This window comes from Typopeltis vanoorti, chromosome 13 (genome assembly GCF_054136105.1).
Source record: "Typopeltis vanoorti isolate ZY-2024b chromosome 13, IOZ_Tvanoo_1.0, whole genome shotgun sequence".
In the NCBI taxonomy this organism is placed as follows: Eukaryota; Metazoa; Arthropoda; class Arachnida; order Uropygi; family Thelyphonidae; genus Typopeltis; species Typopeltis vanoorti.
Window position 1 is genome coordinate 87329178 of NC_143561.1, and position 264881 is coordinate 87594058.

A 264881-nucleotide genomic window follows, 5' to 3' on the forward strand; every position below is an offset into this window, starting at 1 on the left:
AAAAGTACTTAGATGTGAAATAAAGGTTTATATTACTGACTTGCGGATTAGAAGAAATTGCTCTGTCTTAGAACCTTAGTTAGCTAATGTTTTCACAAGTTTGTGATTTTCCCCCCTTCAAGTTTCTGTCTGCAGAACTGAAGGTTCGAGTTTAATCACTATAGTGTTCTGACTTTTATTATTATTATTATTTAGCTAATCCCAGAATCAATCGATCTTCGGTGTATGTAAAATTTTTCCGCCGCAGAAAGTCTCGGTTAAATTTGTAACTAAGTCGATCATATAGTCCATTGGAGTATATAGAAATAAATGCTAGTTAGGATCAGCATCGTTTCTTTATATTTAAATTGTCCTAAAATACACTGTAACTACACACCGAAAGGTAGTAGGGAACTTCCTGTTCCTTATAGGAAATGAAGCATTGGCGATTTTTTTTAAATTTTATTTATTTATTTATTTTTATTTTCATGGAAAATCAAAGAATTTAAGTTTTGTGATGGGCATTTAATTCTTCAAACCCGGGACTGAAAAGCGTTCAAGTTGTGTATTTTTGTGTGTGTGTGTGTGTGATGCTGATATCAGTAGTGTAGAAACTGCCATCATGGCAGTTCATTGCCTCAGTATAGGCGTGATTGCTATTTGAATATGAAATTCTCTACAGAAAGTAGTCTCCAGATCTGTTTATTTGTTGACTCATTACCTCCTTTTAGTTTATGCATAGGTGGTGTTATCATCAGTTTCTGAGAAGTATACATCTTCCACGCATGTGTAGTATAAACTTCCGGTAATTGGCATACGAAATAGCTATTGTTAGTCTAAAATAAGCATTTCTTAGCAGTGAAATTCTGTTCCTGGTTGTTGTAGTAGTGTAGCGTGCCATTTTTTCACATATCCTGAAGTATGAATTTATGTTTGATGAAATATTTAAGGAGGTGTTTCTGGCTGTCTTGATTTTTAAGTATTTTTGCCCATTATGGGTAAGTTAAAGGCATTTGAAATTGTTTTCGATGGCAATAAAACTGTGTATTATCCCGGTCAGCAGGTTATTGGGAAGTGTGTTGTGGATTTACGTGGAGATATGAAGATGAAAACTCTGCGAATATATATGCGTGGTGTTGCCAAAGTTCACTGGACGGAATCACGGAGTACTGGTAACAGATTGGGAGCATACACAGAACATTATAATGCTGAAATTGAGTATTTTTTTAAACGTCAAGTTCTTTTCGGATCAGGTGAGAAGAGCTAATCAGATAATGTAATCTTAAATCTTACTGGGTAAGAAATTTGAAAAAGCTACAATATTCAGGTTCTGTAATTCGCACGTATTAATAGCAGTTTTGAATGAATAAATAGATAATTTGACATATTTCCTTTATTTTTCAGAATTAAGAAATCGGATTTTCTTTGGCAGATGCAGCAAAGAATGAATTTTTAATTGTAGCATTTTTAATTGTCAAAATCACGTTTTGCAGTCCATGAATTAATTATAAAAGTCAAGTTTTCCATTTTTGCCAGTCATAAAAGTCTGCTTTCGCATCAGTTTTAAAAATCAGTTTATCATTTTGTGCTCATTTCCCATATAACAAGCGTAAACTTAGACTCATTATTTCCGATATAGATTTAAGCAAAACGCAAGAAGATTCCAAGTATCATTTCATTCATGTATTCTGATATTTCTTAGGAAAATATTTCCATAATATAAACGAAAATATTTCCAATTGTATTATGATAAGTTTTTCATATGATTGCCACGTGATATATATATGCATTTCCCGTCTGTTATGGGTAATTAAAGAAAATCTAAAAAAAAAAGTTCTTCACTTTATGGAACAAATGTATTATTTTTCGTTGCTAATGCAAGTTGCATTTTAAATCCTGCATAGGATCATATATTATTATACGGGAATTAAGTAGCCTCAACATCTTACTGACACACCAGAAATCCCACATGCAAACTAAACCTAAGCTGGCAAAGAAAGTGAATTTTAGTTAACAGAGATTTCTTACATGTTATAATACAAAGCATTAAAAAATTAAATGCTATATAAGAAAACTGATGTAAATCATATTAAATAAATTAATTAAATATTTGCATTCCATTAATATTTCTCATTTGTTATATTTTTATTATAGAATATTCAAAAATAAAAATATAAAATTGTGAGTGGGTTGTATTAATCTTAAATTCCTGCTCACACCAAACATTTTTTTCCCTTCCTTTTCGTAGATACTACAGGCTTCCAGTAAGTAGTGGGCGTAGTTGGCAGTGAAAATCATCTATTACTTAAAGATATTCAATAGTGAAACTTGAACCACAGTATGTAAATTGGAAAGTGAAGTTATCTACTTGGCTAAACAGACTAGTATTTGTCCTTCCCCAAAGTAATTTTTGGTTTACTAAATTAGAACCCATGCCATATTTTTCTACTTGTGGCTTGGGAAATATATATATATATATTTTTTTTCCATTTTTGACTTACAACTGAAACTGTCTTACTTATAGAAATGTCCTTTGTTGAAATGCAGGTTGCTTTAGATTGGTTTTAATTATATGCAGGATCAGTGTCATTTCATATATATATCATCATCATTAGTTTCCTGATATGCACCCTCAAGGGGTGTTAAGGTTACTATAGCAGCATTATATGATTCACATTACAATTTACATTATTAATCTCCTATCAACAATTTCCCTTTAAATCATTCTATTACTTGATAGCACTCCAATATTGTGGTTAATATTTTGTGTTTATAAGGCACTTCTGACTGAATCAATCCACCTAGACTTTGGTCTTCCTGTGGATCTCTTTCCTGCCATCTTGGCATCAAACACCTGTTTTGCAAACTTTTCCTCATCCATTCTATTTAAGTGGCCATACCATCTTAGATTAGCTCTCCTGACATATACATAAATGCTAATGATGCCAAGTTCTTTTCTAATATCTTCATTTTTAACATCATTCTACCAATGATGGTATCGGTTCACTCTCCTAATTTTTCCAGTGATAATGGATTCCAGTACTTATCTCAGATTCCCTTGGAAAAGCTCTAAAAACTTGTGAGAACATGTCATATGATGCTCCTTTTGAATTGAAGAGAGAAGTCAGAGAGCACCCACCCTGCACTGTCTGGAAGCTTCTCTGAATGATGTGAAAGACAGTTGCTATAGAAAGACCCAACCTTGCTGAGATTTCTTTAAACTTTAGCCATCTGTCATTGAGCAGTTTCTCTTCAACAAGTGAGAGACATTTTCCTCAGTCATCACTTCCACAGGCCGACCATCATGAGTATTATCTTTGATACTCCCTCTTCCTAGGTGAAACTGTTTAGCCCATTCATTCATGGTGGAATATGAAGGAGAAAATTTCCCCATAAATAACATCCAATTTGCTATTTAATAGCATTTGGAGAAAGCCTTTCTTTGGTAAAAAAAAAACTTTATCACTGGATGTACTCAATTTTAACATTATAGCCATTTAGCATGTCACATGTTAGTCAAACGAGTGCCTCCAACTGAATGATGTAGGTAGAGAGTTGAAACTGATACACTAAACCCCCCATAGATGGTCTGTCATGCACAGTGTTTTAAAATTGGTGCAAATTTTGTATGTTAAGCCAGAAACCTTTGGAACCTACCTCGTATATTCCAAACTATGATCTTTCATAATTTTCATAAGAACTTATTGCCTTAAACATTGATCTCCTTGCCAAATTTTAATGAGGTGATGACAGCCTTTTCAGTTTCAGTGACACCAGAATGCAATACTTCATTATTTCATACAAAAAAAAAAAAAAAAAGATTACACTTCTGCTTTCCTTCTGATAATCCTTTGATCTCCGTACGAGATTGGACCTGATTTACCCGAGGTAGCCTCCTCCACCTCTAAAACTTGGTGTCCTTTTCTGCTTGAGATATTCTCACCTATTCAGTTCTTAGCACTAAATTCCAAATCTGTCATATATGAGATGGTGCACCAAAAACTTCTAAAAATGCTTGATGCTAAGCCAGAAAAGGGAGACCTGGTTAAGTGAGACCCTTCTCTCACAGAGTAATCCAGTCATTCTCTCATAGAAATGTTGTTTCTGTTTTTTGCCTCTTTTCTGTCCTGTAAACATATGAACAACTACTGGTCAGCATCTGTTTAACTCAAAATTCTTTTACTTCTTCCCTGCTAGAACCTTCTATGGGACCATAGGTATAAGTAGTCTCACTATCACATTTCCCATTTTGACATTTACTCATATCATTTCACTTGGTATTGCTTATCATTGAAGAAACTTATGTTAATGTTTAGTGTTGAATACTATAATAATCAGAGAAAGGGAAGAGTAACTATTGCCTATAACATCCCCCCCCCTCCCCAAATAAAATCAAGTACTGTCTCATTTCTCAAAAAAAAAAAAGAAAAAAAAAGAACCATTTTCTTCCAGTATTATTTTTGACAACACCCAAATTTCCAGATGAGATTTCTCTTCTTGGAATTACCATGACATCAAGGTTCTCCTGGCATAAAAACATAACAACATTGCATCCTCAGCCTCTAAAAAACTAGGATTTCTCTTTTGCTCAAGACATGGCTTCACCCCTGAACAGCTGTTAACCTTATACAAATCTGCCCAACCATTGAATACTGCTCCCACATATGGGGTGGGGGCCCCCAAAAGTTCCCTTAAAATGCTCAACTCATATAGAGGAGAGCAATCAGACTTATTAATGACCTATCTCTTACCAACTCACTTCTCCCACTTTCACACAGACAATCAGTCTCTGCACTATGTGCTTTCTACAAATATTTCCATGGAAAATGTTCATCTGAAATAGCATCGATAATTCCTGTACTTAGTACTAAGCTCGTTGGAACGTGTAGCTGCTGCTCAAGATCCCAACACTGTGCACCTTGAAATCCACAGAACAAGTTTCTTTTCCTCCTCCTTCATCCCTGCAATTGCTATACTTTGGAACAGTCTTCCCCTTGATGTGTTCCCTAAGGAATACAATATACAGTCATGCAAATCCAATGTGAACAAGTACCCTTTTTCTCAACCTGGGATCAGCATAAAAAAAACATATTTTAAAAAATATCTTGCTTGTTTTTGTCTTCATCTCATTAATACAATTATGTCAACATGATAATTTATTTCTCCTGTTTCCACAAGGTTCTATATTAAGTGTCACATTATTTGTTGTTCAAGTGTGCACTTTTTGCTGCAAATGTAGTTTCATTCAACCCTAGAACTGACAATCTCAGTTGTAACAGAGGCAAAGTTCTCATATTCAATAAAAAAAAATTCAATTCCAACACTTCTCTCAAATTCAATATGAGAGCTGTGTTGGAGAGTAAAGAGCATCCTTCAGAACTTGTCTTCTGTCTCTTGGGATGCAGATAGGTATCTCTGTTCCACCTGTATCAAGCACTTGTCAGAGCAAGTCCTGATTATAGGTCTCAAGTTTCAGTGGTTGGATCCTATCCACAATCAGTGAGAACTACTACTAGTGCATTTCAACCATCTCTAGTCCCTTTTACATTGAAGCAAATTCAGAAACTTTTTCATTTCAACACCAATAGATGTCTTTGCAATATTCAAGTAAAATCCCTGCCAGGTCACATTTCACATAAGGATTTTTACTTTTTTTTTTTTTACATGTTGGGAAAAAACATCTGACTGCTATACCCCTTTCCCTTTGGATTGCATATAAAATAATTAACATACAACTTCTAGACATTGTGTTAGACAACACTGCACAAATTCTATAATATATAGCACTTCCAAATATATACCACAAATAGACAACAGAATCAACAAAACTCATATGGAAGGAAGTCAACTAAATAAATTTACATAGCATAAGAGAGAAATTAGTCAAAACACTAAATTAGCTGTATACAAGATAGTGTTCAAACCAATTTTAACTTATGGATGAGAGCTGGATTAGAAGTAAAACACTTGACCAAAGGCTGGAGACTGCAGATATGAGAGTCCTGAGAAAGATTAGGGGTGTCAACAGTGGCATCATATTAAGAACGAGGAAATTAGGAAAGAACTTGACATTGTGAGCATCCAGGAATGTGTTAGCAGATCTAATCTCAGGTGGTATGGTCACTTAAACAGAATGGGTGAGGAAAGATTAGCAAAACAATTATTCTCTGCCAGGTTGGCAGGAAAAAGACCCAGAGGAAGACCAAGATATAGGTGGATTGATATGGTAAAAAGTGCCTTAGAAGATAGAAATATAAGATCTGACAATGTTGGAGGCTTGACATGTAACAAATTGATTTGGAGGAAAATTGTAGATAGGATGTTAGTAAAGATGTAAATTTTTCATGTAGTACTATCATATCCTATACACCCCTTGAGCGTACATATCAGGAATTTGATGATGATATACCATTTCCCTGGCAAGGGTATATTCAGTCATGCAGCTTCTTCCTGTACAGGTCAGGAAAATACCCCCACCCCCCTTATTATTATTTTTTAATATCTTACCCATATACAAAAGGTCAAGACCTATAGCATATCAGTGGTACGTTTGCTAGTAAGAAGGAAAGCAGAATCTGTTTTTTTGGATAGCTAGAGACTGTATTCTTTGGAGAGAGCAGAGTGGGAGAGTCTGTTCCAAAAAAACAGAAATAGATGGAATGAAAAAGGGAAACATAGAAGTTGGTTTGGCAAGCTTCAAGCTGGAATGTAAATAGGAGGTGGGGGGGGATGGATGTTGGTTAGCAGCAGTTCTTGTTCTTATGATTTTGGAGGAATGATGGTGGCAGATCAGCAGAGCACTATCCATAGAACAGGCATATGATGGAAACTTGAACATTCATGGGAGAGGACCTTTTTGTTGTTGTTGTTGTTGCTCCCGCTTACAAAGGGCTTTATGCAAACCTAGTACATTCTGTACCATGGGTGGGCTAAGGATTTGTTTCTATGTTTTTATAAATTTAAACATATATATATTTTTTGTATTTATGATTTATTTATTATTACATAGCCTGGAAACCCTGCTCTATAGAGAGACCAAGCACTGAACTTTTTCAAGCCACTTCAGGCCTCCAATAAGTGAGGAAGTGGTCTCACATTGGGCAGTGAAATTCATCTCCCACTTAAAGACAATCACAAATATCCATCAGAATTTGAACCTGCAGCTTGTTGGTTGGAGAGCAGATATGTTAACTCAGCCGAGCTTTAGCTGACCTGGCCAACCAGGTTAGCTAAAGTGGATCCCTGAGAGAGGGATCATTAATCGACTGGATTGACTTCTTATTCAAAAGAGGATTTTGTTGCACCATCCCAAATATGTGAGCAATATTCCATGGTTGGGCAGATTTGGGATTTGTTTAGAGTTAGCTTAGCAGCTGCAAATGTGTGAAATAGTATCTTGAGTAGAAAAGTATGCTGAATTTTTTGGCCTCTGCAGAAGCTTGAGATGTGTTTGTGCTACGATAGTTTGGATGTGTAGGTTAATCTTTGAAGGAAAATCTGATCATAGATATCAGGATATTACTTGAAGTTAGAGGAAGGAATGTGAGCCCTTTCTTGCAGAAATCAGATAGGACTGAGTTTTGGTGGCATTGGAGTCTGAGGTTGTCCTTGCCCCATTGAGACATAGCTAGAAGATTGGAATTTAGGATATTGATCAAGGTGGATCTTAAGGACTCTAAAAATTGGGCATTACAAGCTTTGTCAAATGAAAAGGAAGAATGGAGTGTTCTGTCATCTGAAAACTATGGATGGGATTTTGAATTCAGGTATTTTGGTAGTGGGTTGACAGTCTGTATGAAATAGTTGCTAATGCAAATACTTTGGCATCTTTGCCTGCTTAATTGGTGAAACTGGAGAAGGAAAGCCAGTTTGAATTGTGGACAGTAATGTCCCCAAAAAGGATGACCTCACTCTTTGGGTGTTTCGATCGCAGAAAATAGAGCTAGTAGAGAGAGAGAGAATTTATTATACTTTGGAGAGTGATAGAGACAGCAAATGAATGCTACAGTTTGATTTGTTAGAGAAATTTTGAACCAAAGCAGATGAAATGTGTGTGGGGGGGGCAGAATTCAAAGTTTTGCAATCTCTGATATGGATTGCACTTGTGCATTCATGAGAACTGAATGCACAAGTGCCATCCTTGTGGCAGAAGAAACTGTGTAATGTATAGTTTGGGCAGTTGAGGTGGGGATTCTGTTAGGAATAGTAATGTTGGTTTAGATGACTGTAGGGATGGTGCACATAATTTATCTTGTTGTTTATGCCACAAATACTGGTGAAGTGGATACAAATTATTTTTATTTTTATTTTTTGTTTGGTAAGAATTGACATTGATTTATTTTTGGATTGGATTTTTGTTTTTTATGGGTTTTTTGGTTCGATTTTTGTTTTGTTTTTTATGAGTTTTTTGGTTCGATTTTTGTTTTGTTTTTTAATGATTTTTTTAAAACAGTTTTTGTGGGAGAATTTTTCCCATCTACAGTAAAATTGCATTTCTTTGAGTTGCAATTCATTATATGTGGGGAGGAAGAGTTAATAAGGAATAGGAGGAAAAGGCAATGCGATGTGACAGACTACTCCCAAACATACTTCCCCCACAGAGGGAACACAGTGTCCTCTCTACACCTGGCCTTGACAGTCTCCCTGCAACCATTATACTTCTTCTCCTTCCAGTCAACTGGCAGAGTAAGTAGTAGCAATATTTAGGGCTAGCTGATCAGGAAGCCTCTGGATTTATTACTAGAATAGAGCATCTGTTTAAAACACAGAGCACAATACTCTGATTTATATATGTGATTTTTAAGAGTTGTAGTAACAGACCTTTATAGCATATGGCTGAGCAGTATAGTTAATGAATTCCAGTTGATTTGATTAGATATTATGTTATCTGGGAAGACAGCATAATATCTAACCAAATCCACTGGAATTCAGTAACTATACTGCTCATTTGTATTCTATAGAGCTTGAATTATATTATAACATAAAATTCCACCAAAAGTGAATTATATATAGGTTCACTAAGTTATCTACAGGCACTAAGAAGTGATATATCACCCACAACTGATGCTCTCAAATCCAAAATTTATTCTATCAGATGAACATTCACCTTTATTGGATCCCAAGCTACATAAAGATCTAGGGAAAGATAGCTGTAAATGCTGCAGCTAGGGCTCATTCTTTACCAATTGCTTGCTCACTTCACTGACTTAGGGCAGATCATAAGAAAAGTAACATTCCTTCCTGTGACGAACATCATGGAATAGACCAACAATAAACTATAGCTGATGAAGACTGAAATTTAATTGTAGCAGTCCATTCTACTGAAGTTGAAGTCTCACATTCTACTCAGTGATTATAGAGGAAGTTGTTCTTGCTTGCATCTGTGATACTCATTTCTCTCACTCCTTTCTTATGAGAGGTGATGATATCCTTTTGTGGTGAGGAAGTTTGGATTGGACATTAAGTGAGAATCTTCACTTGGTTCTCTATATTTCCTTAACAACCTATGTGGAAGTTGTCTCTTAATTATGCCTTTGATCCCTCTGCAACCTCTGTGCCTTACCTGGATATAAAAATTGCCACCCATAATTCGTTCAGGTTTTGTGCAGTTGTCCATTTTACTTACAATCTTGAAAATACAAATCTAAACTTAGACTCGCCAACATCTCCGTCTTTTATCTTTCTTTATTTGAAACTGCCTGTTGAGTACTGTTACATTTTCTGAGATATGGAATTGCTATAAAATTTCAGTAATGTGCTGTGCTGTATTAGTATAAATAGATATTTTATTGCCTCTTAAAAGCACTTAAAATTAAATGTCTGGTTGAGATGATTAGATTTTTTTCTTACACAAAACAGATAAAGTCAAGTGCTGAACTAAATGTACATAACAGACAATGCAATATAGTACACTTACTTCATGTTGAAAGTTTTTTTCCCACTCAGTTATACTATAAATCAAAGATGCCAAGAAATTATATTTTTGGTTTCATCATTTATCCAAGTGTAAGTGAAGTAACTTCACGACTAGGCTACTTGTATATAAAAGCTAATGACTTCGCATCAACTGCCTTTAATATCCCATAATGCAATGCACATATTCTTACGGACATGTATAATGCTATGCATTATGGGAAGGGCCACTACCCACTTTTTGACTTTTCTTGAGGTCTCATCAGTAGGAGCCAGAAATGATACCAAGTTCTTATAGTTCTTATAAGAACTGGGCGATGGACTGAGTCCTTGACTCTTTATCCCGTCATCTGAATGAAGTAAATCTGTGTGGATGGAGTGTTATTGAGCTAAAAAGCTCTAGTCATGGCTGGGTAACGGCAATAGCCGAGCCTCAGTTAAAACTTCATTGGCTACAGCATTGCCATTTGTTACCCTGGAAGTCCTGAAATTTTGAAGTAATGCAGAAGTCATATTTCCATATACAAGTAGTCAAAAGGTGTCACATCTTATTACTAAAATACCCTGCATTAGAGATAGATGGTGAAAGTTTTTTCATTTAGTTATACTATAAATTAAAAATTCCAAGAAATTATATTCTTGGTTTCATCCTTTATCATTACTATTATTATTTATGGCAACTCCATTGAGTCTAGAGACTCATTGCAGGAGAGCTAAATCAACTATCATACACACAAATCCTATCATACCTCTCCTTGAATCCATTCACCATCACAGAACTTGCAACCAATTCTGGCAATCCATTTCACTCACTCACCACTCTCCATGCAAAAAATCTGGTCCACACTCTTACACAAACTTCCAAGGATTGTGTCTAGTTTTCTGACTATTTGTCATATATCAAACTTTCACTTGCATAAATTTTATAAAACCCCTTTAATATCTTAAAAGTTTCTATCATGCCTGCTCATTTCCACTTATCAACTAATCTTTGTAACCCACAAATCTTCAAATTATCCTTGTAGAGTATTCCACAGACCTGTCACAATCTTGGTCAATCAACTCTGAATCTTTTTGACCACCTCTTGGTCCCCAAGAAACCCAGATGACTAAACCTATCCACAATAGTCAAGATATGGCTGATTCATAGCCTTATAAAGAGGGATAACTTCCTTATCTTTACTTGTCAGTGTGTTTTTCAACATCCACGTAATTCATTGAGCTATTTTACGAACTTTTGCAATACGCCTTCTGAACTTTTAATTGTTTGTCCACCATTATCCTCAAGTCCTTAGCATCATAAATTTCCTGCAAACCAATACCATCAATATGATACACCATATGCAACCTTTTCAACCTGAAGTGCAAAACCTTGCATTTTGCAACATTAAATTGACAATCATTATTCTTTGACCACAATGCCAATTTATTTAAATTATCCTGCAGGATATGTACATCATCTTTATCAACGGTTGCTCTCCCCAGTTTTACATCACCAGCAAACAGCTGAATATCCCATCTTAAATATTTTCCTATGTCATTGATATACAAATTAAAGAGTAGTGGCTCTGGTAGTGAACCCTGATGTACTCCACTCTACCATATACTGGTGTATCTGTAAGCCACCCTCCTCCTTCTACCCATGTTACTAGCCTCATATCTATTCCCATTTGTTCCAGTTATTGTAATAGTTTTCCATGGTATTCCGTCAAATGCCTTGGCAAATTTGAGAAGTATCATGGTGTAGCCTTTACCTTTATCCAATTCTGCTGTGACTTTATTTTAAAATATGAAGATGTTGCTAAGACAGGATCTACCCTTTGCAAAGCATGCTACCCACCATAAAGAATCACATCCATATCCACCTACTGTTGTATTTTACCTTTCGCCAATTTTTCTAAGACTTTAACAACCACTCCCAATATATTGATTTGTCGGGGGTGGACGGGAGCGGAAAGGTTTAAGTTTTTTCGTGACATCAGGAGGTTCAACTCCCTCCTCTCTCGCTGCTTGGAGTTTACAAAGTACCCTGTTCCTCTAAGCTGGCGTACTTTGGACAGACAGGCAGATCAGCATCCATCCGCCTGGAGGAACACAAGTCTTAATTATGTAAACATAACTATGGCTATTCAGGCTTGGCTGACCATGTTTTGGACACCACCCACAGAGTATCATGGAAGAAAACCACCATGCTCCACCACAGCAAATTCAAGAAAGAGAGACTTTTCTTAGAAGCAGCAGCAGCAGCACTCAGAAACCAACCAAATCTTAATACATACGGTTGCATTAAGCTTCTGAAGATTTGGGAAACACTCATCACCAGAGGTCCCACCTTACATTCCAGGCCACCTCGTGGTTGGGCTTAGTATTGTAAGATTTGTGTGTGCATGTTACATTAATTGTTTTTGTAATCCCCGTAGATGTCCTAGTGACTAGGATGAAATATAGGAAGTATTAAATTCTATTTTAATTCTTTTTGAGTCATCATACGTATCAAGGATTTAGGCCTAGCATGGCCTGTTCGCCTTAGAAGTCATCGTTTAAGAGGACGTCCTGGTTTTCTTTTTCCCAATGGCTTGTACTTTAAGGCTTGTTTTGGTAATCTTTCTGTTTTCATTCTTTGAACGTGTTCCATCCATTTATGTTTATATTTTTTAATTTTTTCTATTACTGGTTCTTGGTTTAATTCTTTCATAATATCTTCGTTGCTTTTGTGATCAAATAGGGTATACTTTGCAGTTTTTCTCATAAACTTCATTTCTGCTGTTGTTAATCTTTGTTTGTCTTTTTGTTTTATTGTCCAGATTTCGCTTCCATACGTTAAGACCGGTAAGGCTAATGTATTGTATACTTTTAGCCTGGTTTGTTTTTGAACTATGTTTGGTTTAAATATAGAGTTAATTACACCTGTTATTTTTAAATATTTTGCAATTTTTACGTTTATATCTTTTTCATTTTCATATGTGATCATACATCCTAGGTAGTTAAATGAATTCACCTGTTCTAAGATCTTGTTATCTATTACTATTTTAGTTCTTGCTGGATCTTGTCCTTTAAAGGCCATAGTTTTTGATTTTTCTGTTGATATTATCATACCATAATCTTTGGATATCTCATTTAGATTTAAAATAGCTTTATGCAAGTTATCTTCAGAATTTGTAATTATTATTACAACCTGGTATTATTATTACAACCTTGTAATTATTATTACAATTATTACAATTATTATTACAACAAACTATTACAATTATTATTACAGCCTGGCCAAAAATTATTGCGATCACTGAGACGTCGTTGACAGAAGGGGATATAACAACAGGAATAGAAGTCGCTGGGTATAGCATTTTTCGTCAGGATAGGAGGGGAAAGCGTGGTGGTGGGGTACTGCTTATGATAAGTGATGACCTATGTCCTCTAAGAGTGGAGAATTTGGAAGGAAGTGAGACAAATGATTTTGAGAGCGTATGGTGTGAGGTAGAGGTAGGCAAGACAGGATATTTAGTGGGGTGTTGCTACAGACCCAGGAGCACAGAGGATGGGGACCAGGAGATGTTTAGACAGCTAAGTTTGGCAAGTGCAAGAAGAATGATTGTTATGGGAGATTTTAACTTCAGTAGTATAAATTGGAGAGAGGAAGATGCATGTAGCAATAGGGGAATGGAATTTCTAGAATTCTTGAGGGACAAATGTCTTAGGCAACATGTAACAGAGGGAACAAGAGGTTAAAAAATTTTGGATTTGGTTATAGCATCAGAAGAGTTGATAATAACTGAGTTGACGTCTCTCTCACCAGTTGGAGAGAGTGACCATATGGTGTTGACTTGGAAAATGAATAGACATGCAGGAGTATCAAAGAGACAGGAACTTATGTGGAATTATAAGGCAGGTGATTATAATAGTCTTAGACGTCAACTTTGGGAAGTTTCATGGAGGGAGGAATTGGAAGGCCGGGATATCACCAGTGCGTGGGAAATTGTGAAAGAATATTTGTTATCAGCAATGGTAAGTTGTATACCACGAGTGAAGAAGAGGACGCAATTTGGAGTAAAGTGGATGACAAACAATATTAAACAGGAATTGCATGCGAAAAAGAGGCTATGGAAGAGATATAAGGAGATAGGTGAAGAGATGCATGAGGAATATAAGACACAGGCCAGAAGAGTGACTAGTGTGGTAAGGAAAGCGAAACTGGAATATGAGAGGAGATTGGCCCTAAGATCCAAAGAAAATCCTAGGGAATTTTTTAGCTATGTGGCCAGTAGGAGGAGAAATGACTGTGGAAGAATGATATTGTGGGATAAAAATGGGAATAGAGTGACTGATGCAGAGGACATAGTGGAATTGTTCAATGAACACTTTATTGGAGTATTTCATCCTAGAGGAGTCAGTTTTAATGCTAGAGGGATAGGACTGGTACGAGGTTTGGAGGTACAGGAGGAGAGTGTGTTTCAGATACTGAGTACTCTGGATGTCAGTAAAGCTATGGGACTGGATGGTATTTCGCCACGAGTTTTGAGAGAATGTGCTAGGGAATTGACAGTACCTTTAACGTGGCTTTTCAATGAAAGTCTGGCTTTGGCAAAGGTGCCCAGGGAATGGAAGGAAGGTAAGATAGTGCCATTGCATAAGGGTGGTAACAGACTGGAAGTGTCTAATTATAGGCCAGTCTGTGTGTCATCAGTAGTTGTTAAGATCTTGGAGAAAGTAGTGAGGGACCGTGTACAGCATTGGGCAGATGAGGGTAATGTTATCTGTGAGAATCAACATGGATTTGTGAAAGGACGCTCTTGTTTTAGCAATATGCTAGCCTTTTATAATAAAGTTACAAGAATATTAGATGAGGGAAAGGCATATACTGCAATTTTCTTAGACTTGGCGAAGGCATTTGACAGGGTGCCACATGATAAGCCGATATTTAAGTTGCAGCACATGGGTCTGGATGTTAGATTGGTCAACTGGATTCAGGATTGGCTGTCTGATAGGTATCAGAGAGTTGTGTATGGTGGAGCAGTTTCCAGGAGGCAGAGGGTTACAAGTGGGGTCCCACAGGGCTCAGTACTAGGACCTATATTGTTTAACCTTTATATCAATGACATAGCCAGTGGATTGCAAGGGGATATTCACTTGTTTGCAGATGATGCGAAGCTGGGAAGGATTATTAGTAATAGTGCAGATGTGGTAGCCCTGCAAGAGGATTTAAATAAGCTAGATAGATGGGCAAATGAATGGGGGTGTCAGTTTAATGCAGCAAAATGTAAGGTCTTGAGGTTTGGGAAACATCGATGGGATGCTGCATACTCTATGGGAGGAGTTATACTGGAGGAAGTAGGGGAGACAAGAGATCTGGGGTTGATGATTGATAGAAACCTGAAGTTTAGGGGACATATTGCAAAGGTGGTGAAGGTAACACAGAGGATTGCTGCTATTATGAGAAGGACACTGACCTGCAGAGATAAGAGGGTTATCATTCCATTGTATAAGCCTCTGATCAGACCACACTTGGACTATTGTTCTCAGATTTGGTCCCCAGGATTTGAAGGGGATAAATTAACTGTGGAAAGGATACAAAGACGGATGACAAAGATGGTTTCAGGACTGTACAAGGATAGTTATGAGGATCGGCTGAGAGAATGTGGACTGCAGAGTTTGGTGGATAGAAGAAGGAGAGGTGATATGATTGAGACTTTTAAACTGTTGAGAGGTGGTTACAGGGTTGACACTGGGGAGTTCTTTCGCTTGGTTGATCAGCGGGAAGGAGTGATGACAAGAGGCCATCCCTGGAAGTTATGAAAGGAAACTGTGAGCAAGAGGGTAAGGAGTGGTTTCTTTGTGTGGAGGGTGGTTGAGCCGTGGAATGCATTGCCTGATGGAGTGGTGGGAGCGAGAACGGTCAGTGAGTTTAAAGAGTGGTATGATAGACTTTGTGTTTCTCAGGGGGGGACCTCCCCTCAGTGAGTCTTGACAGACTTTGTCTTAGGAAGGACCTCCCTCGATGAGTTTTTTGACTCCTTGGAGGCCTGAACAATAATAATAATAATAATAATTATTTGGTCGTCTGCAAAAAAGGAGAGTGTTTAAGTTAACTGTAGGTGAAAGTTTAATTCCTTGGTGTAAATTTTTACTCCATTTTATTATTATTTCATTTAAGTAGATATTAAAAAGAGTTGCTGAGAGGGGACATCCCTGTCGGACCCCTTGGTTTATCTCTCTGGTATATGATAGCTCGTGATTTAATCTTATTTGTATTTGATTATTTTCATATATACTTGATAGCTTTTAGGATATTATTTGGTATTTGTCTTTCTTTTAATATGTTAAATAATGTTTCTTTTAACTTTGTCAAATGCTTTTTCAAAGTCAATAAATGCAATATGTGTTTCCAAATTATATTCTCTTCTTTTCTCTACTATTAATTTTAGGCAAAAGGCTGGGTCTATACATGATCGTCCTTTTCTAAATCCATTCTGTACCTCTAGAATAAAGTTTTCGGAATATTTCATTAGTTTGTTATTTAAGATTCTGCTATATATTTTGTAACAGGAATTTAGTATACTCATACCTCTATAGTTTTTAGGGTCATCTCTATTACCTTTCTTAAAGATAGGAATCATAATTGCTTTTTTCCATTCTATTAGGGGGATACCAGTTGAGTAAATTTTATTTAAAAATAGTAAGTCTTTTTTTGAATCTTGTTCCTCCGTATTTATATAGTTCTGAACCTAGCTTATCTTCTCCAGGTGATATTCCGTTTCTTGTTTCTTTCAGGCTGATTTCTAATTCTTCTTCAGTTATTTCCTTTTCATTTTCGTTAATTGTTTGCCAGTCGTCTTTTTTAAAATATTTGTCTGTCCACAGTTCTGTGTAGTAATTTAGAAATTCTTCTAATTTTAATTCAGTGTTTAATTTTATGTTTTCTTTGGTATCTGCATTTAGGTGTTTCAAAATCTTATATACATTGGGTCTTATTTTATATAAATCATGTTCTAAATTAGAAACAAATTTATTCCATGATTCTCTGTCTTTTTCTGACTTCTCTTTTAGCTATGGCTCTTATTCTTTTATATTCTATTTCATCTTCTAATCTTTTACTGCTTAACCATTTGTGATAGGCTTCTTTTTTCTTTTTAATTATTTCTTTGATTGTATCATCCCAGATCTTCAGTTTTTTCCTTTTATTGAATTTTTTGGTCTTTCCTAAGCTTTCATTTGCTGCTGCATTTAGTATCGTTTTTATATTAAGCCATTCAATTTCTATTTCTTCATTTTGTTTTATTTTATCTAGATATTGGTTAATTCTTTTGTTCATATAGCCATTGTACATTTGTGTCATTCAATAGTCTAGTTTTATACACAAATGTTTCAATTTTTCTTTCTGTTCTTGTTACTTGTAGCCATTTAGGTGGTAATCTTAATTTTATTTTAACAAGGAAGTGGTCACTGCTTATTTCATATCCTCTGTGAACTCTAACATCTAGTGAAAATTTTGATGTCTTTTCATTTAATATGAAGTAATCTAATATTGATTTCCATTCTCTTGCTTCCCAAGTATATTTATGTATGTCTTTATGTTTATAGAAGGAATTCATTATTTTTAGGTTATTATAAACTACAAAGTCAATCAATTTTTTACCATTTCTGTTTAGAGTGTGTTCTCCATGTATTCCTATATTATTATTAATTTTCATGTTTCCAATTCTTGCATTTAAGTCTCCTGCTAAAATTATGTAGTCATTTTTATTTATTTTATTATATATGTTTTGTAGCTGATTATAAAAATCAATATTATCCTGTTCTCTTCCTTCTTCTGGGGCATATAAACCAATTATTGTTAAATAGCCTGTATCTATTTTTATTCTAGCTTCTATTATTCTTTCATTCCATAATTTATAATGTTATAACTTTTTGAAAGGTAGTTATGTATCCAAATCATGACTCCTGCTTGTGCTCTTTGGTCTCTGTCGACTCCACTGTATATCACATTAAAATTTTCAGTTCTCATAGTTCCTTTTAATTTCTTTTTTGTTTCGGTGATTACTGCTATTTTAAAATTTCTTTCATTTAGTAATTGGTCTAATTCTATTTCTTTATATGTTATTCCTCCTACATTCCAGTTTGCTATGTGTATTATATTTTGTCGTTTCCATTTTCATTTTCCCTTTTCCATTCCAGGGTCGTTTCCCATAGATTCAATCCGATTATCTTTTTCTGTCAGCTTACAAGTAGAATTATGTTCTCCATGTCAGGGGACTAGTCTGACGATGGAATAGTTCAGTGGTAGGGCTTCTACCTTAAGGCTTCTGAACTAGCCTTCTTCTGAATTTAAACCCCTAGGAGGAATAGGGTATAATAAAGGGGAAAGAGTAGATTATAGAAGAAATATAGTAAGATTTATAGAGGGCATAGTTGTAAGGCCAGAAATGAAAAGACCCCATGGCCCTTGAGTACTCTAATAGCATAAGGGTCATAAAGTAAGAAGAGTTGGCTGATAAGGCCTTATAGGAAAGATTAAAGTAAGTGGATCTTCCTCAAAGTAGAAGGAGAGGATAGATCCAGCTAGGGGTCCATGGGAGTTCCGCTTCCCTTACAATCAAGATGATTGCCCCTTATGGCCCTGTTGGTCCACGAGTCCTTATTCAGTATATTCGGACCACCCCACCATATATATATATATATATATATATATATATACGCACACGCATGTACACACACACATGGTGGGCTCACCTATCTGCCACCCAGGGGACGTGCTCTCTGCGGGTTACAGGGTCCTCTGAGAGTTCTTTTTGAGTGTTGTAAAAAATCCATTAAGCCTCCAACATGATAGCCTCTATATAAAAGTAGCCTAGTTCTGAAGTTACTTCACTTCTAAACTTAGTTTGCTTCCACTTGGATAAAGGATTAAACCAAGAATATAATTTCTTGGTATCTTTAATTTATAGTATAACCAAGTGAAAAACTTTCAATGCCCATCCTGATCCAGAGTATTTTAATAATAAAGTGATAACAATTTTTGTTATTACTCGTATGAGAAATATTATTATTATTATGTGACACCTCCAAGGTGCCCTTCCTTGATGAGTCCAAAGACTCATCAAGGGAGGGAGCCACTCTACAGCTCTACATCTCCACCACTCAATCCATCAACTACAATGAACTGCAATTACCATCATCATTTACACCAACGGCATGTACTACCCTTCAGCACCAGTAGTATTTTCACAGACAATCACAAACATCTATGCCCACGGCGGGATTCGAATCCACAGCCTTTCGGCTAGAGAGCGGATATGCCAACCAGGCCAGCAGTAATATGATTTCTGCATTAATTCAAATTTATCTTTGTAGATCTGGCTCCCACTGATGAGATCTCAAAGGTTGAAACTGGATTGGGTAGTGATGTTTAATGCAGTAAAATATAATAAATGTAATAATAAAACAACTACAAAACTATGTTCATCTTTGCATGTTGGTTATAATAATTAAGCAGAAATCAACTTGAGTTAATTCGTTCATAGAACTGTAAAGCGGAAACTTGTAAAACAGGACTTTAAAACTGTTGACTGTAGTTTAAACTATTGTTAATAGTATATTATTTCCCATAGACTTAATGTTAAAAACAGGGGTTACATTCTCGACAATGAAATTTGACCACAATAAAAATATTGTGGTCAAAAATAAATAAAGTCATATTCATGTGGTAAAAGAAACATTTTAAATGTATGCAATCACACACATACACACGCGCTCGCGAAGTGCTTATGTAATGTTTCACACCATCTGTTCTGGTCTCATTTTTAATCGAAGATTTTTTTCTATAGATTTTTATTTTTAGTTCTTATCTTCATTTCAAAATATCTTCATTTTTTTATTTATTTATTTTTATTGTCTAATGTGTATTTTGTAATTCTTCTCATGAATCTCATTTCACTTGTTTTTATTCTTTGTTAATTTATTTCACTGCCATATATTCTATATTTTTAAGCACGTATCTTTTTGTGCAAGATTCAAATTGAGAGTTCTATTTATTAGGCCTATAACCTTAAAAATTTAATTTGTTGTTCACAATGATGTTTTTCTCCATGTGATATTTCATATACAAGATAATAAAATATTTATCTGTTCTGTTATTTTAACTATTTTACTCTTAACAGGAGTTTGTCCACAAAATGCCATTATTGTAGTCTTATCTATAAATATTTTCATTCCAAACTGCTCTCCTGTAATGTTTAAATTATATATTGCTCTTTGTAAATTGTTTTTCTTTGTTTCAATGACAGAATACTGTGAGTTGTAAAAAAAAAAATCAGCTAACGCCTTTTTTATTCCCGTATACGGGGAGTAGGCGAGGCCATTTAGCCCTATCTAACTTTTTTTGGAGACTGAGTGGGCAGTTCAATCTCCACTGGTACCAATCAGAGATAGATGGCCCAAGGCTATCACTAATTAAGCGGTACTCAGTGAAGAGAGACGGCTCAAATGTGCCGCCATCTCGTGGTCCCTAACACAATATATTTAATGTCTGAAATAATGTGGGTTCTACGGTCGATTTTCTTGAGTTTACAGGACGAAAAACCCAAGTTTCTGGGAGGAAAAACCTGCTTGCCCGTGCCAGAGATAGACTAACTCAGGAACCGGTCGAAAAAAGGCTTAGAAAAATTTCCTCTAGTCGCCGACTAGACTCGAAACCAAGTCTTCCTTCGTGCGGCCATGCGCCGTGGTTGGCAAACGTCACATCCACTGAGCTACACAGGTACTGTGAGTTTGTTTTCATAATTTGTGTTCCTTATCTGAATCATCTGATCATCTGCAAATAATAACATATTTATTTTATTCTGGGAAATTTTTATACCTGGATTATTTAAAGAGCTCCATTGTATTAATATTTCATTAATATAAATTTTAAAGTGTTGGAGACAGAGAACATCCCTGTCTTACATCTTGGATTATAGATTGTTTTTTGGACATTTATTTTTATTATATTTATATACACTTGTTTTCATAAATTAAGGAACAAAGAGAAAAATCATGATAGCTAAAACTATGATGAATTTTTATGCAATTTGGTAAAAAGCAGTATGATGTGAAAATAACATATATAAATAAATCATAAATAAATAGTTTAATTCAGTAACAAATGGGTACATGGAGACAACGGATAAAAACAAGAGGTCAAATTAAGAATGTCAAAGTGCCTCAGTAAGGAATGCGGTCACCCCTCACAGCAATACAGCGCTCACAATGATGTTTCATACTGTGTCTAAGAGGTATAATGGTGTCTGAGAGTTTAGTTGGTAATAACCATTACTACAAAGTTCTAAGTCCCTCAAGGTTTTGGGGAGGAGGGAAGGGAGTTGAGAGCAGCAACACATCAACCTAGAGCATCCCAGACATGCTCAATCAGATTAAAGTCAGGAGACCTGGCTGGCCAGCCAATATGTACATAATCTCTTCTTGAAAATATTGGTTCACGAGCTTTGCTCTTTGAGGACAAGCATTATTTGGTAGGTAAGTCTCCTCTATCGAAACCCACATTTGGATGAACATGAGGATCTAGGACCCCCTCTCTAAATGTTGCATCATTCATGGTTCTTTCTCTAGGAAGCACATACAGATTGGTGTGTGTCTGCCCACTGAGATACCAGATACCTCCTCAGACCATAGCAATACAAGGTGTGCTCTGATCTTAATTTATGGAGACCAGTGTATATTCATTATTGTCCGTAATCCAACAGTAGGTATATATTTATTCTTTGAAAATATATCAAACAGTGTCTTTCTACTTTATGAAATGCTTTTTCATTATCTGTAAACAAAAGTGAGTTATTAAATTAAATTCTTTTTTTTCTCTATAAGTGGTTTTCAAAAAGTGCATCCATTGTAGTGTCCTTTTCTCAATCCATTTTGATATTTTAATATTTTTTCCCTGTATATTTTCAATTTTTTATTAATTATTCTACTATATATTTCATAGCATATGAACTAATTTATCATAAAATATTATTACCGGAATCACTTAAGTTTAATTTTTATGTCCTTATTTGTAAAATTTTCAGCTGTTTCATAGCCATTGACAATACAGTTATAGGAAAGCACTTTAAAGAACAATTCAATAGAAAGCACGTGATATGTGCACTATCGGCTGCAAGAGAATAGCTCGTCTGTATTAATAGATATTCAAAATAAATTGCAATAAATTAGTTTAGTTAATAAATTTTTTTAAATATAAAGAATTTCTTTATTACAAATTATGGAACACATGAATGGTGAGCAGTGCCGTAACGAGGGTATGAAGCGCCTGTGGCAAGTGTCTAACTTGCTCCCCCCCCCCAACCCAAAAAATGACAAAAATTTAAATGTAGCAAGTTAAATTTTACTAAATGCAATATGTTAAATACTTGCTATTAACCCCATCAAAATGACATGTATTTGTATAAATAAATAATCTATTAAATAAGAACAAATTTTTATTCATATTCAGTGACCAATAAATTAAAGAAATACACGACATAGGTATAATATAATAAAAACATAAATAAGTTCAGCATATTTTATAAAGAAATTTTTCTAGCTTTTTCATTTGCAAACACATCTACTATATCGTCATAATTTAATGTTTTTGCAATATCTTTTTCAATTGATATTATAGACATGTTTGTCAATTGCTATTGTCCAAGAGAAGAACGAAGGTACGATTTTACAATTTTCATTTTGCTAAGCGAACGTTCGCAGGAAGCTGTTGTTACAGGCAATGTTATCTTCTTCTTTCACTACGCGTTATTCCCGCTTCTCTCTAGATTTGGATACGTGTTTTGTAATGAGAGTTCGTAATTTTTTTGCAAGATTTGAAAAGCGTCCATATCGCCTAAATTTTCAAAAACTCCCATGGCTTGATATTTCAAACTCTCGATTTCAGATACAAATTCTGGAGCATCTAAGTCGCTATTATATTTCAATGCCAGGTTGGCTACGCATCGTTTGAGATCATCTAGCTTCATAATTTTTAAAGCATGTCCATTTAAAAAACTGAAGTCGTTTGCGACCTCTTGTAAAGCAGTAAATCTATCATTGAGTTGTATGAGTATTAGATCTAAAACTTCACCATTTCTTTTTTTTAGTAATGCAGAATCATCAGTAGCTTTCTCACCAGGCATATTTTTTATTTTGCACCGTCTCTTTTCTGGAATGCAAGTTTCAATATTTATTGTTTTGGCTAAACTTTTTGCCGAATTGTGAAGCGAATCGAAAAAATCATTTCGGTACTGTTGAATTTCATTTTTTAGAGCTTTTATCATTTTCGCAGCATTTTCGACTGTTTTTTTTTTTTTTCTTGTAAAAGTGAATTTACTTTATTTATCTTTCCTAATATTGTATCCCAAAATATTAATAGTGCAACGAAATTAAATTTTGTTAATAATTTTAGCAACATTCGCGCAATTGTTACAGAGTCTACTGTAACTTGTCTTTGTCCATCACGCATTTCATTAAGAAGTTGTATTATTAAAGGCATTTGATTTCGTAAGGCCGCGTTAGCTTTCGCGGACTACCTCGTGTCACTTAAACCTTTAAGACGAACAGATAATTTTTCTTTTAAAAGATCCCATCTACTAGTAGAATTTACAAAAAAAGTTAAACAATTGTTGATTTGTTCCAAAACATGATTTCATTTGAACAGATGTTTGTGCAGCATGAACGCCTATTAAATTAAGGCTGAGCAGTGCATGGAACAAATCTCGCCATATTGTTTAAACGTAATATCCTGGCTTGTACCCCTTTGTATTTACCCGCCATATTCGCTTCATTATCATATGACTGTCTTCTTATATTTCTAATATTTAATCCGTCTGATATTAACTTTTTTTTTTTTCGATGTCATTCACAAGTGCTATGCCAGTTTTTGCATGTGTCACAATAAAATCTACGAAGGTTTCGTCAATGCTACATTTATTTGTGTTAGGATCAATGTTAACATAGCGCAAAATTTGGGTTATCTGTTCCTGGTGAGAAGTGTAAGGTGTGCTATCAAATAAAATAGAAAAATATTTTGCTTTTTGAATATTTAAAATAATATGCTGTCTAATTTTAGAAGCAATTATATTAATTATATCATTTTGTATTCTAGGAGAGAAATAATTAACTTGATTTTTCTTATGACTTTCAATATGTTGCGCAGTAATAGGATCGTAATGACTAATTAATTCTATCGTGTTCAAAAATTTTCCACATTCGGGATGACCAATTTTTCACAAGTTCCTCTCAAAGCGTCATTATTTTTTACGCAGTGCAGAATGGCATCCAAAATAACTTTTAAAATATGCCTCCACTTTTCTTTTTCTTTTAAAATTGCTTCTTGTAATTGATCGTCTATAAAACCACCTTTCTTAATTTTTGATTCGAAAGTTTTCCATTCGACGTAATTTTTTTATGATATAATGAATTTTCATGACGTGGTAACATAGGATTCAAATACTGCCAGTCTCGAAACCATGCAGTGGTCCATACATTCTGATTTTTTCCAAAAAGAATACATGGAAAACAGAACAGTGCATCTTTTCGCTTGCAATATATCAACCAATTTCTGAGTACTTGTTCTCCGTTTGACATGGTTTTTACAAACCATTTTTTATCAAAATGCCGATTTTCTGTATCAGGATAAACACTTATATTATCGCACAACTCGGGTCCATGTTGAACAAATATTTGTGTTACTATTGGTTATGTGCCATGTTGTGGGATCATTAAATTCTATTATTTTTGCATTATCAATATTTTCTAATTTAACATCCACTATATAATTATCATTATTACATTGGGTCTCGATTTCCTGGTTTTAATGTTCAATTGTACTTTTCTCTTCTGTTTCAATTTCACATGAAACAACTACTTGTAGAAGGCAGATTTAATTCAGTTGTTAAACTTGAATGAACTAGAGTTGGATCATCTGTTAGTAATTCCTGTTTGTCGCTATCATCATTTTTGGAATCACCACAAATAGTTGCTACGTCAGTATCAATGGCTGATGCGGGAGAATCGTTGGTGTGGACGAGGATGTAGAAGCTGCTCCAACGGCTGGTGCTGAAATTTTTAGAACTTTTGGTGCTGTTGAAAACTTGTTCTCTTTGGTGTCTTTCGTTAAAATTCCAAATCTCCTTATATCGCTTGTTGCTTTCTTTACTTGCTCTTTCTTTTCTCTTTTCCTTTTGAGAAAAGCAGCTCCCAATAACTTTTTCTCTTTCAAATGACTCATCTAAATGACAATAAATTTCGTATTGATAAATTATTCTTTTTTCTATTAATGATTGATTTTGAGTTAATTTATTTATTATTTTTAAGAGTTTTAAAACAATCTTATTTAAAAAATCGATTTTAAACAGTTGCCTTCTACGGATTTTTACTATAAATAATTAATTTATACAATAATTTGAAAAAAGTATGCTGCCCAATGAGCGATTTTGGCATTTTAGCAAAATGCACCTCTGATTAATATGTTTATTATTTATAAACTACTTACCTTTTAAAATTTTATTTGTCTATCAAAAATCCAAAACTAAGTACACAATTAAAATCAAAGTCACTTAAACACAGAATACACAATACACTCAATATGTTTCGCATTTAAATTTGAAATGACGCTGAAAAAAAATGTAAGAAGTGCATATCACGCTGTTTCGTCTATCCAAATTCGAAGCAGAATTTAATAAAACGAACAGATGTAATATACACCTATGTTTCAGACTAAATATTTGGACAGTGTTTCTGAAACTTCAGATATCTGTGTACCTCTTCTTTAATTTTCATTATTACCAAGTACCTTATCAAAATAATAATAATAAATAAATAAATAAATATTTCATTGTAAATGTGTGTTTTATTTGAATTTAGATGTACATTTAAACAAAAAATATGATTTATTTTTAATAGAACAAAATTTATAAAGATACTATACATTTTTACTTAATATAAATAATTTATCATCAATAAGAGGAGTGAAATTGCTTATTTCTATATCTGCTATATTGCTCTCGTTTGTGCCTTTTATAAATCCAGTCTTTAACCAATGATCTACACTTAAGAATTTGAAAGCTAAAAAAATTACCGTATTTACTAGAATATAACTCTCACTTTTTTCCCAAAAGTAAAGCTAAAAAATCGATCGTGGTGCGAGATATATGCGAGGATTTTCGGAAACTAAAGTTTTCAGGAAAAAAAAAAACTGAAAATGGGTATGACTTACCAAGAAGCTTCTATTCTCCATCACTTCTTCTGTCCTCGAGAGTTTCCTTGTGTGCAATCAAAGTTATCTACCCAAATAGAGTCATCTTCTTTCCCATTAGATCAAGCAAAAATTACCAGTAATTTAAGACTTGAGATACATAACGAACAATCCTTGACAAATTACTGATGAGAAGTGAAAGATGTGCATGATTGTAGGCCAGTAGAGAAAGAGCAACTAATAAAGAAGTGCATATGATTGGTGCGGTATTAACAAAAGATCGCATGACCCAAACAAAACAAGCTGACAATTGAATTGAAATGCTAATGCTCTTAAACTGATTTCCATAATATCTGAAATGCATTCACTATATATTTCTTAGTTTTAATATGTTCATGATGGAGTAGTAGTGTCAAGCAAAACCATATGTTGCACCTGCAACATGTGATTTGCTCCAGTCTATACAGCAGTTTCTGTTGGAGGGGAGATGTGATTATTAGTTAGTGCTTTTATATTTCCATTTGTCTCTAATTGCACTGTTTGTTGAGAAATATATTACACCTTATTCAGTGACATGATAAAACTAATTTCTGCAGTCTGGTTGCTGTTGTGGAGGGTGTATTGTTTACTGCAAGGAGCGAGTTATCCCTCCAATGTGAAAGTCACAGGCGATAGTTATTCGCAATTTGAGTAGGAGAATTCATGCATAATATAATTTAATATATATATATATATATATATATATATATATATAGACCTATAAAAGTTTATGAAATTCACATCGTATGATACTTTATGGGTTGTTTCCTTAAGTATCTAATAAGTGGATTCTAAATTGTTTAGTTTTAGTATGTATGACTATAATTTATTTATTAATAAAATATAATAAGCACATATTTAACTGTCAATGGGAAATGCCGCACTTTTTTATTTGGTAAAATAAACTCTGTATTTTTGTAAAATATTGTTGTTGCCGTAATACTGCTGAACAAGCGCCCTTATTAAGCAGCGGCGTGAGGCAGGCTGTCTCTATGCTACAACCTGTCGACGGTACTGATTACTACACAGCAACAACACAACTGATCTTATGAATGACAACAAGACTAATAATAATTACATGATTTTGGAAATTCTTTAATCTACAAAAAGTAGAGCGAATGGAAATATTCAGGGTGGGAAGATTGTGATTTTCATTGGATCCTGGGTTTGATGGGTGTAAATAAGGGCTGGCGAATAATTTTTGTGAGTGGATCATGAAATGAGGGATTCGGGTAGATGGAATGATATCGAAGGAGGTCATAAAGGGATTAAAATTATAATATGGAAGGTAATAAACTTAGGATGGGCAGATAGACACATTAGGAGGATAACAGAAGAATGCATTAGATTATCTATGCAAATGTTTAGGATTAGACGAGAATTTGGAAATACAAAATTCTACAAAATCATAAAATGCGAAAATTCTTCTTCTACTACGCATTATTTCCCGCTTCCCATGCAGGGTCCGCATGTTACTTTAGATGCGACTTCTTGTTAGTACTACTCCCAACCGACCTGTTGCCTGGTCTGCCGCTGGGGGGGGATATATTTTTGACTGTATAGGCGTATGTTCATGGGGCCGGTTTGCCTGTTTGCGGGATGAAAAATGCCAGATAAACTGGCGGAAAAAACCCTACTGACCGTGCCCAAGACCGGCTAACTTGGCTATGCCTGAGGAAGATCCTCAAATTCCTCACGTCTACAACGGGAATCGAACCTGGGACACTCCTTCCCCAGGCATATGGTTGCGAAGCGCAAAGCCACTAGGCTAGCCGCGCGGGTATAAAATGCGAAAATACATTCATTAATAGTTAATGGTGCAACGGAACAATTTACTTGAGACAAAAACGAGAACAATTGCAAAGAAATGTTATGTTCAAGTCGTGATATTAGGCACTGTCGTTGCCATCTAACTTGAGACGAATTGGAACTCACCAGTGTTACCAAATGTAGCGGAATTCCGTTGTGTTGCAGAATTTGTATGTCTAAAGTGGCATATTGCCGAAATTTAAAACTACAATATAAAATAGCAAACTTTTATATCTATTTATTTATTTTTATTTTTTTACATTTTGCGCCCCCAAACCTATTTGCGCCCATGGTGAGTGCCTCTTTTATCATGCCCTCGTTATGGCACTGATGGTGAGTATTAGTTCAATATAACTTCCCAGAATTGAGAAAGTTTTAGGCGATGCATTTGTTCTGGTTTGGGCTGTGAATATATGCATCACAGCTTTCTTTGTAGAGTCTTTCCAGAAAAAAGTAACTTTTGTCACATTTTGGTTTTGTTCCACTGAATTATGTGGTTTGTAGATAATGTGTGGCTTGCTAAACTGGATTTGTTGGGTTCTTTAAGTGAAATGTATTCCTGATGTTCTTCAAGACAGATTTGTACAGATCAACTACGTTGTCCATAATAACATAAGCCACAAGAGCAAGGGATTCTGTAAACTCTAGGATAAGAAAGAGGAGGATATTTGTCTTTAGGTGAGATAAGGAAGGTATTAAGTTTGTGAACTGGATGGAAAGCAACTTGTTAATCTGTTGAAGTAATCTTGCTATTTTTTTTCTTAAAGTCCTTTAACATATGGAATACAAATTCTGGTAATTTCTTCTTGAGGTGGGTAAGGATGATGGCCATAATTATTATTTTTCCAATAGTTTTGCATTATAACCATTAGCGATAAAGGTAGTTATGATAATAAACAGAGAAGAAAATCTGTAGAACAAATTTTATTAGCTCTGTCAACTAAAGATTTGATTATGCCATATTTCTTAATGAACTTAAAGGAATCCAACAAATCCAGTTTAGCAAGCCACGTTATCTACAAACACAGGATTCAGTGGAACAAAACCAAAATGTTACACAAAAGTTACTTTCTTCTGGAAAGACTACAAAGAAAGCTGTGAAGCACACATTCACAATCTAAACCTGAACAAAAGTGTTCGCCTAATAAAACTGTCTCAATTTTGGGAAGTTATATTGACTAATACTCACCATTCATGCATTTCTTAATTTGTAATAAAAAAAAATTATTCAAATCAACTGGTTAGACTGATTTGAATAATGTTTATATCACCAAAATGAAGCCTATTGGCTCTTTATATTTAAAAAAAAAAAATTGTTTACATTTAAAAATCATTTATTAACTAAATTAATTTATTTTGGATATCTGTTAATGAAGATGGAGCTGTTCTCTTGCAGCCAATAGTGTGTACATAATATCACGTGCTTTCAGATGAATTGCTGTTCTTTTTAGTGTTTTCCTATAACTGTACTGACAATGGCTATGAAACTTAGCTGAAAATTTTACATATAAAGACATTAAAATAAATCAAAGATGCCAAGAAATTATATTCTTAGTTTAATCCTTTATCCAAATGTAAGCAAAGTTTGCATGCAAAACTGGACAACTTGCATATAGGGGCTAATGACTTCACATCCCTTGCCTTAGTATCCCATAATGCAAAGCACATCCTTACAGACACGTAAATTGCCAAGCATTATGGGAAGGGTCACTACATAGACTGGTTTGACCTTCATTGAGGTCTCATCAGTAAGAGTCAGACCCAGAAGTGATACCAAGGTTGAAGTAATGCAGAAGTCATGTTTCCATATACAAGTAGCCAAAAGGTGTCACACCTTATTACTAAAATACTCTGGATTAGAAATAGATGTTGAAAGTTTTTCCACTTGGTTATAGTATAAATTAAAGTGCCAAGAAATTATATTTTTGGTTTAATCCTTTATCCAAAGACAAAGTGACTTCACAACTTGCTCTTGGATAAAGGATCAAACCAAGAATATAAAATTTAGAGGGAATTTAATCTGAAGGGAATTACAATTAACATCAGCTCTGCAGATGTTAATTCCTTTCAGGAAGATGGGAGTCCTTTTAACTTGAAGAAATGAGTAAGGTTGTGCTTTGAATAAGTTCAAGGTGATACCTACACCCCAAAATGCTTTGAATAAGCATTTTGGAGTGTAGAGATATCAGATTGCAAAACTGTCCTTCAGGAAATAGAGATATTAGAGATCTGGAGGGGGGGGGGATGATGGTTGACAGCACACTGAAGTTTAGAAGGCACATTGCATATGTTGAAAAGAATGCACATCGAAGTGCCAGTATGATGAGAAGTACACTGACATGTAAGGATAAAGGAGATGGTTGTGCCATTGTATAAAGCACTGGTTACACTGCTGTGTTCAGATTTAGTCACCTAGTTTTCATTGTGATGTGGAAACAGTGGAGAAAGTATGGCAGTATCAGGACTGGAATGTTTGTTATGGAGATGTTAAAGGAATGTAAATTACAGTTTACTGGATAGGAAGAAAAGAGGTGATGTGATAGAGCTGTTTAAATTAGTGAGGGAATTTTATTGGAGTGTTACAGAGGGTTTAAAAAAAAATAAATTTAAAAAAAGTGAAAGATGGCAGGGAAAGAACTAGGGGCTATCACTGTAGGTCGTGTGGGAGGGTGGGAGGAGTGGATTTTTACGTGGAGAATTGGGGCGAATGGAGCACATTATAAGAATATGTTGTTGGTTGAGTGAACCTCTCATGATGAGTGATGCATGGAGGGTGATAATATTTACAGTTTTGTTAACATTTCATTGAAAAAATAATTTACAAAGTCAGAGACTTATGTGCATAATGTGGTTTTATCAAAAGAAATACAGTATGTGTCGGAATTATTTGTTGCAGGGTTTGTTTTACATTCAATAAAGATTTACTTAACATTCAGGATTTTGAATGTTAAAAAAAAAGTAAAGAGAATAATCTCGCATCTTTATTTAGCATTAGATTTCATAACGAATTTTTGTACATACTACAACGAAAAAAGTGTTCATTACTGTGTATTATACACTACGTTATATTTAATTCTTCACATTATTAACAAATCCGAACGCAAAGGAAAATGTTAATTAAAATTATAGCATGATTTATATATCATAGCACTGATTCTTACTCCTTAAATGAACATTGCAAATTTTTATATCGATCCAAATTTTATATCGCAAATTGACCATAGAATACACACAGTTGAATCCTTGACTCTAGGGTGCCATGGCACGTAATAAATAATAATATTCATTGAAGATCATAGGATATAAAATGTCAGTATATTGTTAATGTGACTAATTTTAATGCACGCTAAATTCGGAAATATTTTTCGAATCCATTGTATATAAATGTAATTATGGTTAACAATCAAAGCCTATATGTATTTATAAATCTAATATAGAATCATTTTTCACTAAGCACTAAAATTATCACTGAATTTATTTTATTTTGGTTTCGTTTAGTTTATACTCCTCCCACTGTGAGCGTTCGCTGACTTCATTTTGGCAGCATCTCATTGAATACTCCCATGGTCCGTTACCGAACTTTTTACGTGGAACACTTAATAAAGTATAATCATATTTACGTCATCTTAGATGACACGATTTTTATCAGACTAAAATTTCAGCGGCTAATAAATCTTCTTATACACAAAAAAAAAGGTTTTCAACATTTAGTGGTACATTATAAACAGTGGCATCATTTATATTACAAAAGAGCAGTGGGGGTACAGGCCTGTGGTTTCTCAGGAATGACAGAAATGCGGTCTAAAAATATCTCACTGAGGTTGTAAAACACTAGTTCAGTTTCTCTGGAAAACATATAGCTAGTTATCGTTTGTGCGCGAAAAATCGTTTCATTCTAAAATGTTTCGTCGTTATTCATAAACGTCTCGGCTGCATTCACGTTCCCCCCCCCCACCCCAAGAATTTTAACTTTAAATATTCGTTGTACCGCCAAACTCCAAAAACTATTATTATTTTACTTGATACTTCCAAAAAAATAAGTAAATTCATTTCCCGGGTGGGGGGGGGGGGGATGAGATTTAATTATGTCGAAGCTATATACAGGGGTGTAGTCGGGCCAGGGCGACGCCCTGGTACTTTTTTAAAACTATCAAAATTTTTAAATTCATTATAATAAATTATAAGAATTATAATAATGAGACTTATAATGCATTTCCAGCTTTCAGTCAAAAAACAGCAGCTTGTCATTTTCGTTTCAGAAAACAAGGCAATCTCTCTGCCATATGGCAGTCGCAATAATAATAATAATGCACTTCGTGCTCAGGATTTTTGTTTCCAATGTAGAACCCTGGCACTATTTCATTTAGGACTACACCCCTGTGTATATAGATTTCTTTTATTACTAAGTAAAACGTAAATGTTTTTGCAAGAAAATTGAACCAGTGAAATTTATTTTTAGCATTTAGTGTTATGTCATGTTAAATATAAATAAATCTGTAACGCATTTAATCCACACTAGGGATTTGACGGCAAGTTTTAGCTACATATATATATATATATATATATATATATATATATATATATATACATACATACAGGGTGTTCGGGATAAATTTGACAGTTTCGTAAGGAAAAAGAAAATCTTCTTTGTATCTATTAAATTTAATGAATTGACAAAAAACATTACAGGCAGAGTTAATTACAATACTATCAACAAGATTTACTCAAAATAACCACCATTAGCATCGATCACAGCTTCAATTCTGCTTCGGAACCTCGAACAAGCTGATGCTACAGTCTCCCTGGGAAGGGCCGCAAAAACTGTTTTAATTTTATCCATTAACTGGGCTTTTGTATTACTGGAAGTGCGATTGGTGTCTTTTTCAACTGCGCCCCATACAAAATAATCCATGGGGTTAAGGTCTGGGGAGTTTGGAGGCCAAACATTTGGACTGGTGAAGTCGTAGAAATTTTCAGACAACCATTTTTGACTTTTCCCAGAGGTGTGGCAAGGGGCCGAATCCTGCTGCCATACATACGGCCTACCATTGGCTACCCTTGTTATCCAGGGCTTGACTACAGTTAGCAACTCCACGAACAAAGCCCGAATTCCAATGCCAGGGTTCTTCAACACCTGTTCCTGCAGATTTGCGAGGAATTCTGCTGTACGAACGCAATCAGATCGTCTGCTAGGGATCTTTCTTCTTGCTACATCCTCGTAGTCACCATTGCAAGTCTCTAGTTCATGCCTGATTGTTTTTACTGTATTCAGGGAGCATTGGGCAGCAGTCGTAATATCCTTATTTTGATGGCGGGCACGAATCATCATGATACAAGTTATTCTCTTCCATGATTCAGGTGGGTTCCAGCTATCCATCCTTTCTGACATCTTGTATATGAATGAAGAAGGGTCCAAACTTTTAAATGAAGAGAAGTGTGTGTTAATACATGTAACTTACGGAAAAATATAATTAATTATAAATATGTCAAATTTATCCCGAACACCCTGTATATATATACAGGGTGTTCGGGATAAATTTGACAGTTTCGTAAGGAAAAAGAAAATCTTCTTTGTATCTATTAAATTTAATGAATTGACAAAAAAACATTACAGGCAGAGTTAATTACAATACTATCAACAAGATTTACTCAAAATAACCACCATTAGCATCGATCACAGCTTCAATTCTGCTTCGGAACCTCGAACAAGCTGATGCTACAGTCTCCCTGGGAAGGGCCGCAAAAACTGTTTTAATTTTATCCATTAACTGGGCTTTTGTATTACTGGAAGTGCGATTGGTGTCTTTTTCAACTGCGCCCCATACAAAATAATCCATGGGGTTAAGGTCTGGGGAGTTTGGAGGCCAAACATTTGGACTGGTGAAGTCGTAGAAATTTTCAGACAACCATTTTTGACTTTTCCCAGAGGTGTGGCAAGGGGCCGAATCCTGCTGCCATACATACGGCCTACCATTGGCTACCCTTGTTATCCAGGGCTTGACTACAGTTAGCAACTCCACGAACAAAGCCCGAATTCCAATGCCAGGGTTCTTCAACACCTGTTCCTGCAGATTTGCGAGGAATTCTGCTGTACGAACGCAATCAGATCGTCTGCTAGGGATCTTTCTTCTTGCTACATCCTCGTAGTCACCATTGCAAGTCTCTAGTTCATGCCTGATTGTTTTTACTGTATTCAGGGAGCATTGGGCAGCAGTCGAAATATCCTTATTTTGATGGCGGGCACGAATCATCATGATACAAGTTATTCTCTTCCATGATTCAGGTGGGTTCCAGCTATCCATCCTTTCTGACATCTTGTATATGAATGAAGAAGGGTCCAAACTTTTAAATGAAGAGAAGTGTGTGTTAATACATGTAACTTACGGAAAAATATAATTAATTATAAATATGTCAAATTTATCCCGAACACCCTGTATATATATACAGGGTGTTCGGGATAAATTTGACAGTTTCGTAAGGAAAAAGAAAATCTTCTTTGTATCTATTAAATTTAATGAATTGACAAAAAAACATTACAGGCAGAGTTAATTACAATACTATCAACAAGATTTACTCAAAATAACCACCATTAGCATCGATCACAGCTTCAATTCTGCTTCGGAACCTCGAACAAGCTGATGCTACAGTCTCCCTGGGAAGGGCCGCAAAAACTGTTTTAATTTTATCCATTAACTGGGCTTTTGTATTACTGGAAGTGCGATTGGTGTCTTTTTCAACTGCGCCCCATACAAAATAATCCATGGGGTTAAGGTCTGGGGAGTTTGGAGGCCAAACATTTGGACTGGTGAAGTCGTAGAAATTTTCAGACAACCATTTTTGACTTTTCCCAGAGGTGTGGCAAGGGGCCGAATCCTGCTGCCATACATACGGCCTACCATTGGCTACCCTTGTTATCCAGGGCTTGACTACAGTTAGCAACTCCACGAACAAAGCCCGAATTCCAATGCCAGGGTTCTTCAACACCTGTTCCTGCAGATTTGCGAGGAATTCTGCTGTACGAACGCAATCAGATCGTCTGCTAGGGATCTTTCTTCTTGCTACATCCTCGTAGTCACCATTGCAAGTCTCTAGTTCATGCCTGATTGTTTTTACTGTATTCAGGGAGCATTGGGCAGCAGTCGTAATATCCTTATTTTGATGGCGGGCACGAATCATCATGATACAAGTTATTCTCTTCCATGATTCAGGTGGGTTCCAGCTATCCATCCTTTCTGACATCTTGTATATGAATGAAGAAGGGTCCAAACTTTTAAATGAAGAGAAGTGTGTGTTAATACATGTAACTTACGGAAAAATATAATTAATTATAAATATGTCAAATTTATCCCGAACACCCTGTATATATATATATATATATATATATATATATATATATATATATATATATATATATATATTTTTTTTTTTAGTAAATCGGGGCGGGGACTTGTTCTATTCTTAGCAGAGTCCATGATTACTGTTTTAGAAAAAATATTGATAGCTCATGATCCTAAATCGAAATACTCATGTTGCCGACAGTAGTAATGTCAGTTCAATGGTCGATTTTTCTGAGTTTCCTTGGAGTTGATGAGAGAGAGAAAGGGGAACGGACTTACGTGCCTCCACCAAAGATCGACTAACTGGGAATTGCTGTAATATAATTTTGTAATAGGAAAAAAAAATATATAAAAGACTATATAAAAAAAAAAACGCGCATGATAACATAAGGTAGGCGTTAGATTGATGAGTAGTATTATGAGTGATCTGCAAAAAAAAGAAAATGTTATGGAGGATTTGCAAGGAGAAAGGTGATCAGCACACTCATGAGCAGTATGAAAGTCAGGCTACCAGTATAGTAAGCAGGACCATCGACAGATTAGATCGTGCCCTGAGGCAAACAATTAAATATTGCCCCTGATGGATTATAAGACAAAAATATAAGTAAATCTCCAACTACTATTTTGTTGTTTATTACAAGAGAAACATTAATGCAAAATGATTGCATAAATAACATTAAATGTTTACTCTGTGGGGATCTCGCACAATAAAACTGTTTATAAGCTCTTCTAAATTTAAATATTAAGCTGTGTCCGCTTTTATCGATATAGTTGCTAGACCAACCAATCTTTCTTGGGTCATTGCTGTTCGCAAATAATTTTTAATCAGTTTAAGCTTGGAAAAACTTCTTTCCGCATTTGCTACGCTAACAGGAATTGTTAGCATAGCGACGGCACCTACCACAACATGGCTGAACAGCGCCCTTATTAAGCTGCGCCGTGAGGCAGACTGCCTCTATGCCACACCCTGTCGACAGTACTGATACTAAGGAAGGCTGAATCAGATTATGGGAATACCTTAGCCAAGCAGGTCAAAGGACATTTCAAAGAATTCTTTTACTATGCGGCAAGTAAAAGGAAGAATGACTTTGGAAAGATAACTTTAGTGCTGCTAATGGTATTGAGGTGAGTGAGTCAAATGTAATAGTAGAGTTACTGACCACTTTTCAAAAGTCTATCACTTGAGTGAGGATATTTCTGTCTTATGTAGCAATAAATGATGATAGAATTGAAGTTAATGAATCAGAGGTACTTAGGATATTGCAGAATTTAAATGCAAATACTGCTGTAGGTTTGGATGGGATATCAGCTCAAATATTATGCGAATGTGCAAAGGAATTGTTAATGCCTCTTACTTGGCTATTTAACTTAAGTTTGTGCTCTGGTTCCTAAGGAAGATAAAATAGTTCCTTTGCATAAAGGAGGTTCTAAGACTGCAGTACAAAATTACAGACCAATCACCATCTCGGAACTGGTGGTAAAAGTATTGAAAAGTTAGTTAATGACAGAATTCGGGAATGGGTGAATAAGAATATGATACTCTATGGGAGCCAACATGGTTTTGTTCAAGGTCAGTCTTGCCTTAGTAATTTATTAACTTTTTATAATAATGACAGCTGAGTTGGACAAGGGGAATCGCTACACAGTGATACTGCTGGATTTTGCTAAGGCTTTTGATAGGATACCCCCATGGAATACTGTTATGCATATCAGAACAAATGGGGGACAGATATTAAACTGGTGATGTGGATAAGAGAATGGGTCGTGGACAGATACCAAAAAGTAGTGTATGGAGGAGCAGAGTCCAGGATGAAGCAGGTGACCAGTGGTGTGTGCCACAAGTCTCTGTGCTTGGACGATTGTTTAATTTGTACATAATATAGGAAATGACTCAAAGGAAATTCAGTTGTTTGCTGATGATGCAAAGTTGGGTAGCACAATAATTAACCTCCCAACTGGCCAGGACGTATATATATGCGTCAAGGTTACCATGGATGTGAAGTGCATATAAAATTGTAATACAGTTGATATTACGGTGAAATATATGATGGATACGAAGTGACAAGGAGTGATTTATTATATCCATATTGACAGTGATGGGGTTAATCAATCTGATGTAGAGAGCTTGCAAGAGGATTTAAATAAGCTGGCAGTATAGGCAAAAGATAATGGATGTCAGTTCAATGTGGAAAAAGTGTAAAGTTATGCATTTTGGGATTAAAAGATTACAAACTGCATACCACATTCTTGGAACTGTACTCCAAGAGTTTGATGAGGCAAGGACTTGGTAGTGTTAGTGGATAGAGTTGAAGTTCAGAGGTACTTAAGATATTGCAGAATTTAAATGCAAATACTGCTGTAGGTTTTGATGGGATATCAGCTCAGGTATTATGTGAATGTGCAAAGGAATTGTCATTGCCTCTTACTTGGCTATTTAACTTTTGGCTAAGGTGTTCAAAATAGCTCAAGTCTGTTCTTCAAGATTACTTGAAGAACAGACTAACATGCAGGAATTAAGAAGTCATTCCTCCTTTTTATAAGGTTGTTGGAAGTTTTTTCGCTTGGTTATACTATAAATTAAAGATACCAAGAAATTATATACTTGATTTAATCTTTTATCCAAGTGTAAGCAAACAGCTTGCACCTGAAGTATTTTCAGGACTTGGGCAACTCGTGGTAAAGGTGGTCTAAGTTCTCATCCCTTGCCTTAGTATCTCCCATAATGCAAAGCACATCTCCTTGCAGTCGTGTATAATGCTATGCATTATGGGAAGGATCACTACCCAGACCAGTTTCAACCTTTATTGAGGTCTCTTCAGTGTGAGCCAGACCCAGAGGTGATACCAAGGTTGAAGTAATGCAGAAGTCATATTTTCCTATACTAGTTGCCAAAAGGTGTCACAGCTTATTATTAAATTACTCTGGATTAGAGAAAGGTTGGAAGTTTTTTCACTTGTTATACTGTAAATTAAAGATACCAAAAAATTATTTTATAATTTCTTGGTATCTTTAATTTAATTTAATTTAACAAAAAAAAAATAATTTCTTTCATTATGGGAATTAAATTAAATTAAAAAAAATAAAAATTATTTTATGATTTCTTGGTATCTTTAATTTTAAAAAAAGAAATAAAATAATTTCTTGGTATCTTTAATTTATAGTATAACCAAGTGAAAAAACTTCCTTTCTCTAATCCAGAGTAATTTAATAATAAGGTGTGACACCTTTTGGCAACTGGTATAGGAATATATGACTTCTGCATTACTTCAACCTTGGTATCACCCCTGGGTCTGCCTCCCACTGAAGAAACCTCAATAAAAGTCGAAACGGGTCTGGGTGGTGATCCCATAATGCATATTATTATACATGTCCATGAGAGATGTGCTTTGCATTATGGGATACTAAGGCAAGCGATGTGAAGTTATACCACCTTTACCACGAGTTTCCCCAGTCCTGAAAATACTCAGGTGCAAACTTTTGTTTGCTTACACGCTTGGATAAAGGATTAAACCAAGTACAGTGGTACCTCGACTTACGAACTGTTCGACATACAAACTTTTTGAGATATGAACTTTTTTCATATCCCATTTTGACCTCTAGATATGAACCTAGACTTGAGATACAAACCTTGATACTTTTCTTTTCAAATGAATTAAAGCCTGTTTTACATTATACTTTTTTTAAACTTTTTTATGCACGTTTAGCTAAGCACGCGCTGAACCGTCTCTTGTGTAACAATTGTTGTTACTACGTCGTATTTATCTGAAATACAACGAATCCTGCAAGTATTTGCTCTTTTGTGTATCTATTTCGGTATTTGTGTAAACAAACAATACACTTTGTGAAGATTTTTTTTAGGTGTGTATTATATGTATTTCTTTTTATAAGTGACGTGTTTTGTTGTAGCTTCATGTTTATTTTCTGAATAATCTACCAGATAAGCGTCATTTCACTGATCAGCATATTATTTTCAGCAGGGGGCCAAAGAAAACTCAGAAAGAAGAGAAGAAGAAAACCACAATAGAAATTAAGAAAGAGATTGTGGAAAAATATGAGAAAGGAGTCAGGCAAAGTGATCTGTGCAAACAGTATCACTTGTCCAAATCCACCATAACTACAGCTGTCAAGAAAGCAGATTTTTATAAGGAACTAGATGTGGCCAAAGGAGTATCTATCGTATCATCTCAAAGAAATAGTTATGGAAGAAATGGAAACTTTACTACTCGTCTGGATTAATGACATGCAACTGAAAGGAGATAGTGCATCTCAAAACATGATCTGTTTACAAGCTCAAACTATTTTCAAAGATCTTTTGCAGAACTTGCCATCCACTAGCTGGCAAAGAGTTTAAAGCTAGCAAAGGATGGTTTGAGAAATTCAAGAATAGAACTGGTATCCATAGTGCTGTTAGACATGGAGAAGATGCTGGTGCTGAGAAAGAAGCTGCTGAAAGGTTCGTGAAGTAATTTCAGAAACTGATGGAGTCAGAAGGTTACAGACCAGAACAAGTTTTCAACTGCGATGAAACTGGGCATTTTCTGGAAGAAAATGCCTAAGAGAACATTCATCACTAAGGAGGAAATGGCATTGCCAGGACACAAGCCAATGAAAGACAGACTAACTTTGCTTTTTTGTGCCAATGCCAGTGGCGACCTGAAGATAAAATCTCTGTCGGTTTACCACTCTGAAATTTCTAGAGTCTTTAAAAAGCAGAAAGTTAACAGGCACAAACTCAGTGTTATGTGGAGAGGTAACAGCAGAGCCTGGGTAACTAGGCAATTCTTCTGTTAGTGGATGACAGAGGTCTTTGCCCCCACAGTGAAACGGTATCTACAAGAAAAGGGTCTGCCTGAGAAAGTTCTTATAATGGACAGTGCTCCAGCACATCTACCACAGTTGGGAGAAGATTTGGATGAAGAGTTCTTAATTTCATCAAAATTAAGTTTTTGCCTCCTAATACCACACCACTCCTACAAACAATGGATCAATGTTATTTCCAACTTCAAAAAGCTTTATACCAAAGCTCTTTTCCAAAGATGTTTCGAAGTTATCACCGACACAGAATTAACCCTCAGGGAATTCTGGAAGAATCACTTCAATATTCTTCACTGTTTGCGTTTTATTAGTCAGGCATGGGAAGATGTTTCTGTGAGAACTCTAAAATCAGCCTGGAAAAAGTTATGGCCCGACTGTGTCCGAGGAACTGCATTGGAAGGACCTGAAAGCGAAATTGACATTGTAGATACAGTCGTCTCCCTGGGCAAGACCATGCATTTGGAAGTTGATGAATGAGAGACATACAGGAGCACAACATTGAGCTGACCACTGAAGAGCTACAGGAGTTAAGAAGAGAGCAGGAAAAAGAAAAGGATGAGGAGGAAAAGCAAATGTCTTCAGAGGATGAAGAAGACAGCAACAAAAAGGGAGCAATTCTAACAAGTGACGTAAAAAAAATCTTGCAGCACTGGGGCGAATTGCAAGAATTGGTTAACAAGTGGCATACAAATCAAGGTGTTGTTTCTAGAGCCATCAGTATCTTCAATGCCAGTGTCATTAATCACTTTAGAAGGGTGTTAAGGAAATGACAGATTCAGTCAACGTTGGATAGGTTTTTTTCAACCCCTCTCACCTAAAAGACAAAAAGAATCAACTGATGACAACAAATCAAATTCCTGAACCACAAAACCAGCCACAAGGGAATTGATTTTTTTTTACAATTTAATGGAAGATGATTTTCATACTAATCATGTAAAACCAAAGATTTCATAAATAAAAATTAATATGTAATGGTATACAAAATGCATATTTATAGCGTAAAAATGCCCCTTCTCACTCCTCCATTTCATTGCATTTTCTTCATTTAGTTGAATAGTTTTTTATTTTTATTTTTTTAATTTTTGAATAAGATATAATGGAAAATTGGGTTTTGAGATATGAGCCGCAGTCAGGAACGAATTAAGTTTGTAAGTCGAGGTACCACTGCATATAATTTCTTGTTATCTTTAATTTATAAAACTCTTTATAAGGTTTGATACATCCACATTTGGATGGATTACTCTGCTCAGGTCTGGCTGCCTGGATTCCTTGCAGATGAGGAAGTGGTAGAAAAGATTCAGAGGCAAGTGACCAAGTTGGTGAGTGGTGTTAAGTAATGTTCCCTATTTTGATAGATTGAGAGTTTATGGATTACAGAGGTTGGTTAATAGGTTGAAAAGAGGGAGATATGAGAGAAATATTTAAGTTACTAAAAGGTTTTTGAGATTGATGCAGGGGAAATATTTCAAACTGATGGGATAATGGTGGGAGAACCAGAGATCATCCCTGGAAATTAAGAGTGTGGTTAACAAGGGGTATGAAGACTAGATTTTTTGCTTGGAGAGTGGTGAATGAATGGAATGCATTGCCTGACAGTTGAGTGTTTCGTCTGTCAGGTCTCCAAACGAGTTTTCGGACTCCATGGAGGCTCCCATACAATAATAATAACATTTTGGATATTGGCATTTTATATTTTAATTGGGATCTTGGATATAAAGGCCTTGCCTATCCTTTGCAACTATATATTTTTGCAGTAATTCTATTGTTTCAGATTAGTTATGTTATTAATGGCCATAACAATTTTATGATCAAGTTTGAAAATGGAAACTTCATATTACTGAATTTTGGAGAATAACAGTACTTGCTAGGGGATGGGGGATAATAAATGTAAATAAATAAAATTCATGTGAATCCCAGTCATGAAAGGCTATAAAACCTGTAGTGCATAACTACCATATTTGGGGAAATTTTAGATAATCTGGTTTTCCTACCCTAGAAACCAAACATGTACATTTTTAAGTCACTTTGACCTCTAATAAGTAGGATTGCAAAAATAGCTTCATCACATTTAATTTCATCACTCATATCAGTAACATATTTAGGAGTTAATGGTAATCTCAACATGCCATTGTAGACGCTTGGCAGTTTGTGATGCTAGATTGAGAGCTGAAAGGCTGTAATAGTTTGATTTTAGTCACTAGCTAGATGAATGTTTTTCAGCCTCCATGACCTGGTCAGCTAATGTTTGATGTATGCAAGTAGTTTTTTTTTAATTCCCAAACTGGTTTTAAACCCAGAACTCAGAACAATGATTGCATTAAACATTGCAAATAAAGAAATTCCACCTTTTCCTTTATGATATAAAAAGCATTAGAAAGATTTATTTTGGTAAAATCAAATAAAATATTAACTATTTGCTTTTTTATTTTACATGATCTCTGGATAGTAACCTTTTATATTTGAGTTCAGTAATGGTTAAAAGAAGGCATGACTGCATGGATCTGGGTTTATTGAGATGCCATCAAAGTTTGGTCGATTGGTAGAGCCTCTGCTACTAATGGCTTACGAAAAAAGTTAAGCAAGTTTGAGTGCACTTAGTAGTTGGATGGGGTTCAATCGCTCGATGCTGTTGGCACACTCTCTCAATGAGTTTTTGGAATCCCTGGAGGTGTCACATAATAATAATATTGGGGCCCAAAATGAGAAATAATTCATTATAATTTATTGTTACAAATGAATGTTGTTGGTTCTGCTTGTCTTATTTGAAAGTTAGTTGTAGAATGTTTTTTAGTTCATTGCAAAGTAAATTATATTACATAAATTGTATACTTTTGCTTTAATCCTTTACCCAAGTGTGATCAAACAATTTCCACATAACATATCTTCATGACTTGACCACTTATAAATGAAGGCAGATGTCTTCACATATTGTACTCGTATCCCATAATGCAAAGCATACTACCCTTTGGATGTACAAGGCATCCAAAGTCTCCCTCTACTGGCGATACACCGTTCCCAACATTTCTTTCATTGTTGGAACTTCCTAGAATGCACTTTCTGTGATGGCATACAGTTCTCTTACTGCATTTTCCTGAATCTCCTCTATGGTTTGGAAACGACATCCTTTCAAAATAATTTTAAAGTGTGGGAAACAGGAAAATATCTGCTGGGGCTAAGTCCAGAGAATAGGGTGGATGGGACACAACAGGTGTCTGATGTTGTGCCAAATAACTGTGGATGAGGAGCAATGTGTGAGCCTGTGCATTGTTGTGGTGCAACATCCAAGTGTAGTTTTTTTTTTCACAATTCAGCCTCTTCTTGCACACAGCATCCCTCACATGTACTAAAACTTCCTGGTACAACTCTTTGTTTACCATCTGACCACATGGTACAAATTCATAATACCTTTTCAATCAAAAAACACAACCAAACATAATCACTGCTCTGCCCTTTTTTAAAATGCTTAAACTGCTCATAGCACTGCATTCACCTCATAGTCCTCCCTGTATACTTGGTTAAGCAATCGAAACGTATCTGTAAAATTTTTACGAAGTTTGCTGCAAAATTTCACACACACACGTTGTTCTTCAAGCTCTTTCATTGTCACTTTGTCACTAATCTGATGAACAGCTTGTGCACCTGTTCACTTCAGCAGATGTAACTTGATGACTAATGCTCATAGAAGAACGAGGCAAATGGTACTTAGTTGTTAAAACCTGTTGCTAGGTGCGCTCAGTAGCTGCAGCATGCTCTCTGTGCCAGTTGGTGTGCTATTTAAAAAGTTTGGTCTTTTTTGGAACATACCTCGTATATATTGGGGGGGGGGACCAATGCCTAGACTAGTTGTTGACATTTATTAAAGTCTCATCAGTGGGAGCTAGGGTCTTGCCTTCGTAATTAATTTTTTTATTATAATTAATAATAGTAGTAGTAGTAATAATAAAGTAACAGTTGAGTTGAACAAAGGAATGGCTGTGCAGTTAATACTTCTGGACTTAGTTGAAGCATTTGACAAGATGCTGTATAGAACAATAGTACCAGTGGTGGCCGTACATAAGCACTGCAACACTGCAGCACCCCAAAGAAAAAAGAAAAAATTAATATTTTGTTTGTGTTTATAAATAATAACAATGCTTACAACATTATATAAATGCAACACAACATGATAAAGTCTACAGCTTATGTTTTGACATTGATTGAACAGTTAATAATTGGAATTGTTCGATTAACACTTAAGATTACAAAACAAATGCACTGTGATCTAACACCGATATTCGTTTGCGCTTGTCATTGCACGTTATGTCATTCAGACACTGCTCAAACGGCAGTGTATTTTTAGTATCCTTACGCACGTTATTTCTGTGAGATATGAAATGTTTATTATTGGTGCGTGTGCGTGGTGAACTATTTTTTGTCAATATTATTTTATTTTGTTAAAATAACATATAATTATTTATTTATTATAGATACAAGGCTGAATTATGACAAGTGTCACTTTTGAAAATATGAAAAGAATTATATTTTTTCAATTATCGTTACACGAAAAAAATGCACTGTGATCTAATGCTGATATTCGTTTGCGCTTGTCATTGCTATTGATACAAAACTTTTATTATTGGTGTTTGTTCGTGGTGAGGATGAAATATTTTTAATAAAGCAATTTTTAATATGTAAATTTATTTATTAATAAATTCATTACTAATTAGAATTTTTTATTTTTATATGCAGCACCCCCACTTAAAATTTTCACCAGCCGCCACTGCCTAGTACATAAATTGGAACACCTGTGGATGGATATGAAGCTGATGGTGGAGGAGTTGAATCCAGAAGCAAGTGGGTTACTAAAGTGCAACAGGGCTCTTTATTTGTGCTGCTGCTGTACAATTTGTTCATCGATATGGAGAATAGCCATTTTGCTGATGATGCAAAACAGTAGAGCAGTAATTAATAAAGACGATACTGAGATCCTGTAGGATGATTGAAATAGATTGGCAGTATTATTAATATTTTATGGCATCTCTATGGAATCCAGAGACTCTAATCAATCATCATACACATAAATCCTATCATACCTTTCCTTGAATCCATTCACCTTCAGGGAACTCGCAACTAATTCTGGCAATCCATTCCACTCACACATCACTCTCCATGCAAAAGATCTGGTCTGCACATCCCTACAAATCGCACTCTTACACAACTTCCACGAATGGCTCCTAGTTCTCTATTTTTCATATACTGAAAATTTTCACTTGCATCAATTTTCTAAAACCCATTTTAATATCTTAAAACTTTATCATGTTCCTTCTTTTCCACCCATCAAAAGTTCATTTGATTGGGTGGAAAACCCACAAACCTTCAACCTATCATCGTAGGGAGTATTCCATAGACCTGTCACCAGGAGCATGCCAAGAGTATTTGCTGCCCAGGTGCAAACTTTTATCGGCCGCCCGCCCGACTACATCTAAAAGTGAGGGTTATTAATATTATATTAGTTAATGTCGTGTAAAAGTCAATGTTGCCGCCCGGGTGTGGTGTACCCCTTGCACCCTCGGGTTGGTGCGGCCCTGACTGTCACCATCTTGGTTACTCGTCTCTGAATCTACTCAATCATCTCCTGGTGACCAAATCTCTATGCAGTAGTCAAGATGTGGCTGGATCATAGCCTTATAAAGAAGGATAATAACTTTCTTGTCTTTATTTGTTAGCACATTTTTTAACATTGAAGTACTTCTTTGAGCTCTTCTACCCACTTTTGCAATATGCCCTCTGAACTTCAACTTTGAAGTTCAGAGGGCTTGGGGATAATTCACTATTATCCCCAAGTCCCTAGCCTCATCAATTTCCTGCAATCTAATGCCGTCAATATGATTACCATATGCAACCTTTTCGATCCAAAGTGCATATAACATTAAATTGCCAATCATTATCCTTTGCCCACAATGCCAATTTATTTAAATCATCCTGCAGAATATGTATATCACCTTTATTAACTATTGCTCTCCCCAGTTTTGCATCATCAGCAAACAACTGAATATCCCATCTTATATCTTTCTCTATGTCATTGATATACAAATTTAAGAGTAGTGGCCCTAGTACCGAACCCTGAAGTACTCCACTAGTTACCATCATTTTCCTAGATTCCACTCCACCATATACTACTCTCAGTTATGTATCTGTCAGCTACTCTTCTCCTACCCATGCTACTAGCCTCATATCCATTCCTATTTGTTCCAGTTTTTGTAATAGTTTTCCATGTGCTATTCCGTCAAATGCCTTGGGAAATTTGAGAAGTATCGTGTAGCCATAATACTTCTGCATGATCCAGTTCTGCTGTCACATTTATTATAAAATGTCAATAAGTTGCTAAGACAGGGAGCTCCCCTTTAAAAAGACATGCTGCCCACTATGGAGAATTGCATTACTATCCATCCACTGTTGTATTTTAGCTTTAACCAGTTTTTCTAATACTTTCACAACCACTCCGAATATATTAATCGATTGGTAGTTTTTTACCTCTGTCTTGGAGCTACTTTTATGCTATGATACTATCTTACCCTATTTCCACTCCCTTAGAACCCTGCCAGAGCTGAGACTTAGAACAAACAACTTCATCAGAGGCAATGCCAATTCTCTTGCACACTCAGGTACTACACAGGTTGATATGCCATCCAGTCCCACTGTGCTGTGTTCACATTCATATTTTTTAATACTGTATATTCCGGCGTACAAGTTGACCTGGCATATAAGTCGATATTAGAATTTTTTGAGTTTGAGTTTTTATAGTATGCTCGTTGTATAAGTCGACACAGAAAATTTCTTTAAAAATAAAAATTATGACAGTTTTTAAGTAAAATTTTTATACAGGCATCAACCACTAAGATCATAACTGCCTTTTTAGTCCTTCCATTCTTTGTTTTAGCAAAAGATATAAAATACCTAGTCGACAAAAGAAATTTTATTTCATATTGACCAGTTGACCAATAGTGATCTAAAATGCAATGGCTCCTTTTAAAAGAATGAAATATGACGTGAGTTTTAAGTGCAAAGTGATTGAATTTGCAAAAGAAAATACTGTGTTGCTGCACATCAGTTTGGAGTAAACGAAAACCTAGTTCGCGATTGGAGAAAAAATGAAACTTTAATAATGTAAATGCCAAAAAATAATGTGCACATTATAGAAAGGAATTTGTAAGTGGCCTATTCTGGAAAATAATGTTGCGGATTGGGTTCGAGAAAAACACCAAAATGGACTCATTATAATGAGAAATAATATTCGTTCATTTGTTTTGAAGTGGGGCAAAGCAAATAAAAAGGACAGTGAAAACTTCAACGCTACAGTGAGTTGGTGTAGTCAGTTTATGGAAAGGAAAAATTTAGTGCTTCGACTAAAAATTCTGCTTCTTAATTCTAAAATTCTTAACTCCTGCTTCGTCCATCGAAGCAGGAGTTAAGAATAAAAAATATTCGGAATACACGACAAGGTGCATTAAAAAATCCGAACAGTCTTTTAGTGTGGGACATGTTCAAATCCCATTTAACGGAGAGCACAAAATCTTTATTAAGAGAGAATAATACCAACATGGCAGTAATTCCAAGTGGGTTAACTTCACTAGTGCAACTGTTGGATGTTTGTATAAACAAGCCATTTAAAGACAGTTTATGAAAACAGTGGAATGCATGGATGCAAGGAGGAGAGAAAAGTTACACGAAAGGATTACAAATGCGACATGCGTCTTTGGTAACTATGTGTGAATGGGTAGCGAAAGTATGGGATGAAATAAAACCAGATACAGTAATAAAATCTTTTAAAAAATGTGCTGTATCTGACAAAATAGATGGCTCAGAAGGTGATTTTGTTTACAATGATGACAAAATTGATGCTAAATCTGATGGAGAAAACGAATATAATTTATATGACGATATACCGGAAGAAATTACAGAACCAGAGTACAATGAACTTTTCTTACATTCAGACAGTGAAAATTAAATTTTAATTATGTAGTTGCCTACCTATTTTCTTTTGTAAATAAATAATTATATAACATGTAAATAATTTTTTCTGTAAATAAATTTGATATAAGTTGAAATATTTTTACTTATTTACCGTTTTTATACAAAAATACTAGTACTTATCATTCTCTGTTAAAATTATTAGCAATATACATTGCTAATAATTTTAACAGAGAGTGATATATACTAGTATTTTTCTTGGAAAGCAATCAGTTTTTGATCCGGCATATAAGTCGACCTAAAAAATTTAGTACTTTTTTCAATTCTGAAAAGTCGACTTATACGATGGAATATACGGTATGCTAAAAATCTCCTGTTCATCTACCTCAATGTTGATATACATCTCTGTAACATCAGCAACTGTAAAATCACCACCTGGATGATACACCTTTGTAAAATGATCACTCAGCAACTCAGCTATTTTTTGGTTCAGTCACCTTCCTACCATGATCATTGTTTAAAGTCATCATACACTAGTCATTTTTTCGCTTACTTGTTACATAACGAAAAAACTTTTTGGGTTTACTTTGGCATGTATTTGGCCTTATTCTCTCTCATAATCTGATTTGACCTTCCTTTCCATACTAATCACCCTTCTTGCTTGCAGTTTGTACTGGTCACGAGTATGCTGATCACTTTTTTTACCCCCTTTATATTTCCTTCACAATGTTCTTTTTTTGGGAGCTCTTGCTTTATATCCCTACTCATCCACTTAATTCCAACTTGGTTTACCATCCTGATCTTGGGTATGCAGTCTGATACTGCTACTCTTAAGCAATCTCTGACCACTTGCCATGCACTACTAACATTCTTTCCTTGGAACTTCTCCAGCTATGGCACTGTCCCAAAATCACTCTCGAGTTTCTCATAATCACCAGCCTTATAGTTGAACACAAACCCTTCTTGACATGTTTGGCAACTTTCCAGAACAAGACTGCATGGTCAGTCTCCCCAGTTGGAAGCACAGTGTTATGGATACATCTTCTGATGCTATTATCAGATCTAAATACCCTTCAACTCCCTTGTCTCCTCTATAACACATTTCATGTAATTATCCCTTAGCAACTGTATAAATCCCACTTCCATCTTGCCTTGTCCCCTTTCCTCCCTCCAATCGATGTCCCCCTTGTTAGTTTCCCATAATAATTGTTCAGCCTACTGTCATTGTGCTCTGCCAATACATGCCATCTTCCTGTTAACCCCATTGTCTATAGCAGCGTCCCACAATTTATTTTGTCTTATTGCCTCTATCTCACACCATACAGTCTCAAATGAACCATCTAACTCAGACCTAAAGTCTTCTTTAACTTCTAATTTTGTTGTTTGTTGTTTGGTGTCTAATTTCTGCAGCTGTCTTTAGCAATACCCTACCTCCTATCCTATTCCTTCTATCCTCCCTGAAAATACAGTACCCTTTACATTTTATTCCTGTAACTATCATTTTCAGGCATCCAGGATGCAATGATGCCTATAATTTTTGGCCAAGTTGAGCTTACCGATGCCAAAAACTCTTCACCCTCATTTCTGTTTGTGTACATGCATTTCAACATCCCTTTGTACCTGTAGTTACCTTTGCGTAATGTCATTACCAACCCATTCGAATAGGAGACCTGTGAAATCCCTTTCAACATTGCATAATTATTACTGTGTACATGCTCATTTATCATAGGGGGTGGCTAGACACATGCTGGATTTCATCCTTCCTAATATCTAGTTTCCATGATTGTGCATTATCATACTCTTGCTAAGCAACTCTTTCTGTAAACATCTAATTCCAAAATCATTTAATTGTAGTCTGTCAGGCATATATGTCCTTTTGTTCATCAAATTTACTCATTGCATATTTCTCACCTTTCAAATTATTTGTGCCAGCCAAAACAATTAACTCATTCACTTCATTTTTCTGCATACTTACAGCAACACTTAGGATAGGTAGAGTTCCCTAATGAGGAGTTTACAAGACAAATTACTGCAGCCCGTTCATCACACCTCTGCTGCATCCCCTAAGGGCAAGCATTCATGACTGTAGATGTGTGTTCACTGGGCCAGTTTGTCTGTTCTGAGGGACAAAAAAAAAGGGTTTCTGGGTGTAAAAACCCTGTATCTCCGTATGAGACTGGCTAACTGACCTTTAGTTGAAAGAGAGACTGAAAGATAAAGGTTCTTCACATCACGGATGGGAATCAATCCCTGGTCTTTCTGATCCAAAGGTTTCGTCTATACTGACTGAACTATGGAGGCTCCACAGTGTCACTAATGTCCTTAATCTTCGCTCCTGGAAAACATGCTTTCATTACTTTCTCATTAAGTATACCTCTTATCATCGAATCCGCATACAATACTATCTCCTTTCCCCTAGTTTCTTGCACTTTTATGCTTTTACCATTCACTTTTTCTTTCATTCTTCACCCTTATGTACCACACTCCAATTTTATCTCCAGTCGCTCAAGCTCTCGTTTTGTCCTGTGAAGGAGAGTATGTAAGCGTGTAATTTCTTTCCATGCTAGTATCTCATCATCCACATTATTACTTTCAACCACTTTCTTCAAACTCTCATTCATATTTTGTGCATTATCATTCACTGCTTCTGCTACATTTTCCATAACACTTTGACAATCCTGCCTTATATCCTTATTATCAGCCACTTCATTCTTTTGCAACTTCCATTCTTGCAGTATGGGCAGAGGATAATGGTTTCCAGTTTAACGTGGTATAGTATTAGGTTATACACTTTGGGACAAAGGATTAAAAGTTGTGTGCTACATTGGTGGAAATGGGCTGCATAAAATTGATGAGGCTAGGGATTTGGATGGGGGGAGAGGATGATATAGATAGGAGTGGAAGTTTGGAGAGCATTTCGCAAGAGTGATCAAACTAGATCTTTGGACTACCTGGATATTGAACACACACACACACTGTGATAGGTAGAGATAGGAAGTTATTATTCCTCATTATAAGGTTCGGGTATGTCCATAATATAAATTTGATCTGGGTTTCTTGAAGATAACATCAGGTTAGTTAGTTTTCGTATGATGATACAACAGCCGTGAGTCCCTTTTACAGGGAAGTATGGCACCATCTCAATTCCCCCTAATTTTACCTGGGCTTGGGACCTGCATAGCTGATGATTCAGGCCTAGGGGTCTTAAGTATTCCTGACTGTAATCCATGTGTGTTCACAGGGCCAGTTTGCCTGCTTGCAGGAGGGAAAACCCCAGATAAACTGGGGATAAAAGCCTGCTGTCCACACCCAAGACCGGCTAACTTGGCTATGTCTGAGAAAGATCCTTAAGCTCCTCATGTCGGCGACGAGAATCGAACCCAGGACACTCCTTTTCCAGGCATATGGTTACGAAGCGCATAGGTAATAACATTAGATCTGGAACGTCCACTGTGAGAATAGATTGAAGTCCTCTGCTTCACAAAATTTATTAGTTGATAGATGCAAAAGAGAGGGTGTGTAATGTTAGTTATTAAATAAATTTTATAAGAAGGGCGAGATCAAGAGAATTACTTCTTGTAAATCGCTAAGAGTGATTAACAGTGGCATTTGGATTTTGTGAATGAGGGGAATGGGTTGCCAGCATTGGTCATAGGTGCTTTACCTGTGAATGAGTTCAATGATTAAGTTGGAATAGCAAACTCAAGGTGACTGCAGACAATTGAGCAGCAGAAGATTTTAAGAATAAATATGTCTTTACAGAATTTGGTATTCCTAAAGATAAAGCCAGAAGCCCTAACTGCTTTACCATACCATTATCAGTATAAGACTGGAAGAATAGGGAAGTGTTGCTTAAAATGCCTAGATCCTGTTTATTGGTAATTCAGTAAGTAGACTCTTTGATTTCATGTCTGTGGAAGGGGATACATGAACATTTCTCTGTTCATTTTATAGCTGTTGTTTCTACACCACCTTACCAGATTTATTCTAAAATATGTGTATTACTGTGGACTTTGATTGCATAAAAGTTTGAGACCATCAGGAAAGGGTCAGAATTGGATGCACTGGAATGAATGATAGATATCATTGCCAAAGAGGAGAAACTGCGAAGGTCATGGTTCAAGTCCTGTTATTAAAATATCTCAAATGTAGTATTAAATATATATGACAGAAATTTCAGTTTTAACTCTTGGTTTCCTGTTGAGCAAGTTGCCCTTAAGCCATTCTAGTATGTTTCCTGAAAACAGGATGCTAGAGTTTACATACAAAATTATGCATGCTGTGAGATTATAATTGTTAGGTTATATCACAAATGGTTTGGATATAACTGACTAGATGCATATGGGATGATAGTTTTAATTTTTTATTTAGTGCCAAATTTAATAGGTTGATTGAAGCTGTGTTGTTGAGGGAAAGACTCCAGGTGATAAGAACTTATTTAAGGTTATTTAAAGAAGATAGGCCAAGCAGAGACAGTCAACATGTGGAATAAGTTTGGTTCAGTGCTGTTGATATCTAGTAGCTAAATTTTAGATTTGAGCTCACTGCTGAGACCTGAAGAGAAATCATTTAAATAATGTGAGGAAGACTGAGTTCTTGGTATATACATTAGAGAGTAACTAATCAAGAGGTTATCATAGTGAACTGTTGGTATCATTGAATGAATACTTGAGTAGAATTCACAAGATGTGTTTTAGGTTACCATTTAAGAATTTGAAGAAGGACAACAATATTTTGTCATCATGATGTAGAATTTTCATTCTAAGATATACAGTCAGTCTTCGACTTACTGTGGGGTTCTTCCGACAGGAAGTTGGAAATCACTATAATGATAGTAAAATTTCTATGTATATAGCACTGATTGTAATGAACAATGAAAGATGAATGTGCAGTACTTCTTTCCACTTAAAACAATCAGATGGATATACATGGAGCAAGAGCAATTCTTCAAAGCTGCTACTTTATTTGGAAAATTCATCAAAAGGGGCTGCTTCTCTACAGAAAATTGACAATAACCCCTAGAGAAAACAGATTGACTTAGAGTACCCGTCCATTGAAATAAGCAAAGCTAAACTTAAATCTCCTAAAACCTTGTTCAAAAAATGAAACAAAACACTATACATCCCAAACACCATGACCTTCACAGTTTCTTCTCTTTGTCAATGATATCTAGCACTCATTCCAGTGCATCCAATTCTGACCATTTCCTGATGGTCTCAAACTTTTATAGCTTAAATAATCCAAACCATGCCATTGCCTACACTGATGGTTCATCTGATGAAGCACTCAACCAAGAAGGTTCAGGGTTTTTTCTAACTCTACCTGGAGGTGAGGAAATGCAAATCAAAACCACAGCTGGCAAAATAGCTTCAAACTTCACTTGTGAATTAACAGCCATACAAACAGCTCTCAAATTCTATCACTCAAATTCAAACATTATAGAAGGAATAATCATACAGGGACTCAAAATCTGCACTTGAGGCATTAAAAAATGGAAAAAAAAACTCGCAGGAAATTCATGAACTACTAACAACTTTAACTTTGAAAATAAGAACTGTACACTGCAATGGATACCAGCCCATGTAAATATTAAAAGCAATGAAAGAGCAGACCGACTAGCCAAAGAAGCAAGATACTTATTTCAAAAATTACACCCACTATCACTAACTGATGCTAACTCTGTCACTAAAATAACATTGGTAAAACAAACTATCAAGAAGAATGAAATCAGTGAAATTAACAAAAATATAGAAATCATCACCAGACTAAGGATGGAACATTTTAAAGGCATGAAAATTCAGCCAGACGGTAGTAGGAGCTATGAAATATGCAAGAACTGTCCAGGAGTTGAACTAACACCTGTCCATATTTATTCTTGTCCAGCAATTGCTGCTGCTCTACAGAAAATTGACAATAACTAGAGAAAAGCTGTACTCCATCAAAGTTCAACAGATTGCCAAATCATTTCTATAGATCCACGGTCATATCTAGAAGCTCTTCAAACATCAGAAGAGGTAGGGGGGAGGCTAGGTAATCAACAACAAATTCTTCAAATTCCAAAACGGAGTGGTCTTCTTTAAAAATTTGTACATTACATCCAACTTAGAAAGCACATATTCCCTTTTCATTTCTGTATAAATTTCACTGTAGTAATCAGTTGTAGCTTGCATCATTCCATCTATTTTGTCAGATCTCTCTACTGGGATCCATTTCCTCAGACAACTGAAATGGCTTATTAATGGAGGTAAATTCCTTTGCCAATTTTTCACTGCAAACTTTTTTCTGGACTGTTTCCTCTCTTCCACAACACTTTGACAATCCTTTCTTATATCCTTATTATCTTATATTCTCATAACGTTACTCTTAAGTGTTCATTTGAGAGATCTGCCTCCACAGCTTCCAACAAATGTTCTACATCTTTGTTGCTAGCTTCCAACTCTTTAGGGAGTGGCACTATCTCGTCACGAATCGTTTGTAAGATTTTATCTTTGTGGAATTCTGTGAATATATGAACATATATTTTTGGTTGCTTCTTCCAAACACTATTCATATACTCTGCTATCAGGCCACTCTATGCTGTATTTACATCCTTTGTACAGTGCAAGAACACAGTTCGAGCATTTCCTCACACTCAGCAGCAATAGCCTGAGAAGAGAAATTTCTTAAACAATATTCCTCTAAGTCAGTAATAGTATTCTAGCCCAGAAGTTCCTAAACTTTGTTGGTTTACAACATCTGTAGCATCTTTGTTAATACTTAACAAAGGAATACCCAAATATCCACCAATTAAGTAGTTAGGTCCGAACTACTTAATCGTTTGGGTGGTTTTGGCAGTTCCAAACTACCAAACTCTGCTTTTGCTGGGGGGACACAGGTTGTGAATCACTGCTGTAGTCCAGGGTTGCAGGAGTGAGGTAGTATTCAGTGAAAGTGTTCATGGGATGGCAGGTGTAATTTGCATACATTGTAAGTCAAGGACTGACTGTATATAGTTAGAATAACAATTTTGTTTAGATGTTTATATTCAGATCTGAGTCTGGAAATGAAAAGTGAAACTGAAAAGGGGATTTTTTGCATGGCAGTGAATGAGTGGAATATGTTGCTGTAGTGAGTCATAAGTGCTCCAATACTGAATGTCTTCAAGGTATGATAGTAATTGTGGTATGTGAGTGGTCCTGAAACTTTCCAACTGATTACAAGTTTGGCAACTTGTAACCAGTTTGAAAGTTTACATTTGTTATGAGCAGATTTTTTCCTCACTGATTACTAATTTTACATTATTAGGAGCAAAAGGATGAAAGTCTGATTTAAAGTACTGTAAAATCTAACTCCCACCCTGAAAGGTATATTGTCTGGTACATTAGCACTGCTTATAGGTGGGGTGTTTTAGTTTTGAAAAACACTTTTTTATTAATTTACTACATAATCCAGAAATTGTGCTTTAGAGTTAAAATATGGGATATTTTTCAAACCACTTCAGGCCTCCAATTGGGCATGGACATTTCTGAATGTCCATGCCCAATGCAATATTTGAACCAAAAATCTTTGGTTAGAGAATTGGTAACTGACCAACCAGACTGGTATTTAGTGGTGGAATTACTCTCAAAGCCTCAGGGTTGTTAGAATACTATTAAATTCTTGAAGATTGCAGTCATCCAGAGTTTAAAGTACTGCTAGCACTTAAAGACCTTATCCAAGTGGTTCATAAAAATATTTCACAGTTCAGAAGAACATAGTTAGAGAATAGTTAGAAATATAATAGAATATAGTTATAACTATGCTTTTATATTCCTAACACCCTGTTTTATAGAGAACCTCATCAATATTACAAAAATTTGTTCTTTAAAATAATATCCAGGTGAAATTATTATTATTTTGGGCTACTCCAGGGAGTCCTTAGACTCATCGAGGGAGGCCCTAAACATCATGTCCACACAACTATTCGACATTCTCACGGTATCTATCATACCTTGCCTTGAACTTGCTCACTGTCATAGCACCCATAACAGACTCTGGCAGCTTATTCCACTCATTTACCTCTAAAAGTAAAGAACCCAGCTCTAACACCTCTGCTAACCACACTCTTGCCCAGCTTCCATAGGTGTCCCCTAGTTCTCCCACCACCAGTCCTGATCTCAAAAATATCCTCTGAATTAATCCTATAGAATCCTTTTAGCAATTTGAATGTCTCAATTATATCTCCCCTTTTCCGCCTATCAACTAGTTTCTGCAACCCACAAATCTTCAACCTGTTCTCATATTGTTCATTCCATAGACCTGCTATCATCTTAGTCACTCGCCTCTGGATCCTCTCCACCTCCTCCCCATCAAGAAGGAACCAAGGTGACCAAATCTGGGCACAGTAGTCGAGATGAGGTCTTATCAGGGCTCGGTACAGAGGTACAATAACTTGCTTGTCTCTCTGCTCGTCAATGTATTTTTCAACAACCAAGTGAGTTGATGAGCTGATTTAGCTACTTTTGCGATGTGCCCCCTAAACTTCATCTCCCTATCTACCAACATTCCCAAGTCCCTGGCCTTATCAATCTCTTGGAGTACAGTTCCACCAATGTGGTATACTGCTGCTAATCTTTTCACCCCAAAATGCATAACCTTACATTTTGTCACATTAAATTGACATCCATTCTCCTTAGCCCAGAACTCCAATCTATCTAAGTCATCCTTGCAAGACTTTGACATCTTCTGCATTCACTATCGCCCTACCCAACTTTGCATCATCAGCGAACAAATGAACTGTTCCACTTAGATCCTTCCCTATATCGTTAATGAACAGATTAAACAGCAGTGGTCCAAGAACAGAACCCTGCGGCACACCACTAGTCACATGCCGTCTTTTGGACTCTACTCCTGAATAAACTACTCTTTGATATCTCTCCATCAACCACCCACCTATCCATCTCACCAACCCTATATCCATTCCCATATGTTGTAGTTTACGGATTAGAATTCCATGTGGTATCCTGTCGAACGCTTTTGCCAGGTCCAGCAGTATCACTGTAAACCCATTTCCCTTATCCAGTTCTGCCATCACCTTGTTATAAAACTTGAGCAAGTTACTGAGGCATGATCTACCCTTCACAAAGCCATGCTGTCCCCTGTACCATATCTAATTTTCATCAATCCATTCCTGTATTTTTCCCTTGACTACTTTCTCCAAGACCTTGACAACGACTCCTGATATGCTGATCGGTCGGTAATTTGCCACCATAGTCTTGGATCCTCCTTTATGCAGTGAAACTATTTTCCCCTCTTTCCACGCCTTTGGGACTAAACCAGACCCGAGACTCAGATTAAACAACATTGTCAAGGGCACTGATAATTCTTTAGCTGCTTCACGCAAGACCCATGCCGGTATACCATCCAATCCCACAGATGTATTCACATTAAAGGTTCTGTAATAGACTATTCACCTCAACTTCATTCATCACAATTTCCGTATAAACTAATGGTTCCTTCATTTATTCAATGTCGCCACCTGGATGATATACTTTTGCAAAGTGCACGCTCAGTAACTCCACTATATCGACTGGTTCAGTGACCTTACCATCGTCATTCCTTAAAATCATTTTGCCATGTACTGTTTTTTTCTTGCTTGCAGCATAAAAGAACTGTTTGGGATTCTCTTTTGCTTGCATAGCTGGTTTCCTTTCATAATCGGCTTTTGCTGTTTTTACCACACTCGTTACCCTTCTGGCCTGCACTTTATACCGTTCGTGTGCCTGCAGGTCACCCCTTTCTTTAAGTTCCCTCCACAGTTGTTTCTTTTTTTGCAGCTCAAGCTTAATGGTGTTATTCATCCATTTAACCCCTACTTGTTTTACTATTCGGACCCTAGGTATACAATCAGCCATAACCTCCTGTAAATGCTCCTTGACCACTTCCCATGCGCTATCGACGTCCAGCCCTTGCAGTTGTACATGCCATGGCACTTATCTAAGCAATCTCCCAAGCTTGTCAAACTTGCCAGCACAGTAATTCCACGTATACCCTGTCTTAATCAAAAATTCCACACCTTTAGCCATTTCCCAGGTCAAGACCTTATGATCACTCTCACCAATAGGTGGCAACATGGTCATGTTCATTACAGTCAAATTGTGAGATGCTATTACCAGGTCAAGCACTCTCACACCCCTAGTATTTTCAATTACATGCTGTCTCAGATAGTTATCCCTTAATAATTGAATAAAATCCATTTCCTTCCTTACATGTGTCCTGTATATAATATAACCTTAATATATAATAATATAACCTTAGTCCATCCATAGTACTAATGTACAAGGGCTGAGTAGCTGAGGGTTTGGTTATTTAAAGGCTGGATAAATGAGAAGTTTACAACCTCTCTCAATTATCTAACCTTCAAAAAATTAAACCTTCAGCTACACAGTCCTTGAATTGGTTACCATGTCATCTGACTTGAGTAGTACTGCATATTGAAAGTTTATTTTTCTCACTGGGGTGAAGGGATTGCTCTCACTGGGAAGACTGGGATTGCTCTCACTGGGATAAAGGATTAAACTAAATTTATTACAGTACTACATAGTTGCACATTCTGTTAAACATATCCTAATTAACCAACATATCAATTTCCCAACATGACCAAAGGACATATTTTTGTAATATGTAAAATGGAATGGAATAATTAAAATATGTAAGATGGAATGAAATATGCTTCTTAACATAGCATGAAACAATATAATGAAATATAATATAATATATTGAAATATAATATGAAATAGTATGAAACAATTCTACTTCTCTCTCACACACACACATACATCCAATACCTTATTCCTACCATACCAAACAGGAACAAGCAAGCAGCGATCTGCTCAAACTTTCAGAGCAGGAAAAGAGACTGATTCCCACTCCTGATGAGTTGATTTGTTATGAGAAAAATTTTTACCTATTTTACAAAATTCTAAATTTGTGCATTAATCAAGGTTGATTTCATTTTCATAACTGGCATAAAAATACATATAAAATCACCTAAACAGTAATTCTTTTTTAATATTCATATCAGTTTTTTCCAATTGTTATTTCAGAAAGTGGTGATGGTCGAGAAGTTCTGTCAGAAGGACACCATGAGTTTCTTTTTTCATTCCAGTTACCAACTGGGTAAGTTACAGAATTATTTTCTTTATGTTTTATTAGGAAAAGTTAAACTAAACACTTAGGAAACTATAACTGATGATGAAAACATATAGCCTTGTTCATCAGTTTTGGAGCACAAAACTTAAAGTAAACTTTTTTCACTTTAAATAATTGCTGCAATAATGTACTAAGTATTTATAGCACATTTATGCACAGGATGCAAAAATTCTCATTACTCCACCATATTGAATTGGGTTGTTATTCAGTAAAATCCTGGTCATATTATTTTTATGACTTCTATTTCAAAAGCATAGTTCTAGATTCCAGTTACATTGTAAGTATATCTTCCCATAGCCCTCCTCATAGGGCACCTGTTCGTGGTGGAGGGGACCTTCCAGTGATCTTACTGGCTCTTTTTCTTTGCTTTTCTTCCCATATTCTTTGCTTTACTTCTGATGATTTTTTTTACTATCCTTTCTTCCAGGCTACCATTGGTAGGATCTAGTGCTCTGCTGCCCTGATTGCTGTGTGGTGCAACCCATGGACATACAGAAAGGAGATCCTGGTAGTCTTGTGCTACTTTGGCCTCTGCTTCAGCAAGATCCTGGATGGCCTGTCCAGGATCATTCAGCTTGAGCTTGCCTGCAAGGGTCAGTGGAGTTGCAATAATTCTTTTACCAATGCTACTGTGGTGCTGGTATAGTGTCCAGGATAGCCTTGGTTCCACTATCATGTGCAGTCATTGTTTGCTGGTTAGTAGGCTTCTTTGTATGGTTCTATGGTTGATTGGGTGCTCTTGCACTGGATACCCCCCCCCCCTTCTTGAGCTTGAATTCTTCATTCTCAAATGTTTCAGGGGGTCCATCATTTAATAACAGAAGTAAGAAACAAAAGTGTTTCTGATCATTCATGCAACAGGTGAAAAGCCAATAGGGGAAATGTCACCCTTCTTTATTCAAAAATTTTAAGAATTGGCAGTTTCTCCCAAAACTATGTTTAAAACTATTTTTTGGTGATATCTTTTTGGAAACATGTCAGCAACATTCTGAAAAACTACTGGGAATACCATTCATTTCACACCAATGGGTGGAACACCATTCATTCTTGTGGAGAAGTGATATCAGAATGAGATCTCCTTGATCCTGATGAAGAGATATGTTAAAAGCTCAAAGATCAAGGAGTGACAGGTGCGAGGCTCGTATTGTTGCATAGGGATGGTCACCTGGTTCTGACCAGGAACATCGTTCTTACTTTTGATAACTAATCCTCCATCATCTGTAAAAGCAGAGTATCTCAACTGTCCTGTTATACTGTATATCCCTAATCCACTAAGATGATTTGAGTGTCAGAAATATGGGCATGCTTAAACTGCCTGTTTATGTTCTACCACAGTGGTTCTTAACCGTTGTTCCCCAGAACACTTGTGTTCCATGAACTGGTTACAAGTGTTCCGCCAGCGAAAGATGTCACATGACACAGTTCTGAGTGTAATTGGCTACTCTGAATAAAAATGTCGAGGGAATTATTTCCGTTATAACAGAACAATTAACAATATTGGAAGAAAAGATTTCAAGTTACTTTCCTTCCTTAAATACACACAATTATGACTGGATACGAAATCCATTTGGCACAGTTAATACATCAAGTTGTGAATTTTTGTTATAAGAAGAACAATTAGTTACATTGTCAATGGATCGTACTCTAAAAATGAAATTCTCTGAAATAACTCTTGAGGAATTTTTGATTGTTGTCCAATCGGAATACCCAGCTCTCTCCACAAGAGCACTAAAAATTTTGTTAGTTTTCAACTGGGAGCTCGGTTTCTCAATATTAACCAATATAAAAACTAAAAAGCGTGAAAGACTTACTGATATAGACAAGGAGATGAACGTAGCTATATCACATATTAGACCTGATATGGCTGAAATCTGCAAAAGCGGACAAGCTCAAGTATCACATTAAAATAAGTTCCATTTTTATAAAAGGCAATTCCATGCATATTTTTATTGTTAATTTTATGACCCTAATGCCTTTGGTGTTCATCAAATTTTTCTTATAATCAAAAGTGGTCCGTGACTTTAAAAAGGTTAAGAATCACTGTTCTACCACATGTATCCAACGTGTTAGTAAGGACCATGATAACATTTATTGCTCTGCAAAGAAAGTTAAATATGTTAAATGTCAGACAGATCATCTAGCTTACTCCTGTGCATGTTAAAAGTGGAAAGATGAAAAAGAAATACAAAAGATTAAAACAGAGCAAAATATATCATATCAGGATGCAAAAAAAAAGGAAGTTGTCACCACTACATCCGGGATCCTCTTATGCTGAGAAGGTGGCAGTTAGGAAAATTTCAACAACTTAAACTTGTATATCTATTCCACCATCTGATAATTTCACCATACCCGAACTTTATGATCGTGACTACTTCACGTTCTCCGCTGAGTGCATCAGTCACATGATCTACAGTCTCACTCTAGAAACAACTCCAAAAATGGTTTCGTTCAACAAGAATCTGCTTGTCAAAAAAATTATGGTTCAGGATATCACTTAAAAATTAACCGCCAGACACCTTTACAAAAAAAAAAAAGAAAAAAAAAGGATACTTTGGTATGCCATTAAAAGTAAACTATTACCAAATGACCCTGACACATCAGATGATGTATTGAATAGTTTTCCAGAGGAAGAGAGATGGACACTGGCCATCCGTACTTCCCAAACTCAGTTGATAAATATTAATCGGACAAAGCTAAGCCTTCAAGGTCCTAGAAAATCAGACAAATCTACAAAGCCAAAACAATTGGAACATTTTCACGATGGAACTGTTGTGGATTTCGACAGAATCTTAATGATATCAAATTTTGCAGCAGAAACACAAGCCTTCCTATTTTTGTGTGGAGGAAACAAATTTAAAATCCTAGTGAGGATCCTACATTAAGGAATTTCACCATTGTTTTCAAGGACAGAACTGGAGATAGTCCTGCTCATGGTGGAGTAGTTATCCTAGTGGGTAGTCATGCTCCTTTCCATCATGCCCAACTTAATACTGCTCTGGAAGCAGTAGCAATTCACCCTGCCTGTGTGATTTCTTATTTCAGTATGTTCAATTTATTTACCCACCCGGTGCTGAATTAAATGAAATCTTGCAACTGTCTGAGCCCATACTTTTTATGGGTGGGTTTAATGGGCACAACACTACGGGGTAGTGCTACATAAATGGAAGTGATTGCATCATTGAATGAATCTTTGACAATAATGACCTCTCCCTTTTGAATAATAGATTCAATAATTTCTTCTGTATGTCTACCCTCTCATATTCTGCAATAGATCTTAACAATCTGCTTCCCTGCCATTTTTCTACTGCTCATGTGGGATGTCGAAAGTGACTATTCTCCTGTTATTTGCACAAAATTCTCCTGTTATCTTCACATGAACCATGTTCTCTTACAGTCCATGTGGAAAACAAATCAGACTGACTGGAATGCTTTTTTCCATAATGCAAAATTTATTGCTGAAGGAGGCAGCCAAACACCCATCAACAAAGTAGCAAAGTTTGTAACAGGTTGTATTGTCCATGTAGCAACAACTGCAGTTTGTAAAACATCTTGCTGAGTGCCAAGCAGTCCAAAAAGATCAAATTAAAGCATGCAATTTATTTCATAGAATACCCTACCAAAACAAACTTAATAGCTTTTAAACATGCTCGGGCTAAGGCCTATTATGTGAGACATCAGCCAAAAAATCAATCTTGGATCCAGTTTACATCATGAATTAATCAAACAACCAGTGCAAATTTTGTCTTCTTCCTAACATGGATTTTAGGCGAAGTGGCCTATTCCGGTCTCATGCCATCTTTTTCTTGGTTTTCCGATTCTTCTTTTTCCACTTATTTTATATCTGTATAATATTTTCGGTAGTCTGCTGTTGTCCATTCAATTTAAATGTTCTATCCATTTTTGTTTATACTGTCCTGTGTAGTGATTCATTGGTTTTATATTCAGGGATTGTAAAATTTCTTCTTTTGTTTTATGGTCCCCCTTGGTATATCCAACTGTTTTTCTGAGAAATTTTGTTTCTGCTATTTGAATTCGTTTTTCATCTTTCCATTTTATGATCCATGTTTTGCTTCCCTGCAAAAATTGTATGGAGTAAAATCTGGAAAATGAAAGGTAGATACAGAGCACACAATTTGTCTAGCTTGGAACATAATGGATGTGTTGTTGCTGATCCTAAAGGTTTTGTAGACACTGGGTAAAAACTTCCCAGAATCTTAGGAACAGCTTCATGTCATCCTCATTTCTTAATATTCAAAGAGCAACAAAAGAAACAGCAGCTAAGCTTTTCTGCCAAAGGATTAGAGCTGCACAATCAGCCATTCTTTAAGAAGGAACTAAAAAATACCTATTTTACTTGAACATTCCAGCTCAGTAGGTCCTGATGACATCAAGTTATCGTTTATTCATGGACAAATATGGAATTATATATAGACATATTCATATAGCAAAAACTCATGGAGTTAGTCTATTAGATGAAAGTTAGGCAGGTTGCTCTGTTTTATCATCATCAAATTCCTGACATTTACCCTCAAGGGGTGTACAGGATATGATAGTATTACATGAAAAACTTACATCATTACTAACTTCCTATCTACAATTTTCCTCCAAATAAATCTGTTACCTGTCAAGACTTTTACATTATCAGATCTTTGTAACTGTTAATATTTGGTCCCTTTATACCAAGTATGAGAAATTTTCTTTTGGATTTATTATTTATTAAAACTTGTCGACGATTGTATATATTTATAAAGAACTATGGTCCGCTAATAAATCCAAAAGAAAATTTCTCATATTATCAGATCTTATATTTCTCTATCTTCTAAGGCACTTTTTACTGTATCGATCCACCGATATCTTGCTCTTCCTCTTGGTCTTTTTACTGCCAACATGGCAGAGAACACGTGTTTTGCTAATCTTTCCTCTCCCATTCTGTTTAACTGACCATACCACCTGAGATTAGCTCTGCTAACACATTCCTCGATGCTAATAATGTCAAGTTCTTTCCTAATATCTTGGTTTTTAATACGATATTGCTACTGACGCCATCCGCGCCTTTCTCAGGATTCTCATATCTGCTGTCTTTGGTCAAGTGTTTTACTTCTGACCCAGCTCTCAGATCTATAAGTTAATATTGGTTTGAACACTGTCCTGCATACAGCTAATTTAGTATTTTGACTAATTTCTCTCTTATTCCATATAAATTTATTCAGTTGACTTCCTACCATACCAGCTTTGTTGATTTTGTTGTCTATTTCCTTATTAAATTTCCCATTTTTACTAAAAATTGTGCCTAAGTAGCTGAAATGTTTTACTTGTTCTGTAGGTTCTCCATTCAAAATACGGTTGATATTTTCAATGCTTCTGCCTATTTTTATTGTCTTTGTCTTGTTATTGCTGACCTTCTTACCATATCTATTACAACAGTTATTTAATTTAGTCAGGAAATCTTGTACCGGATTTATTCGAAGTATAATGTCATCTGCATAAAGCAAAGCGCTCACATTAACATCTCCAATTTTGATATCATGTTTAATACCATTTTCCTTCATAATGTGATCCATATAGATAATGAATAACAGAGGGGATAATGTACATCCTTGTCTCACACCAGATTTAACATTAAACCATCTTCCTGTAATTCCTTCACTTCTAACCGCTGACTTACAACTCAAATACAGACTAACTATTGCTTGATATCATGCCCCACTGACACCATACAACTGTAGCGTATCAAACAGCTTCTCTCTTGGCACCTTGTCATATGCCTTTTCCAGATTGACAAAACTTAAATACAGATCTTTGTTATATTCCCATGATTTCTCCACTATTTGTCGTAAAGTGAAAATCTGATCCTGATTTTACTGTTAGTTTCAGGCCAGATAGCCTCTATTTGACCTGAATCCAGCTTGTTCTTCTCCATGCTTCTCTTCCATGATCCTTCTCAATCGTTTCTCAAGTATACTGGCATAAATCTTACCAGGAACACTCAGTAGGGAAATACCTCTGTAATTCTCACATTCAGTTTTATTTCCCTTTTTATATATGGGTACTATGAAAGCTCTGCTCCAATCATCGGGAATTTGCCTCTCTGTCCAGGCCTTCTGAACTATGCAGTGCAGCCACTGTAAGACTTTTATACCACCATACTTAAGCATTTCTGGTTGAGTATCATCTACTCCTGCTGCCTTTTCACATTTCAAGCCTTTGATGGCTTTTTTTACTTCAAGTATGGATATATATTGCTGACTGTATGCCTTGATATTTATTTTCTATGTTCTTGCCAAAGTCCTCCCATGACTTTTGTTTAGCTAGTTTTACAAACTGTTTAGCTTTCTTACATTTGTCTCTGTATTCTTTAAGAGCACAAGCTGATTTATTTGCCAGGAACTTTTGATAATCTTTCTTCTTTTCCTTCACTGACTCTTTAACTTTAACTTCCTGTGTCCACCATGGAGTTAAGATTTTTCTATCCTTGCAGACAACCTCACCACGTGCCTCTCTAGCTGAATCAATCGGGGTTTTCTTCAAGGCTTGCTACTGAATCTCTAAAGTTTAGTTCCTGTTCTCAAACGTTTTCATTTTTTCTTCAATAATCTTTGTGTATTTTAGTCTACAGTTCACATCTGAGAGCTGCTCAACTTTTATTTGCTTTAAAACTTTCTTACATGTTATTCTTTTCGATATGAAATTCAATTTTAGCCTGCTCAAGACTAAATAGTGATCACTTCCAATTTCAAATCCTCTGTACACTGGTGGCTTGCACCAGGGAGAAAACACACTATCAACAATTACATAGTCAATGAGACTTTTCTTATTCCTTGCCTCCTCTCTCCATCTGAATTTGTGCACATTTTTGTGTTGGAACATAGTGTTAATAATAACCAGTCTATGTCCTGAACAGAAATCCAACATATATTTGCCATTATTATTAGCTTTGCTCTTTTCTTCAAATTTTCCCAAAATATTTTTGTATGTCTGACAATCATTTCCTACTCTGCTATTTAGATCCCCAACAAAGACCAACTTTTTCTTTTTCATTGTGTCAGTTGCTTTTTCTAAAGCCTCAAAAAATTCCTCCACTTCTACCTTAGTAAAACTTTCTGTGGGACCATAGGCACAAATAAGTCTCATTGTTCAGTTCCCCATTCTGATATTTGCCCAAATCACTCTACTTGACACTGCCTGCCATTCAAGAAGATTAGCCTCGTATTTATTGTTGAGTACTATGGCTACTCCTTTTCCTTGATTGTCATTGCCTGAATATATCATTTTGTATTTATTGCTCAGAAAGATCTCACCAGTTTTTGCCTTTTTTGTTTCAGTCACCTCTATTATGTCGATCTGGTACTTATCCAGTTCCTCAGCTAGCTCCATTTCTTTGCCATTCAGGCTTCTTATGTTGATAGTACCAATCATAAAATCTGGTGATGTTGAGTTGGGATGGGTTTTAGGATTTGTTCCACTAGCTGACTTTTCATTGTTTGCCCTGGTTCCCTGGCGAAAACAATGGGAGCCTTGTTTAACCAGGCGACGTCCCAGCCAGCATGAAGTTGTCATGTCGTACCATCATTTAATATTGTGGTTTAAGCCAATAAGAATGCAATTTGGTCAGCTAAATCACAAATTTGACAGCCCACCCCTCATTTGTTCAGTATCCAGGTAGATACCTAACAGGGTGCACCATGAGAAGGTGAGGACTGAACATTTGGTCAGAAGCCCTGGTCGGTTCTCAGCATTCCTTTAAAGGTTATGTGGAGGTCTTCTCTCAGTTATACAGCTTTGACCCTTAAGCACCCCACTTTTGTTCCAAATGGCAAATATCAGATGTTCATGAGCTTCATTTTCAAAAATGTTTTCTTGTGTATTGCCAGAACTGTTTCTTTGGTCTTCCTCTTTCTGTGTGTATTAGTTTGCTTGCAGAGAGTAAAAATACTGAATATAGGTGATGGCGGATGTCTACGTTAGTCCCAACCATCTCAGTTGAATTTTTGAATTTTTTCTGTTAGGTGTCTTTGCTGTCATTCTTCATGCCATTACCTTGTATATGTCTTAGTATTGTTCGAAGGCATGTTGTCCTGTTGACATCCATCCATCATTTAGTCATGTATGAATAGGGAATTATATACAGAAATATCATCTATTGAATATTAACTGCTTGTTGAGTAATGTTCCATGTCTGGGCACCATATATAAATATGGATCGACTGATGGTTTTGTACAGACAAATTTTGGTATTCGTATGGTGAGATTTAGATTTCCAGATGTTACACTTTTATGGGCTTTGAAGGCCTTTGTATTTGCTTTTCACCATGTCAGTGTATTGATGTAGGTACTGAAAATCATTTACTTCAAGGCTAAAGAACAGAATATAAGGCTTGATATTAGGCCAAATAACCAATGACCACATTGGTCATTTAGCCTAATATTTCCTTCTATTCTGTTCTTTAGGACTGCTATTTAACTGCAACCTGATCAGTGCTGCATTTTACATAAATTGTCTAAGTGGTTTTGGGCAGTCAATTTACTATCACTCTTGTAATCAACACATTATCTACAAAATCTACTACTCATGTGGGTTTGTCTTGCCGAATTTTCAAGAATTATTTCGTACTAATTTCCTGCGAGTCTGAATACATATGGGTAATAATGAAAAGATATGATGCCAAAGAGTCTCTCTGAAGAACTCCAGTGGAAATAAGAAAACTGTCGGTCATATCTCCATTAACCACTATCCGAGCGTGATAGTTCTGTATGGTTCTGCTATTGCTTTGATTATTTTTAAGGGTATGTCATAATAACAGAGAATTTTGAACATCCTTTGTTTATTGATTGAATTGAAAGCCTTTGAGAAATCTATGAAGTTTTTAAATGAAGGAAAGGATTTTATCTCTTGCTCCTTCTAGCAGTCTCTTTAGATAATGGATGTGTTCAACAGTGCTTCTGTTTATCAAGAAACCTGCTTGATTTTTGAGTAGAAGAGGTGTTACATGTAGTGCAATTCAGTTTAGAAGCATCCTGTTATAGATTTTCAGTGTGTTAGGAAGTAGTGTGATTACTCTGTAATTTTCTGGATTGTTCAAATTGCATTTCTTAAGTAGTTAGTATTATTAAGTCTTTTCTCCATTGAGATTGAATGTTGAATGTAACTAGATGTATTACAGATATTTAGCAATTGTTTCCAAAGCTCTTTTCCTCCATGTTTAATAGCATCTGCTGCTATACCATGTTAACTGCATGTTATACAATGCTGTTATTCCCTAGTGCTTATAAAGCAACAAACTTATTTCCAACACTGAAATGAGAACATCAGTTTATCTACTTTAACGTGGAAAAAACTTTGGCACAGCCTAGAGATATAGTATATTAAAAGACCTCTTTAATTTTGGAAAATTTTAATTAAAACAGGAAAGTGAACCCTCCTAATGAGGGTTCTTTACTTTAAGCTTTCTATCTGTCGCTTTTCTCTCTTACTAACCCTAGGAGGAGGAATTACAGAGATATTTCCCTACTGAGTGTTCCTGGTAAGATTTATGCCAGTATACTTGAGAAACGGCTGAGAAGGATTGTGGAAGAAAAGCTTGGTGAAGAACAAGCTGGATTCAGGCCAAATAGAGGCTGTCAGGATCAGATCTTCACTTTACGACAAATAGTGGAGAAATCATGGGAATATAACAAAGATCTGTATTTAAGTTTTGTCGATCTGGAAAAGGCATATGACAAGGTGCCAAGAGAGAAGCTGTTTGATACGCTTCAGTTGTACGGTGTCAGTGGGGCATGATATCAAGCAATAGTTAGTCTGTATTTGAGTTGTAAGTCAGCAGTTAGAATTGAAGGAATTACAGGAAGATGGTTTAATTTTAAATCTGGTGTGAGACAAGGATGTACATTATCCCCTCTGTTATTCATTATCTATATGGATCACATTATGAAGGAAAATGGTATTAAACATGATATCAAAATTGGAGATGTTAATGTCAGCTTTTGCTTTATGCAGATGATGTTGTACTTCTAAATAAATCCACTACAAGTCTGCAAGATTCTCTGACTAAATTGAATAGCTGTTGTAATAGATATGGTATGAAGGTTAGCAATAAAATGACAAAGACAATGAAAATAGGCAGAATCATTGAAAATGTCAACTGCTTTGTGAACGGAGAACCTGTGGAACAAGTAAAACATTTCAGCTACTTAGGCACAATTTTTAATGAAGATGGTAAATTAAATATGGAAATAGACAACAAAATCAACAAAGCTGGTATGGTAGTAAGTCAATTGAATAAATTCATATGGAATAAGAGAGAAATTAGTTGGAACACTAAATTAGCTGTATACAAGACAGTGTTCAAACAGATTTTAACTTTTGGATCTGGGAGCTGGGTTAGAAGTAAAACACTTGACCAAAGACTAGAGACTGCAGATATGTACATCCTAAGAAAGATTAGGGGGCATGAACGGATGGCATTGATGGCAATATCATATTTAAAACGAGGATATTAGGAAAGAACTTGACATTGTCAGCATTCAGGAATGTGTTAGCAGAGCTAATCTCAGGTGGTATGGTCACTTAAACAGAATGGGAGAGGAAAGATTAGCAAAACAAGTGTTCTCTGTCAGGTTGGCAAGAAAAGGACCCAGAAGAAGACCAAGATATAGATTGATTGATATAGAAAAAAGTGCCTTAAAAGACAAGTATAAGATCTGATAATATTGGAATCTTGATGGGTAAGATTGATTTGGACGAAAATTGTAGGTAGGAAGTTAGTAATGTTGTAAGTTTTTCATGTAATACTATCATATCCTGTAGACCCCTTGAGGGTACATGTCAGGAATTTGCTGATGATGGTCTGGACCAGAGAAAACATCTCGTTTCCCTTATGTTGTAAAATGACCACGTTCTTTCCAGTGGGGTGAATTCAGCCAACCCTAAGATTAGTATCTTATTGTCTTCCATTTCATTCTGTATCATGTCTAGTTTCCCAGGTTGCAGGAGTCCTCTGATGTCCTATGTTCCTATCTTAAAGGTCTTTCTGAGAATTATTTTATGATGATGTGATTGGTGATTTTGTCAGCTGGGAGTGTCATCAGTCTTGTTGATATCATTATTCCTCAGCCTAGTGAAATTTTGGTCTCTGTTGTACATTTCTTTCCCCTCCATGCTTAGCGGTACAGACTTGGTGTGCTGGGCTGGCTGTCGCCCCTCTGTTATAGGTCTGCATCATCATCATGAAGGTTATCGTCGGCTGATAATAGTGGTTTCCAGTTGCCTTCTCTACTTCAGTATCCTGGCCATAGAGACGAACAATTTGTCATTGCCCATGGTTATTATGTTGTAGCCATGTCAGTCCTCTGGATCTCTGCCTCTTGTAGCATGTATACTACAAGATACTAGTAGTGCTGCTGCCCACTACTAAGAATGTTAGTAGTGATATCATAAGTGATATAGTAAGAATGTGATATCATGCAAGAATCAGGAATACCAAACCATCTAGTAACCCTCATTAGTTGAAAGAGGAGGCCCTAGCCCTCGAATACTCTAATAGCTTCTTATGTTGATAGTACCAATCATGAAATCTGGTGATGTTGAGTTGGAATGGGTTTAGGATTTGTTCCGCTAGCTGACTTTTCGCTGTTTGCTCTGGTTCCCTGGCGAAAACAATGGGAGCCTTGTTTAACTGGGCGATGCCCCAACCAGCATGAAATTTTGTCATGTTGTACCATCATTTTGTATTTTGGTTTAAGCCAATAGGAGTACAATTTGGTTGGCTAAATCCCAAATTGCCAGCCTATCCTCGTTTGTTCAATATCCAGGTACCCAATAGGATGCACCATGAGAAGGAGAGGATTGGACATTAGGTCAGAAACCCTGTCGGTTTTTCCGCATTCCTTTGAAGGTTATGTGGAGGTCTTCTCTCAGTTATACAGCTTTGACCCTTAAGCAACCACCTACATGGTCTACAAAGTTTTATAGACCATCAAATCTCAGAAGAACAAGCAGGATTGAGAAAGTCGAGGAACTTGAGATCATATATCCAATATCAGACAAAAAAGCAATGGAATTCAACTTAATTCATGAAATTATTGAATGATATTTGCATGATATCACATAAAATATCTCGCCTCATACAGCCTTTGACTGTATGAGGTGAGATATTTTATGTGATATCATGCAAGAATCGGGAATACCAAACCATCTAGTAACCCTCATAAAGAACGTATATCAAGGGAATCAAGCAACAGTAAGAATTAAAATCTCGCTGACCCCTGCATTCCATTGTTAAAAAGGATCAAGACAAAGATGCATACTCTCACCATTACTCTCTAGAAAAGATCTCTAAAAAAGTGGAATGGAGGCATTCAATTAGGTGGCTGAACAATCACTAACCTACGATACGCAGATAACACAGTGATAATAGCCACAGACGAACATCAATTAAAATCCATCCTAAATCAATTAGAATGGGAAAGCTTAAGCTATGGTTTACGAATAAATCAAGATTAAACCAAAATAATGATTTAAACAACACAGAAGAGATGGATATAAAAGGAATTGAAATTGTCGACAATTTCAACTACCTTGAAGTGATAATAACAAAAAAAGATGGATGTAAAAAAGAGATAAGAAGAATAGCACTAGTTAAGAAAAAGATGACAGATTTGACTAAGATCTGGAAAGACAGGCACATCTCCAAAAAGACCGAAATTAAGCTCATAGAAACCTTAGTTTTTACGATCTTTGTCTATGCTTCTGAGTCTTGGACAATGACAAAAGATGATAGAAGAATTGAGGTGTTTGAGCTCTGGTGCTGGAGAAGAATGTTAAAGTGTCTTGGACAGAAAATCAAACAAGTAAAATTATCTCAGAAGAACTGAATATCCACACAAGACTGATAAACATTGAAAAGAGAATTGTGCAATATTTTGGACACATATGCAGAAGGGAAGGCAACTGCCTGGAAAAAATAATCATCCAAGGTAAACCTTGTGGAAAAAGAAAAAGAGGGAACCCCCTCCCCCCCAACAGATGGATTGACCAAATATCAAGAATCACTGGACTTAAACTAGAACAAGCAATAAGAGAAGCACAAGGGAGAAAGAAATGGCAAAGCATCATCAGGAAGGTCACGAGTCCTCAGACACGAGGAGATCCAAGAGAGAGAAAGAGAGATAATACCAGAATAAACTCACTTAAAATATTATTTTATTGGTATAATTTTCACCTAAGTATCAAAGGCATCTTCAGTATGTGTTAAAAGCTAATCGAACAATAATTGACAATTCCAAAAAATTCCACCTAAAACGTCATTAAATTTTCTAACTTATTAAAAACACACACACACACACACACACACACACACACACACACACACACACACACACACACATGCAATTAAATAAAGTTAGTACATTTTAAATCAGTTAATCTTTCCTAACCTCCCACAAAGGGGATAAATGTAGACCATTGGATCTGTTTAACTTAGGAGAGAAGTAAAGTTTTACAAGCTGTTCCATGAGGAATCGACCTTTGTGAAGGACTCTTGTTTTGTTCTAGTGAACTCTGTCTAGTGTTGATAGCATGCTCTGCAAGTCCAGACTATTCAGCCTCAAGGTATTGCATATAAGACTTGTATTCTTCTAACCGAATAAAAGATCTTCTTGTTTGTCCGAAAGACTGAAGATGTCTTTGATATTTTGATGAAAATTATACTAATAGAATAATATTTTATATGAATTTATTCCAATATTATAATTTATTTAAATATGCCTACTCACAATATTTCCTTATTGAAACAAAATTGAAGCATGTTTATCAACCATATCATCAAGAAGAGGACATTCCTCAATGCTCTTAAGTATGACATTCTTTGCTATTAAAGTTAATTCATTCACCAAGCCGCTTTCTCCCTTCTCTATATGTTGATGACTTCATATTTACTATCACTCTTTTAACATGAGGGTAATTGAAAGACAACTTCAACAAGCAATTGACAAGTCTCTTCATGGGCTCTTAGTAATGGGTTAGGGTTTTCAGCAGAAAAAAACTGTGTACACTTCTGAAAATGCATCCTACACCCAGATCCTGATTTAAAAATGGGACTAAGTATTCTAGTAGCACCACAGACCAAGTTTTCTTGGGACTCATCTTTGACAGAAAGCTTACATTCCTTACACACATTCATTATCTTAGGGAAAAGTGCAAAAAAAACATTGAATATCCTTTGCACTCTATTCTCTACAGAATGGCATGCTGATGGTACTTGCTCCACCATATATTCAAAGCTTGATTATGTGTCCCAGGTTTATAGTTAAACATGGGAGGTGCACACTTTGATGGTTTGACCTTATCCATCTGGTTATAATGAATAGCTACTGGTGCTTTTTGCACATTGCCTATTCAGTCTTTATTTTAAAGCAAATGAACCTACTCTGTTACTTACCCAAAAACAGTTGTCTCTTTACCATGTCCTAAAAATAGTCTTCCAGAGCATTCTACATGGACTAGTATCTTTTCTCTGAGATGCTCAATATGATATTGAGCATCTCAGAGAAAAGATATCACACACATCAGACTGCCACTTGTCCTTTTGGTATGCATTTTATACAAGACAATACACAGAGAAATCTACTCTGATTTCTTGCCCATCTGTACTGATGGTTCAAGATATGAGACCTCTGTTGGCTGCTGTTTCCTGACATTATATCCAAACAGATCCTGCTTGATTGAAGTGATTATACAGCAGAATTGCATCCAATTCAACTTGTGCATATAAAAGAAAAAATCCAAAGTGTGTAATTTATACAGACTCATTGAGTTCTTTACAGACCATCTTGTCTCCTGTGTATAATCTACATCCAGTGTTTTGTGAGGTTTTGCAACTGTTGTACAAAATGAAAACCCTTAATTTTAATGTTTGATTGTGCTGGAGTCCCAGCCACATTTGAATTAAAGGAAATGACATTGCAGCTGCTAAATCAGCTCATACTTTTTCCATGCATTGTTTGACAGTCCCACATACAGACTTCGGATAGCTTATGAGATTAAAGCTAATTACCAAATGGCAGTCTTAATGGAAGTGAGCACTGACAAGCAAATTGCATGAGGTTAAGCCTGAAATTAAGCATTGTGTCATTCTAGTTGATGTAGAAACAGACTAGGCGAAGTTGTTCTTTCTGGGCTTTGCATAGGTCACAGTGATCTTACACATTCTTATTTATTGAGGGCTGTTGACCCACCTATGTGTGAAAAATATAACATGCATCTCACCATTTGAGTAATATTATAGAGAAGTGCCAACACTTGACAAGAGAAGAATGAAAGTTTTACTTATTTAGCTGAGCCATGTACATTCAGGCAGATGGGCAAATTGTATGACAATTTTAAATTTTTACGAAGAATTAACTTATATAAGCATATTTGATTATGAATTCTATTTTTTTAATCGATATTGCATTGCTTAATGAAGGTTTATTTTCTTGATCCTGAGAATTAGTAATAATATTTTTGGTTAACAGATCAAGTGTTGATCAATTTTATTAACTTAACCAACTAGTTTCGCCAACTTTAACTGTTGGCGTCTTCAGGGCACTTACATATAGGCTGAAACAATCTCACAATTATGTGTAACTATAAAATTGACAACAATAACTGTAAAAAACTGACTAGAATAATTACAAATAAAATAGTATCGAACGTGCGTGAAACACGTATCGCGTGTGCAAGATTAGCTAGCTATTGCTAAGGAACTTTCTGTAGTTTGTATTAAAGTTCATTTCTTTTGTTTTTAAAGATTTGATTAGGGTTTTCCATATCTCTGGGAGTATTAGGCCGTGATTTCTGTTAAGGTTGACAGTAGAAAGGGCAACTGTGGCTGCTGCTTTGAAAATTCTTGAATGGTAATCTTCCTCTAAATAAGGGGAACAACTTTTGTCCCACTCGATGACATGGTTAGTTGTAGAGAAATGAGACGATAGGCCAGAAATGTCCTATCTGTTGTTTTTGAAATAGCCAATGTGCCCTTTTTTTTTTGCCTGATTTCAAGGCTTCTTGAAGTCTGTCCAATGTAACTAGAGCCACACGAGCATGGAATATTATAAACTCCAGCATATTTATAGAAAGGGTGGTTGTCTTTTGGAGATCTTAGTAGTTTACGAATAGATTCTATTGGTTTAAATGTTACTCTTATTTTGTGTTGTTTGAGGAGGCTGGCGAGCTTGTAGGAGATGCCACTTACAAACGGAATTGCAATAGTTTTTATATATTGAATATCTTCTTGTTCTTTTTGTGGTGGTTCAGAGAAAAGGACTTTATTGATTAGTCTTCTTGGATAGCCGTTCAAGTACAGATTGTTGGGAATTAATGTTAACTCACCTTGAAGGGTCTCATCTGTTGTGATGTGAATCGCTCTCTTCTTTAATATGTGTACAATGCTGAGTTTATGTGAGATGTGGTGAGAGGAGCTGAAATGTAGGTAGCGACCTGTATTGGTTGGTTTTCTGTACACCGATAGATTTATACTGCCATCGATCAACTATGCAATAGCTCCTCAACAGATTCCTAAGGTTTTCATCTGTAGTAGTCTAGAAAAAGAAATCTCATTATTACCGTTTCACACAGCAAATGATCTAAGACTAAAAAGTTGTATAATACTTTCCTCTCCCTATTCCTCAAAACAAAACTTCTCCTCATTGGATAGAACTATTCATAATTTAAAAAACAACAAGGACATCATAATACTTAAAGCAGATAAAGGAAACAGTACTGTAATACTGAACTCAAAGGACTATGAGGACAAAGTAAACCATCTACTATCTGACTTGTTCGTTTACCATCTTTTAACGAAAGATCTGACGTTAAAAAGCCACCATGATACCAATGAATTACTATGCAATTCATTGGTATTCGTTGATGCCCCAATCGTTGATGCAATAAACTCTCCTACCTACTTATTGTCAAAACATCTCTCGAAACTCTTACAACAACACATCCACAACTCAGAGAGTTACATTAAAAACTCCGAACATTTTGTGGAAAGGCTAAAAATCATCAACATATTGGATAATGATCTTCTAGCCAGCCTAGATGTCACCTCTCTCTTTACAAACGTTCCTGTAGTGGAGGTCATTGACATGTTAAGTACCTTGTTCCCACAAGATATAACCTCATTGTTTGCTCACTGCCTAAATTCTAACTACTTTTCGTGGAAAAATAAGATCTACCAACAATTAACAGGCTTGGCGATGGGGGAGCCCACTCTCACCTTCATGTGCTGACCTCTTTATGGAAGACTTAGAAAATAAAATCCTATCCCAAATTATTCCCACACCTAAAATTTGGTTCAGATATGTGGACGATATCTTCATCGTGTGGAACAACAATAAAGATGACCTATATGATTTTCTCAAAAAGATCAATTCCTTCCATCATTCTATTAAATTTACTCTGAAAGAGAAAAACAACTACCGTTTTTAGACATCTTAATCAAAAAACAAATTGATGGCAGTATAAATCTATCGGTGTACAGAAAACTAACCAATACAGGTCACTACCTACATTTCAGCTCCTCTCACCACATCTCGCATAAACTCAGCATTGTACACATGTTAAAGAAGAGAGCGATTTGCATCACAACAGACAACGAGACCCTTCAAGATGAGTTAACATTAATTTCCAACAATCTGTACTTGAATGGCTATCCAAGAAGACTAGTCAATAAAGTCCTTTTCTCTGAACCACCACAAAAAGAACAAGAAGATATTCGATATATAAAAACTATTGCAATTCCGTTTGTAAGTGGCATCTCCTACAAGATCGCCAGCCTCCTCAAACAACACAAAATAAGAGTAACATTTAAACCAATAGAATCTATTTGTAAACTATTAAGATCTCCAAAAGACAACCACCCTTTCTATAAATATGCTGGAATTTATAATATTCCATGCTCGTGTGGCTCTAGTTACATCGGACAGACTTCAAGAAGCCTTGAAATCAGGCAAAAAAAAAAGGACACATTGGCTATTTCAAAAACAACAGACAGGACATTTCTGGCCTATCGTCTCATTTCTCTACAACTAACCATGTCATCGAGTGGGACAAAAGTTGTTCCCCTTACTTAGAGGAAGATTACCATTCAAGAATTTTCAAAGAAGCAGCCACAGTCGCCCGTTCTACTGTCAACCTTAACAGAAATCACTGCCTAATATTCCCAGAGATAGGAAAACCTTATTCAAATCTTTAAAAACAAAAGAAATGAACTTTAATACAAACTACAGAAAGTTCCTTAGCAATAGCTAGCTAATCTTGCACACGCGATACATGTTTCACGCACGTTCGATACTATTTTATTTGTAATTATTCTAGTCAGTTTTTTACAGTTATTGTTGTCAATTTTATAGTTACACATAATTGTGAAATTGTTTCAGCCTATATGTAAGTGCCCTGAAGACGCCAACAGTTAAAGTTGGCGAAACTAGTTGGTTAAGTTAATAAAATTGATCAACACTTGATCTGTAAACCAAAAATATTATTACTAATTGCATTGCTTAATTTACAAATTTTTTTAAGTTTGCTTTTTGTATTGAATATTAATTATTACTGTTTATTATTATTTTGTGTACTGCTGTAACTTTTCCTTTCGTTCAGTATAACTTTTGCTGTCCTTGTGCCAATAAACCATGAATCAATTAATCTTCCCATTACACCTACCAGAATGTAGTCCCTTCAGATGTTTTGTGTAATTAAATAAAATTCTCTGCAGCATTATGAATAAGTGATACAGAATGTAATAAAAAAAAATTCTGCTTTTATCAGCATTAGTTCATTATCAGATTTCTGATATGTACTCTCAAGGTACAGGATATTGCTGGTGCTAGGTAAGTTTATTAAATTTCCTATTAATCATTTTCCTCCAAGACTATCTATTGTCATGATTCCAGTATTGTCAGATCTTATAATTTGGTCTTCTAAGCCATTTCTAATTGCATAACTTCATCTAAATCTGTTGTCCTCTGTGTCTTTTCCTTCATTCCTTACATTGACACTATTTTTTTTTGCTAACCTTTTCTCTTCCACTCTCTTCAAGTGAGTATACTACCTAAGATAAGCTCTACTGACATATGTTAACAATTTCAAGTTCTTTCCTGATATCTTCATTTTTAATGATTCTGCCACTGTTCACATCCCCTTATTTATTTTTTTTTCAGGAAAATCATGTCTAGTCTTCGATCAGCTGTTCCATTTCTATGCCAACTCTCAGGCCTATCAGTTAAAATTGGTTTGCATATTGTCTTGTGTACAATTTTAGTTTTTAATATACACCTAGTTTAGTGTTTTGATTAATTTCTGTCTTATTATATATATACATTCTTATTTTATTCATTTGACCCCCCCCTCCCTCCCTTCAGTAATATCAGTTTTATTTATTTTGATGTCTATTTTGATATTTAATTTGCTATCATGGCTAAAAATTGTGCCTAAATAGCTGATATTTTATTTGTTCTATAAGTTGGTTCCTTGTAGAGAATGTAGGTGATGTTTTCTGTGTTCTGCCTATTTTCATGGTTTTTTTCTTTTTATTACTGATTTTCATGCCAAATTTGTACTCGATTTTAGTGTAACAACATTGGCATAAAGCAAAGCGCTGAGATTTGTATCTTCATTATTGATATGTTTCATATCACTTTCTTTCATAACATGATCCATAAAAATGCTGAACAACAGTTGAGTGCATGCTTGTTTTACATAATTTTACACCACCTTCCTGTTAACCATATAACATGTTTTCTTGATATCTTGTGCCTTTTCCTTATCTACAAAATTTAAATGCAGATCATTATATTTGAATGATTTTCTGAGCTATTTATATTAAAGGGAAATCATAATTCCATATACAAGTAGTCAAAAGATGTCACACCCTATTACTAAAATACTTTGGATTAGAGATGTTGAAAGTTTTTCATTTGGTCTTTCACACCTTTTGACTACTTGTATATGGAAATATGACTTCTGCATTACTTCAACCTTGGTATCACTTCTGGGTCTGGCTCTCACTGATGAGACTCAATCAAGGTCAAAACCAGTCTGGATAGTGGCCCTTCCCATAATGCATAGCATTATACATGTCTGTAAGGATATTACAGACATGTATAATGTTTGTAATATCCTGTGCATTGCATTATGGGATACTATGGCAATTGATGCGAAGTCATTAGCCTCTATATACCAGTGGGCAAGTCGTGAAGTTACTTCACGCACAAACTTTGTTTGCTTATGCTTAGATAAAGGATGAAACCAAGAATATAATTTCTTGGCATCTTTATTTTATAGTATAACCAAGTGAAAAAACTTTCACTATTTTCTATGTCATTACAAAAAGCTTCTTATAACTCTTGAGCTACGTGTAAAAGTAGCTTAGCTTAGCTTTCTTACATTGTATTCTCCAAGGCACATTCTGACTTGCTATAAATTTTTGAGAAGTTTTCTTTACCAAGACTGCCTTTTGAGTTTAAATTTGCCATAGAGTTCAGATTTTTCTATCATTGTAGATAACTTCAACACTTGATTTCCTGGCTGAATTAGTATTTCCTTCAGAATCTGTCACTGTGTTTCCAAGGTTTGATTCTTGTTTTGAATAATATTGTATATTTGAGTTCACAATTCACTTCTGAAAGCTGCTTTAATTAAAAAAAAAACTTTCATACATATTTTGTTTTTGATATGAAATTCATTTTTATCCTGCTCAAAACTAAATGGTGATCATTTCCTATTTCAAATCTATTATATATTTTTGTGTCCTTAACCATTGAAATCACCTATCAATAGTAACATAGTGCGATTTTTCTTAGCTTCTCATCACATGAATTTGTTCACATCTTTATGCTGGAACATGGTATTAATAATGACCATTCTGTTTTGAACATAAATCTACAAGGTACTTTTCAATATTATTAATTTTGCAGCTTTGCTGTTTTCTTTAATTCTAAAAACGTTAGTCTGGTATTCGTTTTCTGTTATGCTGTTTAGATTTCCAACAAGGACTAGCCTTTCCCTTTTCTTTGTTAGCTGCCTTCTCTAATGATTTTGAAAAATTTCTTCCTTAGTAGAACTTTTTATATGAATCGCATATACAAATAATTTCATTGTCCAGTTCCCTATTCTGATGTTTGGCCATGTCACTGTTTCGAATTGCCTGCCCACTGAAGATTGATTATCTTTATGTTTTATAATTACCATTTCCTTTCCCCAATCATTGCTGCCTCTTGAATATACATCTTGTAGTTATATTGTCCCAAAATAAAGACAAAAACAGAAGAATCTCTTCTGCTGTTATTTTTGTTTTTGCATCAGCGATTATTATTGTATGATACTTTTCAAATTCTTCTGCCAGTTCCACTTCTTTTCTGTTGGTATTTCTTGTATTGACAGTGCCTATCTTGAATTCTATTGATGTCGAGTTTGTAGCTGATCATTGCTTGCTTTTGTTCCCAGATAAAAATAGTATGGACTTTGTTTAATTTTGTAGTGACTGAGCAGGCATTTCATTTTCTTTTCTTTTTGTTTAAACCAGTGTTTCTCAAACTTCAGATATCCGCGTACCCCTTCTTAAATTTTCATTATTACTAAGTACCCCCCTAATTAATTAAAAAATAAATTAATCAATTAATTAATTTAAATTAATTAATTTAAAAATATTAAAATTAAATATTTTATTTGAATTTATATGTTCATGTAAACAAAAAAAAATATGATTTATTTTTAAATTTTGGTTCTCTAGAGATGTCAGACGACACACTCTTATCAATATCATTTGATCCAGATGCAATATCGTTTCCTTGTTGCCTACAGCTACTTGTATTTGCTCTATTGCTCTCTTTTGGGGATTTTATAAATCCAGTCTTTAACCAATGATCCATACGTAAGAATTTGAAAGCTAAAAAAAATACTGTATTTACTCGAATATAACTTTTTTCCTAAAAGTAAAGCTAAAAAATCGTGTTGCGAGATACGTGCGGGAATTTTTGGAAACTAAAGTTTTCAGAAAAAAACTGAAAATGGTGCGACTTACCAAGAAGATCCTACTCGCTATCACTACTTTTGGCATCGAGAACAGTTTCTTTGTGTGCATCGTCAAAGTCATCTACCCAAATAGCATCATCTTTCCCATTATTTCAAGCAAAAATTACCAGTAATTTGCAAGACTTGAGATACGTAGAGCAGCGAAGAACTGCATATGATTGGTGTGGTATTAACAAAAGATTGTGCGAACCAAAGACAAATTAGCATTTAAACAGTTGAGTTGAAATGCTAATTCCCTTCAACCGAATTCCATAATATCTGAAACACATTCACTATGTATTTCTTAGTTTTAACATGTTAACAACGGGGGTGGTGTCAAGCAAAACCATATGTTCCACCGGCAACATATGGTTTTGCTTGGTCTATACAGCAGTTTCTGTTGGAGAGGGGATGTGATTCATTAGTTAGTGCCGTTTTATCCTAGTTGTCTCTAATTGCACTGTTTGTTGTTGAAAAATATGACTCCTTTAATTATGCATAGCTGAAAATTGCCATGTACCCCTAACGACCTTTCGCGTACCCCCGGGGGGTACGCTTACCACACTTGATAAACACTAGTTTAAGCCAATACAGAATACATTTTGGCTAGGTAAAACCCAGATTGCTGGTGAAAGTTTATTTTTCACTTGGTTAGACTATAATAAATTTAGTTTAATCCTTTATCCAAGTGTGAGCAAACAAAGTTTGCGCCCGAAAGTATCTTCAGGACTGGGGTACGGTAGTACAACATCGGGCAACTCGTTGCAAAGGTGGAGCAAGCTAACATCACTCCTATCTCAATATCTCCCATAATGCAAAACACATCTCCTTGTGGATATGTATAATGTTATGCATTAAGGGAAGGGCCACTACCCAGACTAGTTTCGACCTTTATTGAGGTCTCTTCAGTGGGAGCCAGGCCAAAGTGGAGATACCAGGCAGAAGCATTAGCAAGGTCATCTCTACCTATAGGAGTTGCCAAACGGTGTGCCACCTTTTTATTAAATTACTCCGGATTTAGAGAAAGATGTTGAAAATACATATCCACAAGGAGATGTTTTGCATTATGGGAGATATTGAGATAGAAGTGATGTTAGCTTGCTCCTCCTTTGCAACGAATTGTCCGATGTTGTACTACCTTACCTAAGTCCTGAAGATACTTTCAGGTGCAAACTTTGTTTGCTCACATTTGGATAAAGGATTAAACTAAATTTATTCCAGATTGCTGGTTTGTGCAGTATCCAGGTGTATACCTAATGGGGTACACCAAACAAAAGCAAAGTTTGAATGTGATGTCAGAATCCAGTTGGTTCTTTGCATTCCATAAAAGGCTGTGTGAGGGTATCTTTCTGGTTACCTAGTTTTATCCATTAAGCAATATAAATGCATACAGTTCTTTGACAAGAACAACAGATCCACAATGCAGTTCTTTGACAAGAACAACAGATCACAGGTATATGAGAGCCTGTACCTGCATCACTTTTAGTAATCAGCATTAGTTAAATTGTTTGAACTATCACACATTGCACAGTATTTAATTGAGGCTGTTTGAGACTTTGAGTTCTAGTTAAAATTATTTCAGCTTTTGAATTTGTTTTTATTATTTTATCTTTATAAATCATGCAGATAGATTATATTACATTTGGCCTAAATGTAGGTTGCAAGTTAAGAAGGCAGTACTTGTTCAGGTTTAATTGGGTGAAGCCTCAGTGCTTCGGCCTGAATGGTTTTTCATTATGTTGTCATTTATAGTCCTGGTTTCAGTTTCAAATGATACAGAATGCAGTTTTATTGACTGAGTCAGAGAAATTTGCCAGTCCATCCTTATTTATTCAGTCATAACATGCCAGAAAGTGAGGATTGGACATTGGGGTTAGAAGCCTTGATTTTTTTCCTTACATATTCTTTACAGGCTGTCTTGATTAAGTGGCTTTGACCCTTAAGTGACCATATAAAATATATAAATATTGATTTGTTTAGTTGCACATATTCAAATTATGTCTTAACATTATCAAATATTAATGTTATACAAGGTTGCCAGTAAATACGAGGGACATCCAGAAAGTAAGTTCCAATGGGCTGTCAGAGAAACAAAAATATACAGGGTGTTCGGGATAAATTTGACATATTTATAATTAATTATATTTTTCCGTAAGTTACATGTATTAACACACACTTCTCTTCATTTAAAAGTTTGGACCCTTCTTCATTCATATACAAGATGTCAGAAAGGATGGATAGCTGTAACCCACCTGAATCATGGAAGAGAATAACTTGTATCATGATGATTCGTGCCCGCCATCAAAATAAGGATATTACGACTGCTGCCCAATGCTCCCTGAATACAGTAAAAACAATCAGGCAAGAACTAGAGACTTGCAATGGTGACTACGAGGATGTAGCAAGATGAAAGATCCCTAGCAGACGATCTGATTGCGTTCGTACAGCAGAATTCCTCGCAAATCTGCAGGAACAGGTGTTGAAGAACCCTGGCATTGGAATTCGGGCTTTGTTCGTGGAGTTGCTAACTGTAGTCAAGCCCTGGATAACAAGGGTAGCCAATGGTAGGCCGTATGTATGGCAGCAGGATTCGGCCCCTTGCCACACCTCTGGGAAAAGTCAAAAATGGTTGTCTGAAAATTTCTACGACTTCACCAGTCCAAATGTTTGGCCTCCAAACTCCCCAGACCTTAACCCCATGGATTATTTTGTATGGGGCGCAGTTGAAAAAGACACCAATCGCACTTCCAGTAATACAAAAGCCCAGTTAATGGATAAAATTAAAACAGTTTTTGCGGCCCTTCCCAGGGAGACTGTAGCATCAGCTTGTTCGAGGTTCCGAAGCAGAATTGAAGCTGTGATCGATGCTAATGGTGGTTATTTTGAGTAAATCTTGTTGATAGTATTGTAATTAACTCTGCCTGTAATGTTTTTTTGTCAATTCATTAAATTTAATAGATACAAAGAAGATTTTCTTTTTCCTTACGAAACTGTCAAATTTATCCCGAACACCCTGTACTTCCAAAAAAAACTTTATTGGAAATTAAAGTAGACATCTTTCACTACTTTTCTACATAATTTCTGCCATTGTTCAGGCACTTATCATAACTGGGCACCAAGAGTTGTATACCTTCATCGTAGACGGTTGCTGCCTGTGACGCAAACCACGTATTGACCGCTTCTTTGACTTCGTTGTCATCTTGAAACAACCAAGGAAAGATTTCAGATGTTTGAACAGGTGAAAGTCGCTTACCTCAAGGTCAGGACTATATGGGGGATGATGGAATTGTTCCCAGCCGAAGGTGGCGAGAATTTGAGTTACGCCGCCGTGGGTGTGTGTGGGCAAGCATTATCATGAATCAAAATAACCCTTGGTAAGCATGTCAAATTGTTTATTTTGGATTGCGTGATGCAGTTTCTTAAGGGTTTGGCAGTACATACTCGTGTTGATTGTGAGGCCTTGACCCAAGAAGTCTATCAGCAAAATTCCTTGTCTGTCCCAAAACACAGTGCACATGATTTTCCGAGTGGAAACTGTTGTCTTCAATCTTGACTGGTAATGAGGTGTGCCCCCACTCCATGGACTGTTTGGATTCAAGGGTTGCATGTGACACCAAAGTCTTGTCCCTGGTGACAAGTCTGCTCAGGAAAGCATCGCCATCCTCATGATAGCGTGTCAAGAATTCCAACACACTGCCCAGCCGATTTACTTCGTGTTTTTCTGTAAGCAACTTCAGCACCTAGCGTGTGCATAATTTCCGATAGTTCAGTTTCTCTGACACAATTTCATGAAGACATGAACATTAAACTTCTGGAAATTGCAGCGAGAGTGACGTCATAGTGAATCCCCTATTCTGTCGAATCTTCTCTTCAACTGAATGCACCAAATCATCAATCACTAAAGATGGTCGCCCACTCCGTTCATCATCGTGCACACCTGTCCTTCCTTCATTAAAAAGTCTTGCCCATCTTCGTACCATTGAATCGCTCATTCCTTGTTCTCCGTGAACCTCAATAATTTGCCAATGAATTTCAGCTGCTTTAACATTCCTTGCATTCAAGAAACAGATAACTGAACTAATTTCACATGTGGCATGCGATTCGATTTTCTTAGACATTATAAACATACACCAAGAGCATATGCAGTGGTGAGCTATAAGGGACTCGCACGAGCCCTTTGTTAAATTTTTCTCAAATTTGCGAGCCCCTTGTTCTTGTTTACCTTTTTATTTTTTCAAAAAAAAAAAAAAATTTTTTTTTGAAAAATATTAAACGAAAAACTCATATAGTATCCTAACAGAAATTAGTCTATTTGGCAGTGTATAGATTATTTGGAATTATTGTTTCAACTCCTCTATAACAAATGCACCGAAATTTGAAAATAATATAAGCACATGTGCTATCTTTACCCTTCTCCCTTCTGATAGCTAGTCGTATGGTAAAACCAGTAGCCAATCAAATGTTTTATAAAAGATTTCATTCTTATTATATTTTGATAATTAAAAAATGTTTTTCTTATGTAAGAAATTAACACAGTCGATTGTGTGCAAATATTTCATGTTTAGATCATGAAATATTTGTTTAAAAATGATAGCCTTTAGAGGTTGATTCTCCTCTCATTTTTTTTTATTGGAATTTGTACACAAGCTGTATTAATAAGAGTTTTCGTGTGAAATATTGCTTTTTTTTTTTTTTTTTTTGCTCAATGATGTTAAAATTTCCGTAGCTCACCACTGAGCGTACGCACTGCGAGAATGTCTGAAAATGGCACCAGTGCTTTGCTAACGAATCAACAAACTCAGCATGCATACACACCATTGTGATCGCAGCGCTGCAGTGAAAATATTTAAAAACAGAACTTACTTTCTGGACGTCTCTCATAAGTGAACACATTTTAAATTTGAATATTTCTAAAAATTCGCTTTTCCATAGTGAATTGTAAGTATGCTCTGATTCTTGAACAAAGAATTAGATTATTAAGTAGTATTCAGTATTTGAAAATGTAATACAAGTTGCAAGCAAATATTAAAAAAAAAAATCCAAGTGCCTCATTTGGATAAGCATATCCTTAGTCTGGTAGTTTCGTGAAATTATAATCATTCAAGATAAGTAAAGACTGGAGGAGAGAAATAAATGTGATTGAATGTCTGCGACTGGACTCGACAAGGAATTATCATTGCAGAATGCTGTCTTACTCATTGCAGAAAACTGTATTCTGATGCCTAAAAGTTATGTTATATGCAAAGCTTAATACATTGAAAAGTATTATTTTCATTGATAGCAGAATGTAGGCTATGACGGTATAACATGAAAATTTGTGCTAGTAAGACAGCACAAATTTTCATGTTATACCTGCTACTCCTGTTTAGGGAACTACAATGAAGATAGGTGCCATTGATGCATTAACTGATATAAAATTGAAATCTATTCACCAAGGTTGCTAGTACTGAAAGAACATAATATCAGAGTTGCCCATCTAGACTATTTGAATCCTCCTAAGATGTTCAAATAGCAGTAGTCCCCTTCCACAAATAACCAGGTGTGCTTGTTTTCATAGGGGCTATTATGCATGTTTTTTATGTGACTTCCACCCACCAAAGGGTGTAAACCCATAGTACAGGATGTTTTCAAGTTAAAATTCCCCTATTCAGAGCAATCTGTAGATGAAATATCCTCAGACTTGGTGGGAACCATAAACCAGATCATGGGAAGGGAAAGAGATTTTGGCAATAAAAACAAGTTGAAAAAATGACTGATAAGGAGAAATATGGAATGATGGAACATGTCTTCATGTTTGTGGAATGGTAAACACTCAAAATTGCTACATCTGGGCTACAAAGAATTCCTATGCATTTCAACAAATTCCCTTACATTCACTAAAGTTCACAGTAAGGATAGGATTTATAGCCAAGTTTGTTATCAGTTTGTTTATCTTCAAAAAAATCCATCAAACTGGACTTGTGACCTTGCATGGTCATGGCTGTTCAGACATGTTGAACAGTTTTGTCATCCACAACTGCAGCAAAAGAGGATGCATGAAGACAATAGTCACTCTGCGCTACCATGCATGTGTGACCTCTCTTCCATGTCTTATTTGGAGGTAAATTTCTGAACAGACCTTACTTTCTTGATGAGCCTCATATTATTGAATTGTTACCTGACATCTCTAAGTTTAAGGACTAAGTGACAGTTATTTTACACAAAACATCTATTGAAAGAGTCAACATTCATAACTCTAGCCCTCCCATTTCACAAAATGCATTAGCACCTATTCAAATTGTTATGTCAGTCTGTACACCAGAAAACTTTTATTGAAATTTGGTATTTGGAATCCTTAGAAAAATTTGTTTAAAAGCTTTCTGCTTGGTTATAAAGTAAATTATACTAGACAAGAAATTCTTATTTAATCTTTTACCCAAGCATAAGCAAATAGTGTACATATAGAGTATCTTCACAACTAGTCTTCTTGCATATGGAAGCTGCTCACTGCACATCAGTTACCTCACTTCCATAATGCAAATCCACACTTGTTTTAGATGTGTATATTGCTCTGCATTATGGAGGAGTTGCTACCCAGACTGGTTTCCACCTTTTGTGAGAGTTCAGAAGTGGGTGCTAGCCCCAGGAAGATATTAGGATTAAATCAGTGCAGAAGGCAAGAATACATTTTTTGTCTGGTATAAATTAAGTTTGAGCTGTCAGTTTAAGTGGACCATTTGCAGGAATAAACATTTCAAAATTATTTATAGCAATAATTCTGCTCTGACTGTATGGAATTTAATAAAATTTGGTGTTTTGTCTCCATTAGACAAAAAAAAAAACAGGCACAGTGTTTCATAAATTATGCTGACTTTAACCCTCTTACTGGATATTTACAAAACTACCACTATTCGTTGGCACTCTTTGAATAACATAAGGTTGTCACAGAGAGTATTTTCTTGTGAATACAATAGAAATATTGGAAATTCAGCTATGAACTACTCAGGCTGTATTGTATATAAATTATTATAAGCGCTTGTTAACTTGATGTGCATCTGGTTTTATGCATATGTTGATTTTCAGTCTTAGGTTAAAGACACTTTTTTTCTTCCTCGCATCACAATTTATCGATAAAGCAGTTCAAAATGCTAATTCTTCTTTTTCCTGATAATTTCATAACATTTTGCATTTGTAATCACTATTAAAATTTGTCAAATTTATTTTAAAATCAAAATTATAAATATAATAAACTTGCCAAAATCACTCTAAATTCAGTTGTCTTGTTTTGATAATGAATGTCACCAAACAAGAATGCCATTATGAAACACATTTTCTGTGTTTGGTAACATATATTAACATTAATATGTTAGACAACAACAACATTGGGAATACATTTTTCTCATGTTAGAGGCTTGATGGAGTGAAACAGCAGTGAGAAAAGATTCAAAATGTTATTTAATTCTTCCAATATTTCATCTGTCACTGACACATCATCAGGGAGTACAATATGAGACTTGTAACACAAAACTAATTGAAACAAATGGACAAAGACTAGAGTCCTAACTAGGTGGGGCACCCTCTATGGGCACTTATTGGTGGCTTAGGATATAAACTGGGATCTTGAAGTATTAGTGTTTCTTATATTTTGAGACATTTAATGCAACCATATTTATTTAAATTAAGCTGATTTCTGAGAGCAGCTGCAGATTCCAAAAATGGTTTTTCTCTACTAAAAAATGGTTTTTCTTTACGTTTTACATGTGTTTAGTGAAAATCTTATTTAATGAGGAATAAGTTTTGTTTTGCGATAAAGTCATCTAAAAATATAGATATACAGTATATATATGCGATTTGTTCACATTTAGAATTGCAATTATATGCTTAGTATTATTGGAGCGACCATGTGGTTAAGCAGTAGTGATATTAAAAGACTGAAAAGCAGCTTTACTACTGAAGTAATTAAGTAGTAATGCTGCTAACCATATGTTGTAATCCTTAGGGAATAGCACAGAAATGTATGTATATTATTTGTAGGTTTGTATTACAGTAGTAACACAAACCTATTAATAATACAACATGGCTACAAAACCTACAACATGGCTATGACAACAGCCATGTTGTCACTTGAGTTTCACTTTGAATCTCTGCTGACTCCATGGAGTGTGTAATAATAATAATTGTAGCATTTGAAACAGTAATGGATGCGTGTTAGGTGTTGTTTTAGAACAGCTGTCTCTGGGTGACAAATGCCAGGAAGTAAAGAGTAATCAAGCAAGGAAGGAAAGCCAGAAGAAGTTTAATAAATTACAAAGTTAAGTTCACTAATCTTGGGAAAGTTTTCATATGCATCTTTAATTACTCTCCAAGGATATGGAACTCTGAAGGCCGGATATATTATAGTACAGTATAATATATCTGGCCTTTGTATATGAGAATATTTTGTGCTTAATGAAAGGCAAGTGATGTATGTTAAGTGTGGTGAAGAAGGGTGTGAGGAGTAGATTTTCACTTAGAGAATTGTCAGTGAATGGAACTCATTACCAGAATGTGTTGTAAATGCAAGGAGTGTTAAGAATTTTAAGATTCTATATGATAAATATGTTGTCAGTTGAATGAATCTCCCAAGATGAGTCTGCCATCTTGGAGGGTGTAATGATGATAATAATAATAATTGTAGCATTTTAAACAGCTTTTCTCTTGCTACATGCCTTTTCTAGATTTAGAATACTTAAATATCGATCTTTGTTAGATTCTCATGATTTTTTTTTTAACTATTCAACTTAATATAAAAATCTCTTCAGTATTCTTTTCAGATCTTGACAATCCTATTTGGCCTGAATCCTGCTTGTTCTTCTCCAAGTTTCTCTACAATTTTTCTTAGCTTGTTCATGTTCCAGATTTCCAAGTTGTCTGTTTATTTTAGTAGGAAAATCCTTTCTGGAATGCTTATTAAGGAAATTTTTCTATAATTCTTAAATTCAGTTTTATTTCTCCTTTTATAGATAGGTACTGTGGGAGCTCTTTTCCAATCATCTGGTCTTCTGAATTGTGCAGGGTAGCACGTGTAAAACTGTTATTTGTATTTGAGGTCTTCTGCTGGATATTGTCTACTCCAGCTACCTTTCTGTATTTTAGGTTTCTGATGGCTTCTTCTACCTAAAGTATTGATATATACTCCATTGCATTCCTCTTGAATATTTTTTACCACTATTCTGTCACTATTAGTCACATTAGCAGTATTTCGAAGTAATTACTCTAGATATCCATACCTTTTGTCTTCAGTGTTTTTTGTTACTGTTATTATCTCTGATTCCTTTTTTTCTTATAAGTTAGTATTCTCTTCAACATCAGTTATCCAGTGTGATGTCTTAATCACCTTAGCAGTGCTCTGTCCACTGTCAGTCCAAAGTCTTTAGCTGGATTAACTGTTTGCCTGAAACTTATAGGGTACGTTACAGGTGTTGTAAGAACTACACAGTGTATTGCTGCTATGGTGCTGTCAAGTAATAAAAATGGTGGTGGTTATACCAAAATCAGGTTACATGAGTATTGTGTGAAGACTTGTTCAACTTGATACTCATTGCGATGCAAGAATTCTCAAGAGGATCCAGAGATGAGTAACTACAAGGCAGGGCAGTATCAGGACAAGTTGGTTGTTGGGAGAGGTTGAGGAAATGTAAATTGCAGGTTTAGTAAATAGGTAGAAAAGAAGTAATATGATAGATCCATCTTAGTTGGTTGAGGAAAGGATTTTAAAGGATTTTTGTAATATATGTAGTCATGAAGTAGAAGGAAAGAACAAGAAGATATCCTTGGAAGTCAAGAAAAAAGTGTGGTTAAAAAGGGGATGAGAAGTAGATTTTTTATACAAAGGGGAGGTGGGTAAGTGGATTGTGTTTTAAATTAGTTTAAGGAATGATATGATAAATATGTTGCTTGTTGAATGAGCCCATTTTCACATAGTTTGTTGACTCCATGGAGATTTCTTAATATAAATGATAAAGTTTATATAAAAACTTAATTATATTCTGGAGATTAAAATAATTACTTTGAAAAATAATGAAATGAGATAAGCAATTATGGAATAGAGTTGAAAATATCCAGTAGGGAATGTAAACTCCAAGTTGAATAAGAAGATTTCATTGAAGTTTATAAAGCTGTTAAGGAAATGAACAAGTGAAATTAATGGGAATGAATATTTGTAGATTTTCCCAGGAATTGCATGCTAGGAGACATAGAGGACTAATAAAGGATTATCCTAGTTAGAATTAATATTATTTTAGCAAAAGAGTATTCAATCACTGGAATAAACTTCGAAAGTGTTGCAGCAGCGAATACTTTAGTCCTCTATTGTCTTGTGCTACTTTCATGTTGTTATTCTGCCATATATCATTGTAACTTTGAAGTGGGAATATCATCAACAATTTCTGTTGCTTTGATTGCTTGGTGCTTGATTGCTTGAAGTACAGTTTTCATCATGTGTATGTCTGGAGCTGGTCCAACAATCAAGCACATGTAAGTACTGAATTTTTTTTTTTCTAACTGAAATTGGCTGATATGATGTAAATTTTATCCATTTTTTTTTCGGTAATATTAGCTTTGTTACTTTCACATAACTTTAGGCACCTATGAATTGATTACCCATTTTCTTTTAATATGAATCTCGCCTAAGAAAGGAATAACGTTCATAGATGAGATTAAAATTGGTAGTAGGAAGGTCACAAAAGCAGAAGAAATATTTGAATTACTGAGTGCTCACTTTGCAAGTATAATCATTGAGGTAGATGAACTTGGAGGTGCTTAAAATATTACAAGATCTCAATGCGAATAGTAACATGGGCTAGGAGAATATCAACTATGTGTTATAAAAGGTATAACAGAATTGGCAATGCCATTGGTGTGTTAGAAAGTTCTGTACTTAGACTATTGCTGTTTAATTTGTACACTAATGATATAGGGGGATGATTTTGAAAGGAATACCAATATCTAGTTGTTTGCAGCTGATTCAAAACAGGAGAGTGTAGTAGTTAATTCTTCAGGATTAATTAAACTGACATTGTGAGCCAGGGATAATGGTTCCAGCTAATGTGACAAAGTAAAGTTATGCACTCCAGATTGAAAATACTACAAACTTTAACATAATGGATTGCAGGAAATTGACGAGACTAATGATGATGGAAGGGGGATTTAAGTTCCAAGGGTATGTTGTAGAAGTGAGCAGAATAGTTCATAGGATCACTAGTATGTTGAAAGAGGTATTGATGAATAGAGATAAGGAGGTTATTATCTCTCTTTCATAAGGCTGTGATAAATCCAGATCTGAACTGCTATTACCAGATTTGGTTCCTTGGGGATGTGAAATGTTGGAGATGATTCAGAGACAAGTGACAAGAATGGCAACTGGTCTGTGACCAGTTGCCATTCTTGTCACTTGAAGTGTTCCCTATGTGGATAGATGGAAGCTTTTGTGGGTCATAAGTTTTAGTTAATAGACAGGGAAGAGGAAATATTATAGAAATATGATAGAAAAGGAAATATAAGTTTACCGATGGGATTTTATCGAGAAGATGCTGAAGAAATTTTTGACAGGACAGAAGAGAACAAGTAATGACACCTGCATGCTGTGTAAGAGTAAAATTGCGGGTTAACAAGAGCATAACGATTAGGTTTTCACTTGGAGAATGGTGATTGAGTAGAATGAGTTGGCCTTGGGTGGTCTTAAGCCAATAAATGAGAGTAAAAAGACAGATATTGCATGAATGATGGTTAATGTGGACCTTCTGCAACGAGTCTTTGGACTCCATGAGGGGTTCCCATGTTAATACTTATTATTATTGTATAATAACAACAAGCCAACCTGTTGGCCAAGTGGTTAGCATATCTGCTCTCCAGCCAAAAGGCTGCTGGTTCGAATCCTGCTGTGGGCATAGATTTTGTGATTGTCTGTGAAAATACTAGTGGTGGTAGGCGGTAGATGGCATTGGTGTAGATGAAGGTAGTTGCAGTTCGTTGTAGTTGGTGGAATTGAGTGGTGGAGAGGAGTTGTAGAGTAGGTGCCCTCCCTCAATGAATCTTTGGACTCCCTGGAGGTGGCATGTAATAATAATAATATAAACATTATAATATACAAGAGTGGTCAGAAAAGTTCTCGGCCTCAACCATAGATGACAATACTATCGGCAAGATTTTTTTTTTTCCAAGTTGGTACATCTGTCATAAGCATTCATGTGAAATTGCAAGTCATTCTATCAAGTAGTTTGTTTTATACAGCTGTCTGAAGCAAAAGTGTTGTCTGTATCCCTTAAAATGGATAAAATTGAGTATTGTGCAGTTATAAAATTCTTTGTAAAAGAAGATTTATCAGCACAAGAAATTCATTCGAAGTTCATAAAAGTTATGGGCACTCCTTTCCTTCATTTTTGACAATTAAGAAATGGACTGCCGAGTTTAAACGTGGCCATACCAGCTTTGAAGATGATCCACGTGAAGGACGTCCAAAAAGTGTAACAACACCAGAAATCATTGATCAGGTGCACAATATGGTATGTAATGACTGGTGAGTCAAAGTGCGTGAAATTGCTGAGATTATTGACATTTCAGAAGAACGTGTAGGATAGGTATTTTGCATGAAGAATTGCAAATGAAAAAGCTTTGTGCAAGATGGGTGCTGCGCTTGTTCACAGCAGATCAAAAACGCACTTGCATGAAAATCTCTGAACAGTGCTTGGAGCGTTTTAACAAGAATAAAACTGATTTTGTGCATCGATTTATTTATGTGGATGAGGCTTGGATTCACCATTACACACCAGAATCCAAACAGCAGTCAAAACAGTGGACAGAAGCCAGTTCTTCAGCACCAAATAAGACAAACTCAATTCCATCAGCAGGAAAGGTCATGGCATCGGTTATTTGGGATGCTAAATGCATTTTGCTTATTAATTATCTGAAAAGCTTAAAACAATAACTCGGGAATATTATTCCGATCTTTTAACCAGACTAGACAAAAAATTTCGTGACAAAAGATCCTGTTTGCAGAAGAAAAAAATCATCTTTCATCAGGACAATGCACCTGCCCACAAAGGTGTTTTGGCAATGGGAAAATTAAGGGATCTGCACTATGAATTGTTGGAACATCTACCCTATTTCCCAGATTTGGCCCCCTCTGACTTCTATCTCTTTCCAAAACTAAATTTCTTCCTCACTGGTCAGAGTTTTTCTTCAAATCAAGAGGTGATTGCAGCTGTAGAGGGGTATTTTGCAGATCTTACTGAGAACCACTATAGGGACGGGATAATGGTGCTGGAGCATCGCTGGAATAAATGTATTAGTCTTAAGGGAGATTATGTTAAAAAATAAAAATAAATTTTAAGTGATAAATTCGTTTTTTCATTATTAGGCCGAGAACTTTTCAGACCACCCTCGTAATGTGGTAGAATGTTATAATGTTCAAAGGAGCAATATGGAATCTGAGGTAAAAACTCAGATTGTATTTCTGGACTGCTCAATTAATGTATTCCTATTGTTTGAGTGATTATTCTCTATGTCTACTTCAAAACAATTGAAAGATAGATGCATTAAGGAAACTGGAAGACAAATTCAAGTATATTGGTCAAGTTAGATCTTTAGCTATTCTATTTAAGGAATTTTAGAGATAGACTGAATGAGTGAGTAAAAAATTCAATAAAGGAAGATATGTCGAATGTGATACAATAGATGCTGCAAAGGAAATTTCCATATGGCCAAGTGAGACTACAGAACTTTTAGCTGAATTCTATGTTCAGTTTGTTTTGTAAAATATTTCATTATTATCTCTCAGTATTGAATTTATCTGTGAAAGTCAGAGTATGGGAGAATATTATTAAGCTTATTTATGTAATTCTTAGAATAGCCATTTAATTATTCTTTGTATGTATTATCTGATGTATATAATTATATGTTTACAGTTAATATTTTAATTTTTTATCATTGAGCTTTCTTTAGATCACAACATATTGATCCTGAAGTCAATGTACCACCACGGATAGAAATTTGAAACATTCTAACCAACTAAAATAAAATTAAATATATTATCTTTCTCCATGACTGTCTTTAATATAGAGGTGGGAAATAACATACTTGGAGCAACTCAAGCTCACATAAAAATATAACACTGAGCCGATACCTAAAGCATGGTCTGCTAGACATGACAAACCATAGCCATGACTGCACATGTTTTGTGTTCTTCCATGCAGATGTAGGCTGATCTTCCCATCTGTCCATAGTAGACCAACTTGCAGCAACAGGACATTTTATATACTCCAGGCACAGAGAGAGGAAGGAACTGATGTTTAGTAGAACATATAAGGATAGCAAGCTTTTGGTGGGCTTGAAAGCCATGCAGAGATTGTATTTCTTTAAGACTGGTTATTTTTTCTGAAGTGTCTCGGATGGGGGATGATGATAGCATTAGCATAGATTGGTGGAAGGATTGATTATTATTATTTTTTTTTATACTGTGAGAACTGTAGCCATTAGATAAGAAGGTTTGATGTATGTAATTAAGTTCTGCTGTAAGAGAGGATTCATTGGAACAAAGGTTATGGGCTCTGGTGTTTTAATGATACTATGTAGTTGTTGATGAAGGGGGAGGTGATGGGAAAGTTTGTGAATGTATCAACCTGTGTTAATAGGCTTCCTGTTTGCTGAAAAGGACAAGTTACCATTGGTAGGCATGTTACCAAGTTGTTTAGAACAGCACTCCTTAAACTTTTTCCACTCTCGACATCTTTTCACCCGAGAAATATTTGCTTGACCCCATTTCGCCCGAGAATTTTTACGCAACCCAGGGTATATATTTATATAAAATATGTATACAAAATCAAACATTTACTGATAATAAATCATAAAGAAATTTATTTTAAAACAATTCTTTGGTATACATATCATTTTAAAATTTACATAAAGAATTACAAACAATAACCTCGATGGGAAATACTAATACTTTGAGATCCCAGTTTACATCCTAGGCTGCCAACAGGTGCCCCACCTAGTTAGGACTCTAGTCTTTCATTCACGTGTATCACTTAGTTTTGCATTGCCTTTGTGTGTGTTTTTGCGTTTTCCTCCCAATAGTAACCCTACCAGGAGGTAATTTATTCCTACATGCTCCATTGCATACAATGCATATATTACATATAGCTTCCAAGTACTGATTAACATTTGCATTTCCAATTTTGTATCAATATTCATATTTACATTTATATTTTTACATCTATATGTACATATTGTTATGTCCCTATCTTACAATTTTTGTTAGTTTGTTTTACAAACTGTCTTCGTCTATATTCTCCTAACTTCTACTTTCAAAACATCACCAAAGTTTCTACTAATATTTGAGCTACTATTCCCCGTAGTATCCCTAGTATTTGTATTTTAACTGCGCCCTTTGGGATATTTTGTACATAAACAGAGAAAGGAACTCAAATATCTGAAAGTGCTACTATTGCAGTCGTGACACTATTTCTTGTTACTCGACATTAATTCCTTAAGCTTCCCGTTTCTTAATATTAATTCCTGCGTGGTTAGGCTCGAATGTTTCTAAGCGGTGCATTGGATATAGCAATATCAGACAACTTTCTTCATCATTAAACAAAAGGTTTATTATTTCTCTAAACATGGTACATATCAAAACACTCAACTGAATTACTTACACACTAAAATTAGCTTAATACAAGTAGTTGGGCTATGATTCGACAAAAGTTACTACGATCATGCCGCCACAAAATTTCATACAAAACATGAATTCACTTAACATGGAATAATTGGATCACCACACATTATTAGGTTATTCAACTTCAAGTATACTAACAAAAACATTAGCTATTCTAGCACATACTTATGACAACTCCGATTCTCTACACATCACACTAGGCATTCGAATTCCTCAGGCTACTTGATTACTCAATTCGCACTAATCTAATTCAATATTAACAAAACCATTTACTTCATTAACACACAACCATGTCATTAACTTTCCTTTTTACAAAGCAGTAGGCACTCAAGATTCCTAGGACAATTAAATATTCACAAATTATCAACACTAGCTAGTTTACTTTTAACACTCTCTATCAAATTCTAAAGTCCTATTATAATTTCTCCCTAATCACTTTAACAGTTCCGTATTATGACAGTGGTACCTATCACAAACAACTTTTAGTTAACATAAGACAAAGTTCACAATACCTTTCTTTAGCTTCACTTACGGTCCTTTACCTTCTACTGAACGGACTTGCTTGCATAACTTCTTTGCAATTCAGGGCTGTATGAACATCTGCGCCACCGGCTGTACTATCCGAAACGAGTACATCGATAATTTCACAGCTTCCTATGATTCTTTAGTATATTTCGCTTCCTACATAGGAATACGGGAATAGCCTTCCCGCTCACCTTTGATTCCTTGTTGTGGCATGAGGATATAAGCCATATCTCTCCACTCAGGAACACCGTGAGGTCCACTCGAAAACCACCAAAGCCCAAGAGAGCCTACTCCTCAAAAAAACCCAAAAGCCAAGATCAAAAGCCACGAGGGGGGGGGGGGTTTACCAACCCTTTTATAGCTGCTCCCCTAACGGCGCTCTCTCTTACTTCCTTTTCCCACCTTCTATTAGTTTTCCATCTGTCTACCAATTGGGTAGCATTTGGCTGCCATACGTCATTTTGATCGGCAACTCGTAATGAAGTTTCTATCTGGGTACAGGCCCTAAGCGATATTCCGTTATTTTTCTTGTTAGCCTCTATCTTAACCCCCTTTCAAACCTTTTCTCAGAATTCTACTTAATGCTTAATCTGTAGCCTCTTACATAGCGTATTGCATGACTCATTCTTTTATACTTATGGACTTAACTCTTTCATTCTTAATCGCATTACTATATTAATTCTTAGTTAGCTACTTATTTAATACAAATTCCTTGTTTAGTCATAATACATCTTAATACATTCTTTTCTTTTGTTATCTTGACTAAACAATAGACCTTTACATTTTACTCAATTTATACTGGATGCAAGAATATTAAATTATTCTTTTCATGCAGGGGTTTTTATTTATGTTATTTGTTTTTCATGTTACACCATGATAACTGAGAATACTATATTCTCAAGATATCAGGTGTAACAATATGTACCTTTACATCCATATTTATAGTTATATTTTTATACATACATATAATTACACTATATAATTCATACAATATCAGTAATTTGTTACTTTACAACGACTGGTAGTTGATCTTATTGGAAAATTTAATTAGTTCTGAGTAATACTTTTTGAAAATCTCTATTTTGAGAATGACATGTTGCATTAGGGGTATCTGGATGAAGTCCAGTAGCTGACAGTCGTAAAGTATGTGGTCAACATCTGTTGAAGGTGTGAACTACCTTCACACCTTCGACAGACTAGTAGTGTCTTAGTTTTCCATGTCCTATTAGTAGCGTGGTTAAACCTGGAGAAATGCCGTGTTTTTATAGCCACAGTCTGCTTCTGATGATAGGAAAGAATTCTTTTGTTGTTAATCCATTTTTTAATGTTTTCCATTCTTCTTTCCACAAATCTAGTCTTCTTTCTTCTGCAAGTGTTTTTATAGTAGATTTTGAGTACTTTTGGTAACTTGTTTCTAGCCACTTCTTTAGCCAATTGATCCACTCTCTCGTTTCCTGCTACCCCAGTATGCCCGTTCACCCAGCAGAACTTGATTTCCCATCCCAATAGAGTGAGATTCCAAACCAGCTTTCTTGTCTATTCTATTAATGCTATATGGTGGTTCTGGTTTTTTATGCCATCTGTCATGTAAATTGTTGCTGTCTTTTGATGAGAGGTGTTGACTTCTAATTCCTGGAGATATGTAAGTGAATGAACTATAGCAAGTTGTTCTACTTGGTTGTTGGAACAGAGAGGATGCAGTCTAGAGCAGCGTCCTTGTATAATAGACTGCCTGTTATATGCAATGAAAGAACAGCCGACATTCCCTCTGGTTTTGCTTCCGTCAGTGTATATATTGAATTCGTCACTTTCAGAGCTTTATTTCTCCTTGATATTTGTTTTCTTTGCTGGGTGAGGCCACTTACTGTAGTGAAGCGTATGTTCATAGCAATTTGGATCAACATTGGAATTTCTGTTATATCTTCTGGAAGTGACTTTGTATATTAGAGATAATTCTTGTATTTTTCAGGCAGATCGGTGTTAGAACTGCAATAATGCAAGGTGCCTTGAAAGATATTGTCCTGTTATCCTTTAATTATATATATGGCTATAAGGCGTTGAACTCTGTTTAACTTTTGTCAATTTTTCTTTGATTTTAGTGAATGTTTCCAGGGAGGTGCAGCATAAAATATTAATGGTAGTATAGTTTCGGTATATATTGTTTTCAGTCCATTCATGACTTATTTTTCACGGTATTAACAACACCACAAACACTTTTAACAACAAAGATGTTTTATTAACACTTTTATTTCGCTGATTTTCAACTCGGCATCATCAGAGCACAACGCACATGTAAACGCGACAGTGAGTGAGTGAAACAATATAATTGCAAAAGACAAAATATCTAAAGTCCTATTTTTTTTGGCGCCCTCTAACGAGGGAAAAAAAAAACAGCAGTTATCCAGGAGTTTTTCTTAGGATAACCGTCTCCCAAATTTTTGGCAAATTAATGCAACCATATTTGTTAAGGTTGGGAGAATTCTTCAAAGCCATTGCTGACTCAAAAAATAATCTTTCAGATCTATAACGACTCCTAAATAGCACATTCGTTTTCCTCCATCTAATCCTGTGTGAAGGAGTGTCCAAAGCATGGTCTGCCAGTCCCGACTTGCCATAGTAATAGTAGCGAATGTATCTTTCATGTTCTTCCAGGCGGATGTTCACTGAGCTTCATGTTTGCCCATAATAGACCAAATCACAGTCACACGGAACTTCATACACTCCTGGGTGTGCTAAAGGGTGAAGTTTATCCTTAGGCGAGCGGATCAGATTTGCCAGCTTGACATGAGGTTTGAAAGTGGTGCGAAGGCCATGTTTCAACAATACTTTGGCTATCTTTTCCGATGTACCTCTGATATAGGGAATAGAAATGGTGATGTTGTATTCTTGTGTATTAGGGGAGGGCAGAGTAATGGGCCTATGTAGTATTTTATCTATTTTGTAGGGATTGTAGCCGTTGGCTAAGAACGTATGGCGCAGGTATTGGAGTTCAGTGGTCAGAGCTGTATCGTTAGAACAAATGGCTCTGGCTCTGTGTGCAAGTGTTTTTAAAATGCCATACTGTTGGACTGGATGATGATGTGATTGTTTATGTAGGTATCTTCCTGTGTGTGTAGGCTTTCTGTAAATAGAAAAAGATAGTGAACCATCTGAAAGGCGGGTGACTAATGTGTCAAGAAATGGTAAACAGTTATTTGATTCTTTTGCTACTGTGAAGTGAATTTTGGGGTGTTGGCTGTTTAGATAGGTGACAAAAGCATCCAAAGTGTCTTGTCCATGGGGCCAGATGGCAAACACATCATCTACATAGCGTAACCACGCTTGTGGCTTGTATGTAGCTGTGGTAAGTACTTTGTTTTCAAAGTGTTCCATGTAAAAATTTTTGATAACGGGGGAGAGAGGGTGAAACCCACAGCAGTACCATTAATCTGTTTGTAGAATCCCCCCCCCCCCATGTAAAGTAACTTGCATTCATGGTAAATTGAAATAATTCAAAAATATCTGTGGGAAATTTAGACTTGATTAAATCAAGAGTGTCTATAAGTGGTACATTGGTAAATAAGGAGGTGACATCGAAACTAACCATTATGTCTGAATCTTTTAGGATTAAATTTTTAACCGGTGTTTTGAAATGGATTGAATTTTTTTACAAAAGTAGAGGAGTTGCCAGTAAGGGGGGCAAGCGACTTGGCTAAATGCCGGGCCAGTTCATATGTGGGACTATCTATGCTATCAACTATGGGGTGTAGGGGAATATTAGTTTTGTGGATTTTTGGTAATCCATAAATACAGGGTGTTTTAACATGAATTGGTTTTATTTTCCTGATGATTTCTTTGGGCCATGATGTCACATTTTTCAGTAATTTTCGGACTTTTTTCTTTTGAGACATCGTATGGTCTCAAAAGTTCACTTTTGAGACCATACTTTTAACAACAAAAATCTTTGTTATTAAAAGTGTTTGTGGTGTTGTTAATACGTGAAAAATAAGTCATGAATAACCATCAGCACCTAAGCTTATCTGGTATATTGTTTTTAGTGCTCGTTGGGCTAATCCCCACTTAATCCTTGCTGACTTTGCCAGAAGAGTTACAATTTGTAAGCTTTTTTTTGGCAACATATGAGATGTGCTTGTTGAAGGTAAATCTTTCATCTATTGTTACTCCTAGGTATTTTAGCTCACTGGCTACCTCGAGAACTTCTCCGTTTAGGAAGACCGTAACAGGTTGTTTTGATTTTATACGTGAGATGTGGAGCACTTTAGACTTGTTGCTATTGAATGCAACTTTCGTCTTGCGTGCCCACTCTGCAATTTTGAAGAGTTCTTCGTTGGCCGTTACTTCTAGTTGTAAGCCGTTGCATCCCCGAATCATTATCATCGCATCATCAGCGGAAGCTATGACTTTTGTTTCATTAGTGAAAGAAAGTCTTAATAGTGAGTCGTACTGGATGTTCCAGGAGCCTTGCGGGCAGCCTCGTTTGACTTCTTTCATTACGGCTGTGGTTTTTAATGTCATGGTTGCTCTTCTGTCTGTCAAATAATTTTTTTTAAGATTGAGTAAGGTTTTTGGACATTTTAAATCTCTTGATTGATTATGTGTGGCTGGCCACCACACAGCATCGAAAGCTCCTTGTATGTTGAGTGAGATAAGTAGTATGCTTTTTTTTTTTTGCTGTAGACTGTGAACTCTTTAAACTCCATAATTGCATCTAGTGTGCTGGATTGAGGTCTAAATGCATATTGATTGCTGCTTAATAGGTTTCTTGAGTAGACATAGTGCATTATTCGGTTTATCAGAAGTTTTTCTGGCACATTACCAGCAACTTATATGAGACTGATAGGCCTGTATTTGCTAATTTTGTCAGATGTTTCTTTTCCTGGTTTTATTATGGGTATAATTTTAGAGTGTTTACATACTAAAGGAAATCGCCCTCTTTTTAGGCATTCATTATAAACTTGTTATGAATTCGACAAATGCTCTTAGGAGTATATCACTGGTTATTCTGTCCTCTCCAGGGGTTTTACTTGGATCCATTGATCTTAATACTGACTCGATTTCATTAGTTGTAAATAAGCCGTCGTTAGGAGTATCTATGTCTGTTTTCATTCTTTGTTTGTAAGTTTTGTGGATTTCTTCATCTGTTGATTCATCGTCATGGGAATAAACTTGTTGATCATAATAGCTGCAGTTTCTGCTAAGTTTTTAGTGTGAGTGCTGTCTGTTTTCATGATGGTTGATAATATAGTGTTGTCTTATTCTTGCTTGCTGCTAATTTATATATGCAATTCCAAGGATTTGATATGGTTGAAAAACAGTACAGAATTTTTTCCATGATTCTGTTTTCGCATTTGTAATTTTGGACTGATAGCTGTATTTGGCATTTAGTAGTTCTGTCTTCTGCTCTCTCTCTCTTAAATATTGGTTATTGTATGTTCTTTGATATAGTCATCTGAGTGTGTTAACATGTTTTCTTAGGACTATTAATTCGGCGTTCCACCAAGGTACTGATTTTCTTCCTTTGATGTTTAGCTTTTTTGTTCTGAGTGTTTGGTCGCTGGATTTTTTTAGACCTGATGAAAGCGCATAAGCAAGGAAGTCTATATCGGCTTGTTCTGATGCCTAGATGGCTAGGTTCTTGTCTAAGCTGAGCTGTTGTTTGCTGATCCCTTTAAAGTGATGTTCTGAGATTAGGCATGAAAGTTCTCTTTTTGATATTTCAGCAAATATCTCTAGATTAGTTTTATTGGTGAAGTACTCGATGTTAATGCAATGGTTTGTGTTGTTTATTCCGTTTATATTTTTGTTACTGATAATGAAATTTAATATGCAATGATCAGAACAGCTTTCCTCTTCTTTGCATTTCCATTCAGAAACCTGGGGTAAAATAGTGTTGTTTGCCATTGTCAGATCAATGAAGCTGCTTCCTCTGGTATTTTCAAATGATGGAGTGTTACAGTCGTCTTCTAGTATGTGTAGAGAGTTTGATGCTAAGAACTTTCAAAATTTTACCTCTATTGTTTGTGTTTTCATTAAACCATAATACCTAATGAGCATTATTATTATCTATTCCAATAATTAGGCTGTGGTTAATGGTAAAATTCAAGATGTTGCCCATTTTTTCTAAGCTGTATTTTATGTCAGTATGATAGTTTAGATACATACTTGGAGCAAAAGTTTTAATTCCTCTGTATGTAATTTCAATAAGTATCAAGTCCTCGTTGCTGTGCTGCCAAATTAATGTTGCCTCGACTTCAGGGTTGACCACGAGCATTGCAACTCTCTTTTTTTCAGATCCTTTGGAAAATATTTTATAATTACCTGGAAGGCCGCATATTTTGTTGTTGATGTGGTAGGGTTCTTGTATTAATACTGGTCCTATATATTTTCTATTTATGAGTTTTGTTAAGTTATTTACAGCTTAATAAGAATGTTGAAGATTTATTTGAAGGTATGCCAGGGAAGTAGTGCTGTTTCTACAAGCTTTATTATTGCTTTCCATAATCTATGTTTTGGATTTTGAGCTGTCCATATTAGTTGTATGCCGTGCAGTCTTTGCTTAGTGCCACCATGTGTTTGCAGTCATTTTTGGTTTTGGCAATTTATGCAGTTCATCTCGGACTTATTTTGTGGGCACTTGTTGAACTTGCATTCTTTAGAGCAGAATGGACAGGTGATTTTTCCCCTGCAATCTCGTGTATGATGGTGAAATTTATTGCAGTTAAAGAACGCTTACATAGTCTTCACAATGGAAAATTCTGCACAGCATTTTTACATGGGTTTTCAGCAATTTGGTCCTCACTGTTGGATCGACTTCTATAATCAGGTTTCTCTTGTTCAACTTGCGAGTTGCAGTCATGATAAATTTCTGTGTCATCTTTGTGTCACCAATGAAGAGTTCTTCGTTCTGCATTGAGTCTATTGTGCTGTTCGTATCAATTTCACTGGGAATCTACTCTATACTATAAAATGATGGGCTGAAATTGGAAACGGATGTGACGTCGGCTTGAAACGGATGTAGGTTGTAACGTTTTTATGTAATGGTTTTGTCAAGTTATTTGAAACGTTTTGAAACTCAGGGGGCTACTCTGAGTGTCGAGTCTTCAAAATTCAAGTTATCGGAATTCAAGGAGAACCGGCATACCAGTCCGGAACACGGGGGGGTTGGGTGCAGTAGGCGTCAGGGGGCGGAGTCTCCTAGTATCATATATTATCAGCCTAGGAAGACGTTTCTTACTGGGATTTGCTACTGACGTGTCTTTGCATTCCTTAGATATTTCTTTATGTAGCAAGTCTATGTCAATCTTTTCTTTGGATTCAATTAACACTCCTCCGTTATTAATACTTTTCATTTTTGTGATTCCGATTTTTATTTTTCTTGGGTCTATTTTTTCTTTTATGATATTTTTGGTTTCTTCACTGTTTATTGAGCTATCAGTTTTACTATTAATTTATAGCAAGGATTGTTTTCCGATTCGTCTTTGTTTTTAGCATTGTTTTTAATGACTTGCTAGTATAGCTGAGTAGGCTGAGCCAAGTTAGCCTGTCCCTGGTTGTTTGTAGTTGTCTGTTGTTCTATTGATACTTTAGTTGCATTTTTCATTTTATTAAATGCCTTTGTTAGTTCGCTCACTGCAGTTAGTATGTCCTTTTTTAAATCATTTCTTAGATTGCCGCTTACTTTGGCAATGTTACGTAGCAAATCGAGGGCTTTTTCAAAATGTAATTCGACTTCTGCTGCCATCTTAATGTTACTCAAAGTTATAGTGTTATCACTTCCTATTGAATTGCTAGGTTTTCTAAGGTACAAAGTTTTACTTAGTTTTATAGTTTTTGTACTTACAGATTTGCTGCTTGTTCTTAGAAGTAACGCTTCCATGGAATTACACTTCATAGGGTTGTTTCTTGTAGCCTCTGTACCTCCCAGTGGCAGCAGGGGGCGGGGGTGCTAGCCCTTTACTATAGCTGTTAATTCTATTATGAGCTGGACATTGTCTTTAAACTGAACAATAGATGCTATCTGAGCAGCAGTATTCGGTCCATAAAGAGAGAATAAAATTCACTCGTACGAACTTTTAACTATGAAACTATGGAGTAAATTACTCACTGTTGGAAAGAGCACTTTGCAAGCTATCAGTCAGTACTAGAGTACATCCAGTTTTTGTTTTCAATACTGCACAATATCAAGATAAAAAGAGGAGCGATCCCAGGCGCATCCATTCATGTCTGAGTCTACGCTCTCTCTCTCTCTCTCTGTGTGTGTGTGTGTGTGTGTGTGTGTGTGAGACAAATTTCATAATGTACTTGACTGAGACAAAATATTGGAAGAATTAAATATTATTATTAATCCTTTCTCAGTGTTACTCCCAGCACTTAAGTCTTAACACATAAGATACATTTTTATGTGCAAATAGCTAGAAGATGTGAGTGATGAAAGGGAAAAAAACTGTTTGAATTCATGCAGTGTAATTTATAGAAATTTAAATGAATTAGAATTTTAAATATTTTTAATAAATTCTAAACATCTTGAGTAATAAATTTAAAATAAGTTAATTCAGAATGATTTTTTTTTCCTCTGCTTCTAGAGGAATTTCAACATCATTTGAAGGAAAGTATGGAAGTGTCCGTTACTGGTTAAAAGCAGAAATGGAAAAACCTTGGTCATTCAATCACAAGACAAAAAAGGCATTTACTGTGATTAGCCCAATTGACATAAATAGAACAGAGTACTTGGTGAGTGTTGAAAAATGTTTGTTTTTAATTTATGCCAAAATTGGCCTCTTAACCTTTTTCTGCTGGTGCTTCTACTGAAGTTTTGGTACATATCAAACAAATCCCCCCCCTCCCATACAGTCTCATTTTTATAACTATTTATTCCACTTTTGTTTGAAATCAGCAAAAAAATGTTGGAAAAAAATTGGAAAATAAGAAATGAACATGTCTGTCCAAAAGCTTTCATTAGTTGAGGATGAGGATAGCAAGAGGCACCAAAGTGCTTACATACTGCTGTTTTGCTGAAGTCATGGGATGAAAACCAGTGAAATGAGATTTAATTCATTCCATCTTGCAACGCAGATGAACACCAAATACAGGAACAATTTGTACCCAAATGGCAGTCATTATGATCAGTTGAAAAGCTGAACCCTTTTCATGTAAAGAAGGTAGGTTTTTGCAAATGGAATGAAACACTTGCAAAGCTATCATGACACGAACTGGTTAGTCCATTTCTGAACATTAACTCTTGATTCTGAATTTATTTCTAAGTATTTCTTTGGTTTTCAATTTGCTCACTTATCTCTAGTCAGGTCATCAACAATGCCTTCTTTAGATTAAAAAAATTGGATTGTACATCCAAAGATAAATCTTCAGATCTTCAAGGCAGAAGTAATTTTGAGAGGTATGGTATTGTGCAAAGGTTATCAGATGGACATTATTTTATATCTAGCAAACAAAAAAAAAAACCAGGTAAGTAGTTTGTGAACATTGACCAGCCTAACAATTAACTATTTAGAATTATGTGCTGTTTTGAACTCAATATGGGGTTTAATGAAATTAAATACAGCACATACAAATAATTAAATATGTTTAATCACTCCTATTATTTCATCTCAGTTTTTAATAAATTCTAAACATTGTGAATAATAAATTTAAAAGAAGTTAATTCAGAATGATTTTTTTTCCCATCTACTTCTAGAGGAATTTCAACATCATTTGAAGGAAAATATGGAAGTCACTGAGACATCACCAGGGAAACAATATTAAAATTGTAAAAACACACAAATTTGAATGAATATTACATGGAAAAGATTAAAATGCATCTAAACTCCTATTAGGAGTGCCCTTGATGGATGCTGTTGGTAAGCCTTAGCTGTACGTCCAAATGGGCAGGAGATCTGAGAATTATTTTCCCAAATTTTTGGAAGTTTAATACAACAATATTTATTAAGATTAGGTCAGTTTTTTAATTCGACTGCTGATTCTAAAAAGTTTTTCAAATTTTTGCAAAGTATAGTAGTTTTTTACCATTTGATTCTGTGCAAAGTATCCAAGGCATGGTTATCAAGCCCTGACTGACCATACTTATGGCAACAGATGTATTTTTTTTATTTTCTTCTAGGCAGATGTTAGTAGATCTCCTGGTTTGACCATAATAAGATAAGTTGCAGGAACAAGGAACTTTGTAAACACCTGGAACTGATAGAGGAGGTAGAGGATCCTGGGAGAGCAGCTGAGGGTCGCCAACTTTAGATAAGGTTTGAAAGCCATCCGAGATTGTACTTTTTTTTAAGATTTCTGGCTATTTTTTCTGAGGTTCCCTGGATATAAGGAACAATGATAGCATTACTATAGCCAATATAATGAGAGAAGATGGGAGGAACGATAAATTTGTTGACCTTTTTTGGCATTGTAGCTATCGGGAAGGAGAGTTCTGCCATAAGATTAACTTTGGTAGACCAGAGATTGTAGGCTCTATTAACAAGGGATTTGACAACACCATATTATTGAGATGGGGATAATCAGAGAGTTTCTGTATGTATCTACCTGTGTGGGTGGGTTTTCTGTTAACTAAGAAAGAAAGTGCTATTAGGAAGATGCATAATTAGAGTATTTAGAAAAGGCAGGCTATTATTATATTCTTTTTCTATAGTGAACTGGATTCTAGTGTGCCATTTGTTGAGATGGAGGAGGATCTAATCTAACGTGTCTGAGCCATGTGGTCAAATGATCCTACTAATTTTCAAAAGAAAACATTAAAAAGGCTTCTTAAAAATATCAACCTTGTCAATAATAATAATAAAAAAAATTGAAACTAATTATTCCCCCCCCCCCCACACACACATTGCCAATTTTTTGCAATATACAGATTGCCAGAAATTCATAAAACTCAGTAACTCTCTCCATCCCATAATCGATGCTACTGACTCTCCCTCTTTTAAGATAGGCAAGCAGTTAGCTAAATCCTTAAACCCACGTACAGATCATTGTTCTTCTTATATTAAAAATTCCACTAATTTCAAATCTTTAATCCAAAATTTAGTCTTAGACAATAACCATATTGTAATTAGCTTTGACCTCACCTTTCTTTTTACCAATATCGTTCTTTCTGAAACTTGAAATTTACTTTGACTTTGAAGCTTTAAATTTAATAAAAAAAAAATGTTTTTTTCCCCAATATTATTGATCTTTTTAATTTTGCCATTCATTCTGGTTGCTATTTATAAACATATTTGAGGGTACAGCCATGGGCTCTCCCCTCTAGCTAATTATTATATGAAGCATTTTGAAAAACGTGCTCTTGATGACAAAATTTTTCCAACTGTAAAAATAATCATAATTTAAAAATTATGAATGTTTTTACAGATTGTTTATGTTAATAGATTATTAGTTTTGGTTTCATATTGCGTATTGTCAGCACTTGTGATGTGCCAGTCATTGATGTTATTTTGTCAAAATGAAATGTAAAGCATTTAAAAAATTTATGTACTTAGAGTGGTGTTACTTTCAGAAATTTTATTGTAGTTTAAAATTATTAAGTGTTGTGTTTTCTAAAGATATTCTCATTACACTAATGGAGACATGTCAGTCATTATATGTAACTTCTCACTTGCCATTTTACATGAGTGCGCATGCTCGCCGAGGGGTTTGATGGGTGATTGACAGCTGACAGAAAGTGTTCGGTATCGAAGTAATGCGAAGCAAACAAGAGAGAGCATTCGGTATCGATGTAACGGGGAAAACAAGAGAGAGCTAATGGAAGTTTTAAGAACGCAGACTGGAGGAATTTTCATTCTTACGACGTTTATTTAGTTGTATGTGACAGTCGGAGGAATATTAATAGAAGATTCCGAAAAAGGAATTGTAAACTGTGAGCCTTTAAAGTGGAGAGTTAAGATTGTCAATAAGTATCGGTAAATAAAAGAAGATATTTCACATGGCATTCTAAAGGAATGTTCAAGAAACGCTGATTGGAAAGTTTCATCTGTCTTCATCCTTAAGATGCCAGATATATTTGTTATTTCTACTAGAAAGGGCAAAGAAATAGCTCAACTTAAATATGTTGTTTTTGAAGTAGCAGAAGATCTCCATTACAAAAATTAGTAAATTGTGCATCAAACTGAACTGCAAGAGGTAAGAGTATTTATATGTCAGTAAGACAGGAGCAATAATATTGTGTATACTATATAAAAAGGTGAAAAAAAAGGATGTTCAATCCTCACCTTCTCATGGTGCACCCTGTTGGGTATCTACCTGGATACTGAACGAACAAGGATGGGCTGGCAATTTGGGATTTAGCCGACCAAATTGTATTCTTATTAGCTTAAACCAAAATACGAAATGATGGTATAACATGACAAAATTTCATGCCTGCTGGGGCGTCGTCAGGTTACAAAAGCCCCCATTGTTTTGTGCCGGGGAACCAGAGAGAACAGCGAAAAGTCAGCTACTGGAACAAATCTGAAAACACACCCCAATTCAACATCACCAGAGTTAAAGATCGGTATTCTCAACATAAAAAGCCTAAATGGCAAAGAAATGAAGCTAGCAGAGGAATTAGATCCGTTTCAGTAGCAGGACCCAACGAACAAACCCATTGCATTTCACAATGCAGATCAGATGTACTAGACATTATCTTCAGAAACATCATGTAAACCAGTATCATCTGGGAACGAGCTATCATAGACCATAACCCCATCCTGCTTAAATTAAGCACACCAGATCGACATAATAGAGGTGACTGAAACAAAAAAGACAAAAACTGGTGAGATCTTTCATATCGAAATACAAAATGTTATATTCAGGCAATGACAATCAAGGAAAAGGAGCAGTAGTCATAGTATTCAGCACTAAATACAAGGCTAATCTTCTTGAATGGCAGGCAGTATTAAGTATAGTGATGTGGACAAATATCAGAATGGGGAACTGGACAATTAGACTTATTTGTACCTATGGTCCCACAGAAGGTTCTACTAAGGTAGAAGTGGAGGAATTTTTTGAGGCTTTAAAGAAAGCAACTAACACAATGAAAAGGGAAAAGTGGTCCTTGTTGGGGATCTAAATAGCAGAGTAGGAAATGACTCTCAGACATAAAAAAATATTTTCAGAAAATTTGGAGAAAAGAGCAAAGCCAATAATAATGGCAAATACCTGTTGAATTTCTGCCCAGGATATGGACTGGTTATTATTAACACCATGTTTCAACATAAAAATGTGCACAAATTCACATGGAGAGAAGTGGCAAGGAATAAGAAAAATCTCATTGACTATGTTATTGTTGATAGTGATGTTTTCTTCCTTGTGCAGGACACCAGAGTGTACAGAGGATTTCAAATTGCAAATGATCACTATTTAATCTTGAGCAGGATAAAATTGAATTTCATATAGAAAAGAATAACATGTAAGTTTTAAAGCAAATAAAAATTGAGCAGCTTTCAGATGTGAACTGTATACTAAAATACACAATGATTATTGAAGGAAAAATGAAAGAATTTGAGAGCATGAACCAAACCTTTTGGTTCATGAGATTTTGTGGCAACTGAAGGAAACCTTGATTGATTCATCCAGAGAGTCATGTGGTGAGGTTGTCTGCAAGGATAGAAAAATCAGAACTCCATGGTGGACACAGGAAGTTAAAGAGGCAGTGAAGGAAAAGAAAAAAGCATATCAAAAGTTCCTGTCAAATAAGTCAGCTTGTGCTGTTGGAGATTACAGAGACAAATGTAAGAAAGCTAAACACTGTAAAACTAGTTAAACAAAAGTCATGGGAGGACTTTGGTAAGAACATAGAAAATAAATATCAAGAAGGTGGCAAAATATTCTGGAGGTTGTTGAAGAAGCTTAGAAATGGAGGAAAGAGTTCTGTAAAAGGAATTAGCGATGATAAAGGTGACATGAAAATTGGAGAAAAAGATATCCTTGAAGTACGGAGTAATTACTTTGAAAAATTGCTAAATGAAGCAAGCAGCGATCGCACAGTGGTAAAAAAATACTCAACAAGCATACAGTCAGGAATACACATATCCATACTTTTTAATACTTCATACTTGAAGTATTAAAAGCCATCAAAGGCTTGAAATGTGGAAAGGCAGCAGGAGTAGATGATATTCGACCAGAAATGCTGAAGCATGGTGGTATAAAAGTCTTACAGTGGCTGCACTGTATAGTTCAGAAGGCTTGGAAGTACCCATATATAAAAAGGGAAATAAAACTGAATGTGAGAATTACAGAGGTATTTCCCTACTGGGTGTTCCTGGTAAGATTTATGCCAGTATACTTGAGAAACGGCTGAGAAGGATTGTGGAAGAAAAGCTTGGTGAAGAACAAGCTGGATCCAGGTGAAATAGAGGCTGTCAGGATCAGATCCTCACTTTACGACAAATAGTGGAGAAATCATGGGAATATAACAAAGATCTGTATTTAAGTTTTGTCGATTTGGAAAAGGCATTTGACAAGGTGCCAAGAGAGAAGCTGTTCAATACGCTACAATTGTATGGTGTCAGTGGGGCATGATATCAAGCAATAGTTAGTCTGTATTTGAGTTGTAAGTCAGCAGTTAGAATTGAAGGAAGTACAGGAAGATAGTTTAATATTAAATCTGGTGTGAGACAAGGATGTACATTATCCCCTCTGTTGTTCATTATCTATATGGATCACATTATGAAGGAAAGTGGTATTAAATATGATATCAAAATTGGAGATGTTAATGTCAGCTCTTTGTTTAATGTGGATGGTTATACTTTTAAATAAATTTGCTACAAGTCTGCAAGATTTCCTGACTAAATTCAATAGCTGTTGTAATAGATATGGTATGAAGGTCAGCAATAAAAAGACAAAGACAATGAAAATAGGCAGAATCGTTGAAAATGTCAACTGCCTTTGTGAACGGAGAACCTGTGGAACAAGTAAAACATTTCAGCTACTTAGGCACGATTTTTAGTGAAGATGGTAAATTAGATATGGAAATAGACAACAGAATCAACAAAGCTGGTATGGTAGGAAGTCAATTGAATAAATTCATATGGAATAAGAGAGAAATTAGTCAGAACACTAAATTAGCTGTATACAAGACAGTGTTCAAACCAGTTTTAACTTATGGATCTGAGAGCTGGGGCTGAAGTAAAACACTTGACCAAAGACTAGAGACCGCATATATGAGAGTCCTGAGTAAGATTAGAGGCGTGAACAGATGGCATCAATGGCAATATCATATTAAAAATGAGGATATTAGGAAAGAACTTCACATTGTCAGCATCCAGGAATGCGTTAGCAGAGCTAGTCTCAGGTGGTATGGTCATTTAAAGAGAATGGGCTAGGAAAGATTAGCAAAACAAGTGTTCTCTGCCAGGTTGGCAGGAAAACGACCCAGAGGAAGATCAAGATATTAGTTTATTGATACGGTACAAAGTGCCTTAGACAATAGAAATATAAGATCTGATCATGTTGGAGTCTTGACAAGTAACAGACTGATTTGGAGGAAAATTGTAGATAGGAAGCTAGTAATGATGTAAATTTTTCATGTAGTACTATCATATCCTGTACCCCCTCTCCCCTTGAGGGTACATGGCAGGAATTTGATGGTGATGATGAAAAAAGATCCTAATGGAAAAGAAGTACATTTTATATTTTCGGAAAATGGCCCTAACAAAGAAACTGACTATGAACATTTTTGTTGTTGTGAAAACAAGGTGTTTAGTCTGGTAGACCTGATTAAGTATATGTTAAACAATCCAGTAATAGAATGAGTCAGAGAATGAATGATTTTAATATTTTTGGATAAGAAAATCTCTAAAGTGTAGATTTATTTTAGAAGTCCTTGGATCCAGTTATTTATGTAATTTTATTTTAATGTATATATATTGTTTTAGTTTTTACACATTAAGTGTGTATATTTTTTTTATTTGGTCTTGAGTCAGTGATTTTTCCAATTCTAGAAGAAACAGTTAAGTCATTGCACCAATCGGAATTGAACCCTTGTGTAATAATAAACACTTGTAATAATAAAAAAAATCTTTACAGAGATTTAATTATTTCAAAAGAAATGGCGCAACCAGATAATTAATAATCTCTTCTTGTTAACAAAACCTTCTGTGTAGTTAAGATACATTGATGTGTTCTCTATTTGGCCACATGGCTCAGACACGTTAGACTCAGCACCCAGAATCCAGTTCACTATAGAAAAAGAAATTAATAATAGCCTGCTTTTCTAGATATTTTAATTATACGTCTTCCCAATGGCACCCTTTCTTTCTCAGTTTACAGAAAATCTACCCACACAGGTAGATACATACACAAACTTTCTCATCATCCTTCCCTCTCAACAATATAGTGTTATCAAAACCCTTGTTAATACAGCCTCCAATCTGTTCTAATGTGGTTTTCTAGTGTAGATTGTGCCAGAAATTCTTTGTTCTACAACAGTTAAATATATTGATTTAGAAGAGTGTAACTGCATATTAAATTAAAAAGAAAAGTCTTTGTTTGGTCTGCTATATAAAAATGCACCACTAAATTTTTCATCGCTGTCTAGATATGTATGTTTATGTGAATCTTGTCCACGTGAGATTATAGTCCTGTTCTACATTAGTGTAGTGATGATCTAAGAATTTGATAATCCAGAAACCCTGTTCTAAAAATCAAGCATGGAACTTTTCTTTTTTACTATGTACTTCAAGACATTTAGACACACATGCTTACAGCAGGATTTGATTTCACACCTATTGGTTGGAGAGTGGAAGTTCTGTTTACTTGCTTACCAGGTTGACATCATCATAGAAGATTTTTTTTCAAGTAGTAATTGATTATCTAGTACACCCCATAGATAATATCCACCAGAAAAATGGCTCTTTTTATTTTTTTTCTCCAGTTAATCCACAAATATCCGATTAATTAAAAATGAATGAGCCAAGGTTGATAGTCATGTAAACATAATGGAAGAAAAGAACAACCAGTGTTTGAAACAAAAATGACCAAAAAAAAATTCAGAGAAAGATCAAAATATGTATGGACTGATACAGTTAGGACTGCCTCAGAAGTGAAAATTTTAAGAGCTGATCAGGTTTTTATATATTCAGATTCACACACACACACACACACACACACACACACACACTGTGTGTGTGTGTGTGTGTAAACTGAGTTTTTAATATTGTATTATATGTTCATAGAAACTACATCAACTGCTGTAACCATTTTTTTTTGGTTATTTAAATTTGAATGCCTATTTGAAAAGGATAACACAATAATTGTCAAAATAATAAGGAAGGTAATATAACATTTTATTTTTGATTATCATTTGGCTCTTTTTAGTATAAGATGTGACATAATCAGGAAATGACAACAAACTTGACAAATTTGCAAATATTTCAAAATGAAGTGGACAGTGAGATTATAACTGGAAAAACAAACACTGGTATCAAAATCGCAGCTAACATTTAAAGCTAAAAATTTACTTTTTGCTATTTCGTACTTCATAGGTGCTCCTCTTGCCTTTATTACAGCTTGGCATCAGCATGATATTGACAAAATTAATTTCCTGATGGATACAACTAAATTCATGATTCCATATCCTTATAATGATTTCTTGGAGTTCCCAAAGTATTTTTGACTACTTGTATATTTCATTCTCCATTTGGTACCACAAATTCTCAATGGGGGGGGGGGGTTTGAGATCTGGGCTGTTTACTAGCCATGATAGCTGCTGAATAGAGTGTTCATTGAGTCATTAACCTGCAACAAAAACTAAAGCTGTTTAAAGCTGCCTAAACTCAATCAACAGTCATCCTGAAAGATGCAGTTCGTTATTACAGTAAAGTGGTCTCTGATAGTAGGCAGCAATTCTTCTAAAATTTTCTGGTACACCGAACTGTTTGTGAAATGCAACCAACCCACCATGATACAACATGCAGCCTCAGATCATTTGACTGTTGACACTAGACAATCATGACTGAATTTTTCCCCTGATCATGTACGAACTGTCTAGTGTTGGTAACCTGTTAAATTTTTTTCTCGTTCAGAAAAAAATTACTCTTTTCCACTGATCAGGGGTCTATTTGGTATGCTCTTTGCATCTGTTTAACTGAGCCATTCTCATTTTTTTTTCATTAACAAGGACTTCTTTTTTAGGGCACCTGGCTATCAGCTCCTGTCGAATGAGTCTTCTCCTGACAGTTACAGAACTTGCTACAACTCCCATTTGTTTAGTCCTGTTTCAGTTCTCCGGATGATGCACAGCGATTTTTGAGGCCTTCTTCCTTTCAACAGATCCAATTTCCTTCACTTTCAATAGCAGTCATACCATAGATTACAGGACACCATTTTAGCTATTTTAGTTTTCACGAAAATGCGAAAACTAGTTCTTGCCTTCTATTTATAGCATAAAAAGTTCTGACACAATGGCAGCAATTATTACATTATACAGAAACCTGTGGGAATGATAGATAATGCAATAATGAAATATCTAATGATAAACCACTGAAAAATGAACATTTAACAACTGAAAACTATATAAGGTGGTACAGATTCTATGAACACCATTTGCATTATATATGTCTGAAAGGGGTGTGTGTGTGCTTTGCATTATGGGATACATACTAAGGCAAGTGATATGATGTCATAAGCCTCTATATAGTTGTATATAAGTAGCTTAGACGTGAATATATATATTTCATGCGCAAAACTTTGTTTTGCTTACTTGGGAAAAGGATTAAAACCAAGTATAAAATTTCTTGGTATCTTTAACGTATTTTATACCCAGTTAAAAAAAAAAAAAAAAAAAAAAAAAAAAAAAAAAAAAAAAAAAACTTTCTGTGTGTGTGTTCGCACACACATATATGCGCTTCACAAATAGTGGATTTATTTTAATTTCTGTAATCTCATTATGTTCATTTATTATTTTCATTTCAAATACATAAATAACAGGAATTTAGTGATTATTTTTCACATTCCTCACTTTTGTGTATATTTTTGGCATGCAACTATCACCTCATTGCTCAGTTTCACATCATCCATGTAAAAAAATCCTACTCATTGTTCAAGCTTGCTCTTTTTCTGCAAGATGACTTTCTATATCACAAAATAAGAGAAAAATCATAAGAGTGGTACTGAAGAGACAGCAGTGCTTAGCAGTGAAAACAGTAGTGGGATGAGAGAGGAAGAGAGAACAGGAATACAAGAGGAACAGGGAAATGGGGGGGGGAGAGCTCGGGTGGACAGGGAGACATGGCATAGAGAGAGTGAATGTTGAAAGTAGCAGTGAATGTGTATATGAAGATGGAGTATATTGCAATGTGGGTGGAGAAGTGGAGACCCAGGAGGTATATGTGGTAAGTGGTGATAAAAGTGATTTGGCAGGTGTAGTGGGGAAATCACAACCTACATATGGCTTGTATAGGACTGGCTATAGACCTAAAAATGAACTGTTGTGTTTGTTTACAAATGCCAGAAGTATCAGAAATAAAGGGGATGAAATGGTTTCAGTGATTGAGTTTATTCATCCCCAAATCATTGGAATAAGTGAAACATGGTTGAATGAAGATGATATTGTAACGGGAATAGAAATGGAAGGGTACAGTATTTTTTGTGAGGATAGAAAGGGCAGGAGTGCTGCTGTTGATAGCAGGGGAATTAAGTCCACATAAGGTAGACATGAAAGAGGGGAATAGTGGCAATGGTTATGAGGCAGTGTGGTGTAATGTGGAGGTTGAGAGGAGGAAGACATATTTAGTTGGATGTTGCTATAGGCCTGGGAATGTGGAAGGTGGTGATGAAGAAATGTATAAACAACTTGGATTAGTGAACAAAGGAAGGGTAATTATTATCCGTGATTTTAATTATTTCTCAAGTTCTTGAGAGATAACTATCTCAGGCAGCATGTAAAGAAAGGCACGTGAGGATCAAGAGTTCTAGATCTCATAATTTTCTCAGAGGATGTAATTGTTAGAGGGGTTTTACATTTTCCTCCAGTTGGTGAAAGTGATCATGAAGTAATCATCTGTGTTGTGGCTAGTCATATGCAGGCTTTTGTGAGGAAAGGATATATGTGCAATTATAAGGTTGGTGATTATGACAAGCTTAGGAGACAACTTCGAGCGATAACATGGAACGAGGAGTTGAGCGGTAAGGAAATAAATGCTGCATGGGAACTTACAAAGAAATACATAACAGCATCAATATACGAATGTATCCCAAAGGCCAAAAGGCTGAATAAGGTTGGTGTAAAATGGATGAATGTGGAGCTTAAACATGAAATCTGGAAAAAGAAAGTCCTTTGGAGGAAGTACAAGATGAATAGTGGTAATCAGTCACATGAAGAATATAAAGAACAAGCCAGGAGAGTGACTCAGTTAGTAAGGAAAACAAAAGTAGAGTATGAGCAGAAATTGTCAAATCAGGCTAAGAAAAACCCTAGAGAGTTTTTTAGATATGTGGCAAGTAGAAGGAAGAATGATCATGGAAAGATGAAATTAAGGGATGAAAGTGATAGAATGGTAACTGCTGCAGAAGATGTTGTTGAGGTATTCAGTGATCATTTTATAAGTGTTTCATCCCAATCAGGGTGGAATCATGAGGAACTTAAGTGTAGAGGACATAGGAGAGGATAGCTTAATTGTGAGTGAGCAGGAAGTATTTGAGGAAATAAATAACCTTGATGTTAATAAGGCAATAGGATTTGATGAAATATCACCACACATCTTAAGAGAATGTTCCAGGGAACTGGCAGTAGCATTGGCATGCCAGTTTAACAAGAGTTTTGCAACAGCCCAGGTTCCTTATCACCACTGCATAAAGGTGGTGATAAGGCTGTAGCTTCAAATTATAGACCGGTCTGTATATCTGGAGTTGTGGTGAAGGTCCTGGAGAGATTGGTGAGAAGTAGGATACAGAAATAGGTTGATAACAGCAGTATTCTCTGTGGTTATCAGCATGGGTTTGTTAAGGGGAGATCATGTTTTACTAACTTATGTACTATAACAAGGTGACAAGTACCTTGGACAGAGGAGATGCATATACAGTAGTGTACTTGGATTTGCAAAGGCTTTTGATAGACTGTAACATGACAAGCTCTTAATTACATTGAAAGAGATGGGATTGGATAACAGACTTCTGTGTTGGATCAGTGACTGGCTGTCAGAAAGTTGTATATAGGGGTGCATTATCTCAAAAGAGAAAGGTCACCAGTGGTGTGCCACAGGGGTCAGTTTTGAGGCCATTGTTGTTCAATTTGTATGTTAATGATATTGGGTTGGGTTTAACTAGCGATATCCAGCTCTTTGCAGATGATGCAAAACTGGTGAGAGCAAAGCACAGTCAGGCTGATGTTAATGCTTTACAAGAGGACTTGAATAGATTGCATGAATGGGTAGGTAAGTGGAACTGTCAGTTCAATGTTGCCAAGTGTAAGGTTTTGAGATTTGGTAAGCAACGATGGGATGCCAAGTATACACTTCGTGGGAAAACTTTAACAGAAGTAGAGGAGATGAGAGATCTAGGAGTGATGGTGGACAAGGACCTGAAATTCAGGGGCCACATTGCATAAGTTGTGAACACATCACATCGAATAATGGCAATGTTGCAGAGAGTGGAATACAATGGAATCATAACCTCTCTATTTCTGACATGCAGAAATAGAGAGGTTATGATTCCATTGTATAAGGCCTTGATCAGGCCTCGTATGGATTATTGTGTACAGATTTAGTCGCTGGGTTTTCATGGTGACTAGGATGTGTTGGAAAGGGTACAGAAAAGATTCAAGAAGGTAGTCAGTGATCTTTGGAATGTGGAGTACAAGGACAGATTGAAGGAATGTAAGTTGCAGAGCCTTGTGAATGGGAGGAAGAGGGGGGGGGGGATATGATTGAGACATATAAACTGGTCAGGGGTTGTTATCTGGTAGACATGGAAGAGATTTTTCGTAGAATTGGAAAGGGAAGTAGAACAAGAGGCCATTGTTGGAAACTGTATAAAGGAGGGTGTGAGCAAAGGAGTGAGAAGTAGGTTCTTTGCATGGAGGGTGGTTGGTGAGTGGAATGCATTGCCTGAGCATGTTTTGGATGTGGACACATTAAATCAGTTTAAGGCATAGTTGGTCTTAAACTGATTCACGATGAGTCTCTGACTCCACGGAGGTCGGGTATTGATAATAATAATAAAATAGAATATGCAAAATTTTTTATCTAATGGTTCAATGAAACTATCAGCAGGACAATAACTAATTAGTTCCTCCTTCATTTAGTTAAGGAAGAAATCAACTTTATGACATTCCTTAAGTTTGAGGTATATATGCACATATTAGAAATACACCTTGGAGATTCAGTGGCAGGCCTTGAAGAAATCCTGATTGATTCAGCCAGAGAGGCATGTGGTGAGGTAGTCTGCAAGGATAGAAAAATCAGAACTCCATGGTGGACACAGGAAGTTAAAGAGGCAGTGAAGGAAAAGAAGAAAGCATATCAAAAGTTCCTGGCAAATAAGTCAGCTTTTGCTCTTAGAGAATACAGAGACAAATGTAAGAAAGCAAAACACTGTGTAAAACTAGCTAAACAAAAGTCATGGGAGGACTTTGGCAAGAACATAGAAAATAAATATCAAGAAGGTGGTAAGATATTCTGGAGGTATTGATAATAATAATAAAATAGAATATGCAAAATTTTTTATCTAATGGTTCAATGAAACTATCAGCAGGACAATAACTAATTAGTTCCTCCTTCATTTAGTTAAAGAAGAAATCAACTTTATGACATTCCTTAAGTTTGAGGTATATATGCACATATTAGAAATACACCTTGGAGATTCAGTGGCAGGCCTTGAAGAAATCCTGATTGATTCAGCCAGAGAGGCATGTGGTGAGGTAGTCTGCAAGGATAGAAAAATCAGAACTCCATGGTGGACACAGGAAGTTAAAGAGGCAGTGAAGGAAAAGAAGAAAGCATATCAAAAGTTCCTGGCAAATAAGTCAGCTTTTGCTCTTAGAGAATACAGAGACAAATGTAAGAAAGCAAAACACTGTGTAAAACTAGCTAAACAAAAGTCATGGGAGGACTTTGGCAAGAACATAGAAAATAAATATCAAGAAGGTGGTAAGATATTCTGGAGGTTGTTGAAGAAGCTTAGAAATGGAGGAAAGAGTGCTGTAAAAGGAGTTAGAGATGATAAAGGTGAAATGAAAACAGGAGAAAAAGATTCCTTAAAGTATGGAGTAATTACTTCGAAAAATTGCTAAATGAAACAAGCAGTGATAGCACAGTGGTAAAAAACACTCAACAGGCATACAGTCAGGAATACATATTGATACTTGAAGTAGAAAAAGCCATCAAAGGCTTGAAATGTGGAAAGCCAGCAGGAGTAGATGTTATTCGACCAGAAATGCTGAAGTATGGTGGTATAAAAGTCTTACAGTGGCTGCACTGCATAGTTCAGAAAGCCTGGACAGAGGGACGAATTCCCGATGATTGGAGTAGAGCTCTAATATTACCCATATATAAAAGAGGGAAATAAAACTGAATGTGAGAATTACAGAGGTATTTCCCTACTGAGTGTTCCTGGCAAGATCTATGCAAGTATACTTGAGAAACGGTTGAGAAGAATTGTGGAAGAAAAGCTTGGTGAAGAACAAGCTGGATTCAGGCCAAATAGAGGCTGTCAGGATCAGATCTTCACTTTACGACAAAAAGTTGAGAAAGCATGGGAATATAACAAAGATCTGTATTTAAGTTTTGTCGATCTGGAAAAGGCATATGACAAGGTGCCAAGAGAGAAGCTATTCAATATGCTACAGTTATATGGTGTCAATGTGTCATTATATCAAGTAATACTTAGTCTTTATTTGAGTTGTAAGTCAGAAGTTAGAATTGAAGGAAGTACAGGAAGATGGTTTAATGGTAAATTAAATCTGGTATGAGACAAGGTTGTACATTATCTCCTCTGTTATTCGTTATCTATATGGATCACATTTTGAAGGAAAGTGGTATTAAACATGATATCAGAATTGGAGATGTTAATGTCAGCTCTTTGCTTTATGCGGACGATGTTATACTTCTAAATAAATCCGCTACAAGTTCAAGATTCCTAGACTAAATTGAATGACTGTTGTAATAGATATGGTATGACATTAAAAAGACAAAGACAATGGAAATAGGTAGAATTGTTGAAAATGTCAACTGTGTTGTGAACGAGGAACCTGTGGAACAAGTAAAACATTTCAACTGCTTAGGCATGATTTTTAGTGAAGATGGTAAATTAAATATGGAAATAGACAACAGAATTAACAAAGCTGGTATGATAGGAAGTCAATTGAATAAATTCATATGGAATAAGGGAAAAATTAGTCTGAACATTAAATTAGCTGTATACATGACAGTGTACAAACCAGTTTTAACTTTTGGATCTGAGAGATGGGTCAGAAGTAAAACACTTGACCAAAGACTAGAGACCGCAGATATGAGAGTCCTGAGAAAGATTATAGGTGTGAACAGATGGCATCAATGGCAATATCATATTAAAAATGAGGATATTAGGAAGGAATTTGACATTGTCAGCATCCAGGAATGCATTAGCAGAGCTAATCTCAGGTGGTATGGTCACTTAAATAGAATGGGCGAGGAAAGATTAGCAAAACAAGTGTTCTCTGCCAGGTTGGCAGGAAAACGACCCAGAGGAAGACCAAGATACAATGTGGCTTAGACGACAGAAATATAAGATCTGATAATGTTGGAGTCTTTATAAGTAACAGACTGATTTGGAGGAAAATTGTAGGTATTGAGTTAGTAATGATGTAAATTTTTCATGTAGTACTATCATATCCTGTACACCCCTTGAGGGTACATGTCAGGAATTTGATGACGATTCAGTGGACATTGTTGCCACTTTCATATAGAAAGTGAAGTTATAGAAGTGTTTGATGAAGATATGTTTTATTCATTGTTCTATGATTTTAAAATGCAAGAAGAATTTAACTGACTTATGATTGCTCATATAGAGAGCAGTTTTTGTTTGTTTCTGCTATGTGAATTCAAGAAGAAATAAAAGTTTTTGTAGGAAGCAAGAAACTAAATCCAAAAGCTTTGTCCATATAGGATAACTGTTGTCTTATGAAAATCAAAGGGTAGCTCTGTATCTAGTATTTTAATGTTGTTTGCAGTTGATGTCTAAAGAATATAAAGAATATATCAACACTTGTGTAGTTACGTAGTTGATTTGATGTTGCATATATTTGTGTTTTTTGTTAATTACAGATTTTTATTTTGGTTGCAAGAGTGTGAAGACCCAATTTTTAATGGGTAAGTGGTTATTGGATTGATTTAGATAAGATGTTTGTGATATCCTGGGATAGAAATCTGTGTATAAGTTTGATTTAGAATTTAGTTTCAGTGTTTTCTTTTTATTTTGAATTTAAGAGTTTTAAATACTTGGGGAATGTGAGAAAGCAAGTATAAAAAATATCCAGCCAGACAATGTACCCTTAAGAGCTCTTAGTATTTTCCTATTTTCCAGATCTGTTAGTGCTTATATTCTTCAGCCATAAGATTGCCTTCAAGAGAATTTGCAATTGTTAAGATATGGGCCACATCAAGGCAAATGTTGTTGGTCACTTTGCCTCTGTACTTGATTCTCAGATACCCATTCTCTTATTGTCATGTTGATAAGAATTTCTTGCAATGCTATTGCATAATCAAAATCTTTATTGAAGCTTCCTTGAATGGCTGTTTTTGTTAAGTAATGTCTAATAAGTTGACTAGTTTTGTCTGTATGAATTTGAGGCAGAGTGGTATGAAGAGGTAGGGTGACATTTATCTGTTGTAAAGCAGTTAATATCCCCCCTCTCCCCGTTAATTTGCCTTGAAGACAGCTAATAATGTGATCCACAGTTCTGTATTAGAAATACAAGGCTGCTCATTCTGTAATTAATCAAATTTTTGTTTATTTTGTCAAGTTCTACCTATGTGTCTTTTGTCGGTTCTCAATGATACTTGGATGGAATTTTGCTGAAAATGCATGCTGGTATGATTTTTTGTATCCTGGTGTTTCTATTATGCCATTTTTTGTGCTGGATGGTGGTGTGAATGGCTCTTAGTGTGTAGGTTTTCTGTGGATATCAGAAACAATCATCTGGGAGTCTGGTTCAAAGGTGATGAGTACACTAGGTGACTCCACCTTAATTCCATAGTTATGGCCATGGGCACCTCTATGGAGTTCGAAGACTCATCATGAGGGGGACTCGATCTATCATACCTCTTCTCAAACCCATTAACAGACAAAGCACTTGCAGCTGACTCTGGCAACCAATTCCACTCATTTACAACTCTCCAAGCAAAAAAAAAATCTAGACCTCACACCCTTACTAACACACGTTTATTCAACTTCCAGGAATGACCGCTTGTTCTGGTCCCTCTTTCCAAGTGATGAAACATCTTCTTCCAAACTGATGTTGGCTGATCTTCTTGGTGCATAGGAAATTGCAGAACAAGGAATTTCATGTTTCATTTTTGTTTCTATCAATAAGACTATTTGCATGTGGACATAAAGGAGCAAAATGCATCAAACTGAAATATGATAGAGCAGAAATTGCACTTCCACATAGTTATGACTACTTTTTTCTGACATATTGCTATTTCTATATGAAAATAGTGATAGCATTGCATATGTGCATTGAGATGATAAAGGATTTGGGGAAGGGGGGTAAGAAGTGGTTTGTTAATTTTGTAAGAATTGTAATCATTAGTTTAAATTATGTCATATGGTTATTTTCACCTGAATTTATAGTACCATGTTGTAAGGAGCAGAGGTATGATAGGAAAATGTTTGTGAATAGATCTGAATTTCTCTGTGTATTGAATGAAAGGTTGCTTTTTGCAAGATGTATCCAGGAAGGCAGGACTATTTAATCTTTTTTTTTTTCATGGTGAAATGGATTATTTGGTGTTGACTGTTTGGTGAGGTGGACTATATCATCATCATCAAATTCCTGCCATGTACCCTCAAGGGGTGTACAGGATATGATAGTACTACATGAAAAATTTACATCATTACTAATTTTCCTATCTACAATTTTCCTCCAAATCAGTCTGTTACTTGTCAAGACTCCAACATTACGATCTTATATTTCTATCGTCTAAGGCACTTTGTACCGTATCAATCCACCTATATCTTGGTCTTCCTCTGGGTCGTTTTCCTGCCAACTTGGCAAAGAACACTTGTTTTGCTAATCTTTCCTCGCCCATTCTGTTTAAGTGACCATACCACCTGAGATTAGCTCTGCTAACGCATTCCTGGATGCTGACAATGTCAAGTTCTTTCCTAATATTCTCGTTTTTAATATGATATTGCCATTGATGCTATCTGTTCATGCCTCTAATCTTTCTCAGGACTCGCATATCTGCGGTCTCTAGTCTTTGGTCAAGTGTTTTACTTCTGACCCAGCTCTCAGATCCATAAGTTAAAACTGGTTTGAAAAATGTCTTGTATACAGCTAATTTAGTGTTATGACTAATTTCTCTCTTATTCCATATGAATTTATTCAATTCACTTCCTACCATACCAGCTTTGTTGATTCTGTTGTCTATTTCCATATCTAATTTACCATCTTCACTAAAAATCGTGCCTAAGTAGCTGAAATGTTTTACTTGTTCCACAGGTTCTCCATTCACAACACAGTTGACATTTTCAATGATTCTACCTATTTTCATTGTCTTTGTCTTTTTATTGCTGACCTTCATATCATATCTATCACAACAGTTATTCAATTTAGTCAAGGAATCTTTCAGACTCGTAGCGGATTTATTTAGAAGTATAACATCTCCAATTTTGATATCATGTTTAATACCACTTTCCTTCATAATGTGATCCATATAGATAAAGAATAACAGAGGGGATAATGTACATCCTTGTCTCACACCAGATTTAACATTAAACCATCTTCCTGTACTTCCTTCAATTCTAACTACTGACTTACAACTCAAATAAAGACTAAGTATTGCTTGATATAATGCCCCATTGACACCATATAACTGTAGTGTATTGAATAGCTTCTCTCTTGGTACCTTCTCATATGCCTTTTCCAAATCGACAAAACTTAAATACAGATCTTTGTTATATTCCCATGATTTCTCGACTATTTGTCATAAAGTGAAGATCTGATCCTGACAGTCTCTATTTGACCTGAATCCAGCTTGTTCTTCACCAAGCTTTTCTTCCACAATTCTTCTCAACCGTTTCTCAAGTATACTTGCATATATCTTACCAGGAACACTCAATAGGGATATACCTCTGTAATTCTCACATTCAGTTTTATTTCCCTTTTTTATATATAGATACCATGAGAGCTCTACTCCAATCATTGGGAATTCGTCCCTCTGTCCAGGCATTCTGAACTATGCAGTGCAGCCACTGTAAGACTTTTATACCACCATACTTCAGCATTTCTGGTCGAAAATGATCTACGCCTGCTGCCTTTCCACATTTCAAGCCTTTGATGGCTTTTTCTACTTCAAGTATGGATATGTATTCCTGACTGCATGCCTGGTCAGTGTTTTTTACCTTTGTGCTGTCATCACTGCTTGTTTCATTTAGCAGTTTTTCAAATTAATTACGCCATACTTCAAGGATATCTTTTTCTCCCGTTTTCAGTTCACCTTTATCATCTCTAATTCCTTTTACAGCATTCTTTCCTCCATTCCTAAGCTTCTTCAACAACCTCCAGAATATTTTGCCACCTTCTTGATATTTATTTTCTATTTGTTGTTTTAAGGATACTTGCGACATAAGACTGAATGATATAATCACGTAATCACAAGAAAGATATTTATTTAACCAAATATTTCGGTCTGGAAATAGCAGACCATCGTCGGTGGTATTTGGAACATTTAGAAAAAGTCCTCTTCACATCTAGTTTCCCTCTACCATCTTTTTGGGTAAGATATATAGATGACATATTTGCTATTTGGCCTCACAGTAAAAACACTTTATCTTCCTTTTTAAACAGTATTAATTCCTTACATCATCGCATAAAGTTTACTATGGAATTAGAAGAAAACAACCAGTTATCTTTTTTAGACGTTCTCCTCATCCGATCATCTTCAAATATTCTTACAACTACAGTATACAGGAAACCAACATTCACAGGTCGTTATATTCTGAAAGAATCAGCCCATCATCCATGTCATAAAACAGGAATTATAAAATGTCTCATCAAAAGAGCCAAAACTAATTGTTCTACTTTTGATTATCTACAGAAAGAACTTTCTACTATCCAGCAACACATGAAACTCAATGGCTTTTCTGAAAAAAGTATTCAACGTCTTCTTACATCTTATAATCCTCCACAAAACAACAAAGATTCAATACGTCGAGTACCTATTCCTTATATCTCCGGTATTTCAGAACCTATCGCAAGAATTTTGAAGAAATATGATTTAACAGCTACGTATTCTCCTATTAACAAATTGTCTTCTCATTTTCCTTCTCCTAAAGACAAACGCTCAACTTTATCTCTTCCTGGAGTTTATCAAATTCCTTGCAACTGTGATCTCTCTTACTTTGGACAGACTGGATGTTCTCTTGAAAAAAGAATCCAAGAACATCAATCATCCATTCTTCACAATAAACCTGAAAAGTCTGGTTTGGCTCAACACGGGATTGAAACTGACCACAGCATCCTTTGGTCCAAAACGCGCCTCTTACATAGATCCCGTTATAGGTTTGAACGTTTGTTCAAGGAAAGCGTGGAGGCCTTGCTCCATCATCCCAACCTGAATCGTAATGACTGCATATCTATATCAAAAATCTGGGAAAGCCTAATCAAGATTACTCATTATTTTTTATTTTTTTATTATTTTTTTTTTTTAATAGCAAATTCAATCATGTTTCTACTTCAAAATATTTCGTTTCATACTTAGTGATATAACATCACGCGGCATGTTCTAATTTCAACGATCTATTGTTAGTATTCTAGCTTGTATATTTTTTAAACTGTTCTTGTAATACCACCGACGATGGTCTGCTATTTCCAGACCGAAATATTTGGTTAAATAAATATCTTTCTTGTGATTACGTGATTATATCATTCATTTATTTTCTATGTTCTTACCAAAGTCCTCCCATGACTTTTGTTTAGCTAGTTTTATATTTAGCTTTCTTACATTTGTCTCTGTATTCTCTAAGAGCACAAGCTGACTTATTTTCCAGGAACTTTTGATATGATTTCTTCTTTTTCTTCACTGCCTCCTTAACTTCCTGTGTCCACCATGGAGTTCTGATTTTTCTATCCTTGCAGACAACTTCACCACATGCCTCTCTAGCAGAATCAGTTTGGGTTTTCTTCAAAGCTTGCCACTGAATCTCTAAGGTTTGGTTCCTGTTCTCAAAATCTTTCATTTTTCCTTCAATAATCGTGTATTTTAGTCTACAGTTCACATCTGAGAGCTGCTCAATTTTTATTTGCTTCAAAACTTACATGTTATTCTTTTCTATATGAAATTCAATTTTATCCTGCTCAAGACTAAATAGTGATCATTTGCAATTTGAAATCCTCTGTACGCTCTAGTGTCCTGCACCAGGGAGAAAAACATCGCTATCAACAATAACATAGTCAATTAGACTTTTCTTATTCCTTGCCTCTTCTCTCCATGTGAAATTTGTGCACATTTTATGTTGGAACATGGTGTTAGTAATAACCAGTCCATGTTCTGAACAGAATTCCAACACGTATTTGCCATTATTATTAGGTTTGCTCTTTTCTCCAAATTTTCCCAAAATATTTTTGTATGTCTGACAATCATTTCCTACTCTGCTATTTAGATCCCCAACAAGGACCAACTTTTCCTTTTTTTATTGTGTCAGTAGCTTTCTCTATAGCCTCAAAAAATTCCTCCACTTCTATCTTAGTAGAACCTTCTGTGGGACCATAGGCACAGATAAGTCTCGTTGTTCAGTTCCCCATTCTGATATTTGCCCAAATCACTCTACTTGACACTGCCTGCCATTCAAGAAGATGAGCCTCGTATTTTGTGTTGAATACTATGGCTTCTCCTTCTTTTCCTTGATTGTCATTGCCTGAATATAACATTTTGTATTTATTGCTCAGAAAGATCTCACCAGTTTTTGTCTTTTTTGTTTCAGCCACCCCTATTATGTCGATCTGGTACTTATCTAATTCCTCCGCTGGCTCTATTTCTTTGCCATTCAGGCTTTTTATGTTGATAGTACCGATCTTTAACTCTGGTGATGTTGAGTTGCGGTGTATTTTCAGATTTGTTCCAGTAGCTGACTCTTCGCTGTTTGCCCTAGTTCCCTGGCAAAAACAACGGGGGGCCTTGTTTAACCGGGCGATGCCCCAGCCGGCATAAAATTTTGTCATGTTGTACCATCATTTTGTATTTTGGTTTAACTAATAGGAATACAATTTGGTCGGCTAAATCCCAAATTGCCAGCCCATCCTCATTCGTTCAGAATCCAGGTAGATACCCAACAGGGTGCACCACGAGAAGGTGAGGATTGGACATTAGGTCAGAAGCTCTGGCTATTTGGAGGTCTCCTTTCAGTTATACAGCTTTGACCCTTAAGCACCCTGGTGGACTGTATCTGATCAATAAAGTTATAACCTATTAAATTGATTCTGTCTGGCAGTTCCTTCATGCACAAGTTATTCTGGGACTCTGGCCAGAAGGATTTTATTGAAATTCAGTGTTTGGAATGGTTACAAAAAAGTTTTTCGTCAAACCATCTGAATTTTTATTTATTTAGTTTTTCTTTTAATAAGACTATTTGCATGGACATTAAGGTGCAGAATGCATCAAACTTATATATTAACACTGACCTGCCGGAATGAAAATTTTAAATTAGAGTCTTAGGACATGCATGTCTCTGGAGTTCAGGTTTGTATTCTATCGAAGCATTTTTATTGGCAGAATAGAGCTTCCGTAGCTCAGTCGGTATAGACGAAGCTCTTTGGTTGGAAAGACCTGGGTTCAATTCCCATTCATGACACGAGGCCCCCTTTATCTGGTCTTTTTTGATAAGGTGCCATATTTACTCATATGGAAGTAGAGGATTTTTTCACCCCAGAATCTCAGGTTTTTTGTCCCTCAGAACAGGCAAACCGGCCCCATGAAGATGCATGTATCTACAGTCATAGAATACATACCTTATCCCTTATTAGGAGGGCTCAGCCTGTCCTGAGGGATGGGAGAGGAAGGGGGGGGGTGACCTCATACGAAATAAATAAAAATTGACAGAATGATTCACATTGAGAATACTAATTTTGTACTAGCTGGATAGAATTTAATGAAAGTTAATAGTAGTTAGGATCTCTAAAATTTGTCATTTCAAATTTGTAATAGTAGTAGCAAAGTTAGGGGGATAAAATGGTTTAGAGTGCACAATTTAAAACAAGTTGAAGTTTCATAAATCATTCTCTAAATCTTTTGTTTTTTTACAGATATATTGCTCACTATGATTCATTTCTTACTTGTGATGTATTCTGTACTCGCATCCTTGTGAGTACAGAATACATCTGTTTTTGACTTTCTGTAATTTTTTAGCTTTTGTACATCAGAAAGAAGTGTGTGGGGGGGGGGAAGCTGTGTGCAGGAAAACACTAAGTGAGAACATTTTAACATTGTTTTACTGTTTCTCTTACAGATGCCTGTGGAGAATAGCGTTGAAAAAACATTGTGCTGTTGGTGTTGCACTTCCGGTCCCATTTCTCTGTATGCTCGAACAGACAGAAAAGGATATTGTCCAGGTATACAATGTAACTAATTAGTAAGAAAAATTTACTTGAGACAGCAATAGCGGAAATTCATGAGTGACTTTATTAAATAGATTTTTGTTAGATAAAATAACATTTTTTCCGTTTGCTCTTTGGAGAAGGAAGCCTTTGTTAATTGGAAAAAAAAGTTATTTATTTTTAATTCACGTCCAAAATTCACAAAAAATTTGTTTTCTGAAAGTTATAATTATTGAAAATACTCGTTCATTTTTGATTATTTTCACTTATTAAAGCCACTTGTATATATGTAGTTTGCTTATATGAATTGAATATAGTAGTAAAGTTTTGGGAATAAACATGAATTACATTCTAACTAATAGCTTTAGAAAATCTAAAGAAAAGAAAATTTAAAGGTAGGATTAATAAATCTGGCATTATTTTTATTATACAGCATTATGTCTAGAACTGGTTTGAAAGCACATTTGCTTAAATTCTTTGAAATAATATAGTAGTAGCAAATTTTAGAAACTAGTATGAAAGTGGCAATCTTAGGTCACTTTGTTAAGAAGTTTTAGTACAGATATACATTTCAGCAAATGTTCATAATAACGTGTGTAGCTGCATTGTTGCACATTTAAAATTTGTTTGTGTTGTTCATTAATGAAGTATTTCTTTATATCCTACTAGCAGTACTGTTTGTGACCATATTTATTACAAGTAATTACTTATTTTTATTGCATTCTGAAAATAGCCACATAATGCATTAAAAATTCTTGAGCAATGGTGGCCAGTAAAATTTTACGTGTGAGTGCTGCCTTTACAAAATAAAAAAAATAAATAATTATTTTTTTCCTAATCAGTAACCAATTTATTAATAAATAAAAATAATTATTTTTTCCTAATCAGTAACCAATTTATTAATAAATTGGTTACTGATTAGGAAAAAAATAATTTTTTATTTTTTATTTTGTATAGGCAGCATGTATGGTATGTATGACATACCTTACATTACTAATCATTGAAACCTTTAAATGGTGTAAAAAGAGATAAAAACATAAATGTCATAATAGAAATGGTGATTTAAGCATTGTAAAGCTATGATTCAACTGAGACAACTGGAAGCAAACAATAAATCTTGAAGTATTAGAAAAGCCACAAACTAAATAGCATAATCAGTGTTTTTCAGTCCATGTTCTACAGAATACTTGTTCTGTATCACCACAATCCTGATGTGTACCATCAGGGGATGTTCAGGATACCATGGTAGCACTATATGAAAGTTTGTTGTTACTGACTTCCTGTCAATTGCAAGAACTCGGCATTGTCAAATGTTATAATTCAGTCTTCTAAGGCACTTACAACAGCATCGATCCACCTAGATCTTGGGCTTTGTCTTTTTATCTGCTTTGCTTCCCATCAAAAACTTGTTTTGCCAATTTTCTCCCTTCCATCCTGTCTAAGTGACCATAACATTTGAGATTATTACATGTGGATCTGAGATTTGGACACTCATTCAGAAGAAATACAGAAAATAGAGCATTCAAAATGAAATGCTTAAGAAAAATAAATGAGACTCATTGGTCAGAACACAAAACAAATGAGCAATTCAAACACGAATTAAACTGTAGAGAAGATATCACAGCTATTATTCTTAAGTAGCAATCAAGATGGTTTGGACACCTCCAGAGAATGTCCTTTCAAATTACCAAATATAGTTTTGAATGGAATCATTGGAAGAAGAAGATTATCAAGAGGTAGATCAAAAAGAACTTGGCTACAGTCTTTAAAGGAAAGGTCACAATTATTGAGCTTCAGAAAGATGGTAGAAACAGCAAGAGATAGAACCAGATAACAACAATTTGTTCATATGGGACTCAACTCATCATTTGATGGATAAGAAAGAAGCCTTTGATCAGCTGTTTTACTTCTAGCTTAGCTTTCTGAATCGATAAGTTAAAATTGGTTTGAACTGTCTTTTATATAGCTGATTTAGTGTTACGACTAATTTCTCTCTTATTCTATTGTAAATTTATATGGAATAAGAGAGAGCTTTTCTTATTCTGTATTTTTCCACATTTAATTTGCCATGTTCACTAAAAATTTTTCCTAATAGTTGCAATAGTAACTTGTTCTCTGGTTCTTTAATGAAGATCCAGCTATTGTTTTCAATGTTCTGCCTATTTTCATAGTCCTTGTCTTTTTGTTGTTGATAATCATTTGAGTTGAGGAATACCATTCTGGAATAATTGAGGAGTATGCCATCTGTGTAAAGTTTAAAGCTGAGTGTAACATCTCCAATTTTGATATTAGGTTCAATGCCACTTTTCTTCATAATGTGATCCATATAGATGATGAATAACAGTGTTGATATTGTGCACCTCTGCTTCACACCTGAGTTTACATCAAACCATCTTCCTGTACCTCCTTTAATTCTGACTGCCGACTTACAACTTAAATATAGATTATGTATTGTTTGATTTCCATAATTAGATATAATATATAGATAATAAATCTAATATATAGATTAATAAAATCTAATTTATAAATATAATAAATAGATATAATATAATACATATATAGATAAAGATTAGATATAATATACATAATATAGATTATGTATTGTCTGCTTTCCACCCTATAATTGTAGTGTTTTGAACAGCTTTTCTTTTGGTCTTTTCCATATGTACAAAACATAAATACAGAGCTTGCTGATATTCCCAATTTTTTAATTGTTTATCTTAAAGTGAAAAATCTGATCTTGATGATCCCTATTTGTTCTGAACCCAGCTTGCTTTTCTCTAGGTTGCTCTTCCACAATTTATCTTAGCATCTTCTGAAGTATGCTTGCATAAATCTTACCTGCAACATTCATTCATTAGGAAGATTCCTCTGTAATTCTCACGTTATTTTATTTCCTTTTTTTTTATATACATGTACTATGAAAGCTGTATGCCAATTATCTGGAATTTGACCTTCTGATTAAGCTTTCTGAATTATGCAGTGCAGTCATTCTGAACTTTTATGCTTCTATATTTGATTTGAGCATTTCTGGTTAAAATCATCTGCTCTAGTTACTTTTCCATATTTCAGGTTTTTGATGGCTTTTTTCCCTACCTCAAATATTGATATGTACTCCCAATCTCATTCCTCTTGAATGTTTTCTATCACTTCTCGTTTCATTGAAGTCTTTCAAAGCACTTGCTCCAGACATGTAGAATATCATCAGTTTTCATGTCACATTTATCATCTCTGATTCTTTTAGAGTTCAATTTTTAAATTCTTACAAATCTTCCCAAGGCTTTTGCTTAGCTACTTTTACACACTACATTATTCTGTAGTTATCAGAACACTTGCTATGAACTCAATATGCTTGCTTCTCTTCCTTAACTTCCTAGGTCCACCATGTAGTAATGATTGTTCTCATCTTGTAGTTGACTTTAGACAATGATGTTGTCTGCAAATAATAAATAAATCCTTAAATAAAATCTCTTAAATAAAAATATCCTTGAAATGTGAGAGTATAAATAAATAAAACACACATGTTACAATTTTTTTATTGTAAACCTATGTGCACCTTATTATAATAATAATGCGGGATGCGGGGTAAGTGATTGGGGAGAAAGAAAAAATTTCCGTGGTTTCCAGAAATTAAGGAACAAAGAGAAATTCTAACTCGGGGAGAAAAAGGAAAAAAAAAAAACACGAAAATCAGGTACATTGTGTAAAAGGTGACACCGAGTCTGGTTTATGATATACAAATGAGTGGTACTGTCGATAGCATATGCAAATGAGTCATGATATAAATTTAAGCAAGCATTTTGGGGAGGTTTTTCATTTTGCGTCTGGAGTGAGAACAAGACATTTTGTGATGGCAGAATTCATGATATGGCTGTAAGACATCCTTTAGCTGATTCTATTTAAGACACTGTCTTAAATTCCATTTACCTGAATTCAGGTTATAGCCATTGTAAGACTAAAGGCTGGCCAAAGTCAGGTGAAGGTAGCCAGATGGTTGCATGCTAGTTTTTCTATGGTTCACAGACTGTGGAACTAATTCAGACAGTCACAGCATCCTGGAGATGCAGTGAAAGAAGGCCACAGGCTACAACCACAGTGGGTGACTGATATTTCCAATATTTGATTGCCAAAAGAGGAGTGCTACCCCAAATTGGTTATGATCTGACCATATGTCAGCTACAAGATCATTGGTATCTACTTCCAATGTATTGTAGAAGGCTTCACGAACAGATGAGGTGGTCTTTATGGTTGTCTGTGCCCCCCCCCCCCCACACACACACCATAGGAGGGAATGTTTGAAATGACCCAGGCTCCACATCAACTGGACCTCAAGACCAGTGGGGGTTGGTATTGATTACAGATGAGTCCCAATTTGTTCTACAGTGCAATACCACACATGCTTTTGATATGTAGAGAACCAGTGACACATTATCATCCTTCTTTTCTCTCTTATAGGTATACCTATAGTGAAGGTAGCGTGATGGTTTGGGGTGGCATCTTGTTGGTTGGATACACCAATCTGTGTGTGTTTCTTAGCAGAACCATTCATGACTTAGTGAGGACATATCCATTTCAGATTCAAATAGATATGTCCTCGCTATCTCTTTGGTGCAGACCAAAGACATAAGGATGACCTAATGGAGATGGCTGGAAAATGCTGGTATCAGAAAGTCTTCAAAAGAGAAAGATGGAGATGATGTGTGTGTGTGTGTGGGGGGGGGGGGAGCAGAGGCTATAACAAAGAGGTTATGAGCTGATTTTTACAAATATATGTATACTTGGGGTTTTTGGCTTGAGCTTCTTGAAATATGTAAAATTTGTATTTCTTTGTATACTTAATAAAGAGCCAAAACTGTGATAGTAGTTGAGGGTTTTGTGTTGAATGAGGTTTTGTTTCCAGCAAGTATTATTTCAGTAATTCATTTAGAGCATGTGTGAGCTGAAAGAGAACAACACATTTAGACTGTGGAGGTGGGGTGGGGTGAGGTTTAGACATCTCAGATTGTCAGTTTACTGTTGGAGTGCTAAAGGATGTAAGGCTGAGATTGGCAGGGTAAAGGCTGATCTGCAGAAAAGAAATAACATTGATAAGGTTATGGTTGGAATTGCAAAGAGAAAAATTAACATCTGCAGTATATTAGGAGGTGGAGGTGATTAAAAAAAGTTCAAGGTGTTAGGAGAATTATGAGAATTATTTACTCTTTAGATTAGTCGGTGAGCAATTTTCAGTTATTACAGACAGCAAAAGAATATCTACTTCTAGATCTTCTAATGCAATAATTAAAGCAGTCCAGATTCAGGGAGTTCCTGGAGAATATATGGATCCTGGTGAATAAATGATAAACATTAAGGCCTCCAGGAAATATACTACACTACAACAGCAACAATCCAACTTCACATGAGTAGCAATAAAATATCAATTGAAAAAAGGTGTCTGACCAGGAGACTCTCTATCGCCCAAAATCTTTACAGCAGTCCTTCAAGAAATATTTAATAATATAAGCTGGAAAAACCTTGGTATAAAAATTAATAACAGAAACTTAACACACCTAAGATATGCAGGTGATATAATTTTTGCAAACACTCTAGAAGACCTTAATATAATGATAGAAGACCTATATCATGAAATTAGAAAAGTTGGCCTAAAAATAAACACAGAAAAAACTAAAATCATGTTTAATCCTTTTGTAACACCAAAAGACATCTTGGAAAGAGTCTCTTCATATACATATTTAGGTTACCTCATTGATCTAAACTGTGGACTTCAAAAGGAAATGAATAGAAGAGTCCAACTTACCTGAAGTGCATTCAGAAAATTGAAAAACATTTTTCAAAACAATGATGTCCCATTCTGTTTTAAAAGGAAGACATTTAAACTGGAAGACATATACTTCCAGTCAAAACATATGGTTGTGAAACTTGGTCTCTAACAGAAGCACTGACAATTAAACTAGCATCAACTCATAGAAAATGGAGAGGCTGATGTTAGGCATCACATTAAAAGATAAGAAGTGAAACACCTTGATAAAGAAACCAGACTCATCTGGTTTCTTATCCAAGACATCTTCTGGATAGACGTCCAGCCCAGAAGATGAGTGATGGACCACATACTAACCAACTGGATTCCAAAAGAAGGGAAACAAGGCCGAGGACATCATAAAAAAAAGGTGGAGTGATGAATTGTCAAATTTTGCTGGAAAAAATTGGTCAACGATTGCCAAGAACAGAGAAAGGTGGAAAGAAGTGGAGGAGGCCTTCATCCAGCAGTGGACAGAAAATGGCTGAAAAGAAGAAGAAAGATCTTTTGAGTTAGAGGACAGAAGCCAACTTAAATGATAAACATTAAGGCCTCTAAGGAAGATGATTAGTGGTAGTTACTTTAGGAAATGAAATCAACAATTTGAAGAATGAAAATATTCAGCCAAATAGAAGATTCAAGAGTTAGTAATTGTTGATGTAGATGTCAAATATGACAAATGCATGTATTCTATCCTTCAAATAGTTCATAGATTGCCTACAGTTGACAGTAGTTCATATTATTTAGAAGTATGCACTGCTTGGAAAGACATTCACTGGGGATCTGCCACACTCATCTATTAGCTTGATCGAGAGTATAGTGTGATTTGTTGCTCCATAACACAGCTTTCTAACCTTCCACTTTGGTTTCTGTGGTTAGCATTTTCAATTTCATGTTGTGCAAGGCCTGATTTGTGAGGTTTGATGAGGTGGATCTGATTTTGATGTTCAAAGATATGTTTATTCATAGATCTTCCTGTTTGTCCATAGTAAGCTAAGTTGCCTGAACATGCTACTTGGTATATGCCAGGTAGCATCATTGGTGAGAGTTTGTCTTTTGGAGAAGGTAGCAAGTTGTGAATTTGGTTGATGGGTTTGTAGGTAGCAATCAGTTGATATTTTCTCATAATTTTTGCCACACGTTCAGAGATGCCTTTAATATACGGTATAGGAGTCCTGTGAGCTTCTTCTCTGGGTTGATTTGTAGGAGATCCCAAAAAAATAATTAACGACTCCTACAAATCAACCCAGACAAGAAGCCCATTGTCCATTTCCCCATTTTGAAGTTTGTCCACATAACTCTATTTGAAACTGCCTTCCAATCAAGAGGTTTATATTTGTGTTTGGGGTTGAATGGTATTTCTACTCCTTCCTTTTCTCGATTGCTATTTTTGAATAATGCTTGAATAAAATATCCTGTACTTGTTATTTAATAATATCTCACTTGTTTTTATATTTGCCTCAGTAATGCCAATTATGTCCACGGGGTACTTTTCCATTTTTTCTGCAAGTTCAATTTCCCTTATATTGATGGTTCCTATCTTCAGGTTTTCTGATGTTAGGTTTGTTCTTTTAGATGTTGAGTTGAGTTTGTTCCAGTGGCTGACTAGTGCAACAGTTCCACTGTATACACTAGTCAGCTTACAGCTAGTTCCCTGATAGAAACTGTGTGTGTGTGGGGGGGGCTTGTTAAAACCAGGTGATGCCCCAGCCAGCATGGAATCATATGTTGTACTATCATATACTGTATATTTGTCGTTTATACCAGTGTACAACTGGGTCGGTTAAGTCCCAAGTTGCCAACCTCATTTGTTCAGTACCCACTGGATACTTAATAATGGGGGGGGGGGGGGCACCATGTGAAAGTGAGGATTGAATATTAGGTCAAAAGCCCCAGTTGATTCTCTACATTCCGTAAAGGTGATGTAGAGGTCTCCTCATAGTTATTTGGCTTTGACCCTTAAGTGATTCTCTTACAAAATTTATATCAGAAAATAAATTTTAAAAAAAAATACATTCGCTAAATTACTTCTAATTTTTCCTCTTCAAAATCACAGAATTTTATAAGACAACATGCAAAATCAGTTAAATCCTTTAAGCTTAATAAGCTTTGTTTCTTCTCTAAACTGTGGGTCATTGAAATCTAATTAGATAACTCATAGCTGTTTTTCTTTCAGATTAAAAAAAAAAAAAAAAAAGTGCATATCATATCCAAAACAATTCTCATTATGCTGCAAGTAAAAGAAAGAATGAATTTCAAAGAATAACTTGCTGAATGCAGATGATTGATGCAGAGGAGATTGTTCAACTAATGAGTAGCCATTTTGCTAAAAGCTATTTACTTGGTATATGCAACATTGAACTCACTACTACCTCTTCGTGTATGAAGAAACCCATATGTATGAGGAGGAAGTACTAGAGCTGTTGCACAAACTGAATAAGAATTCTGCAATAGGAGCTGAAGTGGCTATTCCTTTGACCAGGCTATATAATTGAGTCTTAGAACAAGGAAGATTCCTCAGTGGTAGAAAGAATGTATGGTAATCCCATTCCACAAGGATAGTGTAAAGGCTGATGAATCCAACTATTGACCAATCAGCATCTCATGAGTGGTGGTGAAAATTTTGGAAAAGTTTAGAACTTGCGTATTCAGAAATGGGTTGGCAGAGAAGCTCTACTTTGCAATGAACAGCATGAGTTTATTAAGGGAAGGTCGTATTTTAGCAACTTGCTCACATTTCTATAATGTTACCACTGAGTTAAATAGGGAGGATACACCATGATACTTTTATATTTTGCTAAGACTTTTGACAGATTACCGCATGGAAGAATGTTGCATAAATTCAAGAATATGGGATTGGATTATAAACTATTAGCATGGATAAGAGGACGGCTGACTGACAGATATCAAAAAGTCATATATGGTGGTGGTGGTGTGTGTGTGTGGGGGGGTGAATCTGCAAGTTTCAAGGTAACCAGTGGTGCACCTCATGGATCAGTAATTGATTCATTGTTATTCAATCTGTACCTTAATTACAGTGAGAAGGATTTGACATGTGGCACACAGCTAACAGCTATTTGCTGATGGTAGATAGTATACTCTACCTGTCATCGGGAGCACTGCTGATATTCAGTGCAGTACTTGCAGAATGATTTGAATAGACTGGAATTGTGAGCATGTAAAAATGGCTGTTAGTTCATTGTTAGTAAATCTATAATCATTCACTTTGCTATGATTAGATATCTAATATCATATTATATTGGTGGGATTATGCCAGAAGAAACTGTGATCAGGCTAGGGATCTTGGAGTTTTAGTAGAAAGGAAGTTGAAGTTCAAAGGCAATATAGCAAAAATTGCAAATACAACTCAGAAATTAATTGCAATCCTGAAATGAACCTTGACATGTAAAGATAAGGAAGTAATTTTTCCTCTTTACCAGGCCTTGATAAGACTTCACTTGGACTATTGCACACAGCTCTGGTCTCCTGGTTTCCATGGTGATTCTGATATAGTGGAGAAAGTGCATAGGAGAGTGTCAAACATGATATCAGGATTGTGAAATACTGATTATGAAGACGGATTGAAAATTTGTAAGCTGCAAACACTAACAAACAGGAAAAAGAGGGGTGATATGATTGAGACTTACTAACTTTGGAAAGGGTTATACAGAATTTGAGTAGATTGAGTTTTCATTTTATGGAGGGTGAAGAAAGGACTCGAGAGCATCCTAGGAAGTTGAGAATGAATGCTGTGTGTGATTGGATGTAGTGTGTGCAAGTAGCGTTAAATGAATTCAAGAATAGGTATGACAGCTGGAAGGAATAGTATGGCCTCCCTCGATGAATTTGACTTCCTGGAGGTCTCTTAATAACAATAATAATATCTTGAATATACTGTTTCTTAAAACAAATCTGAAAAAACACCTTAACTCAACATCACCAGAGTTAAAGATCGGTACTATCGATGTAAGAAGCCTGAATGGTAAAAAAATGGAGCTAGCTGAGGAATTACATAAGTACCAGATCGACATAATAGGGGTGACTGAAACAAAAAAGACAAAAACTGGTGAGATCTTTCTGAGCAATAAATACAAAATGTTATATTCAGGCAATGACAATCAAGGAAAAGAAGGAGTAGCTATAGTATTCAACACAAAATACGAGGCTCATCTTCTTGAATGGCAGGCAGTCTCAAGTAGAGTGATTTGGGCAAATATTAGAATGGGGAACTGAACAATGAGCCTTACCTGTGCCTATGGTCCCACAGAAGGTTCTACTAAGGTAGAAGTGGAGGAATTTTTTGAGGCTATAGAGAAAGCTACTGACACAATAAAAAAAGGAAAAGTTGGTCCTTGTTGGGGATCTAAATAGCAGAGTAGGAAATGATTGTCAGACATACAAAAATATTTTGGGAAAATTTGGAGAAAAGAGCAAAGCTAATAATAATGGCAAATATGTGCTGGATTTCTGCTCAGGACATGGACTGGTTATTACTAACACCATGTTCCAACATAAAAATGTGCACAAATTCACATGGAGAGAGGAGGCAAGGAATAAGAAAAGTCTCATTGACTATGTTATTGTTGATAGCGATGTTTTCTCCCTTGTGCAGGACACCAGAGTGTACAGAGGATTTGAAATTGGAAGTGATCACTATTTAGTCTTGAGCAGGATAAAATTGAATTTCATATTGAAAAGAATAACATTTAAGAAAGTTTTAAAGCGAATTAAAGTTGAGCAGCTCTCAGATGTGAACTGTAGTCTAAAATACACAAAGATTATTGAAGAAAAAATGAAAGAATTTGAGAACAGGAACCAAACTTTAGAGATTCATTGGCAAGCCTTGAAGAAAACCTTGATTGATTCATCCAGAGAGGCATGTGGTGAGGTTGTCTGCAAGGGTAGAAAAATCAGAACTCTATGGTGGACACTGGAAGTTAAAGAGGCAGTGAAGGAAAAGAAGAAAGCATACCGAAAGTTCCTGGCAAATAAGTTAGCTCGTGCTCTTAGAGAATACAGAGAGAAATGTAAGAAAGCTAAACACTGCATAAAACTAGCTAAACAAAAGTCATGGGAGGACTTTGGCAAGAACATAGAAAATAAATATCAAGAAGGTGGCAAAATATTTTGGAGGTTGTTGAAGAAGCTTAGAAATGGAGGAAAGAGTATTGTAAAAGGAGTTAGAGATGATAAAGGTGACATGAAAATAGGAGAAAAGATATCCTTGACGTATGGAGTAATTACTTCAAGAAATTGCTAAATGAAACAAGCAGTGATGACAGCACAGTGGTAAAAAAACAATGACCAGGCATGCAGGCAGGAATACATATCCATACTTGAAGTAGAAAAAGCCATCAAAGGCTTGAAATCTGGAAAAGAAGCAGGAGTAGATGATATTCGACCAGAAATGCTGAAGTATAGCGGTATAAAAGTCTTGCAGTGGCTGCACTGAAATCAGAAGGCCTGGACAGAGAGAAAAATTCCCGATGATTGGAGTAGAGCTCTCATAGTACCCATATATAAAAAAGGAAAATAAAACTGAATCTGAGAATTACAGCGGTATTTTCTTACTGAGTGTTCCTGGTAAGATATATACAAGTATACTTGAGAAACGGTTGAGAAGAATTGTAGAAGAAAAGCTTGGTGATGAACAAGCTGGATTTGTCCAAATAGAGGCTGTCAGGATCAGATCTTCACTTTACAACAAACAGTTGAGAAAGCATGGGAATATAACAAAGATCTATATTTAAGTTTTGTCGATCTGGAAAAGGCATATGACAAGGTGCCAAGAGAGAGAAGCTATTCAATATGCTACAGTTATATGGTGTCAATTGGACATTATATCAAGCAATACTTAGTCTTTATTTGAGTTGTAAGTCAGTAGTTAGAATTGAAGGAAGTACAGGAAGATGGTTTAATGTTAAATCTGGTGTGAGACAAGGATGTACATTATCTCCTCTGTTATTCATTATCTATATGGATCACATTATGAAGGAAAGTGGTATTAAACATGATATCAAAAATGGAGATGTTAATGTCAGCTCTTTGCTTTATGCGGACGATGTTATACTTATCAATAAATCCGCTACGAGTCTGAAAGATTCCTTGACTAAATTGAATAACTGTTGTTATAGTTATGATATGAAGGTCAGCAATAAAAAGACAAAGACGACAATGGAAATAGGCAGAATCGTTGAAAATGTCAACTGCAATGTGAACTGAGAATCCGTGGAACAAGTATAACATTTCACCTACTTAGGCACGATTTTTAGTGAAGATGGTAAATTAAATATGGAAATAGACAACAGAATCAATAAAGCTGGTATAGTAGGAAGTCAATTGAATAAATTCATATGGAATAAGAGAGAAATTAGTCGGAACAGTAAATTAGCTGTATACAAGACAGTGTTCAAACCAGTTTTAACTTATTGATCTGAGAGCTGGGTCAGAAGTAAAACACTTGACCAAAGACTAGAGACCACAGATATGAGAATCCTGAGAGAGATTAGAGGCATGAACAGATGGCATCAATGGCGATATCCTATTAAAAACGAGGATATTAGGAAAGAACTTGACATTGTCAGCATCCAGGAATGCTTTAGCAGAGCTAATCTCAGGTGGTATGGTCATTTAAACAGAATGGGCAAGGAAAGATTGGCAAAACAAGTGTTCTCTGCCAGGTTGGCAGGAAAACAACCCAGAGGAAGACCAAGATATAGGTGGATTTGTTGTTTTAAGGATACTTGCGACATAAGACTGAATGATATAATCACGTAATCACAAGAAAGATATTTATTTAACCAAATATTTCGGTCTGGAAATAGCAGACCATCGTCGGTGGTATTACAAGAACAGTTTAAAAAATATACAAGCTAGAATACTAACAATAGATCGTTGAAATTAGAACATGCCGCGTGATGTTATATCACTAAGTATGAAACGAAATATTTTGAAGTAGAAACATGATTGAATTTGCTATTAAAAAAAAAAAAAAAAAAAAAAAAAAAAAAAAAATTAATGAGTAATCTTGATTAGGCTTTCCCAGATTTTTGATATAGATATGCAGTCATTACGATTCAGGTTGGGATGATGGAGCAAGGCCTCCACGCTTTCCTTGAACAAACGTTCGAACCTATAACGGGATCTATGTAAGAGGCGCGTTTTGGACCAAAGGATGCTGTGGTCAGTTTCAATCCCGTGTTGAGCCAAACCAGACTTTTCAGGTTTATTGTGAAGAATGGATGATTGATGTTCTTGGATTCTTTTTTCAAGAGAACGTCCAGTCTGTCCAAAGTAAGAGAGATCACAGTTGCAAGGAATTTGATAAACTCCAGGAAGAGATAAAGTTGAGCGTTTGTCTTTAGGAGAAGGAAAATGAGAAGACAATTTGTTAATAGGAGAATACGTAGCTGTTAAATCATATTTCTTCAAAATTCTTGCGATAGGTTCTGAAATACCGGAGATATAAGGAATAGGTACTCGACGTATTGAATCTTTGTTGTTTTGTGGAGGATTATAAGATGTAAGAAGACGTTGAATACTTTTTTCAGAAAAGCCATTGAGTTTCATGTGTTGCTGAATAGTAGAAAGTTCTTTCTGTAGATAATCAAAAGTAGAACAATTAGTTTTGGCTCTTTTGATGAGACATTTTATAATTCCTGTTTTATGACATGGATGATGGGCTGATTCTTTCAGAATATAACGACCTGTGAATGTTGGTTTCCTGTATACTGTAGTTGTAAGAATATTTGAAGATGATCGGATGAGGAGAACGTCTAAAAAAGATAACTGGTTGTTTTCTTCTAATTCCATAGTAAACTTTATGCGATGATGTAAGGAATTAATACTGTTTAAAAAGGAAGATAAAGTGTTTTTACTGTGAGGCCAAATAGCAAATATGTCATCTATATATCTTACCCAAAAAGATGGTAGAGGGAAACTAGATGTGAAGAGGACTTTTTCTAAATGTTCTAAATAAAAGTTGGCTAAAGCTGGAGAAAGAGGACTTCCCATGGCTGTTCCTTCTACTTGGCTATAAAATTTGTTTTGACATATGAAATAACCAGAATGTATAACGAAATCGAATAGTTTTATAATATCTTGAGGAAAGATGTCAGCAAGTAGTTTTAAAGTTTCCTTAAGAGGTACATTGGTGTATAAAGATTCTATATCAAAACTAACCATAAGATCTGTAGGTTGTAATGAGACATCTTTTAATTTTTCTAAGAAATCTGAGGAGTTTTTTAAAAAAGAACTCGAGTTGCCAATGTAAGATTTCAGTAATTTAGCTAGATATTTGGCTATACGGTAAGTAGGAGAATCAATGCAATCTACTATTGGACGAAGAGGATAGTCAATCTTATGGATTTTTGGAAGGCCATAAAATCTAGGAGGTCTTGCAAAATGAGTTTTAAGTCTTTCAATTGTGTCTTTATCCAAACTGATGACTTCATCAAGGAGAGAATTTAATTTCTTTAGTTGTCTGTTGGTTGGATTATAATCAATTTCTTGATATGTGGAGCGATCTCGAAGCAAAAGAGAAAGTTTTCTTCTGTAATTTGCTGAGTCCATAACTACTGTTGCTTTTCCCTTGTCAGCTTTAGTGATAATGAGGTGATTATTTTTTCTCAAGGACTGTAAAGATTTCATTTCAGAAGGAGATATGTTAGAAGGAGGAAGTTTAGCCTTAAGTAGAGAAGAAGCGACTTCTAAGCGAAGAGCATTAGCTTTATCGCTGGTTAGATGATTAAGATTCCTTTCAATGTTAACTAGGAAATCTAGATATGGTATTTTATTTGGAACAATAGAAAAAACATGTCCTTTTGAAAGGATGAGGGTTTCGCTTTTAGTCAAAGGACGTCCGGATATATTTACAATCCAATTATCTGGAGTTATGAATGGCTTGGATTGTTTAGACGAAAGAGCCTCATATTTACGGTTAAGATGTTGACTTAGTTTATTATAAGCACGTTGGGTAGAACGTTTAGCTACATTTAGAACTATGTGAGAAAGATGTGGATCCAAATTTGTGGATATATAGGTGCGTAAATCAGAAGTCTGATGACTGTGAATAGCAAGATCACGTTTAGCAGCTTTAAGTTGATTACGGATTAGAGATAAACTTGTGTTCCGGTAAATATTATGAGCTCCAGGAGATTTTATTGTTTCTTTAATCTTAGCGAAATTGGGAATAATCTTGTTGTCGCGGCACTTTTTTAAGAAATTAATCTTTGCTCGTAACCTACCTTGTATAACTGAAAGTTTTCCTAATTTACCAGTTATTTTGGTAGCATTTTCCCCGTGAAGGATAAGAATTTGTTGTTTTAAGGATACTTGCGACATAAGACTGAATGATATAATCACGTAATCACAAGAAAGATATTTATTTAACCAAATATTTCGGTCTGGAAATAGCAGACCATCGTCGGTGGTATTACAAGAACAGTTTAAAAAATATACAAGCTAGAATACTAACAATAGATCGTTGAAATTAGAACATGCCGCGTGATGTTATATCACTAAGTATGAAACGAAATATTTTGAAGTAGAAACAATATCAATATCTATATCAAAAATCTGGGAAAGCCTAATCAAGATTACTCATTAATTTTTTTTTTTTTTTTTTTTTTTTTTTTTTTAATAGCAAATTCAATCATGTTTCTACTTCAAAATATTTCGTTTCATACTTAGTGATATAACATCACGCGGCATGTTCTAATTTCAACGATCTATTGTTAGTATTCTAGCTTGTATATTTTTTAAACTGTTCTTGTAATACCACCGACGATGGTCTGCTATTTCCAGACCGAAATATTTGGTTAAATAAATATCTTTCTTGTGATTACGTGATTATATCATTCAGTCTTATGTCGCAAGTATCCTTAAAACAACAAATTCTTATCCTTCACGGGGAAAATGCTACCAAAATAACTGGTAAATTAGGAAAACTTTCAGTTATACAAGGTAGGTTACGAGCAAAGATTAATTTCTTAAAAAAGTGCCGCGACAACAAGATTATTCCCAATTTCGCTAAGATTAAAGAAACAATAAAATCTCCTGGAGCTCATAATATTTACCGGAACACAAGTTTATCTCTAATCCGTAATCAACTTAAAGCTGCTAAACGTGATCTTGCTATTCACAGTCATCAGACTTCTGATTTACGCACCTATATATCCACAAATTTGGATCCACATCTTTCTCACATAGTTCTAAATGTAGCTAAACGTTCTACTCAACGTGCTTATAATAAACTAAGTCAACATCTTAACCGTAAATATGAGGCTCTTTCGTCTAAACAATCCAAGCCATTCATAACTCCAGATAATTGGATTGTAAATATATCCGGACGTCCTTTGACTAAAAGCGAAACCCTCATCCTTTCAAAAGGACATGATTTTTCTATTGTTCCAAATAAAATACCATATCTAGATTTCCTAGTTAACATTGAAAGGAATCTTAATCATCTAACCAGCGATAAAGCTAATGCTCTTCGCTTAGAAGTCGCTTCTTCTCTACTTAAGGCTAAACTTCCTCCTTCTAACATATCTCCTTCTGAAATGAAATCTTTACAGTCCTTGAGAAAAAATAATCACCTCATTATCACTAAAGCTGACAAGGGAAAAGCAACAGTAGTTATGGACTCAGCAAATTACAGAAGAAAACTTTCTCTTTTGCTTCGAGATCGCTCCACATATCAAGAAATTGATTATAATCCAACCAACAGACAACTAAAGAAATTAAATTCTCTCCTTGATGAAGTCATCAGTTTGGATAAAGACACAATTGAAAGACTTAAAACTCATTTTGCAAGACCTCCTAGATTTTATGGCCTTCCAAAAATCCATAAGATTGACTATCCTCTTCGTCCAATAGTAGATTGCATTGATTCTCCTACTTACCGTATAGCCAAATATCTAGCTAAATTACTGAAATCTTACATTGGCAACTCGAGTTCTTTTTTAAAAAACTCCTCAGATTTCTTAGAAAAATTAAAAGATGTCTCATTACAACCTACAGATCTTATGGTTAGTTTTGATATAGAATCTTTATACACCAATGTACCTCTTAAGGAAACTTTAAAACTACTTGCTGACATCTTTCCTCAAGATATTATAAAACTATTCGATTTCGTTATACATTCTGGTTATTTCATATGTCAAAACAAATTTTATAGCCAAGTAGAAGGAACAGCCATGGGAAGTCCTCTTTCTCCAGCTTTAGCCAACTTTTATTTAGAACATTTAGAAAAAGTCCTCTTCACATCTAGTTTCCCTCTACCATCTTTTTGGGTAAGATATATAGATGACATATTTGCTATTTGGCCTCACAGTAAAAACACTTTATCTTCCTTTTTAAACAGTATTAATTCCTTACATCATCGCATAAAGTTTACTATGGAATTAGAAGAAAACAACCAGTTATCTTTTTTAGACGTTCTCCTCATCCGATCATCTTCAAATATTCTTACAACTACAGTATACAGGAAACCAACATTCACAGGTCGTTATATTCTGAAAGAATCAGCCCATCATCCATGTCATAAAACAGGAATTATAAAATGTCTCATCAAAAGAGCCAAAACTAATTGTTCTACTTTTGATTATCTACAGAAAGAACTTTCTACTATTCAGCAACACATGAAACTCAATGGCTTTTCTGAAAAAAGTATTCAACGTCTTCTTACATCTTATAATCCTCCACAAAACAACAAAGATTCAATACGTCGAGTACCTATTCCTTATATCTCCGGTATTTCAGAACCTATCGCAAGAATTTTGAAGAAATATGATTTAACAGCTACGTATTCTCCTATTAACAAATTGTCTTCTCATTTTCCTTCTCCTAAAGACAAACGCTCAACTTTATCTCTTCCTGGAGTTTATCAAATTCCTTGCAACTGTGATCTCTCTTACTTTGGACAGACTGGACGTTCTCTTGAAAAAAGAATCCAAGAACATCAATCATCCATTCTTCACAATAAACCTGAAAAGTCTGGTTTGGCTCAACACGGGATTGAAACTGACCACAGCATCCTTTGGTCCTAAACGCGCCTCTTACATAGATCCCGTTATAGGTTCGAACGTTTGTTCAAGGAAAGCGTGGAGGCCTTGCTCCATCATCCCAACCTGAATCGTAATGACTGCATATCTATATCAAAAATCTGGGAAAGCCTAATCAAGATTACTCATTAATTTTTTTTTTTTTTTTTTTTTTTTTTTTTTTTTAATAGCAAATTCAATCATGTTTCTACTTCAAAATATTTCGTTTCATACTTAGTGATATAACATCATGCGGCATGTTCTAATTTCAACGATCTATTGTTAGTATTCTAGCTTGTATATTTTTTAAACTGTTCTTGTAATACCACCGACGATGGTCTGCTATTTCCAGACCGAAATATTTGGTTAAATAAATATCTTTCTTGTGATTACGTGATTATATCATTCATATAGGTGGATTGATACGGTACAAAGTGCCTTAGACGACAGAAATATATGATCTGATAATATTGGAGTCTTGACAAGTAACAGACTGACCTGGAGGAAAATTGTAGATAGGAAGTTAGTAATGATGTAAATTTTTCATGTAGTACTATTATATCCTATACACCCCTTGAGGGTACATGGCAGGAATTTAATGATGATGACTGTTTCTTTAATTTCGTCTTTAAATTTTTCCTTTAAAAATATCCCTGTTCCTCTTCTGTTTCCTTGGAAATGCAGCATAAAGATAATTTTCAAGTCTTATTTTTTCTTCTTGGAACTTCTTTGCTGTGCTTGAGCACACACAAGTTCATTTCGTCTGTGTTTGTGCTCAACATGTTTAAGTGAATTGTCCATTTGGAAAAAACTATGTAAAATTTTTCTTAACAGTTCTATTCACCATTCAACTTGGCTCCCTTTGATGGGGGGGAAAATGCTTTGATTTGACAAAGTGAGAGAAAAGAAAGAACACTTGTTGATTAGAGGATATGCTTTTCTAATCAACAAGTGTTCTTTCTTTTCTCTCACTTTGTCGAATTTCCAATATGGAAGCACATAATTTTTTTAAACAAGCATATTACTGCTTGGCATGGCAGAACAGTGGTGAAAACAAAAGCAAAATTATCTTTTTATTTATAAAAAGCAATTTTGATGCAGTTCAATGGCATAAAAACTTAGTTGGAAAGGTAAATACTTGATTCATATATCAGTTTTTTAAGTTCTCAGAATTAAAAGGAAATTAAGGTGAATCCTATCTAATTTGCTACCAATAATTATCGTAATCAAATAGTTTCTGACATGCTAGCTCTGTATAAAAATTGTTTCTATATGAATTGTTTTTAAAATACTAATTAAAAGGGATAAAGCATTGTACATTTAGTTAACTGTTTTCATATATAATAAACTGAAACTTTTCTTATTTTATTTAAAAAAAAAAAATGGCCTGGTGTCCCATAATGGCAATCATATTTTATAGTCAAGCATGTGTAACACCATACATTATGTGAGGGATCAGGGTCACTAACCAGACCAGCTTAGACTGTTACTGACTTTTCATCAGTAGTTGCTAGATGCATTGAGATTCTGAGCTCTAACTCATTGGCTACCCTTGTTTAGATAGTTGCAATAAGGTTTTTTTTTTTTTTTTTTTTTTTTTTTTTTTTTTTTCAGGATAGAGTGTAAATTATATTTGCTGTAAAACGTTATTCTTGTACTTTGAAACATCTCGTCATCATCATCAAATTCCTAACATTTACCCTCAACGGGGGTGTACAGGATATGATAGTACTACATGAAAAATTTACATCATTACTAACTTCCTACCTACAATTTTCTGCCAAATCAATCTGTTAGCTGTCAAAGCTACAACATTGTCAGATCTTATATTTATATATCTGTCTTCTAAGGCACGTTTTACCATATCAATCCACCTATATCTTGGTCCTCTTCTGGGTCTTTCTCAAGTGCTATTCCTAAAGATTCCTAAATGAAACATTCATCTTCAGTGCTTTCTACCACCATGCTGTCAATGCATGTTTCATTTAGGAATCTTTCAAAAGTAATTACTTTGGACATCTAGAATATCTTTATCTTCAGTTTTCATGTCACTTTTATGATCTGATTCCTTTTTATCTCTTTCCTCCATTTATGCATTATTTCAATAGCCACTATAAACATTTTGCCAACTTTTTGATATTTATTTTCCATGTCCTTACCAAAGTCTTCCCATGAATTTTGTTTAGCTAGTTTTACATACTGCTTTGCTTTCTTACATTTTGCTCTGCATTTCAGAACGCATGTTGGGACTTACTTGCCAGAACTTTGAATATGCTTTTTTCTTTTTGTTGACTGTTTCTAACTTCCTGAGTCCACCATCGGATTCTGATTTTTCCATTTCTTGCAAACAATCTCACCACATGCCTATTCGACTGAATCATTGTTCTCTTCAGGTTGTGCAAATGATTCTCCAATATTTGTTCAAGCTCTTTTGATTTTTTTTCCCTCTTGAATAATATTTGTTTGAGTCTCCAGTTTACCTTTGAAAGCTGTTCATTTGATTATTTTTAAAACTTTCTTACTCCTTTATTTTTTCAATATAGTATTCAGTTTTATACTGGTCAAAACTAAATGGTGATCACTTCCTTTTTCAAATCATTATTATGTATACTTGTGTCCTGAACCAGAGTGAAGATATTGCCATTCACAATTACATAGTCAGTGAGACTTTTCTCACATCTTGTCTTCTCTCCACATGAATTTGTACACATTTATTTCCTCTTAGTCATTACTTACACCATGTTGGAACATGGTTTTAATAATGACTAGTCCATGTCCTGAACAGAAATCTAGTAGGTACTTACCATTATTATTAGCTTTGCTCTTTTCTCCAAAGTTTCTCCCAAACATTTCTGTATGTCTGGTAGTCATTTCATACTCTGCTGTTTAGACCTCCAAGTTTTTGTTTTGTTGGCTGCTTCCTTTAATGTCTCAAAAAATTCCTCCACTTCTTCATTAGTAGAAAACCTTCTGTGGGACCATAGGCAAAATATGACTCAGTATCCAGTTATCCATTCTGATATATTCCCCACAGCTACTCTTTTCCCTAATTGTTATTGCCTGAGTATACCATCTTTTATTTGTTTCTTAGAAAGATTTGACCTGTTTTTTATTGTTTGTTTGTTTTAGTAACACCTATTATGTCCAGCTGGTACTTATCCAGTTATTTTTGCTAGTTCCATCTTTTTTTACATTGATTCTTTTTGTGTTGAGGGGTGCCAATGTTGAACTCTGCTGGTGTTGAGTTGCATTTTCTTCCAGTAACTGACTTTTTGCTGTTTGACCTGGCTCCCTGATGAAAACACCACGGGCCTTGTTTAACCAGGTTATACCACGAAATTTTATAATGTTGTACCATCATTTTATTTTGGTTTTAGCCAATAAGAATACAGTTTAGTCTAAATCCCAAATTGCCAGCCCATCCTCGTTTGTTCAGTATTCGGGTAGATCTTACTAATGGGGAAGAGGTGGCACCATGAGCAATTGAGGATTGGACATTGCAAGGCTGGTCTGAAAAGTTCTTGGCCTCTACCATAGATGGCAACACTATCGGCATGATTTTTTTTTTTCTAAGTTGGCACATCTGTCATAAGCATCCATGTGAAATTGCAAGTCATTCTATCAAGTAGTTTGTTTTATACAGCTGTCTGAAGCAAAAGTGTTGTCTGTATCCCTTGAAATGGATAAAATTGAGTATTGTGTGGTTATAAAATTCTTTGTTAAAGAAGGTTTAACGACTGAAGGAATTCATTTGAAGTTCATTAAAGTTTATGGGCACTCTTCTCCTTCATTTTCGACAATTAAGAAATGGACTGCCGAGTTTAAACATGGCCGTACCAGCCTTGAAGATGAGCCATGTGGAAGATGTCCAAAAAGTGTAACAACACCAGAAATCATTGATTAAGTGCATAATATGGTATTGGATGACCGGTGAGTCAAAGTACATGAAATTTCTGAGACTATAGGCATTTCGAAAGAATGTGTAGGATATATTTTGCATGAAGAATTGCAAATGAAAAAGCTTTGTGCAAGATCGGTGCTGCGCTTGCTCACAGCAGATCAGAAACGCACTTGCATGAAAATCTCTGAACAGTGCTTGGAGCATTTTAACAAGAATAAAACTGATTTTGTGCATCGATTTATTACTATGGATGAGACGTGGATTCACCATTACACACCAGAATCCAAACAGCAGTCAGAACAGTGGACAGAAGCCAGTTCTTCAGCACCAAATAAGACAAACTCAGTTCCATCAGCAGGAAAGGTCATGGCATCGGTGATTTGGGATGCTAAAGGCATTTTGTTTATTAATTATCTTGAAAAGGGTAAAAAACAATAACTGGGGAATATTATTACAATATTTTAACCAGATGAAAAAATTCTTGAGAAAAGACCTGGTTTGCAGAAGGGAAAAAATCATCTTTCATCAGGACAGCGCACCTGCCCATAATGTTTTGGCAATGGGAAAATTAAGGGATCTGCACTGTTGGAACATCCACCTGTTCCCCAGATTTAGCTTCCTCTGACTTCTATCTCTTCCCAAAACTCTTCCTGGTCAGCGTTTATCTTCGAATCAAGAGGTGATTGCAACTGTAGAGGGCTATTTGGCAGAACTTACTGAGAACCGTTACAGGGACTGGGTAATGGTTCTGGAACATCACTGGAATAAATGTATTAGTCTTAAGGGAGATTATGTTGAAAAATAAAAATCATTTTGAAATTCTAAATTCGTTTTTTCATTGTTAGGCCGAGAACTTTTCAGACCACCTTCGTAGATCAGAAGTCCCGCTCAGTTATCTGCAGTCCTTAAAAGGCTACGTGAAAGTCTCCTTCCAGTTATTTAGCTTTGACCCTTTAGCAACACCCTGAAAGTACCTCAAAGATTTTTTTTAAATAATATTGGATAGATGATAAAATTTAATAAAATGACTGAAGAACAGTATGTATTCAACAGTGATAAAAGCCCAAGAGATTGGATTAAGCTTCAGAATGATGAATGGTACCCAGATCAGCCTGCAATACAAAAACAAGTTTTGAAAAGGCTTTTGGGTTGTCTCTTGTGATTAGCTTATAGGGATAGAAAACATAAGCCTGCACTCAATTTAAAGGTATAAAAGCTATATTGTGCCCTAGAAATAAGTACTTTTGCAATTGTTGATAGATTTTTACCATAAAGGGCTAATGATGCATAATATATTGTCCCTCCCTAGCCAGACCTGAGCAGATAATACTTCTGCACTCCCATCCAATGGGTCATGGGTTAAATCCTGCTACAAGCATTGGGTTATTTTTGAATGTTTTTAGGTGAGAGATCAATTTGCACTGTCACTACCCTGTTTATTTGAGGCCTGATTTGGCTTAAAAACGTTCTGTTTTGATATCTACTAATAGGGTGCACAACAAGACGGTAAGGATTGGATATTAGGTCAGAAGTTCTGGTCACTTCTCTGCATTCCTTAAAAGGTTAATTTTGTAGGAGGCCAGAGTCATAGGTAACCCTGGATTAGCCTACCCCCCCCCCCCCCCCCCCCCAGCTAATATACAAGAGACTTGCAACTTTATTGCAAGTGGGATTCACGTAAAATCTGACCTTAAGCTGAAATTGCTAGTTAAGATTTTTCTCATATTTAGTGTTGAATATACCATAGTAACTCTTTTTTTTTTTTTCCTGATCATTACTTGAATATAACATATTGTATTTAAATTAAACATATTTGGTCATTTGAAAATTAAATATACAAACTTATTGTTTTAATACTGACCATATTGTAATGCGTACAAACATCTTGCATTCTTTGCCTACCAGTTTTGCTAGCAAACTGTCTACCTTTTTCAAGGCATTGACGGAAAAACATTTTCAAAAATTTTCAAAAAAAACTTTCAACTAATAAATGCAAATTGAAAGGAACATAAAAACGTTGTAAACAATCTAGTAGCTAAGGTTACATGTTCGCGTGACAGAGACTGAGAGGACTTATTCATTATCACGCATGCGTGTTTGTTGTAAACGCATAATGTGATTACTGGCTAGCTGTAGTTCAGATGGATTTAGAGAGAGGATCAGGTTTTTCAACGAACTGTTCAGAATAGTACCCTGATTTCTGTTGAGGTTTCTGCCAGTTATTAACACTATTGTGGCTTCCTTGAATAAACGATGTCTGTAGTCGTCATCCAAATATGGCATGGAGTTGTTTTGGCACTATCGTGTGGTTATACGTACAGAAATGATGTGCTAAGCTGGAAGAAATACTTCTGTTGTGGTTTACATCACCAACATGTTCTTTTTGTCTAATCTCTAAACTCCGTGAAGTTTGTCTGATGTAGGGAAGACCACAGGAGCAAGGAATGTAATATGTTCCTGGATATTTGTAGAATGGCACCTTATCTTTTGGGGATCCTTAAACCTGTTTGATGCTGGTGGTTGGTTTGAAGACTACTCTCATGTTGTAGGCTCTTAGTATTCTGGCTATTTGATAAGAAAATGACCTGATGACAGGGATCACTACAGTAGAAATGTGCTGGGAGCTTGATTCTTCTTGTCTTGGGTTGTCACCGTATAGATATTTTTTGATGGTGTTTGGAGGATATCCATTTTGTGATAATGTGTTTTTATTGGTTATTAGTGAGTTCAGTCTGTGTATCCTCCTCTTCTGATATAAACGTTTGGGCTCTATTTTTCAACATGTGGATAATGCTCAGTTTGTGTGTCCTGTGATGGTATGAAGTATAATGAAGATATCTTCCAGTATCTGTAGGCTTTCTGTAAATAGATAATTTGACACTATTTGATTGTCTCTTTATCAAGATGTCTAAAAAATGCAGTTGACTATTGTTTTCCACTTCCAGAGTGAATTTTATCTTGTTATGTATTGAGTTGATTTTATTCACAAACGATTTTAGGTTTTCTAAGCTGTCTTGCCATATAATGAAAATATCATCTACATATCTCCACCATATAGATGGTCTAGGGGAGATTCTGGAGAGAATTTCTTTTTCAAGTTATTAAGAAATAACTTATTAAGAAATAAATTTTTTAAGAAATTAGACTGAAGGCAGTGTCTAAACATCTGTGCTATGTCTAGAGGAAAGAGGTCTTGAATGATGTTTATTACCTCTTCTACTGGTACATTGGTGAAAAAGGATACAACATCTAGACTGGCTAGCATGTCTATTGGTGCAATCTTAATGGCTTGGAGTTTATTTACAAAGTGCTGACTATTCTTGATATAGGATTCTGTTGATCTTATTTTATTATTTAATAAGTTTGCAAGATGCTTGGCCAAAAGGTAAGTTGGGGATGACCTTCCATCAACGATTGGACGAAGAGGTATATCCTTTTTATGATATTTTAGGTGTCCCATATAGTCTTGGAGTGATGGGATGTGAGGATTTTAGTGTTCTCTTCACTTCTTCTGGCAAAATGTTACAATTTCTGATTAGTTGGTTTGTTTAATTATGGTTTTTTATGGTGGGGATCTCTGTCTAGGATTTTATAGGTAGAGTTGTCTGATAGTAATACGTTTAACTTATCATGATAGTCTTTAGAGTTAAGGATAACTGTTGAATTACCCGTATCAGCTTTGGTAATGATGATATCTTTGTTTCTCTTCAGGTTGAAGATTGCCTTTCTATCATAAAGAGACGTGTTGAGAATAGGTTGTTTGACTTTGGCTAGGATTATGGTACTTTTGAATCTAATAGTGTTGGCTACGTTTTGCAGTAGTGGATATAGGCCTTTTTCAATTCCACACATGAAATCCATTTTAGGAATGTGTTTTGGTATAATTGCAAAGTTAAAACCTTTTTTGAGAATGTCGGATTTATTTTTTGTGAGACTATGATTCGACAAATTCGTCCGGGAAGTTGTTCTGTGTCCGATATTTTTTTTTCTTGTAAAGTTTATTGAATTTCCTAATTTGTTTGTCTTTATAAAGTTTGAAAGTTTTTTTCATAACTGCATTGTATCATTTGATCTATTTGGTTCCATATGGTATATTCTAAATGGTTAGAAATGTCATCAAAGAACTTACGGCAATTAATATCACTTTTATTTAGTTCGTACCTCGTGTGTTGAATCCTTTCTCTTACAAGCGCCAATCAAGGCGTAGATAAATTTTTTTAGCTGATATAAAGTTCATATGACCTCTGACTACGAGGAACTTTGGAATGATGGAGAATTCCCTGCAACGTTTAAGGAATGTTAGGTGGTTCAAAAGTTTGGCCTTTCTGCATTTTTCTCTTTCTATGCACTGAACTTTGTGTTTCATTAAACTGTTTAAATTAAACATACAAACTTATTGTTTTAATACTGACCATATTGTAATGCGTACAAACATCTTGCATTCTTTTCCCACCAGTTTCGCTAGCAAACTGTCTAGCTTTTTCAAGGCGTTGACAGAAAAGTAAAAAAAAATAGTAAATGCAAATTGAAAAGAACATAAAAGCGTTGTAAACAATCTAGTAGCTAAGGTTACACGTTCGCGTGACAGAGACTGAGAGGACTTATTGTTCTTATTCATTATCACGCATGCATATTTGTTTTAAATGCGTAATGTGATTACTGGCTAGCTGTAGTTCAGATGGATTTAGAGAGAAAATCAGGTTTTTCCACGAACTGTTCAGAATAGTACCCTGATTTCTGTTGAGGTTTCTGCCAGTTATTAACACTATTGTGGCTTCCTTGAATAAACGATGTCTGTAGTCGTCATCCAAATATGGCATGGAGTTGTTTTGGCACTATCGTGTGGTTATACGTACAGAAATGATGTGCTAAGCTGGAAGAAATACTTCTGTTGTGGTTTACATCACCAACATGTTCTTTTTGTCTAATCTCTAAACTCTGTGAAGTTTGTCTGATGTAGGCAAGACCACGGGAGCAAGGAATGTAATATACTCCTGGATATTTGTAGAATGGCACCTTATCTTTAGGGGATCCTAAAACCTGTCTGATGCTGGTGGTTGGTTTGAAGACCACTCTGATGTTGTAGGCTCTTAGTATTCTGGCTATTTTCTGGAGAGCAAGAAAGAGGAGGGTGTCCCAGTGTTAATGATAGCAAAAGAAATTGTGTTGGCTATGGAGGTTGAAAATAGTAGTACCTAATGGTTTTATGTTTGGTGTGAGATTGAAATTAATAGTTTATCTAATAGGATGTTATAGGCATTTGAATATAGAAAGCACTGATTGGGAAATGTTTAGAATTAATTGACTTCAAAAAGGAAGGTAATCCTAATGGGAAATTTTAATTATAGAAAATATGGATTGAGAGCAGAAGATAATCTATGGAAACAAGGAATAAACATGTTGAGTTTTATGAGGAATCTTATGCAGCATGTAATGAAAGCAGCATAAGGCTTAAGCGTATTGGATTTGGCAATATCCTCACATGATGTGACTTTGAATGAGGTGTCGACACTTTGGCAGTTGGTAAGCATGATCATGAGTGGCCTGACTTCGGAACTGGACAGTCAGGGGAAAGTTACCATCAGACAAATTGTATAGACAAAGTGTATAGTCAGCCAACATCAATACCATGAGGTGATTAGTTATGTAGAAAAGAGCATCATATTGAGAGTCAGGTGAATAGAAGGGAAATGGATGAATAGTGAAATCAAGTAGGCATGGGAAAATATGTAATGGGGAAAGTATAAGACATTGGTAATGAACAGATGGATAAGGAATATAAAACGCACACAATCAACAAACAAGTGGAAGTTAGAATATATTTGCCTGTCAGACAAAATTAAATAAATTGGGGAATTCTTCTGTATGGCAAGTGAGAGAATAATTACAGAATGGTAACTTTATTGGATGGTTATGACATTAGTGACCATGGTAAAGGATGTAATGGAATTAATTAATGAGCATTTAAAGATTTATATCAAAGTTTCTGTAACAGAAAACTATGTAGACACTGGAATACTTATAAATAATTTACTCTTTTTATGTGCATTCCAGTAACTCTGTGGTTATCTGTTCCAGAAACTTTGACATGAATTATAGCAACAGCTATGGAAATTTAAACATGGGAATATAACTTCTTTATGGAAAAGCTGCCTACAGAGATATGAAAACCTTTAACAAGGTATGTGCTAAACATGCTGAATTCCTTAATAGACTTACTTAATAGACTTAAACACTGCCATGATAACTTCCACTCCCTTTGAGTACCCTGAATACACACACACACACACACACACACACACACACACTGGGCTACCATATCTCCACTAAATGAGCAAATACAAAATGCTTGCAGGATATTGCAACTGTGTTGTCAACACAGTTTCATTACTTTCTAAGCTGTCAAAGTCTGATATTTGGGCATCCATAGCAGTTTTATTTATTTTTTATTTTTTTAATAATGTTGGGCCCTTGTATGAGAGGTTGGCTGGTCAACCTATAGTACATTAGTACCGTACATGGGTAATGGGTTAGGAAAGGAAAAACTTGTTTACATGACTGTTCCACAGTACTGCAGTAGCAGGGATGAATGAGGAAAAGAAACTTGTTCTGTGGGTTTCAAGGTGTACTGTGAAAGGATGTTGGGCAGCAACTGTACATGTTCCAATGGACTTAGTACAAAGTGGGGGTAATTATTGATGCTGTTTCAAATGAACATTTCCCATGGAAATATTGATAGAATATACAAATTGCAGAGACCAAATGTGGTCCCCCTCTCTTACCAACTCGTTCCCCACACTTTCTATGTGAAAGTGAGGGGAGCGAGTTGGTAAGAGATGGGTCATTTATCAGTCTTGCTCTCCTCTGTATTGAGTCAAGCATTTTGAGGGAGCTTTTAGGAGCCCCACTCCAAATGTGAAAGCAGTATTCGATACTGGGTGGATTTGAGATTTGTATAAAGTTAATAGCTGTTTAGAGGTGAAGTAACGTCTTGAGCGAAAGAGAAAAACCTAGTTTTTTGGAAGCTGAGGATGTAATGGTTGTGATGTGTTTATGCCAGGAGAGGCTTGATGTCAGGGTAATTCCGAGAAGAGAAATCTCATCTTCTCTGGGAATTTGAGTGTTATCAAAAATAATGCTGGGGAAAATGGTTCTTTTTTTGTGAGAAATAAGACAAAACTGGGTTTTACTAGTGTTGAAGTTGACGAGGTTATCTGACCCCCATTGGAGGATGGCTTGGAGCTCAGAATAGAATGGAGGGCAGTAGTGGTCGATGCTCTGTGGGTTGAAGTGAGTTGTGTAGAGTAGGGTTTTTCAAATGAAAGGGAGGAGTGCAGTGTGCTGTCGTCTGCAAAACTGTGTATTGGGTTGGAGGTCAACTGAAGTAGGTCATTGATATACAGAAGGAAGAGGGTCGGTAAGAGAACTGAACCTTGTGGGACCCCAGCATTAGTTGGATGGTGAGAGAATAAGGAACCATCCACCATCACACAGTGTGCGTTCAGACAGAAAGCTAGCAATCCAACTACAGAAGTTCTGTGACAGACCAAATGATGGGACTTTGCTTAGTGAGCTTTTGTGCCAGACCTGGTCAAAGGCTTTAGAGATATCAAGTGCAACTACTTGGGATTCGCTAAATTTCTCCATGGCATTTGTCCAGCAATGGGTAGAATAGGAGCTGAGAGTTGATGGTTTTCTCCTTCACTTTGGATAGGACTGAAGTGAGTGAGTGAGATAGGGCAGTAGTTAGATGGCAGTGATTTGTCACCCTTTTTAGGAATGGGTTTAATATAGGCCAGTTTCCAGGCTTTGAGATATATATACCAGTGGAGTAAGAGAGTATGTACAGACAGCATAGGATAGGAGTCAGTTCTAGTGCACAGACCTTCAGGACAATTGGAGTAATGCCATCAGGGCCAGGAGACTTTTTTGTGTCTAATTTAAACAACAGGTTTATGATCTCTTTTTGGCAAAAGGATACAGGGGGCATTGTATGTTGGGCAATTGGAATGACTGGAGGGCATTTTCCATTGTTAGTTATGTGTGCATTAGAGGCAAAGTGTGAAGCCAGGAGGTTAGCTTTTTCTGTGGGTGATGTTGCAATTGAGCTATCTGGGTATGATAGGGGTGAAAATAGTGTAGGGCAAAAGTTATGACCAATTGCCTTGGCGAGAGAGGCACGGCTGCTATTTGGACAGGTTGCAAGCTTCCTGCTTTTTGCTCATTCAGATTCTTTTTTAGAAACATTGATAATTTTCTTGCGTCTGTTTCAGGCTTCAGTATAGGCATTGAAGGAGGATGGGGTTCTTGATTTGAGCCAGTTGTGGTATGCCTGATTTTTCATTTGTACAGCCTTGACACATCTTTTGGAGAACCAGGGTTTGGATAGGGGACAGTTCAGAGTAGTGTGGGAAATGTATGTTTTCATGCCAGTGAGGATTAATTTGTGATGCGTTCGGTGCATATGTTTGGACTGGAAGACCGGAAACAATAATCCAACCATGGGAATGAAGCATAGTAGTCTCTGAGACTGTCCCAATTGGCACTGTTATAATGTCAAACTACTCTTGTGTGGGAGTGACTGTGTAAACATTGTTGCATGGGAGTGGAGATGAGCACTAGGTTGTGGTCAGAATTACCCATGGGGCTCACTACATTCACTGCATATTTGGAAGAATCATTGGTAAGGAAGAGATCTAGGGTATTAGGGGAGTGGTTCAGGTTATTTGGTATTCTGGTCGACTTTTGAACAATTTGTGTAAGGTCATTGATGGCAAATGTTTCAGCATCTCTGCCTGCAGAATCTGTACAACTGGAAAAGGAAAGCCAACTGGTGTTATGGACATTAAAATCATCCAGGAGGATGATTTCACTGTTAGGAGAGTGGAACTGGAGAAAATCAACTTTTAAGGAGAGGAAATGAAAGAGCTCAGAGTGGTTGGTGGTATTAGGAGAGCGATAGAGACAGCAGCTTAAAATGGACTAAATATATTTAAAGAAAAGAAGTTTAATCAGAAAGTTCCACAACCTTGCAAGGAATTAAAATATCCATCTTTCAACAGACAGTGTTTTGCAGCTTGTCGGATCATAGACGTTCAGACAATGAAACCAAAATTCTAAGGAAAGGGTTTAATTTTGCTGTTGCTTCAGAAAAAATCCCATGCACACAGATCTGATGGCAAAGATCAAATTTGTCATAAAAAACTACTACCAGTAGAATCAGACATCATTAGACTAGAAGCTGCTGCCTTACTTAAAAAAGACAGCAGCTTCTAGCCTAATAACAAGGCAAGTCCTCCAAGAAGCAGTATCTCTAATGGAGAAAAGCAGCCTTGAAAAATTTAAAACCAAAACATAGTAATAATGAAAGCAGACAAGGGCAATGCTACAGTGATCATGAAGTCATGATCACCACAATCATTTAATTCAGTCCCTATTCAAGCCCCAAGTATGGTTGGGGTATATAGACAATGTCTTTGCCATTTGGCTGCATGGCCCACAGGCTCTCTAATTTTTTACGTTTCCTCAACAGTATCTATCCACAAATTAGTTTCACTGTGGAAGAAGAAAAAGAAGTGTCTATCCTTCCTGGATACTTTAATTATAAGGCAAGCAAATGGGTCTCTCAATTGTTCAGTTTATCGTAAGCACTTTGCATATACACACACACACACGCCGACAAATACCTATATGCTACTCCACACCACCACCATCCCACCCAGAAAATTAAAAATGTCAAACTTTTGCCTTCAGGACAAAGCAAATTTTGTCCTCAGGACCAGCAGTGCACCTGGAACAACAGACTCTACTCACATCATTGCTACAAAATGGATATATATGGAAAAAAAAAAAAAAAACCTTGCCATAGACTCCTGAAAAAGAATATCAAACTCCCACTGCAACAGACAAAAATGCAACAGATACTAGGATCCCTCTAACAACATGGAATCAGAATAGTATATACCAAACCTCCTAACAAAGTCTCTCTCTCCTTTCCACCTGTCAACAGCGCTGCCTGTGTGGAACTCAGTATCTCAGACAGACAGAACAGACTACCATGATCAGGAAAAAATAACAAAATACATCCAGAACAGACAACCAAAAATCAGACTGTCACAACATTCCTTTGAGAAAGACTACTTCACCAGATGAAAGAAAGCAGTCTATTTCACAAATTTCAGTTTAAATTGGAGAGACTGTACCTGGAAGCAACACCATGAATATGGAAAAATAAAAGAAATAATATGGATACGTATAGGTTGGATGGTTTTTGCTCACACCCTCCTTACATAATTTTGTCCAATATGTCTTACCTGTTAATGATGCGGAGGACCCTGACATGCAGAAATAAAGCGGTTATGATGCCATTGTAATAACACCTTGATCAGGTCTCATATGGATTATTGTGCACAGAAGTGAGAAGGTTCTTTGCATGGAGAGTGATTGGTGAGTGGAATGTTGCCTGAATGTTTTGTGAATGTACGCACATTGAATCAGTTTAAGGTGTGGTTGGATGGACATTGCTTGCAAAGTGTGTACTTCCTATGATAAGACTGACTCCATGGAGGTCAGATGTTAATAATAATAATGCTTAATGGTATAAACAACACCAAGAGGGGAAAAAAATACATTGATTAACCTCACTAATATTTTGCAGGTTTTCTATTCACCATTAGCATAGCACAATGATCGCTTTGTCCTCCTGATCCAATCACTCTTGGAAAACACGCTTTTATGTAGACCTAGGGGAAGGAAGAGCCACTGGCACCTCCAAAAAAAAAATGGCCTCCCCTGGAAAGATGTGGAGATCATCAATGATCTCCACATCTTTCCAGGCAAGGTCATCAGCATAGAAATTTTATCTATGCTGATGACCTTGCCATAGCTACTCAATCAAAAAACTTCTTTGTTCATTGAAACTACTCTATCACTTGACTTAAATAGTCTAACCACATACTATACCAGCAATCAACTAAAACCAAACCCCTTGAAAACCCAGACTGGCCTTTTCCACCTTAACAATAAGGAAGCCAACAGGAAAACTACAGATTTCTTTGGAAGGCTCTAAAATAGAACATTCCTGGAACCCAATCTGCCTCTGTGTGACTCTCGATCGCACCCTCTCATATAAACCCCACATAGAAAAAACAAAGGCCAAAGTGATTGCAAGAAACAATATACTAAGAAAGCTTACCTCCTCCAAATGGGGTGCAGACCCTAACACACTGAGATCTTCTGCATTGGCCCTTTGCTATTCTGCTGAATACGCCTGCCCAGTATGGTCCAGATCCTGCCATGCTGAAAAACTTGATCTAGCATTGAATGAAAGCTGCTGCTTAATTGCAGGATGCCTGAAACCAACACCACTGAAAGACAGGTATACTTTGGCTGGTATTGCATCCCCTTCAATTCGAAGATCTGCATCCTCAGCTGATGAAAGAAGCAGACAAATGAACGATGACCGCCACCCACTATTCGGCCAGACCGCAGTGTCCCAAAGACTAAGATCCCAACATAGCTTCCTGGCAAGTTGAACCACCTAAAAACCTCCCAGAGACAAGACTTCAACAATGGCTTGCACCATATCCTGAAAATAATACTGGTATTCCAACAGCAACATCTTCCACGTGGTGCCCACTTGGAAAAGCCTCAACAGACTGCGAACGACAGGATGCTGCAAACAAAACCTCATCAAATGGGGCTACTTCACTGCCCCAGACAATTGCGAGTGTGGAACATCCCAGTCCATCGAACACCTTCTTTCTTGCTCCTTTCTTCCATCACCTTGCACAAAAGAGGACCTTATATCCTGCACAGAAAGAGCAATTGATTGTGCAAGATACTGGAGGAATATCTGACCATATTTATTATATATAAGTTATGTATAGTTTCCTTTTTTCATATTTAATTATTATTTCCCTGTATAATTCACCTACCAAATTTAAGCTGATCTCATTGTAATGTATCCTAATTTGTTGTAAATCATGTTGTACCACTTATTACTGTACCACTTGTGTTTGGATACGAAATAAATAAATAAAAAAAACACACAATGATAACTGTGATAGGCACTTGGTATTAAACTTAAGTAATTGTAGAAACAGTTTAAATTGTAACTGACACCTAATGTCTTTACACGGCAGCTTCTATGAGTTGGATAACTACACATACTGGCCACTGAATTAGAAACCTTTATGCAAATATGTGCAAATGTCATGCAGCATATATGCAAAATGCTTGGTCACATGTATCACTGTGCTCTAGGCAACTATTTAAGAATGCTGCTGGTCAGTAATCATTAATCATAAACTCTCAACTATGTCTCTTCCTGGTGTATATCAAGTTCCATGTCACTGCCAGCTTTGGACAAACTGGACGTTCAATAGAAAAAAGAACACAAGAACATCAATCTTATATTTTCACAACAAATCCAATAAGTCTGGATTGGTGCAACACTGAATAGAGACAGACCACAACATTCTCTGGTCTAAAACTTGGCTTCTACACAGATGTCGGTATAAATTTGAATGCCTATTCAAAGAGAGTGCTGAAGCCTTACTTCACCACCCTAACTTGAATTGGAATGACTGCCTATTCTTGTCAAAAATATGAGAAAGTTTGATGCGAATAACACATTATTATTATTATTATTTTTTTTAAATTAAGGCCAATAATGATATTTACAAAGATAGAAGATCCTAAGAATCCACTGGATACTACATCTATCTAATGATCTGTTTAATATGATATTATAAGTGAAATTTTTCTTTGGATGATTATATAATTATTTTATAATCAATTTTATGATTAACCCTTTCTTCAGTGAAACATAACGCTATTAGTGATTTAACATCATGCGGCTCGTACTATTTTGAATAATTCAATTGTTTGCATTCTACCTTGTAAAAAAATGTTCTGGCCACTGATGATAATTTGTTAGTTTCAGACTGAAATATTTGGCAGTATATTTAATAAATAACACTTCTCCTTGTCTGTACATGTAGATAATTTATTAATCACTAATAAGTGTTGATCACACCGGGAAAAACAAAGGATCTTTCGGAGTTCAATAAAAGGCTTATTGCGGGTGCCTGTCTGGATGGAGCCACGATTTTAAAAACAGCAGAGCTGATTGGTTTCTCAAAAAGTGAGGTATCCTGGGTGTTTAATCATTGGAAAAATAATCCACATTACTTGTCTGAGGCATAACTGTGGTCTTAAGACAATCCAGGAATGAGATCACAGTAATCTGAGAAGGCTTGTATGGACAGACAGAATTTGCTGTGTGCAACAATTGGCTGAAGTATTTAATGAAGGCTGTTCTTAACCCATATCTCACTGAACTATGTGCAGGTAATTGAAGAGGATCGGTATTGGCAGTCACATGCCTATTCAGAACCACTGATTTCTGCAAAGAACTGGAAAGTTTATCTACAGTGGTGTCAAGACTGCAAAAAAGTCGTGATCTGATGAGTCACAGTATATCTTGTTCTGACAGTGGTCAGAGTTTGCTTGGAGCCCCATTAAGCAATGAACCCAGCTTGCCTTGTAAACACAACTCAAGGGGAGGTATTGTCATGGTGTGGAGCATGTTCTGTTGGTATACGGAATGGTTTCCCCTGATATTGATGGAAGGTCAGGTGTCCTCCAAGGAATATCTGAACATTGTTGCTGATGAAGTCCATCCTGCAATGTTCACTTTTTATCCAGCAGGTGATGGTTTTTCATGGATGACATTGTTACTGCCATCATGCAAGAATTGTTCAGCAGTGATTCGTTGAGCATGACAGCAACTCCAATCTTCCCTCCCCACCACAAAGCCCTGATTTGAACCCCATTGAGAATTTATGGGACATGTGAGAAAAACCGATAAATCTGAACCAGTTAAAGGACTGTAGAAAGTTTTTTTACCTTGGGTATAAACTATGTTAAAGATAACGAGCAATTTTATAAGCTAGGTTTTAATCCCTTTTCCCAAGTAAGCAAACAGACAAGTCAAGTTTGCACCTGAACATAGTTCAGGTCTGAGGCAACTCATAGTAAAGGTGGAGTAAGCTCTGATCGCTTTCCTTAGTATTTCCCCTAATGTAAAGCACATCCCTTTATGGAGATGTATAATGTATAATAATGTCAAAGCACCTTGTGGCAACTTGTTTAGGTAAAATTTATAAGCTCTGCATTACTTCATCCTTTGCATTTTTTGGGTCTGGCTCCCACTGACAAGACCTCAATAAAGGTCGAAACCTGTCTGGGTAGTGGCCCTTGCCTTTAATGCATAGCATCATACATCTCCACAAGGGGATGTGCTTTGCATTAGGAGAAATACTAAGGAAAGTGATCAGAGCTTACTCCACCTTTACTATGAGTGAGTTGCCTCAGACCTGAACTATGTTCAGGCGCAAACTTGACTGACTTGTCTGTTTGCTTATTTGGGAAAAAGAATTTAAACCTAGCTTATAAAATTGCTTGGTAACAGTTAAAGGACTGTTTGTTGGATGCCTTGTAGATGCAATCTTTCACTTTGCAGAATCTATACCAAACCACATATATGCTGTAATTCAGGATAATGGAGCTTCAACATGATATTGAATAAAAGTCTAATTCAGTGGCCAGCATATGTACAAAGTTAATTTAATTAACTATTAGTTAACTAGTAGTCTGGCTATTAGTTTTTAAAATGATAGTCTCCAGATCTTTGGTAAATTAATGCAACCATACCTGTTGAGGTTGGGAGAGTGCGTTATAGCTGATGCTGATTCTAAGAATAGCCTCTCAGACCTGTAATGATTTCTAAGTAATATAGATGCTTTTTTTCCATCTGATCCTATGCAAGTATCCAGAGCATTCTCTGTCAATCCCAACTTGCCACACAGGTGGTGTTGGATGTAATTTTTGTGTTCTTCAAGGCAGATGTTGACTGATCTACCAGTCTGTCCCAAGTAGGCTAAACTGCAGGCACAAGGAACTTTATACAGTCCAGGATATTACAAGAGGATATAGTCAATCTTTAGAAGAAAATATGATGGTAGTGAGCAGAATGAAAGGTTTGAAAGTAGTATGGAGATCATATTTGCAGAGACCTTTGGCTATTTTTTCTGATCTATCCTTCACATATAGGATGGGAAAGGTTTTGCTGTGATCCTATGTGTTGAATGGAGGAAGGATGGGGAAGTGCATGTAATATTTTATCTATTTTATATGGGCTGTAGCCATTGGCTAAAGTGTTGCAAAGATCCTTGAGCTCAGTTTCAAGGGCTGTGTCATATGAACAAATAGTCCTGGCTTGGTGAGCAAGTGTTTTTGACGATGCCATACTGTTGGGAAGGGTGGTGGTATGATTGTTTATGTAAATACCTTCCAATATGCAACGTGGGTTTTCTGTAGATGGAGAAGGATAATGAGCCATTAGTCATGTCACTAGTGTATCTAAAAAGGGGAGACTATTATTACTTTCTTTTCTATGGTGAAGTTTATTTTAGGATTTTATATTGTTTAGTTTATTTTCTTTATGTATGTGTTACCTGTAAAATTATATATACGACAGTGAAACCTGGAATTTAACTAAAGATATTGTTCACAAATTGAAAATTAACCAAAGAATAGAAATGAATATGATTGGTGTAGTGATATGCAAAAACAGGATACTCTCCCATTTGATAAGATCAGGAAAAGGAGTGTAGGACATTATCAAATATAATCATGTTCATAATGAGATGAGCTGAATGCATTGCAAGATATAACAACATAGGAAAGCTTAAATTGTTAATAGAATGTTGATCTACAGATGGTAGTGGGAAAAGAAAGCCAAAGAAAGATGAAATTGTTAGGATAGCTTGAGTGCAGCAGATGAGAATGATATGGAGAAAATCAGGAGAGCTATTACTCCACCATTGGACTGTGACTGTTCTAGGTCAAAAAAGAAATATTAAGTTGTATTTTGTAAGACTGTATTGGCATTCATTTGTATGATGCTGGGATTGATGAGAAAAATTTTAAAACAAAGGGAAATTAGATGGTTTAATTAAATCCTAAGTATAATTCAGGGTTTAATCATTTCTTATTAAAACAGAAAGACAACTTAAATATGGAGAAAATATATACAAATTTACTACTAATTATATTAATAGTGATTTTACAGTGAACTGGAATTAGTTCCCTGAAATTTAGTATTGCTTTTAATAGGGGAATCTATAGCCATTACAGCAGATTTTGAGAATTTATCCAGTCGAACAATCATTCCACATGCTACCCTCCATCAGACTCAGACTTTTTTAGCCGGTGGAAAGTCCCGCTCACGAAGGTGCAAATTTACTATTGTTACTGGACTTGCTATTCAACCTGGTAGAACAGCCAACTGGGATGCCCAGTTACTAAAAATTCCAGCCGTATCTCCATCCATTATAAATTGCTGTCTTATTCGTGTTGATTATGCTGTAAGAGTAAGTAAAAGTTCTCATTTATGCTTCAGATATAAGAGAGTGCAAGTGAACTTAAATTCTTATATTTCTATATACATAAACTGTATTTTGAAATTGCATAAAACACAAGTGGTGTAAATCTTTTATTTTGGCACCTACTAAGGTCTTTGAATCCCATAATTGCTTTTGACATTTATAATGGTCCACATGGCAGATGAATGAAAAGACAAAGTTCATTGAAAAATAAAATTAAAGGTTATAAATACATAAAATTAAAAAAAAAAAAATCTTGCAGGCGTCATGATATAATAATCTCTAGTAAAAAATTTTTAAAAATGTAATTTAAATTATGTTTACCCTATTCCCTGTAATTATACATAACAATATTTTTGTTATAGTGGCCTACCAAAAAAAAAAGTCCCATTATTTAAGCATACCACTTATTGGCAATGATAATTTGTATATTCAAATTTCATAATAGATTATGAAACACTTTTATTATTGAACTTTTTAATCTTATTCTCTCTCTTTTTTTTTTTTTCATTTTTATTTATATTTTTTTTATTTTCATTTTTGTTAAACATCTTTTTATCTTTGTTTGGCAACTTTTACTTATATAGAGTTGCCCTCAACTAGTGAATATTAAAATTTTTACTGATTAAATTAATTTTTTTTTTTTGGTGGGGGGGGGGGGGGGGTTACAGAACTTAAAAATAAGGCTGAAAACGGTATCATTAAAAAAAAAAGTGATGCTTTTTTGGTCTCCATCAGAGGTTGTGGTTTCTCTTTCTTTCTCCTTTTTGCATGTGATCTTTCAAGGGCATGCCTGACATCTTGTAGATTCAGAACCTTCTCCATTTGTGGACATAGCAGTAAAGCAATTTTTTAGACCATCCACTAGGTAGAACACAAGACTGAACTTGATATGAACACATCAGGAAGTTTCCCACTCAATTAGTGCATAATCTTGCTCTCACTTACACTACCAGATTGTGCTTAGAGAAGAGAAAAGAGACAGGGAGAGACCATATCATTGCATTGAGACAAGATACTCTATATGAGATGACATAAAAAAAATGTCTCTTTTCACTGCATGTTCCTAACACCTGCTCATGCTAATTGGCTGTAGGTTTGCTGAAACTTCTTATGAGAGAGACTGATAATATGCATTCATGCATGTATATATATATGTATACACTCATGAGCCAAAACTATGATCATGCCACCCACCTGTTTCCAACCTGACTGCATGGTTGTCTTGAAATGGACTGTATGAGGATTGTTCTCATGGATATAACTGGTCCTCTCATCCCCATTGAACCCAACTTGACTGTTAATTCTTACCTGGGGATTGCTGCAGACCAGGTATTGCCCTGCATGGTGATATTGTGGCCTGATGGATCTGGGCTCTTCCACCAAGACAACACTAATGTCATATGGCATGCAAGCAAGGTTGTTTGAAGAGCATATCAAGCTGTCTGTGCTCCCTAGTAGAACTATGAATGCTGCAATGTAGAGAGATGAAGTTCTGGACTTCTCTATTCATCCATAGTGTAATAAAGGAGACATTTATCCTACAAGATAATGCTCATCCTCATTGAACAAAGCTTGTGGACCATTATCTTCAAGAAGAGATTATCATGTATATGGACTAGTCAGGCCAGTTTCCTGACCTTAATCCTATTGGGCATGTTTGGGATGCTCTAGGTAGATGTGTTGCTGCTCTCACCCCCCCCCCCTCCTCTTCCCTAAAACCTTGAAGGATTTAGATCTTTGCAGGAGCTGGTTGTTATTACCAACTGAATTCTACAGTATGAAAAATTGTGAGCACTGTACTTCTGTGTAGGGGTGACCACATTCCTTATTGAAGAAATTTGACAATCTCATTTTGACCTCTGGTGTTTGACCACTGTTTTCATGTACCCATTTGATACTGAATTAAACTATTTACAATTTTTCTGGGTGTGTTACTTGCACATCTTGTATCTCACTGCTTTTCACCAAATCACATAAAAGTTCATCAGCTTTGAGTTATAATTTCCTTAATTTATGGAAACCAGTGTATAATGTTTTATATAACAATTCTTTGTTCTTTTTTCAGTTAATTCCAGAATACTAAATTCTGTTTTATTGTTATTATTATTTTGGTAGTACTACTGGTAGTAAGAGCATCCATAGCTCATTCAAATTTCAGTAGCCTTTGGGTTTCAAGTCCTAGGTTCAAATCCTGTTAAGGATGCAAAGAACTTTTTTCAGGACTTTTCAGTTGAAAGTTGAGTCTTTTTTTGTGGTGTGGCAGGGTTTTTCATTAGGCAAAGTAGTCAGAAGAACACATGCAACGTTGTGTAGACAAAGGAATAAGGATTAACAACCCTATTCCATATCTGGTTTCGAAAGGCTGCTTGGTATTCTGTGGACTTACCTCTAAGCATAAAAGAAACTCATAGTGATCTCTTGTTTTTGTTTAACTAATGAACTTCCCTGATGAGTAATTATGGAATGGAACTGTCTTGGAGCAACTAAGTTTAATAAAAATATATTATGTATGTGGTTGTTTTGTTGCACATCATTTATAGTCATATAATGATGGATTATATTTAAAAGAAATACAAATTGATGTGTAAATTTAACAAATAACATTTATTCCTGTTTAAATAATTTCATTATTTCATAATAAAATTTTCATAATCTATATGATTAACACGTTGACTGCCGTAATGTAAAAAATTTTGTGATCCCCCGGCCAACTTCTTTTTGTTTTACAATTTGCTGAAGGTAACATAAAATAATCATATTTTGTGATTTTTTATCTATTTCATGCAGCTAAATAGATTTGTTAAGTGCGAATCACATGTGCACCGCATGGCCTGAGAAGAATTTTTTTACTGATTAGGCCGAGCAGTGCACACGTGATTCGCACTTCACACAAGGTCAAACTTGAAAATCTATGATGCGTACGAACAGTTATATGCGTTCAGTATTTTGTCCGGTGGAATAAATTTGTTATAGTGATAAATATTGTTATAAATTGCCCTAATATGGGAGACTATGAAAAAGAGCAACATCATTTAGAAGTCTCGATAAATGAAGTTCTATCTGATGACAAACCATACGAATATTTGTCGGAAAGTTACAACAGAAGTGATCTTAGTTCTGTGTCTTCAGATTCTGATTCTCTCATTGCTAGAAAGAGAATAAAAGTACAGGTGATAATCTAAAACATTTTCAGTTTGTGGATAATAATTTTGAATAAAACAATGTTATTGAAGAAATGCACGATAAACAGCCTGTAGACTTCTTTTTTATGTTTGTTGATGAAGGACTGCTGGACCTAATGGTGCAAGAAACTAACAGATACGCTTTTCAAAAACTCAGTAATTTTTACCAATATTACCAATGACATATATTATAAATAAATATTTAGCACCATTGTTATTGGTTTATTCAACATTAGAAATTGGTCTAAATCAGGTAAAAATAAAACCCCTATAATAGGCCACCTGTTGTACATGTAGTTGAAATTCTACTGCGCTAACTATATAAACCTGTTTACCAGGCCCCATATTTCAATTACCCATAAGCATTTAATTTAGATATGAATCACGGGTGAACTACGCGGCCTGAAAGAAAAATCTTTATGCGAATCAAATATGATTCATGTAACGCATTGAAAAAATGTAGTGTGAATCGTATTTGATTCATATGGCAGTCAACGTGTTAAATACTCATTTTACTAAAATTACAAATAAAGCCAAAACTTTTCTCTTTTGGATTTGTAAATTTAAATTTATAAAAGGTCTTGAGCTGTTTTTTCTGTGACTATAGACAAGAAATATTTCAAAATTTCCCAGGAATTTCATCTCAGGAATTGCTGGGACAGAAAACCCTAGCCTTAATTATGTACTTAAACCTTAATTTAAAACCTAATTATGTGGTTTCAGCCAATGTAGAACTTTGATTCATCTGGATCCCAAGTTGCAATCCCATAATTCATTTATTCAGAATCCAAATAGCTATTTAGTAAAGGAGGGCACCACAGTACATCAGAAGCACATGCTGGTCAGTTCTCCGTGTTTCTTCTTATATGCAGTGTGGAGGTCTCCAAGTTAGCTAGCTTTAAAACCTTAAGCAGTCTTAATTTCAAAAGATTTTAACATTGAATTTTACTTTTTCTTACAAAGAAGGGAAAAAAAAGTTCACGCCATTGCCAACTTAGATGGTCAATGTTTTCTGGTAGGAAGGCTGATAATAAAATCAAGCATTCGGTTTTGCAGTATTATAGAATTGAATAATATATTAATGTTTAAATACCTGCATTAAACATTATTTATGTGCTACCACAATTTTTTTTTTGGGGGGGGGGGGGTCTGTAGAATGAGAATTCCAGGGGTTGGGGGGTCCATAGAATGAGCAGCAGTGGGGGTCACTAGTGCTTAAAAATTGAAACTCGTGTAGTGTACGTTCTGCTATAAGCAGATTAAAAAAGGTCAGTGATGAAGTTATAGCTCATTGTCATGAAAAATGAAAATTTTTGCATTATGACTAGATAAATAATGTATTTAGGAAAAATTGATATTTTCTCTGTGTATACATTGAACTATTTCAATCAATTTTTTTTAATATGTATAAAATTTGAATACTTATATCTTTATATTTCATACACATATAAGGAATGATCCTTAAATATGACAACATACACATTTATAAAAATAAATTTAATAAATTGTTATTATACACTACATTGTCTGAAATTCCAGAGGATACATTACAATATAATAACATCCAGGCATGCAGCATTCAATTAGAAAAAGGCTTGTGTTCGATTCTCATCATTACTAAGAATATTTTGATTTTTTTTTTCTCCTCAATTGAAGATAAATTAGCTGGTCTCATACAGAGGAAAAACTAGTTTTGTTCCAGAAACTAGGATTTTTCAACAGGCAAACCAGACAGAGAACATATGCAGCATAAACAGTGGATGGTGTTATGTAGTGTTTGAGTGACCGCCTTGGATACTTTGGAGGTGTCAGAATAACAAGACCTCAGTAAAGGTTGAAACCAGTCTGGATAGTGACCCTGCCCATAATTATTCCCATAGCCATTATGGGAATAATTATGCATATTAAATAAATGCAAATTTATGGATGTACGCTCAGCATTCATGGAATCCCAAGGCAATTAATGTGAAGCCATTAGCCTCTATATACGAGTAGCCTAGTCATGAAGATACTTGACATGCAAAGTTTGTTTGCTTACATTTGGTAAAGGAGCAAACAAGAATATAATTTCTTGGCAAGCTTAATTTATTGAAGGATGCATGTATAGGTAGGTGGTATTGTTGTTGTAAATATAGTTTTATGTATGCTATCCCCGCTGTTATTCATCTCTATGGATTATGCTATGAAGGAAATAGCATTAAAACATATATTAAGGAGTCTGGTTTTGGTTCATTGTGATTGGTTGGTGAATTTGGACCAAAAACGTGCAAGAAATAAATGCTAAGAAGAGCTCTGAGATCGAAAACAAGAAGGCTTGCCCAGTAAGGAGGTTATTCAAAATGAATTGATCTCCAGAGTAGTGAAATTAAAGCAGATTATCAGAGAGACAACATGAGAATTACAGAAAGTCAGAGGCGTTTGAATGAACATAAGGAGGAAAAGAAAATTAAGCAGCAAAATAAGAAACCACAAAGTACAGAATCGGGTAAGTCAGCAAAAATCAGGTAAGTGACGTTTGTAAAAAGAAGGATGTTATTTGGTATGTTAGCTCTATCATAAAACATGCTGTTGATGAGCAGGTTATAATGTCAAGTTTTCCAGGAGGTAGAATTAAAAATATAGTGCATGCAATTCAAAAACAGAAAAGTAAATGATATCGTAATTGTAGTAGGTACTAACGACTTAACTAGTGATAAGTTCACTATGAGAGGTGACATGAAAGGGTTGTTGGAAGAGGTGAGAATGAAGAGTGAGAAAGTGCAAGTATAAGTACTGTATATTACTTCGATATGTTAAAAATGAATTAAGAAGAAGAGCTATGATGGCAAAAAAATCAATATGTAGGCTGTGTAGAAGGAATGGATGATAGTTTTTGGATGTGTGGAGTGAGTTTGAGGGAAGATTGGATTTGTATAAGAGGGACAGCCTACACTTGAATGCGTTTTGTATCATGAGTCTTGAAAAATGAATAACTGGTATGAAGCCTAACCAGAATCAGGAAAACTAAATTAAATGGGAGGAATGGTGAGAAAATGAGTGTACGAGTAACAATGTTATATAATTGTGCTAATGATGGGAATGGGCATTATCATGGAAATGATTACGATGAGAGAACGATTTCGACTTTGTGTTCATCCGGTTTGAACCCATCAAACATGTACAAAGATGTCTACATCTATAAGGCACTAGAGAAGAATAGAGATCTGCAAGTTGTCCAACTGTGTCATGCAGATAGCAGACAAGAGTATACAAAAGAACATGCAGGTAGCTTATTATGTCTATATGTGAATGCTAGGAGTATCAGAAACAAAGGGATAGTTTGTTGCCTCGGTCAGTGTGTTGGGACCTCAGATTGTAGGCATCAGTGAGATCTGGCTATCAGAATCAGACATACTAACTGGTATCAACTGTAAAGGGTACAGTATTTTTAGGAAGGATAGACAGGATAGGAGAGGAGGGGGGCATTGCTGCTAAGTATATCAGATGACTTGAATCCAGTTAGTGTTGAGAACTGTGATTGTAGTACTAATAACTTCAAATTCATGTGGCAGTGAATTTGAAGCCGTCTGATGTGAGGTAGGATCTAACAAGATAATTACATAGTGGAGTGTTGTTACAGACTGGTGGAGTGGTTGCTAGTGATGAAGAAATGCACTACCAAATAGGGATGATGGGCACGAAAAGAGTAATCATAATGGGAGACTTTAATTATCCAAATATTGATTGGGTAGTAAAATCTCATGAAAAGAATGAAACTGAATTTATTGAGCTGTTGCAGGACAACTTCCTCAAGCAGCATGTGACAGAAGGAACTCGACGTCAAAGATGCAACCGTGTCTAGAGAGTTTGAAGAATAAATAGGGACACAAATGGATGTGTAATCTTATTATGCAAGAGATTTAAGAGATGGATGATGTCGAAGGAATACTATCTACATAAGGATGATGTCTATTATGAAAATTATAAACCAGAAAAGTCGCAACTGTTTTACAGAAAGCTAAGTCTGAGTATGAAAAGAAACTGGCTCTGCAAACTAAAGACAACCCACTAGAATTCTATCGATATGCTGCAAGTAAAAGAAAGAATGAATATGAAAGAATAACTCTTCTCAATGCAGATTGTGCGAGGGTGACAGATGCAGAAGAGGTTCAACTAATGAGTGGCCATTTTGCTAAAAGCTATCAACCTGGAGTATGCAACATTGAGTTCACTGCTACCTCTTCACTGAATGAAGAAACTCAGGTGTATGAAGAGAAGTTATCAGAGCTGTTGCACAAACTGAATAACAGTTCAGCAGTAGGGACTGATGGGATATCAACATGGTTGCTAAAAGAGCATTCAGCTGAACTGACTATTCCTTTGACCAGGCTATATAATTCAGTCTCAAAACAAGGAAGATTCCACAGGGATGGAAAGAATGTATGGTAATTCCATTGCACAAGGATGGTGCAAAGATTGAAGTATCCAATTATCTACCAATCAGTATCTCAGGAGTGGTCGTGAAGATTTTGGAAAAATTAGTTAGGGCTAATATTCAGAAATGGTTTGACAGTGAATCTCTACTTTGCAATAAACAGCATGGGTTTACTAAGGGATGGTAATGTTTTAGCAACTTGCTTACATTCTATAATAATTTTATCATTGAGCTAGACAAGGGATATACCATGATACTTTTGAATTTTTCTAATGCTTTTGATAGAATACAGCATGGAAGACTGTGGCATAAATAATAGGAGAATAATGGTTTGGATTATAAAATATTAGCATGGATAAAAGGATGGCTAACTGACAGATATCAAAAAGTGGTATTCAGGTGATGTGAGTCTGCAAAATTTAATGTAACCAGTGGTGTACCACAAGGATCAGTCCTTGGTCCACCATTATTCAATCTGTACATTAATGATATTGGGAAGAATTTGGCAAGCAACATACAGCTATTTGCTGATGATGCAAAGACAAGTAGGGCAATTAGGAATGCTGCTGATGTGTAGTACTTAAAATGATTTGAATAGGCTAATCTTTAGAGGTACCTGTGGCATAATAAATGAATAACTTAACACGTATAAAACCAACAGTAACAATTTTAATGAATTAAAGGTACAAATATTTCGTACTGAAAGTAACAGTACGTCATCAGTCTAGAACAAACAGTTAAAGGAATGGAATACAAAGTAAAGAAGAGTCAGTGGATCACCAATTGAATTAAATTTTGAAGAAGTATCATCTTATTCCCACATATTTTCCCATCAACAAAATTTCTCACTTTCTGCCATCTGCAAAAAACAAACTGGCACCTCTATCATTGGCTGGTGTTTACCAGATACCATGTGAATGTAACTTAGCATACTTTGGACAAACAGGCTTTTCTGTGGAAAAAAAGAATGAAGGAACATCAGTATTATATCCAGTATGTGAAACCTCATAAGTCTGGTCTAGCACAACATAGCATTGACACTAATCATAATATCCAGTGGGATAAAGCTTGTCTGCTCCACAGATGCAGGTTTAACTATGAACGCCTTTTTAAAGAAAGTTGTAAACCCCTTTTGCATCGACCTAATTTGAATCGAAATGACTGTCTCTCTCTCCCCCAAAAGTTTGGGAGATTCTTATCTTATGCAACCATCAATGAAATAATTATCTTTAAAGAATAATTTAATATTTTAATTTTCTGGCATGCGGCAACAATTTAATAGGTGATCCGCCGACCTTTCTTTACTTTGTATTCCATTCCTTGAACTGTTTGTTCTACACTGATGTACTGTTACTTTCAGTACAAAATATTTGTACCTTTAATTCATTAAAGTTGTTACTGTTGGTTTTATACATGTTAAGTTATTAATTGATTTGAATAGGCTGGAATTGTGGGCATGGGAAAATGGATGTCAATTCAATGTCAGTAAATGTAAAGTCATGCACTTTGGTGTGATTAGATATACAATGTCGTATTATATTAGTAGGATTACACTAGAAGAAACTGATCAGGGCAGGGATCTTTGAGTGTTAGTAGATAGCAAATTGAAATTCAGGCCATTTAGCAAAGATTGCAAATACAACTCAAAAGATAATTGCATTGCTGAAACAAGCTTTAACATGTAATGTTAAAGATAAGTATGTCATTCTGCCTCTTTACAAGGCCTTGATAAGACCTCACTTGGACTACTGTGCACAGGTCTGGTTTCTGTTGTGATTCTGATACATTTGAGAGAGTAAAGGAGAATGTCGAAAATGATATCAGGATTGTGAATACAGATTGAGAATTTGTAGACTGCAGACACTAACAAACAGGAGAAAGAGGAGTGATATGATTGAGACGTATACAAACTTCCGAAAGGATCATACAGGATTTCAGTGGATGGAATTTTTCATTTTATGGAAGGTGGGGAAAGGAAAAGAGGGCATCCTTGCAAGCTGAGAATGAATTCTGCTAAGAAGGTAGGTATGATGGCTAGATTTTTCTCTCAATGTGTGGTTGGAATGGATTGCCATTGGATGTGGTATGTGCAAGCATTGTGAATGAATTCAAGAATAAGTATAATAGATGGTGCTTGTGTTATATGGCCTCCCCTGATGAATTCTGTCTCCCTGGAGGTCTCTCTTAATAATAATAAATAAGACTTTCTCAGTTTCTATTTGAAATAATCTTAAGTTTTCAAACCTAAATTCTAAATTGATAAAAACTAACTACTATAAAAATATTGTATGGAAATTAGCAGTAAAAAGGCAAATTATGAAAATGAGGAGGCAAGCTGGGAAAAAAAAAAAAAAATAGAAACTATGTTCACAGTGGAGAACAGTGAAAGCATTTCAGCTATTTAGATACAATTTTCAGAGAGCATGAAAAATCAGATCTGGAAATATAGTAATTTCTCTGATGTACAAAATAGTATAATAGTAATAATAAAATGGTATAATAGTACAATATGACAAAATAGTGACCCTTCAATTAATTGCCCTTGCATGTGAACCAACTTCTGGTAGAGCAACATATAATTGTACTTCAATTATCAGAATGGTAAGTTCTGATAATTGAAGGGTTGGATCATTCAAGCCACTAGCCCTAGCAGTATACAATATGGTATTTAATTTGATTTTTAACTCTTTTTATTATGTTGAATCCATACACAAGAGGTTGGTTGATCAACCTATAGTACATTAGTACCGTATATGGGTAGTGGGGTCGAAGGCTAGAGATGACAAATATGAGAGTTTTGAGAAGTAATGGAGATGGGAACAGGTTTCATCAAAGGCAAAATCATTTTTAGAATGAAAATATTAGAAAGGAACTTAGCATTGGCATTCGGTTGGTCATCTAATCTAAGATAGGTATAATTAATTAAAACAGAATGGAAGAGGGAAAAGTTAGAAAAAGGTGTTTGATCCCAAGATGGTAGGAAAAAAGGTCCAAGGAAAAAAAATCAAGATCTAGGTAGGTAGGTGGATTGATGCAGTTAGTAGTTCCTTAGATGACTGAAATGCAAGAATTGACAATATTGAAGACCTGACAAATAACAGATAATTAGTACAAAATTTGTTAATAGGCAGGTGGTAGTAATCTGATGTAGTACTATCATAGTAGTTGAGAATGTGGAATAATGTTTAACAGTAGATTAAACAGAGGGACCTGAAAAGGGACCAAAACAGGTATTTATTTTTATAGTTGATGTTCACCACACAAACTCGTAAGAACCACAGTGACAGCCTGTTATATTAGATAGTTTGCTATAGTGAATTTTGTTGAGAATAGCACCTACAAGGCTCTGGTCATTATTTTATGGTAGTTTGTTATAGTGAGGTTGTTAATATGTGTAGTGAGAGCTTATCATAATACAGATAACAATATTTTCATAAATGATTGTGAGTTCAAGGTACCTTGCCAAGGAAAAATCACATGACTTGTTATGTTATTGTTGTATATTACATGCATATCAGAGACAGGGTGTCTTCATAAAGTTGAGATTACAGTGGCAGTATATATTAAAGACAATATCAATATGTATATATATATGTACATATATGTATGTATATATGTTAAATAAGATGGTTGGGAATTGCATATAATTAAAATTAGATACCCTGAATAGAAGTGTGCAGGACCTAAATAATAGCCAATTCAAAAGCTGTTGATTTTACACAATCCTTTTGTTTAGTGTTACATGGTGATCAGCATTCATTTTACACAAATTATGGACTCTACAACCGTGTTATAAATAATTATTTTTTTCCAGTAATCATTCTATATCCACAAGCTGTTGAAATAAGTGTATAGAGGAGTGCTCCATTTACATAGATTATGATTAGAGGCAGAATATTTAACAATCTCTACCCATCATAACAGTTTCATGTTATAAACAGCACCAGGAATGTGTGTGTTTGTGTGTGTGCACACACTGTATATATATAATTTATTGAACTAGCTACCAGCATCATCAGAGCACAATTTACAACTGTGATAGACACACAGCACTCAGTTGTAACTGAAAAGAAAATGTTTTAACAAGGTGCCCTAGTAAGTTCGATAAAATTTTTTTCTTCTACTGTTGATACTGTGTAGTCCAATACCTAACTACCAACACCCAAGCCTATCTACAAGGGTGGTCTGAAAAGTCCTTGGCCTCGACCGTAGATGGCAACACTATCGGCACATTTTTTTTTCTCCCTAAGTTTGTACATCTGTCATAAGCATCCATGTGAAATTGCAAGTCATTTTATCAAGTAGTTTATTTTATACAGCTGTTTGAAGTGAAAGTGTTGTCTGTATCCCTTGAAATGGATAAAATTGAGTATTGTGCTGTTATAAAATTCTTTGTAAAAGATTTAATGCCAAAAGAAATTCATTCAAAGTTCATAAAAGTTTATAGGCACCCTTCTTCTCCTTCATTTTCGACAATTAAAAAATGGGCTACCGAGTTTAAATGTGGCTGTACCAGCCTTGAAGATGATCCACGTGAAGGTCAAAGTGCGTGAAATTGCTGAGACTATAGACATTTCAAAAGAATGTGTAGGATAGGTATTTTGCATGAAGAATTGCAAATGAAAAAGCTTTGTGCAAGATGGGTGCTGTGATTGCTCATAGCAGATCAAAAACGCACTTGCATGAAAATCTCCGAACAGTGCTTGGAGTGTTTTCACAAGAATAAAACTGATTTTGTCCATCGATTTATTACTGTGGATGAGACTTGGATTCACCATTACACACCAGAATCCAAACTGCAGTCAAAACAGTGGACAGAAGCCAGTTGTTCAGCGCCAAAGAAGACAAAGTCAGTCAGTTCTATCAGCAGGAAAGGCCATGGCATCGGTGTTTTGGGATGCTAAAGGCATTTTGTTTATTAATTATCTTGAAAAGGGAAAACAGTAACTTGGGAATATTGTTCTGATCTTTTAACCAGACTAGACAAAAAATTTCGTGACAAAAGACACTGTTTGCAGAAGAAAAAAAATCATCTTTCATCAGGACAATGCACCTGCCCACAAAGGTGTTTTGGCAATTGGAAAATTAAGGGATCTGCACTATGAATTGTTGGCACATCCACCCTATTTCCCAGTTTTGGCTCCCTCTGACTTCTGTCTCTTCCCAAAACTAAGACTCTTCCTCTCTGGTCAGCGTTTTTCTTCAAATCAAGAGGTGATTGCAGCTGTAGAGGGGTATTTTGCAGATCTTACTGAGAATCACTACAGGGACGGGATAATGGCACTGGAGCATCGCTGGAATAAACATATTAGTCTTGAGGGAGATTATGTTGAAAAATAAAAATAATTTTGAAATTATAAATTCGTTTTTTCATTGTTAGGCCAAGAACTTTTTAGACCACCCTCATATTTGAGGAAACAGTGACTGAATAGTAGTTATGGTATTTGACAATGTAAAGAAAGTTTTTTTTTGTACAGTACAGTGATACTGGCAACTATCCACTGAGTGTCAAAGCATTGATAGTGGGCAATTCACTTATTTAAGTGAATGTTTACACTTGCCAAGTGTAAATATCTATTCTTATTGTTAATTGGATATTCTTGCAATACTTATAGGCACATCCACAATATCATTAACTAATATTATTAATACAAACTATAAGTGTTAAGGGGATAATAAATCCTTCATTATTTCAAAGCCTAATAAGAAACGTGAAGATCGAAATCTAAGCATTTCATGCCGAAGAACTTCTGGCGAGTCCAAGCATAAGTCAACACCTGGTAGTACAACATTAGGGCATCTCGGAGCAAAGGTGGAGCAAGATCTGATCACTGTCCTTAATATTTTCTCATAATGTAAATGTAAGTTCGGTTCACTTAAACCTTGGTATTATCCTGGTCTACCTACTCACTGATGAGACCTCAATAAAGGTCGAAACTGGTCTGGGTAGTGACCTCCCCTCATAATGTAAAACAGTAATACATCTTCTAGGAGCTGCGTTTTACATTATGAGAAAATATTAAGGACGGTGATCAGAACTTGTTCCACCTTTGCTCCGAGTTGCCCTAGTGTTGTACTACCAGGTGTTGACTTACATTTGGACTCGCTGGAAGTTCTTCTGCATGAAGCGCTTAAATTTTGATCTTTGCGTTTCTTATTCGGCTTTGAAATAATGAAGGATTTATTATCCCCTTAACTTAATTTACGTTGCCAGAAAAAAAATAGCCTCTTGGCTCTTTATTGTAGTAATATATGGGTACACCTTTCTTGCAATTCGTAAAGTATGCAAGTTTGGTTCAATTAAACCTTGGTATTATCCAGGTCTACCTACTCACTGATAAGACCTCAATAAAGGTCGAAACCGGTCTGGGTAGTGACCTCCCCTCATAATGTGAAACAGTAATACATCTCCTAGGAGCTGTGTTTTACATTATGAGAAAATATTAAGGACAGTGATCAGAACTTGTTCCACCTTTGCTCCGAGTTGCCCTAGTGTCGTACTACCAGGTGTTGACTTATGCTTGGACTCGCTGGAAGTTCTTCGGCATGAAACGCTTAGATTTCGATCTTCACGTTTCTTATTCGACTTTGAAATAATAAGGATTTATTATCCTCTTAACTTAATTTACGTTGCCGGAAAAAAATAGCCTCTTTGCTCTTTATTGTAGTAATACAAACTATATTCAGAATGAAACATCACTGAAGTGAAGTTTTATTCTGTACTCTGTTGCATGCACTATTTCATGTCAATATTAACCTGTTTTATCTCACTGTTGAGTAAAGGCCTTTATCAATTTTTTCTGTTCTTCCTTCTCGCCATAGGCTGTTCTCATGCATTTGTTTGTTTTTTTGCTATTCTTCCTATGATCTAATCTTTTCTTCTGCTTCTACTTTGTTTGACTTTGTGAATAACACATTTTTGTGATCTGTCTATTTGCATTTTTTTTATCTCCTACTTCGATTGCTATTTGTTGTGTTCATATATATATATTTTTTTTTTTTTAAGTACCAAGATTGGGCACCATATGCCATTGTGGACAATACAATAGAATCCATCTGTTTCCTTTTTTAAGAGAAATGAGCAAATTGCTCTCCATCCACTAACCCAATATCCAGCAATCATTCTGTACTTGTAGTTATTCTCGACGTGAAAGGCTTGTCTTATTGACAGCTATTATTTGCCCTAGATGCACATACTTTTGCAGGTATGCAATGCTCATACCATCTCTCAAGATAAGAATTTTTGTGCTAGTAGTTATGATTTTTATGTTTGTGAAATTCATTTTAAGTCCCACTAGTTTGCTTGTGTTAATAATTAGGTTCATTTATTATCTTTATCAGTTCAATGGGGTTTCTGAAAAGATGTCAGTATCATAAGCAAAGATGCTTAATCTTTCCTAAAATATTGATACCCTTGTTGTTCCAATAAAGTTATCTGAACATGAGTAGCATCGAAAGCCTAAAGGCTGTTGCATCGCCTTGTTTAATAATTTTATTGATTGGGAAATAATTTCCTTTTCTTTCTGTGAGAAAACTGCGTGTTATAAATTGCTTGGATTAGTGTGATAAATTTAACCTTTACACCTTGTTCTAGTAGAGCATATAAAAGAACATCATGTGTAGAGACAAACTTTATTATAGTCAATAAAAGCAGTGCATAAAAAAATTTTGTTATATTCATTTTAAATTATACTTGAAAAAAATTATATTCTTGTCAAGTGTCATTTGCCTTAGTATTCCATAATGTGAAGCACACTTCCTTCCTGATGTGTGCATTGCTATGCATTGAAGGGTCACTATCCAGACCAGTTTCAACCTTTAATTAGGTCTTATCAGTGGGAACCACATCCAGGAAATAACAAGGTTGAATTAATGCAGATGTCATATTTTTCATATACAAGTAATGAAAACATTAATTCAACCCATTAACAAGACTTCAATAAAGGTCGAACAGGTCTGGATAGTGACTCTTTCCATAATGCATTGCAATATGGAAAGAGTCACTTTCCATATTGCAATTTTTCACCTTAGTATTATAAAGAGTCTTTATAATACTAAGGTCACACGCAGACAGTTGAAAAATAATTTAATTAAGACTATGATTAAACTACAGATATTTCAGTTTACATATCATGAACCATCATTAGTGTATTACTGTTAGAAATTAAAAAATAAACAACAGTTGGAGGTATATGGAAATGGAATCTCTCCTTGTATGCAGTCACAAAGCAGCCAAGTAAAAATCGATACTGTTAGGATCAGTTTTTTTTTAACCTTAGATAATATTAAACCAAATAGTTATTTATAATTTCCCAGACTGCCAGCATGTAAAGTCCATCATTAAGGTTGATTAAGGATTTTAAGGTTTTTGGAACTTTCTTTAAAGATGTTCATATTTATGGGAACATCTGTGTAGTAATTTGGGGTTCATCTCAAAGGATTCTGTTGCTAGTATTTGTAATCCCATGTTCTGCTAGACTGATTTGTTACATTTCTTGGAATTAATGTAGGATTGATATTCAGAGATGCGTATAGAAACAAATTGGCCTGTTTGTCCGAAGTAGAATAACTGCCAGCTGCATGGGACTGAATATGCTCCGGGTAGCAGTAGAGGTGGAATTTTATCTTTTAGAGATGGATAGAGCTGATTGGATGAATAGACTTGAAAGTGGTGGAGATATTAAACTTCTGTAAGATACAAGAAATGCTTTCTGAGATAATACCTTTAATGTACCAGATGGCAATTCTATGCAAGTTTTCTATTTCTTCTATTAGAGGATGGAGAAAAAGTTGATAATCTTCTTTATTTATTTTTGTGTGGGGGGGGGGGGGTTGTAACCATTGAGAATATCTGTTTCTTTGATTATAGAAATTTCTTTTAGAAGAAGTTCAAATGTTGTAAGGAATGATGAGCAGAAGTGTGATGGATATTGTGACCAGAGAAGGAAGGTTTGCAAAAAAACGGAAGTTGACAAATAATCGTAGGAAAAATATAGTTCCATTACTGAATTTGATTCTGTGGTTTGAAGGTTATTGATTTTTTTTTGTAAGATGGCTTCTAGATGTTGATGTGAATTATTTCACATGAACATCTAGATATATATAACATCGCACAATATAATAGCATCGCAAAACATCCATATAGGAAAGGTTTTGGATTAAATCTAGAATTTTATTTCTTCCAGTTGTTTTAAATAGAAATTAGCAAGAATGGGAGAAATTGGAGTGCTCATTGTGATACTTTCAGTGTATTGATGTAGTTTTTCATTCCATCTGAAATATCCACAATTAATGAAGAACTTAAGAGATCTAAAATATGTAATGGAAACTTAGATGATAAGTTTCAGAGTGTCAGCTAGAAGAACATTTGTGAAAAGTGAAGCTATGTGATGAAGTAAATGATGTAAACAATGTAAATCTGTGGAGTGAAGTCTCAAATCTTTAATTTTTGATATAGTCGCTTGTATTTTTACATCACCTAAATCTCAACTTTAATGATGGACGTTCCATGCCAGAAATATGGGAAATTATTAAGAACTGTATGGTGTTTAATATTACGTTTCTTTTTATTATTTTTTTAAATTTTTTTTTTAATCATATGAAAACACACACACTCTTCTGATTGTAATAGCATCACATTTTACTTGCTGTCTCACAACTACATACAAAGAGAGATTCTATTTTCCATATACCGTCATTGTTTAATTTATAATTTCCAATTGTAATACATTCCAATGATTGTTGGTTCACAACATATGAATTTCCAATATCTGTGTTGTAATACAACATTGTATATTATAACTACTGGATGGAAAGACCAATAGAAATTAGACTCACAATATTAAGAGGTCAGATAATAATAATTGGGGCATTATGCACCAGAAGAGGGGAAAGAAAACAGTAAAACTTTTATTAAGAACTGCAGAAAGTCATACATAAAACAAAACATATTTACTACTAGCAGGGGATTAATTGTTAGTATAGGAAACAGGAAATTACAAAACAAACTTTAGAAGATTTGGTGAAGATAGGTAATTAAAAATGGACACAAAGTGAAACATTTTGTCATTTATAATAATATGAGAATAAAATGAACTTCGTATTTGAACATAAAGAAATACACAAATATACATAGTCAGCCAGAAGATCTAAGTCAGTTATTGACTACGTTATCACAAATTTTAAATTACTAAGTTAATCCTAGAACATATCAAGAATAAGTAAGAACATATTAAACTCTGATCGTTATGGTAATAAACTAAAATGGTTAGAAATATGAATTGAATGGACAATAGCAGGCTGCCAAAAATTCTATATGGATATAAATGGAAAACAAGAATTTGAAGACCAAGAAAGCGATGGTATGAGACTGGAATAGGCCACTTGGCCAAAAATCCATGATTGGTAGAAGAAATATCTGTAGTTTAAATCAATCCTAAATATTTTTTTTTTTACTGTGTATGTTTGACTTTAGTGTTATAATGAACAATTCACAGTTATCCCTTAATCAGTGTAATATACATGTCTGAAAGGAAGGCCTAGTCATGAATATACTTTATGGACAAACTGCTCATATTTGGATGAAGGATGGAATGGGAATATAATTTCATCTCAAGTATAATTTACTTTGTAACCAAATGGGAAAAACTTTGTGTTATATTCATTTTATTTTTCAATAATTTGAATACAAGATTTATTGAATTGAATGCAAAATTTCTTGCATGTAAGTGAATTTTTGTAGAAATGATTTTCCTAAATCCTACTTGCTCATACAAAAAATAGACATAGCAGAAGACATAAGAGTAATCATATAATAATAATAAGTATTTACTGGACTTCTGCTCAGGACACAGATTAGTCATTACTAACATCATGTTTCAACATAAAGATGTGCACAAATTCACATGGAGAGAAGACATAAGAAAAGCCTCATTGACTACATCATTGTTGACAGTGATATCATCATCATGCTGGTTCAGGATAAAAGAGTTTACAGAGAATTTGAAATTGGAAGTGACCATTACTTAGTACTAAGCATGATAAAAATGGATATCATATTGAAAAGAACAGTATGTAAGAAAGTTTTTTAAAAATAATTAAAGTTGAGCAGCTTTTACAAGGAAATTGTAGACTTGTCTATACAAGCATTATTGATGAACCAAACCTTGAAGTCTCAGTTGCAAACTTTGATGAAAGCATTGATTGATTCAGCTATGGAGGTATGCAGCGAAAGAGAGAAAAATAAGAAATAAAAAAAATGCCTTCAAGGAGAGAAAAATAAGAACACCATGGTTCACATAAGTTAAGGAAGCTTAAAAAGAAGAAAGCATACCAAAAATTCCTAGCAAATAAATCTGCAAATGCCCTAAAAGAATACAGAAAAAAATGTAAGAGAGCTAAGCTATGTGTAAAAGTAGCTAAACAAAAGTCATTGGATGATTGCTGAGAGTATCGAAAATAAATATCAGGAAAGTGGCAAAATATTCTGGAGACTATTGAAGAAGCTTAGAAATGGAGGAAAGAGTACTATAAAATGAATCAAAGATCATAAAAGTGACATGAAAACTGAAGATAAGGATATCCTAGATGTCTAGAGTAATTACTTTGAAAGACTGGTAAATGAACCAAGAAGTGACAGAACTGTACTAAAAATATTTCATGAGGAATGCAAAGAGGAGTACATATCAATACTTGAGGGTAGAAAAAGGGTCAAAAGCTTGAAATGTGAAAAGGCAGCTGGTGTAGATGATATTCATCCATACTTAAGCATTTCTGTTTGAATATCATAAGTTAAAGAAGTAGTGCTGGATAAGAAGAAAGTATACCAAAAGTTCCTAGTGAATACATCGGCAGATGCCCTAAAAGAATACAGGGAAAAATGTAAGAAATGGTAAAACACTGCCATAATTCCATGGACTTGGTCAGAAGGTCAAATTCCCGATGATTGGATTAGAGATTCATATAGTACCCATCTATTTTTTTTTTATTTTAAAAAAAGGAATTAAAGCTGAATGTGAGAATTAGAGAAATTTCTCTACTAATTGTTCCAGGTAAGATTTATGCAAGCATACTTGAAAAGAGGTTGAGAAAGATTGTGGAGGAGAAATTTTGAAAAGAACAAACTGGTTTCAAGTCAAATAGTGATTGTCAAAATCAGATTTTCACTTTAAGACAAATAGTTGAGAAATCATGGGAATATAACAAGGATCTGTACTCCAGTTTTGTACATCTGGAAAAGTCATATAACAAGGTGCCTAGAGAAAAGCTTTTCAAAACAGATCCATTGATCCAATTATATGGGATCAATGGAACATTATACAGAGCAATACATAGTCTATATTTAAGTTGTCGATCAACAGTTAGAATTCAAAGAAACACAGGAAGATGGTTTGATGTAAAATCAAGGTAAGTCAAGGATGTACATCATCTCCACTCCTATTCATCATCTATATGAATCACATTATGAAAGAAAGGACAACTCCCTGATATTAGAATTGGAGGTGTCAAACTTAGTTCTTTGCTTTATGCACATGATTTTCTCCTAAACACATCTAGTGCAAATCTTCAGGATTCTCTAACTAAATTGAATAACAGCTGTAACCAATTTGGCATGAAAATGCATTAAAAAGACCAAACTATGAAAATAGGCAGGAGCATAGAAAATGTCAGCTGCATTCTTGAATGGAGATGCTTTAGAATAGCATTTCATCTACTTTGACAGAGTTTTTAGTGAAGATAGCAATTTAAATCTGGAAATAGACAACAGAATAAGCAAAGCAGGTATGGTGGGTAGCCAGCTGAATAAATTTATATTAAAAAAAAAAAAGAAATAGCAATCAAAACATTTACTATAGTAATGGGCGATTTTAACGCCAAAGTAGGTCATCCCATTCACCAAATAGATACAATAGGACCATACGTATATGGTACAAGCAGCAACTCAGGAATGGCTCTTACAGAATTCTCTATCAGTAACAAGCTTTTATTATGAATACCTTTTTTAAGAAAGCCCTCAAAAGAAAATGGACATGAAGTCCAAACAGAGAAATAAAAAATGAAATAGATTATATACTGTGTAATAATAAAGAAATAGTTCAAGATACCTCAGCACTAAATCAAGTAAAAACAAGAAGCGACCACAGACTTGTCAGAGCCAAAATTAAAATAAACCTCAAATTGGAAAGAATAAAATGGCTAAACAACAAAAAATCAAGAAGTTTTGACTTAAAACCTATCAAAAACAAAAAGGATTCCAAACAAAAACTCCATCAAAAACTAGACTTAATAAATATATTTGTAGAAGAAGACGTAAATAAAATAAGCAAAAACCTAACGGAAGTAGTAATCTCAGCAGCCAATGAATTCAAAAACAACAAACAACAAAAAGACCATAAACTTTCAGAGGAAATCTTACAACTACTAAAAAAAAGAGATGAAATATGAAACAAGACAAAAACTTAATTTCTAAAATAGAATATGCAGAACTATGCAAAACAATAAGGAAAAAGATGAGAAATGAAATAAGATCTTATAACACTAAAAAAATAAAAGAAACAGAACAATAAAAATATGAAAATACTAACAAAACATTTATCAGTTGGCAAAAGTCAAATAACTGCAATAAAAGATAAGAATGGAACTACAATAAGGAACCAAGAACAAATCCTAAGCAGGCTAGAAGAATTTTATAAAGAACTCTATAGTGAATAGATAAATCAAATATAAATAACTCTTCTCCATCGCATATGGAATTTATCCCCCATTCACTTCAGATGAAATAAAACAAGCATTAAAACAAATGGAAAATGTCCTGGCGAAGACCTAATTCACATAGAATTAATTAAATGGGGAGGAAACATAATTCACCATGTCACAAACTTACTAAATCTATGCCTAGAAGAAGGGAAGATACCAGAAAATTGGAAAAATGCTACTCTGATACTGTTATTTAAAAAAAAAAGGGGGGGGGGAAACAAAGAAGAAGTAAAGAACTATAGACCAATTAGTATTCTCTAATCTGTACAAAATTCTCACAAAAGTAATAACAAACAGGTTAACACCTCTTCTAAACTCAAAACCAGTAGAACAAACAGGATTCTGTAAAGGCTTTAACACAATTGATCATATTCATGCAGTAAAACAAATAATAGAAAAAGCAGAAGAAAACCAATTGCATCTCTGTTTAGCCTTTATTGATTATGAAAAAGCATTTGATTCCATCAAAACTAATGCAATAATCAAAGCACTCCAAAATCAGGGAGTTCCTGGAGAATATACGGACCTCCTCCAGGCAATGTACCTCACTGCAACAATCCAACTTCACACTAGTAACAATAAAATATCAATTGAAAAAGGTGTCCGACAAGGGGGGGGGGTGGAGACCATCACCCAAAATTTTACAGCAGTCCTTCAAGAAATATTTAATAATATAAACTGGACAAACCTTGGTATAAAAATTAATAACAGAAACTTAACACGCCTAAGATATGCAGATGATATAATTTTTGCAAACACGCCAGGAGACCTTAATATAATATAATAATAGAAGACATATCATGAAAGCAGAAAAGTTGGTCTAAAGATGAACAGAGAAAAAACTAAAATCATGTTTAATCATTTCGTAACACCAAAAAAACATAATAATAGAAAAAAATTTCTTGGAAAGAGTCTTGTCATATACAGTACATACTTAGGTCATCTCATTGATCTAAACTGTTGACTCCAAAAGGAAATAAATAGGAGAGTTCAACTTGCCTGGAGTGCATTCAGAAAATTGAAGAGCATTTTTCAAGACAATGATGTGTCCCACTATGTTTAAAAAGGAAGACATTTAATTAGTATATACTTCCAGTCATCTCATGTGGTTGTGAAACTTGGTTGCTAACACAAACACTGGCAAATAAATTAACAGCTCAAAGAAAAATGGAGAGGTTGATGCTAGGCATTACATTAAAAGATAACAAGTGAAACACCTGGATAAGAAGCCAGACTCGCATCACTGATATCATTCTTCACCACAAGCGACTAAAATGGAAATGGGCCGGACATCTATCCAGAAGAGATGAGTGATGGACCACCATACCAACGAACTGGATTCATAAAGAAGGGAAACGAGGCCGAGGACGTCCTAAAAGAAGGCGGAGTGATGAATTGTCAAATTTTGTTGGGAAAAATTGGTCAATGATTGCCAAGAACAGAGAAAGGTGGAAAGAACTGGAGGAGGCCTTCATCCAGCAGTACAGAGAATTGAGAGAAGACGAGAGTATACAAGGCAGTGTTCAAACCAGTTTTAAGTTATGGATCTGAGAGTTTGGTTAGAAATAAAGTGCCATTCTGCCAGTGATGCCAATGGCAGAATCATATTAAAAAGGAACTTGACATTATTAGAATTCAAGAATGTGTCAGCTGAACTAATCTAAGGTATAGCCAATTAATAGATGGGTGAGGAAAGGTTAGCAGAACAGGTGTTTAATGCCAAGATGGCGGGAAAGAGATCCATAGAAAGATCAAGGTCTAGGCAGATTGATTCAGTCAGAAGTGCCTTAGAAGCTGTTAGATATGGCAATCTTGGAGTGCTCACAAGTAATAGATTGATTTGGAGGAAAATTGTTGATATGAGATAAATAATAATGCAAACTATTATGTAGTGCTGTTATAGTAACCTAAACATCCCTTGGAGCACATATCAGGAAATTGATAGGAATAATAACACTTACATAAAGAAAACATAAAGAAAATATTTGTTTAATACAGTGGTGCCTTGGTTAACGACGGTAATCCATTCCAGGATTACTGTCATTAACCAAAACCATCGTTATCCAAGGCGGGATTCCCCATAAGATTTAATTGAAAATCGATTCATTTGTTCTGGCTCCTCCCCACAACCATAGTACATATTAAAAATGCAGATAAAACTCATTTAAAATGTCATAAAAATATGGTAAATATCATTTCTTTATTATACAGTATATGTATTTGCTACAAAAAAATTAACATTAATAAAATTAATTGTTCATGAAAACAGTTTTTAATTATCAATCTTCACCAGAAGGACAATTGGGCTCACTTTGGAGTTTTTTGACAAATGGACCTGTAAAAATCGTGTCTAGGGTTGTTTGCTTCTGCCTCTTTTTTAAAATGTTTCTGAAAAACTGCATGGACTTTTCATTAAATAGATCTGCGGTTCTGATAACCTCAGCTTTGTTTGGATTCCATTTCATAGCAACATTTTGAACTTCCTCCCACTTTGCCAAAACATTCTTGATTTCAGCAGTCGTAATTTGTTCTTTCTCTCTATCCTCATCTTCAAATGAAATTTCCATTTCCTTTTCTTCACATTGCTGCTTGAAAAGTTCTTTTAGCTCGTCAGTAGTCGGTTCTTGGTCATGCATCTCCAATAATTCTTCAACATCTTCTTCCTCTACTTCCAAGTTAAGATCATGAGCAGTTGCCACAATATCCTTTACCAATTTGTGTCCTTCATCTGAAGTTTCTTCATTACCAAAGGAAGGACACAGTTTCCTCCATGCTGCTTTGAGACATTTCATTGTTACTTCTTGCCAAGTCTTTTACAATTAGCCTAATTGCTATGACAATGTTGAATGATCTTCCTTCCAAAATTTTCTTAGGGTTATGTTGGTAGCCTCACACATTTCAAAGCACTGGTAAAAAGTGTCCTTGTGTAAAGTTTTTTAAAATTTGCAGTTAGCAGCTGATCCATAGGTTGAATCAGAGATGTAGTCTTGGGTGGAAGAAAAATCACTTTGATAAAATCTAATTCCTCTGGTAGCTCTTCTTGTATGCCCGTTGGATGGCCAGGTGCATTATCCAAGGTTAAAATGGCTTTTAGAGGCAGATTGTTTTGCTCAAGATAGGCTTTGACAGTTGGTCCAAACACTTCACGAATCCAGTCTCTAAATTCTATTCTTGTGACCCAGGCTTTGCTATTAGACTTCCACAAAACACTGAGATTGGATTCAGAGACATTGAACTTTTTGAATGCTCGGGGATTCTCTGAGTGGTAGATTAACATTGGTTTTGCCTTGCAGTCTCCACTTGCATTTGCTGCTAAAAGCAATGTTAACCTATCATTCATTGGTTTATGCCCAGGAAGTGTTTTTTCTTCTTTTGTGATAAATGTCCTGTTGTTTTCTTCCAAAATAACCCAGTCTCACCACAATTGAAGACTTGTCGGTAGTTATTCTCCTTCTATAATTCTTATAAAGCTATTGACAAATTTATCATATAATTTGTAATAATCCACAGAATACGGTATTATTACAAATTGTACAACACTAAGACAAGGGATACAAAGAACATATCGTCACCTGAAAATAAAAGTAAAAGTTCAAAAAAAACCTTTTGGAAATAAAAGTTAACAGTTAAATTTGAAACCTGCAATTTTTGACTTAGTGCATTTTGCTTGTAAGGTGACAATATTAGATACAGCACTTACCGTAACATACACTGATTTGCAGCTTATAGATACAACGATTATTATACAGATGAGATTTTATTTTGCCTTTTGATGGCGAACGAACAGTGACACGCACCTGCCGATTTATTGTCTATATGAACCAACACATAAAAAATAAATGCTTAAATACTCATTTTCATCATAAAATGCATTTATAACTACAAATTTTAAAATAAAGCACAGTACACTACAAGAAAAGAAACAATAAACGGAAAACATAAACAGCCGTCTATGATGGGTCAAACATATCTGAACTTCACAGCTATGCCGCATGGCTGTTCTCTGTTCGACATTGTCTTCCCGTGCGTGGCTGAATACGATCGGAAAATTCCAGTTTTTTAGATCAGATAAGAGGTTCACATAATCGAGAGTCATTAACCAAGAGATTTTTTTCTTACAGCCACTCGTTAACCAAGTACATCGTTATCTGAGGCCATTGTTAACCAAAGCACCACTGTACATGCAAAAATTTGACTCCATTTTGCAGCTATTCATTAGGTGGATGGATAACTCCATTAATAACTATTAGAATTAAAGAAATAAATTTTAAAAATAATTCATTAGGCAAAAGAATGAGAAGTTTTATTTAGGACGACTTCCCAAAATTGGGTAAGTTTAAGGCGGTCATTTATGTTGAGATTTGGTCTATGGTTATGGACTTTGCCTTTCTTTAAGTAGTCTTTAAGAAAGGCAAAATAGTATCAGTCTCATGAAATAGAATATAATCTTGATGTTCTAGACCAGGGGTGGGGAACCTTTTTTAAGTGTGCATGCCAAAATCGCCAAATCTTTGATGCAAAATTTTCTCACATGCCAACCAAAATTTTGGGAACATATGATTATTTGATGTCTTTTGGGAGAACATTTTCAAATAATCAAAAATCACACTAGAGTGGTAAAATCAAATAATATTGTAAGAGTGATTATTGTAAATCATGTAAGATTGAATGAATGAAAAAATTAGTGACGGAATTTTTACTTAAAAGTTCTTCTACCCTGTTGAGAGCATGGGTAGTTTTCTGCATGAACATATGATTATTTGATGTCTTTTGGGAGAACATTTTCAAATAATCAAAAATCACACTAGAGTGGTAAAATCAAATAATATTGTAAGAGTGATTATTGTAAATCATGTAAGATTGAATGAATGAAAAAATTAGTGACGGAATTTTTACTTAAAAGTTCTTCTACCCTGTTGAGAGCATGGATAGTTTTTTTATTTGCCTTTAAGTATAATTCTAGCTGCCATATACAGCCACACAATTTGAAGATGCAATTTTTAACATCAGCAAAAGAGTAACATAAACAATTCTGAATTTTTTTGTTTTTTTATATAAAGATCAATCACACATAAGTTTTTTCAATATATTACAGTGCACAGTCTCATAATCATTTTACTTGACTAAAGCACAATAAGAGAAAATAAAATTAAATATATTCTTTTATTAATTCTTAATCCCTTACGAGTAATACATAAAAATTACAGATAAAATAAAATGTTATTTTACCCACATAATATATTAAAAAGAAGTTAATCTTTCTTTACCATTTTTAACAGAAAACATTAAATCAAAACTAGAGAAAGAAAAATAGTGGACGTTTTATTTATTTAGCATGATATTTGCTGCTGCATCACTGATGACAGACAATTTATATCAGGTTTATATTTTGTAATGTTTAGAGATATGGATGTATATCATCTGTAAAGCTACTCCTATTATGAGACTTAACAGAGTTCATCACTGAGAACTATGATTCATAAGAATATGTAGATGCAAAAATGGATTGTAATGCTGTTGCAGGGGTTTTTAAACATACAAAAGTTTCTGGAATAGTATTGCAAGTCCTTAGTACCTCGTTTTTCGTACTTCTCTCTGTTACGCCTGTCTATATTTGCTCCTTTTCAATATTTTCCAAGTCAACTCTGAGGTCAACAAATTCCTGTCTCAAAATTGAAAATCAGTCAACTACATTTCAAAATCATCCATGTTTATTTATGAAAACATCTGCAAGTTTAATTCATCTAGTTTTATAGTGTCTGCAAACTTAATGAATTTTGCAGCCTCTTCTAATTCTCTGAACTTAACAAATCTTAGAACTGCTCAACAATTGACACAATGACATTTAAAAATAACTTTAGCTTTAAATCTCTCACTGTCTACATCCCTCTTAAAAACTCCTAGTTTCATTTCAAATGCCTTTATGTTATCAAATATAACATCAAGAGTCTTACTAGAGCCTTGTAGTTTAAGGTTCAAGTCATTTAAATGTTCGCAAAAGTCTGCAAAAAACATCAGTTTACAAACCCACAAGATGTCATATATTTCTTTATATGACATTTGTTGATTAGTCAAAAAGTGATTTATCTCATCCAAGTATTCAACAAACCATTTCAGAACAAGACCTCGACTAAGCCAATGAACATTATTCTACATTATTAGTCCTTCATACACTGAATCCACCTCATTCAATAGATTCTGAAATTATCTTTTATTCAAAGCACATGCAGAAATATAATTAACAACCTTGGTTACTGTTTGCATCACTTCTTGAAGTTCCTTTAGGCCAGCTTTTGCACATAAAGTCTCATGTATGATGCAATGAAAACCTATAAGAAGATATCGGATATGTATTTAATTATTTTTAAGGTGAGCCTTGGGTTGCATGCCATAAAAAAAAAAAAAAAAAAAAACGCATGCCCCTGTTCTAGACAAATCTGAGTTGAATACCCTATCTGCCCATAATCAAGGCTGCATGAGCATGGAATTCTATAAACTCCAGGTTGAGAAAGTTGATGTTATTTATCTTTTGTAGCCTAGGAAAGAATTTAATTTCTGAACTAGATAGAAAGAAATTTGGTCAAATTCAAAATTTTCAATCACTATAAAACAAGAAGGGTCATCCCTTAGAGTCCATATTGACACAAAAAAGTTATTAATATTTTAGTCCTCCTTTATCTAGTAATGAAATCTCTGTATTGTCAAAAAGATTAGATTATTCTGTAGCTCAGAAACCATTCCCATCATGGTTTTTTGTATGGATAATGGCTACATAATATCCCTTATTTTGTTGTTAATGCAGTTTGTTTTCAAGCAGCATATATATATGTATCCTGTTTAAATATCACCGGCCTGGGTGGTTAGCGTATCTGCTCTCCAGCTGAAAGACTCTGGTTCAAATCCAGCCATGGGCATGGATGTTTGTGATTGTTTGTGAAAATACTAGTGGTGATGATGGGCAGTAGATGGCGTTGGTGTAGATGATGTGGGTAGTTAGTGGAGATAGAGTTGTAGAGTAGGTCCTCTCTCGATGAGTCTTTGGACCCCTTGGCGGTGTCGTAATAATAATTTGTACCTCCTAATAGCAATCTATTTCAAAATATCATCACTAAAGTGCAATAAGAAAATCATTATAACCAAAAACTGAATACAGATATGTAGCTGTAATCCATGATAAAATAACTATTTTAGAAAACTTAATCTACTTTGGCATCATTCCACATGCAGATGCATCTCCAGAGATTCAACTCAATTTCAGATCCACAAACTTAATAATCTTCTACACAAAGTTTTGTCTTGGAATGAAGACACTATAAAAAAAAAAGTTATAAGTTTATCATGCTAGAGCTCCCTCACTTTATGGTCTTTCTAATTAAGACTTTCTAATTTCTCTTCATTTACTGGAAACTCTTCCTTTATTCCCTTCCACGTGAGACATCTGTTGTGGTAGCAGAGACCTTGACAGTACTAGTCCTTTTAGGTCTTAGCTTGTACTATGCTTTTCTTTGTGTATTCTTCATTCAACTTCTGAGTCATATTTACTATTCTATCTTCCAGAGCACCATCATTGGGATCCAGCACCATGTTTGCCATACAGTGTGAATTGCAGTCATCTGGAAAGGGTATTCCTGGAAGTCTTGTACCACTCAGGTCTTATCAAGATGGGCAGTCCTGGATGGCCCAGCCAGGATCAGTTGGTTAGTGGACTTGCCTAAGGTCATACTGCAATACCAATGCAAGAGTAATTGGTATTGCTGTGAATCTCCTTATACCCATGGTCTGGGACATGGCGTAATGCTTACTGTGGTGTTGGTATGGTGTACAGGGTAGCCCTGGCATTCCACTCCAATGCACAGTCATTGCTTGCTGGAGAGTGGATGCCCATATATGACTCTGTGTAGATGAGGAGTTCTGGCTCAGAATTAAACTTTAAACTCCCTTTGAACAGTTTCATCCTCAAATTTATCAGGACAGAGTCGTCAACAAAAGACCTCCCCCCCCCCCAACCATGTCCAGAAACCATTGAAACATCAACTGAAAACAAAAAAAAAATGTCAGCGGCAGCAACAGGCATACTAACCTTTTTAATGTTACACTAAACTAAAGAATATCCACTCAGGAAAATGTCACCTTCACCCGAAAGGATTGGCAGGATTTCCAAAATAAGTGCAGAAATTCCCTCGGGGGATATTCTTATAGAAACAACAGCAACACAATCTGAGCATCCTATCCATGTAGCATCTATTGGAGGAATACCAATCATTGTTACTCCCATGAAACTTGGAATTCTTGAGGAGAAATATCAGAATGGGCCCTTGATGTCTAGACAAAGAGATCTGCTCTGAAATGAAAGATCAAGGCATGACAGCTATGAAGTGATATGCAAGCCTCCAAAAATACAACTTAAATCTAGTATCCATAAAAATTTTATTTGTCCATTATGTAAAACATTTTCATTATGTTAAATGTTCAAATATTTAATTACACTAAGCTAATTCATGTTGTGAGCTGTGAAAATGAGCTTAGAACAATGCTATATTACAATTGCACACTTACATAAGGGGTAAAGGTGTTGAAAGATGTACTATAATATTTAATTAGATTGTGTTAATTTTGATTTATGTTTATAATTGGTTTTATTTTGTAATGAAATTATGTTGTGAGAAAAGCACAGTTTTTTTTAAAGAATATTGTGTATTACATACGTTGTGCTCACTGTATATACATGGCAGATTAATACTGAGCTAAATGAATGCATTGATTTATTTATTGGAAATGATTACTGTAATTTCGTTTAAATGTATTCATGACACGAGAAACGTACTTGTTTTCTCACACACTTCAAAACAATATAAAACATTAGTGTATCTTCTTCTTATCACCCCTCCCCAACTTCCTTGAAAAAAATGCAAAGCAGAAAAACAACTTCTGTTTTCTTCAAGCAATACTGAAGAATACAACAGGCCATTCATGGAAAAAGAAATAAAAGCTACTTTGCTTACGTGCCATCCATCTACTGTTCGACCAAATAACATCCATTATGATTATCTTGTCCAACATCTATTACTAGCTTCCAAGGATCAGCTACTGTATCACTTCAATGGAATATTCTGTGAGAACATTTTTCCGAATACATAGCAAAAGGCAATTGCTATTGTCATTCCTAAGCCAAGGTTAGAATTCAAAATCCTCAATCAACTCTTGTCCAACTGCTCTGACCAGCTGCTTGTTTAAGATTCTGGAAAAAATGGTTAACTCTTGTCTTTTATGGTGTCTGGAGAGAAAAACCTTTTTTTTTTTACTGGAACACAATTTGGCTTCCACAAATATCATTCTACAATTGATCATCTATCCTGGCTGGAAGCATTCATTTGAGGTGGTTTCCTGAAACATGAGCACGGCATCGGTTCTCTTTAATATGGTAAAAACATATGACACTGCTTGGAGATTTGGAATATTGAAAGACCTACACAATTTTGGTATCAGAGGGAATCTCTCTTTATCAATAACTTTTTATCCAAGTGGATTATCCAAGTTTGAGTGGGAATCACTCTTCTGACCATATATCCATTATATATTTAGTTTAATCCTTTATCCAAGTGTATGCAAACAAAGTTTGCCTCAAGTATCTTCAGGACTCAGGCAACTTGTGGCAGAGGTAGATCAAACTCCACATCACTTGCCTTAGTGTCCCATAATGCAAAGCACATCTCCTTGTGGACATGTATAATGCTATGCATTATAATAAGGGTCACTACCCAGACTGGTTTCGACCTTTATTGAGGTCTCTTCAGTGGGAGCCAGACCCAGAGGTGATACCAAGGTTGAAGCAATGCAGAAGTCATATTTACCTATATGCAGTGGTGAGCTATAAGGGGCTCATGTGAGCCCTTTGTTAAATTTTTCTCAAATTTGCGAGCCCCTTCTTCTTCTTTACTTTTTTAGTTTTTCAAAAAAAAAATTTTATTTTTTTTGAAATATATTAAGCGATAAACTCATACGGTAACCTAACAAAAATTAGTCTATTCGGCAGTGTATAGATTATTTGGAATTATTGTTTCAACTCTCCTCTATAACGAATGCGCCCAAGTTTGAAAATAAAATAACCGCATGTGCTATCTTTATTCTTCTCCCTTCTGGTAGCCAATCAATAAAAGTTTTTGTGTGAAATGTTTTTTTTTTTTTTTTTTTTGCTCGACAATGCAAGCCCTTTGTTAAAATTTCCATATCTCACCACTGCCTATATGAGTTACTGAAAGGTGCGACACCTTTCGGCAACAAACTTAGTTTCCTTCCTCACATATATCAGTGTTACAAGATAAGTGCTGTGAAACAATGAACATTTTATGCACTCTATTTCCTACCTGCTGAAAGAGGTTTTTTTTTTTTTTTTTGCTTTGTTGGTACAAGGCATTGATACAATCAAAACTTGATTGTATCAATTGAACAGGGTGAAGCCATAAGAATTGCAGTTGTAGCTTTTGAACCTCACCAAATCCTAGTCTGTATGTTGAGCTAAGTGAACCACCATTGTCACTTCAATAGCTGTATCTATTATGTGCTATGAAAATAAAATCCCTTCCAGGCAATCCCGCGTGCCCAACTATTTTTTGTCCATGGTGAGAAATCATACATACCACCATGCAGCTTTTCTTTGTGCAAACTATCCAAACATTCCACCCCATCCTGTTGTACAGCACATCAAAGGGAATACTCTGATTTTTTTTGTTGTTGTTGTCTACCAATTATATACTTGGTTTAATCCTTTATCCAAGTGTAAGCAAACAAAAGTTTGCACCTGAACATAATTTGTATAAAATGGTATACATGGATACTCTGTAAAAATTTAAAAAAGAAGCTAACACTTGATGAATCTGACTAAAATAATGACTGTGCTTGTTGGCAAAATGAGGGGTCGATTAAAATATGAATGCTGGTTAGTTCAGTACCACACAACTCACACATAGGCATGTCATCGACTCTCAACAGAAGGAGGGTGTAAGATGACTGACTTATGCAGAGCTGAGCAAGAATACTTATGGTCAAGTAGATTGCCACAGTAAAACTCGGACTCGTGGTGAGTGGTAAAGCTGGTGAAAGTGCTGATCATTACGCAGAATGAATGCTCGCTGAGATTAGCTGCTAAACCTTTATTGACATGAAACACATAGCAGCTCATTACAAACGGATAAAAATAAACAAAAACACATACATTCACAACTAAACGTCGCCATACATACAGAGCGTGCACACACCGCACTCTTCTTACTCAAAACCAAAACTAAAATGTTTTTCTTCTCTCCTTCTCACTGACGCTCCCTCCGCGAAAACAAATGACGTCAGTCGTGCCTCCTCGCCGCCAGTACACAGTTTGAAGAGAACTCGCAAGTCTTCGTTACAAAAGTCCTTACAACTCCCTTTGGGGGAAGCACATCCGTCACAGGAGTGTCGATGTTGCATCTAAAAGAAAACTCAGGGCGAGTAATTGACTCTAAAATACAAGAAATGAGGTGAGAGCTTTATGGTGCGATGCAGCTCCCACAAACAAAAATAAGAACTATATAATCATCATTAACTAAACATCAAGAAATATATAATCATTATTAAGAAAACAAGTCAATAACATTAATTAATTATATCAGTTTTTAATCTGGAAAGGGCATCGGCGTTACCATGACGACTACCTCTTCTATATGTAACGGTCATGTTATAACGTTGTAGGGCTAAAGCCCATCGGAACAACTTGGCACCATGAGGGGCACTTTTAGTTAGATAGGTCAGAGGGTTATGATCTGAAATTACCTGTATTTCAGCACCAAATACCCATGTGTCAAAGTTTTTCAATGCTTTTAAGACGCAAAAAGCTTCCCTTTCAATGGTTGACCATTTCATTTGACAGGAATTTAGTTTCTTACTGAAGAAAGCAATGGGCAATTCTTTCCCTTGTTCGTTGTTTTGAGCTAAGCATGTGCCAATTGCTGTTGCTGATGCATCCATATACAACGGTTTGTCGAGATCTGGAGTATGCAAAGAAGGCATTTTTATAAGCTCTTCCTTGAGTTTCGTAAACACTTCATCAGCATCAGTAGTCCAAAGAATATTGTTTGGGACACTTTTCTTGGTCAGATTTGTCAGTGGTAATACAATTTGGGAGAATCGTGGTATGTAGTCACGGTAGTAGCTAGCCAGCCCAAGTAGACTTCTTACTTCCTTCTTTGTCGCTGGTGTCGCGACAAAGAAGGAAGTAAGGAAGTTCCCCGACCTTCTCTGGGTCCGGGGAATGTTGACCGGATCCAATGAAATGACCTAGGAATTTCACTTGATTTTTCCCGAATTCGCATTTATCTAGGTTTACTGTTAAACCCACCTCTCTTAATGTTTTGAAGACTTCATCTATATGGGTGAGATGTTCGGACCATGTTTTAGAAAATATAGCCAAATCGTCGATATAAGATCGACAGTATGCCTTATGAGGAGCTAGTGCTTTAGCTAATGATTTCTGGAATGTGCTGCCAGCGTTCTTCATTCCAAACAGTAAAACGTTCCATTGATAGTGACCAGAATGCGTCACGAACGCAGTGAAGGGCTTTGCTTCCTTTTCCATAGGGATTTGCCAGTATCCCTTGGTGAGGTCAACTACAGTGATAAATCTTGCTTGTCCTACCTCAAATAATAAATCTCTAGCTATTTTCATTGGATAAGCATCTGGAATAGTAAAACTATTTAGCAATCTAAAGTCAATGCATAGTCTGACACGTTTTTTTTAGCCACACAAACCACGGGATGAGCCCATTCACTGACACTTGGCTCAACGAGACCCATATCCAACAGTTCTTTGATTTGTCGATCTACTTCCTTTTGTAGAGTGATTGGCACCCTATAGGGTTTGAGTCTCTTAGGGGAACAGTTCTCTGTAACTTTGATGGAGTGTCCGTCAACTTTGGCGTGACCAGGTTTGGAACTAAAAACATCTGCATATTTCCGGAGGATGTCAAAAAGTTCTTGTTTTTGTTCTCCTGTCAAGAGAGCTTTCATATCCTCAAGGTGTTTCCTAATATCTTCAACTGATTTATTCATCTTGTCAGCGGGTGCATAGTGGAGTGTTCAGAAATCTTCATCTAGTTCGAAAACTAGACCGACATGATTGATTCTTTGAATATATGGTCGAAGCTTATTTATGTGGAGCTCTCTGATATTTCCATCCTTCTTCTCAACCTTCGCAGAATGTGGTCTAGTAAGTTGGACAACTGTAGCAGGTCCTGTCCAAGTATTTAGAAGCTTATGAGAGGATGAAGGTAACAATACTAAAACCTTTTCACCAACAATGAAGGATTTTTCTTTGGAACGAAGATTATATCTGGAGGAGTATTGTTCTTGAGACCCTTTGGCATTCTCGGATGCAATTTCATGAGCTTTTCTTAGATTTTTAAGAAGCTCTTGTAAATAAATTTCAACCGAGCGAGAGGCAGCGGTTGGGATGACTCGTCCACCAGTCCAAATTTCCTTTAACAAAGATAAGACGCCTGGAGTTAATCTTCCATATACCAACTGGAAAGGTGATAACCCAGTAGTACTTCTCGGTATGCGAATAGAAGATAGGGAAGATGTAAATCCCAGTTTCTTCCATGTTCCTGTATATTCTTATTCATCATCTCTTTTAAAGTTCTGTTCCAACGTTCAACAGCGCCCATACTCTCAGGGTGTCCTGGAGTGGAAAAACGGAGCTATGCCTAGCAGATCTTCAAAAGCTTGAGTGAGTTTAGATGTAAAATTCGTACCTTGGTCAGCACAGACCATTTTAGGAAATCCAGTCTGAGTAAAAATCCTCATCAGAACGTTACATGTAGTTTTAGCACTTATTTCTTTGACGGGTATGGCTTCGGCCTATCTAGTGCATAAATCAACAGCACATATTATAAATCGATGTCCTCTTCCAGATGGAGGTTCTAACGGTCCGATACAATCCACGCTCCATACCTCAGAGTATCTGGTCTGACGATAGGTCGTATGGGGGATTCTATCTCTATATGTAGCAGTCCTTCTCATTTGACATTCTTTGCAGCTTTTGCAGTATTTTTTCACATCTTGTTTAATGGTAGGCCAAAAGAATGAGTACTTGATTCGCTGATGGGTTTTCTTTTCGCCGAGATGGCCAGCAAGCGGGATTTCATGTGCCATCTTTAAGACATTTTCTCGTTTCACACGCGGTAGCACTACTTGTCTAATATTCTCGCCACAAATATGTTCGTTATGAAGCAGAACGCCATTGTCAAACGCATAGGAATTTTCCCACCTTTCTGCCCATTCAAAACACCTTCGAAGCATCTCATCATCCTTTTGAAGTTTGCCGAATTCGAATTTTGTTTTCTCTGGTATACACTCATTTTCGGCACCTGGTTGAGACTCTATTGTGCTTATTGCCGATACTGTACTGGTTATTTCCGAAGGCATTCCTTCGTCTTCATCATCTCCTGACCGTTTATCACTTAAATCTTTTGATTTCAAAACCGGTATCTCCCAATGGTGACTACTCTCATGTAGCTCGACACTTTCGACCAGCATTCCATAGGCAGAGGAGCTCAGTAGCAGATCGGTAACCAGTCTTCTTGAGACGGCACAGGTGACTGGAACATTACCATGTAAATTATCATCAATTTTCATTTCAAAAATCCTTAGGGATGTTGTTTCATTTTCTCCGAAAGCAGAAGATATTTCTATCTTACTTTCTCCATCATGAGGCGTATCTGCCACTAAATCTTCACTCACTACCGATATTTGCGCTCCCGTATCTATTATTCCATTTAAAACCCTATTTGCACATTTGATTTTGACGACCTTCAAATCATCTACGTTTCGATCGATGTCCACTGATTTGGATACTGGAATGGAAATTTTGGCAGTCAACACACCTGGTTTATCGTCATCCCCAGTGGTAGACGTCTGAACTAGGTTACTGTGTGCTGTAGCAGGAGTGCCTTTTGATTGACTATTTTTCATACAAAACTTGGCGATATGACCTTCCTTTCTACAAGTAAAACAAGTTGGTTTGTAGTAAGGCTTGTATGAACCATCATTTCGCCGCGGCTGGTACCATCTCGGTGGACTTTGAGAGGGAGATAATGACTTATTCTTGAATGTTCGTTCAGGAGGTGGAGTATAAGGTCTAAACTTTTCAGTAACCTTGTCCTTCGGAATAGCTCCGCTGGGCTTCTTCGATGTACTACGAACACTGTCGTATTCGTCCAGTCTGTCAGCTAACTTGGTTGGAGAAACGAATTTTGCCCAGTTGTCTAAGAGATGTTCTCTCACTTCATGTGGTACTTTCTTCTTCAGTTGATCCGTAATAATGAGATCTTTTAACCCTTCAAAATCCTTGATATCAAGACCACCAATCCACTCTTCGAAATAATTAGTTATTTCATAACAGAAATCCCTCCAAGATTTTTCAGCAACCTTTTGGTGCATCACAAACTTTTTTCTGAAACTTTCAGGATTCAGTTTAAATCTCTTTAGTAGAATTGTTTTAATATATTCATAATCTTCGCAATTTTCTTCTGACTCTCTACCATTTGGACAATCTCAAATGGTAACAAAGTCAAGAGACATGATATCCAGTCTTTAACATCTATTTTGGTTCTCTTAGCTTGTCTTTCAAACAGGGATAGGTATATCACAATGTCATCCTCTTGTAATCTAAACCTAGGCATTAGCTTAATTAGTTCAAGACAATATGGTTTATTGTCACTGGATACTGGAGTTGAGGTTGGTTGAACACGTGCTTCAATTTCCAGTTTCTTCGACTCGAACTCCATTTGTTCTCTTTTCTGTTGGGCTCCCAATTCATCTTTCCGGCATTGGGCTTCTAGTTCTTCTTTCCGCCGTTGAGCTTCTAGTTCTTCTTTCTTCATCAATTCTTCCTCGAGTCTGGTACTAATAATCGTCTCCAACATCTCTTTAACAAATTCTTCTTCATAAAATTTACTTCCCGTAATAATCATTTTAAGATTTATCACTTTCATTTCAACAGTTGGCTTCTCTCCCAATTCTTCAGCCAATTTACATAAATCTTCCTTTCTACCTTTGGTTAAATAGGCCATGGTGCTTAACAACAACTCTTTACTGATAAAAAAAAAAAAAAAATCGCCCTTTAAAAAAGAATCAATTGCAATTTTTTTTTTTTTTTTTTTTTTTTTTTTTTTTTTTTTTTTTTTAAATGCCCAAAAAGAGATGTATATCTCTTTTTGGGCATGAAAAAAAAACAACATAATTAAATTCAACATATCGTTTGTAAACATAGATAAATCTTACAATATTATCAGATAAAACTTCAACTACACAATTTACTACAGTTTCAAATACACGAATATATATATATATATATATACACACACACACACACACATACATGGATATACAAAAACAAAACCAAAACAAAAAAAGTTTCGATTTTACACCACTACTATATAATAACTTAAATCTCGAAACAGAACTATCAAAACAGTATGCAAAGATGAACTATGATAACACTGTCGTGTTCTTTCTCTGGCGAGATATCAAAAGTGCTGACTGTTCCAAGATGGAACAAACATGCAAAACAGGACAAATTGGTAAATGCAGAACAGAACAAAATAAATTTAAAATGAAAAAAAAAAAAAAAAAAAACTATTCTGAATTATCTGGGAAAAATATAGCTTGAACACTGCCGTGTTTTTCTTTTATCCAAACTACTGTACTACTGTTCCAGGATGGAACAAAACTTGAATACTGATGTATTCTTTCTCTGGCGAGAAATCAAGCTCCTACTGTTCCAGGATGGAACAAACTCCGAACACCATTTTTTTTTTGTTTTGTATTAAAACAGATTTTTGCCCAAACAATCAAAATAGAACTTTAAAACATGGGAGCATGCATTTACATAACAAATTGCTCTCACCTTGTAGATCCTACTGACTGCGCCAGTAAAACTCGGACTCGTGGTGAGTGGTAAAGCTGGTGAAAGTGCTGATCATTACGCAGAATGAATGCTCGCTGAGATTAGCTGCTAAACCTTTATTGACATGAAACACATAGCAGCTCATTACAAACAGATAAAAATAAACAAAAACACATACATTCACAACTAAACGTCGCCGTACATACAGAGCGTGCACACACCGCACTCTTCTTACTCAAAACCAAAACTAAAATGTTTTTCTTCTCTCCTTCTCACCAACGCTCCCTCCGCGAAAACAAATGACGTCAGTCGTGCCTCCTTGCCGCCAGTACACAGTTTGAAGAGAACTCGCAAGTCTTCGTTACAAAAGTCCTTACAGTCACAGTTTGACTTCAGGCCATATTTGATTTGACTGTCAACTGAGTTAAAAGTTCGTATCTAATGATCTGCCAGTAATTGGTGTATGGGGGAGAGCAGATGACAGAAGCTCAAAAAACGAGCTGACCTAGCTATAGCATCTTCAGCCTAGTTTCTCTTAATCCAGTTGGGGCTTGGAATCCAACAAAGTGTACATCCAAGTGTAGTGTCTATAACTCACAGATATGGTGGATTTGAGAGAGCCTTGGATGTTTCTGCAGCTCTAGACTGCTGGTAGAGAACTTCATGAATCTGAATATATTATGCACCTCTGATAGGGATATAATCCTATCTGTTTTAATGGAAAGCTCTATGCATACAGCTCAGCAGTAAAGTTGTTACATTCTAGTGGTATCTGAGCAGATATTGTGCTGTCTGAAAAGACAGAAGATCGTGCTAGAACCTCTGCTTTTGTTTGGACATTTTCAGTGTAAACAGACATCAAATTGATGGAAGTTTTTTCACTTGGCTATGCTACCAATTATATATTTGGTTTAATCCTTTATCCTAGTGTAAGCAAACAAAGCTTGTGCCTGAAGTATTTTCAGGACTGGGGCAACTCATGGTAGAGGTGGTATAAGTTCTCATCACTTGCCTTAGTATCTCCCATAATGCAAAGCACATCTCCTTGCAGACATGTATAATGCTATGCATTAAGGGAAAGGGTCACTATCCAGACTGGTTTTGACCTTTATTGAGGTCTCATCAGTGCGAGCCAGACCCAGAGGTGGTGATACTAAGGTGGAAGTAATGGAGAAGTCATATTTACCTATACCAGTTGCCAAAAGGTGTCACACCTTATTATTAAAATTCTCTGGATTAGAGATAAGTTGATGGAAGTTTTTTCACTTAGCTATGCTACCAATTATATATAGCTTTGTGTCGGAAATGTGCCAGTTCTGCTCAACTGGAGCATTCAAAATTAATGGTTAACGATGTGATCAACAAATGGAGAATTCTGGCATCACTAGTGCAGGAAAACACCCAGGATGGTTTCCAAAAATGACAGGGACAGGAGGGAGTTAAAAATGGGTGGCATACAGAACTGGCTACAGACATCTACACTGTGGAGTTTTGTGGAATAGACCTGAGTTACTCTCAAGACAACACTGCCCCATGCCACAAAGCTGCATCCATTATGGAATGGTATGAAGAGATGGGTGTTAAATGACTACCCTGGTCTGTGCAGAGTCCTCACCTCAACTCCATCAAACACCTATGGGATGGATTGGAGCTGCTATTGAGGTCAAGAGCAGCACATGCTTGATCTGTCGCTGAACTCAGTGCTACTTTAATTGAGGAATGGAGACTCATTCTACCTGATGTGTGCCGCACGTTGATGGATAGCCTCCCTCAAAGAGTGCAGGAAGTGATCAAAGCAAAAGGTGGACATACCCGCTATTAGGGTTTGCCTGCTGGTATCAATTGTAAATTGGTAAAATGTCTGGACAGTTATTGGTAGATAGTATACTGATTTTTGTACCTCTATGTCATCATCATTATCAGCCATTGTCGATCCACTGCTGGATGAAGGCCTTTCCAAGATTACTCGAAAACTGTCTGTCCATGGCTCTCCTTTCCCCATGTCACTCCTGCAAATCTGATGATATCATCAATCCACCATGATTTAGGTCAGCTTCGTGGTCATTTTTCTTTTCATGGAATCCAATCCAGTACTTCTGTCCATTATTGATTTTGTCTTTGAGCAGTATGCCCAGCCCATTGCCACTTCAGATGTTTCACTCTTCGTATAATGTCGGAGATTTTGGTTTGGTTTCTTATCCACATATTCCTTTGTGATGTAGTCTTGTGATATCAAGTATACTTCTTTCCATACTAATTTGGTTGTTCTTAATTTTTGAATTTCCTTTGCATTTAGTGTCTATGTTTCACAGCCATATGTCAATTTAGAAAGAATACATTGGTTAAAAACTTTTCTCTTCAAGCATAATGGTAGTTGGCTTTTGAATATTGAATATAATTTTTCAAATGCTTTCCACCCAAGCATCGTGTGTCTTTTAATTTTGTCCATGATATTTTGTTCCATTGATATCTGTTGTCCTAAGTATATGTAATGATCTACTTGTTTAATTTCCTCATTATTGATTTTTATTATTTTTGGTTGGACATAGTTATTGAACATAACTTGGGTCTTCTTTAAGTTTATCTTTAGACCAGCTGTTTTGCTAGCAATTTGGAGTTGATGGATACGAGTCTGTAATTCATGTGCAGTTGAAGTAAAGATAACTGTCATCTGTGAAGCATAAATGGCTTAAATATCTTCCATTTATCTTCAGACCTTTCCGTTCCCAGTCAAGAAGTTTGAATATTTCTTCTAGGTATGCTGTGAATAATTTTGGAGATAGTGTCACCCTATCTTATACTTCTGTATTTCAACAGTAGAGATGTTTCCATTGATATGAATTGCTGTTGTGGCATTGGTGTATGCTGATTTGATGGTCCTGACGTATGAATCCTCCACTTGTTGGTTTCATAATGCTTTAAGTATTGCCCAAGTTTTTATTGAATCAAAGGCTTTCTCATAATCAATAAAACCAAGACATAATGGTAATTGATATTCATTACACCATTCAATAATCTGTTGTACAACTTAAATATGGTCCATTGTACTAAAGCCACTTTGAAAGCCTGCCTGCCTGTTCTTTTGGTTGTGCTAGGTCTAGAGTCGTACAAAACCTATGAGCTAAGACTTGTAAACATTTTGTAAACCACTGATAGTAGACTGATGGGTCGGTAATTCATCAAATCTTCTACCTCACCTTTTTTATGTAGCAGAATTAGGGTAGCCTTCTTCCATGTTCATCATTAACATAATTTTTCTTTAGGCATAAAGTAAATAGTTTTGCTAAGAGTTTGTAGATCATTTCTCCACCTGCTTTTAGAAGCTCAGCTATCACTCCATCCTCACCTGCAGCTTTTCCATTTTGCAAGCTTTGGATACTCCACATAGCTTCTTCTGGTAGAATCTGTGGTACTTCAGCTGTTTCATAGTTGTCTTCTTCTAAATTTAATTCGTCATCCTGATATAATACTGAATAAAATTCTTCAATTCTTGTTGCTATAGCATATCTATCTCTGATTATGGTCCCATCTTGTAGTTTGACTGAAACCATCTGTTTATTTGCAGTTAATCAATTGCTGTTTGGCTTTTTTGAGACTACAGTTGTTTTCAATTGTTCGTTGTATGAATTTACAATTGAATTTTCTTATTTCTTCTGTGATGCATTTTCTGATCATTTTGCACAATTCAGTGTATTCAATTTGATTCTCTAAGTTATTTGATTGTTTCATTTCTTCAGAAATTTTGTCTTGTTTCTGTTCTGTGGTACCAGCTATTTCAAGTGAGCATTGTAAAAAGTTTTGAGTAATGACATTATTACCTTCTGATGGATCAGCATTGTCATCTATAAGAATTTTAAATCAATTGTTTAGTTCATGTTGGAATATTGTTTTTTAATGTTGAGTTTGTGTAAATATATGTTTTGCTTTGGTCTTCAAAACATTTTTTTTCTTACTTAAGTATAAAGAGCTAATAAGCTTCATTTCGGCAATGAAAACATTACTAAAATTAAGGGGATTAAGGGGATATTAAATCCCACATAGTTTTAAAACCGAATAAGAAACTCAAAGGTAGGAATCAGAGAGTTTCTTGCCGAATATAGTAAACTATAAAGTATCGGCGAACACTAGCGTTAGCCAATGCAAGTGATCCTAGTACGTAGTACAATCTCGGGCAACTCGTTGCAAAGGTGAGTAAAGTTCAGATCGCTATTCTTAGGTATTTTCCATAATGTAAAAACACATTTCCTAGGAAATGTATGCTGTTATTACATTATAGAGGGAGGTCACCACCCAGACCGGTTTCAGCCTTTTTTGAGGCCTCATCAGTGAGTGGCTAGACCTAATACCGAAGTGTATAGCGAAAAGAACTTATATACTCTGCGAACGAGTTTTCCAAGTAGGTGCAACCATTAGGTTACTTAAGTGTAAAGAGCTAATAAGCTTCATTTCGGCAATGAAAACATTACTAAAATTAAGGGGATTAAGGGGATATTAAATCCCACATAGTTTTAAAACCGAATAAGAAACTCAAAGATAGGAATCAGAGAGTTTCTTGCCGAATATAGTAAACTATAAAGTATCGGCGAACACTAGCGTTAGCCAATGCAAGTGATCCTAGTACGTAGTACAATCTCGGGCAACTCGTTGCAAAGGTGAGTAAAGTTCAGATCGCTATTCTTAGGTATTTTCCATAATGTAAAAACACATTTCCTAGGAAATGTATGCTGTTATTACATTATAGAGGGAGGTCACCACCCAGACCGGTTTCAGCCTTTTTTGAGGCCTCATCAGTGAGTGGCTAGACCTAATACCGAAGTGTATTTACTCACCTTTGTGAACTTTACTCACCTTTGCAACGAGTTGCCCGAGATTGTACTACGTACTAGGATCACTTGCATTGGCTAACGCTAGTGTTCGCCGATACTTTATAGTTTACTATATTCGGCAAGAAACTCTCTGATTCCTATCTTTGAGTTTCTTATTCGGTTTTAAAACTATGTGGGATTTAATATCCCCTTAATCCCCTTAATTTTAGTAATGTTTTCATTGCCGAAATGAAGCTTATTAGCTCTTTATACTTAAGTAACTTAATGGTTGCACCTACTTGGAAAACTCGTTCGCAGAGTATATAAGTTCTTTTCGCTATACACTTCGGTATTAGGTCTAGCCACTCACTGATGAGGCCTCAAAAAAGGCTGAAACCGGTCTGGGTGGTGACCTCCCTCTATAATGTAATAACAGCATACATTTCCTAGGAAATGTGTTTTTACATTATGGAAAATACCTAAGAATAGCGATCTGAACTTTACTCACCTTTGCAACGAGTTGCCCGAGATTGTACTACGTACTAGGATCACTTGCATTGGCTAACGCTAGTGTTCGCCGATACTTTATAGTTTACTATATTCGGCAAGAAACTCTCTGATTCCTATCTTTGAGTTTCTTATTCGGTTTTAAAACTATGTGGGATTTAATATCCCCTTAATCCCCTTAATTTTAGTAATTTTTTTTCTTTCTTTTTTGACAGTTTATTTGAATTTTGTTGCGTACCATACGATGGTCACTTCCATTGTTGAAGGTGTTTATAACAGAGAGCAGTCTTGAAAGAGGTTTTTCTTATTGCTGAGGATAAAGTCAATTTCACTAGTTTTTCCATTTGGACTTTTCCATGTCCACTTCCTATGTGTTTTTTTCTTGAAAAAAAGAATTCATGATCTACATGTTTTCTGTTTCTGCAAATTCTATTAACCTTGCTCCTCTATCATCTCTCATGCCATATCAAAAATTTTCCATTGAGCTTTCATCTGATTGTTGTATACCAATTCTAGCATTAAAGTCTCCCATTACAATTCTGAAGTGATGTTTTCCTTTATTGTAAAGTTGGGATACATCATGATAAAAGACTTCAATTTCTTCATCAGTATGACTTATTGTGGGCACTTGGATGATCTTAAGAGTGTATCTTTGTGAGATTTGAATAACAATACTTACTATTTGATCAGATATACCATTAAATTCTATTATGCTGTTCTTCAATTTTTAGTTGATCATGAATCCAACTCCACTGATTCTTTCCTTATCTTGGCCCCTATAATATACTATGTCTCCATTTTTTAATCGAGTCTCATTAAATGAGTCTCAAAAATGTCTCATTTTAGTTGCTTTAGCTCTTCAGTTAGCTGTGCTTTACTGCTCAGAGTCCTATAGTTTAAAGTTCCAAGGTCTAGTTTCTAATGGCAGCATGATCTGGTTACCCGGGGATTCTTAGCACCCTCTGCCTTCGTGTTTAACTGTCTGCTGTCGTAGATAGTAACAATCTGGCTTCCAGGGAATGAGGGCCATTTTATTTCTGTTTGGTTCATCTTGGAAGATTAGGCCATAAATTCACCATGCTGGCCCACTGTGGGTTGGTGAATGGCAATATTTTCACATGGGATCGTTAGTCCCAAAACCACTGATCCATGGCTCTTTATTCAATATAATCAGAGCTGTATTCAACCAATGGTAATCATGGTCCCCCACCACACACATACCCTCCACCTAGGGAATGCACTTGGTAGCCCATGGGATCCCCAAGAACAGCACATCTGTAGCCTTCCATGCACCATTAAACCCAAAGAACAATCATCCTTTATTAAAAATTCAGGGGATTTCAAGAATAAAGTTTCAGGAATATCTTTGCAGTCATAGATCTTTTAATTAGTTTTGATATATGTCACTCTTCACAAACATCCCTCTCGCTGATACAATAGAACTATTATGTAATGATTTTCCTCCTGACTTTGTTGAGCTTAGTACAAAGTTTTTATTGTTTGTTTAGCTTAGCACAAAATTTTTATAAATAGATAAGTTCTTTCTTTGGGGTCTCCTATTTCTACATTTCTAGACAACTGTTTATATGGGACATTTTGAACTACACATTCTTAATATATTTTCTCCTAGGCTTTCTGTTTGGTTTACGTACATTCATATATTTGCTGTCTGAAAATCTTCATTGTCAGAGCTTCATGAATTTCTAGAGAAAATTAAATTCAGTACATCCCAGAATTAAATTTATCCTTGAAGTGGAAGGAGGCAAGTGCCTCCTATTTCTAGATAACATCTTACAACAGTCTGCAGCTCAGTGTATACAGAAAAATAAATTATACTGGAAAATATATTAATGCTACATCATTATCATTGTCAGAAATGCAGCATTATTAAAGCTTTGATTCATGGTGTGCATAAACTATGTTCTACTTTTCTATTTTTTAAATAAGGAATTGTCCTTTACCAATGAATACAACACTTGTGGCAGTCAGTTTCTGTCATGATCATTATCCAGTGACAGGTTTGTGGTGTCCCAAGGAAGTTATTTGGAGTTAGAATTCAGCTTCTTATATATATAAGAAGCTGAATTCTATATATATATACATATACATATACATACACACAGTAAAACCCCTTTTTTACACTTTCCAGGGGACTGATGGAAAAAAGTGTAAATAGCAGGAAATGTAAAAAACATTAAAAAAAAAAGGCTAAAAGAGGACTTACTGCTAGTATGTGACTTTATATACTAGATTACAAAATTTAATAACTAAAAATAAATGAATTTACAATTACTTACATTTATCTATTTAAAAAAATCTTTAATTGTTGATTGTTTTTGCTTTTTCTCACTCTTATAAGTTCCACCTGTCTCCACAGCGTATAAGACATTAAATGCTCCATCTTCTCCTGATGCACTTGCAATATACCCCCTCAAAACAGAGATAACGTTCATTGCTTCTTTACTAGTAGGGACGGTAGGTTCTTGATCACTGTCTTCTTCAACCACTTCTTCGCCAAGGTTGGAAAGGATGTCTTTTATACTTGGTACCATTGATGTGATCATACCAATTGTTGGGCTCTGACATATCTTCTTCTTCCTCCTGTAGTTGTTCCTCCTCTTCCACAAACGTAACTCCTGCCTTCCAGAAACAGTTGGATATGGTTTCAGGAGTAACACATAAGGCCACATAATGCATGGCATCGAGGATTGATATGGTCTGATTTTTCATTCATTAGATCATGCCCAGATCTAATGGCTGAAGCTCACTTGTATAATTAGGGGGAAAGAACACTAATCTAATGTTTCTGAGCTGCAGATCTTCAGGGTGTGCAGGACATTTGTCTCGCAGTAGTAGTATTTTGCAGTGATTTGCCCCATTTTAGCATCCAGAGCATGCATGGTGGATGTGAAGATGCTGCTGGTCATCCATGCTGTGCTGTTGGTATCATACTTAGTAGGCAGATTTTTGACGTTCTTAAAAAACCTTGGCTTTTTAAATTTACCAATTACCAGTGGAGGTAATTTTTCTGATCCATCAGCATTGACCATGAGCAAAACAGTTACCCTCTGCTTTGCTGAGTTTTCCACCATGACACTTCTCTCCTTTAAAACATGTTTTACTTTGCAGAATGTTATAATAGAGCCCAGATTCATCAACATGGAAAATATTTTTCAGTTCATAGTCTTGAATTATAGTCTTCAGTTCATGTTTCCGCTGGGTTACAGTTTCTCCTGCAACACTATTACTTTCTCCACACACTTGATTATACATAATATTGTGACGAGTCTTGAAACGATCAATCCATCCATTTGATGCAGTAAAACCATTAATCCCCAACCTCGCAGCAAATTCAAGGGCTCTCACTTGGAGTACAGCACCATCGACTGGAATAACTGATACTCTCGTAGAAATAAACCACTCCGCCACAAGTTTATCAAGTTCATCGAATGTCGATGTCCGGATATATTTTCATTTTTTTGCCAGATGACTTTGCATTGAGTTCAATGCTAGACCTGTTTTTTTACTATCGTGTTCAAAGTGGACACGAAGAGTCAAAGATCTTTTGCTAATTGCACATGTATTCTGGCATGCCAATCTACAAGTTGCAGAATTGCCATCTTTTCTTCTACTGAAATACATTTTCTGTCTTTTTTTCTCCATGTTACTAACATGGATCATCCACCACTGCATCTTGAAAGCAACTATCACACACTATATTACGTAGCAGAAATTCTGCAATATCAATTCGTACTGTGATTGAAAAATCATGGAATTGCTCATCACTGCTGCAAGCATGCAAGTCACCGTGATGGCGGAAACGAAACTACAGCTGAAAGCAACACCATCTGGGAACAGAAATGTGCAGATTTCCACAGAAATTGATTTCAATGAGAGGAAATCAATTCAAAAATCCGTGTTGCCACCCGAGGAAAAAACCACAAATCACAGGAAATAACGTCCACATCAAGTTGTTAATGGTGGGAAAACAATATATTGTAAGAATAAGCCTTAAGACGGACCAACAGAAAATGATGTAAATTGAAGGAACGTAAAAATGGGGTTTTACTATATATATATATTTTTTTTATTATTTATTTTTTTTTTTTAAGAATCTTTTCTTTGAGCATTCCATTTTCATGTTTTAGGTGGTTGACCCATCTCTTGTCAATAGACATTCATCCTATCTTTTGCTAGTATTATTTTCCAATGTTTCCTTTATTTAAGCAGTAAGTTTGTTGAGCTTAGCACATTGAATCGCTTCTACTGTTGAACAGTAATTCTTGTGTTCTTAATAGTTCATTATTTTTGGTGAGAACCTTGTTTTCTTTTTTGAATATTTATTAATGGTTGGTTTACTCAGTGCTGCTTCCATTTGGCTGCAAAATAGGCAGGTGTCTCTTTCCACAAATATATTCTGTAGTTCCTTATTCAGATTAGGTTTGTATTGATTAAAATTATTTTGAATAGTTTTGGGAGCATGTTTTTAAGGCAAGTTTGAATGATGCTGCTGCTGCTAACTAATTTGTTGTCTGTATTGAAGTTCAAATTCTGTTTTTCTTGTGTATTCTGGACAGTTTTTGCATTTTAATCTAGTATAATCTATTTCAGCTGTCAAGTTATTTGGAGAACACCATATCTATTTTCTTTTGGGTTTCCTCTTATCTATATCTCTTACCTTGTACCTCTGTAGAGCAAGTATCAGGATGATGCTATATTTGCTATTCGAAAGGAAATCCCTACTTTTCAATTCCATCTGTAGCTCTTTTTTTGTGGGAATCTTTTCCAATATATTGCAGTCTACTCCATTTAAAAGAAAAGTGTTCTGGAGAACACTCAGCACAGAATTACTTTTTTACACGTTCACCTGCTTAATTCCATTCAGAGCGGATGCTAGAAATTTGCATTCACCTATCCATTAAACTTTTCCAAAATCAGAAAATCTGTCATATAACTGCTTCCCTGTTATGTTACAGATTTGTTTTTTGGAGATTAGGTTATAGGAGCAATTGTAAAATCTCTTGTGGTGAAAAATAGAAATATTTTTCACATATATCAATTTTACATGCACCATTAAAATACATATAATTAGAAATGCATGTAGCCTGTTTAATGTATAATAATTTTGTAATATAATGTTAGAAAAACTGAATGTAGACCCACAAGCAATTGTAACTAAAAAGTTCAGGCAGGATTAGGCTAGTAAACTGAAGGTCATCAACAGTCTCAAAAGTCACCGGACTATAAGTTTTGCCACCAAAACCTACCGTAAGCATTGGGTGATAAGGGCACTTCCAGTAAACCCAGGAATTTTTTGGGCATGATATAAAAGATGGAGATCAAGGCTCGAGGGCGGCTCTCTTATTTTTTTGTTCCTGTGGCAAGCTTTTCGAGGAGTCGCGATCCCGCATGCAATAGTTTCTGGAGATCATGGGGAGTTTGCTGGCAGTATTACAAGATATTCTTCCATGAAATTCTTCGAAGAATGTGCCGATTCACGTGCATGCTGATTTGTAGCAGCCGGTGAAGTTCCTAACAACGGCAAAAAAATGCATTGAAGTTACAAGGAAGGAATCTGCAAGATGACAACTGCTGGATAGTGCTCGATCACAGCCATTGCACAAGAAAAAGAAAGGAGCCAGCAGAATTCACCCTTGACCTTTTTTTTTGGATTCAGGACTGTACATGATATAGAGACCTTGTAAGTAGGTTGCTTTATGTTAATAGCCTAGATTGTGTGTACAGACAGTAGATGTTAATTCTATTTAACTAATGACATAATTTGTTGAAGAGATCAGAAAGCCGAACGTCAGTTTGATTGTGTATAATAGAATAATGTAATCTTGAATAGTGTGTTATATAATGCTTAGAATGTGTATAGTATAATTTTGCCTGATATTAATAGTACAGAGAGTAAGGTTATCTGTACTAAAATCCATCCACATGCCTAATAAGTTGAGAGTGTAAATAATTTTTTTGTCTAATGCTGTAAGTGAATTGTTCTAATGAATGTGTGGAGAATCTGACACGTGAAATGTCCTATTTACTTTTGTATATAAATTGTTTTAGTTAGAATAAAAATTTTTTGGTTTGTTAATAGCTTGCCTGATCTTTGTTAGCCAATGCACTGTCTCATAAAACAAATTGAACCTGAGTGACCTAAAGAAAGTTACAGCCACGACTGAGTAATTTGGAGTTGTTTAAGATAGAATTGATTTAAGAGTTATTTCACGTGCATAGCTAAAATATTCTTTTGTATGTAAAGGAAAGATAGAAAATTCTTTTACATGATTCCTTAATAGCACAGTCGTTAACAAAAAATAAATTTTTAAGGATTAATATATTTGAATAATAGCAACGTAGATTAAGGATTTAACAAATTTTCCATAACTTGTATCTGTGTGTGTGTGTGCACGCATGCACACACAGGTATAGTTGTGAACAAGAACCATAGAATTAGATGATCTCATTCAACTTTAAATATAGATGCATTTGTGTACATACAGGATGTTTTGGGAGGAATAGTAAATATTTTAGTAGGTGGTAGTATCAGTTATTCTGAGTAAAGTTCATGTGAACATGTGTCCGATTGTCAATAGATGCAGACATATAGCTGTTTGAAACTATATGTCTGCATCCATTGACAATTGGACAGTGCTGTTGTTTGTAGGTGTAGTATGATTGATAATTACTTGATTGGGCCTGTTGTTACCAAATCATCTTACAGGGCCCATTTATCTACAGCTCTAATGCACTCACAACTCTCTCTCTCTGAATCAGATGTGACGAAGAAGCAGTTATAGCCTGACACGATTTTGTGTTAGAAGTATTGTTAAGAATGCCGCACATCTTTATACGTGCTGATGTGATGTTCATTTATGGTTTTTGTAATGGAAGTTCTGTTGCTGCTTGTAGAGAGGGGGTGCTGTTGTTTGTAGGTGTAGTATGATTGATAATCACCTGATTGGACCTGTTGTTACCAAATCATCTTATAGGGCCCATTTATCTATAATTTATCCTAGGTAGTGAAATTCATTTCTCACCAAAAGTCAATTGCATGGCAGGATTCAAACCTATCTGTTGATTGGTGGGTGGGTGGATGTGCTAATCACTCAGCCAACAAGGTTAGTGAGTTGATCTAAATTTATTATACGTGGGTTTCATCTTAGGGAAAGTTATATTTCATTTGAAATATCACCAGTCTAGCTGGCCGAGTGGTTAGGGTATTTGCTCTCCAGCCAAAAGGCTGCGGGTTCGAATCCTGCCGTGGGCATGGATGTTTGTGATTGTCTGTGAAAATACTAGTGGTAAGTTAAGTAGTTAAGCAGTAAATGTCATTGGTGGTGGATTGCGTGATATGGAGTAATCCCTCTCTCAATGAGTCTTTGGACTCCCCTGGAGGTGTCACGTAATAATAATATAATAATAATATATCTCCTGTAGTTGAAGGGAGGGGAATATAATAAATGTTTTAATAGTGTGTGTGTGTGTGTGTACGTATGCAAAACAAGATCAGTTTTACATGTGTATTAGTAAATTACTAATACACCTAAACCTCTTTTTACGCGATAGATACGTTCCTAAAAATTAGCGTAAATAGAATTCGCATAAAAAGAACTACTGACTCCATAGAAAAAGTGAAGATTGGTTCCAAACCTGAAATATAAGCAAAATAATGAAAAAAACAAACATTAAATTCGTTAGGATCATAAGATTTTTATTTACATTTCATGGAGAACACACATACATATAATGAATTTTAATAACTTAAAAAAAAAACAAATTTATTTCAGTTGTTTGCTAAAGATTCTATAAAAAAATTATGTTATTCGCTATCAGTTTCTGACAATAAACGTGAAAGCTTTCGTTTTTTTGTGAGACTGTAATATCACTAGAACTACTAGATATGGTATTATTGTCATCGACTTCCGCCTCAACTTGTGGAATTCTTCTTGTCATGTCTTGAACAAAAGTACCACTGGTTGTTTCAGTAGTTTTAGGCATGAACTCAGTTATTAATCGCTGTGTTTATGCTTTAGATAAGTCGCGATATAATTCTCTATATGAAGACATTAACAACTTAAGCTCATGTGAAAACTTCCCAGCACGTTCTTCATTTGGATCATGTCGGGCAAAATAATTGCCTAAATTACTGGCCAGTTTAAGACCTTCTTTAATTATATCAGCAGTAAAAGTAGGATTATCTTGTTCATTATCATTAACTTCTTCGCTTTCAGGAGTCTCAGAAACAATCTCCACTATTTCGTCTTCACTAAGAGGTTTATCAATTAGCAATTCATCGATATCTGCCGAAGTAAGATCATCGAATCCTTCTCCGCCAATTTCACATGCCAAACTTATTATATTGGGGAATTCTGCAGTATGATTGAAGGGAACAGGCGCATTCTCTTTAACACATGTGGGCCAGATAGCTTTCCAGCATGCATTCATAGTTTCTGGTCTCAATTCAAATAACGATAATCGAACATGATCAATACAATCCATTATTGAAAATTTTTTCCACACATCCATAACTGACAGTGTTTCATCATCATTTAGTTTATTCAAAATGTACTGAAATGTTCATCTGACATAATATGTTTTAAAAGTCGCAATTATACCCTGATCTAGAGGTTGTAGCAATGATGTGGTATTGGGTGGCAGAAAAAAAAATTGCACATTTGGGGTATTCTATGGCAGGATGACCGGGTGCATTATCAAGAATCAAAAGCACTTTAAATTCGAGACCCTTGTCATTCAGATAGTGTCTAACTTCTGGCACAGAATGTTTGTGGAACCACTCAGTGAAAATATCAATGGTCACGCAAGCTTTTTTTGGCCATCCAGTGAACTGGCAATTTTTGAAAATCTGCTCCTTTCATTGGCCATGGTCTTAACGATAGATTTATGAGCAGTGGTTTTAACATCCGATCTCCTAAAGCGTTCGAACAAAATAGGAGTGTTATGCAATCCTTTGCTGCTTTGAACCCACCGACGGTTTTTTGCATTTTTGATACGCAAGTTCTGTTTGGCCTTTTTTTCCAGAAAAGGCCGGTTTCATCCATATTCCAAACTTGTTCATGAGTGTAACCTCCATCTTTAATTATTTTAGCAAGTTTTTGTGGAAAATGCTTCAGCAGCTGTTTCAACAGCAGAAGCCGTTTCACCTTTAATTTTTATATTATGAAGAGCATGTCTTTTAATAAACTTAGCCAGCCAACCATTGCTTGCATGAAATTCATATTTTTTCCTCGATTGAGATGAAGTATCTGGCTGTAGTTTTTTTAATCTGTTCATAAAATCTCAATGCTGATTGCTTGATGGAATTTCCTTCAACTCTTTTTGTTTTCTTTTTTTGTACATTATCTTCTATCCACACTAAAGCTTTTTTCAGCCTTTTCTAGAACATCTCTTGTGTATGAGGATCATTTCACACTCGATTTTGTACCAGAACATAGCGCTTTTCTAATAGCCTCTTTATTTTTCTTTATAGATCTGACAGTTGATTCATGGACTCCAAAATGCTTACCCACAGCCATCGCACCTTCCCCGGTTTGAAGATGATCTAAAATTTGAATTTTTATATCCAAGGAAACGGCTTTCCTTTTTTTTTTTTTTTTTTGGATATTGCAACATCATGTGAGGGCTGGATTAAAATCTTCGGTTAATGAAATGAAAGTTTGAAAATTACATATAGCTTACCATTTATTATTTCTTGGCAAAATTATTAATTTTATAACACGATTTTTATTTTGTTTTCACTTAAAAAATGCAAATGCAAAAAATGCGGTAACTGTTTTTCTACTCAAACACCAAATTCAAACTGCTAAGAACTGCTTTTTTATGTGCAGTCACTTATGTAATTCAGGGAATTCCCAATAAATGAAATTCATAAGAATTTAGAATTTTTTTAATTGAAACGAGAATGCGATTCCACAAAATTCTCAGAATTTTCTTGAATTATGGATTTTTTCCTAACTTAGACTTTAGGTTGGTCGCGTAAAAATTTTTTTGATATCCCAATTCACATAACTCCGAATTTGCGTAAATAAAATTTGCATAAAAAGAGGTTTAGGTGTATACTGCAATACTTTACAGTTTGGCCAAATGTTGCGAGTTTGGTAGACCACAGCTTTAACTTTCTTTTGGCATTTAATATCAGCAAGCTTCTCTTTCGTGACAGGATTGCTCTTTGGTTATATACTTACTCTTTGCATGTCAGACTATTTTCACTATATTCTACAAGCTGTTCGCATGAACACCCTAGCAGCAGTTCCATATTTGTACACTGGAACATCTATGTAGATGTCTCAGTCACTTGTCATGTTGTTGGTCCATAATCATTTTAAATTTAAACACACTATTCTCTCTTAATCTACTTGTTTTATATAGGGATGGCAACATAAGACATTGGAAAAAATGCCCATTCTTATGCGAAGTTGAGTTTCCTAAAATGATTGTCTTTTAATGAATATTTGCTATAATCTGCCTTTTATATGAATGGACAAATAGCAAAACTGCATTTTGCAATTTAGATAAATCACCTAACTCTTTCATCTCAGTCTGTTTTTGAGAGCAATGCATTTTTATATTTCAGTAAAGAGTACTTGATATTATTCATAGTCTTATATTCCTCAAGTTATTCTCTTCTAATATTCCTTGATAATCATAAGAAATTTGTTCACTTAGTTAATTTATGTGACAAGAAATTACACTATTGTGTAATCATTTGAAGTTTGTGCACGAAGTATCTTCATGACTAGGCTACTTGATGACACTTAAACATTATCAAGTGTCATCAGTGGGAGCCAGACCTTTATTGTGGTCATATTGGTGAGATCCCAGACTCAGAAAGATATCAGGATTGAATTAATGCAGAAGTCATTTTTCATATACAAGTGACAAAAAGGTGTATGGCTTCCTTTTTAAAATACACTGGATCAGCCTAGTTATCCTAATTGTGATGATACTTCATGAGCAACCTTTGTTTGCTTACAATTGGGTCAAGGATTAAACAAGAATATAATTTCTTGGCAAGTATAATTTACTTTCTAATCAAGTGAAAAAACTTTCTACAACTATCTCTGATCCAGAATAGTTTAATAAATAAGGTGATCATATACCATTTTCTTGTTTGTATGTGAGAAGTGAGTTCTGCATTATTTCAACGTTGGTGCCTTCAATGCAGACAAGAGCACTGCAGTGCATTTGCAATAAGAAAACCCTGGATGGCAAAGTGGTTATGTTTGATACTGATACCACGGAAACCACTAGCCAAACCACTTGTACAGCTAGATAAAGGGCTTCACTTCATAACTCATGTTGATCATGTCTATTCAAAAACAAATAGGACAGGTGTACCTATTACTGATCCAGTGTAGCCAGCTATGCATGGAACTTAATTTACTCTTATATAAGATGCTGATCAGGCCAATCCTGACGTATGGTTCGCCCACCTAGAGTCGCACCTCATATTTAAATATTAAACTACAAATAATCCAAAACAAATATTTTTGAATAGTGTTCAGTGCAGCATAGTTTGTAAGAAATGTTCAACTTCACTGAGAAGCTAGTATCCCCAAGATCAAAACTTTTCTACACAAAAAGGACTGAAATTCTTTGCAAATGCCACCATCCACCCTAATTCATTAATCAAAGTGGTAGACTACAGTGAGCATGATGGTGCAGAACAAAAGTATCCACCATACTAAACGAGTAAGTTTTGTTTAAAAAAAAAAATTCCTTGCCAGAAGTCCAAAATGGGTGAGCCAAAGACTAAATATTATACTAAGTTCATTGCAGCCTATTGCCTAGTGGCAGACTACACCAAATGAATATCTTGGGACAAATGTTTTAAAAAACTGCACAAAACAGGTAGTTTTTTAATCTTACTGCCAATAGATAGTCCTCCCTCCAATGGGCAAGCCAAGTGTTCAATAATCACCCTTAATCCAACAATTTCTTGCAGAAAGACAAAAGGATAAGGACCTCAGATCTATTTATTACTTTGGTTTTGACCTTCTTACCAGATCAACAATCTAGGTAGTGACTTTCCATAGTGCACAGCAATATACATGTCTGAAAGGAATTGTGTTCTGCAATATGGAATATTGAGCCATTTGATGTCAAGTCAACAGTTTCTATATATACAAGATAGTTCACTTGTACACTGTTTGCTTACACTTGAGTAAAGGATTAAACAATATAATTTCTTGGCAAGTATAATTTTATCTTTATAATAATGTATCATAATGAACTGAGTATTTCTTTTCAGATTACCTTGCAGATTCCAGGTGCATATAATTTATCTGTGGACCTTCCAGTTGTTATTGGAACTGTTCCATTACGTTCAAGACCACCTCATTATCGCCATCTTACACCACAGTTAGAAGATGTTGCAGCACCTAATGAAACTCGAATTGTGTTCTATCCACCGGCTCCACCATACAGTGAGTTTGATTCACCATCTGCTCCAATTGAGCGTGAGTACAATCTATTCACTTGCTGACATTTATTAATTTGCACCCTATGCATATTGGATTGGTGAAAACTCTTGCAATTTTTTTTTTTTTTTTTCAAAGCTGACTTAAAACATAAATCATGAACTTCTTTGCTTTTACTTCAAAATACTACTAGTAGTTTTATTTCTGTTTCAATGAATGCATATTTTTCTACAATTCCAATTTATTCAGTGTCTGATCATATGCTTTTTTCAGTAAATGTATTTGTACATATATTCACTTTGATAATCTCATGTAAGAAATATTTGACCTGAAATGTTCTCTTTTTGATGTTCTTAATCATTCTTTGAAATTTACAGATCATTCCAAAATTTTTATTGGAATGTTCTGTGATTCCACTTTTCATCTTCTTTCAGTTTTAGTGACCCTGGGATTTCAGGTCAGTACAGTTGGGAAAATTGATTTTTGATTTCCATTCATTTTCAAACAAAGCATTATTTTTTCATGGATTAACACTACATTGTTTCACTTTTAAAATTAGTGATTGAAACATTCTGAGAAGAGACTGTTCCTTAATTTTTTCAAGGAAATGATTGATAAAATAAAGTATGGTTAGTGCATCTAATATCATTTAACCAGGAGTATCTTATTAACAACTTTTAGAAAGATCAGTTGAAATTTTAATTACTATTTTATGGTGCACAGCTTCAAGACATTACCAAGTATTCTGATAGTCTAGCAGTTATTTTATTATTAGTTTAACATACATATTTTCTTCCCAATTATCTATTACTTGTTTATTTAATATATTCAGCTCTTGACACTACTAAATAACATCTTGACCTTCCTTTAGAACTTCTCTTTACCATTTATGCTTCAAATATTAATTATTTTAATATTTCATCTTATATTCTATTTAAATGACAGGCTTTTCCTGTCTAATATGGAACAATGTTCACAAGAGTCAGAAATGACTGAATGGCACCTAACATCATCATCTTAGACCAACTCTGCCATTATATAATATAATGAAGATATTGGCAAATATCTGGTTAATATGGTTCTGCCCAGGGGCTCAACAAATTATGCAACATCCTGCTTGCCATGACAAAAGTGTACTTGCCCAAGATACCCCCCCCCATTTTTTTTTAATATGAAATGTCTCTATAAGTTATAAGTCAATAGAGGGGATGCTGTATCATTTTTGAAGAACATTTCAAGAAGTCAATAAATAAAGATAAGAAGAGCAGTAGAAAATTACTTTTTTTTTTTTTTTTTTTGAAAATATAATTTGTTACATTGATTTTTGTGACTAGAATGTTTCTTTATGTTACACATATTCTTATGTGTTTTCTTAAAGTTAAAAAAATGCGTTTATTTTTTATTAAATAAAAAATATTCTATTTTTGTCCATTTTCCATCTGTTCCCCACAAGGCGTATTTGTCAAATCTTGATTCCACTACTAATTCCAATCTATTCACTCCCTTTTTCCTCAGAATTCTTATTTCTGTGGTCTTTGGTTTTTAATTACCTTTCTTATTTTTTTCATCAGTATATTAAAATTGTTTTGAACACACTCATGAACACCACTAGCTTGGCATTTTAGCTGGTTTTTGTTTTGCTTCATTTATATTTATTCAACTGAGTTTTATAATTATTCATAGCTGTATGTAAACTCAGCTATTGGATGGGAACTAGTTGATATGTTTTAATAGATTTAGAGGAGAGAAGGGAAAGTGCTGGTGCCAATTGTTCTTAACACAACTGTATAAATATCTTTGTGAAAGAGTGGAGTGAATCAATTCATTGATTCACTCCACTGATTGCTGCCACAATTAAAACCGATTGCTATCTTTTGTAGAGTCAAATTTTTAGAGTGAACTCTTAGGGGAATTACTGCCGATGTAAGAATAGTACTTTTTATTCATGTTAAAGCGTTATTTTCTTGACCACGAAAACTATGGAAATGACTTCTATTGGGATTTATTGATCAAGTATTTTTTTAGAACAACTATGTTATACCCACTGGTTTCACCAACTGAGGCTGTTGGCATCTTCAGGGTACATAACTGATATAAGGCACTTAAAGCTAAAAACTGTTACAGACTATAAATCAACCGATTCCAATCATATTTGACAAAACATGTACAATACATGCATAGCACATGTATGTATACAAGAACTGAATTATAGTGCCAATTATAGAACGTTCCTAAATAACAACAAGTGAAATCATACACGTGCTATTCATGTATTGTACCCATTCTGTTTTGTCAAATATAATTGGAATCGGTTGATTTATAGTCTGTAACAGTTTTTAGCTTTAAGTGCCTTACATCAGTTATGTACCCTGAAGATGCCAACAGCCTCAGTTGGTGAAACTAGTTGGTATAACATAGTTGTTCTAAAAAAATACTTGATCAATAAATCCCAATAGAAGTCATTTCCATAGTATTTTTTATTGTTTGACAAATTTGTGATAGGTATAGTTTAGTAGTTTGTAATGCCTGAAGTGACAATTCATTTGCATAATGTGATAAATTTTCAGCTTATATAGCTTGAGGTAGAAACTAGATTAGAGGCTGAAAATATCAGGAAATTGAATAATTAGATTATGTAATCAACACGTCACACACAGATGCTGTGTGTGTGTGTGTGTGTGTGTGTGTGTGTGTGTGTGTGTGTGTGTGTGTGTGTGTGTGTGTGTGTGTGAGAGAGAGAGAGAGAGAGAGAAAAAACTTCTTGAGAGGAATGTGAATGATGAGTGAGAATAGCAAGTGTTTGCTTATGTGTCAGAAACCAACTGATTATTTATGTATTGCACATAATATTTTTAAAAACAGAATTTTCTTTTTATTATACGGGGTTATACTAGGTTATAAACAAATAAATTTTATAACCTAGTATACATGTGACTGCATCTAAAAGATTTAACCATTGTGTACAACTTGTAAGTTATATGTTTGATTCAAATTTTCCAGAATTCATTTCCATTTCAGAAGTTAATGGAAACGACACCAAAAAAACTTTTAAAATGGGTGGGTTGTCTTATGAATTTAGTATCAAATTCATCTGTATTTATTATTATTAATGCTAGCCTGGTTGACCAAGTGGGTAGCACGCCCACTCTCCAACCAACCAATCATTGGTTTGAATCCCACCATGGAAATGTTTTGACCTTTCAAAAAAAAAAAAATTTTTTTTTTTTTTGAAAGGTCAAGGACTTATCGAGGGAAGCCATACATCACCCATACCAGTTATCATACTCTCTCTTGAACTCATTCATACTAACATGCTCTTCACACTTCAACAGGCAAACTATATACCACTCGCTCACCACTGCATGTTTGAGAGAAAAATTGGGCTCTCACCCCTTTCTTAACCATGCACAAACTTAGCTTCCATGAATGTGCTCTTCTTCTCTTCCTTCCTTCCCTACAATGAAAATTTTCATCATTTGATGTTCTGTAACATTCTTTCTGAAATTCATAGACCTCTATAATATCGCCTGTCTTTCTCCAGTTTACCAGTGTCTGTAGTCCACATACTCTCAATCTGACCTTATAGTCTACATTTCATAATCCTGATGTCATTTTTGTTACTGTTCTTTGCAATCTTTCCACAGCTTCTTTATTCCCTGTGAACTCAGGACCAAATCTGTACACAGTACTCCAGATGCAGTTATAGCAAGGCCTTATAAAGAGACAAAATGAACTTCCTTATCCTTACATGTCAATGTTTGTTTCAACATCACAATTATACTCTGTGTTATATTTGCAGTTTTTTCTGTGACTTTTAAACTTCAAATTCCTATTCACCATGACTTTAAGATCCTTAACTTCATCAATTTCTCATAGCATCCCATTAATATAATTGTAGTTAGAAATCTCATCATGCCAAAGTTCATAATTACTTACTAACATTGAATTGACAGCTGTTATCATTTGCTCAAGTTGCAGCCTATTCAAATCATTCTGTAAGTGCTTTGTTTAGAGAAGATATTATTAATTGCCATTTGTTTTGAGATTATCTCTATAAAGATTTTTTTATTCCAAGTGTTATACACAAGGGTTCAATTCTGATTGGTGCAATGACTTTTGATTGTTTCTTTTAGAATCTGGAAAATCACTGACTCAAGACTAAAAAAAAAAACATTTATTAAAATTAAAACAATATACACACTTTAAATAAAATAACATAACCACAAAATACTGGATCTAAAGCCTTCTAAAATAAATCTACGCTTTAGAGAATTTCTTATCCAAAAATATAAAATTACTCATTCTGACTCACTCTATTACTGGATTGTTTAACATATACGTAATCACGTCTTCCAAACTAAACACCTTTTTTCGCAACAACAAAAATGTTCATAGTCAGTTTCTTTGTTAGAGCCTTTTCCGAAAATATAAACATTTCATCTTCTATAAGGATAATAAGAAAGTATCCATGGGATCCTTTCTTATTATCCTTATGTAGTATACAATATTATTCCTCACTGAAGTATAAATACTCTTACCTCTTGCAGTTCAGTTTGATGCACAATTTACTAATTTTCATACTGGAGAAAAGTTTCTTCTACTACTTCAAAAACAACATATCTAAGTTGAGCTAATTCCGTCACCCATTCCAGTAGAAATGACAAATATATCTGGCGTCCTTAAGACAGATGAAATTTTCCAATCAACATTTCCTTGAACATTCCTTTAGAACATCGACTGCAATATCTTCTTTTATTTACTAATTACTTGATAACAGTCTCAACTTCTCCACTTTAAAGACTCACAGTTTTACTATTCCTTTTCAGAATCTACTATTAATATTCTTCTGAATGTCACATATAAACTAAATAAACTTCATAAGAACAAAATTCCAATGTTCTGCGTTCTTAAACTTCCATTAGCTCTCTCTTCTTTCTCTCGTTACTTCGATACCGAACACTCTCTCTGGCATCTATCAATCGCCCATCAAACTCCTCAGTGAACATGCGCATTCCATGAAAGTGGCAAGCAAGAAGTTAGGCATAATGGCTGACATGTTGTTTTTTTTTTTGAAATTTTGTGAACCAAAATTCATTTTCTCTCTCTCAATGACTAAGTTTATAAGGCATGGTTAGTGATGATCTCTCTTAATGATTTGTCTATTTTTCTAATAAGGAAAATGAAAGTCCTTTCATTTGCTCTATATAATATGGAACATCATTCTGACATGAAAATTTCATATTACACATTACATTGCATTTAGTGATGATGATTTCCCACATAAATGGCAAAGAGAATCCCACAGTATTCATATGTGAGAATCTGAAAATACCATCTTGTAGTGTTAATAAATATGAACAGTATGTCATTTCATAAGAATTGAGGGTCTATGGTACTTTTGGAGAGCTTATGATCAAACCATTTACCTGAATGTTGTTCGGTTAGCTGCTACCTTGGTTTTAGGAGACAAATCTCATGAATTTTGATGCATTTAGATGCCTCCCCCACGCCACCCATATTTTTTTTTTTTCAGGTGTGTGTGTGTGTGCAAACATTTAGTGGCACACTATCATATCAATAAATAGGACATTGATAAGGGAATTCTATGGTTATTCTGCTCTCCATAGTCACCAGACTCACTGTGACTTCTTTCTGTGGAGATGGGAAGGCTGAGTATTGTCAATCACTTGCCAGCAAAAATTTGGGATGATGTAACACATGTCACAGTGTGCCATATATATAGATGCCACACAACAAATCTCAATTACATTGTTTTATAGGTTTGACTCCATATTCTTTGGAGTTTATTTAGATCAGTCATATAATCAATATATGTGTTTACTGAATGATTTTTATGCCATACATATTTTACATATTTATGTCATAAAAGTGTACATTCTTTTTGAATAATTCATTATTCAACAAAGCTGCAATGTTCCTGTGAGATCATATATTTAAACTTGGTTACTTTAACCTGTAATTTTGTGTAATTTTGAGACTTGAGTAATTTTGTTCTGGTTTTTTTATTCACAGCACCACCCACTTATGCTGAATGTGTTGAAGGCTCTGTAGATATTGCAGAAGATGAAGATGGTGATATTATAGGTGACACAAGATATACTCCTATGTATGCTTATGTCCATGACTATCATTATCAGCCCCCACCAGCATACTCTGAGGTAAAATAATGCTTCTCAAAATTTTTTTCTCTACTTTTATCTTTAAAGAGTGTATATTACTGAAATATAATTTCACACAACAATTCGGAATGATATTGCTGTCCCTACAACTAATTTCTTTAAACTGAATTCTTTAACGGATTCTTCACAATCAGAATCTTCGGCAGAACTTTCCCCATTATTTGGTTCGACGTCATCTATTAATTGTACCAGTTCTTCCTCATTTAAATCTATTTCCCCATCAATTAATTCACTATTGAAGAGATTGGAGCACTTATGAAGAAGTTCGCAAAGGTTGTGTCTCATGTGCTGATCGAAACCAAATCTATCTTCAGTCTTGTTCAATTGTTACCTTGGCAGTTTGCAGTGGATGGGTTTATCCCTATTAACAAACGTGTATATTGCAAAAGCGCTATTTTGTGGCCATTACTATAAAAAAAAATTTTTTTTACATAAAAAAAAGAATTACATATTGTATGTAACTCACCAAAAAATAAAGTGCTCAGCTTGAGATTAACACACTTATGATTTTTAATGTGCTTTCCTGGCAGAAAACGAATACAATTTTCAACAATAAATACTTTATACGGTAAACAATTGACGTACATGCATGCTAAAGGGTATTTCCACTAATATTAATTCGCTGCTTATAACTACATGCACGATACGGGCAGACACAAATCTAATGAAGATAAAATTTGATTTTTAAGTCGCGCATTGAAAAATATATGAAAAGATAAAGGGTTACTTCAGTTTGTAGACCACTTATATCGAAACCGCATTGTATAAGTACTGCGTTCAACAAGGGTTACTACAATTTGTAGACTGCGTTATATCAAAACTGCATTGTATACCGCATTATATGAGGGTTACCTGTATTTTTACTTTATTACATTACTTTGCACTAAAAATTACATACTGAAATCTAATTTGTGTGCATGAAAGAAACTAACACAAATAATGTTTCAAACATGTTAATACACTACCACATACACATACTCTAAAAACATAAGCAATAGGGGGTAAATGTGTAAAATTTGAGTTGCATAAAATTTGCAGAAAGTAACTTGAGTTTGGGACTGTCAGTATGTTATCAAATCCTCCCTGCTTCCTCAAAAATTGTTTAAATATTTCCAAACTGTTTCCCAAGTTTCTTGCTGTGTACCACACACCTCATTGTCAGAGCATGCATATGCACAAGTACTACCTTTTTAGGTGAAAATAATTTTTAAAAATATAATTGGAGGTAAAGAGTTGAGTATGAAAATTGAGAAATGCAGATTTTTTTTTTAAACTATATAACTGGGAGGAATCCATGTGCCCTTTTTCAAGGAATGCAGAGAACGAACCAGGGCTTCTGATCTAATGTCCATTCCTCGACTTCTTGTGGTGCACTCTGCTAGGTATCTACCTGGTACTAACAAATGAGGATTGAATGGCAATTTGGGATTTATCCAATCAAATTGTATTCTTACTGGCATTAAACCATAATGAAAAAATGATAGTGCAACATGACATAATTTCATGCCAGCTGGGTCATCACTTGGTTAAACAAGGCCCTGTTGTTTTTGTCAGGGAACCAGGGTGAACAGCAAAAAGTCAGCTGCTGGAACATACCCCAACTCATCAGCAGAGTTCAGAATTGGCACTATCAACATAAGAAACATCAATGGAAAAGGTGAGTTACATTACACAGTAAGCTAAAGAAACGATGATTTAATCACCAGTTATTCTACTGGCATGACCTCTAGTGAAAAAAAAATAAATAAAAAATACAAATTAATTAATTATTTAGAAGCTACATCAAAGCTAAATTCTATTTAAGATAACATGGGAAAAATATTCTTTCTTATAGATAGTCTTCTTTCAGTAACAATGATGTCCTATTTTTTAACATTACAATTGTTATTTTAGATTTAGGATTCTGGATTATCTACAGTCCTGTTTATAGTAAACTCTTAGGGAGAAAGGTTCTGTGGGTAGATTATGTGCCTTCCATATGCTTGGAATTTTTAGACCATCATTATTGTTCAGATTGAGGTGGTTGATAAGAATCTCAGAGGCTTACTTAAATTAGCGTTCATACCATGTTTTGGTGATGTAAACAACTGGTGCTTTTCCAGTCAATTCTACATAAAGTGTTCAGGGCATGATCAGAAAGGCCAGCTTCGCTATAGTTATTATATTTAATGTGTCGTTTATGTTCCTTTTGTCTGATAGGAATTGTGCGTCCTGTTTCCCCTATCTAAGGTATATTACAAGTGCAAAAAATACGGTATATTCCAGGGTGGGGAGTGGGTCTTTGAATGAGTTGAGTAAGCTTTTTAATTTTGCAGGAGGTTTAAAGGTGGCTTTGAGGTTGTATTTTTGTAGTATTCTGTTTATTTTATCTGATGTCCCTTTAATTAAGGAATGGTTAGAATTTTATTGTAGTCTGGTTTATCTTTGTTTTTTATTGAGGTCTTGTAGAGAATTTTGTTAATAGTGTTTTGGCTGTAACCGTTTTTTTGAAAAGTATTGCTGATAACTTTTCGTTTTTCAGCACTTGTTCATTGGAGCAGATCTTCAAAGCCCTGTTTTTTAGAGTATTAATGACACCTAGTTTTTGTGTTGGGTGACGGTAGGAGATCAGTTAAATCATTAAATGAAATTTCAGAACAATATGCAGGAAAACCTCACTTAATACAATTAATTAATCCATCAATTAATGCTCTCTAAGTGAATACAATAAACAATAGGAATAATTATAATTCATCCATCAGTTAGCGTAAATTTCGCATTCCTCTTGAAAAAAAAAAAATTATAAAAAATCAGTATAAGCTATATATAAGGATAAAATCATCGACGTAAAAAAAAATCAATTGTTTACATTTTTATTTAATGTCTAAACATTTGATTGAGCGACTTTTTATCTTGGCATGCAATTTGCGATAGCTTTATCAAGATTTCAGCAGACTTCGAAGCTTTGTTCCATATCAGGATCAGCATCAAACAAAATTTCCTTAGCATACTACTCAATGTGATTGAAAACTAACTCAAGTTCTTTTGCAGTTAGCGTCTTAGTAGTAATATTCTCTTCTTGTTCACACTCCTTATCTTCTTCATGTGCACACTGTTCTTCTAGTTGAAGGAGGTTATTCTCGCTTAACTGTTCTGAATGCGAATTGAGCAAGTTTCTCACAACTTCATTATCCAGTTCATTAAATCCACCTTGGTATCACCACAGAGGTGGTGATACTATTCTCCATTAAATCCACCTTAGTATCACCACAGAGGTGGTGATACTAAGGTGGATTTAATGGAGAAGTCATATTTGCCTATACCAGTTGCCAAAAGGTGTGACACCTTATTATTAAAATTCTCTGGATTAGAGATAAGTTGATGGAAGTTTTTTCACTTGGCTATGCTACCAATTATCTATTTGATTTAATCCTTTATCCAAGTGTAAGCAAACAACTTGTGGCAACTGGTATAGGTTAAAGTGGGAACCAGACTTCTCGGTCTGGCTCCCACTGACGAGTCCTCAATAAAGGTCGGAACTGGTCTGGGTAGTGGCCCTTCCCTTAATTCATAGCATTATACATGTCTGCAAGGAGATGTGCTTCCCATTATGGGAGATACTAAGGCAGGTGATGAGAACTTATACTACCTTTACCACGAGTTGCCCCAGTCCTGAAAATACTTCAGGCACAAACTTTGTTTATTTACACTTGGATAAAGGATTAAACCAAATGTATAATTGATAAGAAGTAAAATAGTGATAGATAATAAAACATTAGAACAAGTAAATATTTTCAAATACTTGGGATGTGACTTATCATCGGAAGATGAAAAAGATATATACATTAAAATATCAAATTTTGTTAAACACCATAATAAACAATATATTTAAGCCAACCCTGGTATAAAAACACATCGTAATCAGACTATTTACCTACATTACACCCCTTGCTTTATTTCATAAACCTTACCTTACACAACTTACCTCTTACGGAACATCAACCACTACCACTACCACCACCACCACCACGCTCATCAATTTCAATGCTAATAAAACCCAGTTCTGTCCTATTTTCCATAAAAAAGAACAAATTTTTCCAGTATTCTTTTTGACGATACCCAAATTTCCAGACAGTTTGAGATCTCTCTTCTTGGATTTACCCTCAATCAAACCTCTCCTGGCATAAACACATCACACTTAAACACTTCAAAAAACTGGGATTTCTCTTTTGCTCAAGACGTTACTTCACCCCTGAACAGCTGTTGACATTATACAAATCACAAATCCATGCAGCTGTTGAATACTGCTTCCACATATGGGGGTTGGGGGCCCCTAAAAGCTCCCTCAAAATGCTTGACTCAATACAGTGGAGAGCAATTAGACTTATTAATGACCCATCTCTTACAACCCCCCCCCCCACACACACACACTTTTGCATAGATGTTTGGTTTCTGCAATATGTATATCTACAAATTTCCATGGGAAATGCTCATCTGAAATAACATCAATAATTCAGTCATTCAGTACTAAGCTCGTTGGAACACATGGTGTTCCAACCTGTTTCTAGGTGAAGGGATGTTGAGCAGTACACCTAGAAACAAGCAAAACAAGTTTCTTTTCCTCCTCCTTCATCCCTGCAACTGCTGCACTGTGGAACAGTGTCTGCCCTGCTGTGTTTCCCAAGGAATACAATTTACAGTAATTTAAATCAAATGTAAACAAGTTCCTCCTTTCCCAACCCACTATCCATATACAGTACTAATGTACTATAGGTTGATCAACCAACCTCTTGTGTATGGGCACAACAACCTGAAAGTGAATTTGGATCATAAAAAATAATTAAAAATGGATCCAAAGAGCAGAAATGAAATTTCCCAGAAAAGCAGATGGATATACCAAATGGAGCCATAAAACAAATGAAGAAATTTTACATTCCCTGAATATAAAACCAATTAGCTGTTATATAATAAATATAAACAAAAAATAATGAAAATCTAAATTGAATGGACAGTAGCAAACTGCATGGATATAAAATAAATGAAAAAAAGAAGAATTGCAAGATCAAGAAAGTGATGGCATGAGATTGGAATGGCTACTTGGTCTAAAATCTGTAATAGGAAGAAGAGTAAGGATAACTGACTCTTCCAGTCTGATTTCCAGTGCCTTTACGTATACATTGTGTATGTTGTGCAGCTAAAAATTATTTTCATGTTTAGGATATTGGATCTTTTTCTAGTACACTAGAAAAATGGACAGACACTATAGAGCATGTTCTTTCCCCCCCCCCCCTTTTTTTTTTAATTGGCTTAATATAATTCCCAGGTATAAGGTTTTTCGTATGGGCAGTTTAAATAATTAAAATATAATTTCAAAAATCAAATATATCCAGCATAGTTAAAATTATACTGCTATTAAATAGCATAACTAATTGAATGGTACAGAGTAGTAAAAATATATTGACCTAATTTTTACATTGTTTATAGTTGGTTTTTTATCTTTATCTTAGGTGGATCCTCATCCTAGCCAGCCACTTAGGGAAGTTGATAACGGAGATAGATGAGAAAGAATAAATTCAAAAGTTTTATGGGATCACTTTCTTATTGTTCCTGACAGAGCATTTTGTTCTGGATGTCTGGTTGTATCGACAGAAGCTGCCTTGCTCGCCTGCACATCTGTCTTTCTGCTTCTTGTCGCCACTGTTATAGCTGGGAGTTGTTGTTGCTTCTGCATTATGAGATAATGCTGTTATTTTAAAGAAACTCTGTAAAAAAACATTTAGGAGAATGAGGGATCAGGTGAGATTATAAATTTGGAGATGCACTTGATGAGAGGGTCATGGGTTTTCAATGGATATTTGATGATTACTGAAAGAAAAAAGTTTCAGTATGTTAGAAATGAGAAAAACATATCTCAGGAAATTAAGCTGTAGGTATTACACTGCATTTAATTGCATTTTAATGGGAAATGTTCTGTGTAATATGCAGCATGTGTTCAGTTGAGCTAGATTTGTTCATTCCCATTTAGTTTCTTGTTCTCTAAACTTTTTTTTTTTCTTTTTTGTAAGGAGCTAGAAAATATGCAGACATGATGGTCTTAATCATGTGCTTCTTAGTATATGCAGTTGTACAGAAATTGTGATCATATGCAAGAATATATTATATCTCTATTCTTTACATTGTCTTGATCTCGGTAACATTTATATAACTCGTTGGTATTATCATGATTTTCATTAATATTTTAGTGTAATAAAGCTTGAAATTATCATGATAGAGAAGGATAATGAATTATATATTTTTAACGTTGGTGATATAAATTTTTTAAACTATTATTCTGATTTGCTTATATTCAGGTTTCAGCACTCTATTGCAAAATTCCTGTAATTCCTGTGTTACTTTGAAAATTAAATATTTTTCAAAGTTTACATACTTGTGTTAATAAAATTACCAGTGTTATACAAAGGTTTTCATAGCAGTATCATATTTTCTGTGAATTAATGTGAATGACATCAGTGATTTATGTCTTGTATATTTGAGGTTGTACAATTAAGTTAGTGGTGTACTTAAGCAGAATACATTCTTTCATTGGACTTAGTGTTATTCATCCAGTAAACAATATGGACCAGTGATTCTTTTATAAACTCAAAATTGTTAGTTTGTTTATTGAATGAATAAATGAGTTCTCCGAAGTCCTTAGAATTTGTTTATTGTACAGTTACAAATAGTTTGATTATACTTGATATTCTCATCAGTAGTAAGGAAGCCTTGAAGAGTGCATGTGATATTTGTTTTTGTAAGTTAGGAATTGTTATGGAATATCTTGAATGTGTTTTGTTCTTGAACGGTATGTGATACTTAGGTGTATATATTATACATATATATATGGTGTTTATAATTTGTTTACTTGTTTTTCATATATTTTTACAGTTGAACATTATGTTTCAGATAGGGCATCTAGTAAGCATATAGCAATTTTATAATGTTTCTCTTATGGAAGTGGAAAGTTTGAGGTACTTGGAAATAAATGGTGCATGTATCATATATATATATATATAAGAACATAATTTTTTTCTGAAATGTATATGGTACATTACTACAGTACTACAGTATAGATACACTTTTGGCACTAATTTCTGAGATTTCATAACCTTATGAAATCCATTTCATAATAAAATTAAAAAAAAAAAAATAGACGTCAGAAATAGTCACATTTGTTTGTTAATATAATAATATTAGTAACTTTCAACGTTGTTTTTGAAATGCATGATGGTCAAAAGGCATTACAGTATATTAATGTTAATGGTGGAATAGAACTTTGCTATATCAGTTAATTTTAATTCTTTTGCCATTGTTTATATATTTTTTCTTTGCAAAGTGCAATACATAAAAAAAAAACAATTAATTCAGATTAGGCATTTATTTTAATTGTTATATATTTTATAACAGCAGTTTGCCTTAACTAAAATTGCCATAACAATTCTTTAATATTTATAGTCAAATTTTTCAGTTCCTATCATTCTTCTTTGATTAAACATTTTTTTAGTACTTTATGTATATTTTGCTCTGACAGTATTTATAACATGCACAATACATATCTTCTTAAGTCAGAACTTTGTTTTTGTGCCATCTAAAATAGCTTGATATATTTCCTTGGCTCTCATGTGCTTACACAGCACATGCATATTATGCATATGTATGTTCAGAAATGAAATGGAACATTTTCTCTCTCAAACTGTACACATAAAAGAAAAACATGATTATAATACATTGTGTACATGTTTTCTCTCTTATATTTTTTTTTTATGGTGGATTTTTAAAACTCCTTCAGTTTATAATAATGAACTTGAAATTATTATTAAATATATCTTTGTCTAATTCCTTTTCATCCTGTACTATACAAATAGTTTTATATGTCAGTGTATATTTTTAAGCACCTAAACAAATATGTACAACAAAGGATATAATTTTAAGCATTACGTATTTTTAGTTTTTAATGGGTATAATAATACTATTATACCCATTAAAAATATATAATGATTTCCTACCCTGATTTAAAGTAATAGATTTCATTTTATTATTTGACATCAAACACTGAGAAGTTAGCTACACAAAATTATTTTATATATTTTCAATGCAAGTCTAAATTTTGAACAAAATTCACCACTCAAAATATATTCTGAGTGGTTGAAGCATACTTGAATTTCCATTATAAACCACGCAAGTTAATTAAAATCTTTACCCTCACCTTAAAGTATAAGGTTTATAATTGAAAACATATAAACATAAAAAACCGAATAATAAATGCTGTTTTTTTTCCTTGTTTTTTTTAAACAAAGATATAACATTTTTTATAGAGACCTGTTTCTTAAGAAATGTGTAAAAAATCCAGATTGGTCTATGTATATAAAATAGTATATCAAAACTGGATAGATTACACTGAAAATTGTTCATATTTTTATAATAATTCTAATTGTCCATTTTGAATATAAATCTGTTTAGTACTCCTCAATAACCAGTTTTTAATATATAATTCTGAAGTGATTTTTGTAACTGTAATAAAAAAAAAAAAGAACTTTTAGTTCAGTTGGTTTATATTTGTGCTTGTTGAATAAAATCTTTCAGTACAGCAATTTATAGAATCATTTTGAATTGCAAATATCTAGCAAAATTGTTGCCATTTTTTAATGTAGTGAGATAAACTCAAAAATATCAGTTTGCTCTATTATTTATATGCAGTGCATTTAGTTCTCATATTAATTTAAATTATATTATTAAATGCTTATTTATTCTAACATAATAAATCTCACTAGTAAATTAATCTTTACTTGAAAATCAAGTTTTATAAATTTTATCACATATACATGGAATTCATCTTATTAAAATTTAAAAAAAAAATCCTTTGAAATCTTTATAGATCTTTTGGTAGTAAAATTAGCACTAAAAAATTAATTAACATTAACAGATTAACCTTTTTGCTCCTATTTTATACATAGGTGTGTGTGTTATTAGGAGTTAATATTGCTTTATTTACTATTTATACTTGTGTGTTTATATATGTAACATAAAATATATCTGTTATTCCGTGAAACTAAATATCAGTGTTAATTAATTAATTGTATGGGATCTTTGCTTACCAAGCCAAACTAGTTTTGTTCAAATTACATGTAATATCAAACCTGTACACATTTTTTGTGTACAGGAATTTTTAGCAGTTAAGTAAGTTTTTACATTATGTTTGGATGTTGAGTAAATTTTATGAAACTTTTTTTTTGTGTACACATATAAGCAGTGGATTTATTATGTAGGTATTTTTGGTATTTACTTATTTCCTGATTTTCTAAGGTTGTGTGCTGCCTACACACTCTTGAAGTTAAATGTTGTTTGTCATTAATAATAAATTGTGATCACAAAAGTGTTACCTGACTCTGCATAAAACAAAATGTTTATATAGATTGTTGAGCCTTGACAAAATATTTTTATAGTTACCCAATCTATCCTTCACGTTTTTGATATAACAGTACAGTATGTTATGAATATGCCATATACTTATGTGGTATATTAGTGACATATCCAAACTCATTAATGATATATCAACACTTCTTTCATTTCATGAACTTCATAAACCATGATGGTTTTCTAATATATGTGAGCTAGAAATATAAGTAATGACTTACATGATACATTAAACAAAGTTTTTTAAATTCATATTTCCGAATTTAGGGACACAAAACACACTTGTTGAAATGATCATTTTACTTATTATTAATAAAATAACAATTTGATGTTTCGACCCCTGTAATGAGGTCATCATCAGAAGGATAATGCGTTTAGGGAACCAAGCTACATGCTCTTGTACTCTGTACTGGTAAATTAAATCTATGCTGTTAATTAATCTTTTTCTTAGTCTGACCTCTAGCGATAATTAATAAAAATAAATAATAAAAATAAAATAAAATAAAAGTTGAAAGAAAAAATAAATAAATAAAAAAATTTTGTATATAAAAAAAATATATATAATTAATAAATAAAAAACTACAATAAACTCTGCTAAAGTCCTCATGTACTAAGATTCTTCTGGATTTGAACAGTTCAGATTGTTATACTATGATTTTCTTCAGGCCTTGTACAGTTCAAGTTGCAGTGGAATGTTAAGGCAAAAAAAACAAACACTTCAACTCTTCTTGTATTGGGATTTTTCTTTGGCTTGTTCTGGTTGCTATAAAGGTTGCAGATGGTTTCTCCACATTCTTGGAATGGTTAGGCCATCATTTTTGTTCAGATTTTGGTTATGTTTGAGCATTTCACATGCTTCTTTGAATTTCCTCTCGAACCAGGTTTTGGTGTGGTGTAGGGACTTGGTATTTTTCCAATCAATTCTGTGGTATGTTTGGAGTGCGTGGTCAGAAAGGCCGGTTTTTCAAAAATGGAGGTATTTAATGTGTTGTTTGTATTCGTCCTTCCTAATTGGGATGGTTTGCCCTGTTTCCCCTATGTATGATAGGTTACATGTGCATTGTATTTTGTATACCCCTGGGTGGGCTAGGTGTGGAAGAGGATCTTTGGAAGAACTGAGTTGGTGTCTTAATTTTGTTGGGGGTTTAAAGGTGGTTTTCAGGTTGTATTTGTGTAGTGTTCTGTCTATTTTTTCGGAAATGCCTCTAACATAAGGTATGGCAATAGCATTCTTGAAATCTTTTTTGCTTTTACTAGTATCTCTGTGGAGGATCTTGTGAATAGTTTTTTTACTGTATCCATTTTTTATAAATGTATGGTTGATGATCTTGTACTCCTGGTTTAGAGCTTGTTCATTTGAACAGATAGTTTGAGCTCTGTCTTTTGTCTGTTTCAGTGGTGAATTGGATATACGGTTGTGCTGTTTGTTCAGGTGGCTAAGGAATGTATTTAGTGCTTGGCGGCCGTGGGGCCAAATGGCGAAAACATCGTCGACGTATCTGAGCCAAATTTTGGGCTTTAGGAACGCTTACTCTAGAGCTCGTTGCTCAATGTCTTCCATATAAAAGTTAGCAATTGGGGCGGGGGGAGTGGTGAGCCCATGTCTGTACCCTCTTTTTGAAGACACCAAGACAACAATTTTTGAAGGTAAAAATTGTTTTGCCACACGAAATATCCGTAGTGGAGTACGTGGGCAAAGAGGACCGTGATATCGTGTGGAAATATGTTCTGTAGGAGTTAGATAGTATCATTGATTGGGACATTGGTGAAAAGGGAAGTTATGTCAAAGCTGACTAATAAATCTTGGTCATAGAGTGTAATGTTTTTAATTTTGTTTATGAAATGTTGTGTATTTTTTATGTAGGAAGAGGACTGACCTACCAATTCCTTGAGTGTGGCCACTAATTTTTTGGCTAAGTGGTCATCACACTTCTTCCCTCAGGCTGTCTCTCCTTGTCAGTCTACCGCAAACCTACACACACACACACACACACACAGGCCAGTACACACAGAAAAATTCTTATCACCACCCAACACAAAAAAACTAGGTGTCATAAGCACCCTTAAATTCAGAGCTCAAACTATCTGTTCAAATGAACAAGCTCTAAACCAGAAGTACAAGATCATCAACCATACATTTATAAAAAATGGATATAGTAAAAAAACTATTCACAAGATCCACTGAGATACTAGTAAAAACAAAAAAGATTTCAAGAATGCTATTGCCATACCTTATGTTAGAGGCATTTCCGAAAAAATAGACAGAACACTACACAAATACAACCTCAAAACCACCTTTAAACCCCAACAAAATTAAGACACCAACTCAATTCTTCCAAAGATCCTCTTCCACACCTTGCCCACACAGGGGTATACAAAATACAATGCACATGTAACCTACCATACATAGGGGAAACAGGGCGAACCATCCCAATTAGGAAGGACGAATACAAACGACACATTAAATACCTCCATTTTGGAAAAACCGGCCTTTCTGACCACGCACTCCAAACATACCACAGAATTGATTGGAAAAATACCAAGTCCCTACACCACACCAAAACCTGGTTCGAGAAGAAATTCAAAGAAGCATGTGAAATGCCCAAACATAACCAAAATCTGAACAAAAATGATGGCCTAACCATTTCAAGAATGTGAAAGACCCATCTGCAACCTTTATAGCAACCAGAACAAGCTAAAGAAAAATCCCAATACAAGAAGACTTGGTGAAGTGTTTTTATATAACATTCCATAGCAACTTGAACTGTTCAAATCCAGAAGAATCTTAGTACATGAGGACTTGAGCAGAGTTTATTGTAGTTTTTTAATTATTTTATTTATTAATTATAATTTTTTTTTATTTATATATAAAATTTATTTATTTATTTTTCTTTCAACTTTTATTTTATTTTATTTATTTATTATTTTTTTTAATTATCACTAGTGGTCAGGCTAAGAAAAAGATTAATTAATAGCGTAGATTTAATTTACCAATACAGAGTACAAGAGCATGTAGCTTGGTTCCCTATACACTTGCATCCTTCTGATGATGACCTCAATACCGCGGTCGAAACGTCAAATTGTTATTTTATTAATAATAAGTAAAATAATCATTTCAACATGTTTGTTTTGTGTCCCTAAATTCGGAAATATGAATGCTGATCACCATGTAACCTTAAAAGAAAATGTTTTTAAAATGTTCTACTTACATATCATCTCTCTGGATGAGTATTTTTTTTTTCTCCCTTAGTTTACAGAATGCAGAAAGACAATTTCTGATATGCTGATATTATACCTAAACGGAAAAGGAGATAAATAGAAAGTTGAATGTGATATCTTTATTTGCTTTTGATAATAAAGCAAATAAAGACATTTACCACCATATTTACAAATTTATTAAAATTTATCGTTGTCTTAGTAATTTATTTGGCTTCCTTTCTTCAATAAATTTAGTTCTTTCTTTCTGTCTTAATGGGAATGTCTTTTTGAAAATTTTCTATTTTTGATAATTTTTTTTATATTTGTTGAAATAGTGATATAAAATGCCATTATATGATACTTGTGTTTCTTTTATTTAATCTGCTACTAAGGCATTACAAAACTCAATGAGTAGGGGCCTAACAGCAGTGGGGTTTATTTCTGATTTCAGTTTAGCCTTTGCAGTATATTTTCTTACTTTTGTAGTAAGAAATATTCAAAAATAATATTTCGAATATTCTTTTAAATATTTAAAAGAAATTCCTTTTGTTTATAAAATTAGGAAATATGATTAGAACTGAAATTGAGCTTCACTGCTTTCATTTTATTGCAAATGTAAGTTCATTAATATTTTTAATGGACTGTGTTTTTTATATGAAGTTAACTATATTATGCAGTTATCAATTTCTTAAGGTAAGAAATTTATTTTCCTTATATATTTTTTGTTGAAGTAAAAAAACCATTTGGCATAATTCTTTGAGCATTATCATTAACAGTTGTATGTTTTCATTCTCTAGAGTGAATTTTGAACTTTAACAAAAGGAAATATCTTACCTCTGGAAGTGTATTTGAGTCAATAAATAAGTTTTTATATACCTGTTAAATCTATAACATAACAATGCAAGAGTGACCAGCATGCATATATTTATGAAATCTAATAGCAATGAATGTTTTTTTTTTGTAAATTAATAAAATTGACTACATGATTTCAAATCTATCTGCTATTATTTTGATGTCTTAAAATATTTGTTTTATGTTATGATAATAGATGAGTTAGCTCTGCTTCGGTGGAGGTGAAAGATGGCAATACAGATAATGCCTTTAGGTTATTTGGTTAAGATAAATAGAATGGGATATCTTTCAGTGGAATATTAATGCTGGCTGTAGTCATGAACCTTAAGCAGTGTAGGGGACACTGGCTAAAATGTTTAGGTAAATTGGTTTTACCAAAAAAAAAAAAAAAAAAAAGATCTTAATGAGGGATTTATTTTAATAATGGAAATATGCATTGGAAAGAGGAGATAGCATATGAAAGTAAAGAGTGGACTGCAGAATACTTTCTTAGGTAGTGTGCAATGTAAACAGTAGAAATTTTAGTGTTATATTTAGAGACATTCTGAGAGAATGCAGTTGTGCATTCTCTTTGATATATATGTGAGTGCTGCCACTCATATATCAATCCAAAACCCATAACATATCAGTGTCATGTGTGTTCAAGAGGTTAAGGGGAAAATAAAAATCTGATTGGTAGTGAAGAACTTGGTCTTTTAGCCTTCCTCATGCTGTTTTTCTCAGCCAGCATGAGGAAGGTTGTTCCAAAGAACAGAGATAAATGGAATGGAAATGCAGAGAGTTTGGTTTGCTAGGTCTGAAGATAGACAAATGGTTGACCAGTCATCTCATCTTTTTATAAGCAGTAGAAAGTGGAGGAATAGTGGTGGCCATCTCCAGTTCAGTAGATGATTCCCATTAAAATATCTATAGGAAAGGTATAAGGCAGAAACAAACATCAATGAGAGAGTGACTGTAGTTAAACTGTGAGTGAAGGGCCATCAGTTAACTTGATGCTTTCTCTTCTGGATAATGCCTTTTTAGAAATACAGACATTATTCCAAGGTTGGGTGGATTTGAGATTTATTGTTGTGAGTGGAAAAGAACATCTACTTTGGGGGTGCATATCAAACTGGAAGATTCACTAATATAACATTACCTTGAAGAACACAAAAATATATCTACCACCACAGCTATGTCAGTTAGGTCTAACTGACTATTCCTCGAACCCCTTTACACAGAATCTGACAGGGAAAAAAAAACTACTATGCTTCACTGCAGCAAATGCAAATTTGAATAACTACTTTGAAATTATCTTGCAGATTCACAGAATCAATCAAATCCAAATAAATATTGTATGAAAATTTCCAGAATTTGAGAAACAGTAAATCTTAGACCTTCCACCCAACAGCCAAGGCTAGCTACCAACACCATAGGGAGCACACAGTTTTTATATTGTACCTGAGATTATGCATCTCTGATGGACAAATTATTGGTGTTAAACCTGTGTTTAATCACTTAATTGTGCTTTGTTCAGGAAAGGCTCTAGCCTTTAGAGGAATGAGTCTGCCCAAGAAGAGAAGCATGATCTTGTTTAGAGATTTGGTGTTATCAAAAGTAAAGGGAAGTGAAATGAGATCCTTACAAGAAATAAGAGGACTGCATTTTGGAGCAATGAAGCTCACAAGATTATCCAAGAATGGCAAGGCAGTCAGAGATTGAACTTTTAAAGGAACATATGACAGCATGTGAATATTTGTAATCATAATAGCAAACAGATTATTTAATGATACATGAAATATTACACCAATATTTTGAATATTATTGTCCATCTTAAGTGCAAAAGCAAGTAATTCAGACAAGGCTGAATGTTTTTAACAATTGGTAAAATTCTTGACATTTAACAAGCAAATAAATCTAATTGTGGTTGCTTAGGATAAGAATCTCTTAAGATGACTGATGGCATTGATAAGATGCTATTTAGATTTAAATTAGGTTGAAGTAACAATTCCTCGGAGCCCTCCTTGAACAAGTTTTTTTTCATCCTTCCAAAGGAATCTTATGAGCTGTGCTGATCCCATGTTGTGCAGGACGAGACAAGACATAAGACCATACTGAATTTAGTTTGCTGCTTACCAAGAGGTTGACCAAATTAAGAAAGAAAACAGTCATATGAGACTTTGATAAACACCAAATAGGAACAGATGTCAACTTAATCATTTGTGATAGAAGAAATTTAAAAAAAAAGTTTGATAATAAGTAAAATGTGTGACAAGATAAATCCTCAAAATGCTTGCATCTACTCAGAAATGTAATGGATAAAAACTTGATTTGTTGCCAAGTTTGAAATGCAAACATTAGCAATTGTGAGAGTGATTTTGAGGGCTTGAGATGTGGTCAAGCAAGAAGAAATATATTATTATTATTACGTAACACCTCCAGGGAATCCAAAGACTCATCGAGGGAGGGCACCTACTTTACAACTCTCCATCTCCACCAACCACAACTACCTTCATCCACACCAAAGCAATCTGCCACCAACCACCACCACTGGTATTTTCACAGACAATCACAAACATCCATGCCCTCGGCGGGATTTGAACCCGTAACCTTTTGAGTGGAGAGCAGATATGCTAACCACTTGGTTCAGCAGGCCAGTGTACACACACACACACAATTATAAGTATGGTAGATAATTTATGAACAGTTCCATCATCCTCTAGCATCAATACCTTGGAATGATGACTATAAAGAGCTTGATAATCTGTAGGAATTGATTAAAACACATCTGACCCAAGCATTAGGTATAACTCTACCAAAATTCAGGCAGAAATAACACAGGAGTGAATTGGGTGAAAAATAAAACCCAGAATGTGAGATATTCTTTAACATTTATTTCAAGAAAATAAGACCAACATAGGCTGTCATCATTATGGCAAGTCATTAGCAAGCTGTATTTTTCACACTGGATTAAATTAAATGAAAGAAAATATTGATACTACAAAGAAACCATTACAAACCTAATATGCAATTTTTGGAGTCAGCATCAGCAAGAGACTTATTTGAAGGCTTCCCTCAGCCCAATGGCTATAAGCTACCCATATGTTTTCCCCTGACATTGATTTCCTTAATTTTGCCATCCATACAGGTTACTTCTCTTGAAAGGGCACCTTATATAAACAGAAGGTTTATATACTTCCATTGGTCCCTCCCCCAGCCAAATACTATATGGAGCATTTTGAAAAACAGGCTCTTGATACTGCCACTTTCAAACCTTCTATTTGGTTGAAATATAAGATGTGTTCTCTATTTGGCCACAATTCTTTTTTTAGATACTCTAATCACACTTCTGCCCAATGGCACCCTCTCTTTCTCTGGTCACAGAAAATCCACTCATACATAATCTTTTCTATCATTTCCCCCTTTCAACAATATGGTGTCATCAAAATCCTTCTCAATAGAGATTCCAACCTCTATTCTACCCAAGCTTTCCTTACTGCTGAACTCTCCTTTATTTGCCATACTTTCCTATTCAGCCAAAAATATCTACAAATTATCAGTCCCTTCTGCCTCCTTGCATCCCTCTCAACCTAATGATTACAGTAATGCCATTACTATTCCTTATATCTGGGACACTACAGAAAAAGATATTCAGAACTTTGAAGAAATATAAATCTATGCACTGCTTTCAAACCTTGTTTGAAAGCAGTGCTTCCCTTCTCTGCTCTCTTAAGGATCTGCTTTCTTCCCCCTCTCTGTTTTTAGGTGTTTATAATGTTCCTTGTTCTTACAACTTATCATATTATGGTCAGACTGAGAGATCTGCTAACATCCACCTAGAAGAACCCCAAAAAATATATCTGCCACACATTCAGTCAGGTCTAGTTGACCATGCCTTGGCCACTTTGCATAGAATCGGGTGGATAAAAACTATTATGCCCCATCACAATAAATACAAACTTAAAGACTTTTTTGAATTAGTTGCAGTTTTAAAAATCCAGCCTAATCTTAATAAATATGGTTATGTTAAACTTCCCAAGAAAGAGAAAATTCTCCCTCCCCCCCAACAACAACTAAAGTTAGCAAAAAGCATCCATAGAGGGCACTCCTCATAAGACTTAGTGTTTATATAGGCTAATTTAATTTCTTCCACTTGTTGCTTGTGTGTGTGTTATTACAATTTTAACATCGTGTCCCTGTGACAGACAAAATATTGAAATGATTAAACTTATTGTTTAATAATTATTTCTCTTTGTGCTGTAATTATTCCATTAAATTATATTATGGGTGTAAACCAGCACCTATGCCTAAAACATTTAGTTCTCACTTATTTTTGTTCACGGTTTGCATTTTTTCCCCCCCACCAGTTTCTTGATTGTTAGTGTCTTGTTTTGTGACAAGTAATTTTGTCTCCGATGATAGTTTTAACATTGTATTCCTGAAGATGTTCCTGTGACAAAGACAAAATATTGAAATGATTAAACCTGCTGTTTAATTATTTATTATTTTTTTTTTTTTTTGTGTTGTAGTTATTCCATTAAATTGTTTTATGAGTGTAAACCAGCACCTAAGTCTAAATATGTGTTTAGTTCTCACTTATTTTGGTCACAGTTTGAATCCCCCCCCCCATTAGTTTCTTCATTGTTAGTGTCTTATGACAATAATTTTGTGCTATGATGATGATGTGGTTTGAATTCAGCAAAATATCAATGGTTAATGAATTTTTTTTTTTTTATCACTCCCACCCATGGAAAGTTGTAAGCCTGTAGTAATGTGAGTGGTCTAAGGATTGTTTTTATGTTTTTATTTTTTTTATCTAATCTGAAATCCTGCTACATTTTTCAAGCCACTGGCCTCGATTAACCAGGATGGGATCACACACCAGGTAATTATATAATCCACCTTGTAGGTTCAAATCCCACCATGTCATGGTGGGATTTGAACCTACAAGCTGTTGGAGAGAAGATGCACTAACTACTTAGCTAACCAGGGTGGCAGAAATGGCAGTGATTTTGTGTTAATACAGTTAAAAAGGAATAATAATATTATTATTACCCAAGACACCATGGAGTCGAAGACTCATCTGGGAAGTCCTTTTATCATGCACACAGCTCATCATACCATGCTTTCAACACACTCAAATTCTCTGCAGACACCACACTCTCAAGCAAGGCATTCCAATCATTCACAACTCTGCATGAAAAAAGCCTGCTTCTCACACCCTCTTTATACAGTTTCCAGGGATGACCTCTGGTTCTCCCACTATTCTCTGTAGAACCTCTCCAGCATTGATCTTATAACAACCCCTTAATAACTTCTGGCCTCTATCATATCTCCCTTCTCCCCCTCCTGTCCACCAGACTCTGCAAGTTACATCTTCTCAATTTTGACATTTTTAATATTTCAAGTCACTGCTTAAAATGATTAAATCAACTTTGCTCTATCACATTTTGTGGATAATTACATACGACAAAAACTATCAAATTATTATCACATGAACATTTCACAATTTTTATTTTAAATTTATTTTTCAAATTAAATGTTTGTTGTAATTTTTTATGGTAATGATGTCTGATCCTTACTTTTGCCTGCCCAACTCCAGAGAGATAATGTGTGATCATATTTCCATAGCTATTTACGAAAACCAAATTTCACATTTTTCTGTATAATTAGTTCATTTTTGTAGCTGCTTTTGAAAGTAATTAATCAGTGTGCTTTGTATCACATTTTGCTGATAACTACATATTTATTATGCAAGGCTCTACAAATACGATTGCTTTATTCTGATGCTTTAGTATTGGCTGTTTTTTGAAAAGTTTTGTTTTTATTTTTAAATATTTTTGAAAAATATGTATAGTGACTTAATACAATATTTAAATAGAATTGATTAGAAAATATATTTTTGCCATAATATGGTATCTGGTTATTTTGTGATATGCAATTTGTGCAAAACATCAACCTAAAGTCATTTTAGGTACTTACAGATTTTTTTTTTTTTTTTTTTTTTTTTTTTTTTTTACATAATATAAATTCAGTGTATAATAACTAGATCTGTGTTTTCTTAAAAGTAGAAATATTTAGCTTAGAGAATGTGCAGTAACTGAAATTATTTTTGAATTGAAAATATGACAAAAATGTTTTTTTCATACTATATAATAAAAAATAAAGCTGAAGTATAGAAGAAAAGAGCCTAAAAGGCTTCATTTGCCATCAAACTATGAAAAGAAGGAATAATGTAGATGTCCATCAATCTTATAGCCGATATCAAATCATTTTTAATATCAATATAAGCATTTCCCTTTAAAACTTAGGTTTCAGAAGTGACAAAACTTACGAGAATATAACAGTCAGGATGAGTTTCCTATCCCTTAAAAGATAATGCTCTTCTCAGTATCCCATATATTTGCTTTATTATAACTGATGAGAGGTTTCACTGGCCACCTGACAGCCATTTTAACTGTTAGTTCTCATCAGCAACCATCAGTAGGAAACCCCATGAGAGCAAAAACTATTTTTTACAAAATGGTTTCATAGAAACCATTTTCTAAAAAATAGTTTACCATTTCATTGACCATGAAATCTCATCTTTGAAAGTTGCACTTTTTAGCTAACTCTTAGAGTTTGTTAAAAACTCTAAGAGTTTTTAGCAAACTAAAAATTTAACATTGAATCATTCAATGTAATAAATAACATTGAATGATTAACTTTTCAGAGAAAACCCCCCAACACAGTGGAGGGTTTTCTCTAGGAAAAATGAATCCATTATAAAGCAAAAGGAACAAGCTGGATAAAATGCTAATTTTAAGTTTAACACAAATATTGTTTATATAAAGTACTGTATTTAAAAGCAACGAAAGAAATTACAAAATAATTATCTAGACAGTGGTTTTCTGCAGATTTATTAATACACACACACACACACAAAACTAGATAATTTTAATCTCAAACACTAATCTATGCAAATTTTACAAACTGTTTTAAATACTTTATCTGGTAACAGAAAATGTCATATTGATAGCTTCCTTCTTGCTTCATTTCATGCTGAGAGATAGAGGTATCATTACAAAATACTTTGAATGAATTTGTGTATTCTGTTAGTGAGAGGTTAAATAACTGATATAGACTGCATTAGCTGATGAAATATGTTTTATTTACTGTCTAGTTTTTTTTGCCTGTCATGACCATCATCAGTGCAAAATGCAAAGCAGTTGATATCATTAAAATGAGAAAGATTAACAGAATAAATTAAACAGTGGTGCAGGTGGTTGTGTAATTACAGAAGCATGGCACCAAATATTTGGTTTGAAATTTGGCCAAATTTGGAATATTGAATTAGATTTTATAAACAAATATTTTGAAAAAATAAAAAAATACAAATTAAAATCCAATTGCACTAGGTTGGTGCAAAGACCGATGTATCCAACTGTTGACCAATCAGTATCTCACGAGTGGTGGTGGTGAAGATGTTAAAAAAGTTGGTTAGAGCTCACATTCAGAAATGTGTTGAGAGAGAATATCTACTTTGCAATGAACAGCATGGGTTTACTAAGGGATGGTCATGTTTTAGCAACTTGCTCACATTCAATAACAATGTTACCACTGAGTTAGACAATGGGAATGGATACACCATGATACTTTTGGAATCAAAAGTATGACCAAATCTTCGTGTGGTCATACTTTGGTCAGTAAGGAAGGTCAGCAAGCATCTATATTAAGATAAAACATGACTATATGATATCAACAGTTCTGATCAGTCAGGATTCTTGAAACTGTATACTGAGAGCTAGAACTCTTAACATGCAGTTTCTTGAAAAAATACTTTATAAGGAGAGCTGTTGAAGCTGCAGAAGAACATAAATGTCCTATGTTTTTTTCGGATGGTACATAATAACACAGCTTATCAGCACCTTTATTAACAGTGATGTGACATATAGATGTGATATGTTTAGAAATTTGTAATATTCAGTAATTTTTTTTACACGTTTACCTGGTATTCAAATAAGCTATTATGGTTACTGAAATTTACATTTTTCACTACGTCTGTTGTTTGCTACATAATTTTTTTTTATAATATTTATTAATAATTATATACATTTTAGTTATTTTTTTATATGCTTGAACAATAAATCTATGCTTAACAAACTGTGTTATATACTTAATTTACTTTTCTTACTTCGAGAATATTGTCACACCGTGAAGTAAAAATATCAGTAAATAACTTAAGTGTTCTTTTTTATATTATTTTGAGTAGCAAAGAAAGAATGAGATATGTGAAAAGCGATTTTGTTAAACACCTCTCATCATTACATGTCTGCATATTGTTTGGGGACATCACTGATGTTCAGATCGTGCCTCTCCTATAATCACTTACTGTTACATACACCATTGCTATTTAATTTAATCTGTTCATCTTTGCCTTCATTTAAATGTCTATCCCATTGACCGAAAATTATTCAATAAATAAAACCGTTTATGTAGTGTCAGTCCTACGTTTAATTCAAGTTATCTCACATTAGTAGTAAATCACATTCTAATGTCAGGTGATTGACCTTCTCCGACCCTGAGCATCTGCTCTATTGTGTGAATAGGTAATTCTCCATTTAAGCTATGACACTGCCCTTCCTCCTAAGCAGTAAGCTTAAAATACTCCTTCTTTATATGATTAAACTAATCTGCATTTGTTCTCAAGTATGTTATAAAAGCATTTTGAATTTTCTTCAATAAAAAATTCAATTTCAAGTTGGTTTGTGCAAAAGTTCCAGAATGATTGTCTGAGAGACAATATTTTTGAGAAATTATTTCATCATCATCAAATTCCTCACATGTGCCTTCAAGAGGTGTACAGGATATTATGATAGTACTACATGAAGAACTTACGTCATTACTAACTTCCTATTAACAAGTTTCCTCCAAATCAATCTATCATGATAACAGATTGATTTTCCTCTGGATCATTTTTCTGCCAACCTGGCAGAGAACACTTATTTTGCTTATCTTTCCTCCCTCATTCTGTTTAAGTGACCATACCATCTGTGATTAGCTCTGCTAACAATGTCAAGTTCTTTCCTAATATCCTCGTTTTTAATATATTACCATATGTTAATGCCCGTAATCTTTCTCAGGACTCTCATATCTGTGGTCTCTAGTCTTTGGTCAAGTGTTTTATTTCTAACCCAGCTTTCAGATCCTAAAGTTAAAATTGGTTTGAACACTGTCCTGTATACAGCTAATTTAGTGTTTTGACTAATACCTATCTTAGGGATCAAATTATGATTTAAGTCTGTTCAAAATTTTGCATGTCATTTGATAACTGAATTTTTAATATGAAATTTTTCAGTCAAAGTATTGTACTGCAAGTAGAGATTAATTTAAAAATGTTGATTTTTGCTGTACAGTTAGTTTTTAAGTTTTCATCTGAATATATTATTATCATGGGCCTAACATGATGTTTGACTATTTTTCTTACAACATCTGGGACTTGTACTCCTCCTTTTCTTGGTCAGACAACAGATTCTATTCTTCTTATCGAAATACCTGATCTAATTTAGCTATTGTTTTTAGAATGGACACCTTCATTCTCCACATACTTGCATGGACAGTTCTGCTAAACTAGTCATCATTTTTCCACTTTCTTCCAGGGCTGTGAGAACCCAAATGGCTGCTGGTCCGAGCTTTCAGCATTAGCTTCGGCCTTACTGAACCAACATTTCCCTTTCTTCTCTTTCATTCTCTCTACCCGTGTGCTTTGGAGTAGTCTCTTTAACTGTATTTTTCAATGACAACTTTCAGTTGTTCAAGAAACATGGTAACATTATTTCTTACAATTAATTCTGATATATACACACACTCATGTTCATACATACCTCATCACCAGGTGTAAACCTGTTTTTTTGGTAATTAAATTTGAATGCCTATTTGAAAAGGGATAATAACACAATAATTGTCACAAAACTCTTCACAAATAGTGAAGAAGGTAATATAACATTTTTATTTTTGATTAATACATCTTTTAATACAAGATATAACATAATTAGAAAATTACAATAAACTTGACAAATTTGCAAATATTTCAAAATGGAGTGGACATTGATATTTTCACTGGAAAAACAAATAGTGGTATTAAAATTTAGTTCAACTACACATTTTACTAGCATTCAAAATTTAAAATACCCTTTTTGCTGTTTAATACTTTGTGGATCCCCTTGCTTTCATTACAGCTGGCCATCGGTGCGGTATTGTGAAAATCAATTTCCTGAAGGATGTAAGTGTCAATTCAGGTTCCATACCCTTATAATGGCTTCTTGGAGCTCCCAAAGTGTTTCCAGCTTCTTGTGTATTTCAGTGTCCATTTGGTATCACAAATTCTCCATGGGATTGAGATCTGGGTGTTTTCTGGCCACAGTAGTCACTGAATCGAATGTTCATTGAGCCTCTTGTTAACCTGCAATAAAAACTAAAGCTGTTTTAAGTGCTAAAATCAATTTGTATGGTACATTTTAGGGTTATAATAGCATTATTAACATTTTTTTTTTTTTTTTTGCCCTATGACAAGGAACAGAGTTATCCTGAAAGATGCCGTTTACCATTACAGTAAAGTGGTCTTTGATAGTAGGCGGCAATTCTTCCAAAATTCTTAAAATTCTTAAAATTTTGGAAGAATTGCTTTAAGTGGTCTCTCTTAAAATGCACAAGTGTATTTTCTGTTACATTTGTGCATTCACTAAACCTTCTGTGAAATGCTAGTGACCAACACTATGATATAACATGCAGCCTGATCATCTAACTGGCTGAGAATTTTTCCAAGGGCATCCTTGGAAGCTGAGAATGAATGCTGCTAAGAAGGGGGATGAAGGCTAGATTTTTCTCTCATAGTGTGGTGCATGATTGGAATGGATTGCCATTGGATGTTGTGAGTGAAAGTGTGAATGACTTCAAGAATAAGTATGATAGCTGGTGTGTGTGGTATGTGGCCTCCCTCGATGAGTCCCTAACTTCCTGGAAATCTCTCTTAATAATTTGACTGTTGACACCAATTGGGGTTGAATTTTCTGATTGTCTTTGAACTGTCTGTCTGCTGTTGGTGCCCTGCATGTTAAACTTTTCTTGTCAGAAAAAAAATTTTTTTTTTTTTCCTACTGATCACTCGTCCATTTGGCATGTTCTTTGCACCAATTTAACTGAGCCAATCTCATTTTTTTGGTTAATATGGGGTGCCTATCAGTCCCTGTCTAATGAGTCTTCTCCTGACAGAACAAGTTCTGTCAGGAGAACTTGTATGCATTATTAGCAGATCCAGTTTCTTTCACTTTCGATAGCAGCCAAAAGTATATATGCCACCATTCCTACAAAATATGGAATACATGAAAAATCGGATATGCAAAGTTGTTGCAGTGACTGTATGCCCCACGTTATTTGTTTGGCCAGAAATAATATTGTTTTGATGTATGCTGGACTGACAAGGTTCATATATTGAACTTTCATTGGCATGGTAAATAATCTGAGTTACAGTTTTGAATCGTATGTTTCATTTTTAAAATATTTATGTTTTCCAAACCCTTTGTTATAACAACAGAGAAGCTAAAACAATACAAATGACTATTAATGTAGCATATTGCAAGTGTCTTGAAACAAGGACTCCAGATTCTTTCAGTCATTTGTTGTAGTGGCATCATTCAAAGGACACCACTTGAGCAACACAAAGCAGACCTGACATTTTCTCTTACATAGGAAAGGCAAAATCTTCAGTCATACTTGACAGATTGTATCACATAACCTTAATATGAACATCAGAAGAATCTTAATGAATCTAAATACCAAAAAGTTCTAATTGTGATATTCTCCATTGTTATGATTCCTCAAAATTGCGATCTGAAAGTAGTATCTGTTCCTATCATATCTACACTTTTTATACTCAGCAGATATCCAATAGCATGGAATCAAACTGCATTCAATACATTCTGGGGTAATTAAAATGTCATCAGACTTGATTAATTACTCTTACAGTTTCTGTAGTTGTGATTCATTTCTGTTGATGACTGATCACACTCACACAAATCTTTTGTGGAATACAAATTATCAGTGAACTTTTTGACCTTGAGTCATACAGGTATTTGATTCGTCTAAGGTTACAGCAGACAATAGCTTACATCACCCACTTTTGTATATGTATATGCATGCTACAAAAAGTTTTGGAATCTTTTAGGTATTGCTCTTGGCATTTCTAGAGCATTCAGGCATGCTGTGCAAATTGTGATCGTATAACATGTCGCCACCTTATGGAGTAGCTAGAATTTCTTTATTTGTACTGTTCATCTTTTCTCTAGACCTTTCTCATATACAGGAAGTGTGGTGCTGCCTCACTGGTCAGGAAATAGCATGCTAGTTAAATGTTAACTTTAGTATACTCCACTACGGTGTCCATTATATGATAGTCGAGTATTTAAGCCCAGATCTGGTCAATTTAAAAGTTTTTGTTAATTCTGTGGCCAACTTTTAACCTATATACCGGTGTTGAAATATGGACAAGGAAATACGGGGTTGCCCAAAATGTACCTACTAAGTTTAAATAATACAGCATTAAATTTGGTAGGTACATTTTGGACCATCCTGTATGACCATCCATCCTTCAGACTGTAAACACACTACTTGCGGTATGCATTTTATAAGTGATGCAGGTCTTTTGTAAATTGATGATACCATTATTTACCATGTTCTTGTGTCTAACACTTATGTCTTGAATTGCCTTTATGAAAAAAAAAAACAATTCTCTGATATTACCAACGTTGAAAACATTCGGTGTCATAAAAACACTCAGTAGTAAAATGAAATGCTTAGGCTTACAGATACAGATATAATGAGTCGTTTCTGACTCATATCTGTATCGGAATTCTGATTGGCTTCAAAACATCGAATGGAAAGGGCCAATAATGTCATATTACACAGAAACTTCAGAAAACAATTTAAAAGCTTTTAGGTTAGAATTAGTACAAGGAATTATTTTGGGAAAATAAATACTTCATTCAACTTTCCATCTTTTAATTTAATGTACACTGACTATTAACGATCAAATTATGAGTATACCATTACTGCGTAAGAAAAATTAATTACCGACGCATTTAGATTGCTTTGTCGTAATTAGTTATTTGTTACTTCACGGTACGATTGAGCTCTCATTCATCTTCAAGGCCTAACTGGGTTGTGGGGGCAGCAGCTGCAAGAGGAACTTCCAATGGTCACGATCCTCCAAGCTCAGGTGTTCTGGTGGGACTCCCAAATGTGTCCACCCAAGGTTTTTGATATAATCTATCCAGCGAGTCCTTGGCCTCCCACCCTCTGCCTTGGCAAAGAGTGCCTGCTGGGGGGAGCCTCTCTTCTGACAATATGAGCAGGTGCTCGTACCAATGTAACTGTGATCTCTCAACATGGAGATGCAATGGTTGAGCATTGAGGGTTTCCTGAATTGCAGAGCTTCTCAATCTGTCGAGTCTTGTCAGCCCCGCAATCCATCGAAGGAACCTCATTTCAGCCGCTTGGATTCGTGTCCTCATTCTTTCAGTCATTACCCAACTCTCATGACCATAGGTGAGGATGGGGACATAGATTGTATTGAAGACAGCCAGCTGGCTTTGCCTTCTGGCTTAACTCCTGCTTCAATACTACCGAACAGCCACGCTCCCACAATATGCTTACTGAGCCAATCCAAGTACCTAGCTCTTCATCCCACTTTCCATCACTGGCGAATGGACCCAAGGTATTTAAACTTCTCCACCTGCCTCAGTGGGACTCCACTCACATGTAGAGTGCACTGGGATGGTTGTCTTGAGACCACAAATGTTTCAGTTTTGGCCACACTGATCTTCATTCTGGCTTCTGCACAAACAGCTACAAACCTATCCAGGGTCTGCTGGAAGTCATCTGTGGAAGAGCTAAGCAGAACTAGGTCATCTGCAAAAAGCAGACGTCCAATGCTACATCTTCCAATTCTGACACATTCACTGCCTCGGCTGTGCCTATCAATCCAGCCCATAAATATGGAAAGGAGGGGGTGACAGAATACACCCTTGGCAGAGGCCAGCAGAGACTGTCTTGTGCTGTTTACCCTGACGCAAAACTGCATTTTTACAGGGACTTGATGGCAGCTAATAGTTGGCCATCTACTCCATACTCCTGTACTACTTGCCAAAGCTTATCCCGAGGAACCTGGTCATATGCCTTCTCCAAGTCCACAAAACGTGTAGACATTCTTGGCATATTCCCAAGATTTCTCAAAGACGCCTTAAAGTGAAGATTTGGTCAGTTGTGCTTCTACCAGGATGAAAGCCACATTTTTCTTCCTGGAACTTTGACTCAACTATGCTCCTGCACCTAGCATATACTTTTCCAGGCAGGCTGAGCAGAGAGATGCCACAATAGTTGGTGCAATCTCTCTGGTCTCCCTTCCTGAAGACCGGTATTATTATGCCTGTCTGCCATTGCTTTGGTTCTTGCCCAGATATCCAAGCAGCCTGACATGCTCGAGTCAGCCAGAGATCCCATCTCAATTTAAGGCTTAGCATTTCATCATCACCAGCAGCCTTGCCCGATTTTAGCGATTTTATTGCTAAATGGACCTCTTCTGCTGTGAGACTAGTCATTGCTCCGATCTGCATCTCTTGGATGTCCGCAACTGCTGAGCCACCTGGGTTAGAAGGCTCTCAAAGTATTCCATCTGTGGAGGATATCCTCAGTTGTTAAAAGTGCACCATTAGAGGCCTTAATTGCCCTTGCTGTGCATGCACGATTGCCTCCCTCGAAGGTGGCGGATGGTCTGCCAGAATACTTTGCATTTGCATAGGATGAGTCTAATCTTTCTCCAAAGGATTCCCAAGCCTGCTTTTGCTGTCTTTACTGCCTCAGCAGCAGCTTTTTGTGCCTGTGTACCAGGAACGCATCTCAGGTGACTTGACCCAAACCATGTTAGGTAGGCCTTTTTTGCCTGGACAAATTTTTGGACCTCTTGGTTCCACCAAGGTGTCCTTTTCTCACTGCCTGTTGCCATGCCGAGCCGCTCTCTGCCACAGCATGAGAGTGCAGAGGCATTGACAGCAGTTCTGAACAGCTCCCACTTCTCAACATCTGCAGTATACTTGGGAATCTCTTTGAACCTGGGGGAAATGTCATCTGCAAAATTGTGCCTCACAGTCTCATATTCCAGTGCCTCCCATTTCATGCAGTATAGCTGCTTGGGCCTACCAGCGTTGATGGTAGCATCTGGTTTCTGAAGTCATAGAGTGCAGACAAGGTGGTGGTCAGTTGACAGTTTTTCCCCTCTCCTCACACGAACATCCAGCACTGAGGAAAATAGGTCTGCTGAGACTAAAGAAGTCAATTAGAGACCTTTGTCCAAGTACCAGGTATACTTATGGACTTCTCAGTGCTGAAAGAAGGTATTCATTATGGACAAGCTGTTAGTACAGCAGAAGTCCAATAATTTCAACCCATTCGCGTTAAGGTCAGGGTCTCCGTTCCTCCCAACCACACCACTCCACGTCTGGTCATCTGTTCCAACATGTGCATGGTAGTCACCCATTAGCAGGACTGATTCTATGTCTGCCACCCTGTCAAAAACAGCATCCATTTCCTATAGGAAGACAGAGTATTCTGACTCCAGATTAGGTGCATAGACTTGCACCACAGCCAAGTTGTGGTTTTTCATCTGGAGCCTTAACACACACACACACCCGTCCCCCCAATTGGATCCACTCAGTAACACAGTCTGACAGTCGGGGGCTTTGAGTATCCCACACCCGCCTGAGCAGACATTGTCGTGCTCACACCAGAGTAGTAGAGCTTCCACCCCTCATCTAGGTCGACAGTTCCAGAGCCTCTCTTCTTGGTCGAAGAAAGCCCAACTAAATCTAGTTGGTAGCGCTTGGCTTCCTCGACCAGTTTCTTCTTCTACCTGGTCGGAAAGAAGATGTTCCGGTTGCCTAAAGCCATAGTCTGGTGCCGTTGTCGTTTCCTTTTGCATCTCCCCAAACAGGTAGCGGGCCCATTGACGGAGTTTCCTCTAGCAGAGATCCAAGGAGTGGTGTCTAAGGGAGAACTGTAACATATTTTTCGAACAGGTCCCTCTGCCTAAAACCCGAACGCGTCCCTTATTAATCCGCGCGACGGACGAATTTAGCAAATATGACCATTGTTTGATGATCTGACCATGTTACAGTGTTTGGTAATGACCTATTTGCATAAGACGAAATGACACAGCAAAATAGGAAAGATTCACCCCTAGCCCTCGAATACTCTAATAGATTCGGGGGAAGGAGCAAGAAGAGAAGAAAGAAAGAAACAAGCAAGGAAGAGGAGGGACAGTCTACGGATAATATAATAGATGTATAAGTTAAGGGGATAAAAATCCCTTATTGTTTTTTCAGCCAGTAAGCTCAACCTCGCCAGAAAAAAATAGCCTTTTGGCTTTTCATCTTAGTTATAATAGATGTATATTACATGAAGGAAGACATGGTCCAGCATCAGGTACCTCAGGTTTGATGTGCTAAAGTACTCACTAAAGTGAGCCCCTGAGGACTGAGAGCTCTCTAAAAAATAAAATGATGCTCTTATCGTAACTCTCATTGGCCATATCTATTACTACAAAATAAGTGAAAAATCCCCCAAAATAGGAAGCAATCTGATCTCTCGCTCGCTTTTTAGACTGGCCTCAAAATAACTTCTCTTTTTCAATCAAAAGATGACTGTACTCATATTTACGATGGTGCAACAGAAAGTCCTGAATTTTTTTAATAAAAAGGTTCCTCTTTCACGGTCTCACTTCAACTGTGGTTCCATCGAATGGGTATTGCAGTTCTGTTTGAATGCAAATTAACTTTTTACCGTTGATGCTTTCTGTTTTATCCTCATAAAGTTAAATTATCTAAAAAAGAAATTTCTTTCTTACAACAAAATTAGAATACATCGTTACACCTAATCACTAGAATTTGCACATTCCACTGCAGATTCTATATAAATAAAGGTTCTGTAATTATTACAATTTTGAAATGGAGACCCATTAATATTTCACAAGCGATAACAATCCCTTGCACGATACCCGCCAAACTTCGCCTTGAGTTAATTTAACAAAGCATTCACAAATGACTCCAGCAATCCATTCCAAGCAGTCGGTGCCTTGCAAACAAAATAATTCTTCCTTCCTTGCCAATTATACTCGTATTCAATTTTCAGGAATGATCTCTAGTTCTTACAATACTCAAATACTGAAAAATTTCCTCTGCATCAGTGTTATAAAGCTTCAACTTAAACGTCTATTATGGCGACTTCTATCTGTCTATCAACCAACTTTTGTGAACTACAATCTCTCCTAAGACAAATTTGTAGTTGTACCACCATCATGGTCGCTCATTTCGGGATCCTCTCCATATCAAGAAAAACGAAGTGACCAGATCAGTACACAAGTCCAGGCAGTATCAAATAAAACATGGTGTTTGGGACCCAATTAACTCTCCTTCCAGGTCTAGTCCCCAAGGAATAACCTATTACCATTGACGAGAAACATTTCATCCCCAAGACTGTAGACAGTCTCAAAGATGAAAATCGGGTGCAGTCACTTTCCTTCCGAACGATAGTAATCAAGACCGTTGTGTGCCCAGCCTATCAATATCACAGAACCGGATACACAGGAAACCCTTAAAGTGTTACTGGGGCAACTTATGTAATGAAGTCAACACTAAGGTCCTTTAACTTCCAGGGCGCTGGGGCTTTGGACTCCCAGTCCTCAAAATATATTAGCGTAATACCGCTTTTACTCTGAACAGAATACTGCAATCCAACAATTTTAGCAGCTATCTTGTTTAATATTACTTGGGTGTAAAGCTTCCCCCTCTGGAATTATTGCTCACCATGGATCCAAAGGAGAAATTGTCTCACAGTACTCCAACCAGATTTTACAACTCTACTCTTCGGATACAGAGATCAACGGCATCAGGAACAGCAAGAAATGGTATAATGTCATCTTCAACCATCTCTGTACCGATGTCCTGGATCTAACGACGAACAACACCACCATCATATTCGGTCACCTAATAAGACATCGTGGCTATCCGTCGAGAAAGGACCTGGCATAGAGAATAGTACATCGTAACCTTCCAGTCAACTTCAAGATTTGGCTGTTCAGCAATGGCTGGAATCCGTTTCGTGACCTCTGCATGGCTGCACATTATTCACAGGCTGAAGGATGTGCTCCACATCCCATTACTAACGCAGGATGACGTCATCTGCCTGCAATTTCCACCACCAACAAACAAGCACAGATTACTAATTTTCGTGGTTTAATGAGATCAAGTATCACATCTGGAAGGTGAGGCAAACACATGCAAATGACATCAATCCCCCCCCCCCCCAAGCTGGATAGTCATCTCAGGATCGTGCTCTACTGCTTTTAGCGAGATACATGTAGTTTCTTGATGATTGAGAACGACTGAAAGGAGTAGAAATTCAAGTCGATTTGTGCTCTCCTCCCATATGTGCACCTTTAGGGATGGAGTGATCAAATTCACACTCCCTTTATTATAACAACATCAAATGTCAATCCCATATATAATCTCTCAGTTCGTTCTAGGACTTCCACGGGGATTAATTGGATGCGAAACCAGGCCGCAAAGGCTAACTCTAATCGGGTAGAACAGGAACGGGTTGATCACCTGGGTGCTGGTTGACTCCTTAGTCATGGTCATCTAGCAGACCTGTGAGACTGTCTGTGAAAGAGTTAAAAACTTAACAACCTAGTGCTCGAAATTAAGAATCATTACCTGAGGCCTTTTTTATCCCTCTCTCTCTCAACCTCTCTATCCCTCTATTTACTTTCCTCTATACCTTCCCTTTTGCCTCTCTCCTCTACTTTCTATGGACACTCTTGCCTCTTATTTTAATAGGCCGATGATGAGTTTCCTTTATTCTTTCACAGAACTGATGGAGTTTGAAAGAGGCGTTGTGACAAAATGCTATATTTCAGGCCTATCCAATGGACAAATTGTTGACAAATTCGGCCATCACAAGTCAACAATCAGCAGGCTGACCATAAGTACCGTTTTGAACGGGACAGTACCGTTTTTTCATATTTCCCGCTCGTCCCGTCGTTTTAATAAAAATGTCAATTTTATCCCGTTTTTAATAAAACTATGAATATACTTTAATATTGGTGAATCATAATTTATTATTCATAACCTATAATCGTACATCAATATCATGGATACCAGTAAATTGTATAACCATGGCATCGCATTAATCGATACCAAATATCGATATCTGCAGTGATTTATTCAGAGAGATAGAAAAAAAAAAATGCATGTCTGCAACACTTGCGCGCTTTCAGACGCAGCGTCTGTTTTCATCATCATCATGAATCATGGGCTCACTGCCCGTTGATGTCTGATGCCTGTTTCACTATCTTCTTCCACCTTTCTTTGTCCAGTGCACAGTGTCGCAGTTTTTGTACACCCATTCCACACCAGTCTTTTATATCGTCTATCCATTCTCTGTATGCTCTACCTCTTCTGTTTAAACCATCCAAAATACCAAACATAAATGTCTTTATCTTCCGGTCCTCACTCATTCTACAGATGTGTCCAAATAATTGCAGCTTCCGTTTTATAATCTTCTGCATTAGATTCTGTTTTGGTTGTATTTTCTGATGGAGCTCTTCATTGGTGATTTTCTGTACCCATCCTATTCTTAGAATCTTCCTGTAACAAGTTCTTTCAAACGACAAAATTATTTTTCTTGATTCCTTATTTATTACCCACGTTTCAGATCCGTACAGTACACCGCTGAAGATGCATGTTTCCAATACTCTTAGTTTTGTTTGCAGACTGATCACTTTACTTTTCCAGATGTTATCCATGGCCTTCAGATTTGTTCTTCCCTTTGCAATCCTGATCTTTATTTCTTTTTTACAGTCCAAGTCATATGTCAGTTTACTTCCCAAATATGTGAAATGTCCTTATCATGCGCCTGTTTTGCTGTAGCGTTAATTTTTGTTTTCCCTGTATGCTAACCGTTGGCTTTGTTATTCAATGCCGGTGGTTTAAATTTCATATTTTTTAAAGTTTTAAGTCTATCCCTGCAATGTCAAAGAGGCGAAATTGCAGTTTTAATGACAATCTCCAGAAAGCATTTAAAATTATTAAACTGGACAAGCTGTGCAGTAATGGAACAAAAGTGGTATGCCAACATTGTATTGGTAATTTTTCCGTTGCTCATGGAGGTAGAAGCGACATCAACATCTTCGTAGCCAGAAACATAACAATGCTGAAAAGACTCTGAATTTAGTTAGAAACATCAGCTCGTTTATGGTGAGTCGTGAATGCGATAAATTGCAGCAAGTGAAGCTCTTGTTACTTATCAGACTGTACGTCACGGCCAAAGTTTTCGCGAAAATGACTGCTTGTAGACATTGACAAATAAATTTATGAACCAAAATTTTCATCAGCACGTAACAAATCAGAAGCAATAATTAGCAATGTTTTATCACCATACATATTGGGACGAAGTAATAGAGGATTTGAATTAAACGAAGCATTTAAAGACATCAAACTTTTTCCAAATTGTGGTGTTCAAGACAAAATTATAGACTTTATTTCCTTACCCTGAAATACAGTCCCCCTCTATGTCTATGTAAATTTTTGTATGGGTTATGTCACGGAAGAATTATGGTAAGCTCAATATTTTTATGTAATAATTTTTTTTATCGTCTTACTTTTTAATGAATAGAAAATATTATGTAACCCTCCGTCCTGTTTTTGCCATC

The 264881-nt window shown here is 35.3% G+C and overlaps 1 protein-coding gene across 1 annotated transcript; it reads left to right on the forward strand.

Moving 5' to 3' along the window:
- Positions 1-770: 770 nt before the first annotated feature.
- On the forward strand, positions 771-240017 carry LOC150100340 (arrestin domain-containing protein 3-like). The gene is made up of 8 exons (XM_090402376.1): positions 771-1232; positions 59115-59187; positions 106064-106211; positions 130107-130209; positions 168116-168372; positions 224258-224465; positions 230460-230605; positions 236113-240017. The coding sequence occupies exons 1-8, from the start codon at positions 974-976 to the stop codon at positions 236164-236166; spliced, it is 1248 nt and encodes a 415-aa protein (XP_090258502.1). The 5' UTR covers positions 771-973; the 3' UTR covers positions 236167-240017.
- Positions 240018-264881: the final 24864 nt, after the last annotated feature.

Bases quoted from the DNA above. Each gene is read 5' to 3' on its own strand.
- LOC150100340 (XM_090402376.1), top strand. From the start codon at position 974: ATGGGTAAGTTAAAGGCATTTGAAATTGTTTTCGATGGCAATAAAACT. The intron at 224,466-230,459 runs GTGAGTACAATC...TTTTATTCACAG, and splicing joins ACCATCTGCTCCAATTGAGC to CACCACCCACTTATGCTGAA. The intron at 230,606-236,112 runs GTAAAATAATGC...TCTTTATCTTAG, and splicing joins CCCCACCAGCATACTCTGAG to GTGGATCCTCATCCTAGCCA.